Source organism: Nicotiana tabacum, chromosome 17 (assembly GCF_000715075.1).
Source record: "Nicotiana tabacum cultivar K326 chromosome 17, ASM71507v2, whole genome shotgun sequence".
NCBI lineage: Eukaryota > Viridiplantae > Streptophyta > Magnoliopsida > Solanales > Solanaceae > Nicotiana > Nicotiana tabacum.
The window spans coordinates 37,788,000-38,076,357 of record NC_134096.1 but is presented as its reverse complement, the minus strand read 5'-3'; the positions used below and the strand labels follow the sequence as shown (position 1 = coordinate 38,076,357).

General features: G+C 39.8%; 1 protein-coding gene across 1 annotated transcript; it reads left to right on the top strand.

Annotated features, from left to right (window-relative positions):
- Positions 1-178,843: 178,843 nt before the first annotated feature.
- LOC107813724 (E3 ubiquitin-protein ligase WAV3-like) lies at positions 178,844-180,449 on the top strand. The gene has a single exon (XM_016639025.2). It carries the CDS (start codon positions 178,927-178,929, stop codon positions 180,100-180,102), a length of 1,176 nt encoding a protein of 391 aa, XP_016494511.2. The 5' UTR covers positions 178,844-178,926; the 3' UTR covers positions 180,103-180,449.
- The last annotated feature ends 107,909 nt before the right edge of the window (positions 180,450-288,358 follow it).

The following is a 288,358-nucleotide window of genomic DNA, read 5'->3' as shown; positions in this document are numbered from 1 at the left end:
TTCAAAGAACAGTTGCCTAAATGGCAAGAAGGTAAAAAGTATTCGCGAGAGCTATGGGTTATGAGAATGATAAGTGTATCAGTCAACATTCGAGGACAAATGTTCCAAAGGGGGAATGATGTTACACCCAATATTTTTGTACGTGGAAGTACGCCATAAATAAATTAATATAAGCTCGGAAATGAGATGTTACGTTCTGCATTTTTGTACGGTAAAGTTTCGTCGTAAGCTAATCGACGTAAGTTCGGGAATGAGATAATTTTGAGATTATAAGCGTATGGTATGTCAAACAAGTGATGAGTAAATTCGTGAAGGTGAGAGGGTAAGCAAATCGAAGAAAATGTATTTTCGTCGAAGTTTGACATTTTTAGATAAAATACGATCCGAGCTAAAATACCCAGTATTTATGGACTAGTACCATACAAGGTACCACATGGCCGTGATAGTAAGGTGTATAAAGTGTATTTAAAGTGAATAGTATTTTAAGTAAATTGAGATAATTCTTAATTATGTGGATAATTGGATAATTATGAATTTTTAATTAGGTGCATCAAGATAAAGCCAATTTAATAACTCTTAAAATCATGAGAAATGTGGCATTTTAAGAGATTAATAGGTGGCTAAAGTAAACCTTATAAGTGGGGCCCACACCACTCTAATAAGAGACATTTCTAACTTATTCATTCACTTGGGAAAGATAGCATAAAAGATCTGCTATGGCGACATAGATAGCTTCAATAAAATTTCACATGATGTTATACTGTGTAATAGCAACAGGATTTTACGATTCTAAAGGAATACAATGCAATCTTTCTCAAGAATATCATACGGATTTTCCCCTACTTCGATCCGCCGTTACATGTTTTGTCGCAATCAACGTGTGTTAGAGGGATTGTCAATAAAATCAGCTCAGGTATGTTAAGACTATCCCTTCTTTCTTTTGACATGATCTATACGACACAAACGAAACGAGCAAATGCACAATTTTCATAAATGACTCTATTCATAGAAATACTAGAGATGCTTATATTATTGATTTTCCATGTCTTATTATTTTATCATCTGTTCGTGGGTCTCAAAAAATACGTAAGTTGATAAAGTTTATTTCATGATATTAATCAAAGGCATAATGGTCTTATGACACTCCGAAAGATTTTATTGACGTACTTCTCAGGCATTGCATTCATTTACATTGACCTATGACAAGACGACATTATATACGCATGACCCATGACCAGACGGCATTATACACACATATATATGTATATATATATGGGATATGGGAAAAGGTTACGGCATTATATACGCACCACCACCTGATCAGCTGGTATACATTGATAATTTGCCCACAGTGGCCGAGATGATATGATGGGATGCCCTCAGAGGCTTGATGATGTTATGAACGCACATACCCATGCATGGTATGGCATTTATACGCATATGCATGATATTATAATATTAAATGATTCACAGAGATATTCAGATATACACGTTGAGTCTTTTACTCCATGTTTCTCTCAAGTCTATTGTTTATTGATTTTCATTCCTTACATACTCGATACATTATTTGTACTGACGTCCTTTTTGCCTAGGATGCTGCGTTTCATGTCCGTAGCTCCCAATAGACAGGTTGAGAATCCTCTAGGTAGGCTATCAGCTCAGCGAAAGATGTTAGTGCGCTCCATTTGCTTCAGAGTTCCTTATTTGGTTAGTATGATTTAGACATGTATTGGTTGGTATGTCAGGGACCCTGTCACGACCTTATGACGTTTATGTACTCTTAGAGTCTTGTAGACATATGTCATGTATATAAAATATTGTATGGCCTTGTCGGCCTATGTTCAGTGTATGAGTGATTATTTTGGCCTTATAGACCCGTACATCATATGTATACGTCAGTATATCAGGTTGGGTTGTTCTATGTCGGGCATTCCCTCATGTTTACTCTAGTTATTTTATGACGCCCCTTCTGGCCCACTTACCCATGATGATGTAATAAGAAAGATACGTTACATTGGTATTCGCTTGAGTAAGATACCGGGTTCCCGTCGCAGCCCATCAGTTTGGGTCGTGACAAGACCCATCCAGGATTTGAATTTTTGATGGGTATTCTTAGTGCGATTACTCCTGAAAACTTGACGCGGGGGGGGGGGTCAACGTGAGTTTTACCGGTGTTGATGACTACGAAATGACTTAATACCTAACACCACTAGATAGATAAGTTTGAAACCTATAGGATGGTGTGAGGTTTTGGGCCAAATGACTACCAATTGTTGTTAAAATCAAAAAGGGGCAGAGGGGTTAGGGGTTTTGATTCCGACAGCAAAAAAAAAAAAGAATTAGGGTTCGATCTTAGCACCATGGGATAGAGAAGGAATAGAGGATGAGAAAGATGGTGATTTGAGATAGTTTAATTAACTCCGTCCGGCAGAAGCAATTTCCGGTCGGTGGCTAACGGCGGAGAAGAGTGGAGAAGGAGATGGGCAATTTAGTTTAAGATCTGGTCGTTAAGACATTTTTATGTTGTATGGGGGTGAGTTCCTCACTGTTGGATCAGATCTAACGGACGGTGGTGGTCAACCAGACTAGACCCAAAGCGGTGTCGTTTGAAAGTGAAGCAATGTCGTTTTGTGGATTCAGGGGACAAACTCAAACGGACCGGCTCTGAGATAAAATGGGTTATTGAGCATTGGGCATGGTTTAATGTCTAGGCCTTCAACCATTTGGACACACTAAAGCCTACATTTATTATTTTCAGAATCAACCACTTTAGACTTAACTCATTGGTTTCTATTTTGCACAATTAAACTACTATTCTATTTATCCAATTATTAACTGATTACCAAATTAAACTTTAATAGACTTACTACATAAAACGCAAAGAAAATAACTAGTGTATTTTGTTTTGTGATTTTATATTTTAACAATGTATTTAAAATGTGGTTAAACATTCAAAGTGCAATTAAGAATCTAAAATGCATTGAAGTAAAGTATAAAACATTTTTGATGATTTTATATTATAAAATATGCCTAAATATGCACAAACGCAAAACAAGCAAATAAGGAGAAATTCCTTATCACGACCCCAAAATCCATTAAAGGTCGTGATGGTGGCGGACACTGCTGTCAGGCAAGCCAAAAATAAATACTTAATTTGGTTCTCATTTTTATATTTCTGAAATCATATTTCCTTCAATTAAATAGTAAAAGATGAAATTTACAAAATACATAATAATATCTTTAAAAATTCCAATACAGTGCAACCCATAATCGCCCAAAACCCGGTGTCACAAGTGCATGAGCATCAAATAGAAAAATAAAATAAAATACAACAACTGTCCGTAATACAAATTAGACAGAAAAATATAAATACTTTGAAACATGAAATGCAGCTCACCTAAGTCCCCGCAATAATCGTGCCTCTGCGCCCACAAGGCCACTAGACATATATGCTCCTGTACAAAAATGTGTAGCAAGTGTAGCATGAGTTCTAAAATTAATGCGTACCCAGTAAGTATCCCGCCTAACCTCGAAGAAGTAGTGACGAGGGGTCGACTTCGACACTTACTAAGGGCCAACAATATGATAATATGAAATTCTAATTAAGCATGATATATATATCAATAAAACTCAGAACAAGAAATAACTGAATAATTCCTCACCCTATTTAAGGACCCAAATTACTTCCTTCATTTAAAACAAATAATCTTTCAAATAATGAATTTATACCAATTATAAAAGGAACTTATAGTTCTATTATCACACGCGAATACCACCGAGGATGTTCAGCCCGATCCAACATAAATGTAAACTGTGCACCGCCGAGGGTCGAACGGTGTGAACCATAGATGCATCTATTACCCCGCTCTCGAATCATACATGCAATGCGGTCAAATATAAATTTATCAATAAATCATAACCCTTTCTTGATTCTTTTCACAAAAAAGACAATTCGACTCGAAGCTTTTAAATCCTTAAAAATCCTCAACTTAGTTCCATTTGATACAGTTAACAAATATAATCAAATAACGGTGTCCATAAGCATGGTATAAACCTAAAACTACCCGGACATAAACAGGAATAGTAGCTGCGTACGGACTCTCGTCACTTCATGCGTACATAGCCCCCACAATAACAACAAATATTAATTAAGTTTACTTATGGGGTACGTTCCCTCTTACAAGGTCATAATAGAGACTTAACTCGCTCCGAAATTCCATAACCGGCTCCCAATCCCTTCCAACAACTCAAACCGATGCCCAACGCTCCAAAACTAGTCAAAACATATGTAAACCCATAAATATATACTCTAATACTCATTATAATTCTATTTACAACAAATTCCTAACTCCGCTTTAAAAGTCGATATTAATCACCCTCGGCCCCACATGCCCGGATTCTGAAAATATTCGAAGATAAACTTTACCCATGACACCACGAACTCAAATATATAATTTATACCAAATTTCATGTCCAATTTCGTGGTCAAAATCCAAAATATCAATTTCTAGGTTTTCTAACAAAATCCAAAATTTCTACTAATTTTCAAGTCTAAATCCATATATAATCTAAGTATTCAACTTGCTATAGGTGGGAATCACTTACCTTGACATAGATGACGAAAATCTCCCTTCCAAGAGCTCCAAAAATTGCACAACCAAATAAAAAGTGGAGAAAAATGGCTAAATCCTGTCTTTTAAAAACCTCACTGCCCAGGCAATTTTCGCACCTGTGGTGCCTTGGCCGCATCTGCAGTCCCACACCTAAGACTAAACCCTCATAGGTGTGCATTTCCTCTACCTGGCCATGCTCCGCACCTGCAGACAAAAAGGGGTCGCTCCTGCGAGCCCATCCGCTTCTGCGACTACTTCCCTCGTACCTACGGTCACGCAGGAGCGCCAAAAGTTTCGCACCTGCAGTGGCTGGCCTACCCTCACTCTTTCGCTTCTGCGGCTCATAGCTCGGACCTATGAGCTTGCACCTGCGGCTACCTCTGTGCAGGTGCGGTTACACCAAAAGCTGGAAGCTTCAGTTGTTCTTCCCAAGTCCAAACTTGATCTGTTTACCGTCCGGAATTCACCCGAGGCCATCGAGACCTCATCCAAATATACCAACACGTTCCAAAACACATTAAGAACTTAGTCGAGGCCTCAAATCAAGCCCAATAACATCGAAACTACGAATCACCCTCCAATTCAAACTTAATGAACTTTGAAATTCCAAACTTCTACAATCGATGCCGAAACCTATCAAATCAGGTCCGATTGACCTCAAATTTTGCACACAAGTCATAATTGACATTACGGACCTACTCCAACTTCCAAAAATCAAAATTCGACCCCGATATCAAAAAGTCCACTCCCGGTCAAACTTCTAAAAATTATCCAAATTTTCAGCTTTCGCCCAAATGACCCCAAAATGGCCTACGGACCTCCAAATTTACATCCGGATGCGCTTCTAAGATCGGAATCATCATATGGAGCTATTCCCAAACTCATAATCCCAAACGGACGGCTATATCATTGAAATGCATTTCAACTCAAATTTATGAAATTCTTCCAAAATGCCAACCTTCCACAATAGGCGATGAAATGCTCCTAGGTTATCCAAAACTCGATCCGAACATACGCCTAAGTCCAAAATCATCATACGAACCTGTTGGAACCTTCATATCCCGATTCCGAGGTTGTCTACTCAAAAATCACCCTTTAGTCAATTCCTCCAACTTAAAGCTTCCGAAATTAGAATTTTCTTTCCAAATCAACTCCAAACTTCCCAAAATTAAATTACGACCACACGTAAAAGTCATATTACCTGAAGTGAAGCTGCTCAGGGTCTCAAACCGCAGAATGACGTGCTAGAGCTCAAAACGACCGGTCGGGTCGTTACATTCCTAAAATTCTATAAGAATCAAAATATAATTAGAAGGTTGTTATAAATAGAATTATATTCTAGGTAAATGTCTATATTTTAGAGAGTTTGTTACTTTGGGTGTAACAACCCGATCGGTCATTTTTTCTTTCTAGATTCTCTTTCCCCAATTTAAGATTTCCCGTATGTGCTTTTGCTTTCTTATGACTTGGGGGATAATTGGTTTGGTTTTGGAAGGGTTCAGTTGAATTTGGAACTATTAGTTCCTTAATAGTGGCCTAAGGTGGAAAAGTTTGACTTGAGTAAACATTTTGAGTAAACAACCTCGGAATCGGGATTTGATAGTTTCAATAGGTTCGTATGATGAGTTTGGACTAGGACGTGTGTTCGGATCGAGTTTCGGGTAATCCAAGAGCGTTCAGCGCTTAATGTTGGAAGTTGGCTCCATGAAGGTTTTACAGTTTCTTAAATTTGGTTTGAAGTAGACTTTGGTGTTATCGATGTCCATTTTTGATTTCTAGTCTGGGAATATGTTTGTATGGTGATTTGTGACTTCTTCATAAAATTTGGCATCATTTCGAGTTGTCTAAGTATGATTTGTCGCGTTCGGAGCTAGTTGAAGAAGTTTGAAATTCATAATTAATTTGGTTCTAGGGTATGAGTCATAGTTTCAATGTTGTTTTATCCATTTGGAGGCTTCGTGCAGGTTCATATTATGTTTATGTATTTGGATGTGGTCCTGGGTGACTCGGGTGTATTTCCGGCCATCTAGAGTTAAGTCCAAAATAGCAGATTTTCTGCTAGTAGTTTTCTTCTGCGCGAATGTGGAGGTAGTCTCGCGTTCGTGATGAAGGAATTGGGCCTGGAGCATTTTTTGCTTCGCATTCGCGAAGGCTGGAGACCAGTAGCCATCGCGTCGTGATTGTTATGTTGCATCTATGTAGATGGGGGTGCTGGGCCTAGGAGGCTAAGTCGATGTTCTTTGTTTCCGCGATGGGCTGACCGCGTTCGCGAAGGGGTGGTCAGGATGACCTTCGTGGTCGCGAAGAGGGTTTTTGGGCGGTGACAGATTTTTGCCTTCGCGATCGCGAGAGGCTTATCGCAATTGCGATGAAAGACCACTGGGCAGAACACTTAATAAAAATTGGGACTTAGGCCATTCTTTTTCATTTTCCACTTCTCTTAGCCGATTTTGGACCTCTTTGAGGGCAATTTTTCATCTACATTTTAAGGTAAATGATTCCTACCCAATGTAAGTTTAATACATAGTTTATGGGTAGATTTTAACATAGAAATTGTGAAAATGATGGGACTTTGTTAGAAAACCTAGGGTTTTGGTAAAAATGGGATTAGACCACGAAATTGATTATGGAATTGAATATAAATTATATATTTGAGTTCTTAATATCATGGGTAACATTTATCTACGAAAATTTCCAGAATTCGGGCACGTGGGTCTGGGGTTACTTTTAGGGACTTTCCGATTTGGGTTGGGTAATTACTCTAATAGATGAATTTTGAACTTTAAAGTATTAATTAGTTTGTACGACATTTGGCTAGTTTCATATTGTCGGCATCGATTTGGGGCAATTAGTGAGGTTGTAGGGCCGAGTAGTAGACTTGTCACGACCCGGAATTTCCTCCCTTGGGATCGTGATGGCGCCTAAAATTTTACTTACTAGGCAAGCCAACGCTAGCTATATTATTAACCAGTTTTAACCTTTCAAATTAGATGATAACAATAACAACCTAATAGTCTAAAATAAGGTGATAAACTACTCAACGACATAATCTAAATACAAATACAGAAACTGGAGTCATGAATACATGAGCGTCTAGAGTACTGCAGATAATAGCTTGAATAAACAGAACTGTTTGAATCTGAATAAACAACAATGATGAAATAGAAGGGGACTTCAGGGCTATGGACGTGCAGCTATACCTCAAGTCTCCACAGGTAGCTGGATCTAGGCAATCTCACTAAGCGATGCTAGGACGAACTCCGGTATCTACACAAGAAGAATAGAGTATAGTATGAGTACAACTAAACCCATGTACTATGTAAGTGTCGAGTCTAACATCGACGAAGTTGTAAAGAGGCTAAGGTGGGGCGCTTGCAATCATCTGTATGCAATAATAATAATAACATGAAATTAAAGTAAAGCAGTTAACTCATGAGAACGAACTCGAAATTCAACTATCAGAGAGCCCAGAATAACAAGTCTCATAGTCTCACATCACAATACCGAGGCAAATCAAACAATCACAAACAAGTACCACATATACAATCCGTGGCGGCGCGCAACCCGATCCCACCATATCATCTGTCAATATTATAATTCATCCTTATTCAACCATTTCATTACCTTTCAATTTCTGTTACGGCGTGCAACCTGCTCCCCAAACAATTTCAAGCATCAACATAAACAGTTAAACAACAAAATTTACAAGAATTTCTACTACAGAAGGGTAAATGTACAAGGCAACAAAGAACCACAGAATAATCAAAGAATCTCTAAAAATTCGAAGTTTCAACTATAACAATATATCGGTAGCTAACAACTAAACAACTCATGCAAGTGAAACCACATTATAGATTGCAACAAATATTACAAAGCAATAAAGACACGTAAAGCATGGGACAATTAAGGTATGGAAGTAAAGCAAGTAGGGGCAAGTAGAAAATAAGCATGGAGTCATGGGAGGAACGGAAAAATTAAGACAAGGAATAATTAAATGACAAGTAACAATTATGGCATAGAAGTCAAATAAGGCATGTAACAATTAAGGCATGAAGCGAGATATATCATGAAATAAACGAAAACATGGAAACAAAAATCATGATGGCATATATACACTCGTCACCTTGCATATACGCCATTTTCCAACATAATCCGCATAACACATAGTTCAAAAAGTTCCAATTCCTTCAAGTCAAGGTTAAACCAAATACTTACCTCTTCGAATCAAAGCAATCAACCAACCACGGTCTTGCCTTTCGAACAAGCCTCCAAACCAAACAAATCTAGAAAATTATCGATCAAATGATTTAGAATATGCTTTAGAAACTACCCATTAGTGAAAGAGCTTCAATTTTAATCATTTTTCTAAAAAGTCAACAAAAGTCAACCATAGGCACGCTTGGTCAAAAACCAAGGTTCGGATCAAAACCCGATTACCCATTCACCCTCGAGACAGGTTATATGATTTGTTTTGAAATCCGACCCCAATTTGAGGTCAAAATCTCAATTTTACAAAATTCCTAATTTCTACCAAATCCCTAATTTCTACCGTGAAAATCCTAAATTTGATGTTGAATTCTCATGAAAAGTAATGGGTAATTGAAAGGAAATGGATTAGAGTTGCTTACCAATGATTTTAGGGAGAAAATACTCTTGAAACAATCACCTCTAAAGTATTTAGGGTTGAGAAATAGTATAAAATAAGCTAAATCCCGATTTTTTCCTCTTTTACCGAGCTGCAGATGTCGCAATTGCGAAGTCTTGTTCGCAATTGCGAGACAACCCTATCTCAAAAGTCAAAAAGTCATAATTGCGACAAAATGAACGCAAAAGTGAAGATCCCACCTTCACAATTGCAGCCAAAATCTTCGCAAATGCGAAGATGCTTTACTATTGCCAGGCATCGCAAATGCGACCAAGTGGTCTCAAAAGCTCTCCTGAGCAGTTCGCAATTGCGAACAGTTTTCTCGCAAATGCGAGTTTACCTAATCCTAGACCCTGCTCGCAAATGCAAACATTTGTCCGCAAAATCGAGGCTCGTAAATATGAGCCAGACCTCGCAAATGCGAGATCTGCATCAGACACAAGTATTGGGCATTGCACCAGCAATCTTTGCACTATCCAAACTCATCTGAATCACGTCTGAAACTCACCCGAGCCCCTCGAGCTCCAAACCAAATATGTATACAAGTGTAATAACATCATACGAACTTGCTCATGCAATCAAATAACCAACATAACATCTAAATCTACAAATCAACCCTCAATACGAATGAAATATCAAATTAAACTCAAGAACAACTAGAATCACATCTAAGCATCCGAATCATGTCAAACCAATTCCGAATTGCACCAAATTTTGCCGACAAGTTTCAAATAGTAATACGGACCTATACCAAGTCTCAACATCAAAATCCAAACTTGTTAGCTATGAAGTCAACTTACGGTCCAACTTAGGAAATTTTCAAACTTTCAAAATACTACTTTTCAACCTAATGAGTTAAATCAATCTAGGGACCTCCAATTTCAATTTCGGGCATATGCCCAAGTAAAAAATCACGATGCGAACCTACCGGAATCATCAAAACATCAATATGAGGTTATTTTCATAAAATGTTGACCGTGGACAACTCAAGTTATTTTTAAAGTCACATATCATATTTTCTTCATATTGTTACATAAAAGCTTTTCAAAAAGTGATACGGACCATGCACGCAAGCCAAGAAACATCAAACAAAGCTAATAGAGGTCTTGGAACATGTAAATAGGGGCTAATACTCAAAACAACCTATCAGGTCGTCATATGACTTGGAAGTGAGGTAAGCCTCTTGCCTAACCTTGTGAGAGGAAATTATTTCAGTAGTTGTTTAAATTATTATTTATTAATAATTGTGGGTGCTATGTATATACGAAGTGACGAGAGTCTATACGTAGCTAAAAATCATGTGTATGTCATGTTAGACTTAGGACTTTATCACGCAATATTTGTATTATTTGAACACAACTTGTTGGTTTAGTTACTTGAATTTATTATTGAAATTAGATTAGGGATTATGTTACGCCAAGTTTCATTACTTCGAGTTTTGTCAGAATATTTGATTGTTTATAGAAAATTATGCTTCTTGATGTGCCTATTCCGATGATGTAATTATATGACCCATGATCCGAAGATTTTCTCTATTCATGTGGATCGGGTCGTACGCCTCGACAATATATATATTAAGATGCATCCATGGATCGGGCCGTACGACCTCGGTGGTGTATGTACACGATTATTATGGATCGGGCCATACGACCTCGGCATACTCATGCGTAATATCGCTCAGAGTCTGAATACACCTGATATTTCCTTCATGACTTGAGAATTGATATTTACTTGATGGATCTTATTTGTTGAAATAACATGTCATATTTGGGGATTTTACATTGATATTTGATAAAGAATCATGTTATCTACAGTTTCTTATTCCATCGTTACTGTTGTATTTCATGACTATTTATAATTCTCTCACTTAATTTATTGACCAGTAGTAAATGTCGATGTCGACCCCTCGTCACTACTTCTTCGAGGTTAGATAAGATATTTACTAGTTACACATTAGTTTATGTACTCATGCTATACTTGTGCACTAAATGTGCAGGTATTGAGGCAGGTACATCTGGTATTCGTTCGGGCATGTATCCACATTATACGGAGAATTAGTGGTGAGCTTCTCCCCCATGCTCCGATCTGTAGCATCCATAGTCTCCTTTCTTGTGCCATTTTATATTTCTACCTATTTCATTTCAGACAATAGTTGTAGTAGTTTGTATAATCTACTAGGTTGCTCGTGCAATTGTGACACCGAATTTTGGAAATTTCTAGTAGATGTTTATGGTTTTGCCTATTAATATCACAATTTCACTCTTATGTTTTATTTATGCTTTATATCACTATGGCCTTTTATATTTAGTTTCTTTATTTAACATAATTCATGATTTAAAAAGGTAATAAAATGAACAACTAAATGGATAGTTCACTGTTGGATTGCCTAACAATGACGTTGCGCGCCATCACGGCTTATAGTAGAAATTTGGTCTTGACAGTTTGGTATCAGAAAACTAGGTTCACATAAGTCTCACGAGTCGTGAGCAGGCCTAGTAGAGTCTTGTGGATCAGAGCGGAGACATCCGTACTTATCTTTGAGAGGCTATAGGGTGTTAGGAAGCTTCTCTTTATTCATATCCTATCGTGCAGTTGATGTTGTGCTCAGTATCTTTCTCTTATTCTCTCACAGATAGTGAGAACGTGAGCTACAACTATACCTAGTGGCAGAGGGGTTGCTCCCGCAGTAGTTAGAGGCCGAGGGAGGGCAACTGCTCCTGCTATAGAACGAGGGTATCCTAGAGTTGCTCTTGTTGTACCACCAATGGATCTAATGGAGGATCCTATTATTGAGAAGTAGGATGAGGCGCTTGTAGCTGAGCTGGCCCTGATGGATTTTATTACTACAACGGGATTTCAGGAGGTCATGGTACAATTCATGGACCATATGATCAGGGGCGGCTCAACGGATTTGGTGGCCTAAAGCCAATACATACTAAAAGGCCCTTAAATTTCTTTTGTAAAATTCATATAATAATGAGATAGAAAGCAAACTCCTAGGAATTTGGCCTAGTGGTAAACTGTATAATGCGTTATGTGTGAGTTAGGTGCACGTCACGGTTTGGAACTCTATTGTAAATTAAAATATGGCATTAATTAAGTGGAAGAAGGTAGATGGGGTACAACGATAAACTGTTGACTTTCGAACCATGGTCCTCATTGCATTTGGGGATTTCTCTTAAAAAGTTGAACAAAAAATAATTGGTTTCTAATTGATGGACAATAATCTATGGTGAAACTAAAAGATCCATTTAGAGAAACTGAGTTAAAATTAGAAAGTGAAATCATTAGCAACACAAAAAACATGAGTGTACTTAAAGGAGAAAAAAATTAGATCTGATAACGTTTATCATTTAATTAAATGATAGAGAAATTTGTCATTATTTATCATTCAACTGTATAACTTTAATTAAAAGTTTTAAAATATTTTATTAATAATAATTACATAGAATATATGTGTCACAACCCAAATTGGAGAGCCGCGACGGGCACCCGGTGCCTTACTCAACCAAGTACCAACATAAAGTATCTTTCTTATTACACCATCATGTGTAAATGGGCCAGAAGGGCCGTCATGAGATAACCTGAATAAAACATAAGGGAATACTAGAAAGTAGGATGACCCAACATGATATAAATAAGCTTATACATGTGACATACCGTCCTATAAGGCTGACATGATAATTTCTACACTCACAACATTAGCCGCTAAGGCCATACAAGTGTCCATATACATGACATCTATATACAAGCCTCTAAGAGTACATAAATATTATAAAAGTCGGGACAGGGCCCCTCCATACTAATAAATACATGTCCAAAGCATACTGACCAAATAGGCAACTCCGGAGCAAATGGAGTGCACCAACACCTTCCGCTGCGCTGATAGCCTACTAGGAGGACAGTCAACCTGTCGATCGGGGCCTGCAGGCATGTAACGCAGCGTCCCCAAGCAAAAGGGATGTCAGTACGAATATGCCTTCGGATAAACGTTATCAACTTATGTATTTTTCTGAGACACATGAATAGACGATTTAATAATAGGACACATGGGGAATCAAGAACATAGGCACCACTAGTACTTCTATGAATAGAGGCATTTATGAAAGTTGTGTGTTTGCTCGTTTTGTTTGTATCATATGGATCATGCCAAAAGGAAAGAAGGGATAGCCTTAACATACCTGAGTCGTTTACTTAACCACACGACGTTGGTTCAGCCCGTTAGTACTTTAATCTATAACAAACAATAAGAGACCATTGTTAAGCTTACGAAAGCTAGAACTCAACACAAATGAGTGACTAGCTCGTCTACAAAATTTTGGACAGCACCTCCCCTTATTCTTTTCACTTTTCTCAAATCAAACAACACAACAAACAATATATAAATAAGCTCCTTATCAAGTAACCAACCGCAATTTCAATTTAGAAATAAGCTCACTACAAACCAATAATGGCGCGGCAGCAATAACAACAAACGAGCATGAAACTCGCACTTTTCCAAGCCTTCTCTTCTTCAAAACACATCAACTACAATAGCAATAGTATACTTAAGTTATTTCTACTGATTTTCAGCCATAAAACATCAATAATTCAACTCCAAAATAGTCCAGCAACTATAACACTTCAACATGAAGTTCAACCTACTTCACAAGTTCCCTTTATGAAATCAACTAGATATACATAGATGATCTTAAATACATATAGGAGAAGTTAAGCCTTGCCTTGGCAGCAAGAATACTTGTCCAACTAAGCTTTACTTCAAGCTCAAACAAGCTCTTTACCCCAAACAACAAAGTAGAGAGATAACTAGGTTATCTTGATCTTCCAAGAGAGAAATTACCTTACCAACTTGTGGATTTGGTCTTGAACCCTAGGATAATGTTGAGAGAGGTCTTCAGATGATATTTTGGAGATACTTCATGTTTAAATAGAGAGAGAGGGATCCTAAATTGTTTTCTAACTGAAATATCTATGTATATATGCCCTACTAATGGGCTTGGGTAGATGGGTTGGGCTGCCCATCTCTATCCTTTTCATTTCCATTCTAATTTGGTCCACAAACACTAAGTAGGTGATGAACCTACTTGTCACCTACTTAATCAAGTAGGTGTTACATGTTGGTTCTTTTTCCATTTTGAAACATGTGTCTCATCCTCGTTAAAAAATTTAGACATGTTTCTAGTAGCTCAAGCAAGTAGGATGGGAAGTAAGTTGGTGAAGCAAGCACGTCGGGTAAGCAAACAACTCATTTTTATTTTTTCAAAATCTCCTTTCTTACATTTAAGTGTATTCGTCCTCAACCTAGTCATTTGTATGTTGAACGAAAATACGGGATGTAATATCATCTACTTTATATACTTTCAAAGAGGATCTCATTTCCGAGCTTACATTAATTGAATTATGACGTATTTTTGTGACGAAAACATGGGGTGTAACATCATTCTCCCCTTTGGAACATTCGTCCTCGGATGTTGACTAATGCGCTTATCAGTCTCATAACCTTCAGCCCTTACAAATACTTTAATATTGTTCTTGCCCTCTAGGACACTGTTCTATGAATAAATCCAAAGGCTAGGGCATTCTCCACTTTAGGCATCTTTCTCACACCACGACTTGTAGTCGAAATTCTTCCAATCTCGTAACTGTTGCTATCTTTGTCATGCAACCAGTACGACTCTGACCTTGTATGCACTCCTATGAGACTCTTCTCTCCTTTTTCTTCCAGCTTTTAGCTAATCTCTAGGCCTCACTTTGGGAATATATACAGAACTATGACAAGCTGCCTTTCTGGGCATCTATAGGTGTACTGAAGTTCTCCGCTCGGTACTTTGTCGAACTTTCGACTATTGCTATATCTTGTTTCACAGCCTTGGTTATCTATGTTTATGAATTTACTATATCTAAGTAGGTCATACTATACTATAACTCTTACTTCGATTTATTGTTACTGAGGCCTGCTACCCAACTCCAGATTACTCTCGTTGCTTATCCTATATGTATAAATCTAAGTCCTTTAATGCTTCCTCATTATTGTCCATCTTAAGAATGACGGCCTAATCTGATCTCATACTTTGTAACTTTTATCCATACACTATTGATTCACCTCAATGTTGATCTATAATCTACCACTGATAACTTGAAACCTCTTATGTAATACATTGTCACTAGGGCTCACGTCACATCGAGGAACATGTGAAGTGATTTGCCTTATCCACCTAGGGATGATATACTTCAATAAATGTATTTCATAGTATCCCAATGTGATTCATCTTATGGGGGTATTCTAATCCTGTGCAATTCATGAAATCCCTTTTCTTTAGATCATTACTCAATCAAATGCCTAAACGTCACCCTCTCATCTTTTACAATTACACCCTTATTCTACTACCAGGGCAGCATTCCATCTCTTCTAAATGCTCCTAGTCTTAGAATCCTCTGAGTTCATTCATGCTATAGTGAGCTTTCTATAACTTACGGAAACCATCAGATCTCTTGTTTTGATGGGCTTAATCCTGAGGCCTTACTTATTCTCGTTGTCATGACCCAAATCGATGGGCCGCGACGGGCACTCGGTGCCTTACTCAACCGAGTACCAACGTTACATATCCTTCTTAATGAACTATTATTGGCAAATGGGCCAAATAGGCCGTCATGGGCTAACCAGAATAAACATAAGGGAATACTCAATATAAGACGACCCGATCTGATATAAAAACTTATACATGTGACATACGGGCCTATAAGGCCAAAGTGATCGCTCGTACACTGAACATAGGCCGATAAGGCCATATAATCTTTCATATACATGACATCTGTCTACAAGCCTTTAAAAGTACATAAATATCATAAAGGTCAGGACAGAGCCCCGCCATACCAATCAACACATGTCCTAATCATACTGACCAAATAGCAACTCCGGAGCAAATGGAGAGCACCAATACCTTCCGCTGAGCTGATACCTACTTGGAGGACTCTCATCCTGTCTAACGGGACCTGTGGGCATGAAACTCAGCATCCCCGGGCAAAAGGGACGTCAGTACAAATAATGTACCGAGTATGTAAGGAATGAAAATCAGTAAATAATAGACATGAGAGAAACATGGAGTAAAAGACTCAACATGTATGTCTGAATAACTCTGTGAATCATTTCATATTTTTAATGTCATGCATATGCCTATAAATGTCACATCATGCATAGGTATAGGTGTTCATAACATCATCAAGCCTTTGAGGGCATCCCATCATATCATCTAGGCCATTGTGTTCGAAATCATCAACGTATACCAGCTGATCAGGTGGTGGTGCGTATATAACGCCGTAACATTTTTCCATATCCCATATACATATAATATACATATATACGCGTATATAACGCCATCTGGTCATGGGTCAATATACATGTATAAATGAATGACATGCATAAAAAATATGTTAATAAGATTTCTCGGAATGTCATAAGAATCAATTTGCCTTACGGATAAACTTTATCCAATACTTATTTTTTTCTGAGATCAATGAACAGAAGCTATAACAAAAATTATATGCTAAGTTCTCTCCAAGTGCGAGTTCTGGTTAGATTTTGTGGCATTCTTGGGGCATGTTGTATCAAGTGAGGGTATTAAGTTAGATCCCAAGAAGATCGAGACAGTTCAGAGTTGGCCTCGTCCTACCACAACAACTGAGATAAGGAGTTTCTTAGGGCTAGCAGGTTATTATCAACGGTTTCTGGAGAGTTTCTCAACCATTACAGCTCCTTTGACTAGATTGACCCACAAGGGTGCTCCATTCAGATGGTCTGATGATTGCGAGGCGATCTTTCATAAGCTTAAGACCGCATTGACTACAACACCAGTGTTACTATTTCCCTCCAGTCCAGGGATGTATACTATGTATGGCAATGCCTCACACGTTGGTTTGGGTTGTGTATTGATGTAGGAGGGGTGAGTTATTGCATATGATTCATGACAGTTGAATCCCCATGAGAAGAATTACTCTGTACATGATTTGGAGTTTGTCGCGATAGTTCATGCTCTCAAGATCTGGAGGCATTATCTTTATGATGTCATGTGAGGTTTATATCGATCACCACAGTTTGCAGCATTTGTTTAAGCAGAGGGATGTTAATCTGAGGCAGCACAGATGGCTTGAGTTACTGAAGGATTATGATATTACCATCCCTCTATCATGCGGGCAAGGAAAATGTGGTTGCAGATTCTTTGAGCAGAAAGGCCGAGAGTATGGGTAGTTTGGCATCCATTTCAGCATATGAGAGGCCTTTGGCTATGGACATTAAGTCCTTATCTAACAGACTTGTGAGGTTGGATATTTTAGAGCCTAGTCAAGTTCTTGCATATGTTATGGCGCTTCTTTATTTGAGAGGATCAGGGCTTGTCGGTAAGATGATCCGCACTTGCTGGTTCTTAGAGAAATGATGCTATGGGTTGGTGCCAAAGAGGTTACTACTGGTGATGACGGTGTTTTGTGACTCCAGGGTCGTCTATGTGTTCGTAATGTTGATGGAGGGAGATGATTTTAGAGGAGACACACAGTTCGCGGTATTCTATTCATCCAGGTGCTACGAAGATGTATCGTGACCTCAGGTAGTATTACTGGTGGCGACAAATGAAGAAGTACATAGTTGAGTATGTGGCTAAATGTCTAAATTGCCAGGAGGTTATTAGCACCAGAGGCTAGGTGGCCTACTTCAGTATATGGTTATATCATAGTGGAAGTGGGAGCGCATCACTATGGACTTCGTAGTTGGGGTTCTGTGGATGTTGAGGAAATTTGACGTCATTTGGGTCAGTTTTGACAAACTGACAAAGTACGCATACTTTATTCCGGTAATGAATACGTACTCTTCAGAGAGGTAGGCCCAGTTTTATATTTAGGAGATTGTTCGGTTGCATGTCGTGCCTATCTCCATCATTTCAGATAGAGGCTCTCGGTTCACTTTATATTTGTAGAGAGCAGTACAGAGTGATTTGGGTACCCGGGTAGTGCTCATCATAGCCTTACATCAGCAGACCAATGGGCAGTCTGAGTGGACAATTTAGATTCTGGAGGATATGTACAGATCATGTGTGATTGATTTCGGAGGGAAGTGGACTGATTATTATGTCACGACGCAAACCGATAGGCCATGACGGGTGCCCGAGTACTACCTCTCGAACACCCCTAAGCATGAGTCTAAGATATAAACATGAATTAAGGGTAGGTCATGAATAACATCTATCAATAAACTACTAAATTATGTGAATAACATAAGTGAGGGAAACCTGTCCAAAGGACATATATAAATATACATGCGGAATACGGTAGGGCAAGCCGACAAGGCTGCTATAGACAACTATATATCCAAAACTAGAAGCCGACAAGGCCACATACTATCCAACTATACATGGCTATCTATAGACCTCTAATAGAGTGTACAATTGTATAAAGGATGGGACTGGGCCTCGTCGTACCTATATCTACATACAAAAATAGCGTACCAAAATCAATAACTCTGAATCATGTGGAGCACACCAACTGTCGCTGATCAAGGATCCTAAGAAGGGGGACGTCAGCTTGTCTACCTGTACCTTTGGGCATGAAACGCAGGCCCCAGGAAATAGGGACGTCAGTACGAATAATGTACCGAGTATGTAAGGCATGAAAATCAGTACCTAGAAGACATAAAAGAAGTATGAGTAAAGGGATCCACCTGTAAGTCTAAATAACTATGAATCCTGAAATATTTATAATGTTATGCGCGTGCGTATATATGTCGTATCATGCATAGGTATATGCACACATAACGTCATCAAGCCTCTGTGGGTGTCCCATCATATCATCTCGGCCTCAGTGGGTGAATTCATCGACGTATACCAACTGATCAGATAGTGGAGGGTATATAACGCTGTAACCTTTTCCCATATCCCATATACATATAATATACGCATATATAATACCATTTGGTCATGGGTCAATATACATGTGTAAATGAATGCAATGCATAATGAAGTAAGTCAATAAGATCTCTCGGATAAACTTTATCAACTTACGTATTTTTCTAAGACCCATGAACAGATAATATAATAATAGAACGCATGAGGAATCAAGAAAATATGCACTCCTAGTACTTCTATGAATAGAGCCATTTATGAAAGATGTGCGTTTACTCGTTTCGTTTGTATCATGTGGATCATGCCAAAAGGAAAGAAGGGATAGCCTTAACATACCTGAGCCGATTCTCTTAACAATCCTTCTAACCCACGTCTTTTGCAATAAAACACGTAACGGTGGATCGAAGTAGGGAAACATCTGTATGATATTCTTGAGAAAGGTTATACCGTGCTCCCTTAGAATTGCAAGTTACGTTGCTATTACATTAAGTAGTTTCGTATGAATTCCTTTGTAGCTTTCATCCGTTACTTTGCAGATATATGTATCTCCCTTTAATGAATTAGGGAGGTCTCTTATCATAGTGACTTGTGGACCCCACTTTATATGGATTACTTTGCCAAAATCCCCTAAATATGCCACCTAGCCACATAAGCCCAAGAGTCATTGTTTGGTCTTAGCAAACACAACCACCTTGCTGCCACGTTAGGGTGAAGATTCCACCAAAAGTTTATCCACAAATTTCTAATTGATTTGTTAACTTCCCACTCAAATTAATAATTAACCCATTACCAACATAATTAGGTAATATATTAATTTACTTAAAATAGTAATAAATTTTAACATACTTTATACACCTTACTATCATGGTCATGTGGTACCTTGTATGGCACTAGTCCATAAATACGGGGTATTATAGCTTGGACCGTATTTTATCCCAAATTGACAACCTTCAACGAAACTCATTTTCTTTGATTTGTTTACTCTCTAACCTTCACGTCATTACTTATAACCTGTTATAAATATCGTAAATACTTATAACCTAAAATAAAATAATCTCATTCCCGAGCCTACGTCGATTAATTTAAGACAAAACTTTAACGTACGAAAATGCGAAATATAACATCCTTCCCTCCTTAGAAACATTTGTCCTCGAATGTTTAACTCCTCGGGATCTATATAAACTTTGGCAGAGTCGCCTTTGTCACAGTACTACTACCAACCCTTCTTGTAGAAAACTCAATAACTCAATGACACATAGGGCCACAATCATCAATAATGACAACGACCTCACACGACCAATGACAATAACTAACACAAGAATCTGTACACGCACCTTAAGGCTGTGATGTCTTAGTCGGATCCTCCTCTGGAAGAGAAAACAAGTGAGGATACCTAGACTTTATATCTTTTTCAGCTTCCCAAGTCATTTCTTCAACATTATTGCTTCTCCAGAGTACTTTTATCAAAATTACGTCTTTAGCCCTCAGTCTCTGAACCTGTCTATCTAGTATAGCAATGGGAGTTTTCTCATATGATAGCTGCTCTATGACCTGAACATCGTCAACTGACACGACTCTGGAATGATCTCCGATATATTTACAAAAAGACTGGAGGTACAAACTCCAAGTCAGAAGGCAAGTCTAACTCATATGCTACCTGTTCTACCTTGCGTATGATCTTATATGGTCCAATGTACCGAGGGCTAAGTTTTTCTTTCTTACCGAACCTTATAACGCCTTTTATCGGTGATACCTTTAGGAATTCCTAGTTGTCAACTTGAAACTCTAAGTCTCGTCGTCGATTATCCGCAAAAGACTTCTGACGGCTTTGAGTTGCTAACAACCTTTCCTGTATAAGCTTAATCTTCTCGGTTGCCTGTTGTACAAACTCTAGTCCTACTAACTTAGTTTCCCCATCATCGAACCATCCTATAGAAAACCTACACTTCCGTCCAAAAAGAGCTTCATATTGAGCCATCTGAATACTGGAATGATAACTATTATTATACGCGAACTCAATAAGCGGTAGATGATCATCCCAGCTACCCTTTAATTCAGTCTATCACACAAGCCCATAACATATCCTCAACTGTCTGAATAGTACGCTCAGCCTGTCCGTCCGTCAGGGGATAAAATGTTGTACTAAGACTTACCTGAGTCCCCAATCCTTTTTGGAAGGACCTCCAGAAATTAACTGTAAACTGAGTACCTCTATCCGAGATAATAGATATAGGGACACCATAAAGTCGTACTATCTCCTTAATGTAAAGCCTTGCATAATCCTCTGCGGAATATGTAGTCCTAACAGGCAGAAAATGGGCTGATTTTGTAAGCCTATCAACAATCACCCATATAGAATCGAACTTACGCTGGGTACGAGGTAAGCCTATGACGAAATCCATATTAATTACTTCCCACTTCCATTTCGGAATCTCTATAGCCTGCAATAATCCACCGGGTTTTTGATGCTCAATCTTAACTTGCTAACAGTTAGGGTACAGAGCAACAAATTCCGCTATATCCCTTTTCATTCTGTCCCACCAATATATTTCCCTAATATCATGATACATCTTTGTTGCTCCTGGATAAATAGAATAATGTGAATGGTGAGATTCTCCCATAACCTGCCGGCACAGCCCGGCAACATTGGGGACACATAATCGTCCTCGATATCTGAGGACTCCATCTCCTGTAATCTCAAATGGTGTCTTTTCCTTCTGAGGGGATGTATCTCTGTAATGAGCTAACACATGATCCTCGTACTGACATTCCTTCACTTCAGTTACTAAAGAGGATGTTACTGTGTCCTGATTAGTAACTCCAGTATCACCTAAGTCCAGTAATCGAACTCCAAGACTAGCTAACTTATGAATCTCATGGGCTATCCCACTCTTCTCTTGCTTTAAATATGACAGGCTACCCATAGATCTACGGCTGAGGGCGTCGACTACTACATTCGCCTTCCCTAGATGGTATAAAATATCAACGTCATAGTCTTACAGTAGCGCCAACCATTTCCTCTGACATAAATTCAATTCCTTTTGCTTGAAGATACACTGGAGGCTCTTATGATCCGTATTGATATCAACATGAATACCATACAAATAGTGCCTCCACATCTTTAGTGCATGAATCACCGCGACTAACTCTAAATCCTGGGTTGGGTAATTCTTACCGTGCTTTATCAGTTGTGTAGAAGCATAAGCGACGACCTTACCATGATTCAATAATACACAACCCAATCCAACGCACGAAGTGTCACAATAGATAGCATAACCATCGGTTCCCTCTCGGACTGTCAGAACCGGTGCTGAAGTCAATCTGTCCTTCAATGCCTGGAAACTCCGCACACAAGCATCGGTACACTAAAATTTAGCTCCCTTCTGAGTCTACTTTTTCAATGGTGCTGACAAAGAAGAAAATCCCTCTACAAATCTCCTGTAATAACTTGCCAAACCCAGGAAGCTACGAACCTCCGTCGGTGACGTGAGTCTAGGCCAAGTCTTCACTGCCTCAATCTTCTGTGTATCAACCAGCATACCCTCACCTGAAATAATATGCCCAAGGAAAGCTACAGAATTCAACAATAATTCACATTTAGAGAGTTTTGCATACAACTTCTTGTTTTGTAGAACTCTGAGCACCGTACGCAAATGGTCTACATGCTCAGCCTCTGAACGAGAATAAACCAATATGTCATCGATAAATACAATCATGAACAGATCTAGGAAGGGTCTGAACGCATAGTTCATCAAGTCCATGAATACTTCTGGGGCATTGGTCAAATCGAATGACATAACACACAAGTCAAAGTGCCTGTATCTGGTCCTGAATGCTTTATTCGGAATATCTTTCTCCTTAACCCTTACCTGATGGTACCCGGACCTCAAGTCTATCTTCGAGAAACACTTGGCACCTTGCAACTGATCAAATAAATCATCAATCCTCGGGAGTGGATACTTATTCTTGATCGTCACCTTATTCAATTGTCTATAATCAATACACTTACGCAAGGAACCATCTTTGTTCCTCACAAATAGCACAAGTGCTCCACATGGTGATGTACTAGGTCTGATAAAGCCTTTTACAAGCAAGTCCCTTAGTTGTTCCTTTAACTTTCTCAGGTCTGCAGGTTCCATTCTATAAGGAAAAATTGATATTGACTAAGTATCTGGTAATATATCAATAGCAAACTCACTTTCTCTCTCTAGCGGAAGACCCGGAAGCTCATCGGGAAAAATATCGGGAAACTCATTAACCACAAGGATAGACTGAACGGCTGGTGACTCTACTTTCACATCATTTACCCCAACTAAGTGATAAATATATCCCTTTCTGATCACATTCCTTGCCTTGAGATAGGAAATTAACCTACCTCTCGGTGATGCCGTATTGCCTTTCCACTCCAAAATAGGCTCCCCAGGGAACTGTAATTGAACCATTTTTGATCTACAATCAACGTTAGCATAACAAGAAGCCAGCAAATCCATATCCATTATAACATCAGATTCTACCATATCTAACTCAATTAGGTCTGCTACTGTATAACTACTACTATACAATCTCTATATACCCGCCTAGCTATCATTGGATCCCCAACAGGGGTGGACACCTCAAAAGGTTTAACCAACTCAGGGTTTATCCCAAATGTACTAGCAACGAATGGAGTGACATACGATAAGGTGGAACTTAGATCAATCAGTGCATATACATCATATGAGGAGACTGATAATATACCTGTAACAACATTAGGTGATAGCTCCCCAACCTGCTAATGCATAAATGAGGTTCTGAGGATCACTCGAGCTAGATGCTCCACCGATTGGTCCTTGTGAACCTTTCCTAGGGGGCGTACTGATGATGACGAACTAGCTATAGATCCCACTGCCAGAACTATACCTGCACCACTTCTCATCGGACAATCTCTCATAATGTGGCCTAGATAACCACAATTATAACAAACACCCAACCCCATAAGGCACTGCCCGGCATGCTGCTTACCACACTGAGCACACCGTGGCAAGGGCGGCCTCATATGACTTGACTTACCCCTATACTGAGAACTTGAGGCCCTAGAATTCTAACTAGGCCCTAAATATGTGGAACGATCCAATCTCCTACTGGCAAACTGAGGTGGTGCGCTAGCCGATGTTTGGGCTGGATAACTAGGGTATTGTTGTCTCTCACCACCTCGAAACTCACCAGAAGGACCCGAAGATCTCGCTCTCTTACTCCGGCCCCTAACATGCTCACGATCGACCCTCTACTTTTGCTTACGCTCCTCTACACCCTGAGCGTATGCCTGAATATGAGAAATATCCATGTCTGGCTAAAGTAAGACCGACATATAGTCATTAAGCAGGTGCAGCTCCAACCCCATCATGAAAGGGTGAACCCGATCATCCATATTAGATACAATAATAGGAGCATACCTAGCCAACGAATCAAACTTAAGATTGTACTCCCAACAGTCATATTACCTTGCCGAAGGGTCAAGAACCTATAAACTCTGGCCTGTCTAAGCTCGGGTGGCAGATAATGACGAAGAAAAGCCTCTGTAAACTCCTACCATACTGCTGGAGGGGAATCCTCACCTCTGGACAACTCCCAAGACTCGTACTAATTAACTACAACATCCTGAAGTCTATAGGAAGCTAGCTCAAGTGACTCAGTCGCAGTGGACTTCATTACCCTCAAAGTTGTCTGCATCCTATCAATAAATACCTACAGGTCCTCGTTTGGATCTACCTAGTGAATACCGGAGGGTCCAAATTAATGAAATCACGAACCCTCGCACTGATGGCCCTATCTGCATGACCAATACCTATTTCCTGATGCCGAGATTGTACGGCTACTAATTGAGTCAACAATTGAATACCATCTCTCATCTCCTGATCTGGTGCACCTGGCTGAGGAGCTAGGTGTACAGGGGCAAGCGCTGGAGCTAGTGCCCCTCAGATCTCCTCTAGAGAGGGCAGGGTATGTGATGTCTGAGATGGAATCTCACTATGAGACTCTCCCCGAGCCCTGGTTGTCACGCCCCAAAATCGAGGAGCGTGACCGGCGCTCAACCGAGTGAACCCAGCCGAACAAGCCTGTTAGAATTTCTTCTACCCAAACTCATTCATAAATAAAGAGAATATATGTTTTTGTTATTCAAACAATAAAGTGATCATGTCTTCAATACCAATTTCTTACCATTAGTTACCTCATTTTAAGGTCTCAATTTTACATGCATTTTTCATAATCTGAATTTGAAATAGTAATTCAAACACAACATAACGAGTTTGACTTCCCCACCACCAATGTACAACCCACACTTTGTCTACGAAGCCTCTATAGATAATGAAGAGTATAATGATAATGCCGGCAATAAGGCCCTGACTATACCTCAAACGGAATATACAAAGAACAAAAGATACATGACCCCGGAATGAAGTGGGGCTCACCAAATCAGCTAGAAAGACGGGGTACTGCTATCATTGATCAATATCTCCTGTTGTGGAACCACCTGCAGCCATTTAAAAATGCAGTGCCCCCGGCAAAAGGGACGTTTGTACTGTTGAATAGTACTAGTATGAAAACCAAACACTAATTTAAGAATTCAAAAATACAATATGAATATGATGAATCAGGGCGGTAATAGAATAATATAGATAACCGTTTAAACCAGAGCAAGCTTATTAACAGCTATCAATAACACTTAAATGATTTAAGTTGTAATCCTCTATAACCATCTTTACACAAAGCGGTCCCGCCGCTTCACCCAATGTATGCAGGTGCAGGTGTAAGCACAATACCAAAACTCTACTCGAGCGGCCCTGCCGCCTCACCCCAATGTATGCAGGTGGAGGTATAACCACAGTACCAAGAACCTACATAGAGCAGCTATGCTGCCTCACTCTAATGTATGCGGGTGGAAATGCATCAACAATACCAATACCTACACAAAGCGGCTATTCCACCTCACCCCAATATATATATATGGGTGGTGGTGCCACAACAATACAAAACTATACATAATGCGGTCGTACCGCCTCACCCCAATGTATGCGGGTGGAGGTGCAATCCCATAATACCATAATCCCTACACAACTTTGCTTAATAACTTCCACATAAATCACAACTTGAAATTATAACATGTACATACACAATCCATATTTTTGTCATACATCCTCAATTGGTAATGCAATATGATAAGAGCATTTGAAACACGAATTGACCATATATCTTTATCACAAAACTTATCGGAATACTCGATTTGTCATCAACATCTTGGAACTTATAACGATAATGGGGATTCCAATTCTCAAAGAAGAGTTTAGCCAACATACCTCAATTAAGCTTCCTTAAACTCTAAAATATTCTGGAATTCTTAGTAACTTCAATCTATTTTAGAAATATAAGAAATTGAACCAAATGTAGGAAGATGATCATGGTTCTAGCTCATTTGAGCGTTTTATCAAACACTAGGTGTGCATAAGGTTTCAAGGTCTTTTCATGGAGGATTCCATCATCCCGCAAATTTATCTTTACCATTTTTAGCTCAACAATCTTCCTACACCCTTTGATAACACATGCATGTAAAATAAACAACTCTCATGCCCAAAAGATTTCTTGCTAATTACCCATTTCAAGACAAAATTCGAAATTGAGGGTTATGGTGTAGAATCTTACCTCTAGTATGAAGACCTAGTGAGTTTCCCTTCTTAATCTTCCAAAAGTTGAGCAAGAATTGAAGAACAATTATTGGGGAACACCTTCTCACTCTAGGACACTCTCTCTCACTCTAAAATGTCAAATTTTAGCTCAAAAATGGCCTAAAGCGTGTATTTAACGAAGTAGGGTCGGGTTTTAAAAACCCAAAAATGGAGCTCCGGAACAAGGTCTGCGATCGCATAATTGATATGCGGACCGCATAGCCGCATATTTTGGCCTCCAAAACTAGGAGTGACTGATCTGGTCTGCAGTCATTACGCGGCCCACAGACCTGTTCTGCAGTCGCATAATGCACCACAGAATTGGTCTGCGGTCGTATAATGCGCCGCAAACCTGGTCTCCTAAACTCCCTTTTCCTGACTCACTCTGCGACCATTATGCGGTCCATAGAGTGATTCTGCAACCGCATAGTGGGCCATAGAAATGTCTTCTTTTGCCAAATATTTTCCTTTACTCTCCGGTGCATTGTTCAGCCCAAAATGTATGAGCCGCGGCGAGCTTTCGCCGCGAAGAATTTCTACAATCCTCAAACACGTAAGCCTAATCCGACACCATGAAATATTATTTTTACTTTGCAAAATTATACGGGGCCTTACATTCTCCCTCACTTAGGATCATTCGTCCTCGAATGAGGGTCAAAATCTGTTATTAGCATCTTATGCAACTCAGTTTTTATACCACACACCAGCAGCCCCAAATTTGACTAACTCACTAAATTTCCAAAAGTTTTGCTAGAGTTTCCCTTGTAGCTAGGCCTATCCACCTGTCAGAGAGCCCTAGAAACACATCCTAACAACAAATACATAATCCAACGATGTAACATAACACAAAACAACACCAACTGTGGCCTCACAAGCAATATATTTAGAAAGAAACACCTTTTACAATAACTGAACAAATGATACAAGAATCCATAAGAGACAGTTTTATAAAAAGGTCATATAGTTTATAAAAACAAGTAAGGATACTTTGTTTTCATTTCCTTCTCAGCCTCCCAAGTAGCCTCTTCAACTTGCTGGTTTCGCCACAACACCTTCACAGAGGCAATTTCTTTATTCCTAAACTTTCAGACTTGCCTATCAAGAATGGCAACTAGAATTTCTTCATATGACAGTTCTTTATTAACATCAGTGGTCTCAACCGGTACAATAGTTGACTTATCTCTAACTACCTTCTTCAACATAGACACATGGAATATTGGGTGCACTAATGACATCTCAGGTGGTAGCTCAAGCTTGTACGCCACCTCACCGATCCTCTGAATGATTATGTGCAGTCCGACATACCTTGGACTCAATTTCCATTTCTTACCAAATCGCATTACACCTTTCATGGGGGAAACATTCAAGAATACCCAATCCTCTTCTTTGAACTCTAAATCCCCACGACGAACATCCGAATAGGATTTCTGAGCAGTCTTCAATCACTCTTTAATGATTTTAAATTTTTCCATAGCCTGATTCATGAGGTTTGGCCCTATCAACTCTGCTTCAATAATTTTGAACCACCCAATTGGAGATCTACATCTTCTACCATATAAAGCCTCGAACAGTGCCATTTGAATGATAACGTGATAGCTATTGTTGTAGGAAAATTCTATGATTGGTAAACAACTAGAACGCAAGCACGCAACATATCCTCAAGTGTCTGAATAGTTTGCTCTGCTTGCCCGTCAGTCTGCGGGTGAAAGGCTATACTAAGATTCACCTGAGTACCCAAACATTGCTGAATTTTCTTCCAAAAGTTAGCAGTGAATTGTGCTCCCCGATCAGATATGATAGAAACTGGAGTGCCATGTAACCTGACTATTTCTTTGATATACAATTGAGCATACTGTTCCGCTGTGTCGGTAGCCTTAACCGACAAAAAGTGTGTTGATTTCGTGAGTCGATCCAAAACCACCCAAATCGAGTCAAACGTAAAGGGAGTATGAGGTAATCCTACCACAAAGTCCATATTAATCATTTCCCACTTCCACATTGGAATTTCTATGTTCTGAACCAACCCACCAGGCCTTTGGTGTTCGGCCTTTACTTGCTGACAATTCGGACATCTTGCCACAAAGTCCGCCATATTCCTCTTCATATCATTCCACCAATAGACTTCCTTAATATCATGATACATTTTAGTAGAACCTGGGTGCACGGAATACCTAGAAGTGTGAGCTTCAGTCATAATTCTTTCACGGAGACCATCCATATTTGGAACACATAGTCGTCCTTGGTACCTTAGTGTACCATCATCAATGCCAAACGAAAAGGCCATGGCCTTATATTTATGGATCCCCTCTTTTAGTTGTGCCAACAATGGATCATTGTACTGTTTCTCCTTGACTTCCACAATAAGTGATGATTCATCCCTATTTTGTATAATCACCCCTCCCTCATTAGAGTCCGCAAGACGAACTCCCAAACTAGCCAATCAGTGAACTTCCTGGGCCAATGGCCTTTGATATGCCTCCAAGTGAGCCAAACTACCCATACATTTTCGGCTAAGAGCATTTTCCATAACATTGGCCTTTCCCGGATGATATAGAATATCAATGTCGTAGTCTTTCAGTAACTCAAGCCATCTTCTCTGCCTCAGATTCAGCTCCTTCTGCTTGAAAATATATTGAAGGCTCTTATGGTCCGTGAATATATCCATATGGACCCCATATAAATAATGACACCAAATTTTCAATGCAAATACCACTGCCGCAAGTTCTAAATAATGTGTTGGATAGTTCTTTTCATGATTCTTGAGTTGTCTAGAAGCATAAGGTATAACCTTTCCATGTTACATTAATACACATCCAAGCCCGATTCTCGAAACATCACAATATACCACAAATCCATCTATACCCTCCGGTAGAGTCAACATCGGTGCCATTGTCAATCTTGCTTTCAATTCCTTGAAACTCTTTTCACAAGCATCTGACCATTGGAACTTAATCGCCTTATGCATCAATTTAGTCAATGGGGAGGCAAGAGTATAAAACCCTTCCACAAACTTTCCGTAATATCTAGCTAAGCCTAAGAAACTGCGAATCTCTATTGGAGTTGTAGGCCTCAGCCAATTCGTCACTGCCATAATCGTTTGAGGATCAACCATAATTCCTTCACTACAGACTACATGACCCAAGAATGTAACAGATTCAAGCCAAAATTCATATTTCAAAAATTTTGCATATAACTCATGCGGATATAGGGTTTGTAAAACTATCTTGAGATGATCAGCATAGTCGTCCTGACTCTGCGAATAAACAAGAATATCGTCAATAAATACTATCACGAAGGACTCGATGAAATGTTTTTGAAAACACGATTCATAAGATCCATGAAAGCTATTGGGGCATTTGTTAGCCCAAAACACATCACCAAAAATTCAAAATGCCTATACCGGGTTCTAAAAACTGTTTTCAGAACATCCTTCTCCTTGATCTTCAATTGGTGATACCGGGATCAAAGATCAATTTTGGAGAAGTACTTAGTACCTTGCAATTGGTCAAACAAGTCATCTATCCTTGGCAGTGGGTACTTATTCTTGATTGTGACCTTGTTAATCTGCCGATAGTCAATACACATGCTCAGTGACCCATCTTTCTTCCTTGCAAAAAGGACTGGTGCTCCCCAAGGCGACACACTTGGCCGGATAAAACCGTTTTCTAACAAATCTCTCAATAGCTCCTTTAATTCTGCCGGTGCCATTTTGTAGGGTGGAATATATAGGATGCGTGTCTGGCATCACATCAATCCCAAAATGAATCTCCTTGTCAAGTGGAATGCCAGGAAGTTCATCCAGAAAGACTCCCAGAAATTCATTCACAATAGGCACGGACTCAAGCGTAGGTGCCTCAGTTCTGGTGCGGCAATCAAGCTTGGAAAAACATGAATAAAGCCAATCCATCCCCATTATCACATCTAAATCGACCATTATCAATTCAATAAGATCGGCCACGGTATCCCGACCACGCAATGTGACAACACAATCCCCATAAACTCACGCGGCCAAAATAAACTCACCAACCGGAGTAGATATAGAGAACGAATCATGAAGATGTTCTGGTTCTATCCCAAATTTCATAGCAACATAAGGAGTGACATAAGATAAAGTGGAATCGGGATCAATAAGAGCATGTACATCATGGGATTGGACAGACAATATACCTGTGACAACATCTCCAGAAGCCTCTAATTCTCGACGCCTCTACATAGCATAAAATCTGCTGGGTCCTCCCCAATTCTGTGCACCACCCCTAGTTGCACCACGCCCTGCGGGCGCTGGGGTGCCTCGAGCTGGAGGTGTTGTGGATTTAGTAGCTGTAGAATTAGCTAGTTGTACCGCACCTCTGCCCATGTTTCAGTGGGACGAGCGACAATCCCTCTGAATGTGACCCCTTACACCTCACCCATAGCATATAGGTAGGTCCACAAAGCAGGTCCCAAAGTGCATCCTCCCACACTTAGGGCATGGGAGCCCTCGCTGCTGAAATATTCTGTCGGGATGACCCTGCTGGTGGGGTCCCCGATTGACCTGACTAGGTCCAGATGACTGTGAACCCACTGAAGACTAGGTGAATGATTGGGATGGTCCTGATGACCCTCTCCTGAATGTCGACCTACCACCACTACCACCGGAAGAACCACCAAAGTTGCCCGCGGACCGGGTCTTGCTGCTACTCTGACGCTCCATTCAATTCTTTAATTTGCGAGTCTCTATGGCTTAGGAAAATGCCACCATCTTACCATAGTTCATATCACAATTCAAGGAAGCTGTAGAGGCCTCATTAATAACCAAGGGGCTAAGGCCCTGTACAAAACGGCGCACTCTCGCCTCCATAGTGGAACCGGGATCAACAAGATTAGAAAGCGCATGATTTATCATTTATGGTGTGCGAGAATGTTCTCTTGAAAGTCTAGTCTATGAAGGGTATCATGAAACAGGGCAAGCTGAGTCCGAGGATCATTAGTCCATTTGAGGTGTTGGAGCAAATTGGAGAGGTTGCTTACAAGCTTTCTTTGCCTCCCAGTCTATCAGGAGTCCATCCAGTTTTCCACGTATCTATGCTCTAGAAGTACCATGCCTACAGGTCACATGTGTTGGATTACAGTACAATTCAGCTAGATGAGAGCTTGAGTTATGAGGAGGAGCCAGTTGCTATTGTTGGCGGGTAGGTATGCTAGTTGAGGTCTAAGAAGATTTTACCGATAAAGGTCCATTGGAGGGGTCAACGAGTCGAGGAGGTGACTTGGGAGACCGAGAAGGACATGCGGAGCAAATATCCACACTTATTCTGCACTAAAAGTATGATTCTAGACCCGTTCGAGAACGAACATTTGTTTAAGAGGTGAAAAATGTAACGACTCGACTGCTTGTTTTTGCTATCTAGATCCATGTTCCCCTATTTAAGACTTCCAGTATGTGCGTTTACAGTTTTATGACTTACGGGGATGATTGGTTTATTTTTGGAAGGGTTCGGGTTGGATTTAGAACACTTAGTTCCTTAATAGTGGCCTAAGGTAGCCAAGTTTAACTTGAGTCTGCATATTAAGTAAACAACCTCAGAACTGAGATTTCATGATTCCAATAGGTTTGTATGATAATTGGACTAGAGCGTGTGTCAGGATGGAGTTTCGGGTGATCTGGGAGCATTTCAATGCTTAATGTTAAAAATTGGCGCCTTGAAGGTTTTTGAGTTTCTTAAATCTGGGTTGGAGTAGACTTTGGTTTTATCGATGTCTGTTTGGGATTTTAAGCCTAATAATAGGTTTGTATGGTTGTCTTTGACTTGTGTGTAAAATTTGACATCATTCTGAGTTGTCTAAGTATGATTCGTCGCGTTCGGAGCTAGTTGAAGAAGTTTGAAGTTCATAAGTTGATTAATTTGGTTCTAGGATGTAATTCATAGTTTCGATGTTGTTTTATGCATTCTGAGGCTTCAAGCAGGTCTGTATTATGTTTATGGACTTGTTGGTACATTTGGAAGCGGTCTCGGATGGCTCGGGTGTATTTAGGACGACCGAGAGTTAAGTCCAAAATAGCAGATTTTCTGCGACTAGTATCCTTCTTCGTGAAAGCAAAGGTAGTCTCACGTTCGCGATGAAGGAATTGGGGCTGGGTATTTTTCCAGCGCGTTCGCGATAGGTAGTCGCATTCACAAAGTCTAGAGACCAGTAGCCATCGCGTTCGCGATGGTTGTGTCACGTTCCCGTATAAAGGGGTGCTGGGCCTGGGAGGCTAGGTTGATGGCAGATTTTTGCCTTCGCGATCGCGAAGAAGGACCACTGGGCAAAACTCTTAATAAAAATCTAAACTTAGGCCATTTGTTTTCATTTGACACTTCTCTTGGCCGATTTTGGAGCTCTTGGAGGGGGATTTTTCATCTAGCATTTTAAGGTAAGTGATTTCTACCCAATGTTAGTATAATACATAGTTTATGGGTAGATTGTAACATAGAAATTATGAAAATTATGGGATTAGACCACAAAATTGATTATGGAATTGAGTAGATATATATATATTTAAGTTCGTAAGGTCATGAGTAACATTTATCTACGAAAATCTCCAAAATCCGGGCACGGGGGTGACTTTTAGGGACTTTCAGATTTGGGTTGGGTAATTACTCTAATAGATGAATTATGAACTCTTGAGCATATATTGAATAGTTTGGTTTCAGATTGCTCAACATCGATTTGGGACAATTAGTGAGGTTGAAGGGCCGAGTAGTGGACTTGGAAGCGAGATAATTCACTTGCCTAACCTTGTAAGAGGGACTTATCCCTGTAGGTGTTTAAATTTCTTTTTGTTAATAATTATGGGTATTAGGTACGCACGAAGTGACGAGAGTCCGTACGTAGCTAAAAATCATGTTTATGTCCGGGTAGACTTAGGACTTTATCATGCAATATTTATATTTTTTGAACCCAACTTATTGGTTTATTTGTATTATTATGCTATCAGTGCTTCTTACATCTTCTCTATAGCCGAGGGTCTTCCGGAAATAGCCTCTCGGCCTTCCAATGTAGGGGTAAGGCTACGTACATCCTACCCTCCCCGGACCTCACTTGTGAGAATACACTGGGATGTTGTTGTTGTTGTTTATGTTAGGCCAAGTTTCGTTACTTTGAGTTTTGGCGGAATATTCGATAGTTGATAAAAAATTATGGTTCTTGATGTGCTTATTTTGGTGTTGTGGTTATATGTCTCATAGTCTGAAGAGTTTCTCTATTCATGTGGATCGGGCCATACGAGCCGTACAACCTCGGTAGTGTATGTACACGAATATTATGGATCGGGTCGTACGACCTCGACATAACTCGTGCGTGTTGTCGCTCAGAGTCTGAATACACCTGATATTTCCTTCATGACTTGAGAATTGATATTTACTTGATGGATCTTATTTGTTGAAATAACATGTGATATTTGGGGATTTTAAATTGATATTTGTTACAGAATCATGTTATTTACTGCTTCTTATTCCATCATTACTGTTGTATTTCATTCCTATTTATAATTATTGCACTTTACTTATTGACCACTAGTAAGGGTCGATGTCGACCCCTCGTCACTACTTCTTCGAGGTTAGACTAGATACTTACTGGACACACGTTGATTTATGTACTCATGCTACACTTCTGCACAAATTGTGCAGGTATTGAGGCAGGTACATCTAGTATCCGTTCGGACGCACATCCACATTATTCGGAGACTTAGTGGTGAGTTGCTCTCCCGTTCTCCGATTTGCAGCACCCGGAGTCTCCTTTCCTGTTGCATTTTATATTTTTTTCTATTTCATTTCAGACAGTAGTTCTGGTGGTTTGTATATTCTACTAGATTGCTCATGCATATGTGACACCGGGCTTTGAGAATTTCTAGTAGATGTTTATGGTTTTTGCCTATTAATATCATCATTTCACACTTATGTTTTAGTTATGCTTTATATCACTTCGGCCTTCTATACTTAGTTTCTTTATTTAATAAAATTCATGATTTTAAAAGGTAATAAAATGAACAACTAAATGGATAGGTTACCGTTGGTGCCATCATGGCCTATAGTGGAAATTGGGTCATGACATTGTGGATAAGTTACTTTTCCCCTATAAATAGAGGAGTTTTATCCCATTGTATATAATCTCAATTAAATAGAATTCTCTCTCACTTTCTTTGCAATATTCTTCTTTTCTTTATTTTTTTATTTTACGTTATCAGCACGAGACCCTACCGTTTCAAGAATCACTTTGAGAAGACTAAGCAAATATGGATATCTCTCAACGTAAACTTGGATCAAAGTTCAATTGTAAAAATATTTGTTTAATTGATTCATATACGACATATACAATATTCAAAGAGAAGAAATATTTCTCTTATTTAAATATGTACAAGGCAGATGTTACTACAATTTTTGGTAGTAGTAATTTAATTAACGGCTCGAAGAGCTACTATAACTCTGCCTAGAGGAATAATGCTTATCATAGATAATGCAATATTCTCCCCAAGTCCAGGAGGAACTTATTGAGTTTTAAAGATATCCGCCGAAATAGATATCATATTGAGGCAATAGATGAGAATAATCTTGAATATCTCATTGTTACCAAACATTTCTCTATTTGATGCTTCCCATATGCTTGTTTGTTGTTTTGTGACTTGCGGGGATAGTATGTTTGGTTTCAGGAAGGTTGGGAGTGAATTGAAACACTTAGTTCTATTGTTGGAAGTTGAAGTTGTACGAGTTGACCAAGGTTTGACTATTGAGTAGATGGCTGCAAAATGGTGATTTGATGATTTCAATAGGTTTGTATGTTGATTTTTGACTTGGGCGTATGTGCGCATTTGGATTGGAGGTTCCTAGAAGTTTTTTGGATTTATTTTCCAAAGGTTGACAATTTGAAGGTATGGAGAGTGCATAGGTTTAATCCATAGTTGACTTTGATATTTTTGAGTTCCGATTGCGGTTTCGGGACTCAGAGTAGGTTTGCTTTGTTGAATTGAACTTTCATGCAAAGTTTGGTTGTGATCCGAAGTGGTTATGCATAAATCGAACGCTTGGTTGGAAGGTTAGAAGCTTATGAACTTAAGAGAAGTTCAAATTATGGAATAATCCTTGATTCGTAGACGTAATGATCTCGGATGTGTTTGGAAGCTTTGGATAAGTTTGTGTAGTGTTCATGGACTTGTTGGTATGATTGGATGGGGTCCTGGGTGGCTCGAGTGAGTTTACAACCACCTAGAGCGTGTTTGATGTTGTAGATTTTGCTGGTGTCTGGTGTGCTTCACAATCGCAAAGAAGGATTTTGGAGCTGGTTATTTGTTCTTCACCTTCGTGATTGATTTTGGCCAGTTTATCTTTGTATTCGCGCCTGGTGTGTCGCATTCGTAGAGCAGTGAGGCAGGCTGGTGGATAGCCTTCATAAACGCGTTAAAGGGGTCGTGATTGCATAGGCCTGGGGCGTCTGTGCTTTGCGTTCAGGAGGTCTCTTCGGCGTTCGAGAAAAGTATTTAGATGCAGTGGATAATTTGGCCTTCACGATCGTGAAGGGCCTATCGCAATCGTGAAGGGTAGTACTGGGCAAACTGATTTAAGCTCTTATTTTGGGATTTTTGCTCATTCTCTTATATTTTGAACCCTAGACTTGGAGAGGGACGATTATTTAAGGAAATGTTCATACAAGGCAAGAGGGTAAGTGATTTAAACCTTATTTTGATGATATATCTTTTTCCGTTGATTATTACACATAGATAATGGAATTTGAAAGCGAATTTTGGATGTTTTGTTTACAATTTGGAGAGTGTAAATTGGGGATTTGGGAATTTATTCAAACTCAGTTTTGGAATCTATTCACATATTTATACTCATGGGATTATGGGTGGTCAGGATATACCCCTTGACTTGGATTTTGACCATGTGAGTTGGGGTTGACTTTTGGGGATTTGACTACATATTGAAGCTTTATTGTTTGAAATTGATTCCTATGGATTTAGTTGACGTTATTCAGTTGTATTTAGTAGATTTGATCTATTCGGAGGCCGATTTGAGAGGTAAGGGATTCTTGGAGTATTGATTCTCACTCGTTCAAGGTAAGTATCTTACCTAGGCTTGGCTTGAGGGTATTTCCCCATATGTTATGATGCTTGTTATATGTTGGGCATGACGCATATGCGAGGTGACCGGCGCATGTGCATGCACTATGATTATTCATGCCCCAGGTAGATTTTAGGCTATTATATGCCTTGTTTTCTAACGTACTTCTTTGATACTGTATTTTCTTCACTTGTTTGATTACATAAGCTATTATTCATGCTAGAAATCATGTCTAGGTTGTTGCTCATCTATTTGAAATATGATAGGGCCATTTTTTATATGGTGAGCTATTTACCTTAGCCGTAGTCATATTTTTCAATCATGCTATTATATTTGCGTGTTATATCTTTGTTTCTATTTACTCATTATATATTATCTCACATGTTGTTAGTGTCCTTATGTGTGACACGAGTTTAGCTTAGTCGTGACACGTTAGTATATTCCATACGGTATTTTGAGTATGATATTGTAAAATGGCTGCATATTGAAACTTGAGGAGATATATGAGTGATGTTGGGCCATAGAGCCATGTTGATATTGATATTGAGGTGATGCTTTTTTCAAGGCCCCTGTATTGGGCTGGATGATATTGATTGTTGAATTTGATTCGATCAGCACTTGGGCATGGATCTGCCCCTCCGAAGTCAGGTGATAACCCATGTTACTTTGGGCCCTGTAGTGCATGCACACGAGATGTTGTTAGTGAGGGACATATGTCAGACACCCCTAAAATAATGAGTGTGCGTTTTGTATGATTCTGGGGGTATTGTACTAGGCACCATAAGAGTGATGAGAGCTTGATTGAGGGGTACTTGTTCCAGGCACCATGAACATGCTGAGATTGTGTATACTTGATGATTAAACTAAGATATTGTTTATTTTGGCATGTATATCTGACATGCATGTATAGAGTTGTATTTTCCTCATGCTAATTGGTATTTGATTTCTCTACTTGATATTTAGAGCTTGAAATCACAAAGTATCTTGATAAATCCGAGTCTAAGTGATTTCTATAGAAAGGTTGATGCCTTGACTGACATACCTGAAAAGCATGCCTATTTCATCTCTTATTATGTTTGAGTTTAGCATGTTATTATTCGAGATATTTTTCCTTATATGTCATTATTGTACTATTATTGTTGTTATTGACTGTTGAAAGTGAGCATTGGACTTTGCCAACCCTGCCACTGATTTCATCGAGGTTTGGCTTGCTATTTACTAAGTACATGGGGCCGGTTGTACTCATACTACATTATGCACTTCATGTGCAGATACATGTATTGCTGATAGTGGTGGTTGCTAGTGAGCTGTTTATCCAGATTTGCTTGGAGATTTCGAGGTTGCATTGTTGTTCCATTCACAAGCCTTGAAGTCCCCTCCTTTTATCTTATGTTATTATTGTTAGTCTTTGAGACAATATTGTATTTTGTTCAAACTTTGTATTTAGTCTTTTATATAGCTCATGCAACTCGGTGACAAAGATTTTGGATGGTTTCAGTTGTATCATCATTATGACTTCAGTTATTCATTATATCCTACTATTTGAGACTATCTTTTATCGTTGTTGAAGTTTAATTCCGCATATCTATTGTTGGCTTGCCTAGCAAGCGGTGTTAGGCGCCATCATGGCTCCGTGGGATTTTGACTCGTGACAAAAGGTCAACTAGAGACAAACGCTCTAGTCTTTCATTGATCTTTTCTACCCCTCAAGCTCACATGGTCAAAACCCGCAAACAAGATCAAATCCTGGTGACTCAAAACCCCATGAGTCCAAATATATAATTAGTTCTCAAATTCAAGTCCAAATCGATATTCAAAACCTTAAAATATACTCTATTAAGTTTCAAGTCAAAAACCGTCATTTTCTCCTTTAAATCCTTGATTTAGGTGTAATAATCTATGGAAAATTATGATATATAATCAAAACCAAGTTAAAAATACTTACCCGTATTATTTGTGTGAAATCCCTCTCTAAGTTTTTCTTGATCCGCCCTCTAAAACTAAAAATAAGAAGAAGATATGAACGTAAAATCCTAATATTTGACATTTAATACCCCTGACAGTCTTTCTTCTCTGCGATCGCGATCACTACTTTTGCGATCGCGATGTTCAAAATTTTCAGCACCCGATTCTTCTTCGCGATTGCATAACACTCCTCATTATCGCGATTCATAAAATAATATGGGCTAGACTTCCTTCTACGCGATCACGACAACCCCTCATGCGATTGTGATACTCAACCATAACCTCGCGTGATCCCGACACTCACACATGCAATCACAATTCACAAAATCCCTCAGAACACATTACTCTTTGCAAACGCGAGACTTAGCTCTGCAATCGTGATGCACTACTATGCACCAAAAAGCCAGCAGTTGCAACTCAATCCAAAATGCTCTGAAGCCACCCACAAACTCATCCGAGCCCCCGGGGTCCCTGTTCAATAATCCTAGTAAGTTTGAATACCCTAAATAAACTTGTCCAAGGGCTCAAAACACAATTAACAACATCAAACCAAGAATCAAATATCATTCCAATTTATGAAATTCTCTTAAATTCATGAATTTCAACTTTGACTAGAAAAGCCAAATTAATCCTGGGCTACTCAAGACCCAAACCAAATACATGTACAAGTCTAAAATTATTATACGAATCTATTGGAACATTCAAATCATAAATCCCAGCTCGTTTAGCCATACTATTGATTGTGTTAACTAATCTTAACTTAAAGCCTCTAGTTGATAACCAAGTATTCCAAATCACTCATGAACCTCTCGGAACTCATTCCCACCATACTTGTAAGTCATAGAATGTCATATAAACCTAATACTAGAACTCAAAACAAGTTATTGGATCATTACAAGAACTATCCCCATCAAATCACCTGGACCATTTTCCTATGGGGCCACACGGTTTGATGTTTGTTGATACCACATGTCTTATGACTTATTGGGGAAACTTTTCATAATAGTCGAGCCAGCGACTCTTACTATCCTACTTTGTCCAGAGATGTTTTGGGGTATATCGCAATACAGTTAAGGCTATGAATACTCTTTTCAAATATCTCAAGGTGACTCCCAAAACATTTCAAGAAAACATGCTTTAATACCTTGGGATTCACTTAACTTTATTATTCATAAATTTTCTTAGCATTCTTGACATAAAAATATTGTAAATGTTCAAGAGGTTCTTAGAATTTCATAATGAAACTTGAAAACTTTTGTAAAATTTAATTTAAGTGAAATCATGAAAACATAGCTTAAAAGAACGAATAAAACACTTTTATCAAATCACTCTAACATTTAAAGCATTACTTAGAGTATTTACGAATAATGCATGCTTACTCGCTCCAATTGAATACACATTAACATTGTAAAGCATTTAATTGAATGCGTCGTAGGCATGAATTCATGTAAGATAAGACCTTGAGAAAGTTACACCTTAACTCATACCAAATTCTTCCTTGCAAGTAATGTAAGCTCCAACCTAATCCAATCACGCTACGGATTCACAATCTACAATAATTATATCGTTCAACATCAATTTATGTTCCTAAGAATTTAATATCTTATTATTTAGATTTCTCCCTGTTCAAGAATTTAAAGTTTAAAAGTTAAATTTATAGGTTTTATAGTGTTTCCTACATCCTAATGCCATTTGTAATCTCAACCCATAACAATATTAAAAGGTAGGGTGAAGATAACCTCTTGAACCAATACCCTAGCTTTTGCTCCTTTTGTGTGTTCTTGAAATTTGGATAATTATGTATGGGTTTGATCCATATGAGTGTTAGTTTCTATCATTCAGTGATGCTATTTCATCATATACATATTTAAAACCTCACCTTAATGATGCCTTGGAAGGGGTGGTTGAAATCCTCTTTAATTGCTCAGCAAAGGCTCTTGAAAGTCTTAGATTTTTCTCTCCCCATCACCCTTATATTTATAGTGCAAGGGTGTGTACATCGAATGCATATTGGAGACTTAATGTGCTCTTTTTGTCATCAGCAAAAGGTTTAGAGCGAACGGCGGGCGTACGCTAGAGACTTAACATGTTGTTTTTGCATTTGGTCAACCCTTTCCACCAACACCCTTTCACATGGCGAGCGGGAAGACACAGTCTCCTAAGAGCCCCAACTCATTTTTCAACTTAAATGTTTAGCTTTTTCTTGATAATTTACTCATTCGACCCACGTCAAGAACATACCATCCCCAACTTAACATATCCCAATGACTTCACCACTTTTGTGTGGGCTGGTATACAACTCGGGGTAACTTAATCATGTCATTAATAATATAATTAGCCTAAATAGAAATTCAAAGCACATGGGGCTTTACAAGAATACATCACTAATTTAAATCAAAGGAAAAGTGCATAGCTTATTCAAACATATGAAAATGAAGCGTTGCCCATATCATAATTTCTAATGCATGGTTCTAATTTATCATTATTAAAGTTCATACCAAGTATTCCTGGCTAGCTTTTCAAAATTTCAAAATAATATATAAATATTAGTTTGATTAATTGTATGGAATAAGAAAACAATCATCATCAATAGTATTTATATTTTGTCAATACGATTTGGTCATTGCATGTAACGACTCGGCCAATCATTTTCAATATTTTAGCCTTGTTTCCCCTATTCGATACTTTACATGTGTGTATTTATTGTTAAGTGACTTGTCGGGGTGATTGTTTTAGCTACGGGGAGGTTTTGAAGTGAATTGGGATACTTAGTCCCAAGCTTTGAAGCTTAAGTTGTAAGAGTTGACCGGAGTTTGATTTTTATGTAGACGACTCCGAAATGGAGTTTTAATTGTTCCAATATCTTAATATGGTGATTTTAGACTGAAACATATTTTTGGATGTGAATTTGGAGATCCGTAGATTGGTTTGGGTGCAGGTGCGCATTCATAGGCGCGAGATTCTTTCCGCAGAAGAGGAAGTATGGAAGCTGGCTTGGGATCGCAGGTGCAATCCACTTTTCCGCAGAAGCGGGCTCACGAAAGGGAGAATTTGTCCATTGAAGAAAGAGGGTTTGGCCTGGGCAAGGACCACGCCTACAACGATTTGTCCGCAGAAGCGGAGCCGCAGGTGCGAAAATCGTTGGGCCAGTAAGGGTTGCATTTATATCGGGACTTAGGCTCATTTCTTCATTTCTCTCACTTGTAGGTCGAATTTAGAGCTCTTTGAGGAGGAGTTTTTACCTAGCACTTTGAGCTAAGTAATTTCTATACAATATGACTTTAAATCATGCATTATGGGTAGATTTTGACATGGAAAAATTGTGAAATTAGTGAAACTTTGTGAAGAAACTAAGGTTTGGGTAAAATTGGGATTTGATCATGGTTTTGGTGGTGGAAATTGGAATAAATTATACATTGGAGTTCGGGAGGTCAAACATTTTCAAAATCCAGGCACGTGGGCCCGGGGGTGAATTTTAGGAATCATCCAAATTGGATTAGGTAATAGCTTCGGATTGTTCGGCACCGACTTGAGGCTTTATAGTGAATTTGTGGACAAAAAAGTGAGCTTTAGGACGAGGTAAGTCTCTTGCCTAACCTTGTAAGAGGGAATTTACCCCATAGGTATTTTAAATTACTATTTGCTACTAATTATGGGTGCTACGTACGCACGAGGTGACGAGAGTCCGTGCGTAGATACAAATCATGCTTATGTCCGGGTAGTTTTAGTACTCTATCATGTAATACTTGTATTATTTGCACACTATTTGTTAATTTAAGTGCTTAAAGTACATTGAAACTTGATAAAGGATTTGTAAAGACCGAACTTCATCTACCTTGAGTTTTTAGCAGGTTACTAGAGCGTTGGTAGGAATTGTGCCTCCTTATGTAATTGTCTCGTAGTAGCCATTAAATCGGAGTTCGTAGAGTATCCTCTTTTCTTGTGGAGCGGGCCGAACACCTCGGCAATATAATAGATACATATATGGTTTATGTTGGTCGACCCTCGGCAGTGTATACATTATTCTGGATCGGTCTGTACGACCTCGGCATAAATCGTGTGTGATAATGCTCGGAGCCCGATTACACTTTATATTACTTCCATTAATAAATTATAGTTTACTTGATGGCTCGTATTTGTTGAAGTTAGTATGTGCTAATTGGAGATTTTAAATTGACTTCTAGTTAAAGAATCACTTATGTATTGTTTGTTATTGTGTTATTATTATTGATGTATTCCATGCCTATTTAGAATTTTTGTACCTTATTTATTGGCCTATAGTAAGTGTCGATGTCGACCCCTCGTCACTACTTCTTCGATGTTAGACTAGATATATACTGGGTACATGTTGTTTATGTACTCACGCTACACTTCTGCACTAATCGTGCAGGATATGAGGCAAGTGCATCTGGCAGTCATTCAGGCGCGCACCCCCGTTACCCGGAGGCATAGTGGTGAGCTACTCTCTTGTCCGTTCTGTAGCACCCGCAGTCTCTCTTTTGTATTTACTTTCTATCTATCTTATTCCAAACAGTAGTATAAGTGGTTTTGTATATTCTACTAGTTGCTCATACACTTGTGTCACCGGATTTGGGGAGTGTTCTAGTAGACACTTGATGGTTTTGAGTATTAAATTTATTGTATTGACTCTCTAATTAGTTTATGCTTTACTTTACTATAATCCTTCCAATAATCATTTTTTTAATTAATAAAAAAATCACTACTTTGACAACTTGGTGTCAGAGCACTGGGTTCACGTAGGTCTCACAAGTCATGAGCAGTCCTGATAGAGTCTTGCGGATCGGTATGGAGACGTCCGTATTTATCTTCGAGAGGCTATAGGATGTTAGGAAACTTCTCTTTCTTCATGTCCTATCCTGCAGTTGATGTTGTGCTAAGTATCTTTCTCCTATTCTCTCACAGATGGTGAGAAAGCGCGTGGCAGATGTACCCGACTGTGGAGGAGCTACTCCCCCTGTTGCTAGAGGTTGAGGCAATGGCCGAAGGAGGGCTCCAATGTCTACCAGAGGACGCAAGCATCCTAGAGTTGCTCCAATTATGCCACCAGTGGATCCAGTGTAGGATCCTGTTATTGAGGAGCAGGTCGAGGTACTTGCAGATGAGCCGGCCCCAGCGGATTTCATGTCCGCACCAGGATTCTAGGAGGTCCTGGGTCGTATGCTGCGGTTCATGGATTCTATCACGCAAGTTGGTTTATTTCCAGCTGACCCAGCCATATCTCAGGCGGGAGGGGGAGCATAGACCCCTACCGCTCAGGCTCTAGTGCATGCTGCTGTCATATATTAGACCCCAGGTGCACTACCCATGCGCGGTACTCAGCCAGTTGCTGCGGCTATAGCAGAGCCCAGGCCAGCTATGACCGGTGAGCCGTATAAGCTATTGGATAGATGAACCAGTCTACATCCTCCTGCCTTTGGCGGTGAGCGACATGAGGACCCCCAGGACTTTATATATCGTTGCAGGGATAGACTGCACAACACAAGGATATTGGAGTCCCATGAGGTGGACTTTACCACCTTTTAACTGGAGGGAAGGGCTCGTAGATGGTGGCAGTCCTATCTTCTTAGCAGACCAATAGGTTCTCCTCCCTTGACTTGGGACTACTTCACTTGTCTCTTTCTGGAGAGATATATTCCTGTTACACCCCATGTTTTCGTACGCGAAAGTACGCCATAAGTAAATTGATGGAAGCTCGGAAATGAGATATTACATCCCGCATTTTCGTACGTTAAAGTTTCGTCATAATTTAATCGACATAAGCTCGGGAATGAGATGATTTTGAGATTAGAAGTATTATGCTATTTCAAGCAAGTGATAAGTAAATTCGTAAAGGTAAGAGGGTAAGTGAATCGAAGAAAATGAGTTTCATTGAAGGTTATCATTTTGGGATAAAAATACGGTCTGAGCTATAATACCCCTTATTTATAAACTTTTGCCATATAAGGTACCACATGACCATGATAGTAGGATACATAAAGTGTGTTAAAAGTGAGTAGTATTTTAAGTAATTTGAGATAATTCTAAATTATGTAGATAGTTGGGTAATTATTGGTCAGTGGGAGATTAACAATGTAATTGAAAATTAACGGATAAGTTAGGTGGGGACATCAACCACCCCCACCCCACGTGGCAGTAAATGAAAATGTCTCAAAAATCTAAAATATGAATCTTGATTCGTGAAGACTATGTGGCATATTTAGAAAAGTAGTTGGCTAAGTCATCCCAAAAGTGGGGGCCCACAAACCTGAAAGATAAGGGATGGTAATACATCATTTAAGAGGGAAATACATGGGTTGCTAGTAACGAATGGAATTCTCAAAGGAATTCTCAATCAAAGAAAAACGATTGTTATACATCATTTAATAGGGAGATACGTTGGCTGCTAGTAACGAATGGAATTCTCAAAGGAATTCTTAATCGAAGAAAAGGGATTGTTATACATCATTTAAGAGGGAAATACATGGGCTGCTAGTAACGAATGGAATTCTCAACGAAATTCTTAAGAGTCCCTACAAGGTGCAACCTGAATTGTAAATTCTAAGGGAGCACGGTACAATCTTTCTCAAGAATATCATACATATTGTTCCCTAGTTCGATCCGTCATTACGTGTTTTATCACAAAAGACGTATGGTAGAGGGATTGTCAAGAGAATCGGCTAAGGTATGTTAAGGCTATCCCTTCTTTCCTTTTGACATGATCCATACGATACAAACGAAACGAATAAATGCACAACTTGCATAAATGACTTTATTCATAGAAGTACAAGAACTGCCTATTTTCTTGATTCCCCATGTGTCTTATTATTCTATCATCTGTTCATGGGTCTCAGAAAATATGTAAATTGATAAAGTTTATTTTCTGATATTAATCAAAGGTATATTGATCTTATGACATTCTGAGGAATCTTACTGACATATTTATTATGCATTTCATGCATTTATACATGCACATTGATTCATGACCAGATGGAGTTATATATGCGTATATTATATGTACATGGGATGTGGGAAAAGGTTACAACGTTATATACGCACCACTACCTGATCAGCTGGTATACGTTGATGATTTGCCCACAGTGGCCGAGATAATAGATGGGATGCCTTCAGAGGCTTGATGATGTTATGAACGCATATACCTATGCATGGTATAACATTTATAAGCATATGCATGACATTATAAATATGAAATAATTTACAGAGCTATTCAGACTTACATGTTGAGTCTTTTACTACATGTTTCTCTATGTCTTTTAATTACTGATTTTCATTCCTTACATACTCGGTACAGTATTTGTACTGACGTCCCTTTTGCCTGGGGACGTTGCGTTTTATGTCAGCGGCTCCCGATAGATAGGTCGAGAGTCCTCCAAGTAGGTTATCAGCTCAGCGGAAGATGTTGGTGCACTCCATTTCCTCCAGAATTACTTATTTGGTTAGTATGATTTGGATGTGTATTGTTTAATATGACGCGACACTGTCCCGACCTTTATGATACTTATGTACTTTTAGAGGCTTGTAGACAGATGTCATGTATACAGATACTTGTATGGCCTTGTCGGCCTATGTTTTGAGTTTACAAATGATCATATTAGCATTATAGGCCCGTATGTCACGTATGTAAGTTTATATATCAGGTTGGGTCATTCTATGTCAAGTATTCTCTCATATTTTTCTACTTATCTCACGACAACCTCTCCGGCTTATTTACCTATGATAGTATAATATGAAAGATACGTTACGTTGGTATTCGGTTGAGTGAGGTACCGGGTTCCTGTCACGGCCCATCAGTTTGGGTCGTGACAATTCCACCCTTTCAGAGGGAAGATTATGGGGTCAATTCGAACGGGTCCAGCAGGGTCAGATGTCTGTGACCGACAATGAGGCAAGATTCTTTGAGTTGTCTCGCCATGCACTTATGATACTCCCCACTGATGCAGAGAGAATGCATATATTTATTGTGGGTTTGCACTATGGTATCCAGGTCACTATGGCCCGAGAGGTTGATATAGGGACTCCTTACGGGCAGGTTATAGAGATAGCTCAGAGGATCGAGGGTATTTGTCACCAGGGGCGAGAGCAGACGCCGAGGGACAAACGACTTCGATATTCTAGAGGGTTCAGTGGTGCTTTATCTAGGGGCAGAGGTCAGGTGGTGAGAGGCCAGTCTAGCAGGCCCATGTATCCAGCACCGCTGCCTTTTTGGGGTGCTCCAGTGCAGCCCTATTTCAATGCCATTCTAGAGACCTCTTACCGTTCACCAATTATTCAAGGTTTTTCCAGTGGGTGTTCAGGTTCCAAAGGCCGGACTCAGGGTCAGTCATCCTCCGCACCGATAGGTTGCTTTGAGTTTGAGGATCTTGATCATGTGAGCAGATTCTGCCCTAGGCTTCAGGTCAAGGCAGTACAACAGGATCATCAGCCCATGATTACTACACCAACTGCCGCACCAGCCGTCTGGCTGCCTAGAGGCGGAGGGAAGGTGGGTTAGGGACGTCCTAGAGATGGAGGCCAGTCAGGTGGCAATCCAGCTAGGTTCTATCCCTTTCCAGCCAGACCAGATGCAGCAACCTCAGATGCCGTGATCACAGGTATTATTTCTATCTACGGTATGGATGCTTAGTACTATTTGATCCAGGGTCTACGTATTCATATGTTCTATCCATGTTTTCTCATTTTCTGGGTGTTACTCGCGAGTCCATGGGTACTCATGTGTATGTATCCATAGTAGTGGGCGATTCTGTTGTTGTGAATCGGATTTACCAGTCTCGTATCATGACTTTCTGTGGTTATGAGACTAGAGCGGATCTTCTGTTGCTCGACATGACCGACTTTGAGGTCATCCTGGGCATGGACTGGTTGTCTCCAGATCATGTCGTCCTTGATTTCAATTCCAAGACCATTACCTTGGCGATACCAGAGTTGCCTAGATTGGAGTGGAAGGGTTCATCTATTAGTGCATCTAGTCGGGTTATCTCTTTCCTTAAGGCTCAACTCATGGCCGAGAAGGTTTGTTTGTCTTATCTAGCTTATGTTTGGGATACTGCTATAGAGACTCCGACGATCGATTTAGTGCCCGTGGTTCGGGAGTTCTCCGATGTGTTTCCTTCTGATCTACTAGGCATGCCAGTAGATCGTGATATCGATTTCTGTATTGATTTGGCTCCAGGTACCCAATCTATATCTATTCCACCATACACATAAACCTGAAAGAGTTGAAGGAGTTGAAAGAACAACTTGAGGAGTTTCTAGCAAAGGGGTTCGTCAGACCGAGTGTGTTTCCTTGTGGTGCACCAGTCTTGTCCGTGAAGAAGAAGGATGGGAATATGCGGATGTTCATTGATTATCGCAAGTTGAAATAAGTTACCATTAAGAACAAGTACTCGTTAACGCGTATTGATGATTTTTTTGACCAACTGCAGGGTGCCAGGGTGTTATCCAAGATAGACTTGAGATCGGGGTATCATCAGCGAATGATTCGTGATTCGACTGTTCCGAAGATGACTTTTCGGACTAGATATGGCCACTATGAGTTTCCAGTGATGTTCTTCGGCCTGTCCAACGCCCCGACGACATTTATGGATTTGTTTAACTTCGTGTTCAGGCCATATATTGACTCATTTGTCATTGTCTTCATTGATGACATATTGATCTATTCACGTAGTATGGAGGAGCATGAGTAGCATTTGAGAGTTGTGCTTCAGACCTTGTGAGAACAAAAGCTATATGCTAAGTTCTCCAAGTGTTAGTTCTGTTTAGATTCTGTGGAATTCTTGGGGCATGTTTGGGGTTAGCATGTTATTATCGCCGGTTTGTAGAGGGCTTCTCATCTATTACAACACCTTTGATTAGATTGACTTAGAAGGGTGCACCGTTCCGTTGGTCCAATGATTGTGAGGAAAGCTTTCAGAACCTTAAGACAACTTTGACTACAACACCGGTATTAGTGTTACCTTCCGGTTCAGGGATGTGTACTGTGTATTGCGATGCTTCATGCGTTGGCCTAGGTTGTGTATTGATGCAGGACGGGTAAGTTATTTATTGCATATGTTTCACGTCAGGTGAAGCCCCACGAGAAGAATTACCCCGTACATGATTTGGAGTTGGCCGCAATAGTTCATGCTCTCAAGATCTAGAAGCATTATCTTTATGGGGTGTCCTGTGAGGTTTACACCAATCATCGTAGCTTGCGGCATTTGTTCAAGCAAATGGATCTCAATTTGAGGTAGCGCAGGTGGCTTGAGTTACTAAAGGAATATGATATTACCATCTTTTATCATCCGGGCAAGGCGAATATGGTTGTAGATGCCTTGAGCAGAAAGGATGAGAGTATGGGTAGTTTGGCGTTCATTTCAACAGAGGATAGGCCATTGGCTTTAGACATTCGGTCCTTGGCTAACATACTTGTGAGGCTGGATATTTTTGAGCCTAGTCGAGTTCTTGCATGCGTCGTTGCTCAGTCTTCATTATTCTAGCAGATCAAGGCTCGTCAGTACGACAATCCACACTTGCTAGTTCTTAGGGAGACAGTACTTCAGGGTGGTGCCAAGAAGGTTACTATTGGTGAGGATGGTGTTCTGCGACTTCAGAGTCTTCTATGTGTTCCTAATGTTGATGGATTGAGGGAGAAGATTCTAGATGAGGCATACAGTTCTCGGGATTCTATTCATCCAGGTGCTACGAAGATGTATCGCGACCTGAGGCAACATTATTGGTCGCAACGGATGAAGAAGGACATAGTTGAGTATGTAGCTAGGTGCCTAAATTGCCACCAGGTTAAGTATGAGTACCAGAGGCCAGGTGGCCTACTTCAGCAGATAGTTATACTTGAGTGGAAATAGGAGCGCATCATTATGGACTTTGTAGTTGGGTCGCCGAAGACTTTGGGGAAGTTTGATGCAATTTGTGTCATTGTCGACAAGTTAACCAAGTCGGCACACTTTATTCCGGTTGTGACTACGAACATGTTAGAGAGATTGGCCCAGATTTACATTCAGGACATTGTTCGGTTGCATGGTGTGCCTGTTTCTATCATTTTAGATAGAGGCCCTCTATTCACTTCGCACTTCTGGAGAGAAGTATAGAGAGAGTTAGGTACCTGAGTAGATCTCAACAGAACCTTTTATTCGCAGACCGACGGTCAGTCAGAGCGGATGGTTCAGATCTTCGAGGATATGCTCATAGCATGTGTGATTGACTTCGGAGGGCCGTGGGATCAATTCTTGCCTTTGGCCGAGTTTTCTTATAACAACAGTTATTAGTCCAGCATTGAGATGACTCCATTTGAGGCTTTGTATGGTCGGCGATGTCGTTCGCCCATCGAATGGTTTGAGGCCGTCGAGGCTAGGTTATATGGTACTGATTTAGTGAAGGATTCCTTAGAGAAGGTGAAGTTGATTCAGGAGCGACTTCGCACAGCACAGTCCAGACAGAAAAGTTACGCGGATCAGAAGGCGCGTGATTTATCATTTATGGTAGGCGAGAAGGTTCTCTTGAAAGTCTCGCCGATGAAGGGGATCATGAGGTTCGGGAAGAAGGGCAAGTTGAGCCGAAGGTTTATAGGTCCATTTGAGGTATTGAGGCGAGTTGGGGAGGTTGCTTATGAGATTGCTTTGCCTCCTAGTCTATCGGGAGTTAATCCGGTTTGCAAATAAGTTATACAGGGATTATATTGTAGGGATTATAATATAAAAAATAAATAATAATGGTGATAGTTAGTGAAAATATATTTCTCGTAGATGTTTGATTCATTGGATTAGAAAAAGGATATATGAAATATAATATAAATCAAGTGTTAGGTTTTTTAATAGATAAATTTGGAAAAACATTTGGAAATGGGTATAATTGTCTCTAATTGTTTTACCCCGAATTAGCTTTCTCATGTTTGTTATCTCACTTTAGATGTGTATAAAAGTAATACCATAATTATGATATAATTAATTTTCGAAATTGCTTATACTAGAAATAAGAATTCAATAAAACAGTAGATTCAATTATTTTAGATTTTATTTCGAAATTATTATTCCTTATCCCATAAATCAAACAGAGCCTAAAGATTTTGGAAGGACATAGAAAATTTTACTAAAAATGTATTTTTAAACCTTTAAACCCACAAAAATATTCAAAAAGATATCTTTGAAAGGAATAACAAGTAGACTACTCTTTGTGAGGTGCGCTACTCACGCCCTTCTCTAATTGTGTAGTTAGATAATAATTTTTTGTGGACTCATATTATTTAATTCAGTAAAATTCATATTAATCTATCTCGTATTCTTGTGAATGAAATTGAAAAACAAATTTATATCAACCAGACAAATAACCTGTTAAATTCGACAACTCGCCATATATGAGTCTTGTCATAAATGATATACAAACACATAGCTCCATCTATCCACCTGATCCACACTTTTATTTCAAAAGTTAATGTTACATTTCGCGTTTTCGTACGTTAAAGTTTCGTCGTAAGTTAATCGACGTAGGCTCGGGGATGTGATTTTTGTTTTTTGAGGTTATAAGTATTTATGCTATTTATAACAGGTGATAAGTAAGTGCCGTGACGGTTAGAGGGTAAACAAATCAAAGAAAATGAGTTTCGTTGAAGGTTGTCAATTTGGGATAATATGCGGTCCAAGCTATAATACCCCGTATTTATGGACTAGTGTTATACAAGGTACCACATGACTATGATAGTAAGGTGTATAAAGCATGTTAAAAGTCATTAGTATTTTAAGTAAATTAAGATATTACCTAATGTTGTTGGTAATGGGTTAATTATTAATTCGAGTGGGAAGTTAACAAATCAATTAGAAATTTGTGGATAACGTTTTGGTGGAATCATCACCCCAACTTGGCAGCAAGGTGGTTATGTTTTCTAAGACCAAACAATGACTCTTGGGCTTATGTGGCTAGGTGGCATATTTAGCAAATTTTAGCAAAGTAATCCATATCAAGTGGGGCCCACAAACCACTATGATAAGAGACCTCCCTAATTCATTAAAGGGAAATACAAATATCTGCAAAGTAACAGATGAAAGCTACAAATGAATTCATACGAAACTACTTAATGTAATAGCAACGTGACTTGCAATTCTTAGGGAGCACGGTATAACCTTTCTTAAGAATATCATACGGATATTTCCCTACTTCGATCCGCCGTTACGTGTTTTATCGCAAAAAATGTGGGTTAGAGGGATTGTTAAGAGAATTGGCTCAGGTACGTTAAGGCTATCCCTTCTTTCCTTTTGACATGATCCATATGATACAAACGAAATGAGTAAACGCACAACTTTCATAAATGGATCTATTCATAGAAGTATTAGGAGTGCCTATGTTCTTGATTCCCCATGTGTTCTATTATTATATTATCAGTTCATCGGTCTTAGAAAAATATGTAACTTGATAAAGTTTATCCAACAGATCTTATTGACTTACTTCATTATGCATTACATTCATTTATACATGTACAATGACCCATGACTAGATGACACGTATATATGTATATTATATGTATATGGGATATGGGAAAAGGTTACGGCATTATATACGCACCACCACCTGATCAGTTGATATACGTTGATGATTTCGCCCACTGAGGCCGAGATGATATAATGGGATGCCCTAAGAGGATTGATGACGTTATGTACGCATATACCTATGCATGATACGACATTTATATGCACACGCATGACATTATAAATATTTCAGGATTCACAAAGTTATTTAGACTTATAGGTGGATCCCTTTACTCCATACTTCTTTTAGGTCTTCTAGGTACTGATTTTCATGCCTTACATACTCGGTATATTATTCGTACTGATGCCTCAATTTCCTGGGGCCTGCGTTTCATGCCCGCAGGTGCAGGTAGACAGGCTCACGGTCCCCCTTCTTAGGATCCTTGATCAGCAAGAGTTGGTGTGCTCCACTTGATCCAGAGCTGTTATTGATTTTGGTACACTATTTTTGTATGTAGATATGGGTACGACGGGCCCCAGTCCCATGTTTTATCCAATTATACACTCTATTAGAGGTCTGTAGACAGTCATGTATAGTTGGATAGTACGTGGCCTTGTCGGCTTCTAGTTTTGGATATATAGTTGTCTATAGCAGCCTTGTCGGCTCGCCCCACCGTATTCCGCATGTATATGTATATATGTCTTTTGGACATGTTTTCATCACGTATGTTATTCGCATGATTGAGAAGTTTATTTATAGATGTTATTCATGACCTACCCTTAATTCATGTTGATATCTTAGACGCATGCTTAGGGGTATTCGACAAGTAGGACTCTGGCAGTCGTCATGGCCATCAGTTTGGGTCGTGACAAAAGTGGTATCGACTAGAGCACTCATCATGGCCCATTGGTTTGGGTCATGACAAAAGTGGTATCAGAGAAGTTTTGTCCTATGATTGTCTACAGACCGTGTCTAGTAGAGTCTTGTTTAGGAGTGTGTTGTGCACCACATTTATAAACAGAAGGCTACATGACATATAGGATGTTATCCTCCCTTCTTATCTTAGATCGTGCGATATAAGAATTTATTTTCCTAACGATGTGTTATTTTTCCAGCGATGCCTAAGAAGGCTACAGCCGCCCAAAAGGGAAAGTCCGTGGCTGATGAGACTACTAGTCGAGCGCCATGAGTTACCAGTGCTCGGTGAGTCTCATAGTGAGATTCCATCTCAGACTTCACATACCCCGCCCTCTCTAGAGGAGCTCCGAGGGGCACCAGCGCCTGCCCCTGTACACGTAGCTCCTCAGCCAGGTGCACCAGGTCAAGAGATGAGAGATGCTATGCAGCTATTGACTCGATTAGTAGCCGCACAATCTCGACGTTAGAAAGTAGGTATTAGTCATGCAGATAGGGCCATCAGTGTGAGGGTTTGTAATTTCATTAATTTGGACCCTCCGATATTCACTAGAGCAAATCGAAACGAGGACCCTCAGGTATTTATCGATAGGATGCAGAGGACTTTGAGGGTAATGAAGGCCACTGCGACTGAGTTAGTTGAGCTAGCTTCCTATAGACTTTAGGATGTTGCAGTTAATTGGTACAAGTCTTGGGAGTTGTCCAGAGGTGAGGATGCCCCTCTAGCAGTATGGCAGGAGTTTACAGAGGCTTTTCTTTGTCATTATCTTCTACCGGAGCTTAGACGGGCCAGAGTTAATAGGTTCTTGACCCTTCGACAGGGTAATATGAGTGTTCAGGAGTACAGTCTTCAGTTTGATATGTTGGCTAGGTATACCCCTACTATTGTATCTAAGATGGAGGATCGGGTTCACCTGTTTGTGATGGGGTTGGAGCCGCACCTGCTTAACGACTGTATGTCTGTCTCACTTCAACCATGCATGGATATTTCTCGTATTCAGGCATACGCTCAGGGAGTAGAGGAGCGTAAGTAGAAGTAGAGGGTTGATCGTGAGCACTCTAGGGCCCAAATTAAGAGAGCGAGATCTTCGAGTCCTTATGGTGAGTTTCGAGATGGTCATAGATAACAATACCCGAGGTATCCAGCCTAGCCATCGGCTAACGCACCCATTCAGTTCTAATTACAGGGCCTAGTCATAATTATAGGGCCTCAAGTTCTCACTATAGGGGTTAGTAAAGTTAGATGAGTATGGATTGATTGGCTTCTTGTTATACTAACGTTAATTGTAAATCAAAGATGGTTTGATTCCACTTCCCTGGGGAGCTTGTTTTGGAGTAGAAAGGCAATACGGCATCGCCGAGAGGTAGGTTCATTTACTATCTCAAGGCTAAGAAGATGATTAGAAAGTGCTATATTTATCACCTAGTTCGGGTACATGATATGAAAGTAGAGTCACCAACCGTTCAGTCTATCCGTGTGGTTAATGAGTTTCCCGATGTTTTCCCGATGAGCTTCAGGGTTTTTTGCTAAAGCGAGAATTTGAGTTTGCTATTGACATATTACCAGTTACTTAGCCAATATCTATTCCTCCCTATAGAATGGCACCTGCAGAGCTGAGAAAGTTGAAGGAACAACTAAGGAACTTGCTTGAAAAAGGCTTTATCAGACCTAGTACATCATCATGGGGATCATATGTATTATTTGTGAGGAACAAAGATGGCTCATTGCGGATGTGTATTAATTATAGACAATTAAATAAGGTGACGATCAACAATAAGTATCCACTCCCAAGGATTGATGATTTATTTAATCAGTTGCAAGGTGCCAAGTTTTTCTCGGAGATAGACTTGAGGTCCGATTATCATCAAGTTAAGGGTTAAGGAGAAAGATATTCCGAAGACAACATTCAGGACCAGATACGGGCACTTTGAGTTTTGTGTTATGTCATTCGGTTTGACCAATGCCCCAGCAGTATTCATGGACTTGATGAACCATGTGTTCAGACCCTTCCTAGATTTGTTTGTGATTGTATTTATCGATAACATATTGTTTTATTCACGTTCAGGGGCTGAGCATGCAGACCATTTGCGTACGGTGCTCATAGTTCTACAAAAAAAAGAAGTTATACGCAAAACTCTCTAAATGTGATTTCTAGTTGAATTCTGTAGCTTTTCTTGGGCATATTATTTCAGGTGAGGGTATCTGCATTGATACACTGAAGATTGAGGCAGTGAAGACTTGACCTAGACCCACGACACTGACGGAGGTTCGTAGCTTCCTAGGTTTGGCAGGTTATTACAGGAGATTTGTAGAGGGATTTTCTTCTATGTCAGCACCATTGACAAAGTTGACTCAGAAGGGAGCTAAGTTTCAGTGGACTGATGCTTCTGAGTGGAGTTCCCAGGCATTGAAGGACAGATTGACTTCAGCACCGGTTCTGACACTCCCAGAGGGAACCGATGGTTATGCTATCTATTGTGACGCTTCGGGCATTGGATTGGGTTGTGTATTGATGCAGCATGGTAAGGTTGTCGCTTATGCTTCTAGAAAACTGAGAAAACATGAAAAGAATTACCCAATCCATAATTTAGAGTTAGCCGCGGTGATACATGCACTAAAGATGTGGAGGCACTATTTGTATGGTATTCGTGTTGATATCTATACAGATCATAAGAGCCTGCAGTATATCTTCAAGTAAAAGGAATTGAATTTACGTCAGAAGAGATGATAGGAGCTACTGAAAGACTATGACATTGATATTTTATACCATCCAGGGAAGGAGAATGCAATAGCCCTTATCCGTAGATATATCGGTAGCCTGTCATATTTACAGCCAGAGAAGAGGGGGATAACCCATGAGATTCATCATCTAGATAGTCTTAGAGGTCGGTTACTAGACTCAGGTAATACCGGAGTTACTATCCAGGACACAACAACATCCTCTTTACTAACTGAAGTGAAGGAATGTTAGTATGAGGATCATGTGTTAGCTTATTATAGAGATACAGCCCCTCAGAAGGAGAAGACACAATTTGAGATTACAGGAGATGGAGTCCTCAGATATCGAGGATGATTATGTGTCCCCAATGTTGCAGTGTTGTGCCGGTAGGTTATGGGAGAAACTCACTATTCTCGTTATTCTATTTATCCAGGAGCAACAAGGATGTATCATGATATCAGGGAAATATATTGGTGGGACAGAATGAAAAAGGATATAGTAGAGTTGTTTCTCAGTGCCCTAACTATCAGCAGGTTAAGATTAAGCATCAAAAACCCGATTTGGAAGTGGGAAGTAATTAATATGGATTTCGTCATAGGCTTACCCCGTACCCAGCGTAAGTTCGATTCTATATGGGTGATTAATGATAGAGTTACAAAATCAGCCCATTTTCTGCCTGTTAGGACTATATATATTCCATAGAGGATTATTCAAGGCTTTACATTAAGGAGATAGTACGACTTCATGGTGTACCTATATCTATTATCTCGGATAGAGGTGCTCGGATTAAAGCTAATTTTTGGAGGTCCTTCCAAAAAGGATTGAGGACTTAGGTAAGTCTTAGCACAATATTTCATCCCCAGACATACGGACAGGCTGATCGTACTATTCAGACACTTGAGGATATGTTACGAGCTTGTGTGATAGACTTCAAGGGTAGCTGGGATGATCATCTGCCGCTTATTGAGTTCGCGCATAATAATAGTTATCATTCCAGTATTCAGATGGCTCCATACGAAGCTCTTTATGGACGAAAGTGTAGGTCGCCTATAGGATGGTTCGATGATAGGGAAACTAAGTTAGTAGGACCAGAGTTGGTACAACTGGAAATCGAGAAGATTAAGCTTATACAGGAAAGGCTGTTAGCAGCTCAAAGCCATTAGAAGTCTTATGTGGATAATTGACGACGAGACTTGGAGTTTCAAGTTGACGTCTGGTATTCCTAAAGGTATCACCGATGAAAGGCATTATGAGGTTTAGTAAGAAAGGAAAACTTAGCCCTCGGTACATTGGACCATATAATATCATACGTAAGGTAGGCCAGGTAGCATATGAGTTAGGCTTGCCTTCTGACTTAGAGACTGTACATCAAGTCTTTCATGTGTCTATGCTCCGTAAATGTATCGAAGATCCTTCCAGAGTTATGTCAGATGTTCAGGTCATAGAGTAGCTATCATATGAGGAAACTCCCATTGCTATACTAGATACACAGGTTTGGAGATTGAGGACAAAAGATGTAGCTTCGGTAAAAGCACTTTGGAGAAACAACAATGTGGAAGAAATGACTTGGGAAGCTGAAAAAGACATGACATCTAGGTATCCTCACTTTTTTCCTATTTCAGAGGAGGATCCGACTGAGACATCACAACCTTAAGGTGTGTGTATGGATTCTTGTGTTAGTTATTGTCATTGGTCGTGTGAGGCCGTTGTCGTTAATGATGATTCTGGCCCTATTTGGCATTGAGTTATTGAGTTTTCTACAAGAAGGGTTGGTAGTAGTACTGTTACAAAGGCGACTCTGCCAAAATTTATATAGATCCTGGTGAGTTAAACATTCAAGGACTAATGTTTCTAGGGGGAAGGATGTTACATTTTGCGTTTTCATACGTTAAAGTTTTGTCGTAAGTTAATCGACATAGGCTCGGGGATGAGATTTGTTTTTTTGAGGTTATAAGTATTTATGCTATTTGTAACAGGTGATAAGTAAGTGACGTGACAGTTAGAGTGTAAATAAATCAAAGAAAATGAGATTCGTTGAAGGTTACCAATTTGGGAAAATATACAGTCCAAGCTATAATACCCCGTATTTATGGATTAGTGCCATACAAGGTACCACATGACCATGATAGTAAGGTGTATAAAGTATGTTAAAAGTGATTAGTATTTTAAGTAAATTAAGATATTACCTAATTACGTGGGTAATGGATTAATTAGAAGTTAACAAATCAATTACAAATTTGTCGATATGTTTTTGGTGGAATCATCACCCCAACGTGGCAGCAAGGTGGTTATGTTTTCTAAGACCAAACAATGACTCTTGGGCTTATGTGGCATACTTAGGGAATTTTGGAAAAGTAATCCATATCAAGTGGGGCCCACAACTCACTATGATAAGAGACCTCCCTAATTCATTAAAGGGAGATACATACGAAACTACTTAATGTAATAGCAACGTGACTTGCAATTCTAAGGGAGCATGGTATAACCTTTCTCAAGAATATCATACGGATTTTTCCCTACTTCGATCCGTCGTTACGTGTTTTATCGCAAACGTGTTATTGTTAAGAGAATCAGTTCAGGTTTATTAAGGCTATTCCTTTTTTTATCTTTTGGCATGATCCATATTATACAAATAAAATGAGTAAACACACAACTTTCATAAATGGCTCTATTCATAGAAGTACTAGGAGTGCCTATGCTCTAGAAGTACTAGGAGTGCCTATTCATAGAAGTACTAGTGCCTATGCCATTAGAAATCTAGGTACTGATTTTTATGCCTTACATACTTGGTACATTATTCGTTCTGACAACCCTATTTCCTGGGGAATGCGTTTCATGCCCGCAGGTGCCGATAGACAGGCTGACGATCCCCCTTTTTAGGATCCTTAATCAATAAGAGTTCGTCTGTTCCACTTAATTCGGAGCTGTTATTAATTTTGGTAAGCTATTTTTGTATGTAGATATGGGTACGACGGGGCTCAGTCCCGTCCTTTATACAGTTTTACACTTTATTAGAAGTCTGTAGACAGTCATGTATACTTGTATAGTATGTGTCCTTGTCAGCTTCTAGTTTTTGATATATAGTTGTCTATAACAGCCTTATCGGCTCGCCCTACCGTATTCCACAAATATATGTATATATGTCTTTTGGACATGTTTTCCTCACGTATGTTATTGACGCGATTCGACAGTTTATTGACAGATGTTATTCATGACCTACCCTTAATTCATGTTTATATCTTAGACGCATGCTTAGAGGTGTTCGACAAGTACGACTCGGGCACTCTTCATGGTCCATCGGTTTGGGTCGTAACAAAAGTGGTATCGACTCAGGCACTCGTCATGTCCCATCGGTTTGGGTCGTGACAGTTAAGGCCCTTTATTTTTATACATTATTGAAATAAATATTTTTGCAAAAATATAATCTTTCAAACTCAAGATCTAAATAGTGATAATATAATCTTTGACACAGCGTCAGTATATAATTTAATATTTTTTAAGTTATGTTTATTTATGTGCACTGATCGTGCAAAAAACAGTGAACCAAATACCACCTTAATAATTTTTAAAAAATATTGTTCTACTGATACACAAAATTAAATTTAAACTCATCTAAAAAGAGATCTCAGAAAGGATTGACAATTAGACTACTTTTTACAATGTGTTCTAGTCGCACTTTGTACCGATCAGACCGGTCGTTTTGAGATTTAGCATTTTTTCAGTGGTTTAAGGTCTTGAGAAGCTTCGTATTATGAATTAGGACTTGTGAGTATGGTCGGTTACAATTTTTGGGCAATTCGAGATTGATTTGGAAGAATGATTCTTGTTTTAGAAGCTTCAGTGGTAAGAATTGATCGGAGTTTGATTTTTGTATAGACGACTACAGAATGGTGCTTTAATGATTCCAATGAAGTTATGGTAATTTTGGACTTAGGCAAATTTCCCGATTTAGAATTGGACATATGTAGGTTGATTTAACGCTTTTTGGCGAAAGTTGGAAAGTTGAAGGTTTGGAAGGTTGGGAGGTTTGATCGGGAGTTGACTTTACTGATATCGGGTTCAGATTGGGATTCCAGGAGTTGGTATAGATCCTTTGTATCATTTGGGACTTGCATACAAAATTTGAGGTCATTCCGGGTTGATTTGATAGATTCGACGCGAGTTGTAGAAGTTGAAAGTTCATTACTTCATTAGACTTGAATTGAGGGGCAATTCATAGTTTTGATGTTGTTTGATGTAATTTGAGGCCTTGAACAAATCCGCATTATGTTATGGAACTTGTTGGTATGTTCGGATGGGGTCCCGGGGGCCTCGGGTGTGTTTCGAATGGGCTACGAGCTATTTATTTCATGTTTTGGAATTGCTGTTTTTTCTGATGTCTGCAGTTAATAGCGTTCGCGGATGAACGGACATGATCGCGAAGGGTTATTTGGGAGTCTGATGTTTTAGTAATCGCATTCACGATGTTGGTTGCACATTCGCTGAGCATTGAGGATCTTAGTCCATCGTGTTCACGTTTGAGCACTCATGTTCGCTTAAGTGTGAGGGCTGGATGGGCAGTCAGGTATTTGCCTTCAGCGTTCGCGAGTCGACCACTACGTTCGCAAAGGCTAAGGCAGGCATTGGTCGCATTCTTAGGCTACAGACCGCGTTCGCGAAGGAGAAATTTTGGCAGCCTTCATTTTGTTCTTCGCGATCGCGAAGATGGTTCTATGATCACGAAGAGGAACACCTGGGCAGACTATATAGTACACTATTTCGAGGGATTTTGTTATTTTATCACTTTTTGAGTTAGAGAGCTCGGTTTTGGGCGTTTTTGGATGGGATTTTCATGATTTGGATTGGGATAAGTATTCTTGACTCGTATTTGGTTATATTTCATGATTTCATCTTTGTGTTTATCATTTAATTAGTAATTTGAATTGAAGAAATTGGGGATTTTTGTAAAAACTTTATAAAACATAAAATTGAGGATGTGAAGGTCGATTTGAAGTCGGAATTGGATAATTTTGGAATGGTTGGACTGGTATCAAAACGGGTGTTCGGATTTGGTAAGTTTGGTCGGGTTTCCAGGTACGACCCCTGAGTTGACTTTTTGGTTTTCATTAAAGAACGAAGCTTTATTGTTTGGAATAAGTTTCTATGGATTTTGTTAATGATATTAAGTTATTTTGGCTAGATGCGAGACGTCCGGAGGTTGATTGTATTATTTGAATTATGTGAAAGATGTGTACGCGAGGTGACGAGTGCGTACTCGAGCTTATATATGGTCTTTGACCGGTTAGACTCCTAGACTTCTTTCATTCATTAATTGAAATTGTCATATCATGTTATATCATCCATGTTATGCTTAGTCTTACATGATTTATTTGAGTTGTATGAGCTTGTTCTATCTTTTATTTGTCTAGTTTACTCTTATATTCTTATTTGAAGTAGTTAACTCTTCTATTGTCATGTTACCTCTTTTATTGTAGAATGATTCTTATTCGAAGTTGTCATTTCATGGAAATACCTTCATTATTGAGTTTACTCTTAATCAATTAACTGAAGTTAAAGTTATTGAAAGTCATTAACCTGTTTTAGTTGAAGGTGTTGCTTAATAGAGTATTATTCATATTGAGTTAGTTTCCCCGTTTCACTTTGTTGATATTGGGATTCTTGAATACATCATGGTTGAGCCATGAGCTATGTGTTGTGGTGATATCGGTATTGTTGTTTTAGAAACATTGTGGCCTATGGGCACTTGTGGTCCGAATTGATATGTCGTGTTGTTGTGATGTTAGAACATGTGGATTTGTTGTGTGGATCAATGGTTGTTATGCGGAGCATAAGGGTGGCATCTCACTGTTGTTGATTGTGCGGAGTGATACGAGTGGCTATTGTGTTAATATTCTGGGCGGAGTGATAAGGGTAGCTATTATACGGAGTGATACGAGTAGCTATTGTAATGTATCTTCTGGGCGGAGCTATAAGGGTGGCTATTATGATATTGTCAATATAGAGAGACAAGGGTGGCTATGTGAGGGTTGACAGGTGTTGGCCTAGGGGCACGATGTTGATGATATTCATGTGATGGTGTGATCTCCCTTGCATGTGTTATGTACCTTACATGTCTTGTTGTGTTGTTCCAATGAACTACTCGATATCTTTGATATTACTTGTTGACTTGGACTGTAATAGTACACTCGCACAAGCATACACCGTAGCATGTCGTTTACACGTGTTCAGGAGTATGGAACTTGACATTATTTGATCATGCACATGTATTTTTGTATTATCGGCTTCCATTGCGATGTTGAGCATGAGACCATGCCGGGCGGATTGTGATATTGAGCTTGTGACCACACCAGGCGGATTGTGATAGTGAGCCTCTGACCATGCCGGGCGAATTGAGATATTATCACGTGAGTTGTCCGTGCGGTCATGATTGATAATGTGGGGATGAGGTTCCATTAGCATATGATTTGTGATTTGGGACTCGTGACTTGTGATTATGAGATGAGGTATCTTGGGGGAATTTTGTTGGGAGACTTGTGTTAGAGCAACTTGATCATTTGGTAGTCATTTGTTTTCCTTATTTGGTTTCACTGGTACTTTAACGAGGTTCTACCTACCTTGTTGTTTATATCACATGTTTATTCCTTGTTTCCATTTACTGATTCATGCTTTCATTATTAGCTTTATACTTATAAACTGCATAGGTTATTATGACTAGTAGGTGTTTTGACTTTTACCTCGTCACTACTCCATCGAGGATAGTTTTGATACTTACTGGGTACTAACCGTGCTGTACTCATACTACATTTTTACAATTTTTGTCCAGATCTAGTGTTACACCTCATATTTTCGTACGTGAAAGTACATCCTGTGCGTCCCAAGGTGACATATAATAAATATGAGACTTGTTAATCATGATTTAAATGAGTGTAAAGTCATAATATGATGTTTGGATAAAAAATATAAAGTTTGAGAAAAATCAGATTTAAGTTACGGAAAAATCGAGTTAAGAAATTAAATTTGTAACCTAAATGATATCATTTTGGGACATATGTCATACCAAAATGAAGTTCTTGGAACCTAGTTTCCAATGGTCCAAACCATTTATTCATGCGACATCGGGGTAGAGAACTATGAATTTTTAAAATAGGGTCGCCAAGTCAGATTGTCGCACTTCGGAGAAACTGGCAGGTTTATAGGCCAGGTTGTGAGGCAGTTTTAGCCCAATCTATTGAGAGTTACAGGGAGATCTTTATATTGAATTAACTCTCCATGTGCCTAGTTTCCAACTCTTCAAACCGTTTGTCAATATAATGTTGGAGTAGAGATATACAAGCATCCAAAGTTGCTCCGCTCAAGCTGCCAAACAGGCAGGTTACCCACCTGCTTGGAAAATTGAGGCGGTGGGCTTATAAGTGATCTTTTTCCCTTATATTTCGTGAATATACAGAGAGTACTTACAGCAAAAAACACTCTCAAGCTCTCCAAGTCTGTTCCAAGAAATTCCAAGCAAGATCAACATCCCTTTCACGAAATAAAGAAGTGATAATATTAGAACGATACCTACAATGTAAGTATCATTATACCGCTTCTCTTTTTCTTTGTAGTTTGAGTTTTGGAAGGTACTTCATGGTTAAAAAATACCTACTTGCTGTATTTAAGCTTTTTAAATCTCAAGAAAGGTTGATAAATTCATTTTCTAATTGTATGAACTCACGAGACGGTAATCGAAAGCCGTGAGTTCGAGTTGTTCAACTTGTAGTGGACTGTTTTGTGGGCTGTTTAGTGTTTCTGTTGGGTTGTCTATTTTACTTCTGTTTATTGGAGCTTTGAAGGAGAAAGGGTTTGGAGAAATACCACATAATGGTGGAATGGTGGGCTGGTTGTTCATCGTTATGTTTTCAGGTTGTTTGGCACTACTTTGATTGTTATTTTATGTATAAAGTGATTAGGGTATGTGGGTTGTTTTGTGGTATATTGTGATGGAGATAAGGTTGGAAAATTATGTATACATGTTGTTATTGTACTGTTCTTGTTGTTGGTGGTGTTATGTCAAATTGGAGGAAAGTAAGGATTATAGGGGAGATGTTGCCAGTTTTATTACAAAACAAGCTTGTCGTGCGTTATGCTATAGTTGAACCTTCCGTAACATAATGATATTATTATTATCATTGTTGTAGATTAAGGTGCAAAGTGACGTGCTCAACGTGGTTATTGGACAAATTGTAATAAGGTATGTTAAGGCTACCCCTTCTTTCCTTTTGGCATGATCCATATGATACAAACGAAACGAGCAAACGTGCAACTTTCACAAATGATTATATTCTTAGAAGTACTAGGGTTGCCTATGTTATCGATTCCCCATATGTCCTATTATTATATCGTCTGTTCATGGGTCTCTGAAAATATGTAAGTTGATAAAGTTTATTTTATCATATTAACCGAAGGCATATTGATCTTATGATATCCCGAGAAATCTTATTGACTTACTTTTTATGCATTGTATTCATTTATACAGGTACATTTACCTATGACCAGATGGCATTATATACGCAGACATTATATGTATATAGGGTATGGCGAAAGGTTACGACGTTATATACGCACCACCACCTAATCAGCTGGTATACGTTGATGATTTCGCCCACAGAGGCCGAGATGATATGATGGGATGCCCTCAAGGGCTTGATGATGTTATGTACACATATACCTATGCATGAACATTTATAAGCATATGCATGATATTATAAATGTTTCATGATTCACAGAGCTATTCAGACTTACATGTTGAGTTCTTTACTCTATGTTTCTTTCATGTCTTTTATATACTGCTTCTCATGCCTTACATACTTGGTACTTTATTTGTACTGACGTCCCTTTTGCCTGGGGACGCTGCGTTTCTTGCCCGCAGGTCTCGATAGACAAGTTGACAGTCCTCCTAGTAGGCTATCAGCTCAGCGGAAGGTGTTGGTGCACTCCATTTGCTCCGGAGTTGCCTGTTTGGTCAATATGCTTTGGACATGTATAAATTGGTATGGCGGGGTCCTGTCCCGACCTTTATGACATTTATGTACTCTTAGAGGCTTGTAGACATTTGTTATGTATATGGATGATTGTATGGCCATGTCGAGCTATGATTTGAGTGTACAAATGATCATTTCAATCCTATAGGCCCGTATGTCACATGTAAAAGTTTCTATATCATGTGTGGTCATCCTATGTTCCCTTAGGTTTTATTTTGGTTATCTCATGACGGCCCTTTGACCCACTTAACCATGATGGTATGATAAGAAAAATATGTTAGGTACTCGGTTGAGTATGGCACCGGGTGCCTATCGCGCCCCTACGGTTTGGGTCGTGACAGAAGTGGTATCATAGAAGTTTTGTAGTAGGGAGTCTATAAGCCGTGTCTAGTGGGGCTGTTCAAAATCAAACCAAAACCGTTAACCGAACCAAACCGATAGCTTATTGACTTAGTGGTATCGAATTATCGGGGTAATGGATGGTGAACGGATTGAGATTTTATAATTATCGGCTTAACGGTTTGGGGGCAGATTACTTAATTTTCTTATCGGGTAAACCGTTAACCCGTTAAGAATTTTTATATTTACACTTTTCCCCTTATGTATATAAAGTACTATTGAAACCCTAAATGGCTAAATCCCTAATTTCTATTTTCTAATTCTCAATTGTTTGCAGCCACCAGAGGCAGAGAAGTCGTCAGTCTCGTCTCTCTCTTGAACTGAAAATTGAGAAGTTAAAAAATCAAAATCTCAATGATTAATACGTGTATGTCTGTATGAGTAGTCTTGATGGTATTAAAAATTTAGTTAATATGTGTATGAAATTATGAGTAGTCTTGAAGAGTCTTCAATTAAAAAAATACTATTTGGTTAGATCTTAGATGGTATTAAAAAATTGATATTGATTTGAAACTGTTTGGTATTGATTGAATGATTGTTCAAAAAAATTCTATTTGGTTTAGCCGATAAGCTACCCGATAACCGCCCAATAATTGTTAATCTGATACCAATCTGCCTGTTGTCTTATTGAATGGCTAGCAAATTACTACATTTATAATCCGATAACCGTTAAGCCGAATTATTAAGCGTAATTATCCGCTCGATAAGCACCCCTAGTGTCTAGTAGAGTCTTGTTTGTGGGTGTGTTGTGCACCACACTTATAAACAGAGGCTACATGGCATTTAGGACCGTCACTCTTTGTTCTTACTCTAGATCGTGTGGTAGAGCTCAGTTGTAAGAACTCAAATTTCTAAATTCTATTTTATTCATAATACAATGATACCTACATTTAGAAAGATAGTTGGTAAGAGATTGAATGTGGTTGTGGAAGAGTTGAATAAAAGGAACTCGATTTTGCATCATGCTTATGATGAGTAAATGTGAGGTCTTCAACAGATCATGTGTGTACTAATATGTGTATGCCTCTTGGTAAGGAGCCTTAAGGCATTAATATCTATCCACCCATATGGTAAAAAGCAATAAGACAATCAGAAGGTAGATACAAGTTTCAACAAGTAAAAGAAACAAGGTGAAGAAGGGTACGAGATACCCAGTTAGTGAAGATTATCAGTATTTACAATTCAGGCATAGAAATATAAGCATTCTGAGTTACTTTCAATAGTAACAAAGATATATATACAATTAGCCATACCCATTTCAGTTATGCCCTATAGGAGATAACAAATATTGTTTAAGAGAAGGACAGGATATCAAGATCTAGCTGGGGTTAGAGTAACCCAAAACGGTGGATGGATTGTTATCATTAGCTAACATTTTCGAAGAATAGTGCAAATGTAGTAATAGATCTCCTTATGAGACACCTATATGGTGCACTCTAGAATAGTACAGACATATATGAATACTAGAATGTTAAGAAATTTCAGAATATAGGCAGTGAAATCCTAGTAGGGATAAATATTTACCTTAGTATGACTCCCGCCCCTAGTAAACAAATAGAGAGAATGTTAGGAGTCACGAAGAGCTAGTGAGATAAAGCAAGGGGAGCTAAAAGTGAAAGAACGTTTTGTTGAAGTTTTAAGAAAAAAGTGATAGACAGAAATATTAGCCGGAGAATAAGAAGGGAGTAAATGAAATATTATGAGTAAGATGTGATAAATGGGTGATAACAGTAAATCATAATATGATAGAATGACAGAGTCTATAGTCAAGTGAATAAAAAGATAAGAGGTAACAGGCCTTGAGACAATAATACTGTATAAGCCATAAAGTCATACCTTCATTTCGAGAAATGAGTTGGTGACTCGAACGTGATTACCAGAAGGCTAAGTTAGAACCTCGGAGTAATAGAAATCAGTGTGGGCTAGTGAACAAGATAAAATGAACATGAATTAGAATAATACTGTATAAGCCATAAAGTCATACCCTCATTTCGAGAAATGAGTTGGTGACTCAAACGTGATTACCAGAAGGCTAAGTTAGAACCCCGGAGTAATAAAAACCAGTGTGGGATAGTGAACAAGATAAAATGAACATGAATTAGGGATCGGAAGATTTGATAATAGTCGGCAGCGTGAGAATTTCAGAGATAGCATTCCGGCAATAATAGAATGGACAATAAAAGAATAACCTTTAAAGTTCATTCAGGAAGACGCTTCCCTAAAACAAGCACTGTGAGAAGAGTTAAGCTTTAAGGGCTAAGTGTGCTAGTTATACTAGGTGTCACCCTTGTGCATATGGAATTCAGTTATCCCTGGTATAGAAAGGTTACCCTAAGGCTGGTAAGGGTCATTGATGATGTGAAAATACGCCAAAGATGAAGAGGTAAAACATCTATAGGTAGATCGTCGTAGCACTAAATCATAGTACTCCCCTAAAGAGGGAATGGGGGGTGTGATATGGTATTAAGTCGGAGTTAAGTGGTTCAGGTAACTATGGAACGGTAAAAGGACGAATGTGGTAAAAAGGTGAAAGGGATGAGGTTGTATTTATTCATATCCAAGAGATTTGTCGTTACTCTAGAACATTATGCAATCACAACGCCGGAGAGAGGCAGTAAGAATTCCCGTACAGGATGTTATTGATAAATAAGTGTGAATGGACACTTGATATATTAGGAGCCAGTTCGAGAGGTAAGTTAAGATAAAGGACATATCCCAAGAGAGATTACGCGGAATATAGAGATGAGAATGGACCAACGAGTAGTAAGTAGTTGATTCAGGAAAAGTCTAGTTATGGCTAGACAAGAGGATACAGACAAATCAGCAAATTGTGCAAAATAAAAATAGTGAACCCCAACATAGTGAATTCAGTCTCACATATATGACGTCATAATCCTTGAGAAATATTCAGATAGGAGTTGGGGTAGTTAAAGGAACTATATAGGTATTACGGAAATAAAAGAGAGTGCCACTAGGGAGACATTCAAAATTTCAGTTCAGAAGCAACCCTACGAGCACAAGAGTGTGAAGGTAATTAACTAAGGATAATTATAGGTGAGCAACAACATCAAAAATTCCATCAGGTATATGATGTAATAAGCTCGCAGCTTTACAAGAGTCAGAGGGTCTCCCCTAAGTACTACAACGAAAGACTAGTTGAGGAAATAAGGAAGAAGGCTTCAACCTAAACATAGTAATTTGAAGAAGAAATAGTCTTGTAACAACAGTCTCACTACAATATTGTATATACTCCATAAGAAAGTGGCACCTATCGTGGCTAATGAATGGAAAAATTAATCAAAGGTGATATTTGAGATGATATGAGTTACAGGAAATTTCAGTATTCGTGGGCAATAAGATAAGCCAAGTATTCATGCAACAGGTGGCAGAACGACCAGGAAAAGTAATTTCATACATTTAAAGACAATTGAGAAGGCATGAAAGGAAATCTATGTTGCTAGCAAGTTAAAGGAAGGTTACGAGTAGTATAAAAAGATATGTGTAGGGTGCAAGATAAAATATCATAGAGCGATAAGGTTTTAGGTAGATAGGAGTAAGGATAAGAAAAAATGAGTGAGAAGGTGACGAGAATAGGTAAATCCTCAGGATTAAACCCATCAAAAAAAAAGAGTTGATGGTTTCCGTAAGTTATAGAAAGCTCGGTACAACTTGAATGAAATTATAGGAGTTTAAGACTAGGAACATGTAGAAGAGACAAAATGCTACCTTAGTAGTAGAATAAGGGTGTAATTATAATAGATAAGAGGGTGACGTTTAGGCCTTTGATTGAGTAACAATTTTAAGAAAAGGGATTTCATGAGTTGCACGGGATTAGAACCTATATGATGAATCACGTTGGATTAGGCAAATGAAATACAGTTATTGAAGTATAGTATCATCCCTAGGTGGATTAGGCAAATGAAATACAGTTATTGAAGTATAGTATCATCCCTAGGTGGATTAGGCAAATGAAATACAGTTATTGAAGTATAGTATCATCCCTAGGTGGATCAGGCAAATCACTTATGTTCCCCGATGAGAGGTGAGCCCTAGTGAAAATGCATTACGTAAGAGGTTTCAAGTTATCATTGGTAGATTATATATCAACATTAAGGTGAATCAACAATAGATGGATAAAAGTTCCAATGTATGAGAGGAGATAAGGATGTCATACATTAGATGAATAGTAATAAGGAAGCATTAAAGGACTTACATTTATGCATATAGGATAAGCAGTGAGAGAGTAACCTGGAGTTGGGTAGCAGACCTCGATAATAATAAACCGAAGTTAGAGTTTTGGTACAGTATGACCTACCTAGATATAGTAAATCCATAAGCATAGATAACCAAGGATATGAAACAAGATATAGAAATAGTCGTAAGTTCGATAAAGTACCGAGCGAAAAACTTCAGTATACCTATAGATTCCCAGAGGGATAGCTTGTCATAGTTCTATATATGTTCACAAAGTGAGGCATATAGATTGGCTAAAAGCTGGAGAAAAAAAGAGAGAAGAGCCGCATGGTGCACATACAAGGTCATAGTCATACAGGCTGCATGACAGAAGGTAGCAATATTTACGAGATTGGAAGAATTTCGATCACATGTCGTGGTGTGAGAAAGAGGCCTAAAGGAGGGAATGCCCTAGCCTTTGGATTTATTCACAGAATAATTGCCTAGATGGCAATGACAGTACTAAAGTATACGTAATAGCTATAGGTTATGAGAATGATAAGAGCATCAGTCAACATTCGCGGATGAATGTTCAATAGGGGGGAATGATGTTACACCCCGTGTTTTCATACGTGAATGTACATCTTGTGTGCACCAAGGTGATGTATAATAAATATGAGACTTGTCAATTATGATTTAAATGAGTGTAAAGTCATAATATGACTATATATGATATTTGGATATAAAATATAAAGTTTGGAAAAAATCGAATTTAAGTTACGAAAAAATCGAGTTAATATTTGCCTTGTAATGTGCTGTTTTGAAAAATTAAATTTGTAAGCTTTATGATATTATTTTGGGACATATCTCATACAAATGAAGGTATTGGAACCTATATTCTAATGGTATAAACCATTTATTCATGCGACATAGGGGTAGAGAAATATGATTTTTAAAGTAGGGTCGCCAAGTCATGTTGCCGCACTTCGGAGAAACTGCAGGTTTATAGGCCAGGTTGCGAGACTCTTTTCTCCTAATCTAATGAGAGTTACATGGAGATATTTATATGGAATTAATTCCCCTTATGTCTAGTTTCCAACACTGTAAACCGTTTGTCAATACAATGTCAGAGTAGGGAAATTCAAGCGTCCGAAGTTGCTCCACTCAAGCTACCAAGCAGGCAGCTTACCTACCTTCTTGGAATATTGAGGCGGTGGGCTAATAAGTGATCTTTTTACCTTATATATCGTGAATATACAGAGAGTAATTACATAAAAAAATACTATCAAGCTCTCCAAGTCTGTTCCAACAAATTCCAAACAAGATCAACATCCCTTTCACGAAATCAAGAAGCGTTAATATTAGAACGATCCCTACGATGTAAGTATCATTATACCGCCTCTCTTTTTCTTTGTAGTTTGAGTTTTGGAAGGTACTTTATGGTTAATAAAATACCTACTTACTGTATTTAAGATTTTTAAATCTCAAGAAAGGTTGATAAATTCATTTCATAATTGTAAGAACTCACGAGATGGTGATCGTAAGTCGTGAGTTCGAGTTGTTCAACTTGTAGTGGACTGTTTTGTGGGCTGTTTCGTATTTCTGTTGGATTGTCTATTTTACTTCTGTTTAGTGGAGATTTAGATGAGAAAGTATGTGGAGAAACACCACATAATGGCAGAATGGTGGGTTGGTCGTTCATCGTTATGTTTTCAGGTTGTTTGACACTATTACGGTTCTCATTTCGTGTATGAAGTGATTAGGGTATGTGGGTTATTTTGTGGTATATTGTGATGGAGATAAGATTGTAAAATAATGTATACATATTTTTATTGTTGTATTCTTATTGTTGTTGGTGTTATGTCGAATTGTGGGGAAGTAAAGATTATAGGGGAGATGTTGCTCGTTCTATTACAAAATAAGCTTGTTATTCATTATGCGATAGTTGAACCTTCCGTATCGTAATGATAGTATTATGATAATTGTTGTATATTAAGGTGCAACGTGATGAGTTCAACGTGGTTATTGGAAAAATGGTAATAAGGCATGTTAAGGTTATCCCTTATTTCCTTTTGGCATGATCCATATGATACAAACGAAACGAGCAAACGTGCAACTTTTACAAATGATTCTATTCTTAGATGTACTAGGGTTGACTATGTTCTTGATTCCTCTTATGTCCTATTATTCTATCGTCTATGCATGGGTCTCATAAAATATGTAAGTTGATAAAGTTTATTTCATCATATTAATCGAAGGCATATTGATCTTATGACATCCCGAGAGATCTTATTGACTTACTTCTTATGCATTGCATTCATTTATACTTATACATTGACCCATGACCAGATGGCGTTATATACGCATACATTATATTCATATAGGGTATGGGGAAAGGTTACAGCGTTATATACACACCACCACCTGATCAACTGGTATACGTTGATGATTTTACCCACAGAGGCCGAGATGATACGATGGGATGCCCTCAAGGGCTTGATGATGTTACGCACGCATATACATAGGTATATGCGTATATTTACCTATGCATGATATGACATTTATAAGCATATGCATGACATTATAAATGTTTCATGATTCACAGAGTTATTCAGACTTACAGGTTGAGTTCTGTACTCCATGATTATTTCATGTCTTTTATATACTGCTTTTCATGCCTTATATACTCGATACTTTATTTGTACTGACATTCCTTTTTCTTGGGGACACTGCGTTTCATGCTCGCAGGTCTTGATAGACAAGTTGACATTCCTCTTAGTAGGCTATCAGCTCAGCAGAAGGTGGTGCACTCCATTTGCTCCGGAGTTGCCTATTTGGTCAATATGCTTTGGATGTGTATAGATTGGTATGACGTGCCCTGTCTCGTCCTTTATGACATTTATGTACTCTTAGAGGTTAATAGATATATGCCATGTATATGGATGATTGTATGGCCTTGTCAAGCTATGTTTTGAGTGTACAAATGATCATTTCGATCCTATAGGTGCATATGTCACATGTAATCGTTTTTATATCATGTGTGGTCATCCTATGTCTAGTATTCCCTTATGTTTATTCTGGTTATCTCATGATGTCCCTTCTGACCCACTTACCCATGATGGTATGATAAGAAAATATGTTACTTTGGTACTCGGTTGAGTATGGCACCGGGTGCCCATCGCGCCCCTGCGGTTTTGGGTCATGACATCCAGGTATAGGAGATATCGAACTCGGGCAGAGTTAACTTCTTGATCGCGAGGATTCATGGTAGAGCGGCTTGGTCGTCGCAGTCCCTTGGGGTCCTTTTCCTTGTGATTGTATTGTTAATTTGTTATCTGAACTGTATTGTAATTTGTTTCTGAGATATTCCTATGTATTCATCTAGAGTTTGTGACTCTGTATTTCCTAGTCTTGGGAGGATTGTTGGGATTATCGCCGCGTAGGCTTGTATCACCTTCATATCGGTATTTATATTAAACTATGTTTTAAAAATATCATGTGTAGTTGGTTTAACTGTTGTAAGTAATCGACTTACCTAGTCTTAGAGACTAGGCGCCATCACGAGGACTAAGGCGGGATTTTGGATCGTGAAAAGTTGGTATCAAAGCTCTAGGTTCATAGGTTCTACAAGTCACGAGCAAGTTTAGTAGTCTTGCGGATCGGTACGGAGACGTCTGTACTTATCTTCGAGAGGCTACGGAACTATTAGGAAAATTACACTTCTTTCCTCCGTATCATGCAGATTTATTAATTTCGGAGTTTGGGCCTTTGTGTTTCTATTCTCTCACAAATGGTGATGACACGCACTACCAAATCAGCTGAGCAGACACCTGCCCCCCCTGCTATAGACGCGACAGGACGGGTTTGGAGTAATTATTCTTGAGTCGGATTTGGTTATATTTCTTGATTCCATCCTTGTTTTTATCATTTAATTAGTGATTTGAATTGGAAAAAATTAGGGGTTTTTGTAAAAACTTTCTAAAACATAAAATTGAGGATTTAAAGGTCGATTTGAGGTCAGAATTGGATAATTTTGGTATGGTTGGACTATGGGCACTTGTGGTCCGGATTGTTATGTTGTGTTGTTGTGATGATAGCACATGTGGATTTGTTGTGTGGATCAACTGTTGTTATACGAAGCATAAGGGTGGCATCTAAGTGTTGTTGATTGTGCGGAGTGATATGGGTGGCTATTGTGTTAATGTCTAGGCGGAGTGATAAGGGTGGCTATTATGCGGAGTGATATGAGTGGCTATTGTGATGTATTGTCTGGGCGGAGCGATAAGGGTGGCTATTATGATATTATCAATACGGAGAGATAATGGTGGTTGTGTCAGGGTTGATATATGTTGTCATGGGGGCATGATGTTGATGATATTCATGTGATGGTGTGATCTTCCTTGTGTGTGTTATGTACCTAACGTGGTTCTTGTGTTGTTCCAATAAACTCGATGTCTTTAATATTACTTGTTGACTTGGACTGTAATAGTACACTCGCATAAGCATACACCATAGCATACCGCTTACACCTAATCAGGACTATGGAACTAGACATTATTTGATCATGCACATGTATTCTTGTATTATCTACTTCCATTGCGATATTGAGCCGGTGACTACGCCGGGTGGATTGTGATGTTGATCATGTGACCACGCCGGTCAGATTGTTATAGTGAGCCTATGACCATGCCAGGCAGATTGAGATATTGGCACGTGAGTTGCCCGTGCTGTCGCGTTTGATACTGTAGGCACGAGGTGCCGTGAGCATATGATTTGTGATTTGGGACTCATGACATGTAATTATGAGATGAGGTATCTTGGAGGAATGTTTTTGTAAGACTTGTGTTAGAACGGCTTGATCATTTGGTAGTCATTTGTTTTCCTTATTTGGTTTAACAGGTACTTTAATGGGGTTCCGATTACCTTACTGTTTATATCACATGTTTATTCCTTGTTGCAGTTTACTGATTCTTGCTTTCATTATTATCTTTATACTTATAAACTGCACAGGTTATTATGACTAGCAGGTGTCTTGACTTGTACCTCGTCACTACTCCACCGAGGTTAGTCTTGATACTTATTGGATACCGGTCGTGGTGTATTCATACTATACTTGTGCAGATGTAGGTATTGAAGATATCAAACTCAGGTAGAGTTAGTTTCTTGTTCGTGACGATTCAAGGTAGAGCTGCTTGGTCGTCGCAGTCCCTTAGAGTCCCTTTCCTTTTGATTGTATTGCTAATTTGTTGTCTGAACCGTATTGTAGTTTGTTTTTGAGATATTCCTACATATTCATCTAGAGTTTATGACTCTGTATTTCCTAGTCTTGGGAGGATTGTTGTGATTATCGCTATGTAGGCTTGTATCACCTTCATATCGGTATTTATATTAAACTATGTTTTAAGAATATCATGTTTAATTGGTTTAACTGTTGTAAATAATCGACTTACCCAGTCTTAGAGACTAGGTGTCATCACGATGCCAAAGGCGGGATTTTGGATCGTGACAAGTTGGCATCAAAGCTCTAGGTTCATAGGTTCTACGAGTCACGAGCATGTTTACTAGAGTCTTGCGGATCTGAACGGAGACGTCTGTACTTATCTTCGAGAGGCTACGAAACTATTAGGAAAATTCCACTTCTTTACTTCATATCGTTCAGATTTATTGATTTCGGAGTTTGAGCCTTTGTGTTTCTATTCTCTCACAGATGGTGAGGACACACACTACCGGATCAGCTGAGCAGACACTCGTGCCCCCTGCTAGAGCCACGAGAGGCTGAGGTAGAGGTAGAGGAGGGGCACTAGAAAAAGCTAGAGCACTTAGCAAAGCAGCTGAGGAGCCACCAGTAGCTCTGGTTGGGGAACAAGCGCCGGAGACGCTTGTTGCTACCCCACACTTCAGGTGACTTTATCGCACTTCCTGAGCATGTTTGGTACATTGGCTCAGTCAGGATTGATCGCACTTGCACCAGCTACTTCGCAGAGTCGGGAGGAGCTCAGACTCGCGCCGCCCGTACTCGAGAGAAGCGGGCTTACATTGGTCAGGTTTCGGGTGTTATGCCTGTATAACATGTTATTTTGGTTCAGCTTGAGGTCAGGCCAAGGGCATCAGAGGAGGAGGAGAAGAGGATTGAGAGGTTCAAGAAATATGATCCACCTACTTTTAGTGGCATAACTACCAAGGATGTGTAAGGTTTTCTAGAGAAGTATCACCGTATTCTCAGCACCATGTGTATTGTGGAGGTGAGCGGAGTTACTTTTACTACATTTCAGCTGCAAGAGCAGCGTATCAGTTGTGGCAGGCTCATGAGGAGGGTAGGCCAGCTGATGCACCACCACTCACTTGGACTCAGTTTTCAGATATGTGTTTTAGGGAGTTCGTTCCCCAGAATCTCTGGGATGCATGGCGCACAGAGTTCGAGCAGCTTGACGAGCTCAAAACATACACTTAAATTATGCTCGCTAGTCAAATATAGTATAATATAATATAGTATCCACATGGATTGGATTTAAACAGTATTCTAGTAGTTTCTAGCTTGGTTGCTATCCACGATGATCAACAATTGAGATTTCTATGATTTCTAACTATAATTAACTAAAAATCTAAAGTTATTGACTAATGACAATCGGAACAAAGGTAAGAGAGGAAGTTATCAATGGGAAAAAATAGGGGTTGATAGGATAGGTGCAAGATAATTGTTAGGCATCTAATTCTAGGTAATTCACTTCTAATGTTTAAGTGAGTCTTTCGAATTCACTCAATTATTAGTTCAAACGTTCAGCAGAAACTCCTCTCTCAATTAGGCCTTATCCTCATGTGAAGATATGCAAGAATGCGTAGTGGATTGGTCTTTAGGAGAACCTCTCTCGATTATCCTCCTAACTATATTTAATCAATGATTCAAGTAGCCTCTTTCGATACTAAGTAGAATTAATGAACTAAACCAACAATATCATGCAAACATATCACACAAGTTATGCCTCTCTTGATTACATGAACAAGTGAATATAGATGCAACAATTAAATCATCCAAAAATGCTTCAATACATAAAACTAAATCCATCAAACCCTAAAGGGGAACTACTCCATAGATATGGAGCAATTCATCACAAATAAAGTTAGAGTAAAGGAAAACACAAATTCAATCCAAACTCGTGTCTTGAGTGAGGAAGGAATGATAAAATCCTTGTGCTTTTGCTCCTCCCTATCTCCTTAGGTCGAATATGTGTCAAAAGTCCAGAAAATAACATTTTATCATGTATTTATACCAAGTAGGGTCGGGCCCAGACGAAACCACCTTCTCTTAGACGAAATAGGAATTTCACTCTATTAAATTTGCACAGTGCGCAGCATGGGGCGACGCGCCATGCGGGGCATTAGTGGGAAATTATTGAGAGCTAAGTTCTGACATACAGCAGAGGAATGCACAAGCGCAGCCCCACATGCCGCTCCACGTGCTGCGGCAGTGGAGATTTCTCAGAGTACGAATTTTGCTTGCGTTTTGACGTCCAGACTTGGTCCTCAACCCCCGAACACGATCCTGACTTGATCCCTTGGGCTTTTACTCAGACTTCAAAGCTTCAAATAGCTTGAATTCATTCCATAGAATCTACATAGCTCGGAATCACTCCTTCAAGCCATAAAACACACAATAAGTGCAAAATACTATCAATTAAAGCTCAAACATGAATAAAGTGCAGTGAACTAGAGTGCAATAAGTGACTAAAACACGTAATTATAGCCTACCATCAATACGCCACACTTAAAACATTGCTCGTCCTCTAGAAATCAAACTATACTTCATATAGACACGACTGTTTTCAACAGCTCTAATAACTCATCACACCAAAAATATTTAAAATAGACTAAGCACAATACCGTAACATCCTCGCCTCATGATTTGACGCACCATGCATTTTTATAACCCGCTTTACTCTAACACAGAGGTTAAGCATTACCTTTCCTTCATGAATCAAGTGCCCTCACTCCACAATAGAGAGTAGTTCCACATTCAATAAAATTTAAGAACTATTAGGAACTCAAGGTAGAAAGAATTCACTCACTCTCAGAAACAACATTCATATGCCACAAAAGACGTACTATAGGCTTGACCGTAGTGTACTACTCTACTAATTGAGCTCATTCAGTCAAGGATCAAGTAGGACTTTCATTGGTTGTAATGTAGGCTGCGGGATGGGCAGGATACATTTAGATATAAGATTGACTATACCTCCTTGAGAACTTTAATACATACAGTTCATTATTCAAAACCCCACACTTATGTCAAATCATAACTCCACCTTCACATCAATATACATTAACTCCCTACTTCTTTAAGCACAACTACATCAAGTTAGCACTATCAAGGAATAAATTTCACAATCATACTCTTAATTTTTTATTTTCTTTTCAATTCATGTAGCTCTTTCTTTTTCAAAACAGTGCACCATTCTTATTTCAATAGTTTCACTCAAAAATCAAACCAACCACCCCACAATTTAACTTTTACAAAGTTAATAAAGAATTCAAGTGCTCACGAAAGGTAAAGGTTCAAATAGATGATCAATTCAACCAAATGAGTAGGGCTTGTAATGTGCTTGCCAAAGAAACAGGATTACATGCTCAACGGGGTTAACTAAGATACATAACAATTAGGTAGGTAAATAGCATATATCTGGCTCAACAAAGAAATGACTATATCACTTCCAAGACTGAACAAAACTACTATTTCGCTTTGCAAACACACGGGGCATGTTCTAGACATCAAATGCAATGCACAGAATAACATAAAACCTCACACACACACATGGTGCATAACTCACTCAAGATTAGACTATCAGGACACTCTAGTCAAAGACATTAAGCAAAGTTAAGATCATACAATTTAAGGTACTTATACAAGAGTCAAAAACTAAGACTAAGCGTCATAACTAACGCGCTTACTATTCTCAATGCATTATAAAGTTAAGAGATATTGCTTTCCATTCAAATCATAGCACAAGGTTTCCTACTCCTAACAAAAATAAAAACTAACTACACCCGGTTCAAACAAAATCCTTGGAAAAGAACCGCAACACAAAGAAAATCCAAGGGGGAATTAATACATTACCTAACAAAAACAAATCTTTTTGTCTATGTATTTTGACTTTAATCCCTCAAGAAACCCATCGAATGATATCCATCGTCGGGAAAAATTGAAATTTTATCAAATTTTTATGTTTTTTTTATTTTCAAACTACAACAACTAACAAAACTAACACATATACATACACCATATAACTATCCCACACCCCACACTTTAAGTTGTGGCATGTCCCCATGACACACCATTAAAAAGCATAAGGTAAGGAAACTTCCCTGGATATCTAGCCGGGTCTGAGTCGAAGTCGGGCTCCATTCCTTGCCTTCGAACTAATGAACACATCCATGCAGACACCTTCTTCTCAGCCTTTTTAGTGTACATACCACATTTATCTTTCTCGCTCATTGTAACCTTCTCTTTCGAGCCGTTCACTTTCCACTCAACACTTGCAGCTGGTTTTTCTTTTTGTGCCCCCTTTGCTATATTTATCTCAAAAGTTACAGTCTCCTCACCTGCTCTAAGCATAAGTTTCCTCTTGTGTATATCCAATATTTCTCTGCCCGTCGGTAAGAATGGTCTTCCTAGGATGAGGGGGGCCTCCTTGTTCTCCTCCATATTCACCACTATAAAGTCTACAGGGAATACGAACTTATCCACTCGAACTAATATATCTTCCATTATCCCCTCGGGTATTAAAATCGTTTGGTCCGCCAGCTGCAAAGATATTGGCACTGACCTTATCTCTCTAATCTCCTTCTCTAGTTTTCAGTAAATAGATAGAGGCATTAAGTTAATTGAGGCACCAGAATCACATAAGGATTTATCAAAATTGATGGTTCCTAATGAGCAAGTTATAGTAAAACTCCCTAGATCTCCACACTTTTGTAGGAGTTTTTTTTGCAATATCGCACTGCAATGCTCTATGAGCTTGACTACTGAGGTCTCCTCTATCTTCCTCTTCTTTGTAAGGATCTCCTTCAAGAATTTGGCATAAGCAAGTATTTGTGAGAGCACTTATGTGAATGGTTAGTTTACATGAACCTGTTTATACACATCCAGAAATCTCTCAAACTACTTGTCCAGCTTTTCTCTATATAGCTTTTGGGGAAAAGGTAAAGTAGGCATATGCTAGCTCTCATCATGTTCCTCCTTTCTAGATTATTCTTCCTTCTTCTTTTTCTCCGCTTTCATCGGCCCTTTCTTCTTTTTATCAACATCATTCTTGAGCTACTCCCTACTTCCTTTTTCAAGTTTCACATCATTTTGGATCGGGGTGGGATCTTTCAACACTTGCCCACTTCTCAGAGTTACAACATTCACTATTTCATTGGGTTTTCTCTCAGTATCAGCCAGGAGAGTTTCTGGAGCCCTTTCAGATAATATTGTTGCAATCTTTCTCACTTGTCTCCCCAGGTTTCGAAAATCAGCGCCCAATTATTTGATAGCTACTCCATGGGCGTCCAGCCTCTCATTAGTTTTCAGAATGAAGGTCTTCATGAGATCTTCTATGCCTGAATGTATGGGCTATTGAGACTAAAATTTCTGCCTCTCCCGATTCATAAAGCCAGGAGCTCCTTGTCCCTGGGGTCTGGAGTTGTTTTGTTGCCATGCATTCGCAATACCCTCAGGTGAACTCCATGAAAAACTAGGGTTCCTCTAACCCATTGCATTATAATTTCCCACAACATTCACTTCCTTAGTCGAGGCTTGACACTCATGAGTAGGGTGTTCTCTTCCACATATATCACAAGTTGCGTGCGCCTTATTTTGTATCGAGGCTAAGGTCAGCTTTCGTATTTGTCACGACCCAATTTCTCCCTCCGTGAACTGTCATGACGGCACCTAGTCTCTACGACTAGGTAAGCCTAATTATTGCGGAAACACGAAGATAACATCTAACAGATATAGTAAATAAGCAGAAGTAGTGCCACTCGGCATATACAATATTCACTTATTCACAAAACCCGGAATACCGTAAGTCACAAGCTACTAAGAAGTCTTAACCGTAGTATACATCATTTCTACAAAAAGAAGGCAAAATGAACATAGGGATATAGAGGGGGAGTCCAAGGATCTGCGGACGCGAGCAGATGTATCTTGAAGTCTCCAATAAGCAGCAGCAACTGCAATTAGTGATAAGGTTGGTATGATGAACCTGGATCTGCACAAAAAAAAAACATGTGCAGGAAAGGGCATGAGTACACCACAATGGTACCCAGTAAGTGCCGAGCCTAACCTCGGTCGAGTAGTGACGAGGTCAGGTCAGGCCCACTGGTATATAGTAATAAAAATAGGAGAATAAGTAGTATAATAAGAAGCTAAAGTTCAACAAAGGAAAAACACAGTGAAATAACATAACAGTAAACGTAATTAAGCGACAGGGGATCTCCCGAGATACCGTCTCGTATTCCCAAAAGTAAATATGCAGGGGGATCTCCCAGGATACAGTCCCGTAGTCCCAAAAGTAAATTTGCAGGGGGATCTCAAGGGATACCTTCGCGTAGTCGCAAAGTAAATACACATCACAATCAATTACAAATGATAAGTACAGCAATAGAAATCTACAGTCTAGACTAAGTACAAGTCGGGAAAGAAATAGGAATTCAATAGGCATGCTGCAAAGAGTTCAATTAAGCAAACAAGGCACGTAGACATGTTATTCTAAGCTAACAAGGTAACTACACATGCTAGTATATTCAAATAAGGTGGAACCGGGGAAATTCTCAGTAAAAATCGGGTTTTTCAACAAATATCCCATGTACGCACTCGTCACCTCGTGTACACGACGCTCAGATAGTAAAACCAGTACCAACTCCTAAGGAGATTTCCCCACGCAAGGTTAGGCAAGCCACTTACCTCAAACCAAGCTCAATCAATTCGTAACAATGCTCTTTCCACGAATATCCGTCTCTGAATGGCCCAAATCTAGCCAAAATCAATAACATACCATAAATAAAACTATAAGAATTAATCTAACTAACGAAATCAAAGATAAAGCAAGAAATTGGAAAATTATGAACACCCATTCACTCACGAGTTCACTCGTACAAAAATTACTCAAATCCGATACCAAAATCTCGATCAAAACCCCAAAATTTGGTCTAAGAACTCTTCTCAGTTTTTCCCAATTTTTCACCCCAAATCTGAAACTAAATGATAAAATTAATGATACATTATTGGGTTATAACCAAAATCAAGTTAAGAATCATTACTAAATTGATATCTCTGAAAATCCCTCAAAATATCGTCCAAATCCGAGCTCCCAAACTCAAGTTTTGATAAAAATGGCTAACCCTCGATTTTGAAATGTTTAAGTACTGCCCAGGTGATCCTTCTTCGTGAACGCGATCAAAACCTTGCATTCGCGAAGCACAAGCTATTTCAGACCAAAAATATAGTCATCGCGAATGCGATGCACTGGCCGCGAACGTGAAGCTCAACTAGCCTGACCCTACGCGAATGCGGGACACTCATCGCGAATGCGTAGGCTATCATGCCTGAAACCCATCTGACTGTTGTCTCTACGCGAACGCGAGGTCCTTATCGCGAACGTGTAGCCTTAGTTTTCCATACCTTCGTGAATATGCGAACGACGTCGCAAATGCGAAGAACAAACTCAGCTGCCTTTCCTAGATGCTCTACGTGATCTCGAGACTTTCTCGCGAACGCGATGAAGGATTGTCTGCAACAAAAATACCAGAAATCTGCTATCTTTCAAGTCCAAAAACTAGTTCGTTGAGCATCCGAAACACACCCGAGGCCCCCAGAACCTCAATCAAACATACCAACAAGTCCTAAAACACCATACGAACTTAGTCGAGCCCTTAAATCACATCAAACAATGCTAAAATCATGAATCACCCTCCAATTCAAACTTAAACAAATTAAAACTTTCCAAATTCGACAATCGATGCCGAAACCAACCAAACCATGTCCGATTGATCTCAAATTTTGCACACAAGTCATATCCAACACTACAAACCTACTCCAACTTCCGGAATCAGAATTCGAACCCGATATCAAAATTTCCACTACCGGCCCAAAACTCCAAAAATTCGACTTTTGCCATTTCAAACCTAAATGAGCTACGGACCTCCAAAACACAATCCGGACACTCCCCTAAACCAAAAATCACACAACGAACCTAACGGAATTGACGGAATTCCATTTCGGAGTCGTCTTCACATATTTTCGACAACGGTGCCAATCCTAAGGCTTAGACCTCCATTTAGGAACTAAGTGTCCCAAAACACTCCAAAAAAACCAAAATGAAACCTCCCGGCAAGTCATAATAGCAGAAATAGATATGGGAGAAGCAATTAATAAGGGATCGGGGCTATAACTCTAAAAATGACCGGTCGGGTCGTTACATCTTTCCCCTCTTAAAACAATCGTTCGTCCTCGAACGAGTATAGAGACATACCTGAAGTAGTGAAGAGATGAGGATAACGGCTGGTCATATCCTGCTCGGTCTCCCATGTCGCCTCCTCGACCGGCTGACCCCACCACTGAATCTTTACTGATGCAATGTTCTTTGACCTCAGCTTCCGAAGCTGCCTGTCCAAAATAACCATTGGCTCCTCAACATAGGATAGATCCTTGTCCAATTGGACTGAGTTGAAATCCAACACATGAGACAGATCTCTGTGATACCTCCGGAGCATCAAACACATGAAATACTGGATGAACTCCAACTAGGCTGGGAGGTAAGGCAAGCTCATAAGAAACCTCCCCAACTCGCCGCAACAGCTCAAAAGGGCCAATAAACCTTAGGCTCAGCTTGCCCCTCTTTCCGAACCTCATAATGCCCTTAATAGGCGAAACCCGAAGCAGGACCCGCTCTCCAACCATGAATGCAACATCGCGAACCTTCCGATTCGCATAACTCTTCTGTCTAGATTGGGCTATGTGAAGTGTGTGCTGAATCACCTTCAGCTTCTCCAAGGTATCCTAAACCAAGTCCATACCCAATAATCTAGCCTCGCCCGGCTCGAACCAACCCACTGGTGACCGATACCGCCTACCATACAGAGCCTCATACGGTGCCATCAGAATGCTGGACTGATAACTATTGTTGTAGGCAAACTCCGCAAGTGGCAAGAACTGATTCCAAGAACCTCCAAACTCCATCACACACGCACGCAGCATATCCTCAAAAATATGAATAGTACGCTCGGACTGTCCGTCCGTCTGAGGGTGAAAAGATATGCACAACTTCACCCGAGTACCCAACTACTGTTGTACGGCTATCCAGAACCGCGATGTAAACTGCGTGCCTCGGTCAGAGATTATAAATATCGGTACGCCATGAAGTCTCACAATCTCACGAATGTAAATTCGAGCCAGCTGCTCGGAAGAATATGTAGTCATCACAGGAATGATATGAGATGACTTGGTCATCTTGTCCACAATCACCCAAACTGTATCAAACTTCCGCTGAGTCCATTGGAGTCCAACAACGAAGTCCATAGTGATCCGCTCCCATTTCCACTCCGGAATCTCTATCTTCTGAAGCAACCGACCCGATCGCTGATGCTCATACTTCACCTGTTGGAAATTTAGACATCTAGCCACATACTCTACTATGTCCTTCTTCATCCTCCACCAACAATAATGTTGCCTAAGGTCCTGATACATCTTTGCAGCACCCGGATGAATGGAGTACCGCGAGCTGTGAGCCTCCTGGAGAATCAACTCACGCAAACCATCCACATTGGGCACACATAACATGCCCTGCATCCTCAACGCACCATCCTCCCCAATAGTGACCATCTTAGCATCACCGTGCTAGACCGTGTCCTTAAGGACAAGCAGATGGGGGTCATCATACTAACGCTCCCTGATACGATCATAAAGAGAAGACCGAGAGACCACACAAGCCAAAACTTGACTCGGCTCATAAATATCCAATCTTACAAACTGGCTGGCTAAGGCCTGAACATTCAATGCCATAGGCCTCTCTGCTGCTGGTAGATATGCTAAACTCCCCAAACTCTCTGCCCAACGACTCAAAGCATCGGCCACCACATTGGCCTTCCCGGGATGGTACAAAATGGTAATGTCATAATCCTTAAGCAGTGCTAACCACCTCCTCTAACGCAAATTAAGATCCTTCTGCTTGAACAAATGCTGCAAACTCCTGTGATCAGTGTAGATCTCACAAGGATCGTGGACAGGATAGTGCCTCCAAATCTTTAAGGCATGAACAATAGCTGCTAGCTCAAGGTCGTGGACAGGATAGTTCTTTTCATACACCTTCAGCTATCTAAATGCGTAGGCAATGACCCTACGGTCCTGCATCAACACCGCGTCGAGGCCAACTCACAACTCATCACAATAAACTGTATAAGACCCCGAACCTGAAGGCAATACCAATACTGGGGGTGTAGTCAAAGATGTCTTGAGCTTCTGAAAGCTTTCCTCACACTCCTCTGTCCACCTAAACGGAGTGCCCTTCTAAGTCAGCCTGGTCATAGGTGCTGCAATAAAAGAAAATGCCTTAACAAGCCGACGGTAATACCCCGCCAAACCAAGAAAACTGTAGATCTCTGGAGCTGAGGACGGTCTGGGCCAACTCTGCACTGCTTCCACCTTATTTGGATCTACCTTGATCCCCTCACTCGACACAATGTGACCCAAGAATGCCACGGAATCTAACCAGAACTCACATTTTGAGAACTTTGCATACAACTTCTTTTCTCTCAAAGTCTGAAGCACTATCCTCAGGTGCTGCTCATGATCCTCCCGAGTCCGGGAATACACTAGAATGTCATCAATGAATACGATGACAAAAGAATCAATATACAGTCGGAACACACTGTGCATCAAGTGCGAAAAGGCTGTTGGGGCATTGGTCAGCCCAAATGACATCACAAGGAACTCGTAATGGCCATACCGAGTCATGAAAGAAGTCGTTAGGATATCTAGCTCCTGAATCTTCAACTGATGATAACCTGAACGCAAATCAATCTTGGAAAATACTTTGGCACCTTGTAACTGATCAAATAAGTCATCAATATGATGCAATGGATACCTGTTTTTCACTGTAACTTTGTTCAGCTTGCGATAATCAATACACATACACATAGAACCATCCTTTTTCTACACAAACAAGACAGGTGCACCCTAAGGTGACACACTGGGCCGAATGAAGCCCTTATCAAGCAACTCCTACAACCGCTCCTTCAACTCCTTCAACTCAGGAGGAGCCATATGGTATGGAGGAATAGAGATGGGCTGAGTGCCCAGCAATAAATCAATGCCGAAATCAATATCTCTGTCGGGCAGCATGCTCGGAAGACCAGCTGGAAACACGTCTGGGAAATCCCTCACTACTGGAACTAACACAAATATAGGGGTATTAATACTTACATCTCTCACATAAGCTAAATATGCGTCGTACCCCTTCTCAACCATTCGTTGAGCCTTACGAAATGAAATAACTCTGCGGGGAGTATACTCTAAGGTACCTCTCCACTCTAATCGCAGTAAGCCTGGCATAGCCAGCATCACAGTCTTAGCGTGACAATCAAGAACAGCATAATGGGGAGACAACCAGTCCATGCCCAAGATAATATCAAAATCTACCATGTTGAGTAATAATAAGTCGACTCTGTTCTTAAAATAACTAAGAGCAATCAAACACGATAGGTACGCGTGGTCTACAACAAGAGAATCTCCCACAGGAGTAGACACATAAACATGGGAACTCAAAGAATCCCGAGATACACCCAAATGTGGGGTAAAATAAGAGGACACATATGAATACGTAGAGCCTGGGTCAAATAATACCGACGCATCTCTATGACAGACTAGAACAATACTTGTAATGGCAGATTCGGAAGCAACTGCCTCTATATGAGCCAGAAGAGCATAATACCTGGCCTGGCCTCCCCCTCTAGGGCGACCTCGACCTCCCCGACCTCTACCTCGATTTGACTGAGCAGGTGGGGCAGTAGCTGGTGCTGGAATCATAGCTGGAGGACCCGGTAGAGCACATGGTGGATGAAAAGTCTGTGGAGATGCAACCCTCCTAAGTCTGGGGCAATCCCTCACCATATGGTGGGTGTCACCACACTCAAAACAACCCCTCGGAGGGCATGGTTGCTGTGACTGAGTCGGGCCAGGTCTGCTGGACTGGCCGCTAAAAGTACCCCGAGCAGGAGGCACTCCAGATACTGGCGGTGCATAATAAGGCTCCTGGGGCCTAGGAGGGGCTGGAACACCACTGGCGGCTAGAAGAGCTGAAAGAACTGGGCGACTCAAATAACCCCTACCATGGCTAGCTGCTGGGGCATGAGCTCCAGAATAAGAACCAGTCTCTCGAGACCTCTTGGCCTCTCTCTCATCTCTGTCCCAGGCAAGCATGCCCTCCAATCTCATAGCAATACTCACAACCTGTTGGTAAGGAATATCGATCTCCAGCTCCCTGACCATACTAACCCTGATACTGGGGTGGAGTTCCTCAATAAATCGTTTAATCCTCTCTCAAACTGTGGCAACCAAGGCCGGTGCATGTCGGGCCAAATCAGTGAAGTGGACTGCATACTCTGACACAGGCATAGCACCCTAGCGCAGCTGCTCAAACTCCGTGCGCCATGAGTCCTTGAGCCTCTGAGGGACATACTCTCTAAAAAAGAAGCTGCCTCATCCGGACTACTCAACACATAAGCACGCCACCACTAATATGATGCTCTTCTAAGCTGGAAAGTGGTAAATGAAACCCCACTCATCTCCGCTATGACCATAGTACGGAGAATAGGATGACACTCCTCCAGAAAACACTAGGCAACATCTATATCCAATCCACTGAAGCTAGGTGGGTGGTACTTCATGTACCTCTCAAGTCTGAGATGCTCCACCTCAGAAGTGGTTGTCCTAGTCTCATGCTGAACCGGGGCTACCGACGGCATAGGAATGAACTCTGGGGCCTGATCAACCTGGACCCTCTTCTCAGGAGTGTGGGCTGTGGGAGTCTGTGCCCTTGCCCCAGCCTGAGATGTGACGGGAGCTAACAGAATTAATCCAGCCTGAGCTAAGGTATTGAACATGCTCATGAACTGGGCTAGAGTCTCCTGGAGGGATGGTGCAGTAATAGGAACCTCCGGTGCCTGCCCTCCAGCTTGAACTGCTGGGGGCTCCTCTATCGCAGCTCGCATTGGTGCTCTAGCTGCACCACGTGGCCGTACTCTACCCTGGCCCCGATCTCTGGCGGCTCTACCAGGGGGCGTGGGTGCCTGGTCATCAGACCATCCGGTATGGGTCCTCACCATTTGTGAGAAACAATAAAATAGAGAATTTTTAGAATTTGATGCCAATAACTCGCACGATAAGGAATCAAAAGAAGTATGTTTGTTACTAACTGCTCCATAGCCTCTCGAAGATAAGTACAGACGTCTCCATACCGATCCGTGAGACTCTAATAAACCGGCTTGTGACAGATGACTCATATGAACCTAGAGCTCTGATACCAACTTGTCATGACCCAATTTCTCCCTCCGTGAACTGTCGTGACGGCACCTTGTCTCTTCGACTAGGTAAGCCTAATTATTGCGAAAATGAAATGAAAACACAAAGATAATAGCTAACAGATATATTAAATAAGCAGAAATAGACTTGGCATATACAATATCACTTTTTCCCAAAACCCAGAATATCGTAAGTCACAAGCTACTAATGCGGGATAGAGGGGGACTCTGAGAATCTGCGAATGCGGGAAGATATACCTTGAAGTCTAAAATAAGCAGCAGCAACTGTAATTAGTGATAAGGCTGGTAAGATGAACCTGCATCTGCACACAAAAAAAAACATGTACAGGAAAGGGCGTGAGTACACCACGGTGATACCCAGTAAATGCCAAGCATAACTTCGGTCGAGTAGTGACGAGGTCAGGTCAGGCCCACTAGTATATAGTAAGAAAAATAGGAGAATAAGTAGTATAATAAGAGGCTAAAGTTCAACAAAGGAAATACATAGTGAAATAACATAACAGTGCATGGAATTAAGCGACAGGGGATCCCCCAAGATACCGTCTCGTAGTCCCAAAAGTAAATATGCAGGGAGAACTCCCGAGGTACCGCCTCTTAGTATCAAAGTCAATGTGCAGGAGGATCTCCCGGGATACCGTCCCGTAGTCCCAAAAGTAAATATGCAGGGGGATCTCCCGGGATACCGTCCCATAGTGCCAAAAGTAAATATGCAGGGGGTTCTCCCAAGATACCATCCCGTAGTCCCAAAGTAAATACACAACGCTATCACTTAAAAACGATAAGTACAGCAAGAGAAATCTACAGTCTAGACTAAGTACAAGTCGGGAAAGAAACATGAATTCAATAGGCATACTGCAAAGAGTTCAATTAAGACAATAAGGCACGTAGACATGTTATTCTAAGCTAACAGGGTAACTACGCATGCTAGTATATTCAAATAAGGTGGAACCAGGGAAATTCTCAGTAAAACTTGGGTTTTTCATCAAATAGCCTGTGTACGCACTCGCCACCTCGCGTACACGGTGCTCACATAGTAAAATCAGTACCAACTCCTAAGGGGATTTCCCCCACACAAGGTTAGGCAAGCCACTTACCTAAATCCAAGCTCAATCAATCTGTAACAATGCTCCCTCCACAAATATCCAGCTCCGAATGGCCCAAATCTAGCCAAAATCAATTACATACCATAAATACAACTGTAAGAATTAATATAATTAATGAAATCAATGCTAAATCAAGAAATTAGAAAATCCCCCTAAAAGCCTCCACGGGCCCACATCTCGGAATCGAGTAAAAGTCACCAATTATGAATACCCATTCACTCATGAGTTCACTTGTACCAAAATTACTCAAATCTGGTACCAATATCTCGATCAAAACCCTAAAATTTGGTCTAAGAACTCTTCTCAGTGTTTCCCAATTTTTCACCCCAAATCCGAAATTAAATGATAAAATTAATGATACATTAGTGGGTTATATCCAAAATAAAGTTAAGAATCATTACCCAATTGATATCTCTGAAAATCCCTCATAATCTCGTGCAAATCCGAGCTCCCAAACTCTTGTTTTGATAAAAATGGCTAACGCTCGATTTTGAAATGTTTAAGTACTGCCCAGGTGATCCTTCTTCGCGAACGCGGTCAAAGCCTCGTGTTTGCGAAGCACAAGATGCTTTAGACAAAAAATATACTCATCACAAATGTGATGCACTGGTCGCGAATGCGAAGCTCAACTAGACCCTACGCGAACGCGGGACACTCATGCCTAAAACCCATCTGACCGCTGACTCTACGTGAACGCGAGGTCCTTATCGCGAACGTGTAGCCTTAGTGTTCCATACCTTTGTTAATGCGGGAACGTCCTAAAACACCATACAAACTTAGTCGAACCCTCAAATCACATCAAACAACATTCAAATCATGAATCACCCTCCAATTCAAACGTAAAGAAACTTGAAACTTTCCAAATTCGACAACTGATGCTGAAACCAACCAAACCACGTCCGATTGACCTAAAAATTTGCACACAAGTCATATTCAACACTACGGACCTACTCCAACTTCCGGAATCAGAATCCAGCCCTGATATCAAAAATTCCACTACCGGCCCAAAACTCCAAAAATTTGACTTTCGCCATTTCAAGCCTAAATGAGCTACGGACCTCCAAAACACAATCCGGACACGCCCCTAAGCCCTAAATCACACAATGAAGCTAACGGAATCGACAAAATTCCATTTCGGAGTCGTCTTCACATAGTTCTAACTATGGTGCGAATCCTAAGGCTTAAACCTCCTTTTAGGGACTAAGTGTCCCAAACACTCCAAAATAAAAAACCAAAACAAAACCTCCCGGCAAGTCACAATAGCAGAAATAGATATGGGAGAAGAAGCTAATAGGGGACCGAGGCTATAACTCTAAAAATGATCGGCCGGGTCGTTACAGTATTCCTTTAGCTTTAGCATCAAGTTGTACCTGCACAGATCTGTATTAGCATCAACTTGGTGAACTCCAGTTGATCTTCTTCTTTCAGCACTCTCAAAGGGCCACTGATTAGCATATTCAGATAACTCATCAAGAATCGTAACTATCTCCTCTAGAGTCTTCTATATCAAAGGGCCTCCAACTGCATTGCTCAATGTTCTACGCGAGGCCGGTGTCAATCCTTGCTAAAAATCTTGGAGTTGCATCGAGAGTTAAATTCTATTATGTTGACACTTTCTAACTATCTACTTAAACCTCTCCCATGCTTCAAAACAGTTTTAATCTCTTTCTGGCAGAAGTTTTGGATTTCTCTTTTAATCTTGCCCATCTTAGCTGACGAGAAATATTTATCAAGGAATTTTCTGGTCATCTCCACCCAAGTTCTGATTGATCCATTGGGCAAACTCTGAAGCCACTCCTTAGCATCATCTTTAAGTGAAAAGGGGAATGCCCTTAAGTACACTGCATCTTGTGACACCCCATTGTATTGAAAGGTGTTCATAATCTCTTCGAAGTCCATTAGATGTGTGTTTGGATTTTCGTTTGGCTTCCATCTAAAGACACAACAATTCTGAAGGGTTCCTTCAACTCAAAATTGTTTGCTGCAATTGGAGGTGGTGTAACATTGGATAATCCTTGATTGTAGACATGTCTAGAATAATCTCCAAGTGGTCTCCCAGGCTTGGGAGTTATATTTCCAAACTGGTCTGCAGCCAAGGGTTGATGTTGATTAAGTCTGTGACTCCTCTATTCTTCATATATGTTATGCGCATCTCTAATAGATGCTTCCTCAGCATCTCGTGCAGCTTTGTCTCGTTATTGGGTTTCCTCTCTTGCAGCCAAATCTACATTATCATAACTGTTTCCGGACATAGTTTTTTGGGTTAAGGATTGCCCAACCTTTTCTAGCTTCTAAGTGAGATATTTTTCCTTCCTCATTTGTCACAATTTTGTTTCTAACTCTGGCTCGTATGGTAGCACTACTTTCGCAGAAGCTCGAGTCATGCACCAATGTGTAACCTGTGCATAGTTGAAGAACACCAAACGTAAAAAGAGAAAAATAAAAAAAAATAAAAAGAAAATATCCTAAATTAGCACTATAAACTATTTCAAACACTATTGATTTCCAATCTCTGACAACGGTGCCAAAATTTGACGAGCTCAAAACACACACTTAAATTATGCTCGCTAGTTAAATATAGTATAATATAATATCGTATCCACATGAATTGGATTTAAACAGTATTCTGGTAGTTTCTAGCTTGGTTGTTATCCATGATGATCAAAAATTAAGAGTTCTATGATTTCTAACTAGAATTAACTAAAAATCTAAAGCTATTGACTAATGACAATCGAAACAAAGGTAAGCAAGGAAGTTATCAATCGGAGAAAATAGGGGTTGATAGGATAGGTGCAAGATATTTGTTTGGGATCTTACTCTAGGTAATTCACTTCTAATATTTAAGTGAGTCTCTTGAATTCACTCAATTATTAATTCAAACGCTCAGCAAAACTACTCTCTCAATTAAGTCTTATCCTCACAAGATGAACCAATTTAAGAATGTAAAGATATGCAAGAATGCGTAGTGGATTGCTCTTTAGGATAACCTCTCTCGATTATCCTCGTAACTAGCTTTACTTAATTATTCAACTAGCCTCTTTCGATTATTAAAAAGAATTAATGAACACAACCAACAATATCATGCAAAGATATCACAAGTTATGCCTCTCTCAATTACATGAACAAGTGAATATAGATGCAACAATTAAATCATCCAAAAATGCTTCAATACATAAAACTAGAGTTATAATACACAAACAATCACCAAAACACCAAACCCGATTATCCTCCTAACTAGGTTTAATCAATGATTCAACTAGCCTATTTCGATTACTAAGAAGAATTAATGAACTCAACCAAAAATATCATGCAAAGATATCATCAGTTATGCCTCTCTCGATTACATGAACAAGTGAATATAGATGCAACAATTAAATCATCAAAAAATGCTTCAATACATAAAACTAGAGTTATAATCCACAAACAATAATCAAAACACCAAATCCATCAAACCGTAAAGGGGAACTACTCCATAGATATGGAGAAGTTCATGACAAATAAAGTTAGATTAGAGGAAAACATAAATTCAATCCAAACTCGTGTCTTGAGTGAGGAAGGAATGATGAAATCCTTGTGCTTTTGCTCCTCCCTAGCCTCCTTAGGTCGAATATGCGTCAAAAGTCCAGAAAATAACATTTTCCATGTAACCAAGTAGGGTCGGGCCCAGACAAAACCACCTTCTCCTGGCCAAAATATGAATTTTACTCTATAAAATTTGCACAGGCGCACCACATGGGGTGACGCGCCATGCAAGGCATTAGTGGGGAAATCCAGAGAGTTAAGTTCTGATAGACAAAAGAGGATTGCACAAGCGTGTCGCTGCGGCAGTGGAGATTTCTCAAAGTACGAATTTTGCTTGCGTTTTGATGTCAAAACTTGGTCCTCGACCCCCGAACACGATCCTGGCACCCTTGGGCTTTTACTTAGACTTCAAAGCTCTAAATTGCTCGAATTCATTCCATAACATCTACATAGTTCGGAATCAATCCTACAAGGCATAAAACACACAATAAGTGCAAAAGACTATCAATTAAAGCTCAAACATGAATAAAGTGTAGTGAACTAGAGTGCAATAAGTGACTAAAACATGTAAATATAGCCTACCATCACAGCTGCACCAGGGCACTATGACAGTTTCAGAGTTGTACCGACATGCACCTACCTTTGTTCCTACAGTCAGAGAGCGAGTTAAATGATTTATCGAGGGGCTCAGTTATGGTCTTAGATTCAGCATGGCTTAGGGGTTGGAGACTGATACTCCATTTCAGCAGGTTGTGGTAATTGCCAGGTTGTTAGAGCATAGTTGGGGTTAGGAAAGGAAGGATAAGGAGGCCAAGAGGTCTCGAGGTTCTAGAGGATTCAATGGATTCTACTCTTCAGCTATGACCTATCATGGTGGAGGCTCAGGCAGTCTGCCATTCCATTCTGCACTTCATACTACTCATGGTGCTCCAACAAGTCAAGGACCTCAGGGTACTCATATGGGGCAGTCATTATTTAGTGCAACACCTACACGGGGTTGCTACAGTAGTTATTCCAGTTATCCGGCACAGACTCAGTACTAGCAGTCGTACCCGCCAAGGGGTTGTTATGAGTGTGGGGATATTAGGTGCATCATGATGGATTGTCCCAGACTCGCGAGAGGAGGATTTCATCAGGGCACTCAGGCTATGGGCTCTATTTCAGTTGCTACTGCACCTGCACAGCCAGCTAGAGGTGGAGGACGGACGGGTAAAGGGCTTCTTAGAGGGGGAGGCCCGACCCGTTGATATATTTTCCCTGGTAGGGCTGAGGTCGCTGCACTAGATGATGTCACTATAGGTATAGTTTCGGTTTGTCATAGAGGAGCATCAGTCTTATTTTGATCCGATCTTATTTATCTGTGTGAGGCCTCCTATCTGCCTCATATATGGGTGAGTTTCGTGACTCAATTCCTTTCAATCAAGAGGGAGGGAATTTGGATATATTATCAAAATGGTTAGCTCCATCCGTAAATCTTTTGCATCAAAAATCGAATAATTCGATGGATTGTAATGAATTTTTAAAGGATGCAGTTCTTTCAGTTAGTATAGCTTATTTCTGAATATTTATAGCATCCTTTTATATAAACCCATTTATTCTTCTTTAGAAAATTTTGAGTAATTAATTCTTTTGGTAAAAAGGGTCATAAGAGAATTCAGTGGGAAAACAATTATAAATGGCATATATGATTGGTCATATAATCGTGCTTACATAGATGCTTTTTATAAGGACGCGATCTAATAGATCGTTGTACCGAGTAGGTGGATCATAATCTCTTACCGTAAAAATGGTTGCATGTGCGATAGCACAAACTAAGAAAAATACACCAATCCACATATGATGTGTGAACAATGACAGTTGTGTACCATAGTCAGTAGCTAGATATGGATATGGGGGCATGGAATACATATGGTGAGCTATAACAATGGTTAAAGAGCCTAACCACTCTGCTTATGTGTAATTCTGTTAAGAGATTATATAGTGGTAGCCCGTGTCTATCGTTTCGGTTTGTTCACTATTGAGAGCTATGAGACTGATGAAATACGGATGCAATCGCGAAAGGCTATGTAAGGCCCCGTGAAATTTCACCTAAAACTTGGGGTTTTGTGGTGCCGAGGTAGGCTAATGTATTTGAGGGTTGTAGAAAATATTTACGGCGAGAAAGCTCGCCGCAATACAGACGTTTTGGGTTGAATAGAGAATCAGGGAGTTGAAGAAATATTATTGCAGAATGGGGCATTTCTGCGGTCTATTATGCGATCACATAACTGATCTGCGGACCGCAGATCCCCCGCAGAGTGAAGCAGAGATATGGGCCAATTTTGGAGGTTGTTTTGCGATCAACTATACGATTGCATAATCATTTCGTGGGCCGCACATCCATCACAGAACCAGCATGAAGATTTCTAGAGGGAGATTCTGCGGTCCATTCTTCCGCCACACAATTGATATGCAGGCCGCAGATCTAGCCGCAGACTGGACCAGACCAGGCCAGTTTTTGGGACCATTTTTGCGGTTTATTTTGTGGGTCACTGACATGAACTGTGGTTCACTCTGCGATCACAGAGCTGTGTTTGGAGGGTCCATTTTCTAATTTTTATAACTCGACCCTATTTTGATATATAGACGTTAAGGATCATTTGTAAGGTAAAAATCTGATATTTTAGAGTGAGAGGAGAGTTCCTAAGCTAATTGCTCATCAATCCTTGCTCGAAAGTTGGAGAATCCACAACGAAAACTCATAAGTTCTTCATCCAAGAGGTAAGGTTCCATATCCTAGTTTCAATTTCTAATTCAGGGTAGAAGATGGTTAATGGGAAGTGTAATTCTTGGGTGTGAGAGTGTTATTTATGCATGCATGTACTATCAAGGTTTGTGTGAAGGTTGTTGAGCTCAAATGGGTAGACTTTTGGTTGTGGGATGAAGGAATCCACCATATGAGGGCCTTGAAATCATAATGTCCACCTAGTATTTGATAAAATGCTCAAATGAGCTGAAAGCACGAATACTCTCCTAATTTGTGTTCAATTTTGTTATGTTTCTAAATAGATCGAAGTTGCTAAGATTTCGGAAATATTGTAGTAATTTAAAGAATCTCAAAGCGAGGTATGTTGGCTAAACTCCTCTTGTAGAATCGACTTCCATGATGTCCTAGTAAGTTGCGATCATGATTGGCTCAATTTCTTATGTCTCATGTTCCGAGCCCTTCCTAATAGATTTGATTATTTTAAAATGAGTGTTATGTTGAAAGATGTATGTACCCAAAATGTGCTCCAAATGTTCCTATCATATCATGATTCCCTCCGAGAATGTAATCTAGTATGATCAATGTATCAAAGGTGTTGTAATTTAAAAACCATGTTTCAATTGCAAGCTAGCATGCCTAATCATGGCAGAGAAACTCATTGTGCTTAAGACTCTTGTTTGCCCATATGTGTACTTAAGGTCTTGATTTAAAAATTCTCTTATTTATGATAATCCATGGTAACGCTTGAAAGTTATAGGGGTAACTATGAAATATGAAATATGGCCGACGTGTCAAAAATGATATTACAATTGTGGCCACTAGTGCCAATGAAATGGAAAGACGTATGAAAGATTATGAAATAAGTTATAAATCCTTTAAATAATAAATGTTTTTCGGGTATCTTTTAGTCACCAAAGAAGGGTAGGTCAAAATAACCTAACCCCAAAACTACACATGCCGGTGTAGGAGTGATTGAGGGGTAAATCCCTGTGTTGATGTGATGAGATTGTTTCCCCTTATATTGGATGAGATTGATGTGTTGAGATATTTCCCCTTAAATGGGATGAGATTACTGCTAGCAAGATATGATGTGATGTCGACCCACACGGCATTGTGGTGAGACGGCTTAGTCGATCGGGCTGAGATATGATGCCATGCCGCACACAAAGTGGTATTGTGAGTGGATCTCTCGGGGTGAGATGGCTTAGCCAATTGGCATGAGATCGTACTCCGTGCTAAAAGCACGGTGGTATATCGGTACTAAAGATCTCCCAACGTAAAAATGTTTAAATTTACCTTTCTCCTAACTTGACCCCTTGATACTATTTGAGGCTCTTATTGATTTCATGTTTCCTTCTCCTTTTACGGTTACTCGTTCTATTGAGAGAGTGTTTCGTTTTACATACTAGTACTATTCTATATGTACTAACATCCCCTTTGTCGGGGCACTGCATCTTTAATGGATGCAGGTGGTTCCATAGCAGGTGGTATTGATCAGTGATAGCAGCACACCCTCTCCTCGGCTGACTTGGTGAGCTCTATTTCATTTCAGGGTCTTGTATCTCTTATCCTTTGTGTATATTATTTTGAGGTATAGCCAGAGCCTTGTTTTCGGCACCATCATGCTACTCTTTTGTATCTATAAGAGGCTCCGTAGACATAGAGTGGGTGGTACCTTTGTTTTGGGAAGTCAAATTAGAAATGTTGTATTTGCATTATATGTTTCCACTTCTAAACTATGAATGTGTAATGTAATATTGGGTCTGGGTATAAGTTATTTTACATGCTTGCTTGGCCAGGTTATCTCAGTTGAGTGTCGGTTGTGTTTCCCGAGGTCGGGACGTGACAGGTTATTTTTGAGTATGATGTTTTAGTCATCGCGTTCGCGATGTTGGTTATGCGTTCGCGAAGCATTGCGGGGCTGAGTCAATGAGGTTTGCGTTTGAGCCCTCGTGTGTGCGTAATTGTGAGGGTTGGAGGGGCAGTCAGGTATTTGCCTTCCACGTTCGCAGGTCAACCTCCGCGTTCTCAAAGGCCAGGGCAGACATTGGTCGTGTTTGCGGGCTACAGACCGCATTTGCGAAGGATACATTTTGGCATCCTTCATCTGGTTCTTCGCGATCGCGAAGATGGTTCCGCGATCGCGAAGAGGAACACCTGGGCAGACTATATAGTACTCTATTTCGAGGGCTTTTATTATTTTATCACTTTTTGGGTTAGAGAGCTCAGTTTTGGGCGGTTTTGGAGGGTATTTTCACGATTTGGATTGGGGTAAGTATTCTTGACTCGGACTTGGTTATATTACATGATTTCATCTTTGTTTTTATCATTCAATTAGTGATTTGAATTGGAGAAATTGGAGATTTTTGCAAAATTGAGGATTTGAAGGACGGTATGAGGTCAGAATTGGATAATTTTGGTATGGTTGTACTCTTAGGGTGTTCAAATTTTGTAAATTTGGTCAGGTTCAGAGGTGCGGGCCTTGTGGTTGACTTTTTAAGTTGACTTTTTGGTTTTTATTTAAGATTGAAGCTTTATTTTCCGGAATAGTTTCCTATGGCTTCTGTTTATGATATAAAATTATTTTGGCTAGATTCGAGCCATCTAGAGGTTATTTTGGTTCTTTGATGTAAGTATCTTGCCTAACTTTGTATGGAGGAAACTACCCCTTAGGAATTGTGTTGATTGTATTATTTGAATTATGTGAAAGACCTATACGTGAGATGATGAGTGTGTACTCGAGCTTATATGTGGTCTTTGACCGGTTAGACTCCTAGGCTTATTTCATGCATTAAATGAAATTTCCGTATCATGTTATATCCTCCATATTATGTTTACTCTTAGATGCTTTATTTGAGTTTTTAGCACATGTTCTATCTTTTATTTTTCGAGTTTACTCTTATATGCTTATTTGAAGTTGTTATCTCTTCTATTGTCATGTTACCTCTTTTATTGTTGAATGATTCTTATTTGAAGTTGCCATTTCATGGAAATACCTTCATTATAGAGTTTATTCTTAATCAATTAACTGAAGTTAAATTTATTGAAAGCCATTAACTTGTTTTAGTTGAAGTTGTTGTTTAATGGAGTATTGTTTGTTGTTGAGTTAGTTTCCTTGTTTCATCTTTTTGCTATTGGAATTCTTGTACACATCTTGGTTGAGTCGTGGGCTATGTGTTATGGTGATATTGGTATTGTTATTTTGGAAAGGTTGTGTCCTATGGGCACTTGTGGTCCGAATTGATATGTCATATTGTTGTGATGTTAGCACATATGGATTTGTTGTATGGATCAATTGTTGTTATGCGAAGCATAAGGGTAGCATCTCGCCGTTATTGATTTTATGGAGTGATACGGGTGGCTATTGTGTTAATGTTTGGGCGTAGTGATAAGGGTGGCGATTATGCGTTGTGATACCGGTGGCTATTGTGATGTATTTTCTCGGCAAAGCGAAAAGGCTGGCTATTATGATATTGTCAATATGGATGTCAGGGTTGTTATGTGTTGGCCTGAGGGCATGATGTTGATGATATTCGAGTGATGGTGTGATCTTTCTTGTGTGTGTTATGTACCTTACGTGTCTTGTTGTGTGGTTTCCAATGAACTACTCGGTGTCTTTGATATTACTTGTTGATTTGGACTGTAATAGTACACTCGCACAAGCATACACCAGTTTAGGAGTATGAAACTTGACATTCATTGATCATGTACATGTATTCTTGAATTATCTGCTTCCATTGTGATATTGAGTCTGTGACCACGCCGGGCGGATTGCAATGTTGAGCCTGTGACCACGCTAAGCGGATTGTTATAGTGAGCATGTGACCATGTCAGACGGATTGAGATATTGGCACGTGAGTTGTCCGTGCGGTCGTGATTTATAATGTGGGCACGAGGTGCTGTGAGCATATGATTTGTGGGACTCGTGACATGTGATTATGAGATGAGGTATCTCAGAGGAATTTTGTTGTGAGACTTGTGTTAGAATGGCTTGATCATTTCGTAGACAATTGCTTTCCTTATTTGGTTTGACTAGTACTTTAGTAGGGTTCCAATTACCGTACTGTTTATGCCACATGTTTATTCCTTGTTGTCGTTTACTGATTGTCACTTTCATTATTAGCTTTATACTTATAAATTGCACAGGTTATTATTACTAGCAGGTGTCTTAACTTATACTTCGTCACTACTCTACCGAACTTAGTCTTGATACTTATTGGGTACCGATAGTGGTATATTCATACTACACTTATGCACATTTTTGTGCAGATCTAGGTATTGGAGACATCGGACTCAGGCAGAGTTAACTTCTTGATTGCAAGGATTCAAGGTAGAGTTGTTTGTTCGTCGCAGTCCCTTGAAGTCCTTTTTCTTTTGATTGTACTGTTAATTTGTTATCCGAACCGTATTGTAGTTTGTTTTTCAGATATTTCTATTTATTCATCTAGTGTTCGTGACTCTTTATTTCCTAGTCCTGGGAGTATTGTTGTGATTACAACCGCGTAGGCTAGTATCACCTTTATTTCGATATTTATATTAAACTCTGTTTTAAAAATATCATGTTTAACTGGCTTAACTGTTGTAAGTAATTGGCTTACCTAGTCTTAGATACTAGGTGCCTTCACGACACCTAAGGCGTGATTTCTGGTTAAATGGTAACCTGATTTGACCTCATAACTATCTAACGGTAACCCATATTAATCGATCTGATGAATAAAATTAAAAAATAGCATTTGTACCAACAGGAAAAACCAGCCCATTAAGTTCGTCAACTCGTCAGACATGAGATTTGTCATCAATGAGATCACAAGCACATTACTCCATATATCAATCTGATCTACACTTTTAACTCAAGAAAACTCATTATGTTTTTGAATTCATAGATATTTACTCCTCCACACCATAATCATATTATCCATCAAGGCTCACTATTTAACACTTCGTTGAAGTAAATCTCTTCCCTGAAATATAATCTTTCAAATGCAAGAGCTAGATGGCGATAATGTAAAAGGTTTGACACATCATCAATATATGTAACCTAAATGCTTTTTTAAGTCATGTTTATTTACGTGCATTTATTGTGCAAAAAATGTGAACCAAATACCACCTTAATAGTTTGATTTTTAAAAAATAAAAACAAAAAAATTCTAATTTTTTGAAAAACTCTTCTTCAAAATTTGAACCAGATGTCACCTTGATATTTTTAAAGACCCTTTTTCTATTAATGCACAACATTAAAGTTAAACTCATATATAAAGAGATCTTCAAAAGGATTGATAATTAGACTACTCTTTACGAGGTGTTCTAGTCACACTCCTCTCTAATTCCCTAATTAGATTATAACATCATTTGACCTTATAACTATTTAAGAGTAAATTCCTGTAATAATCTATCAAAAAATAGCATTTCTATCAACTGGTCAAATCAGCCCATTAAGTTTGTCAACTCGCTAGACATGAGATTCATCATTAATGAGATCACAAGCAAATTACTCTGTATATCCACTTGATCAACACTTTTAACTCGGAAAAACTCATTTAACTTTTGAAATCATAGATGTTCACTCCATAGCGTGATCAGATTATTTGTTGAGACTCATTATTTAATACTTAATTGAACTTAATATCTTTCCTAAAATATAATCTTCCAAATGCAAAAGCTAGATGGCAATAGTGTAAAATGTTTTACATATTATCAATATATATAACTTATTTTTTTAAGTCATATTTATTTACGTGCACCAATCGTGCAAAATATGTGAACCAAATACCACCTTGATAGTTTGATGGTTTTTTAAAAATAAAATCAACTTTGTTTTTCAAAAACCTCTTCTTCAAAAAGAACCAAATGTCATCCTTACTATTTTAAAAAATCTTTGTTTTACTAATGTACAACATTAAAGTTAAACTCATACATAAAGAGATCTTAGAAAGGATTAACAATTAGGCTATTTACAAGGTTTTCTAGTCAAACTCCTCTCTAATTCTCTAGCTAGATCATAACCTCATTTGACCTCATAACTGTCTAAAGGTAAAATTCTGTATTAACCTATCTGGTGAATGGAATCTAAAAATGGCATTTATATCAACAGGACAAACCAACCCATTGAGTTCATCAACTCCCTAGATACGAGATTCTTGATTAATAAGATCACAAGCACATTACTCTATATATTCATTCAATCCATTCTTTTAACTCAAAAAAGCTTATTTAGTTTTTTGATTCATAGATGTTCACTCTATACCATAATCAGATTATTTGTCGAGACTTATTATTTATTACTTAATTGAAGTAAATCTCTTTCATAAAATATAATCTTTCAAAAAAGAGCTAAACTGCGATAGTGTAAAAAGTTCGATAAATCGTCAATATATATAACCTAAATTCTTTTCTAAGTCATGTTTATTTACGTGCATTGATCGTGCTAAAAATGTGAACCATATAGCTGTAACGTCTCGATCAGTCGTTTTGAGCTCTAGCGCGTTGTTCGGTGGTTTAAGATTTTGAGTAGCTTCACTTCAGGTATTATGAATTGTGCGTGAGGCCAGAATTGAATTTCAGGAAGCTCAGGGTTGATTGGGATGGAAAAATCTAATTTCGTAAGCTTTAAGTTGGAAGAATTGACTGAGATTTGAATTTTGAGTAAACGACCTCGGAATTGGGATTTGAAGGTTCCAATAGGTTTGTATGATGATTTTGGACTTGGGTGTATGTTCGGATAGAGTATCGGGTGGAACGGAAGCATTTCAGCGCTTTTTATGGAAGGTTGGTATTTTGAAAGTTTAAAAATTTCTTGAGTTTGACTTGAAATGAATTTTGGTGTAATCGATATCTGTTTGGAGTTTCGAGCCCTGGAATAGGTTTGTATCGTGATTTGTGACTTGCACATAAAGTTTGGCGTCATTTCGGGATGTTTAAGTGTAATTCGGACGCATTCGGCAAAGTTTGAAGGTTGGAAAGTTGAAATAACGGTTTTGGCCGTTGATTCGCAATTTTGATGTTGTTTGACGTGATTTGAGGCTTCGACTAAGTCCGTAACATATTTTGGGATGTGTCGGTATGTTTGGACGGGTCCCGGGAGCCTCGAGTGCAAATCGGATTGGAAATGGATCGAGTTTGGACATGGGAGAAGTGATGAGGCAGTTAGCATCTGGTGTAATCGCACCTGCGTGGAAAGGGCCGAAGGTGCGAGCCCGCAAGTGCGGCATTTTGGTCGCAGAAGTGATATTTGAACGGAGCTGGGATGGCCGCAGATGAAAAGATATTTCCGCATCTGCGAGCCCGAAGATGCGAAGCATGCTCCGCAGAAGCAAAAAATGAGCTGGGCAGCTAGGGTCGCAGAAGCGAAGGTCTCCGCACGAGCGGGAGGGCAGGTGTTACACTCTGCAATATTACGACGATGTTACACTCTGTAGTATTGTACGTTGGATTTGTCGTAAGATAATTGACATCAGTCCAAGGACAAGATTATTTTGAGGTTATAAGTATTATGCTATTTCAAACAATTGATAAGTAAATTCGTGAAGGTGAGAGGGTAAGCGAATTGAAGAAAATGAGTTTCGTCGAAGTTTGACATTTTGAGATAAAATACGGTCCAAGTTATAATACCCCGTATTTATGAACTAGTGCCATACAAAGTATCACATGATCGTGATAGTAAGGTGTATGAAGTGTGTTAAAAGTGATTAGTATTTTAAGTAATTTGATATAATTCTTAATTATGTGAATAATTGGTTAACTAATGGTTTAATGGGAGATTATCAAGATAAGCCTAAAAGGCCTCCCAAAGTGGCAGCAAGTGATCTTCTTAATCAAGTGAAATAAGTGACACTTTGGTTTATACACTAGGTGGCATGATTAGGAGATATTGGGCAAAATTCATTCTTATCAAGTGGGGCCCACAACCCACAAAGATAAGATATCTCCCTACATCATTAAAATGGGAGGTTATGGTTGCTAAGTAATGGAGGAAAAGCTTCAGCAAAAATTCATACGAGATTCCACAATGTAACAGCAGCGTGAAATGCGATTTTACGAGAACACGTTATAATCTTTCTCAAGAACTTCATAAGGATTTTTTCTACTTCGATCGGTCGTTATGTATTTTTCGCAAAAGACGTGGGTTAGAGGAATTGTTAAGAGAATCAGCTCAGGTATTTTAAAGCTACCCATTGTTTCTTTTTGGCATGATTCATACGATACAAATGAAACGACCAAACGCACAGCTTTCATAAATGACTCTATTCATAGAAGTACTAGGGGTGTCTATGTTCTTGATTCCCATGTGACTTATTATTATATCTTCTATTCATGGGTCTCAGAAAAATACGTAGTTGATAAAGTTTATCCGAAAGGCATATTGATCTTATAACATTCCGAGAAATCTTATTAACTTATTTCTTATGCATTTCATTCATTTATACATATACATTGACCCATGACCAGATGGCATTATATACACGTATATTATATGTATATGGGATATGGGAAAAGGTTTCGGTGTTATATACGTACCACCACCTGATCAGCTGGTAAATGTTGATCATTTTGCCCACAACGGCCGAGATGTTATGATGGAATGTCCTCAGAGGCTTGATGATGTTATGTACGCATATACCTATGCATGATATGATATTTATACGTATATGTACAACATTATAATTATTAAACGATTCACAGAGATATTCAGACTTACATGTTGAGTCTTTTACTCCATGTTTCTCTTATGTCTTTTTATTTACTTATTTTTATTCCTTACATACTCGGTACATTATTTGTACTGACCTCCCTTTTGCCTGGGTACGCTGCGTTTCATGCCTGCATGTCCCGATAGACAGGTTGAGAGTCCTCCAAGTAGGCTATCAGCTCAACGGAAGGTGTTAGTGTGCTCCATTTGCTCCGGAGTTGCTTATTGCGGCCCATCGGTTTGGGTCGTGACAAAAGTGGTATCAGAGCAGTTCTGTCCTAGGGAGTCTACAAGTTGTGTCTAGTAGAGTCTTGTTTATGGGTGTAGTGTGCACCACACTTATAAGCAGGAGGCTACAGGGCATTTAGGATTGTCACTCTTTCTTCTTACTCTAGATCGTGTGGTAGAGCTCACTTGTAAGAATGCAAACCCCTAAATTCTATTTTATTCGTAATAAGACGATACCTACATCCAAAGGACAGTTGGTAAGAGATTGCATGTGGTGGTGGAAGAGTTGAGTTAGAGGAACTCGATTTTCCATCATTCTTATGACGGATAAATGTGAGGTTTTCAGCATAACATGTGCGTACTAAGACATGTAAGCTTCTTGATAAGGAGCCTTAAGGCAGGAATATCTATCCACCCATATGGTGAAAACCAATGAGAGATTCAGAAGGTAGATACAAGTTTCAACAAGTAAAAGAAGCAAGGTGAAGAAGGGAACGAGGTGCCCCATTAATAAAGATTATTAGTATTTACAATTCAGTTAGAGAAATATAAGCATTTTGAATTACCTTCAACAATAACAGATGTATGTACAATCGGCCACACCTATCTCAGTTATGCCCTATGGGAGCTTACAGGTATGGTTTAAGAGAAGGACATGATATCAGGATCCGGTTGGGGTTAGAGTAACCCAAAATGATGGATGGATTGTTTGCGTTAGTTAACATTTTCGAAGCATATTGCAAATGTGCTAATAAATCTCCTTTTGAGACACCCAGATAGTGCACTCTAGAATAGTATAGCTAGATATGAATACTAGAATGTTCCAAGATAGGCATTGGAAGACTGGAAGGGATATATATTACCTTAGTGTGGCTCCCGTCCCTAGTAGAGCGAGGATGTTAGGCAACCCGAAGAGCCAGGGGATGGGGCAAGGGGAGCTAAAAGCAAAAGAATGTCTTGTTGAAGTTTTCAGAATAAAGTGATAGACAGAAATATTAGCAGGGAAATAAGAAGAGAGATAATGAAGCATTATGAGTAAGAGGTGATACATGGATGACAACGGTAGATAAAAAAAATGATGACAGTATTATAGAGATAGTCAAGGGAAGGAAAAGGCGAGAGGTGGCAGGCCATGAGACAACAAAAGAGTATAGGCCATAAAGTGATATCCTCAGTTTGACAAACAAGTTTGTGACTCTAACATGATTACCAAAAGGAAAAGTTAGACCCCAAAGTAATAGAAATCAGTATGGACTGGTGAACAAGATAAACTAAACATGAATTACTGACTAAGTGATTTTATAATAGTCGACATCATGAAAAATTCAGAGATTGCATTCTGGCAATAATAGAATGGACAACAGAAGAATAACACTTAAAGGTCATTCAGGAAGACGCTTCCCTAAAGCAAGCAATGTGATCAAAGTTAAGCTTAAGGGACGTTGTGTGCTAGTTACACTAGGTGTCTCCCTCGTGAGTAAGGAATTTTGTTATCCTTGGTACAGAAGGATTACCGCAAGGAGAGTAAGGGTCATCGATGATGTGAAAAGACACCAAAGATAAAGAGGTAAAACATCTATAGGTAGATCATCGTAGCGCTAAATCTTAGTACTCCCGTAAAGGGAGGAATATGGAATGATGTGGCATTAGGTCAGAGTTAAGTGGTTCTAGTAACTATGGAATGATAAAGGAAGAATGCGATAAAAATGAGAAACGGATGAGATTGCACTTATCCAAATCCTACAGATATGCTACGATTCCAGAACATTATGCAAGCACGACGTCAAGGAAAGGAAGTAAGGGTTCCTACCCGGGATGTTATTAATAAATAAGGAGCCACTATGAGAGGTAAGTTAAGATAAAGAAAATAACCCAAGAAAGATTACGTGAAATATAGATATGAGTATGGACCAATGAGTAGTTAGTAGTTAATTCAATAAGAGCCTAGTTATGGCGAGACAAGAGGATACAGACAAATAAGCAGATCGTGCAAGATAAACATAGTGAGTCCAGTCTCACAGATAACAATATCGTGTTCCTTGGGAAGACAGTCAAAATATTAGTTTAGAAGCAACCCTACAAGCACAAGAGCGTGGAGATAAGTAACTTCGGATAATTATAGGCGAGGAAGAACATCAAAAATTCCATCAAGTATACGATGTGATAATCTCACAGCTTTACAAGAGTCAGAGGATCCTTCCTAAGTACTACAATAAAAGACTAGCTGAGGAAATAAGGAAGAAGGCTTCAACCTAAGCATAGGAACTTGAAGAAGGAATGGTCATGTAAAAACAGTCTCACTACAACATTGTATGCACTCCATAAGAAAGTGGCACCTACCATGGCTAATGAACGGGAAGTAAAAATCAAAAGTAATATTCGAGATCATATAAGTTGCACGAAAGTTCCGGCATGCGTGGGAACTAAGATAAGCTAAGTATGCATGCAACAAAGGGGGCAGAAAGACCAGAAAAATTAATAGCTTACGTTTAAAGAAAGGTGAGAAGGAACGAAAGAAATTATTCAATCAATGATTTAGAGTTAGTTACGTTATGAACGCACTTAAGATTTCAGAGTATTATCCATGCAGCATATATGTTGACAATCATACAGCCGTAGAAGACTCTGGTATAAGTTAAAAGAAAGAATTTAGTCCAGGTCATAGATAAATGATTGAATTGTTAGAAGATTGTATCATGTATATTCCATATCATCCATGAAGGACTAAAATAATTGTAAGGCCCCGTAAAACATTTCTAATTATTTAAGATTTTAAAGTACGCCAACGGTATTTGGAAATAACATGTTGGAGTATTAATGGCCACCCATGGGACAGAAACACATTATTTTGAAATGAAAAGTATATGTTTAAGGTGTGTTGGAACATACTAAGGAGTTTTGTGAATGGAAAGAATTCGTGGGGAACAAGTAGGATACATTAAGTGGAAATGATGTCTCAATTTGCACAAAATCCTACTTCAAACGCATGCTGCTACCAAACTATAATGGTTTATGTGGTGATCTACCTATCAAATTGAAGCCCTTTGAGTCTAGTTTCTAAAGCTTCAAACCGTTTGTCATTTGGAAATTCCTACAAGAAGTTATGTTCAAATACCCAAAGGTTGGCCTGTAGCTCGCTACAGAGCTCGTGAGGCCAGGTCTGTAGCACGCTAGACCAGGCTATAACCCTCGCGAGGCCAGGTCTGTAGCATGCTAGACTAGGATATAACCCTCGCGAGGCCAGGTCTGTAGCTCGCTATAGAGCTCGCAAGGCCAGGTCTGTAGCCAGATCCAGAATTTCGGAGTATTCATTTTCATATGTTTTAAACCCGACCCTATTCCATTAAAACACCTACCTTGGATCATTTTGAACATATTTTCTGATATTTTGAGAGTGATAGAGAGAGAGTCCTAGAGGGAGAAGTTAATATTCATCAAAATTTCTCTTCAACTCTCACTTAAAACCTTGAAGATTATCAAGAGAGGCACCTAGGTCTTCTTCCTAAGAGGTAAGATTCTACATCCTAACCCTCAATTTCGAATTTTGTCTAGAATTGGGTAATTAGCAAGATAATATTTGGGCATGAGAGTTGTTTATTTTACATGCATGTGTTATCAAAGGGTGTAGGGAGATTGTTGAGCTAAAAATGGTAAAGATTGGGTTGGGGTGATGGAATCCTCCATAAAAGGACCTTGAAGCCTTGATGCACACCTAGTGTTTGGTAATATGCTCAAATAAGCTAAAACCAAGTTCATCTTCCTAATTATGGTTTACTTTTGTTATGTTTCTAAATTGATTGAAGTTGCTAGAATTTTCGGAGCATCGTAGTAATTTAAGGAAATCTCAAAACAAGGTATGTTGTCTAAACTTTCTCACTTGGAATTGAATTCCATGATGTTCCCATAAGTTCCAAGTATGTTTGGCTCAAGATTCCTAACTTCTATATTCTAGGTTATTCCCTATAAACTTGTTTATTCCAAATGAGCCTTTTCTCGAAAGATAGATGTTCAAAGTATGGTTTGCGTATTAAATGTTGTGGCTTTGAGTCGTGTTTTAAATGAGAACTAGTATACCAATTGGGTGAGAAAAACTCGATATGCTTAAGACTCATAATTGCTCATATGTGTACCTAAAGTCTTGATTGGAGATTTCTTATTGTTGATGATTGATAAAGATGGTTGGAAGTAAAATAAGTGAATTGGGGATATAGAGTGTGGCCAACGTGCCAAGAATTTAAGTTATGATTGTGGCTAGTAGTGCAAATGATTTGAGAGGATGCGATAAAGAATATGAAATGAGCCTCGACTCACTTGTTTAAAAACGATTTCGAAAACAAAATTACCTAAAATCTTTTATACTGAATTCATGCCCATAAGTGGCTGCTTTAACTAATGCTTTGCTTTATAAATATATTCAGTGTGATTCAAGTTTATATACTCATGTGTTGAAATTGTACATTGTTATTTCTGGGAAAGAGTATTGCAAGAGTAAATGGTGTATTGATTGTTTATGATTTTTCATCTGTGTTTCTATTGTTGGTTGGTATGCCTCATTCTTTGGGAAGAAACCATTTGTGTTTAAAGTTGCCATTACAAATGGATTTGAAGTATATGATTTCTGAAATATTCTATATGTTGGTATTTGATGGTGATCTTTAAAATTGAAAGAGGTGAAACCGTGGAATATCAAATACGGCCATCGTGCCAGGAATAAAGAATCTTGTGAATGGCCCAATGTGCCAAGTAAATATTGTCGTTGTGAATGACTGGAAATACTAATGAGAATTTATACAATGTGAAAATGTTGAGATGAAATTGTGATATTATTCCCCTTATTTGGGATGAAATTGTGATATTATTCTCCTTAATTAGGATGAAACTGGAAATCCTTTGTGGATTGGAAAAGTCAACCCAACCGACATATTTGGGAAGGCGGCCTAACTGATCGGGTGGAGATCGGACTCCATGTTGCGCACATGGTTGTACTACTCTTGGTAACAACTTTCTTTCGTATCACTTGTCAAACCACATTGTCCGTGGGGAGATGGCCTAGCCGATCGGGCGTGATCGGACTCTGTGCTAACAAAGATGGTGGAATATCGGTGCTAATGATCTCCCAACCAAAAATTGTATATGAAGTTCGTATTTTGAAAAATATGATGTTTTAAATGAACATTTGGATATTTTTTATTGTGACTGGACGTTTCTATGTGTTGTCTTTTCTTACATGGTCATTCTATTTTGAAAGAGGACTTTTAGCTATATATACTAGTGCTATTAGATAGTACTAACATCCCTTTTGCCGGAGGCGCTGCATCTTTAATGGATGCAGGTGGTTCTACGGCAAGTGGCACTGATCAGTGATAGCAGTACACTCTTTTCAACAGATTTGGTGAGCCCCACTTCATTTCGGGGTCATATATTTGTTTCTCATGTACTGTGTTTTGAGGTATAGCCGGGGCCTTGTTGCCGGCATTCACGTATTACTCTTCTATTGTGTGTAGAGGCTCCGTAGACCGGTTGTGGGTTATGGTTGATGTTGGGAATTGAACTAGAAATGTTGGTATTTGTAAATCATATTTTTCGTTAATTCTATAAGCTCGTAATATTTTGGAAATTATGAATGAAGTTGCTAACGAGAATGAAAAGGAAGTTGTTAATAAAATCTTTTCAGTATTTGATTAATGGAATACATCTCCTCTTTATTCATGGATGAGTTTGGGTAGAATGAAATCTAAAAGGCTTGCTCAGCCGGGTTTACTCGGTTGAGCACCGGTTGCGCTCCTCGGTTTTGGGGCGTGACAGTAATAACTAATACCATGAGCCGCAGATCAGAAGATAGATTAAGCCTACGTAAAGGCTGATGAAAGGGAAGAGGAAACTAAAGAGTTACATCAACTAAGTCAATCAGGAGTCTGGTTATTGGACCCAAAAAATTATAGAAGTCATGATTGAGAACATTGCAGAATCACTCTTAATATTAGAGGTACAAGAGAGATAGTACAACAACCGTATTCTATAACGGCTCTACGAGAAAGCCAGTTAGAAGAGTCTCAGCCTTATAAGAAGTCAATATGAAGCTCCCACCGGATTGTGTATGCATTAGAGGTGCAAGTATTATAATAGAGCTTCAAGCTGTGGATGTGAATTATACCTATGTGGAAGGGAGGTCATGAAAGAGATAGAAGATGTGATGCGAGATTTTAAGGCAAGTTAGGTAAAGGTGAACAACGTATGAGATACTCAAATGCAGAAGGTTGTGAATAGTCCATACTTCGGATAGCAGGCTAAAAGCGCTGGGATTCAGTATCCAGGAATAATAGCGGCGTCGTCAATGGCATATTTTCCAGCCTATGGTTTCTAGGTATCGAGAGGTCTACTTAAGAGAGTAAAGAAGAGTTAGAGATAATGCGATGTCTCGCCTGATGTTCTAGAATAACATAAGGAAATCTATGGTGCAAGCAAGTTGAAGGAAAGTTGCGAGTAGTATAAATAGATATGTGTAGGTTGCAAGCTAAAGTATGGTAGAGCAACAAGGTTTTAGGAAGACATTGGTAAGGATAAGGAAAGGCGAGTGAGGAGGTGACGAGAATGGATAAGTCCTCGGGGTTAAAACCAGGAAAACAAGAGAGCTAATGGTTTCTCTAAGTTATAGAAAGCTCAGTATAGCCTGAATGAACTCAAAGGAATCTAAGACTAATAGCATTTAGAAGAGATGGAATGCTGCCCTGGTAGTAGAATAAGGGTGTAATTGTGATAGATAAAGGATGACGTTTGGGCCTTCGATTGAGTAATGATTTGAAGAAAATGACACGAGATTAGAATACCACCTAGACATAAGCCCTAGTGACAATGTATTACGTAAGAGGTTTCAAGTTATCAGTGGTAGATTTTAGATCAACATTGAGATAAATCAACAGTGGATGGATAAAAGTTACAATGTATGACATGAGATTACGCCATCATTCTTAAGATGAACAGTAATGAGAAAGCATTAAAGGACTTAGATTTATACATTTAAGATAAGCAACGAGAGTATGGTATAGTATGACCTACTTAGATGTAGTAAAGCCTATAGGTTCCCATAGGGACAACTTGTCAAAGTTATGCATATGTTCACAAAGTTATGCATATGTTCACAAAGTGAGGCCTAGAGATTGTCTAAAAGCTGGAGGGAAGAGTCGCATAGGCGCACATACAAGGAAAAGGTCGTACAGGCTGCATAACAGAAGGTAGCAAGAGTTACGAGTTGGAAGAATTCTGACCACAGGCCGCGGTGTCAGAAAGAGGCCTAAAGGTGGGAATGCCCTAGACTTTAGATTTATTCACAAAATAGTTGCCTAGGTGGCAAGGAGAGTACTAAACTATTCTGAAGACATAGGTTATGAAAATGATGAGTGCATCAGTCAACATACGAGGACGAATGTTCCTGTCACGACCCAAAATCTCACCCGTCGTGATGGCGCCTATCGCAATACTAGGCAAGCCGAAAATCTCAATAAATCACAATTTCTCTTAAGTTTGAAAATATAATATTTCAAAACAATCTATAAATACTACAATTAGCGATACAACCACTCCCAAAACCTGGTATTACTGAGTACATGAACATCTAATCTGAATACAAATCTGGAAAATACGGTCTATAATAGTATGAGACCAAATACAATAAATAAAGAGATAGGGAAGAAGAGACAAGGTCTGCGAAACACGACAACTACCTCTGAATCTCTAAAAAGGTCAACTGTGCGAGAGAGTCAACACCCGCTATGATCGAGAACACCTGGATCTGCACACGAAGTGCAGGGTGTAGTATGTGTACAACTAACTCAGTAAGTAACAATAATAAATAAAGAACTAAATATAGTGACGAGCTACATAGCTACAGTTCATATTCAGTAGTTCCAGCAAAGAATAGACATGCTTTCAAATCTGGCAATTTAATGTCAAATCAATATTTTATACAGTTCATGTTCATGTAATCCATAACAATGACAGATAGCAACTAGGTGCAACAACAAATGGAAATCAAGTACAACCTCTCAGGACAACAATCACTCACTGGGCTCCCAGCCCCCATCACTCACACTCAATGGGTACTCGCACTCACTGGGGGTGTACAGACCCAAGCGTTATAATCTGCACGGATAACTCACGTGTTGCACGGACAACTCACATGCCATAATATAAATTTCTGGATCCGCAAGGCCAACTCACGTGTTGCACGGCCAACACACGTTCTATAGTATAATATAAGGATCTGCATGGCCAACTCACATGCTGCACGGCCAACTCACGTGCTATAATGTAATATAAGGATCTGCACGGCCAACTCACATGCTGCACGACCAACTCACATGCTATAGTATAATATAAGGATCTGCAAGGCCAACTCACTTGTTTCACAGACAACTCACGTGCTATAGTATCAATATCTCACAATTAGGCCCTCGGCCTCACTCAGTCATAAATCTCTCTAGTCTCTCGGGCTCTCAATAATCATGAAATCAGCCCAAACAACAATGATATGATGTATCAATAATAATAACAGAGATTGAGATAAAATGTACAAGTAAAAACTGAGACTGAGTACATATAGCATTTAATAAATAATTCAACAAGTATGCGACCTTTGTGGGTCCCAACAGTACTATCACATAGCCTAAGCATGATTTCTAACATGATTTACAGTCAAATTTTATCAACACATAGAGAGCATATTGCTAACAACAAATTATTCAACTTTACAGTTTCCCGGGACGGACCAAGTCACAATCCCTTCGGTGCACGCTCACACACCCGTAACCAAGTATGTGCGTCGCCTCCAAAATAATCACATGATACCAAAATCCGGGGTTTCATACCCTCAGGACCACATTTATAACTGTTACTTACCTCAAACCGTATTATTCCGCTATGCCCTTGCCATGAGAATTGGTCTCCGAAAGCCTAGTATCTAGCCACAATTAATTCGATTCAGTCAATACCAATTATTGTAATTAATTCCATAAGGAGATACTAATTTTCTAATAAAATTCGAAACTAACTCAAACATCACATGTGGGGGCCACGTCTCGGAACCCAATAAAAGTTACAAAATATGAACGCCCATCCAACCACGAGGAAAACCATACAAATTTCACCAAATTCAGACATCAACTCGACCCTCAAATCCTCAATTAAAGTCTTTAAATATTTCTACCATTTTCAACCCAATATTTACCCATTTGAACTAAACAATCTTTCCATAAACCTTATTGATATGTATAAATAATACTATTACACCCAAGAATCATACGATTAATCACCCATCTTTACCCAAACTCGAAATTGAAGACTAGGGGTTAGAACCTTACCTCTTGGGTGAAGATCTTGTGATATTTCCTTGTTGGATTTCAAAGATTGAACAAGATCTTGATGAACAAAGCACTTGAGCTTCTTCCTCTCTCTAGAACACTCCCCCTTCTCTCTTAAAATGCCATATTTTTGCTCCAAAATGAGTCCCAAAGCCTATTTATCAAAATGGGATCGGGTTATGAAAATAGAAAAATTAACCCTCCGAAAGCAGGTCTAAAGTCGCAAAATGGACCGCATAATGGGTATGCGGGCCACAAAGTTGATCGCAAAATTGGTGCCCAGACCTGGGCTCTTCTGGTCCATTCTGCGACCAGTTTGCGATCGCAGAAGCAGTTTTGCGATCGCATAACTATTTTGAGATCGCATAATTGGTCGTAGAATTGCATTTTTCCAACCTTTGGTAATTTATTCATGATTTCTTTTAGGAATGTTCAAATGACGAACGGTTTGAAGCGTTAGAAATTAGACTCAAACATCAATTTTGATGTTGGGTCGTGTGCGAACTCACTTGTGCGACCTCAAATTTTGCACACAAGTCATAAATAACATAGAAAACCTATTTCAATTTCCGGAATCGGTTTGCGACCCCGATATCAAAAGGTCAATCCCCCCGGTCAAACTTTCCAAAAATTTAACTTTCGCCATTTCAAGCCTAATTCTACTACGGACTCCAAATAATTTTCCGGACACGCTCCTAAGTCCATAATCACCATATGGAGCTATTGGAATCATCAAAACTTTATTCCGGGGTCGTTTACACATAAGTCAATATCCGGTCAACTATTTCAACTTAAGCTTCCAACATGAAATTCATTCTTCCAAGCTAACTCCGAAATACTTTAAAACCAAAACCGACAATTCACACAAGTCATAATATCTCGTAGGATGTTATGCAAGACCTCAAATAGTTGAAAGGTGCGTAAATGCTTAAAATGACCGGTCGAGTCGCTACAGTTCCAAAGGGGGAATGATGTTACACTCTGCAGTATTACGACGATGTTACAGCCCGTAGTATTGTGCGTTGGATTTGTCGTAAGATAATTGACATCAGTTCAAGGACAAGATTATTTTGAGGTTATAAGTATTATGCTATTTCAAACAATTGATAAGTAAATTCGTGAAGGTGAGAAAGTAAGCAAATCTAATAAAATGAGTTTCATAGAAGTTTGACATTTTGAGATAAAAGACGGTCCAAGCTATAATACTCCGTATTTATGGACTAGTACCATACAAGGTACCACATGACCATGATAGTAAGGTGTATAAAGTGTGTTAAAAGTGATTAGTATTTTAAGTAATTTGAGATAATTCTTAATTATATGGATAATTGATTAATTATTGGTTTAATGAGAGATTAGCAAGATAGTTAGGATTTTATGGATAAGCCTAAATGGCCTCCCAACGTGGAAGCAAGTGATCTTCTTAATCAAGTCAAATAAGTGACTCTTTGATTTATGCACTAGGTGGCATGATTAGGACATGTTGGGCAAAATTCATTCTTATCAAGTGGGCCCACAACCCACAAAAATAAGATATCTCCTTACATAATTAAAATGGGAGGTAATGGTTGCTAAGTAATGGAGGAAAAGCTTCAGCAAAAATTCATACGAGATTTCATAATGTAACAGCAGCGTGAGATGCGATTTTACGAGAACACGGTATAATCTTTCTCAAGAACATCATACGGATTTTCCCTACTTCGATCCGCCGTTACATATTTTTTGCAAAAGACGTGGGTTAGAGGAATTGTTAAGAGAATCGGCTCTGGTATGTTAAGGCTACCCCTTCTTTCTTTTTAGCATGATACATACGATACAAACGAAACGAGCAAACGCACAGCTTTCATAAATGACTTTTTTCATAGAAGTACTTGGGGTGTCTATGTTCTTGATTCCTCATGTGACTTATTATTATATCTTATTTTCATGGGTCTCAGAAAAATACGTAGTTGATAAAGTTTATCTGAAAGGCATATTGATCTTATAACATTCCGAGAAATTTTATTAGCGTATTTCTTATGCATCTCATTCATTTATACATGTACATTGACCCATGACTAGATGTCATTATATATGCGTATATTATATGTATATGGGATATGGAAAAAGGTTACGGCATTATATACGCACCACCACCTGATCAGCTGGTATATGTTGATGATTTTGCCCATAGTGGCCGAGATGATATGATGGGATGCCCTCAGAGGCTTGATGATGTTATGAATACATATACCCATGCATTATTAAACGATTCACAGAGTTATTCAGACTTACATGTTGAGTCTTATACTACATGTTTCTCTCGTGTCTTTTATTTACTAATTTTCATTCCTTACATACTCGGTACATTATTTGTAATGACGTCCCTTTTGCCTGGGGACGCTGTGTTTCATGCCCGCAGGTCCCAATAAAAAGGTTGAGAGTCATCCAAGTAGGCTATCAGCTCAACGGAAGGTATTGGTGCGCTCCATTTGCTCCGGAGTTGCTTATTTGGTCAGTATGATTTGGACATGTATTGATTGGTATGGCGGGGCCATATCCTGACCTTTATGGTATTTATCTACTCTTAGAGGCTTATAGACAGATGTCATGTATATGGATACTTGTATGGCCTTGTCGGCCTATGTTTTGAGTATATAAAGGATCGTGCCGGCCTTATAGACCCGTATGTCATATGTATAAGACGGTACATCATGTTGGGTCATCCTATGTCGAGTATTTCCTCAAGTTATATTCTAGTTATCTCACAACAGCTTTTTTGGCTCATTTACCTATGATAGTATGATATGAAATATAAGTTACGTTGGTACTCGGTTGAGTAAGGTACCGGGTGCCTATTGCGGCTCATCGATTTGGGTCGTGACAGCAAGAGTGTGGGGTGGACCACAGAAACAGTCGCGCAGGAGCGGAATTTGGTCCACAGTAGCGGATTTGCCTAGCTTGGAGAGAACCGCACTTGCGATGGATTTTTCTGCATGTGCGGTTGGTGGTCTGTAGGTGCGATGATCGTTGGGTAGAGAGCTTGTTTAAGTGCGTGGGTTTGGCTCATTTTCATTACATTTCTTCCATGGGAGCCGGCCTTGGAGAGATTTTAGAGCGTCATTTTCAGCGTCAATCATAAGGTAAGTAATTTCTATAAGTTATTAGTTAAATATATGAATTTGGGCTTGTAAATACATGAAACATTATGGAAATTGTGGGATTTAAAGAGAAAACCTAGAATTGGAATTTTTAGAGTTTGACCACGTAATTGGACATGGAATTGGGAATAAATTATGTGTTTGAGTTCGTAATGTTATGGGTAATGTTTATCTTCAAAAAGTTTCGAAATCTGGTCATACGGTCATGAGGGTTGACTATATTGACTTGTTGAGCAGAGTTGGGAATTATTATAAATTGATCAATTATGGGTAATAGAGTATATATTTATGAATTTTCACATTGTTTGACTAGTTTTAGAGCGACGAACATCGGTTTGAGGTGTTAGAGTGGCATTGGAGTCGGTTATGGAACTTCAGAGGGAGGTAAGTCTCCTTTCTAACTCTGTGAAGGGGAAACTACCCCTAGGTGATGTAATTGACATGTGCTACTTGTAGCGGGAGCTACATACGCACGAGGTGACGAGAGTCCGTACGTAGTTAAATTCATGTTATGTTCGGGTAGACTTAGGTTTCTTCCATGCTATAACTGTACTATTTGAGTTGCCCCTTGCCTATTAAATTCCTTTATTTTTTGTTACGACTTGTGACTGGATTTACTATTGTAGAGATTTGACGAGCTTCGTGATTAGCCACGGAATAATTGTTCTCCTCTTACGAATTTCTCCCGCGCTATGTGTTTTCATCGAAAGGTTTTCCTTAAAAATTTATAACTCAAACATTTATTCGTGAGTGGGGTCAAGGACCCGTTAAAGCTTCTTATTCAAATGGGATCGGACCGTTCGCCTCGACAGGATTATGTACCACACTCTCATGGGAGCGGGCGGTTTGCCTCAGTAGTATAATAGATGCATCTATGGTTCGTGTCGTTCGACCCTCGGCAGTGCACACAGTATGATGGGATCGGGTCGTACGCCTCAGCATTTCTATAAAATACTCTTACGGAATCGTGCATAATATTTAACAAGAAACCAGTGTATATGCGAGTTTTCCTGATTTGGATTGTGACGACCTATCTGGTGGGGTTCATTATATATATATATATATGCTCCCGTTGAGAGGGTAACTGCTAATTGAGAGCTTGAAGTTATTGTCGAGAGGAGGATTGTACCACGTATTTATACTTGTTTATTTCGTTTATTTACTTCGCCTCACATATGTTTACTTCTTACTGTACATGATTTATTGGACTACTAGTAAGTGTCGATATCGACGCCTTGTCACTACTTCTCCGGGGTTAGGCTATATACTTAGTGGGTACGCATTGATTTACGTACCCATGCTGCACTTGCTGCACTTATTGTCCAGGTACATATATGTCTGGTAGTCTTTTGGGCACAAAGGCCCCGCCATTGCGGGGACTTTACCACGAGCTGCATTCCATGTTACGATCCGCAGCACGCAGAGTCTCCATCAGAGTTATTTATATTCTCCTGTCAAATTTGTATTCCAAACAGATGTTGTATTTTATTATATTTCCTAGTTGAGGCTCATGCACTTGTGACACCGGGTTTTGGGGGCTTCTTCTGGGTGTTTGGTATGGTAGTGCACGTAATTATTATCATTTTACCCAGTAAATTCTATTTCATACTATTTAATTAATGAAAATTATAATTTCAAAATACTAAAATAGGTAATTAAGTTTATCAATCACTGTTGGCTTGCCTGAAGGCAGTGTAAGTGTAACGACCCGACTTTTCGTTTTGAACATTTATGCTCCTTTCAACTATTTAAAGTCTTGAGTAGCTTCATATGATGTATTATGACCAAGTTTGAGTTTTTTTGTATTCGACCTCGGATCGGAGTTTTGATGATTCCGTTAGGTCCGGACGGTGATTTTGTACTCGGGCGTATTGTCATGCCCCAAACTCGGGGAGCGCGACCGGCGCTCAACCGAGTGAACCCGATCGAGCAAGCCAGTTAGATTCCCTTCTACCCAAACTCATCCATGAATAAAGAGTAGACGTACTCCATCATCATACACCACCCACAACCTGTCTACGGAGCCTCTAAATATTACAGAAGAATAGTATGAAAGTGCCGGCAACAAGGCCCCATCTATACCTCAAGACACAAAGTGTAACATCAAGTGACATCGGGCCCAGAATAGAATAGGGCTCACCAAAACATGTTGAATAGGGAGCAACTGCTAATAATGACCAAAGTTGCACTGTTGATGAATCACCTGCATCCATTGAAGATGCAGCGCCCCCGGCAAAAGGGGCGTTAGTACATGTGGAATAGTACTAGTATGTAAAGCTAATTATCCTCTTTCAAAATAGAATACCAATGTAAGAAAGGGAAATCCCTAACATCAAGTCACAATCAATGATATTCAAATGCCAAGTTAAAACATAATAATTTCCAAAATATGGAGATAACACAGGGAAGTGATAATCAAATCACGATGATAATATTATTTTTGGTTGGGAGATCTTTAGCATGTATATACCCCTATTCACAATACCAATGTTCACAATACCAATGTTCATAATACAAGTGTTCACATTACAGATGTGCACAATACCAATGCCACCATACTTTTAGCACGGAGTCCGATCACGACCCGATCGACTAGGCTATCTCATTAGCGAATCAACTACAATTACTATCAATACCAATACCACCATAATTTTAGCATAGAGTCCGATCATGACCCGATCGGCTAGGCTATCTCATTAGAGAATCAACCACAATTATTATCAATACAAATACCACCGTAATTTTAGCACGGAGTCCGATCACGACCGGATCGGCTAGGCTATCTCATTAGAGAATCAACCACAATTATTATCAATACCAATACCACTGTAATTTTAGCACGGAGTCCGATCACGACACGACCGGCTAGGCTATCTCATTAGAGGATCAACCACAATTATTATCATTACCAATGCCACCGTAATTCTAGCACGGAGTCCGATCACGACCCGATCTGCTAGGCTACCTCATTAGAGAATCAACAACAATTATTATCAATACCAATACCACCGTAATTTTAGCACGGAGTCCGATCACGACCTGATCGGCTAGGCTGTCTTATTCGAGACATTAACCCTTTTTATATCTATCAATCTCATCCCAATTAAGAGGAATAATTTTATCACATCAATCGCATCCCAAATAAGGGGAATAATTCACAAAAATAACATAGGTGCAAATGTATTTACCTCATCATCTTTCACATTGTATACATCTCCTCTAGTAATTTCAACCAATAACAATAACAATAACAATATTTCCTTCGCTCTTTTGGCCATTCACAAGATTCTTTATTCAAGGCACGGTGGCCATATTTGATATTTCACACTTTCATTTCTTCTTTCTCATGTATCATCATCATAAATATCAACATACATATAATATTTCGTAAATCACAACTTTAAGTTCATTAGAAATGAACAATTTAAGCACAATAGATTTCTTTCTGAGAAATGGAGTAAAATGATTGGCAATTGATGCGTAAGTTAAGATCATCAACAAATAACAAACCATTTATTCTTGACATATTTTTCCCCACAAAGGGCAATACACCATTTCCCCTCACGAATATGTAAGAACGCAAAACATATTGAAAATACTCACAAATCATAACGTTTGTTAAAACAACCACATATGAGCATGACTTGAGTTTATAAACTTTTAGGCAACTCTATTTTCGAAGTCATTTTGGAATAGTTGAATCAAGGCTCATTTCATAACATTTCTCACAGCATTTCATTTCATTGGCTTTATTAGCCACAAGTATAACTTTCACTTATATCAATCATCACATTTCATACTTCTTTCATATCTTTTAATTCCATTGGCACCATTGGCCACAAGTATAACTTTCACTTATATCAATCATCGCATTTCATACTTCTTTCACATCTTTATAAGTTATCAACAGTAAGACATTTCCAATCAAGGCTTTATTTACACATATGAGCAATTAAGAGTCTTAAGCATATTGAATTTTCTCACACAATTTGGAATCATAACCTTTATTTGAAACACAACTCAAAGACATAGAATTTTAATACACATATCATTCTTGAACACATTCCCAAAGGATAACATAATGTGTTAGGAATATTTGGAACACGTTTTAAATACTTAATTCTCGACACTTTGCTTATTCAGGACAATTGAATTTATTGGGAACAACTCAGAACATAGAATAAGGAACTTGAGACACCCATACTTGAAACTTATGAGAATATCATTGAATTCAATTCTAAGAGAATAGTTTAGCCAACATACCTTGCTTTGAGCTTTCCTTAAATTACTACAACGTTCCGAAAATTTTAGAAATCCCAATCTATTTTGAGACATAACAAAATTGAACCATTATTAGGAAGATATTCATGAACTCTGCTCATTTGAGCATTTTATCAAACACTGGGTGTGCAAATCTAACTACAAGGTTCTTCTACAAGATTTCCTTCATTCCACAACCCAATCTTTACTTATTTGAGCTCAAAAATCTTCCCACAAACCTTATTAGTACAAGCATGTGTAAATAATGCTCTTATACCCAAGAATCATACTCCAAATCAACCATCTTTTACCCAAATTCGAAATTGGAAACTAGGGTATGGAACCTTACCTCTTAGATGAAGATCTTGTGATTAACTTCCTTGATTCTTGAAGATTGGTGCAAGATTGGATGATTATAATATTAGGTTCCCTGCTTCTCTCTCTAAAATGCTCTTACCTCTCTCTAAAACCCTCAGAAAAACACCCCAAAATAAGCTCCGAAGCCTATTTATCAAAATGGGGTTGAGTTATGAAAAGAGGAAAATTAACCCTCCGAATTCAGTTATGCGGTCGCACAATGTACCGCACAATTGGTATGCGGGTCGCACAAATAGGCGCTCAGAACCGAGCTGTTCTGGTCCATTCTGCGACCAGTTTGCGGTTGCATAACCATTTTGCGATAGCATAATGGTCGCAGAATCGCATTCTGTCAGCTTTTTATAATTTGGTCATAGCGTCTTGTAGGAATGTCCAAATGAAAAACGGTTTGAAGCGTTGGTAACTACACTTAAAGAGATTTCATTTTATAGGTAATACACCATATAACTCTTCATATCTAGATAGGTATGCTCGTTTGAAGTTAGGTCTTGTGCAAACTCACTGGAAACTTTATCCCACCATAAAATCTTCAACTTGACTTAGCCTTGGGGCCCTTCTTAGTTCATAAACCATTCTCAATGCACCTCATACATATATTATCATGATCAATTGATATCATTCATATAATAGTCCTTTTATATACATAAAATAATATAATTAGTGCATATCGACTTTCTTAATAGCGCTTAAGTACTTTGAAATTTTTCGTGGTGTTACACGTATGCTCGAAATTTAATTTGGATATTTCTAGGATGCGTCGACTCCATTTATTCAAGAATAAGTGGTATCACATTAAGCAAATGAGCTCCAAATTCAATTTTTATTAAAGAATTAGATCCGTATGGAAATTAGGGAGCCATAGCAAAAAGAATCGTCGAATTCGGACATCGTATGAGAGAGTTATGCCCATTTCCGGGAGAAATAGAAACGATTTCCCATCGCCAGCTCCTAGCTAGCATGGGGCACTATCTCTAGCATTAGGAATGTTGAGGTTCTGGAAACAACACTACAGGCAGCGCCCCACTCCATCTGTGGCACTCGAAATATTATATAATGTAATGACATGGCAGGTTGTTTTGAGAGTTATAGCCCGGATCCCCTATTAATTATTTCTCTCGTATCTTATTCTGCTATTTTTGCATTGCCGGTAGGGTTCGTATTGGTTTTGAAGTGAATTGTGACACTTAGTCTCTTATTCGGAAGCTTAAGTTGGAAAGTCAACCGGACGTCGACTTGTGGGTAATGACCTCGGATTTGAATTTTTATAATTCCGTTAGCTCCGTTAGGTGATTTTGGACTTAGAGACGTGTCTGGATAGTATTGTGGAGGTCCGTAGTAGATTTAGGCTTGAATTGGAGAAAGTTGGAATTTTGGCGATTTTGACCTACAATGGAAATTTATATCGGACCCGAAATGGAATTCCGGAAGTGGGAGTAGGTTTTTAGTGTCATTTGTGACTTGTGGGTAATATTTGAGGTCACTAGGAAGAGATTTGAAATGTTTCGACGTCGTTTGTAGATTTGGGAAATTTCAAAGCTCCTTAGGCTTGAATACGTGCATTTTTCGTGTTGTGATGTTTGATGTGATTTGAAGGCTCGCCTAAGTTCGTATGGTGTTTTAGGATTGGTTGGTATGTTTGGTTAAGGTCCAGGGGAGGGGGGGCTCGGGTGAGTTTCGGGTGCTTAACGGGTTGATTTGGACTTAGGTGAAACTGTTGATGATTCTGTATCTGGTGTCACCGCACCTGCGCACTTTCAGTCGCAGGTGCGGAGCCGCAGAAGCGGCTAAGGAACTGCAGAAGTGTAAATGGGAAGGAGGTCTAGGATCGCAGGTGTGAGGGGTGTTCTGCATCTGCGATGCCCGCATGTGCGAGTCAGGGAACCGCACGAGCGGTCTGGGACCGCAGAAGCGGATAAAAGGTGCGCAGGTGAGCACGCGCAGGTGCGACCTCTTGATCGCAGATGCGGACGAGGTACCTTAAGTGAAAAGCCATACCTGCGATGGGAATTCCGCGAGTGCAGAACCGAAGATGCGGTCCTTGGCCCGCAGGTGCGATAATCGCTGGGCAGAAAAGGGCATATTCAAGGGTTGAAATTTCATAACACAAAATTTTATTGAAAGCTCGGAGGAAGGCGATTTTTCGAGAGTTTTTCAGAGGAAATCAGTGGGTACAACAATTCCTAATCCTATTTTGATCATATGTCATTAAATTAAGGAATTTGAGTGAGGAAATTGGGGAATTGGGGAAAATGTTCCCCAACCAAAAATCTGAGTTTTGAGTGGGAATTAGGCATCGGTTTTGGATAATATTTGTACGAGTGAACTCGTGAGTAAGTGGGTGTTCTTATTTTATAACTTTTACCCGATTTCGAGATGTGGGTCCGGGGAGGCTTTTTGGGCGTTTTTCTAGTTTCTTTCCTTAGCTTTGATTTCGTTAGCTAAATTAGTTTCTTGTAGCTATATTTATGTTATGTAATTGGTTTTGGCTAGATTTGAGCCATTCGGAGTCGGATATTCGTGGAAAAAGCATTGTGACGGATTGATTTGAGCTTGGTTCGAGGTAAGGGACTTGCCTAACCTTGTATGGGGTAACTCCCCTTATGAGTTGGTACTGTTTGATATGTGAGCGCCGTGTACGTGAGGTGACGAGTGCGTGCACAGGCTATTTGTTGTAAAACTCCATTTTTCTCTAAGTCATAACTTGTTTTCTCCTTATTTGAAACACACTAGCATATGTAACTATCCTGTTTAGACTAGAATAGCATGCCTACTTGTTTAACTACCTATTAGAACTCTATGCAACATGTTTAGTGAAATTACATACTTTCCTTGACTTGAACTTAGTCTAAACTGTAGGATTTCTTGCTGTAATTGTTATTTCGGTTCGTGGCACTGCATATTTACTTTGGGACTACGGAACGGTATTTCGAGAGATCCCCATGTACTGCATATTTACTTTGGGACTATGGAACGGTATTCCGGGAGATCCCCCTATTTTACATATTTATTTTGGGACTACGGAACGGTATTCCGGAAGATTCCCCTGCACATTTATGTTTGGGACTACGAGACGGTATCTCGGGAGATCTCCTGTTGTTACCACTGTGTTCTGAGCTATTGTCTTTCATTGATTCCATTTCTGTTAGATTTTCGTATTTATTTTACTGCAATACTTCATTCTGTCTTATTTCATTATATTTATACCAGTAGGGCCCTAATCTGATCTCGTCACTACTCGACCGAGGTTAGGCTTGGCACTTACTAGGTACTGTTGTGGTGTACTCACGCCCTTTCCTGCACATATTTTTCGTGTACAGATCCAGGTTCATCTTACCAGCCTCATTACTAGTTGTAGTCGTTGCTGCTTATTGGAGACTTCAAGGTACATCTGCTCGCGCCTGCAGATCCTCAGAGTCCCCCTCTATTCCCCTATGTCCATCTTTCCTTCTTTCTATAGAAATGATGTATAGAACGGTTAAGACTTCTTAGTATCTTGTGACATACGGTATTTCGGGTTTTGGGAATTGTTTTGTACATTTTTAGAGGTGATAATTGTATATGCCGAGTGGCATTCAGTTGCTTATTAGATATTTGTTACTGTTAGTAGTTAATGTTCATGCTTTTGCCTTATTTTCGCAAAGTGTTAGGCTTACCTAGTCGTAGAGACTAGGTGCCATCACGACAATTCACGTAGGGAGAAATTGGGTCGTGACAAGTTGGTATCAGAGCTCTAGGTTCATAGGAGTCGTGACTCACAAGCTGATTTATTAGAGTCTCGCGGATCGGTACAGAGACGTCTGTAGTTATCTTCGAGAGGCTATGGAACTGTTAGGAACAAACATACTTCTTAGATTTCCTTGTCTTGCGAGTTATTGGCATCAAATTTTAAAAATTCTCTATTCTATTCTTTCTCACAGATGGTGAGGACCCATACCGGAGGATCTGACTACCACGTACCCGCGCCCCCTGCTAGAGTCGCTAGAGGCCAGGGCCGGGGTAGAGTACGACCATGCGGTGCATCCAGAGCACCTGTACGAGCCATGACGGAGGAGCACCCAGCAGTTCCAGCTGGAGGGGAGGCACCTGAGGTCCTTATTGCTGCACCAACCCTCTAGGAGATTCTAGCCCAGTTCATGAGAATGTTCAGCACCTTAGCTCAGGCTGGATTAATTCCTTTAGCTCCCGCCACATGTCAGGCTGGAGGAGGGGTACAAACTCCCGCAACCTACACTCCTGAGCAGGGGGTCCAGGTTGACCAGGCCCCAGAGTTCATTCCTATGCCGTCGGTAGCCCCGGTTCAGCATGAGACTAGGACAGCCGCTTTTGAGGCGGAGCAGCTCAAACTTGAGAGGTACCAGAAGTACCACCCACCTACCTTCAGTGGATTGGCTACAGATGATGCTCAGGGTTTTCTGGAGGAGTGTCATCGTATTTTGCGTACTATGGGCATAGTAGAGATGACTGGGGTTTTCTTTTACCACTTTCCAGCTTAGAGGAGCAGCCTATCAGTGGTGGCATGCTTATGAGTTGAGTAGTCCGGATGAGGCAGCTTCACTTACATGGACTCAGTTCTTGGACATATTTTTTTTAGAGAGTATGTCCCTCAGAGCCTCAGGGACTCATGGCGCGCGTAGTTTAAGCAGTTGCACCAGGGTGCTATAACTGTGTCAAAGTATGCAGTCTGCTTCTGTGATTTGGCCCGACATGCACCGGCCTTGGTTGCCACAGTTCTAGAGAGGGTTTGACGATTTATTGAGGGACTCCACCCTAGTATCATGATTAGTATGGTCAGGGAGCTGGAGATGGATATTCCTTACCAGCAGGTTGTGAGTATTGCTAGGAGATTGGAGGGCATGTATGCCCGGGACCGAGAGAAGAGAGAGGCCAAGAGGTCTCGAGAGACTGGTTATTATTCTAGAGCTCGCGTCCCAGCAACTCGCCATGGTAGGTATTATGTGAGCTGCCATGTTCATTCTGCTCTTCCAGCCGCCAGTGGTGTTCCAGCTCCTTGTAGGCCCCAGGAGCCTTATTATGCACCGCTAGTATCTAGTGTGCCTCTTGCTCAACGTGCTTTTAGCAGCCAGTCCAGCAGACCTGGCCCGAGTCAGTCGCAGCAGCCACGCCCTCCGAGGGGTTGTTTTGAGTGTGGAGACACCCGCCATATGGTGAGGGATTGCCCCAGACTTAGGAGGGTAGCACCTCCACAGCCTTCTCAACCACCACGTGCTCTACTGGGTCCTCATGTCATGATTCCAGCACCAGCTACCGCCCCACCTCCTCAGCCAGCTCGAGGTGGAGGTCGGGGAGGTCGAGTCACCCTAGACGGGGAGGCCAGGCCAGGTATTATGCTCTTCTGGCTCGTATAGAGGCAGTTTCTTTCGACTCTGTCATTATAGGTATTGTTCCAGTCTGTCATAGAGATACATCGGTATTATTTGACCCAGGCTCTATATATTCATATGTGTCATCTTATTTTGCCCCATATTTGGGCGTATCTCGGGATTCTTTGAGTTCCCCTGTTTATGTGTCTACTCTTGTGGGAGATTCTCTTATTATGGACTGTGTGTATCGGTCGTGTTTGATTGTTCTTAGTTGTTTTGAGACCAAAGTCGACTTATTATTACTTAGCATGGTAGATTTTGATGTTATCTTTGGGCATGGACTAGTTGTCGCCCCATTATACTATTCTTGATTGTCACGCTAAGACCGTGATACTAGCTATGCTAGGCTTACCACGATTAGAGTGGAGAGCTACCTTAGAGTATACTTCACGTAGAGTTATTCCATTTTTAGGGCTCAACGAATGGTTGAGAAGGGGTGCGACGCGTATTTAGCTTATGTGAGAGATGTCGGTGTTGATACCCCTATAATTGAGTCAGTTCCGGTAGTGAGGGATTTCCCAGATGTGTTTCCAGCTGATCTTCCGGGCATGCCGCCCGACAGAGATATTAATTTCGGCATTGATTTGTTTTCGGGCACCCAGCCCATCTTTATTTCTCCATATCGTATGACTCCTCCTAAGTTGAAGGAGCAGTTGCAGAAGTTACTTGATAAGGGCTTCTTTCGGCCCAGTGTGTCACCTTGAGGTACTCATGTCTTGTTTGTGAAGAAAAAGGATGGTTCTATGCGTATGTGTGTTGATTATCGCCAGTTGAACAAAGTCACAGTGAAGAACAGGTATCCCTTGCCTCGTATTGATGACCTATTTGATCAGCTACAGGGTGCCAAAGTATTTTCCAAGATTGACTTGCATTCAGGTTATCATCAATTGAAGATTTGGGAGCCAGATATCCCAAAGACTGCCTTCAGGACTTGGCATGGTCACTACGAGTTCCTTGTGATGTCTTTTGGGCTGACCAATGCCCCAGCAGCATTTATACACTTGATACACAGTGTGTTCCGACCCTATCTTGACTCATTCGTCATTGTGTTTATTGACGACATTCTGGTGTACTCCCAGACTCGGAAGGATCATGAGCAGCACCTGAGGACTATGCTTCATACTTTGAGAGAAAAGAAGTTGTATGCAAAATTTTCTAAGTGTGAGTTCTGGCTTGATACGGTGGAATTCTTGGGCCACGTAGTATCTAGTGATAGGATCAAGGTAGATCAGTAGAAGGTGGAGGCAGTGCAGAGTTGGCCTAGAGCATCATCAGCTACGGAGATCGGCAGTTTCCTTGGTTTGGCAGGATATTACCGTCGCTTTATAGAGGGATTTGCATTTATTGCAGCACCTATGACCAAGCTGACCCAGAAGGGTGCTCCGTTCAGGTGGACGGAAGAGTGTGAGGAGAACTTTCAGAAGCTCAAGACAGCTTTGACTACAACCCCATTATTGGTATTGCCTTCAGGTTCGGGGTCTTATACAATTTATTGTGACACGTCACGAGTTGGCCTTGGTGTGGTGTTGATGCAAGACCGTAGGGTGATTGCCTATGCATCCAGACAGCTGAAGGTGCATGAAAGGAATTATCATGTCCACGACCTTGAGCTAGCAGCTATTGTTCATGCCTTGAAGATTTGGAGGCACTATTTATACAGCGTTCCTTGTGAGATCTACACTGATCATCAGAGTTTGCAACAACTGTTCAAGAAGAAGAATCTTAATTTGTGTAAGAGGAGGTGGTTAGAGCTGCTTAAGGATTATGACATAACCATTTTGTACCATCCCGGGAAGGCCAATGTGGTGGCCAATGCTTTGAGTCGTCGGGCAGAGAGTTTGGGGAGTTTAGCATAACTACCAGCAGCAGAGAGGCCTATGGCATTGGATGTTCAGGCCTTAGCCAGCCAGTTTGTGAGATTGGATATTTTTGAGCTGAGTCGTGTATTGGCTTGTGTGGTCTCTCGGTCTTCACTTTTTGATCGTATCAATGAGCGTCAGTATGATGACCCCCATATTCTTGTCCTTAAGGACACGGTCCAGCACGGTGATGCTAAGGAGGTCACTATTAGGGATGATGGTTCATTGAGGATACAGGACAAGTTATGTGTGTCCAATGTGGACTGGTTGCGTGAGTTGATTCTCCAGGAGGCTAACAGCTCACGGTACTCCATTCATCCGGGAGCCATGAAGATGTATCAGGACCTAAGGCAGCATTATTGGTGGAGAAGGATGAATAAGGACAAATTAGAGTATGTGGCTAGATGTCTAAATTGCCAGCAAGTGAAGTATAAGCATCAGTGACCGGGTGGGTTGCTTCAGAAGATAGAGATTTCGGAGTAGAAATGGGAGCGGATCACTATGGACTTCATTGTTGGACTCTCATGGACTCAGCGGAAGTTTGATGCAGTTTGGGTGATTATGGACAGGCTGACCAAGTCAGCTTATTTCGTTCCTGTGATGATTACCTATTCTTCCGAGCAGCTACTCGAATTTACATTTATGAGATTGTCAGACTTCATGGCATACTGGTATCCATCATCTCTCATTGGGGCACGCAATTTACATCGCGGTTTTGGAGAGCTGTACAACAGGAGTTAGGTACTCGGGTGGAGTTGAGCACAACTTTTCACCCTCAGACGGATGGGCAGTCCGAGCGCACTATTCAGATTCTTGAGGATTTGCTTTGTGCGTGTATGATGGATTTTGGAGGTTCTTGGGATCAGTTCTTTCCACTTGCAGAGTTTTCCTAGAGTTATTAGTCCAGCATTCAGATGGCACCGTATAAGGCTCTATATGGTAGGCGGTGTCGATCACCAGTAGGTTGGTTCAAGCCGGGCGAGGCCCGATTGTTGTGTACAAACTTGGTCCAGGATGCCCTGGATAAGGTGAAGGTGATTCAGGATAGACTTCGCACAGCCCAGTCCAGATAGAAGAGCTATGTGGACCGGAAGGTTTGCGATTTAGCATTTATGGTTGGAGAGCGGGTCTTGCTTTGGGTTTCGACTATGAAAGGCGTTATGAGGTTCGGAAAGAGGGACAAGCTGAGCTCAAGGTTTATTGGCCCCTTTGAGGTGTTACAGCAAGTTGGGGACGTTGCTTATGAGCTTTCCTTACCTCCCAGCCTAGCAGGGGTTCATCCGGTATTTCACGTTTTGATGCTCCGGAAGTATCACGGTGGTCCGACTCATGTATTGGATTTCAGCTCAGTCCAGTTGGACAAGGATCTATATTATGTTGAGAAGCCAGTGGCTATCTTGGACAGGCAGGTCAGAAAACTAAGGTCAAAGAACATTGCTTCACTAAAGGTCCAGTGGAGGGGTCAGCCGGTCGAGGAGGCGACTTGTGAAACCGAGCGGGATATGCACAGTCGTTATCCTCATCTTTTCATAGCTTTAGGTATATCTTTATGCTCGTTCGAGGACAAACGATTGTTTTTAGGGGGGAAGGATGTAACGACCCGGCCGGTCGTTTTGAGAGTTATAGCCCTGATCCCCTATTAATTGTTTCCCTCGTATCTTATTCTGCTATTTTTGCGTTGCTGGGAGGGTTCGTATTGGTTTTGAAGTGAATTGAGACACTTAGTCTCTGATTGGGAAGCTTAAGTTGGAAAAGTTGACCAGACGTCGGCTTGTAGGTAACGACCTCGGATTTGTATTTTTATGACTATGTTAGCTCCGTTCGATATTTTGGACTTAGGGGCGTGTCCGAATAGTGTTTTGGAGGTCCGTAGTATATTAAGGCTTGAATTGGCAAAAGTTGGAATTTTGGTGATTTTGGCAGGCAGTGGAAATTTCGATATCGGACCCGAAATGGAATTCTAAAAGTGGGAGTAGTTTCGTAGTGGTATTTTTGACTTGTGGGTGAAATGTGAGGTCATTCGGACGAGATTTGATATGTTTTGACATCGGTTGTAGATTTGGGAAATTTCAAAGTTCCTTACGCTTGAATCCATGCATTTTTCGTGTTGTGATGTTATTCGATGTGATTTGAAAGCTCGACTAAGTTCGTATGGTGTTTTAGGATTGGTTGGTATGTTTGGTTGAGATCCGGTGTCACCGCACCTGCATACTTTGGGCTGCAGGTGTGAAGCCGCAGAAGTGGCTAAGGGACCGCAGAAGCGGAAATGGGAAGGAGGTCTGGGATCGCAGGTGCGAGGGGTGTTTCGCATCTGCGATGCCTGCAAGTGCGAGTGAAGGAACCGCAGGAGCGGTCTGGGACCGCAGAAGCGGACAAAAGGTCCGCAGGTGCGCACGCACAGGTGCGACCTCTTGATCGCAGATGCGAATGAGGTACCTTAAGTGAAAAGTTGCACCTGCGATAGGAATTCCGTAGGTGCGGAACCGTAGATGCGATCCTTGGCCCGCAGGTGAGATAATCGCTGGGCAGAAAAGGGCAGATTCGAGGGTTGAAATTTCATAACACAAAATTTGATTGAAAGCACAGAGGAAGGCGATTTTTTGAGAGTTTTTCAGAGAAATTTAGTGGGTAACGATTCCTAATCCTATTTTGATCATATGTCATTAATCCATAATTATTTTATTCATTAAATTAAGGAATTTGAGTGAGGAAATTGGGGAATTGGGGGAAACATTCCCCAACCAAAAATTTGCGTTTTGAGTGGGAATTAGGCGTCGGTTTTGGATGATTTTTGTACGAGTGAACTCGTGAGTGAATGGGTGTTCTTATTTTATAACTTTTACCCGATTTCGAGACGTGAGCCCGGGGAGGCTTTTTGGGCATTTTTTCTAATTTCTTACCTTAGCTTTGATTTTGTTAGCTAGATTAGTTTCTTGTAGCTATATTTATGTTATGTAATTGGTTTTTGCTTGATTTGAGCCATTCGGAGTCGGATATTTGTGGAAAGAGCATTGTGACGGATTGATTTGAGCTTGGTTCGAGGTAAGTGGCTTGCCTAACCTTGTGTGAGGGAACTCTCCTTAGGAGTTGGTGCTGTTTCATATGTGAGCGTCGTGTACGTGAGGTGACGAGTACGTACACGGGCTATTTGTTATAAAACTCCATTTTTCTCTAAGTCATAACTTGTTTTCTCCTTATTTGAAACACACTATCACATGTAACTATCCTGTTTAGACTAGAATAGCATGCCTACTTGTTTAACTACCTATTAGAACTCTATGCAACATGTTTAGTGAAATTACTTGCTTTCCTTGACTTGAACTTAGTCTAAACTGTAGGATTTCTTGTTTTAATTGTTATTTCGGTTGGTTGCGCTGCATATTTACTTTGGGACTACGGAACGGTATTCCGGGAGATTCCCATGTACTGCATATTTACTTTGGGACTACGAAACGGTATTTCAGGAGATCCCCCTGTTTTGCATATTTATTTGGGACTATGGAACGGTATTCCGGGAGTGCCCCTGCACATTTATGTTTGGGACTACATGACGGTATCTTGGGAGATCACCACTGTGTTCTGAGCTGTTGTCTTTCATTGATTCCATTCCTGTTAGATTTTCGTATTTATTTTACTACGATATTTCATTATGTCTTATTTTATTATATTTATTCCAGTAGGGCCCTGACCTGATCTCGTCACTACTAGATCGAGGTTAGGCTTGGCACTTACTGGGTACCGTTGTGGTGTACTCACGCCCTTTTCTACATATGTTTTTCGTGTGTAGATTTAGGTTTATCTTACCAGCCTCATCACTAGTTGCAGTCGTTGCTGCTTATTGGAGACTTCAAGGTACATATGCTCGCGCCCACAGATCCTCAGAATCCCCATATGTTCATTTTTCCTTCTTTGTGTAGAAATGATGTATAGAACTGTTAAGACTTCTTAGTATCTTTTGACTTACGGTATTTCGGGTTTTGGGAGTTGTTTTCAACATTTCAGAGGTGGTAATTGTATATGCCGAGTGGCATTCAGTTGCTTATTAGATATCTGTTATTGTTAGTAGTTAATGTTCATGCTTTTGTTTCATTTCCGCAAAGTGTGTTAGGCTTGGCACTTATTGGGTACTATTGTGGTGTACTCACGCCCTTTCCTACACATGTTTTTCGTGTGTAGATTTAGGTTCATCTTACCAGCCTCATCACTAGTTTCAGTCGTTGATGCTTATTAGAGACTTCAAGGTGCATATGCTCGCGCCCGCAGATCCTCGGAATCCCCCTCTATCCCGTATGTTCATTTTTCCTTCTTTGTGTAGAAATGATGTATAGAACTGTTAAGACTTCTTAGTATCTTTTGACTTACGGTATTCCGGGTTTTGGGAATTGTTTTGTACATTTTTAGAGGTGATAATTGTATATGCCGAGTGGCATTCAGTTGCTTATTAGATATCAGTTATTGTTAGTAGTTAATGTTCATGCTTTTATTTCATTTCCGCAAAGTGTTAGGCTTACCTAGTCGTAGAGACTAGGTGCCGTCACGACGGTTCACGAAGGGACAAATTGGGTCGGGACATATACTCATTTTGGGGTTCATTTTTCCCCTTTTTTCTCGGCCGAACTTTGGGGTTTTCCTCCACTCTCTCAAGGCCTCCAACTCCCCCCGTCTTCCAGGTGAGTAATCCCTACTAATTTGGTGTTTCATTCCATAAATTCCACCTTAAAACTAACTCAATCCTCCACAAAATACATAGATCTTCAAGTAATTTCTTCAAGAACTCAAAGGAGGGTTTTGCAAGATTTCTTCCAAAAGGTAATCCTACACCCTTTGACTTACATGTATGGATATATTATGGGAATATGAGTATGAATTAATTATTGGAACTTATATTATGGTGATTGGAAGCCATAAGTTTCCAATTTAAATACATAACCATTGTAGAGATTGAAAGGTGATTATTTGATGGAATTTTGTTGGTTGGGTATGGATGGATGGTCATGAATGTTATGTTGGAAGTTATGATTTGTTTAAGAATGATGGTGGGATAAATTTTTGGTAAATGGTAGTAGTTGGATGAACTAATTCTATGGTTAAGAGATGTAGATATTGATGCCTACTAGGTGTTTGATAAAATGCCTAAATGGCCTAAACTATGGGATTTGTTACTAATGTTGTTCCCATTGGATGTTGTTATTGTAGATTGAAGTTTCTTAGTGTAGTGGATCATTGTAGTATAATTAAGGGGCGAACGTCAGGTATGTTGGCTAAACTTCTCTCTCAGAATCGAATTCCATAATGTTCCCGTAAGTTTCAAGTATAGTTGGCTCAAGTTCCTAATTCCTATATTCCGAGCTATTCCTTATAAAATTGACTATTCCGAATGAGCCTTTTGTCGAAAGATATATGTTCAAAGTATGGGTTGTGTATTAAAATATTATGGCTTTGAGTATTGTTCTAAATGAAACCTAGTATACCAAATTGTGTGAGAAATATCGATATGCTTAAGACTCTTAATTTGCTTATATGTGTACCTAAAATCTCGATTGGAAATGCCTTGTTGTGGATAATATATAAAGATGCTCGAAAGTAAAAGAAGTGAGTTGATGATATAAAGTGTGGCCACCGTGCCAAGAATGAAAGATATACTTGTGGCCAATAGTGCCAATGAAATGAAATGATGTGTGAAATATTATGCAATGAGCCTTGATTCAACTATTACAAATTGACTCAAAATAAAATTGTCCAAAAGCTTATGTACTCAAGTCATGTCCAAATGTGGTTGTTCTAACTAATGTTATGCTTCGTAGGTATTTCCAATATGTTTTTAGTTCTTACATATTCATGAGTTGAGATTGTCTATTGCCCTTTTTGGGGAAAGGTATTTCAAGAGTATTCTATATGATGATGTTTGTAATGATAATCCTTGAAAGTAAAGAAATGAAATTGTGGAATATGATATACGACCACAGTGCCATGAATGAAGAATAATATGTATGGCCAAGGGAGCCAATGAAATAATGACGTTGTAAGTCGTTGAAAGTAATTGTGAAGTGATATATAGTGGGAAAGGTTATGAGATGAATATTTGTACTTATGTTTCCAATGTGTTATAAGCTCCTACGCCCTCATGAGGAGAGGCTATGGTATTCCTAGGTATTTTAAATGTTCTTGATATCCTATTATCACCCATGGCAAGTACAAGTAAGTGATGGTATGAACATGAAATTTAGAGAGGCCGCTTTGTGTAGAGATTATGGTATTGTGATACACCTCCACCCGCATATATTGGGGTGAGGCGGCAGGGCCGCTTTATGTAGAGATTGTGGTATTGTGATACACCTCTACCCGCATATATTGGGGTTAGGCGGCAGGGCCCCTTTGTGTAGAGATTGTGGTATTGTGATACACCTCCACCCGTATATATTGGGGTGAGGAGGTAGGGCTGTTTTGTGTAGAGATTACCGTATTGTGATACACCTCCATCCGCATATATTGGGGTAAGGCGGCAGGGCTGCTTTGTGTAGAGATTGTGGTATTGTGATACACCTCCACCCACATATATTGGGGTGAGGCAGTAGGGCCACTTTGTGGAGAGATTAAGGTATTGTGATACACCTCCACCCGCATATATTGGGGTGAGGCGGCAGGGCCACTTTGTGTAGAGATTGTGGTATTGTGATACACTTCCACCCACATATATTGGGGTGAGGTGACAGGACCACTTTGTGTAGAGATTGTGGTATCGTGATACACCTCCACCCGCATATATTGGGGTGAGGCGGCAGGACCGCTTTGTGTGAATGTGGATATAGAGGATCCTGAGCTTAATTTCTATAAATTTTAATGGAAGCTCTTAATAAATTTACTTGACGTTAATGGCTATCTAAGCCCTTTTACTGTTACCATGATTCATCATATTCATGTTGTTTTTCCAAGCCCGTGAATATGTGTATTTGTATTGTGTAAGTAAACACTGTGAACGGTCTATGAAACGCACAAGTGTATTATGTAAGTAAACACTGTGAATGGTCTATGAAACACAGAGGTGTATTATGTAAGTAAACACAATGAACGGCCTATGAAACACACGAGTGTATTGTATACTGTGAATGGTCTATGAAACACACAAGTGTATTGTATAGGTGATACTGTGAACGGTCTATATGACGCATAGGTGCATAATATGATATGTGAACACTTAGGACGGTCTATGAAATGTATATGTGTAAAATAAAGGAGGAAGGTGGCACTTTCATTGGCCTTGTTTGTACATGTTGTTACAATTACGTCAACGTTACACTCCGCAGTATTACCCCGTAGTATTACATCAATGTTACACTCCGCAGTACTACGACGATGTTACACCTCGTAGTATTGTACATTGGATTTGTCGTAAGATAACTGACATCATTTCAAAGACAAGATTATTTTGAGGTTAAAAGTATTATGCTATTTTAAACAAGTGATAAGTAAATTCTTGAAGGTGAGAGGGTAAGCAAATCGAAGAAAATGAGTTTCGTCAAAATGAGATAAAATACGGTCCAAGCTATAATACCCCGTATTTATGGACTAGTACTATACCACATGAACTTGATAGTAAGGTGTATAGAGTGTGTTTTAGTATTTTAATTAATTTGAGATAATTCTTAATTATATGGATAATGGGTTAATTATTAATTTTAGTGGGAGGTTAACAAGGTAATGGATTTTGGTGGATAAGTTTAAAGGGACATCACCCTCAACGTGTCAGCAAGGGGACTTAAGCATCAATGACTCTTTGGTGTATATAATTAGGTGGCATATTTAGAGATTTTTGGGAAAAATAATCCCAAAAGTGGGGACCACAACCCTCAAAGATAAGAGATTTTCATACATCATTTAAGTGAGATTCTTATGTTGCTAAGCAACGGATGAAATCTCAAAAAGAGTTTATATGAAACTTCTTAATACTATAGCAACGTAAGATTTGCGATTCTAAGGAAGTATGGTGCAATCTTTCTCAAGAATATCATACGGATTTTTTCCTATTTCGATCTCGCTGTTACATGTTTCGTCGTGATTAGCGTGTGTTAGAGGGATTGTCAAGATAATCGGCTCAGGTATGTTAAGGCTATACCTTCTTTCCTTTTGGCATGATTCATACGATGCAAACAAAACGAGCAAACGCACAGCTTTCATAAATACCTCTATTCATAGAAACACTGGGGGTGCCTATGTTCTTGAATTCCCATGTGTCTTATTATTATATCTTTTGTTCATGGATCTCAGAAAAATGCATAATTGATAAAATTTATCCAAAGACATATTGATCTTATGACATTCCGAGAAATCTTATTAACTCGCTTCTTATGCATTTCATTCATTTATACATGTACATTGACCCATGACCAGATGGCATTATATACACGTATATTATATGTATATGGGATATGGGAAAAGGTTACGGCGTTATATACGCACCACCACTTGATCAGCTGGTATACGTTGATGATTTTGCCCACAGTGGGCGAGATGATATGATGAAATTCCCTCAAAGGCTTGATGATGTTATGTACGCATATACCTATGCATGATATGATATTTATATGCATATGAATGGCATTATAAATGTTTGATGATTCACAGAGCTATTCAGACTTACAAATTGAGTCTTTTCCTCCATGTTTCTTTCATGTCTATTATATACTGCTTTCATACCTTACATCCAAAGTACTTTATTTGTACTGACGTCCCTTTTGCCTGGGGACGCTGCGTTTCATGCCCACAGGTGCCGATGGACAAGTTGAGAGTCCTCCAAGTAGGCTATCAACTTAGCAGAAGGTTTTGGTGCACTCAATTTGCTCCGGAGTTGCCTATTTGGTCAGTATGATTTGTACATGTATTGATTTGTATGGCGGGGCCCTGTCCCGACCTTTATGACATTTATGTACTCTTAGAGGCTTGTAGACAGACGTCATGTATATGGATACATGTATGGCCTTGTCGACCTATTTTTGAGTATACAAATGATCATGTCGTCCTTATAGGCCTATATGTCATAGGTTTAAGTCGGTATATCATGTTGGGTCATCATATGTCGAGTATTTCCTCATGTTTTATTCTACTTATCTCACGTCGGCCTTACAAACTCATTTATCTATGATATTATGATATGAAAGATACATTACATTGGTACTCGGTTGGACAAGGTACCGGGTGCCCGTCGCGGCCCATCGGTTTAGGTCGTGACAGATGCAAGTATAATAAGACATGAAATGTGATTCTATGGGATGTTTCGTAATTTCTTGATGTACTTTATTTGCCTCTTATTTAAGTTACCATATTTTCATTTGTTGTTTTGACTGCCTTACATACGAGTACTATTCCACATGTACCCACGTCCATTTTGACGGGGGGACGCTGCATCTTTTAATGGATGCAGGTATACTTCTACAGGATGATATGGATCTTTTATAGGGATCTTCTTCACTACTCAGCTTATGGTGAACCCGCTACAGTTCTAGTGGGTGTTTGGGTCTAGTTCATTTTATGTATTTAGGTATCTATTGTCATAGAAGCTCCATGTACATTGTGGGTCATGTAATTAAAGATTTGATTTTTGTCATGTATTTATGTTCACAGTATTTACAGCTATTTATAAAGCTGTGTAACCATCATGAGAAAGAATTTATGGGTCATTGAGCCAAATGTATTCAATATGAAAGTCAAGAGCTAATTATGTTATGGTAAATCATTCATGAGTAATGACGATAGGTTAATATAAATTAGGCTTTCTCGACTGGGTTTACTCGGTTAAGCGCTGGTCACGCTCCCTGAGTTTGGGGCGTGACAAATATCACGACCCAAACTGATGGGCCATAACGAGTGCCCGGGTCCTACCTGTCGAACACCCTTAAGCATGCGTCTAAGATATAAACATGAATAACATCTGTCAATAAACTGCTGAGTCATGTGAATAACATACGTGAGAAAAACTTGTCCAAAATACATATATACATATACATGCGGAATACGATAGGGCGAGCCGACAAGGCTGCTATAGACAACTATATATCCAAAACTAGAAGCCGACAAGGCCACATACTATCCAACTATACATGATTGTCTATAGACCTCAATAGAGTGTACAACTGTATGAAGGACGGGACTGGGGCCCATCGTAACCATATCTACATACAAAAATAGCGTACCAAAACTAATAACAGCACCGGATCAAGTGGATCACACCTGCCATGCCCCAAACTCGGGGAGCGCGATCGGCGCTCAACTGAGAGAACCGGGCCAAGCAATCCTGTTAGATTACCTTCTACTCAAACTAATCTATGAATAAAGAGGAGATGTACTCCATTACTCAAACACTAAAAAGATTCTATTAACAACTACATTTTCATTCCCATTGGCAGCTTCATTCATAATTTCCAAAATATTACGAGTTTATAGAATTAATGTAAAACATGATTTCCAAATACCAAAATTTCTAACTCAATTCCCAACATCAACCACAACCCACAGCCTGTCTATAGAGCCTCTAAGTACAATAGAAGAGTAATATGGAAATGCTGGCAACAAGGCCCCAGCTATAATTAACCTCTATGCCTGCCCTGGCATCACAGAACCCCGGTTTTTAGGAAAACAATTTCACGGGGCCTTACAACACCAACTCTCGCTAATCAAGGATCCTAAAAAGGGGAACCGTCTGCCTGTCTACATACACCTGCGGGCATATAACGCAGGCCCCGGGAAATAGGGCATCAATATGAATAATGTACCGAGTATGTAAGGCATGAAAATCAGTACATAAAAGAAACATGGAGTAAAGGAATCCGCCTGTATGTCTAAATAACTTTGTGAATCCTGAAATATTTATAAAGTTATGCATGTGCATATAAATGTCGTATCATGCGTAGGTATATGTCTACATAACATCATCAAACCTCTGAGGGCATCCCATCATATCATCTCGGCCTCTGTGGGCTAAATCATAAACGAATACCAACTGATCAGGTGGTGGTGCGTATATAACACTGTAACCTTTTGCCATATCCCATATCGATATAATATACGCATATATAACGTTATCTAGTCATGGGTCAATGTACATGTATAAATGAATGAAATGCATAAGAAGTAAGTTAATAAGATTTCTCAGAATGTCATAAGATCACTATGCATTCGGATAAACTTTATCAACTACGTAGTTTTCTGAGACCCATGAACAGAAGATATAATAATAAAACACATGGGAATTCAAGAACAAAGGAATTCCTAGTGCTTCTACGAATAGAGACATTTATGAAAGTTGTGCGTTTGCTCGTTTCGTTTGTATCATATGGATCATGCCAAAAGAAAATAAGGGATAGCCTTAACATTCCTGAGCTAATTCTCTTAACAATCCCTCTAACCCACGTCTTTTGAGAAAAACACGTAACGACGGATCGAAGTAGGGAAAACTCCGTTTGATATTCTTGAGAAAGATTGTACTGTGCTCTCTTAGAATTGCATCTCACGCTGCTGTAACGTTATAAGGGTTCATATGAACTTTTGGTGAAGCTACATCCGTTACCTTACAAACATATACATTTCCCTTTAATGACATGTGTAGGTGTCTTTATCATAGGTGTGGGCCCCACTTTATGTGATGACTTAGCCAACAAATTCCCTAAATATGCCACCTAGACCCTAGCCAAAAGAGTCATTGTTACCTAAATCCCTTGCTGCCACGTTGGGTCTCCACTAAGCTTATCCAAAAATTCTAATTACTTTGTTAATCTCCCACTAAAAATCAATAATTGACCAATTATTCACATAATTAAGAATTATCTCTAATTACTTAAAATACTAATCACGGTTAACACACTTTATATACCTTACTATCATGGTCATGTGGCACCTTGTATGGCACTAGTCCATATATACCGGGTATTATAGCTTAGACCGTATTTTATACCAAATTGACAACCTTTAAAGAAACTCTTTTTTTTATTTGTTTACCCTCTAACCTTCACGGCACTTACTTATCCCCTGTTATAAATAGCATAAGTACTTATAACCTCAAAAATAATCTCATTCTCGATCCTACGCCGATTAACTTACGACACAACTTTAACGTGCGAAAACGCGAAATGTAACATCCTTCCCCCCTTAGAAATATTCGTCCTTGAATGTTTAACTCCCCTGGATCTATATAGATTTTGGCAGAGTCGCCTTTGTAACAGTACTACTGCCAACCCTTCCTGTAGAAAACTCAATAATTCAATGCCACATATTGCCACAATCTCCAATAACGACAATAGCCTCACACGACCAATGACCATAACTAACAACACCTTAAGGCTATGATGACGCAGTCGGATCCTCCTCTAGAAGAGGAAACAAGTGGGGATACCTAGACTTCATGTCTTCTTCAGCTTCCCAAGTCATTTCTTCCACATTATTGTTTCTCCAAAGTACTTTAATCGAAGCTACGTCCTTAGTTCTCAATCTCCGAACATGTCTATCTAGTATAGCAATGGGAGTTTCCTCATATGATAACTACTCTGTGACTTGAACATCGCCAACTTACACGACTTTGGAAGGATCTCCAATACATTTATGGAGTATAGACACATGAAAGACTAGATGTACAGACTCCAAGTCAGAAGGCAAGTCTAGCTCATATGCTACCTGGCCTACCTTGCGTATGATCCTATATGGTCCAATGTACTGAGGGATAAGTTTTCCTTTCTTACCGAACCTCATAATGCCTTTCATCGGTGATACATTTAGGAATACCCAGTCGTCAACCTGAAACTCCAAGTCTCGTCGTCGATTATCTGCATAAGACTTCTGACGGCTTTGAGTTGCTAATAGCCTTTTGTCATGCCCCAAAATCGAGGAGCGCGACCGGCGCTCAGCCGAGTAAACCCGGTTGAGCAAGCCTATTAGATTCTTCCTACCCAATTCACCCATGATCAAGAAAAGACATGATTTCATAAATTATACAGCAGGAAGTTCATACATACGATGTTAAATCGTTTGTTTAGCCATTGCGCCTTTAAGTCTCAAAATACATAATTCTTATAGTTTGAATGGAACAAGTGATCAAACACAACATTACTAGTTTAACATTCCCAACACCCATATACAACCCACATAGTGTCTACGGAGCCTCTAAAGATACAAAAGAGAGTAAAGATGGTGCCGTCAACAAGGCCCCGACTATATCTCAAAAAGTGACCACAATATAAATAAAAGGTACAATGCATGACCCCGGAATGAAATAGGGCTCACCGAGTCCACTGGAAAGATGATGATGTACCACTAACTACGATCAACAATGTCTGCTATGTAACCAACTGCATCTATTTAAAGATGTAGTGCTCCCGGCAACAGGGATGTTAGTACTATCGAATAGTACTAGTATGTAAAGCTAAAACACCATCTCAATAGAATGGACAATAATACAAGGGGGAAAACAGTCATGAGTTCAATAAAAGCTTCAAAACAATACTAAAATATGAAGTAAGGATGACATAAATTCTCAAGTCAATTTCCATCTTATTAGGTTGGGTAATCTTTAGTGCCATATGCCACAATCCACAATACCATCGTGTTCTTACACGGAGTCCGATCTCGACCCGATCGGCTAGGTCATCTCATTTGAGACATCAACCATATCCACAATTTCAATTATCATTTCTAGCACAGTTACCACCATGTGTGCGGCATGGCATCCGATCACGGCCCGATCGGATAGACCATCTCACGTGAGACATCAACCATAACCATAATTTCAATTATCTCACATCATAATTCTTTCATATTCTTTCGATTCATTGGCACTAGTGATCACGATTACAAAATCATTCTTGGCACTTGGCCGTATTTCATAATTCCAGTCCCTTTTTTTCCACATTCAAATATCATTATCATAATCATTATCAACAACAATAAGACTTCACGTTCAAGACATAAATTCACATAACACAACAATTTGGGAATCTTAGGTACATAGAGGCTTTTCATACAATTTGGCATAACAACATTTATTTCGATCTTGACATAAAGTCTTAACATTTCTAACACATATTCTACATTTTGAACATATCCGTAAATTGCAAGATGACATGATGAAGCATTTAGAATAAATATTGAACATATATCCTTCGACACAACCACATTAAGAATAGCCAATTCAATAATGATCAAGGTCTTACTTCAATTACATGAATACCGTGGGATTCGATTCTAGGAAGAAGGGGGTTTAGCCATACATACCTCAATTGAGCTTCCTTAATCTCTAAAATATTCCGGAATTCTTAGAAACTTCGATCTATTTTATAAATATAACAAGTTGGACCAAGATTAGGAAGATGAACATGATTTTAGCTCATTTGAGCATATTATCAAACACTAGGTGTGCATCAATGTTTTTAAGCTCCCCTTTTGAAGGGTTACATCTTTCCCCAACCCATTCTCTACCATGTTTGGCTCACAACCTCCCCACATACTTTAAGGATACATGCATGCAAGACAACAACCCTCACACCCAATAATTATCTTGCTAATTACCCATTTCTAGACAAAATTTAAATTGAGGGTTAGGGTGTAGAATCTTACATCTTAGGAAGAAGACCTAGGTGCCTCTCTTGATAATCTTCAAGGTTTTAAGTGAGAGTTGAAGAGAAATTTTGATGAATATTCACTTCTCCCTCTAGGACTCTCTCTCTCTCTCACACACACTCTCAAAATATCAGAAAATATGTTGCCAATGGTCCAAGGTAGGTATTTTAACGTAATAAGGTCAAGTTTAAAATATAGGAAAATGGATACTTCGAAAATCTGGATCTGGCTACAGACCTAGCCTCGTGATCTTTGTAGCGAGCTATAGACCTGGCCTCGCGAGGGTTATAGCCTGGTCTAGCGTTCTACAGACCTAGCCTCGCGAGGGTTATAGCCTGGTCTAGCGTGCTACAGACGTGGCCTCGCGAGCTGTGTAGCGAGCTACAGGCCATCCTTTGGGTATTTGAACATAACATTTTGTAGGAATGTCCAAATGATGAATGGTTTGAAGAGTTTGAATCTAGACTCAAAGAGCTTCAATATGATAGGTAGATCACCTCATAAGTCATTATAGTTTGGTAGCAGCATGCATTTGAAGTAGGATCGTGTGTGAATTGAGACATCCTTTCCACTTAATGTATCCTACTTGTTCCACATGAATTCTTTTCATTCACAAAACTCCTTAGTATGTTTCAACACACCTTAAACATATACTTTTCATTTCGAAATAATGTGGTTCTATCCCATGGGTCTCATTTAATACTCTAACACGGTATTCCCAAATAATATTGGCGTACTTTAAAATATTAAATCTTTAGAAAAATTTTAACGGGACCTTACATTTTCCCCCACTTAGGATCATTCGTCCTCGAATGAGAAGTAGAGTCCGTTCCCAAATTTTTCACAAATCTCAAACTCCCAAATTTGACTAACTCTAAAAAAACAAATTCATAAATTTCGGGAGAGTTTCCTCTGTAATTGGGCCTATCCACCTGTCAGAGAAGCTCAGAAACCAATCCTAACAATATATACATAATCCAATGAAGCAACATAATATGAAACAACACCAATCGTGGCACCCTTAGCATAAATTGTATAGATGACACACAATTCATAGGGAACAATTTCATAGAAACGATTACATAGCTATTCAAACAAATGAGGGTACTTCCTCTTCATTTCTTCTTCGGCCTCCCAAGTGGCCTCTTTAACCTGCCGATTTCTCACAGAGGCAATATCTTTATTTCTTAGCTTTCGGACTTGTCTATCAAGAATAGAAACTGGAACTTCTTCATAAGTCAATTCCTGATAAATCTCAATAGTTTCAACCGGAGAAATGAGTGTCGGGTCTCCAACTACTTTCTAGACACATGAAATACTGGGTTCACTAATGATATCTCAGGTGGTAGCTCAAGTTTTTACGCCACCTGACCAATCTTCTGAATGATTCTCTATGGTCCTACATACCTCGGACTCAATTTCCCTTTTTTTCCAAATTGCATTACACCCTTCATGGTGGAAACCTACATGAATACCCAATCATCTTCTTTGAACTCCAAATTCCTAGGACGAACATCCAAATAGCACTTCTGACGACTCTGAGCAGTCTTCAACCGCTCCTTAATGATTTTATCTTTTTCCATAGCCTGATGCACGAGGTTTAGCCCTATCGACTCTGCTTCCCCAATTTTAAACCACCCAATGGGAGATCTACATCTCCTACCATATAAAGCCTCGAACGGTGCCATCTGAATGCTAGCGTAATAGCTATTGTTGTAGGCAAATACTATAAGCGGCAAATGATCATCCCAACTACCTTTGAAGTCTAGAATACAAGCACGCAACATATCCTCAAGCGTCTGAATAGTCCGCTCTGCCTACCCGTTAGTTTGCGGGTGAAAGGCTGTACTAAGATTCACCTGAGTACCCAAACCTTGCTGACATTTCTTCCAAAAATTAGCAGTGAATTGTGCTCCCCGATCAGAAATGATGGAAACCAGAGTGCCATGCAACCTGACTATTTCTTTGGTATACTAGTGAGCATATTGTTCTATTGTATTGGTAGCCTTAACCAGCAAGAAGTGTACTGATTTCGTGAGCCGATCCACAATCACCCAAATTGAGTCAAAATTGCGTGGAGTGCATGGTAATCCTACCACAAAATCCATATTAATCATTTGCCACTTCCACATTGGAATTTCTATGATCTGTGCCAAGCCACCGGGTCGTTGGTGTTCAACCTTCACTTGCTGACGATTTGGACACTTCTCCAAAACCTCCGCTACATTCCTCTTCATATCGTTCCACCAATAGACTTCCTTAAAATCATGATGCATTTTCGTAGAACCTGGGTGCACGGAATACCTAGAAGTGTGAGCTTCAGTCATAATTCTTTCACGGAGACCATCCATATTTGGAACACATAGTCGCCCTTGGTACCTTAGTGTACCATCATCCATACCAAGAGAAAAAGGCCATGGTCTTATGTTTATGAATCCCCTCTTTCAATTGCACCAACAATGGATCGTTGTATTGCTTCTCTTTGATTTCCACAACAAGCGATGATTCAGCCCTATTTTGCACAATTACCCCTCCTTCACTAGAGTTCGCAAGTCGAACTCCCAAACTAGCCAATCGGTGAACTTCCTTGGCCAATGGCCTTTGATATGCCTCCAAGTGAGCCAAACTACCCATGGATTTCCGGCTAAGAGCATCTACCACATAATTGGCCTTTCCCGGATGATATAGAATATCAATGTCGTAGTCCTTGAGTAAGTCAAGCCATCTTCTCTGCCTCAGATTCAATTCCTATTGTTTGAAAATATATTGAAGGCTCTTGTGGTCCGTGAATATATCTACATGGACCCTATATAAATAACGATGCCAAATTTTCAATGCAAATACCACCGCCGCAAGTTCTAAATCGTGTGTTGGATAGTTATTTTCATGATTTTTGAGTTTCCTAGAAGCATAAGTTATCACCTTACCGTATTGCATTAATACATACCCAAGCTCGATCCTTGAAGCATCACAATATACCACAAATCCGTATATACCCTCTGGTAGGATCAACATCGGTGTCGTAGTCAATCTTGCTTTCAATTCCTGGAAACTCCTTTCACAAACATCTGACCATTGGAAAGTAATTGCCTTATGCGTCAATTTAGTCAATGGAGAGGCAAGAGTAGAAAATCCCTTCACAAACTTTCTGTAATATCCAGCTAAGCCTAAGACACTGCGAATCTCCGTTGGAGTTATAGGCCTCGGCCAATTCTTCACAACTGCAATTTTCTGAGGATCAACCTTAATTCCCTCACTAGAGACTACATGACCCAAGAATGCGAAAGATTTAAGCCAAAATTCACACTTCAAAAACTTTGCATATAACTTGTGCTGATATAGGGTTTGTAGAACTACCCTGAGATGATCGCCATGGTCTTCTCGATTGCGTGAATACACAAGGATATCATCAATAAAAACTATCACAAAAGAGTCTAGGAATGTCTTGAAAACTATATTCATAAGATCCATGAAGGCTGCTGGGGCATTTGTTAGCCCAAAAGACATCACCAGAAATTCAAAATGCCCATACCAAGTCCTAAAAGCTATTTTCGGAATATCCCGCTCCCTGATCTTCAATTGGTGATACCCGGATCTTAAATCAATTTTGGAGAAGTACCTGGCACCTTGCAATTGATCAAACAAGTCATATATCCATGGTAGTGGGTATATATTTTTGATTGTGACCTTGTTGAGCTGCCGATAATCAATACACATTCTCAGTGACCCATCTTTCTTTTTTACAAAGAGAACAGGTGCACCCCAAGGCGACACACTTGCTCGGATGAAACCCTTTTCTAATAAATCTCTCAATTATTCCTTTAGTTCCTTCAATTCTGTCGGTGCCATTATGTAGGGCGGAATAGATATAGGCTGCGTGTCTGGCATCACATCAATCCCAAAATCAATCTCCCTGCCTGGAGGTATCCCAGGGAGCTCATCAGGAAAGACCTCCGAAAATTCATTCACCACTGGCACAGACTCAAGTGTATGTGTCTCAGCATCGGTGTCTGTAACCCAGACCAAATGGTAAATACACCCCTTATTGATTATCTTCATTGCCTTAAGGTAAGAAATGAACCCACCTTTCGGTACCACATCATCACCCTTCAACTCAATAACTGGCTCATTTGGAAATTCGAAGCTAACAGTCCTGGTTCTGCAATCAAGCTTGGCAAAACAAGAATAAAGCCAATCCATCCCCATTATCACATCAAAATTGACCATTCTCAGTTCAATAAGATCGATCACGGTGTCCCGACCACGCAACATGACAACACAATCCCTATAAACCCGCGTGGCAAAATAGACTCACCAACTGGAGTAGATACAGAGAATGGCTCATGAATCTGTTCCGGTTCTATCCCAAATTCCATAGCAACATAAGGAGTGACATATGACAGAGTGGAACCAGGATCAATAAGAGCATATACATCGTGATATTGGACAGTCAATATACTTGTGACAACATCTAGAGAAGCCTCTGCACTCTGGCAACCACTCATAGCATAGAAATGGCCGGGTCCTCCTGAACCCTGTGCACCACCCCTAGTTGCACCACGCCCTGCTAGTGCTGGAGGGCCTCGAGCTGGAGGGGGTGCTGAAGATGTAGCAACTGCAGAACTGGATGGCTCTGTTGTGCCCCTGCCCGTACCCTGGCAGGATGCACGACACTCCCTATGAATATGACCCCCCCAATCCACACCTATAACATATTGGCAGGTCCATGTAGCAGATTCCCAAATGCATCCTCCCACACTTGGGGCATGGGGCTCTCCGTTGCTGCTGGAATCTCCCTCCTGAATGGCCCTGCTGGTGGGGTGCCCTGCTACCTTGATTGGGCCTGAAATGCCATGCCTACTGTAGACTAGCCCCTACTATCGGTGCACTGGCTGAAGACTGAGCAAAAGACTGGGATGGCCCTGATGACCCTCCCTTGAAAGCTGATCTTCCCCCACCAAATGACTCCCCAAAGCTACCCGCGGACCGGGCCTTGCAACCCTCTCGCTCCCTTATGTTCTTCAACTTATGGTCCTCTATAGCTTGAGCAAATGCTACCATTTTCCCATAGTTCATATTTGAATTCAAGGCAGCTGTAGCGGCCTCATTGATAACCAAGGGGCTAAGTCCCTGCATAAACCGGCACACTCTAGCCTCCATAGTAAGCAACATTAGAATGGCATATTTTGACAGGCGCGTGAACTCCATGTGTTACTCCCACACACTCCTACTCCCTTGCTTAAGATTCTCAAACTCTGCGGCACGAGCTGCACTAGTCTCAGCTGGCAAACAATGATCCATGAAAACGTCAGCAAACTCGCTCCACCTCGCTGGAGGGCTCCCCTCCTCCCAAGAGTCCTCCCACAGCTCAAACCAAGAATAGGCCACCCCTTTCAGGTGGTAGGCGGCTAACTCCACTCCTTCCGTCTCAGTAGCACACATAACCCAAAGAGTCTTATGCATCTCATCAATGAAGTCCTGTGGAGGGGGGTCCTCCTCGGGATTAGCACCCATGAACACCGAAGGATCCAACTAAAGAAGCTTGCTCACCCTGGAACCCCTAGAATCCCCTTGTTGGCTAGAAGAAGTGGGTGCAACATTTGATCTCTAGGCTTGAGAAGCCACTATCTGTGTCAGCATATGGATAGCTCCCATAAGATCAACATCAGAAACACCAGAATCGGAAGCTGGGACTGGAGGTGGAACTGGTATATCAGTTGGAAGTACTGTTGTACCATCAGTAGACGTAGGGACAGGAGCGGTCTGATCAGTTGTCGTAGAGTCAGGTAGTGTAGTAACTGGATGAGTGTTCTCACTCCTCGGGTGTTCACCTGCATCATGAATTATAGGGTCAACTGTCACTCCTGGGGTGACATTGGCTCTTTGACCAGTTCTTGCCTTCTTCTTAGGTGCCATGTACTGAAAGTTAAAGTAAAGCACAAGTTAAAGGAGGAAATATCTTACAATTAGCTTGATCGCATGATCGAGAATATGAAAGAAGGGTATTGTTCCTAAATTCCCATGTAGCATCCTAATTATAGATGTGGTCGACAACACACCGATAATAAGGACTCTACTAGACACGGCTTTGAGACATCCTAGGTCACTTTACAACCTTAGGCTCTAATACCAAGTTTGTCATGCCCCAAAATCGAGGAGCGCGACCGGAGCTCAGCCGAGTGAACCCGGTCGAGCAAGCCTATTAGATTCTTTCTATCCAATTCACCCATGATCAAGAAAAGACATGATTTCATAAATTATACAGCAGGAAGTTCATACATACGATGCTAAATCATTTGATTAGCCAATGCGCCTTTAAGTCTCAAAATACATAATTCTTATAGTTCGAATGGAACAGTAATCAAACACAACATAACTGGTTTAACATTCCCAACACCCATATACAACCCACATAGTGTCTACGGAGCCTCTAAAGATACAAAAGAAAGTAAAGATGGTATCATCAACAAGGCCCCAGCTATACCTCAAAAAGTGACCACAATATAAATAAAAGGTACAATACATGACCCCGGAATGACATGGGGCTCACCGAGTCTGCTGGGAAGATGATGATGTACCACTAACTACGATCAATATTGTCTGCTATGTAACCACCTGCATCCATTTAAGGATGCAGCGCCCCTGGTAAAAGGGACGTTAGTACCGTCGAATAGTACTAGTATGTAAATCTAAAATACCATCTCAATAGAATGGACAATAATAAAAGGGGGAAAACAGTCATGAGTTTAATAAGAGCTTCAAAACAATACTAAAATATCAAGTAAGGATCACATAATTTCTCAAGTCAATTTCTATCTTATTAAGTTGGGTAATCTTTAGTGCCATATGCCACAATCCACAATACCACCGTGTTCTTACACGGAGTCGGATTTCGACCCGATCGGCTAGGTCATCTCATTTGAGACATCAACCATATCCACAATTTTAATTATCATTTCCAGCACAGTTACCACCATATGTGCGGCATGGCATCCGATCACGGCCCAATCGGCTAGGCTATTTCACTTGTGACATCAACCATAACCACAATTTCAATTATCTCACATCATAATTCTTTCATATTCTTTCGATTCATTGGCACTAGTGATCACGATTACTAAATAACTCTTTGCACTTGGCCGTATTTCATAATTCCAGTCCCCTTTTTTCCACATTCAAATATCATTATCATAAACATTATGAAGAACAATAAGGCTTCACGTTCAAGACATTAAGTTCACATAACACAAAAATTTGGGAATCTTAGGCACATATAGGCTTTTCATACAATTTGGCATAACAACCTTTATTTCGATCTTGACATTAAGTCTTAACATTTCTAACACATATTCCACATTTTGAACATATCCTTAAATGGCAAGATGACATGATGAAGCATTTAGAATAAATATTGAACATATATCCTTCGACATAACCACGTTAGGAATAGCCAATTCAATAATGATCAAGGTCTTACTTCAATTACATGAACACTATGGGATTCGATTCTAGGAAGAAGGGGGTTTAGCCATACATACCTCAATTGAGCTTCTTTAATCTCTAAAATGTTTCGAAATTCTTAGCAACTTCGATCTATTTTAGAAATATAACAAGTTGGACCAAGATTCGGAATATGAACATGGGTTTAGCGCATTTGAACATATTATCAAACACTAGGTGTGCATCAATGTTTTTAAGACCCTTTTTTGAAGGGTTACATATTTCCCCAACTTATTCTCTATCATTTTTAGCTCACAACCTCCCCACATACTTCAAGGATACATGTATGCAAGACAACAACCCTCACACCCAATACTTATTTTGCTAATTACCAATTTTAAACAAAATTCAAATTGAGGGTTAGGGTGTAGAATCTTACCTCTTAGGAAGAAGACCTAGGTGTCTCTCTTGATAATCTTCAAGGTTTTAAGTGAGAGTTGAAGAGAAATTTTGATGAATATTCACTTCTCCCTCTAGGACTCTCTCTCTCTCTCTCACTCTCAAAAGATCAAAAAATATGTTCAAAATTGTCCAAGGTAGGTATTTTAACGGAATAGGGTCGGGTTTAAAACATAGGAAAATGGATACTCCGAAATTCTGGATCTGGCTATAGACCTGGCCTCGGGAGTTCTGTAGCGAGCTACAGACTTGGCCTCGTGAGGGTTATATCCTGGTATATCGTGCTACAGACCTGGCCTCGTGAGGGTTATAGCCTAGTCTAGCGTGCTACAGACCTGGCCTCGAGAGCTCTGTAGTGAGCTACAAGCCAGCCTTTGGTTATTTGAACATAACTTATTGTAGGAATGTCCAAATAACGAACAGTTTGAAGTGTTAGAAACTAGACTCAAACGGCTTCAATATGATAGGTAGATCACCTCATAAGTAATTATAGTTTTTTAGCAACATGAATTTTAAGTAGGATCATGTGCGAATTGAGACATCCTTTCCACTTAATGTATCCTACTTGTTCCACATGAATTCTTTCCATTCACAAAAACTCCTTAGTATGTTTCAACACACCTTAAACATATACTTTTCATTTCTTAATAATGTGGTTCTATCCCATGGGTCTCCTTTAATACTCTAACACGGTATCCCCAAATAACGTTAGCGTACTTTAAAATATTAAATCTTTAGAAAACTTTTATCGGGGCCTTACACATTTCCTGTATAATCTTAATCTTCTCGATTGCTTGTTGTACCAACTCTGGTCCTACTAACTTAGTTTCCCCAACATCAAACCATCCTATAGACGACCTACACTTCCGTCCGTAAAGAGCTTCGTATGGAGCCATCTGAATACTGGAATGATAGATATTATTATACGCGAACTCAATAAGCGGCAGATGATCATCCCAACTACCCTTGAAGTCTATCACACAAGCCTGTAACATATCCTCAAGTGTCTGAATAGTACGTTCAGCCTGTCCGTCTGTCTGGGGATGAAATTTTGTACTAAGACTTACCTGAGTCGCCAATCTTTTTTGGAAGGACCTCCAGAAATTATCTATAAACTGAGCTCCTCTATCCGAGATAATAGATATAGGGACACCATGAAGTCGTACTATCTCCTTAATACAAAGCCTTGCATAATTCTATACAAAATATGTAGTCCTAACGCACAGAAAATAGGTTGATTTTGTAAGTCTATCAACAATCACCCATATAGAATCAAACTTACGCTGGGTACGAGGTAAGCCTACGATGAAATCCATATTAATTACTTCATATTTACAAGTCGGAATCTCTATAGCCTACAATAATCCACTGGGTTTTTGATGCTCAATCTTAACCTGTTGGCAGTTAGGGCACTGAGAAACAAACTCCGCTACATCCTTTTTATTCTGTCCCACCAATATATTCCCCTGATATCATGATACATCTTTGTTGCTCTTGGATGGACAGAATAACGAGAATAGTGAGTTTCTCCCATAACCTGCCGGCGCAGCCCTGCAACATTAGGGACACATGATCGTCCTCGATATCTAAGGACTCCATCTCCTATAATCTCAAATGGAGTCTTCTCCTTCAGAGGGGTTGTATCCCTGTAACGAGCTAACAAGGGATCCTCGTACTGGCGTTCCTTCACTTCAGTTACTAAAGAGGATATTGCCGTGTCCTGAATAGTAATTCTGGTATCACCTGAGTCCAGTAATCGAACTCCAAGACCAGCTAGATGATGAATGTCATGGGCTATCCCACTCTTCTCTGGTTGTAAATATGAAATGCTACCCATTAGATCTACAGTTGAGGGCGTCGGCTACTACATTCGCCTTCCCCATATGGTATAAAATATCAACATCATAGTCTTTTAGTAGCTCCAACCATCTCCTCTGACGTAAATTTAATTCCTTTTTCTTGAAGATATACTGAAGGCTCTTATGATCCATATAGATATCAACATGAATTCCCTACAAATAGTGCCTCCATATCTTTAGTGCATGAATCACCATGGCTAACTCAAAATCGTGGGTCGGGTAATTCTTCTTGTGCTTTCTTAGTTGTCTAAAATCATAAGCTACAACCTTACCATGCTGCATCAGTACACAACCGAATCCAACGCCCGAAGCGTCATAATAGATAGTATAACCATTGGTTCCCTCTGGGAGTGTTAGAACCGGTGCTGAAGTTAGTATGTCCTTCAATGCCTGGAAACTCCGTTCACAAGCATTAGTCCACTGAAACTTAGGTCCCTTCTGAGTCAACTTTGTCAATGGTGTTGAAAGAGAAGAAATCCCTCTACAAATCTCCTATAATAACCTTCCAAACCAAGAAAGCTGTGAACCTACGCCGGTGTCGTAGGTCTAGGCCATAGGGAAGGAGAGACAAGGTCTGCAAAACATGGCAACTACCTCTGAATCTCCGGAAAATCACTGTGCGAAAGAATTAACACCCACTGTATCCGCGATCACCTGGATTTGCACACGAAGTGCAAGGTATAGTATGAGTACAACCAACTCAGTAAGTAACAATAATAAATAAAGAACTGAAAGTAGTGACGAGCTTCTCAGCTAAATCCAAATACAATACTTTTCAATATAAAAGAGTAGGCATGCTCTCAAGTTCAACATTTAAGATTTCACTGAAATTTCATATCAAGTTTGACCGAAACAGAAAATAATATTTTTTTTCTAAAATCTTCAAAATAGTGATATAATGAAATCAAAGCATCCTCTCAGAGTAACAGTCACCCAGTCCTCCCATTCACTCCAACCTCACAGTCACTCTTTCCTCACAGTCACTCATCACTCGGCACTCAGCCCTCACACTCAGTAGGTACCTATGCTTACTGGGTGTGTGTATAGACTCCGGAGGGGCTCCTTTATCCGTAACACTATATCAAGCCAATCATGGCATAAATAAATAAACATGTTGCGGCACGCAACCTGATCCATAAATATCCTCACAATTAGGCCCTCGGCCTCACTCAGTCATCAACCTCTCCAGTTTCTCGGGCTCTCAGAAATCATGATAAGGAGCCCAAAATGGTGATATGATGCATCAATAATAATAAGGGAGACTAAGGTATGATATCAAATGAATAAACATGACTGAGTGAAAAATTACAATTTGAACATATTATTCAACCACAAAAATGACCCCAGTGGGTACTAATAATAACAACATATATCTAAACATGATTTTTAATACGAGTCTCAGCTCAATTTTTCCCTATCACGTAGAGAATGTACTAGTCTATACTGCCTCAATCTTTTGTGTATCAACCCGGATACCTTCACCTGAAATAATATGCCCAAGGAAAGCTATAGAATTCAACCAGAATTCACATTTAGAGAATTTTGCATACAATTTCCCTTTTTGTAGAACTCTGAGTGTAGTACGCAAATGATCTGCGTGCTCAGTCTCTGAACGTGAATACACCAATATATCATCAATAAATACAATAACGAACAGATCTAGAAAGGGTCTGAACACACGGTTAATCAAATCCATGAATGTTGTTAGGGCATTGATCAAACCGAATGACATAACACAAAGATCAAAGTGCTTGTATTTGGTCCTGAATGTTGTCTTCGGAATATCTTTCTCCTTAACCCTTACCTGAAGGTACCCGGACCTCAAGTCTATCTTCGAGAAACACTTGGCACCTTGCAACTGATCAAATAGATCATCAATCCTCGGGAGTGGATACTTATTCTTGATCGTTACCTTATTCAACTGTCTATAATCAATACACATCCACAAGGAACCATCTTTCTTCCTCACAAATAACACAGGTGCTCCCCACGGTGATGTACTAGGTCTAATAAATCCCTATTCATGCAAGCCCCTTAGTTTCTCCTTCAACTCTCTCAACTCTGCAGGTGCCATTCTATAGGGAGGAATAGATATTGGCTGAGTATCTGGTAATATGTCAATAGAAAACTCAATTTCTCTCTTTGGCTAAAGACCCGGAAGCTTATCATGGAAAACATCGAGAAACTCATTAACCACAGGGATAGACTGAACGGTTGGTGACTCTACTTTTACATCCTGAACCCGAACTAAGTGATAAATATAGCCCTTTCTAATCATCTTCCCTGCCTTGAGATAGGAAATAAACCTACCTCTCGGCGATGTCGTATTACATTTCCACTCCAAAACAGGCTTCCCTGGGAACTAGAATCAAATCATCTTTGATCTACAATCAACGTTGGCATAACAAGAAGCCAACCAATCCTTACCCGGTATAACATCAAATTCTACCTTATCTAACTCAATTAGGTCTGCTACTGTAGATCGACTATGAAATACTATTGTATAATCTATATATACCCGTCTAGCTATCACTGGATCCCCAACAGGTGTGGACACCTCAAAAGATTTAACCAACTCAGGTTCTATTCCAAACTTACTAGCAACCAACGGAGTAACATATGATAAGGTGGAACCTGGGTCAATCAATGAATATACATCATATGTGGAAACTGATAATATACCTGTAACAACATCAGGTGACGACTCTTGATCATGTCGACCTGCTAATGCATAAATGCGATTTTGAGGACCGCTCAAGCTAGATGCTACACCTCTGCCTCTACCACGATCGATTGGTTCTTGTGAACCTTGCCTACATGGTCGTACTGATGATGATGAACCAGCTATAGATCTCGCTGGCTGAACTACGCTTGCACCACCTTTCGTTGGAAAATCTCTCATAACGTGGCCTGGATAACCACAAGTATAACAAACACCCAACCCCATACGGCACTGCCCGGTATGCTGCTTACCACACTGAGCACATCGTCGCAAGGGCGGCCTCATCTGACTTGACTCACCCCTATACTGAGAACTTGAGGGCCTAGAATTCTGACTAGGCCCTGAATATGTGGAACGATCAAATCTCCTACCGGCAAACTAGGGGGTGCTCTAGCCGATGGCTGTGGTGGATACCTCAGGTATTGTTGTCTCTGACCACCTCGAAACTCACCAGAAGGACCTGAAGATCTCGCTCTCTTAATATGGCCCCTATCATGCTCACGATCGGCCCTCTGCTTCTACTTATGCTCCTCTACCCCCTGAGCGTATGCCTGAATACAAGAAATATTCATGCATGGCTTAAGTGAGACCGACATACAGTCGTTAGGAAGGTGCGGCTCCAACTCCATCTCAAACCGGTGAACCCAATCCTCCATCTTAGATACAATAGTGGGAGCATACCTAGCCAATGAATTAAACTGAAGGTTGTACTCCCGAACACTCATATTACCCTGCCGAAGGGTCAAAAACCTATCAACTCTGGCCCTTCTAAGCTCTGGTGGCAGATAATGACAAAGAAAAACCTCTGTAAACTCATGCCATACCGCTAGAGGGGCATCCTCGCCTCTGGACAACTCCCAAGACTCGTACCAATTAACTGCAACATCCTAAAGTCTATAGGAAGCTAGCTCAACTAACTCAGTCGCAGTGGCCTTCATTACCCTCAAAGTCCTCTGCATCATATCGATAAATACCTGAGGGTCCTTGTTTGGATCTGCTCCAGTGAATATCGTAGGGTCCAAATTAATAAAATCACGAACCCTCACACTGATGGCCCTATCTGCATGATCAATACCTACTTCCTGACGCCGAGATTATGCGGCTACTAATCGAGTCAATAGTTGAATAGCATCTCTCATTTCCTATCCCGGTGCATCTGGCTGAGGAGCTGGGTGTACAGAGGCAGGCACTGGAGCTGGTGCCCCTCAGAGCTCCTCTAGAGAGGGCGGGGTATGTGAAGTCTGAGATGGTATATTACTCTGAGACTCTCCCTGAGCCCTGGTAACTCGTGGCGCTCGAGTAGTATTCTCATCACCCACAGACTTGCCCTTCTGGGCGGCTGTAGCCTTCTTAGGCATCGCTGAAAACATAACATATCATTAGGGAAATAAATCCTTATATCGCACGATCCAAGATAAGAAAGGTGGATAACATCCTATATGTCCTATAGCCTCCGATTTTAAATATGGTGCATAACACACTCATAAACAAGACTGTAATAGACACGGTCTATAGACAACCCTAGTACAGAACTTCTCTGATACCACTTTTGTCACTACCCAAGCCGATGGGCCATGATGAGTGCCCGAGTCCTACCTGTCGAATACCCCTAAGCATTCGTCTAAGATATAAACATGAATAACATCTGTTAATAAACTGCTGAGTCATGTGAATAACATATGTGAGGAAAACATGTCCAAAAGACATATATACATATACATGCAGAATACGGTAGGGCGAGCCGACAAGGCTGCTATACACAACTATATATCCAAAACTAGAAGCCGACAAGGCCACACACTATCCAACTATACATGATTGTCTACAGACCTCTAATAGAGTGTATGAAGGATGGGACTGGGCCTCGTCGTACCCACATCTACATACAAAAATAGCATACCAAAACTAATAACATCTCCTGATCAAGTGGAGCACACCAACTCTGGCTGATCAAGGATCCTAAAAAAGGGGACCGTGCCTGTCTACCTGCACCTGTGGGCATGAAACACAGGCCCCGAGAAATAGGGGAGTCAGTACGAATAATGTACCGAGTATGTAAGGTATAAAACTCAGTACATAAAAGACATAAAAGAAACATGGAGTAAAGGAATCTGCCTGTAAGTCTAAATAACTTTGTGAATCCTGAAATATTTATAAAGTCATGCATGTTCATATAAATGTCGTATCATGCGTAGGTATATGTATACATAACATTATCAAGCCTCTGAGGGCATCCCATCATATCATCTCGGCCTCTCTGGGAAAAATCATCAACGTATACCAACTATTCAGGTGGTGGTGCGTATATAACGTCGTAACCTTTTCCCATATCCCATATCCATATAATATACGCGTATATAACGCCATATGGTCATGGGTCAATGTACATGTATAAATGAATGAAATGCATAAGAAGTAAGTTAATAAGATTTCTCGGAATGTCATAAGATCAATATGCCTTCGGATAAACTTTATCAACTACGTATTTTTCTGAGACCCTTGAACAGAAGATATAATAATAAAACACATGGGAATTCAAGAACATAGGCACCCCAAGTGCTTCTACGAATAGAGACATTTATGAAAGTTGTGCATTTACTCATTTCATTTGTATCATATGGATCATGCCAAAAGGAAATAAGGGATAGCCTTAACATACCTAAGTCGATTCTCTTAACAATCCCTCTAACCCACGTCTTTTGCGAAAAACACGCAATGGCAGATCGAAGTAGGGAAAAATCCGTATGATATTCTTGAGAAAGATTATATCGTGCTCTCCTAGAATTGCATCTCACGCTGATGTAGCGTTATAAGGGTTCATATGAACTTTTGGTGAAGCTACATCTGTTTCCTTACAAACATATACATTTCCCTTTAATGACATATGTAGGTGTCTTTTTCATAGGTGTGGGCCCCACTTTATGTGATGATTTAGCCAATAAATTCCCTAAATATTTCACCTAGCCCCTATCCAAAAGAGTCATTGTTACCTAAATCTCTTGCTGCCACATTGGGTCTCCACTAAGCTTATCCAAAAATTCTAATTACTTTGTTAATCTCCCACTAAAAATTAATAATTGACCAATTATCCATATAATTAAGAATTATATTTAATTACTTAAAATACTAATCACTTTTAACACATTTTATATACCTTACTATTATGGTCATGTGGTACCTTGTATGGCACTAATTAATAAATATCGGGTATTATAGCTTAGATCGTATTTCATCCAAAATTCACAACCTTTAACGAAACTCATTTTCTTTTATTTGTTTACCCTCTAACCTTCACGGCACTTACTTATCCCCTGTTATAAATAGCATAAGTACTTATAATCTCAAAAATAATCTCATTCTCGAGCCTACACCGATTAACTTACGATGAAACTTTAACATACGAAAACACGAAATATAACAGCAAACTTGGTATCAGAGCATGGTTTAGGAGTCCTAAGGTGTCATGGATCTGTGTCAGTAAAGTCCCTCTTATCGATGTGTTGCCGGCCACACTTATAATAGGGAGGCTACAACTATATTTAGGAAATGTTTCTCTTCTTCTATCCCCGATAGTGCGTTGCGGTTCTGAGTTAGTCTCGGAGTTCCCTTGTTAATATCAAGGAATTTTTGCATATCGTACTACGAAATGAGAAAGGCCTAAGGATTAAAAGAATGATGCACATAACATGCATAATGTGTGAGGTGCCTAATTGTCCTCGTAATAGAAGAAGGAAAAGTCAAGGATACGACCAAGGTAAGCAAGGTCATAGAGTTGGTATCGAGAGTCATAGTTGTTGTTTTTGTCACGCCCCGAACCTAGGAGCGAGACCAGCACCCGGTGCCTCACCTAACCTGGCATACCAAATTGTGACTAAGGGACTCTGAACATATAATGTCATACTTTGGCCATGGGGCCACCTTGCAACACAATTTGCAAACTAAAATAAAAAACTGAATGGAAACTAGCGCTAACTAAACATCAATATAAAGCTAGTCCGACAAGGCAGTCATAGCTACTACAGCTGACAAACCATCAAATATACATACCAGGCCTACAAACCCAACATACTGCACTAACCAACAGGATATGTCTACAAGCCTCTACTGATAGATGTATTGTGATCGGAATAGGGCCCCGACCTACCCATAACATATATAGAGATATACATAAGATGTACCCAAAACTCTAGACCTGGCAACTCCGAAAGACGTGGAGCTTACCGATCTGGCTGAACTCGGGAAACACCTACTGAGGAGGTCTACCCGTCTGTCTGTCTGAACCTACACGCATGAAATGCAGCGCCCCCAGAAAAGGGACGTCAGTACGAAATAATGTATCGAGTACGTAAGGCAATAAAATAACTGAAAGGTGAAACTGAACTGATAATATGATAACTGAAATTAACTGGGAGTCAAAGATGATCTGGAGATATTCTTACCTGCTGATGATGACTCAAGTCTCTCAATATAGTAAGTAAAATAAATGTCTGGCCCTATAGGGCTCAAAACATGTAACTACTCCGCCGTAATATGCTCGCTCATAGGCGCTCGGCCATACTAGGCTCTGTATCTTGGCCATTCTGGGCTCGCTCATAGGCGCTCGGCCACAGTAGGCTCGGTATATATAACTTACCATCTGATCAGAGGTTTCCCAATAGGGGCCTGCCCACCGATTATAGCTCGATGGTGGTGAAAATAGTGTAATACTGTATATATATATAGACCCTCTGCTCTCTTGACTGAATAAAAACAAAACTAAACTGAATATGAAGTCTCGATAAGGAATAATATTGTAACTTATGAGACTAGAATAATGTGAATAAATTCATAAATACGAACCTCTCTTTATGTCTCATTATTAACACATGTCGCTACGAGATCATGCCAAAATAAAGGAAGGGCTTAGCTTTAACATACCTTATCACAATCTTTCCAATCACCAAGTTGAACTCACCTCTTCGCACCTTAATCTACAAGAATGATAATAATACTATCGTTAAGTTACGAAAGGTACAACTATCGCACAACGAACGACAAACTTATTTTGTATTAAAACAGGCAGCATCTCCCCTATAATCCTTACTTCCTCCAAATTCAAGATAACACCAACAAAACAATAACAACATATATACACCATTTTTCAGCCCTATATACGCCATCAAATACTACAAAACAGCCCAACACACCCCAATCTCTTCATACACAAAACGACCACCGTAGTAGTGTCAAACGACCCGGAAATGTTATGACGAACGACCAGACAACCACCCTACATTTATATGGTGTTTCTACACCCCCTTCCTCCTCCAAAACTCCACAAAACAATAGTAAAACACGTAGCTCAACAGCAACACAAAACAGTCCACAAAACAGTCTGCTACAAGTGAATAACTCGAACTCACGGCTTCCGATCACCGTCCCATGAGTTCTTACAAGTATAGAACGAGTTACCATGAATTTATAGAATAAAAACTGGATGAAATAGAGCAGTAAACTCACCTTATTTGTTGGATAACTCAGCTCCTATCTTGGTTCTTCAAACTCTAGGTTTTACCTCCAATTAGAACTTGAAATGGAGAGAAAATCAATTAGGGTTTGTGGGAAATTTTTGGGAGGATTCTTTGCATAACTTATGTCTGGTTATTATGCTCTATTTTAAGTCTAATATATGAAGAAAATAGGCCTTTAAAAGGCCTCTTTGGACGACCCGAAATGGCCCATTTTTGGGCTTTCATTTAAGCAAGTAGATGACATACCTACTTGTCACCTAGCAGCTTGTGCAGTATCGCACAAATGCCCATATCTCACTACTCCGATGTCGTATTGACAAACGGTTTAATGCGTTGGAAAATAGACTCATAGATATTTAATTTTATGGGTGGAACACCCCATAACTCTAAGTATATTGGGAGAAAATTGCAGTTACATTTGACCCAAAGTTTTAGTAAAACTTATGAATGTAACTTGTGATGAATTTCATCGACTTTTGTTCCACAACTCGTTTGACTTCAAAACATAACACACGGATGTCATACGACTAATATAAATCATAACATAATCTCCTTATCATGATAATCACCCTAGTCTTACCCCAAAGGTACACGTTATAACATTCTCAACTTGTCGACTTTCGACGAAACATTGTTTTATTTAATTGCTTTAGCTTCTGAACTGTACAACCCTCTTTGTACTTGTTGTTCATGATCTTCAATAATTGTAACCTCAGAGGTAACATGATTAACTTACTTTATATACTTTTAAATATTATCTCATTTTTGGTCCTACATTAGTTTGCTTACGACGCATTTTTACGTACGAAAATATAGGGTGTAACAGTTTTCATATATATGGTGCAATGTGGTGTTATCTATATGTTGTTTAGGATTGATTTTTAAGATTCTCTGGCAGGTGGATAGGCCCAATTACAGAGGAGACTCTGCCAAAATTTCTGAAAAATTTGGGAGTTAGTCAAATTTGGGAGCTAAAGATGTGTGGAAGAAGAAACCAATTATGTTGAGTGTTTGGGGATGGACTCTACTCCTCATTCGAGGACGATTGATCTTAAGTGGGGGAGAATATAACGACCCGACTTGTCGTTTTGAACATTTACGCTCCTTTCAACTATTTGAAGTCTTGAGTAGCTTCATATGATGTATTATGACCAAGTTTGAGTTTTTTGTATTCGACCTCGGATCGGAGTTTTGATGATTCTGTTAGGTCCGGATGGTGATTTTGTACTCGGGCGTATGCCCGGAATTTATTTTGGCTATTTATAGGAAGCGTCGATGCCGTTTCTTCAAGCATAAATGGTATCACATTAAGCAAATGAGCTCCAAATTAAGTTTTTATTAAAGCATTAGATCCATATGGAAATTACGGAGTCATAGCAAAAAAGAATCGTCGAATTCGGACATCGTATGAGAGAGTTATGCCCATTTTCGGGCAAAATAGAAATGATTTCCCATCGCCAGCGCCCAGGGTAGAGTAGGGCGCTATTCCTGGAGTTGGGAATGTTGAGGTTCTAGAACCAGCACCACGAGCAGCGCCCCACGCCACCTATGCCGCCTTAAACATTATATACTCATTTCGGGGTTCATTTTTCCCCATTTCTCCTGGCCGAACTTTGGGGTTTTTCTCCACTCTCTCAAGACCTCCAACTTCCCCCATCTTCCAGGTGAGTAATCCCTACTAATTTGGTGTTTCATTCCATCAATTCCACCCTAAAACTAACTCAATCCTCCATAAAATACATAGATCTTCAAGTAATTTCTTCAAGAACTCAAAGAAGAGTTTTGCAAGATTTCTTCCAAAAGGTAATCTTACACCCTTGGACTTACATGTATGGATATATTATGGGAATATAAGTATTGAAACTTATATTATGGTAATTGGAAGCCATAAGTTCTCAATTTAAATACATAACCATGGTAGAGATTGAAAAGTGACTATTTGATGGAATTTTGTTGGTTGGGTGTGGATGGATAGTTATGAATTGTCTATGAATTATGGTGGGATAAATTTTTGGTAAGTGGTAGTAGTTGGATGAACTAATTCTATGGTTAAGAGATGTAGAGATTCATGCCTACGAGGTGTTTGATAAAATGCCTAAATGGCCTAAACTATGGGATTTGTTACTAATGTTGTTCACATTTGATGTTGTTATTGTAGATTGAAGTTTCTTAGTGTATTGGATCATTGTAGTATCATTAAGGGGCAAATTTCAGGTATGTTGGCTAAACTTCTCTCTCATAATCGAATTCCATAATATTCCCGTAAGTTTCAAGTATGGTTGGCTCAAGTTCCTAGTTCCTATGTTCCGAGCTATTCCTTATAAACTTGACTATTCCGAATGAGACTTATGTCAAAATATATATGTTCAAAGTATGGATTGTGTATTAAAATGTTATGGCTTTGAGTCGTGTTCCAAATGAAAACTAGTATGCCAAATTCTGTGAGAAAAAACGATATGCTTAAGACTCTTAATTTTGTCATATGTGTACCTAAAGTCTTGATTGGAAATGCCTTGTTGTTGTTAATATATAAAGATGCTCGAAAGTGAAAGAAGTGAGTTGGTGATATAAAGTGTGGCCATCGTGCCAAGAATGAAAGATATACTTGTGGCCAATAGTTCCAATGAAATGAAATGATGTGTGAAATATTATGCAATCAGCATTGATTCAACCGTTACAAATTGACTCAAAATAAAATTGTCCAAAAGCTTATGTACTCAAGTCATGTCCAAATATGGTTATTCTAACTAATGTTATGCTTGGTAGGTATTTCCAATATGTTTTTAGTTCTTACATATTCATGAGTTGAGATTGTGTATTTCCCTTTTTGAGGAAAGGTATTTCAAGAGTATTCTATATGATGATGTTTGTGATGATAATCCTTGAAAGTAAAGAAATGAAAGTGTGAAATATGATATATGGCCACAGTGCCATGAATGAAGAATAATATGTATGGCTAAGGGAGCCAATGAAATAATGATGTCGTAAGTAGTTGAAAGTAATTGTGAAGTGATATATAGTGGGAAAGGTTATGAGATGAATATATTTGTACTTATGTTTCCAATGTGTTATAAGCTCCTATGCCCTCATGAGGAGAGACTATGCTATTCCTAAGTATTTTAAATGTTCTTGATATCCTATGATCACCCATGGCAAGTAGAAGTAAGTGATGGTATGAACATGAAATGTAGTTGTTTGCCAAAAAGGGAATTATGAGGTGTTGTATGTCCCAATGGTTTCAACTATAGTTGTATGATTCTAAAATAATGTATGTAAATGACTTCGATTGTTAAGTCCCCAAGAGTCATGAACCTAGTTAATGACATCAAGATGTCAAGGGAGTGAAAAACGAGATGGAAGGGGGATGCCCTATGCTAAATGATGATGAACCTTAAGAAAAGAAATTAGGCTCATGTGCCATTGAAATCGACTTATTGATTTACAATGAATGTGCTAATGTAATGAGTTGTGTTTTTTTATGATAAGCATGAACATGAAGTATTCCAAAGATATAGGAAATTACGACCTTAAATGTAATGACAAACTATGTCGCTTTGAGTTATATATGAGATTGTGGTATTGTGATACACCTCAACCCGCATATATTGGAGAGAGGCGGCAGGTCTGCTTTGTGTAGAGATTGTGGTATTGTGATACACCTCCACCCGCATATATTGGGGTGAGGCGGCAGGGCCACTTTGTGTAGAGATTGTGGTATTCTGATATACCTCCACCCGCATATATTGGGGTGAGGGGGCAGGGCCGCTTTATGTAGAGAATGTGGTATTGTGATACACCTCCACCCGCATATATTGGGGTGAGGAGGTAGGGACGCTTTGTGTAGATATTATGGTATTATGATGCACCTCCACCCGCATATATTGGGGTAAGGCGGTAGGGCAGCTTTGTGTAGAGACAGTATTGTGATACACCTCCACCCGCATATATTAGGGTGAGGCCGCAGGGCCACTTTGTGTAGAGATTGTGATACACCTCCACCCGCATATATTGGGGTGAGGCGGCAAGGCTGCTTTGTGTAGAGATTATGGTATTGTGATACACCCCCACTCGCATATATTGGGGTGAGGTGGTAAGGCCGCTTTGTGTAGATATTATGGTATTGTGATACACCTCTACCCCATATATTGGGGTGAGGCGGCAGTGCCGCTTTGTGTAGAGATTGTGGTATTGTGATACACTTCCACCCGCATATATTGGGGTGAGGCGGCAGGGCCGCTTTATGTAGATATTGTGGTATCGTGATACACCTCCACCCTATATGTTGGGGTGAGGCGGCAGGACCGCTTTGTGTGAAGGTGGATATAGAGGATCCATGACTTAATATCTATATATTTTAATAGAAGCTCTTAATAAATTTTCATGACGTTAATGGCTATCATTCCCTTTTACTGTTACAATGATTCATCATATTCATGTTGTATTTCCAAGCCCTTGAATAGGTGTATTTGTATTGTGTAAGTGAACACTGTGAACGGTCTATGAAATGCACAGGTGTATTGTGTAAGTAAACACTGTGAACGGTCTATGAAACACACAGGTATATTGTGTAAGTAAACATTGTGAACGGTCTATGAAGCACACAGGTATATTGTATAGGTGATAATGTGAACGGTCTATGAAATACACAGGTGTATTGTATAGGTGATACTGTGAATGGTCTATGAGACGCATAGGTGAATAATATGATATGTGAACACTAATTAAGGTCCATGAAATGTATATGTGTAAAATAAGGGTGGAAGGTGGCACTTTCATTGGCCTTGTTTGTACATGTTGTTACAATTACATTATATTATGTATTCCACATATAGTTCATATGGATCAGTTGATCCTAAAAGAAGTTTAGAATGATGCAGGTATAATAAGACTTGAAATGTGATTCTATGGGATGTTTCGTAGTTTCTTGATGTACTTTATTTTCCTCTTATTTAAGTTACTGTATTTTCATATATTTTTTTTACTGCCTTACATACGAGTACTATTCCACATGTACTCACGTCCCTTGTGCCGGGGGTGCTGCATCTTTTACTGGATGCAGGTATACTTCTACTGGATGATATGGATCTTTGATAGGGATCTTCTTCACTACTCAGCTTATGGTGAATCCACGACAGTTTTAGTGGGTGTTTGGGTCTAGTTCATTTTATGTATTTAGGTATCTATTGTCATAGAAGCTCCATGTACACTGTGGGTCATGTAATTAAAGATTTGAGTTTTGACATGTAAATATGTTCACAATAATTACAGCTATTTATAAAGTTGTGTAGCCATCATGAGAAAGAATTTATGGGCCATTGAGCCAAATATATTCAATATAAAAATCAAGATATAATTATGTTATGGTAAATCATGTATGAGTAATGATGAGAGATTAATGTAAATTAGACTTGCTCGACCGGGTTTACTCCGTTGAGCGTCGGTCGCGCTCCCTGAGTTCGGGGCATGACAGTTAGGCGTCATCACGACCTTTAGTGGATTTTGGGTCGTGACAGCTTAGTATCATAGCGTTAGGTTCACTTAGGTCTCACGAGTCATGATCAAGTCTAGTAGAGTCTTGCGGATCGGTACGGAGACGTATGTACTTATCTTCAAGAGGCTACATGGTTGTTAGGAGCACTTCCCTTCTTGATTCCTCTTCGTATGATTTGAATCTTTTGAGGCTTATGCCTTTACTTCCTTCCTACTCAATCTTATGCGACATGGAGCGCTTGTTATCAATTGGGCATCGAGGAGTTGTAGTGGTACTGTAGACGTGGTGCAGGATATTTTTTCCTGCGTATTCGGCCAAGGTACTATCGTCGCCTTGCGGAAGGATGTTCTGTCATTTCAGCACAGTAGCTGTATTTCCGATGGTTTTGAGGCTATGCACAGGTTGCTATGATGTTCATGCGTTGTTAACACATAGTATTGATGTAATGGTGGGGTGCTTGTTTATGTGTTGATGTAGTGAATGACTTGAAAGAAGGATTTCTCCGTGCAAGACTTAGAGGTTCAGCATTTAATTCCAGCGGAGGAAAGTCAATCGAACTATGGATGTCCAGGCCTTGGTGGATTTTGGGTCGTGACATCACCTTTCAATATTTTTTGAAAAATCCTTCAAAAATTTAAACCAGATGTCATCTTAACATAAAATCTTTATAGTTTATATAATCTTTGCTCTATTAATATATAACATTAAATTTAAACTCTTCTATAAAAATATTGCGTTCATATCTCATTTAGTTTTTGAATTCATATATGTTCACTCCATACCATAATATGTTTACCCGTTGAAACTCATTATTTAATTCTTAATTGAAATAAATGTCTTTCCAAAAATATAGTCTTCCAAATGCAAGAGCTAGATGGCGATAGTGTAAAATGTTTGACACGCCATTAATATAGGTAACTTATAGCTTGTTTGGATGGTTGTTACGTATCGTTTCATAATGTATCGTATCATACTGTATTGTATTATACTGTATCGTTTGATAAATACAATGTTTGAATAGATTGTGTCGTTTGCCATCGTTTCATGATATCACGCACCAGTAATATGAAGAATTGTGATGACCCAAAATGTCATTTTTAAATTTAATAAGTAATTTTGTGTTCTAAGACCTCGAAAAGCACCATTTATAATTTCTCAATTTACGTGCGCAGTCCGTACAATTTTTCGAAAAGTTTTTATGTGAAAATGGATTAAAATGTGAAATAGAGCTTTAAAAGTCAACTGAGTTGGCTTTGGTCAACATTTTGAGCAAACGGACTCGGATAAGTGTTTTAACAGTTCCAGTAGGTTCGTATCGTGATTTGAGACTTGGGAATATTCCCTTAATCAAATTCCGAGGTCCCTAGCCCGAGATATGGAATTTTTATGAAATATTAAAATCTTGAAAGCTTAATGATTTTTAAGAAATTACTGATGTTGGATTTATTGAAACCGGGCCTGTATTTTGGTTTCGGAGCCCGGTATAGGTCCACTAAAATATTTATGTCTTGTCTGCCAAATTTGGTGAGAATCGGAGTTGAATTGACGTGATTCGAACGTACGGTTGTAAAAAGATAAAGTTTTCTTTAAAATCTCCTTTGATTTGGCATATGATTTGTAGTTCTAGGTGTTATTTTGGCGATTTGATCATGCGAGCAAGTTCGTATGATTTTTTAGGACTTGTGTGCATGTTTGGTTTGGAACCCCGAAGGCTCGGGTGAGTTTCTTATAGGATACGAGATGATTTTGAACTTAGAAAAATCTGGTTTTCTGCAACTTCAGGCTTCTGGTATTTCCTTCATCGCGTCCGCGAATATAATCTCGTGAACGCGAAGAGCAAACTGGGCTGGTTGAATTTTCCTTCTTCGTGAATGCGAAGATTGGGTCGCGAACGCAAAGCTATGGGGACTTTACCCTTCGCGAACGCAACCAGCTCAACGCGAACGCGAAGCTTTAGAGGCCTGGGGGAGGAGTCAGTCGCCCTTCTACGAGAGCGCGAGCACTGGCACGCGAACATGAAGGCCAGGGGGAAAAAGCCTTCTCTAATGAGAAGGAGGACTCGCGAACGCGAAAGCCACGGGCTACTACTCATCGCGAACGCGACAGCTCCTTCGCGAACGCGAAGAAGGCTTGACGCATGTGACTTAAAACATAACCAAAATGGGATTTTTCCCATTTTTCAAAAATCCTCAATTAGAACTCGGTTTAGGGGCGATTTCAAAGGAGTTTTTCACGATTTCGAACTGGGTAAGTGTTCTTTATCATATAGTGATTGTATTTCATAAATCTAAGTCTATATTCATCATTTATTTTGTATTTAGATGGAAGAACTTGGAATTTTTATAAAATCTTCCAAAAACGAAAATATAAGATTTGAAGGTCCATTTGACATCGGAATTTGATAAATTTTATGGCTGGACTCGTATCGAAAGGGGTGTTCGGATTTCGTAAGTTTTTTCGAGATTTGAGACGTGGGTCCCACTGTCGAATATTTTAATGAATTTTGGATTTTTATCCGAAAAAATAGTAAATTCATATGGAATTAATTCCTATGATTCGTATTGAGTATATCAAATTGTTTGTGAATATATTTGAACTTTTGGAGACAAATTTAAAAGAAAAATCTATGGTCGAGTAATTGATTAGAATTTGCAAAGCGAGATAAGTGTCGTGGTTAACCTTGACTTGAGGGAATAGAACCCTTAAACTATTTGTTATGTGAAATGCATGTGAACGACGTATAGGCGAGGTGACGAGTGTGTATACGTCGTCAAATTAATTGTTTGCATAATTACTTGAAAAATCATAAATCATTTTAAATTATGAATTAATTATTATAATAATTGTTTCTCTCCTATTCTTTGTCAAATATTAATTCTTGAATTTCTGCATTAATTGTTACATGCTATTTGAATTATGTGTCTTAATTGTTATTTGACATTTAGCATATTAAATATTAAACTGCCTATTTTCTCTCTGATTTCCATAATAATTTGTTATTTGTCATTGTTTGTTTCATAATTAAATCATAATTATTGTATGTTTGTTTTCTTATAATTTTATATTAATTGTTGCATTTATTGGGGAAATTTCTTCTATAAGAATTGGTAAATAGATATATTGGAGGATCGGATTGCACGCCGCAATAGAAGTGATTGAAATGGATATATTGGAGGATCGGATTGCCTGTCACAACAGACTTATTAAAAAGTCCATATTGGAGGATCGGGTTGCATGCCGCAACAGACTTATTAAAAGTCAATATTTGGGGGATCGGATTGCACGCCGTATAGACTTATTAAAAGTCAATATTAGGGGGATCGGATTGCACACTTATTTAAAATTCAATATATATACTTGATTAAATAATTATATGAGAGGATTGAAAATAAATATATTATGAGAGCGGGTTGCACGTTACAACAGAATTAAATGTGAATATATTGTGAGAGTGGGTTGCACGCTGCAACGGAAATTGATAAAAATGATAATTGGTTATGACTGTTGAGTTGGCTTTAATTATTATAAATGAGTTATGTGATTTATTTCTATTATTTGTTGTTGTTACTAATATTGCGTACAGGTTAATGTATGTGACGCGCCTTAGCCTCGTCACTACTTCGTCGAGGTTAGGCTCAGCACTTACCAGTATATGGGTCGGTTGTACTGATACTACACTCTGCACTTCTTGTGCAGATTTCGGAGTTGGTCCCAGCGGCATACCATAGACTTGCTCGGATTTTAGCTACTCGGAGGAGACTTGAGGTATAACTGCACAGCGTCTGCAATTCTAAAGTCCCCGTCTATTTTACTTTAGCTGTGTGTTTGTTTTCAGACATCTTTATTTTATTCGGACCTTTATTTGTATTTATTCTAGAAGCTCGTACACTTGCGACACCAATTTCGGGATGGTATTTAGACACCGTTGTTTTTTTATGCATTATTCACTATATTTCAGACTTTACTTCCGCAATCATTCTCTGTTATTAATAAATTTAAAAATTGTTTAAAAATTGGTTAATATTTTTCTAACGTTGGCTTTCCTAGAAAGTGAAATGTTAGGTGCCATCACGGTCCGAAGGTGAGAATTTCGGGTCGTGATAGTTGGTATCAGAGCACTAGGTTACATAGGTCTCACGAGTCACGAGCAAGCTTAGTAGATTCTGAAAGATCGGTACGGAGACGTCTGTACTTATCTCTCAGAGGCTATAAAGTTTAGGAATAATATCACTTCTTTTTTATTCTGTCGTGCGAATTTATTCTATCATCGATGATTGAATCATTCTACACTTATTCTCTCGCAGATGGTGAGAACACGTAATACCTCTACTGATGGACAGGGACCAGAGCCCCCGATGACAACTATGGACAGGGATAGAGGTTGAGGTCGAGGCCGTGCTAGAGGACGAGGTAGAGCTCAGTCCAGAGCTCGAGCAGCTGCACCTGTTATAGAACCTCAGGTGGATCTTCAGGAGGAAGTTCCAGTTCAGAATGTACCAGTTGGACCAGTTCAGGTCCCAGAAGGATTTCCAGTGGCACCAGTCGTCCCACATGCTGGGGGAGGAGAACAAACTCCCACCACTCCCGCTCCGGAGAAGATGGCTCCCCAGAATCAGGCTCCAGCAGCCCCGCCAGTTGGGTTAGTTCAGCCAATTGTTGCGGCACAGACCGGTGATAGGCCCGCCATGTCTTTTAAGGCCTTATTGAGACTAGATAAGTTTACTAAGCTCTTTCTAGTTCACATCAGTGGTACACCTTCTGAGGACCCACAAGATTATCTTGAACGCTGCCACGAAGTGCTGCGGAACATGTGTTTAGTTAAGACCAATGGGGTTGATTTTGCTGCATAGAGATTATACATTGACCAGACCAGTTGGATCACCTGCACTTACCTAGGAGCAGTTCTCTCAGCTATTTCTGGAGAAGTTCCTTCCTATCATACTAAGAGAGGAATTTTGCAAGCAAGTTGAGCGTCTACAGTAGGGCAGTATGACAGTTACTCAGTATGAGTCCCTTTTTGTGGATTTGGCCCGTCATGCTCTCCTTTTATTACCTACTAAGGGGGAGAGAGTGAGGAGGTTTATTGAGGGACTCACTCACCTTATCAGGCTTCAGATGGCCAAGGAGACCAGAAGTGAGATTTCTTTTCAAGCGGCTGCTAATGTCGCTAGGAGGATCGAGATGGTTCTTGTACAGGAGAGAGGACAGAGGTCTGATAAGAGGCCTCGTCAGTTCAGTGGTTTTAGTGGTGCCTTGTCTAGAGGCAGGGGTAATTTTGGTAGGGGTCATCCTCCCAGACCATCTCATTAAGCACTTCATGCATCTCCCAATGCTTCAGGGAGTCACGGTCCTATTATGCCTTACTCTGGACAGCCAGCATTTAGTGCACATTCAGCTCCTATCAGTGCACCGCCACTCCAGAGTTACTACAACGGTTATCCGGCCCATTTGGGTCAGCTTCTGCAGCCACGGCATCAGGATGGGTGTTATGAGTCTGGGAACATTAGTCACATCAGGAGGTATTGCCCTAGATTGGCAAGTAACAAATCTCGGCAAGATTCTCGTGCCATCATACCGGCACCGGTTGCTTCACCTCCTGCTCAGCCAGCTAAAGGTAGGGGTCAGGCAACTAGAGGTAGAGGTCAAGACATTAGAGGTGGAGGTCAGGTCATTAGAGGTGGAGGTCAGACCGTTAGAGGTGGAGGCTAGCCAGTTAGAGGTCGTCCTAGGGACGCAGTTTAGAGTGGTGGGGCCCAGCCCCGATTTTATGCTTTTCCAGCTAGGCCTGAGGCCAAGTCATCTGATGCTGTGATCATAGGTATTATTCCAGTTTGCCATAGAGATGCTTCAGTTCTATTTGATCCAGGATCTACTTATTCCTATGTGTCCTCCTATTTTGCTTCATATTTGGTTGTGCCTTGTGATTCTCTGAGTACTTCTATGTATGTATCTACACCGGTCGGAGAATCTGTTGTAGTAGATCATGTCTATCGTTCGTGTGTGATTACTATTGGTAATCTTGAGACTAGTGTGGATCTTCTACTTCTTGATATGGTAGATTTTGATGTCATCTTGGGTATGGATTGGCAGTCACCTTATCATGCTATATTGGATTGTCATGCCAAGACAGTGACTCTAGCCATGCCAGAGTTACCTCGGTTAGAGTGGAAAGGAACTCCTGGTCATTGTGCCAACAGGGTTATTTCTTATATGAAAGCTCGGTGTATGGTAGAGAAAGGGTGTCTACCCTATTTGGCTTATATTCGCGATCCCAGTGCGGATGTTCCTTCTATGGACTTAGTACTAGTTGTTCGTGAATTTCTAGAAGTATTTCCTGCAAATTTGCCGGGGATGCCACCCGACAAAGATATTAACTTCTATATTGATTTGGCTCCAGGCACTCAGCCCATTTCTATTCCACCATACCGTATGGCCCCGCCAGAGTTGAAAGAATTGAAAGAGCAGTTACAAGACTTGCTTGATTAGGGATTCATTAGACCCAGTGTATCGCCCTGGGGTGCACCAGTATTATTTGTAAATAAGAAAGATTGCTCTATGCGGATGTGTATAGATTATCGGCAGTTGAATAAGGCCACTATCAAAAATAAATATCCGCTGCCAAAAATTGATTACTTATTTGATCAACTTTAGGATGCCAAGGTATTTTCGAAGATCGATTTGAGGTCTGGTTACCATTAGTTGAAGATTAGGGCATTCGATGTCCCAAAAACAGCTTTTCGGACTCGGTATGTGTCAAGACCCAATTTCGCCTATAGGTCGTGATGGCGCCCAACACTACAGCTAGGCAAGCCAACTAATAAGTCAAACATACATTTGTTAAAGTTTTATTCCAAGAAGATAATAAAATACCAATTTCTACTAATGTGTGTGCCAAGACCCGGTATCACAAGTGCATGAGCATCTAGTAGATTATACAAAACTCCAAATACTGTCTGAAATGAAATAGACAGAATATAAATATAAGAAGAGACACTGGTAGCTGCAGAACGGCTCAGAAAGGCAGCTCACCACTATGCCTCGGGATGACGTGGGTATGTGATGATAGGTCCTCCACTAGCACCTGTCTCAGATCCTGCACAAAAAGTGCAGCAAGTGTAGTATGAGTACGTAAACAACGTGTACCCAGTAAGTATCAAGCCTAATCTCGAAGTGGTAGAGACGAGATGGCCGACTTTGACACTCACTATGGGTCAATAATAATAACTGAAATATATCTAGAATATTTATATCCGCATGATTTACAGAATTTACAAAAAATTGTTTAATCAGCAGAGATAATCAAATTCCTTCAAATGTAACAATTCTCAATATATTAATTAAATTCCTTCAATTCAGAAAAATTCCAATTTATCAATTTAAATCTCATTTACAGGAGTAGCAATTAATTCCATAAACAAGCAAGAATAATAATTCATTAAATTCCAAGCATTTTTCAAATTTATTAATTAGCTTCTCAAGCTGAAATAAATTATTAAAGTATCGTGTAATTATTATTATTAAGCACGATTTCTGCCGAGGACGTACGGCTCGATCCAGAGTGTCGTGTACACTGCCGAGGGACGTGCGGTGCGATCCATAGATGCATCTATCCTGCCGAGGCATTCGGACCACTCCACAAGAAAGGAGGACATTTTCTTATGTGCCTACGGAAGGACAATATGTTTATTATAAGATAATTTGGGAGGAGAACAATTTCGTTTGACAATTAATTGATTTAAATAGAAATCAAGCCTATGAGATTTTCATCCTTTAATATCTTTATCAAACAATTCACAATATATTCATATATATATCAATTAATATTAATTAATCAAAGAATACAATTTACACAAGTAATACATGCTTTGAGTCCTAAACTACCCGAACTTTAGCATTAATAGTAGCTACGCACGGACTCTCGTCACCTCGTGCGTACGTAGCCCCCCCCATAATTAGCAACAATTATTTAATTTTAATCACCTATGAGGTAATTTCTCCCTCACAGGATTAGACAAGAGACTTACCTCGTCTTGCTCCAATTTAATCCACTATAAGGCCTTTTCCACGATTATCCAACTCTGTCTGGCTCAAATCTAGCCAAAATAATTCGATACAATCACTAAAATTTATAGGAAATAAATTCTATAAGGAAATACTACATTTTAAATAAAAATCCCGAAATTAATTAAAAATTTGCCCGCGGGGCCCACATCTCGGAATCCGGCGAAGGTTATGAAATCCGACAACCCATTCAATTACGAGTCCAACCATACCAGTTTCACTCAAACCCGACTCCGAATCGATACCGAAATCTCAAAATTTCATTTTTATGAGATTTCTAAACCTTTCCAAATTTCAATCTCAAAATACTAATTTATGGTGAAAACAATGATATACTTATATATGTAGACCAAATCCGAGTTAGAATCGCTTACCCCAATGTTTTCCCTTGAAAATCTGCCAAAAGTCGTCTCTGCTAAAGCTTAAGTTCGTCAAAAATGGCAAATGGGACAAATGTCCTCTGTTTTTATAACTACCCAGCAGCCTTCGGAACTGGTCCTCGAACTGGGCCTCGATCGCGGCATCGAACATGTGCCTTCGATCAGGGCATCGAGCTTGGGTCTCGATCCTAGCCTCGAGCCATACCTTCGATCATGCCCTCGAGCCTTGCCTTCGATCGCGGCTTCGATCACAGGCTCGAGCATGGACCTCGGTCATGGCCTCGATCAGGGTATCGAGGTTGGGCCTTCTATCGTAGCCTTAATCATGGCATCGAGCTTGAGCCTTCGATCAGGGCATCGAGCATGGGTCTCGATCCTAGCCCTCGAGCCTTACCTTCGATCATGCCCTCGAGCCTTGCCTTCGATCGAGGCTTCGATACTGAGCCTCGTCCCTGGATTTGACTCAGGCCTCGATCGTGGGCTCGATATCTGGGGCTCGATCTGAGGCTCGATATCTGGGGCTCGATTTGAGGCTCGATCACAGCCCAGAATATGCAGCAGAAGAGAAAATTGCAGTAGCTTTTTAAGTCCAACTTTTGATCCGTTAACCATCCGAAACTCACCCGAGGCCCTTGGGACCTCAACCAAATATACCAACAAGTCCTAAAACACCATACGAACTTAGTCGAACCTCTAAATCACATCAAGCAACGCTAAAACCATGAATCATACCCCAATTCAAGCTTAATGAAACTAAGAGTTTTCAACTCCTACATTCAATGTCGGAACTTATCAAATAAACTCCGATTGACCTCAAATTTTACACACAAGTCATAAATTATATAACGGAGCTATGAAAATTTTCAGAACTGGATTCCGACTCCGGTATCAAAAAGTCAACTCCCCGGTCAAACTTTCAAACTTTATATTCTTATTTTAGCCATTTCAAGCCTAATTTCACTACGCACTTCCAAATAAAATTCCGATCATGCTCCTAAGTCCAAAATCACCATACGGAGCTGTTGGAATCATCAAAATTCTATTCCGGGGTTGTTTTCTAAAAATGTTGACCGAAGTCAAACTTAGCACATTAAGGCCAACTTAAGGAACCAAGTGTTCCGGTTTCACCTCAAACACTTCCAAATCCCGAACTAACCATCCCCGCAAGTCATAAATCATTACAAGCACCTACGGAAAGTTTTATTTTAGGGAACGGGGTTCTAAAAGTTAAAATGACTGGTTGGATCATTACAGTATGGGCACTACGAATTCCTAGTGATGTCATTTGGGTTGACAAATGCCCCAGCAGCATTTATGGATTTGATGAATCGGGTGTTCAAGTCTTATTTGGATTCTTTTGTGGTTGTATTCATTGATGATATCTTGATTTACTCCAGCAGTCGAGAGGAACATGAGCAACATCTTCGAAGTGTACTTCACACTTTGAAGAAAAATTAGTTATATGCCAAGTTTTCAAAATGTGAGTTTTGGTTAGACTCAGTTACCTTTTTGGGGCATGTTGTATCGGCAAAAGGCATAAAGGTGGATCCTAAGAAGATTGAGGCTATTCATAATTGGCTTAGACCTACTTCAGTTACAGAAATTCGGAGTTTCCTGGGTTTAGCAGGTTATTATCATCGGTTCATAGAAGGGTTTTCATATATAGCAAGCCCATTGACCAGATTGACCCAGAAAGGTGTCCTATTCAGATAGTCAGACGAGTGTGAGTTGAGCTTTCAGAAGCTCAAGACTGCTTGGACTACGGCGCTAGTATTAGTATTACCCACAGGTTCAGGATCGTATACGGTATATTGTGACGCATCTCACATTGGGCTTGGTGCAGTATTAATGCAAGATGGCAAGGTAATTGCATATACGTCGTGGCAGTTGAAAGTTCACGAGAAGAATTATCCTATTCATGACGTAGAATTGGCAGCCATTGTTCATGCGCTGAAGATTTGGAGGCATTACCTCTACGGTGTCTCGTGTGAGGTATTTACTGATCATCGTAGCCTTCAGTATCTGTTCAAACAAAAGGATCTTAATTTGAGGCAGAGAAGATGGTTGGAGTTATTGAAAGACTATGATATCACCATTTTGTATCACCCCGGAAAGGCCAATGTGGTGGCCGATGCTTTGAGTAGAAAGGCTGTAAGTATGGGCAGTCTTGCGTATATTCTGGTTGGTGAGAGGCCATTAGCTGCAGATGTTCAGACTTTGGCTAATCAGTTCTTGAGGTTAGATGTTTCAGAACCTAGTCGGATTCTGGCTTGCACAATCGCTCGATCTTCTTTATATGAGTGTATCAGAGAGAGGAAGTATGATGATCCTTATTTACTTGTCCTTAAGGACACGGTGCGGCACGGTGATGCTAAATAGGTTGCTGTGGGGGAAGATGCGAATGCAGGTTCGTATTTGTGTGCCTAATGTGGATGGGCTTCGTGAATTAATTCTTGAAGAGGAACACAGTTCCAGGTATTCTATTTATCCAGGTACCGTCAAAACATATTAAGATTTGCGGCAACATTATTGGTGGAGGAGAATGAAAAAGGATATAGTTGCATATGTAGCTTGGTGTCTGAATTGTCAGTAAGTTAAGTATGAGCATCAGAGACCTGGTGGTTTGCTTCAGAAGTTAGAAATTCCTGAATGGAAATGGGAGCGTATCACTATGGATTTTGTTGTTGGACTTCCATGGACTCAAAGAAAATTTGACGCAGTTTGGGTCATTGTGGACAGGTTAACCAAATCAGCACATTTCATTTTAGTGGAAGTTACCTATTCTTCAGAAAGGTTAGCTGAAATTTATATTCGTGAGATTGCCCGCCTTCACAGTGTGCCCTTGTCTATTATTTCAGATCGAGGTATGCAGTTTACCTCACATTTCTGGAGGGTTGTACAGTGTGAGTTAGGCACGCGGGTGGAATTGAGTACAGTATTTTATCCACAGACAAACGGACAGTCAGAGCGCACTATTCAGATATTGGAAGATATGCTTCACGCTTGTGTTTGCTTATAATAATAGCTACCAGTCGAGCATTCAGATGGCTCCATATGAGGCATTATACGGAAGGCGATGCTCTTCGCCAGTTGGCTGGTTTGAACCGGGAGAGGCTCGGTTATTGGGTGCCGATTTGGTACGATATGCCTTGGATAAGATCAAGATTATTCAGGATCGACTTCGCACAACTCAGTCTAGGCAAAAGAGTTATGTTGGCCTTAAAGTTCGTGATACTACATTCATGGTTGGAGAAAGAATATTGCTCCGAGTTTTACTTATGAAAGGTGTAATGAGGTTCGGAAAGAAGGGCATGTTGAGCCCTAGGTATATTGGACCCTTTGAAATTCTTGAAAAGGGTGGGTGAAGTAGTCTACAGGCTTGCATTACCACCTAGTTTATTAGCGGTTCATCCGGTGTTCCATGTGTCTATGCTCCGGAAATATCATGGTGATCCGTCCCATGTGTTAGATTTCAGCTCAGTCCAATTGGACAAAGATTTGACTTAAAATTTACATCTTGAAAGATCCGACCTCTAGATCCGCACCCGTGTCGGACACCCGCATCCGTGTCCGAGCAACTTAGGTGGAAGCATGAATGGATCAAAGTTGACTCTCTTGAAGCAAGCAGTGTGCTTTGTGATAGATAACTTGGGGCCTTCCGACCTGCTAGCTATTGTTACTCTCTCATCAAGAGCTCAAAGAAACTTTCCCTTGCGAAGGATGACTGAACAAGGGCGTCAAGAAGCTGCACTAGCTATCAATGGTATTTCAGCAAATGGTGGGACAAATATTGTGGAAGGACTCAAGATTGGAGCTCGTGTTCTTGAAGAAAGGCGTGAAAAGAATCCAGTCGCGAGTATCATTCTCTTGTCTGATGGGAGAGACACCTATAACAGTGATAATGTGAATCGACGCAATAGCAATAGAAATCATAGATCCTCAAATCCAACATTGATCCCTGATTATTTGAGTCTATTGCCTTCTTCCATTCGTCCTTGCAATAGAGAAGTGCCAGAGGCAGAGGATTTGTCAACTTTCCCTGTTCATACGTTCGGGTTTGGTCCAGACCATGATTCTTCTGCTATGCATGCTATATCCGATGCATCAGGGGGCACATTTTCATTCATTGAATCTGTTATTACTGTTCAAGATGCATTTGCAATGTGTATTGGTGGTCTCCTCAGTGTTGTAGTCCAGGAGCTTCAACTTAGCTGCACAGCAGCATCACCTGGAGTGAAGATTGTGTCCATTCCTTCAGGAAGATATGCAAGTGAAATTTCCGAACAAGGACAGCAAGGCGTAATTAACATCGGGGACTTGTATGCAGATGAGGAGAAAGAGTTTCTCGTATACTTGTCTATTCCCTCAGTTAAAACTGCTCAAGTTGAGGACATGGTGGAAACATCACTCTTGCAAATTGTTTGTTCTTACAAAAATACTGTGTCCAACGAAATGGTCAGAGTGGAGGCTAAGACAGTTAAGATACGTCGACCTCAAGTGCTGTCTCCTACAGATGTAGTAGTAAGCCTGGAGGTTAATAGGCAGATAAACCGCCTAGCAGTAGAGGAAACGATAGCAGAGGCACAAGAGATGGCAGAGAGGGGAAATCTTGAGGGTGCACAGGCTCTGCTAAATAACAGAAGGTCTTGCCTTTTGTCTTCAGCATCTGCCCAAGCAGGTGATGGTCTGTGTAACAGGCTTGACGCTGAACTGACTGAAATCACAGAGAGGATGGCAAGTGAAGAACTCTACGAGCAAATGGGATGAGCTTATATGCTCTCTGGTTTAAGCTCACATTTTTGGCAGAGATCCACAACTAGGGGTGATACAACTATACAGCTAATACTACTAGGTGAGAGCTCAAACAATACAGGTGCCGTTGGCTATGAAACTCCAAGTATGTTAAGCATGGTCTCAAAGTCACAGAGCTTAACTATTAGTAATCCTCTTTGAACAAGTTCTGGATAAAGATTGCTAACTCCATTAGTTCTCAGGTTGATAGGTAAAATAGAACATGTTTAGTGACAAAATTCTGTGGAATTTAACTCTAGTAATGCCGCCTTTTCCCTGTCCCCCCGTTGGTCATTAGCAAATTAGATTCTTATCATTTGACTACTCAATAGATTGGAATGAAACATTTAGAGTTTACAACTTTATATATATTCCGCTATTTTCTGTTAAAGTGCTTTCTTTATTAAGTATCTTTTTCTATTTAATTTTGTTTTGTTTTACAAGCATGAGAGTTATTATAACTTCAGCCAAAGGGTTTTTGCCAAATCTTCCAAACATGCTGTTGTAACCCCCCCCCCACCCCCCCTGTGGTGGCCTCCTCTTATCCTGCCTCAACTCCCTTTCCTCCAAGAACCGTAGACAGACACATATTGGATGCTTATTTGGCTAACTGCAGAGGCAAGAATTTCATCAAGGTAATTCAAAAAATTACTCTTGTGCGTAGAGAATTCAACAATTTTTATCTACACCAAAAAAAAAAAAAAAAAAATCATCTGTATGCATAGTACAATTTTCTGGCAGGGTGATTCAGTAAATGGAACCCTTCGGTAACGGAAATGTAAAAATTGTTGTAGTGTGGATGACAATTTAGATATTTGCCTGCTTTAAGACCATTTTTGTCTTTAACTCTTATCTATTGTTAATACTAGTAAATGTAGGTCGCACGGGCCAACAACACAGATACAAATTTTTATTGCATCTTATAATTTCTTTTTCATTCAATTTTTTACTTCATTTTTGTTTGTTTTAGATAATCCAAAGATTTAAAAGTTGCTTGTGATTTAAATTTGTTGCTCATGAGATATTAAAACAATTTCAAACTTTAAAATATGTGTAAACGGTCGAAATAGATTTCGGCCTTCGCACGTCTGATCGAGTTCGAAAGATAAGCGATCGAAGTGAGACTTCGAGATGAGTTCCGAAGATGGTACAAACAAGCTTCAAACCCGAGGGCCCGATCAATGTCGAGTTCGATATCATTATCAAGCTCGAATCCAAATCAAACTATGATGCAAAGTAAAGCTATCAAGCTTATGATCCAGACACCGACCGACATTGACTCCGAATCAACTCAAGGGTCCGAGTCAGAATCGAGCTTAAGCCAAGATTGAGAGCTCGAGTCTGGATCGAGCTCAAGCCAAGATCGAGAGCTCGAGTCAAGATCGAGCTCACATACAAACACCGTTGCAATCCCACTAGAGGAGAGAATCTTTGCAGGAATTATAGAAAAGATGATCTATCATGGACTTCCCACTGAGTATTTTTAATTATATTTAAAGTAAGATCCCTCTACTATAAAGGACGAGGGTTATCATTTCTGGAAGGGCAGTTTTCACAAAGAGTTCACATTGTAATTCAAGCACGATATCATCTTATATTCAAGAGTTACTCTTTTAAGCCTAAAAAACTGATCCATCTTGCTTAGTCCTAAAAATAGTTTTCTTCATAACTTTGTTTATTTTACATTCTTTGCAGTTCATATTTGATATTTCCTTTTATCCTTACGATTTGTATTAAGCTATAACACATATCCTTAGAACTACGTATAAATTCAACTCTATCCGTTTTTCGGGTAAACAGTTTGACGCCCACCGTGGGGCTAAGGATAACATTGGTTATTTGATACAAATCTGAAAAAATACGCCATTGTGTTTTGCGCTTGTTTCCGAAAATATGTTGAATTTCGGATTAGCTACGACTAACCACCAATCAAATGGCTTCACCAATCGACAATAGAGTCGGCCTTCAAGACAAAAACAACAACTTGACACCCAGTACTGAAAGACCACTTGTAAACACCGTTGGAGCTCGAATCGGAGCGCCAATAGATATCAATTCGCATGTAGCCATTGAGGCGAACCTACATGTTGAACCCGAGAATAGCATCCATGGTGGTACTCGGTCTGCAACTCGAGATAACCATAACGTCAAGGAAAACGGCATTAGCTTGCGTGTGATTTTTGAAATGTTGCAAGCCCAACAGGCAGCAATAGCTCAGTTGCAGAGCCAAACCCAGCTACGAAGCAGGCCGGAACCCAATCCACCTCGAGAAATCACCCACAGAACGGGGCCAGCCATAGTGAAGTCAAATGAGCAAGAATCGGAGACTACTCCTGAAATTGTTAAATTGCTCGAGGAACTCACAAAGCGAGTCGAAGCCAACGATAAAAAAGTAGAAACTTATAACTCTAGGGTCGATCAGATCCCGGGAGCTCCACCAATGATAAAAGGGTTGAATTCGAAAAAATTCGTGCAAAAACTTTTTCCCTCGAGCGCAACCCCGAAACCAATCCCCAAAACATTTCGTATGCCTTAAATTTCCAAATATAACGGAACGATCGATCCGAACGAGCACGTCACTTCTTACACATGTGCCATCAAGGGCAATGATTTAGAAGACGATGAAATCGAATCTGTGTTGTTAAAAAAATTCGGAAAGACTCTCTCGAAGGGGGCAAGATTTGGTATCACAACCTACCACAAAATTCCATCGACTCATTCGCCATGTTAGCAGATTCTTTTGTGAAAGCACATGCCAGTGCCATAAAAGTCGCAATAAGGAAATCGGACCTCTTCAAGGTAAGACAAAAGGATAACGAGATGTTGAGGGAGTTCGTATCTCGTTTTCAAATGGAACGAATGGACTTGCCACCAGTCACAAACGATTGGGCTATTCAGGCTTTCAATCAAGGTTTGAACGAACAAAGTTCGATGGCTTCACGGCGATTAAAGCATTACCTGATTGAATACCCAGCCATCACGTGGGCCGATGTGCACAATCGGTACCAATCAAAAATTAGGGTCGAAGATGATCAATTGGGGTCTAAACCCACTGTTCGAAGGGGTACTAATCGAGAACGAGGTCCGATCGGGGATCGATACCAACCGTACAATGGAAGCCACAAAGTCAGTGAATCGAGACATAACCTCGGGCAAAATAACAAAAGAAGTGATCGAGGTCAAGGGTCCCGGGGGCTGATGAACAGAAGTAGGTTCGATAGGCCTGCCGGATCTAAGGAAGCACCTCGGCTATCGGAATATAACTTCAGCATTGATGCATCCGCCATCGTTTCGGCTATCGGACGCATCAAAGATACTAAATGGCCTCGACCCATGCATATCGATCCTGCCCAGAGGAATCCCAATCAAATGTGTGAATATCATGGAACCCATGGCCACAGAACGGAAGATTGCAGGCAACTAAGAGAGGAAGTAGCCCGGCTATTCAACAAAGGGAACCTTTGAAAATTTTTGAGCGATAGGGCGAAGAACCATTTTAAAAACAGGGATTTCGGCAAGCAAAACAAACAAGAAGAACCACAGCACGTCATTCACATGATCATCGGCAACGCCAATATCCCTCAGGGACCAGTGCTTAAACGCACTAAGACATCGATTGTGAGAGAAAAGCGATCTCGAACTCAAGATTACACACCCATAGGAACTTTGTCCTTCAATGATGAAGATGCAGAAGGAATCATGCAACCTCATAACGATGCACTAGTAATATTCGTACTCATGAATAAAACTAAAGTTAAGCATGTGTTGATTGATCCAGGTAGCTCGGCCAACATCATCAAATTGAAGGTCTAGAACAACTCGGCCTGCAAGACCAGATCGTACCCGCAACCCTGGTTCTAAACGGATTTAATATGGCATGTGAAACCACCAAAGGCGAGATAATTCTACCAATAAACGTAGTCGGAACCATCCAGGAAATAAAGTTCCACGTGATCGAAGGCGACATGAGATACAACGCCCTTTTCGGAATGCCATGGATCCACAACATGAGAGTTGTACCTTCGACCCTACACCAGGTCCTCAAATTCCCAATATCGAGAGGGGTCGAAACAGTGTACGGAGAACAACCAGCCACAAGAGAAATATTCTCCGTCGAGGAAGTGAAACCAATATCCTCACCTTCGCCAGTAAAGGGATCGGGCTCAGAAGGGGAGCGAGATACCAAATAGCAATCATAGACATCGGCCTTGACCCAATCATGTTACACCCTATATTTTCGTACGTAAAAATGCGTCGTAAGCAAACTAATGTAGGACCAAAAATGAGATAAAATTTAAAAGTATATAAAGTAAGTTAATCATGTTACCTCTGAGGTTACAAATATTGAAGATTATGAACAACAAGTACAAAGAGGGTTGGACAGTTCAGAAGCTAAAGCAATTAAATAAAATAATGTTTCATCGAAAGTCGACAAGTTGGAAATGTTATAACATGTACCTTTGGGGTGAGACTAGGGTGATTAACATGATAAGGAGATTATGTTATGATTTATATTATTTGTATGACATCCGTGTGTTATGTTTTGATGTCAAGCGAGTTGTGGAACAAAAGTCGATGAAAGTCATCACAAGTTACATTCATAAGTTTTACTGAAACTTTGGGTCAAATGTAACTGCGATTTTCTCCCAATATACTTAGAGTTATGGGGTGTTCCACCCATAAAATTAAAGATCTATGAGTCTATTTTCCAACGCATTAAACCATTTGTCAATACGACATCGGATTAGAGAGATATGTGCATTTTTGCGATACTGCGCAAGCTGCTAGGTGACAAGCAGGTGTGTCACCTACTTGCTTAATTGAAAGCCCAAAAATGGGCCATTTCGGGTCATCCAAAGAGGCCTTTTAAGGGACTATTTTCTTCATATATTAGACTTAAAATAGAGCATAATAACCAGACATAAGCTCTGCAAAGAATCCTCCCAAAAATTTCCCACAAACCCTAATTGATTTTCTCTCCCTTTCAAGTTCCAATTGGAGGTAAAACTTAGAGTTTGAAGAACCAAGATAGGAGCTGAGTTATCCAACAAATAAGGTGAGTTTACTGCTCTCTTTCATCCATTTTTTTCTGCTGTAAATTCATGGTAAGTCGTTCTATACTTGTAAGAACTCACGGGACGGTGATCGGAAGCCGTGAGTTCGAGTTATTCACTTGTAGCGGACTGTTTTGTGGACTGTTTTGTGTTGCTGTTGGGCTGCGTGTTTTACTACTATTTTGTGGAGTTTTGGAGGAGGAAGGGGGTTTATAAACACCATATAAATGTAGGGTGGTTGGCTGGTCGTTCGTCATAACATTTTCGGGTCGTTTGACACTACTACGGTGGTCGTTTTGTGTACGAAGAGATTGGGGTGTGTTGGGCTGTTTTGTAGTATTTGATGGTGTATATAGGGCTGGAAAATGATGTATATATGTTGTTATTGTTCTGTTCTTGTATTGTTGGTGTTATCTTGAATTTGGAGGAAGGGCATATTATAGGGGAGATGCTGCCCGTTTTAATACAAAATAGGTTTGTCGTTCGTTGTGCGATAGTTGTACCTTTCGTAACTTAACGATAGTATTATTATCATTCTTGTAGATTAAGGTGCAAAGAGGTGAGTTCAATTTGGTGATTGGAAAGATTGTGATAAGGTATGTTAAGGCTAAGCCTTCCTTCATTTTGGCATGATCTCGTAGCTACATGTGTTAATAATGAGACATAAAGAGAAGTTCATATTCATGAATTTATTCACATTATTCTAGTCTCATAAGTTACAATATTATTTTTTATCGGGACTTCATATTCAGTTTAGTTTTGTCTTTATTCAGTCAAGAGAGCAGAGAGTCTATATATATATATACAGTATTACACTATTTTCACCACCATCGAGCTATAATCGGTGGGCAGGCCCCTATTGGGCAACCTCTGATCAGATGGAAAGTTATATACCGAGCCTACTGTGGCCGAGCGCCTATGAGCGAGCCCAGCATGGTCGAGATACATAGCCTAGTATGGCCGAGCGCCTATGAGCGAGCCTACTATGGCAGAGCAGTTATATATACCGAGCCTTATAAGGCCGTACAGTTATTTTACTTACTATATTGAAGGAGTTGAGTCAGTATCAGCAGGTAAGTATATCTCCAGATCATCTTTGACTCCCAGTTAATTTCAGTTATCATATTATCAGTTCAGTTTTAGATTTCAGTTATTTTATTGCCTTACATACTCGGTACATTATTTCGTACTGACGTCCCTTTTTTGGGGGCGCTGCATTTCATGCGTGCAGGTTCAGACAGACAGACGGGTAGACCTCCTCAGTAGGTGTTTCCCGAGTTCCGCCTGATCGGTAAGCTCCACATCTTTCGGAGTTGCCAGGTCTAGAGTTTTGTGTACATCTTATGTATATCTGTATATATGTTATGGGTTGGTCGGGGCCCTGTTCCGATCACAGTACATCTATCAGTAGAGGCTTGTAGGCATATCCTGTTGGTTAGTGCAGTATGTTGGGTTTGTATAAATTGGAGGTTTGTCAGCTGTAGTAGCTATGACGGCCTTGTCGGCCTAGCTTTATATTGATATTTAGTTAGCGCTAGTTTCCATTCAGTTTTATATTTTGCTTCGCAAATTGTCTTGCAAGGTGGCCCCATGGCCAAAGTATGACATTATGTGTTCAGAGTCCCTTAGTCGCAATTTGGTACGCCAGGTTAGGTGAGGCACGGGGTGCTTGTCTCGCTCCTAGGTTCGGGGCGTGACAAATCAGATAACCAGAAGATCGAAGAAAATGATGATCAGAGGATCCCTCGATCCTTTGTGATTCCTGATGACTCCGACGCCACCAAATCAACGATTGAGGAACTGGAGCAAGTCACACTGATCGAGCACTGGCCCAAACGGAAGGTATACCTGGGAACGGGGTTGAGCCCCGAACTCAGGAAGAAACTTATTCAATTTCTTATTGATAACATCGATTGCTTTGTCTGGTCCCATTTAGATATAACAGGGATCCCACCGGACATAACGACGCATCAGCTAAGCTTGGACCGTAGATTCAGACCGGTGAAGCAAAAGAGAAGACCCCAGTCTGAGGTAAAGCACACATTCATAAAGGACGAGGTAACCAAACTTCTCAAGATAGGGTCCATTCGGGAGGTGAAATATCCCGAATGGTTAGCCAACGTAGTTGTAGTTCCTAAAAAAGGGAACAAACTTAGAATGTGTGTAGACTATAAGGATTTGAATAAATCATGCCCCAAAGATTTCTTTCCGCTACCCAACATCGATCGCATGATCGATGCCACGGCCCGCCATGAGATCCTCAGTTTTCTCGATGCCTATTCCGGGTATAATCAAATCCAGATGAACCCGGAGGACCAGGAAAAGACTTCATTTGTCACCAAATATGGAACATATTGTTATAATGTGATGTCCTTCGGGCTAAAAAATGCAGGGGCTACTTACCAACGCCTAGTAAATAAAATATTCGAAGAACAAATAGGTAAATCAATGGAAGTTTATATTGATGACATGCTGGTTAAGTCCCTGCGCGCAGAGGACCATTTGACCTATTTGCAGGAAGCGTTCGAGATTTTGAGGAAATACAACATGAAGCTCAACCCCGAAAAATGTGCTTTCGGGGTCGGTTCAGGAAAGTTCCTCGGCTTCAAGGTGTCAAATCGGGGAATCGAGATTAACCCCGACAAAATCAAGGCCATCGAAGACATCACCATCGTGGACAGTGTGAAAGCTGTACAAAGGCTAACGGGACGAATTGCAGCCTTAGGCCGATTCATTTTGAGATCCTCAAATCGAAGTCACAAATTTTTCTCTCTGCTCAAAAAGTAGAACGATTTCGCTTGGACCCCGGAATGCCAACAGGCATTAGAGGAAATAAAACGATATCTATCGAGCCCACCACTACTTCACACTCCAAAACACAGACGAAAAACTTTGCTTGTACTTGGCAGTATCGAAAATCGCAGTAAGCGGTGTCCTAGTTCGAGAAGAGCAAGGCACGCAATTTCCCATTTATTATATAAGTCAGACGTTGGGTAAAGCATAAACTAGATATCCGCACCTAGAAAAATTGGCACTTGCGGTGATAAGTGCCTCTAAAAAGTTAAGACTGTACTTTCAATGTCACCACATATGCATATTAACCACTTACCCGCTTCGTAATATTTTGCACAAGCCCGAACTATCAAGCCGATTGGCCAAATGGGCCGACTAAATCAGTGGGTACGATATCGAATATTAATCTCGTACGGCCATCAAGTCTCAAATTTTAGTAGACTTCGTGGTCGATTTCATGCTAACCCTCGTACCCGAAGTCAAAAAAGAACTCCTGTTGAAATCGGGTATGTCATCGGGGGTATGGACCCTTTTTACGGACGGGGCTTCGAACGTGAAGGGGTCCAGGCTAGGCATAGTTTTAAAGACACCCACGGGCAACACTATTAGGCAATCTATTAAAACTACCAGGTTGACTAACAACGAGGCCAAGTATGAGGCCATGATTGCAGGTCTCGAGCTAGCTAAAAACTTGGGAGCAGAAGTCATTGAAGCCAAATGTGACTCTTTGCTAGTGGTAAGTCAAGTAAACAAAACCTTTGAAGTTCGAGAAGATAGAATGCAAAGGTATTTGGACAAACTACACACCACTTTGCACCATTTCAAATAATGGACTTTACAACATGTTGCACGAGAGAAAAATAGTGAGGCCGATGCATTTGCGAATTTGGGTTCATCGGTCGAGGAAGGTGACTTGAGCTCGGGGACTATCGTTCAACTCTCGAGATCCGTGATCGAAGAAGGTCGTGCCGAGATAAATTCTACAAGCTTAACCTGGGATTGGAGAAATAAGTATATTGAATACTTAAAAAATGAAAAGCTCCCATCGGACCCTAAAGATTCAAGGGCACTACGGACTAAAGCTGCTCGATTCACGTTGGCTTCAGATGTAATGCTATACCGAAGGACATTTGATGGACCATTGGCAGTATGCTTGGTTCTAGGATATACCGATTACATCCTACGTGAGGTGCACGAGGGCACTTGTGGGAATCACTCCGGTGCAGATCCACTAGTCCAAAAAATAATCAGGGTAGGGTATTATTGGGTCGATATGGGAAAAGATGCGAAGGAATTTGTTCGAGATAAATTCATGTATAATGACTTGCAAAGAAAGTTCTCCTCTTTACCTATATCTTATATCCAAGAAACATTACTCTATTTGGGGATTTATTATGCAAACAGAATTAAGATAAACTCGACCACTAAGCCTACGTGCTACTTTTATTTCGAGTTTGAGAAAGCACTCACTCGACCATTACGCCTACGGGCTACATTACTTCGAGTTCGAATCATTCACTCGACGACTAAGCCTAGGAGCTACTTTTATTTTGAGTTCGAGCAAGCACTCACTCGACCATTATGCCTACGGGCTGCATTACTTCGAGTTCGAATCATTCACTCGACAACTAAGCCTACGGGCTACTTTTATTTTGAGTTCGAGCAAACACTCACTCGACCATTACGCCTATAGGCTACATTACTTCGAGTTCGAATCATTCACTCAACGACTAAGCCTACGGGCTACTTTTATTTCGAGTTCGAGAAAGCACTCACTCGACCATTATGCCTACAGGCTACACTACTTCGAGTTCGAATCATTCACTCGACTACTAAGCCTACGTACTACTTTTATTTTGAGTTCGAGCAAACACTAACTCGACCATTACGCCTACAGGCTACATTACTTCGAGTTCGAATCATTCACTCAACGACTAAGCCTACGGGCTACTTTTATTTTGAGTTCGAGCAAGCACTCACTCGACCATTATGCCTACGGGCTACATTACTTCGAGTTCGAATCATTCACTCGACTACTAAGCCTACGGGCTACTTTTATTTCGAGTTCGAGCAAGCACTCACTCGACCATTACGCCTACGGGCTACATTACTTCGAGTTCGAATCATTCACTCGACTACTAAGCCTACGGGCTACTTTTATTTCGAGTTCGAGCAAGCACTCACTCGACCATTACGCCTACGGGCTACATTACTTCGAGTTCGAATCATTCACTCGACTAAGCCTATGGGCTACCTTTATTTCAAGTTCGAGCAAGCACTCACTCGACCACTATGCCTACGAGCTACATTACTTCAAGTTCGAATCATTCACTCAACTACTAAGCCTACGAGATACTTTTATTTCGAGTTCGAGCAAGCACTCATTCGACCATTACGCCTACACGCTATATTTCTTTGAGCTCGAATCATTAACTCAACTAATAAGCCTAAGGGCTACATCACTTCAAGTTTGAGTAAGCGCTCGCTCGGTTATAGAGGCTATGAAGTCCAAATTTGATTTTGTTGTTTAAATCCTTGTGAAAACATTCATAAGGCGTGAATAAAGTCCTCACAAAACAGGAAACAAAACAGAAGCAAGTCGGCAAAAAAGGGGATATTTTTATATACAAAATTGTTTACATGATTGATTACAACGTAAAAATTAAGGACTAAGCTTCCTGATCATCCCCAGGAGCGGCCTCTTCTCTATCGGGCTCCCCCCATTCTCGGATCCGCTCTTACTCCCATCGTCATCATCATCGTCATTGGAAACCAAGGCTTCAGCATCAGCTTCGAGTTCTTTGGCCCTTTTTATCTCTTCAGCGAACTCGAAACCACGAGCATGGATCTTCTCTAGGGTTTCCCTCCGAGATCGGCACTTAGCAAGTTCAACGACCCAATGTGCTCGAGTATCGGCGGTCTCGGCTGCCTCTCTTGCTTGGACTTGGGCATCTTCAGCATCGGCCCGATAGACGGCCACGAGTGCATCCACATCGGCCTTTGCCTTTTCGGCATCAGATTCGACCTTGGCAAGTACAGAGGCTAACCGAGCCTCGAGCTCCTCTATTCTTCTTGCTTGAACCAAGCCTTTTTCCTTCATTCTCTGAAGTTGGGTTTTGGTCGATGTTAACTGGGCTCGAACAGTTTCTTTCTCTGCAACAAAGCAGTCCATACCTTTTTTCCACTGCAAAGACTCCGCATTTATCACGTCGACCTCCTCACGAAGATTCCCGATCATCTCAATTTTTTGCTGCAACTGGGAGACCGAAAAATTAGCCATCATTCTGGTATCAAGCCCATAGGCTTTTGAAAGTATCATTACCTGCTCACACAGATCGGTCTGATCTCGGTAAGCCTTGGCCAACTCAGCTCGGAGGTCTTTTATTTCCTTTTCCCTTTGACCTAAGAGAAGTTTTAGGGAGTTCCTCTCCTCAGTAACCCATTGAAGGTCGGCCTCGTATCGACGCAGCTCGTTTTGGGACCGAGAACATGCTTCTCGATGAACTGCTGCTGCCTTCAAAGAAACAAGAAACGAAGTTAGAAATGAAAAGTAAACATAAAGGTAGTACCGACAAAATAATTTTAAGGCTTACCTGATTCAAAGCCTGCTGCACCCCGTGAAAAAGATCCGATTCATCATTAGTACACGCAACGTCCTCGATACCGGTAAACAGGTCACGAAATGGATCCTCTCCATCATGAGGCCTGTCCAGATTGAGGGCCCCCAAAGCTTGGGCTTCCCGAATCACCCCTGCGGAAAAAGCGGGGAAGGTGGGCGAATCTTCGATTGTTGCTGCCCCAAACGAATCACTTGGAGCATTCTCTTCGGTTCGAAGGGATTCAAGAGGGGCCCCTTCAGACATATCCCCCATCCGTTGGCTCCGATGGGATGCATCTTCGATCTCCGATCATTTAGGGATTCCGCCCGAATCTTTCTCTGATATATCCTCAGTTCTAGGCTGAGCCTCATGAAGCATCATTGATTTAGCTGCCGATGGGGCATCGGTGGTTCTCTTCGTTCGGACTGCCAGCGCGGACCCATCATTTTCTTCTTCTTCTTCTGCATCTTCATCCCTTAGACGCAGAACTGATTCCACGGTCAAAGGAATGGCATTCTTGTTCGGCTTACGAGCCATCCTCTTCTTAGGTTTTGGATCTTCGGGAACAGAGGCTCTTTTTCTTTTATTTTCCTTCACCAGCTTTGGGACGGAGGCCAAAGTTTCTTCCTCGTTGGACAATGGCCTCAAAACCGCATCTTTGCCCAAACCTGCATATGAAAAATTTTATTAAAATATTTGGAAAGCATCTCGTTCGAATAATCAAAGAGTACGAGAAAGGGGCTTACCATGATTTTTGGCCTCCCATTGACCCTTTGACAAATCACGCCATGAGCGCTCGGCGTATGTAAAGGTCGAAACAAGAGCTTGTACCCAGTTCTTGAGATCGGGAATTGCTCTGGGCATTCAGGGAACCGCTGCATCACAAAAAGAAGAGTATCGATGAGAAAAGAAATGAAAGAACAAAATAGAAGGAAGTAACAGCAGGATCACACTTACGTTTCATATTCCACTCCTCGGGAAAGGGCATCGTTTCAGTCGGAATCAGGTCCGAAGTCCTCATCAAACGAACCTGCCCATCCAGCCCCGATCCCTATCTTCATCAATGCTCGAGAACAGATCCTTGGTAGCCCGACGCTGAAGTTTTATTAACCCTCCTCAAAAAAGTCGAGGATGGTACAATCGGATAAGATGGTCGAGAGTGAACGGCATCCCCTCGATTTTGTTCACAAAATATCGGATCAAGATAACGATCCACCAAAAAGAAGGATGGACCTGGCCTAGGATTATTTGGTATTGAGGACAGAAGTCAATAATAACGGAATCGAGGGGACCTAACGTAAAAGGGTAAGTATACACATTCAAAAACTCTTTCACGTAAGTGGTGATATCTTCATCAGAAGTAGGAATTATTATTTCTTTTTTATCCTAATTGCAATCATTCTTTAGCTGTTTGAGGTGCTTCTCGGTTATCGAACACATGTATCTCGATACTGGCTCACATCGGCCAGGGACCGATGAGCCTTTATCGACCTTAAAATCAGAAGTAAGAACACATACCTCGGGAACGCACTCCTCAGGCCGTGGTTTTGCCGGTGTCTCATCGGCAGCACACTGTGAAGACAAAGCCTTCTCTTTCTGAGGAATGGTTTGTGATGTTTTCGCTATTTTTGAATTCAAAAGTGAGGAATAGAAGAAAGTGACAAAAATTTGGTAAAATTGAAGAGGGGCTTTTTGCAAAGAGAAATCACAGATTTGCGGGCAAGTCAGAGAATACAAAAAGGGACTTGGGGAAATTTAGAAGATTGGAGATGTAAAAGTAGTAAATGATGAAAGGAAGGGTTATTTATAGGTTTAAGCGATGGCGGTTCAGTATCAGCGGTGGCCGACCACCGTCTAACATGCATTAAATGCCTTGAAAGACTAAATCGACGGAACAACTATGACGTGCGTCATGATCGAGCCCGATGGAAACGTCAGTTTATAATCCGATCGAGCCATTGAAAAATCATATCGTTTCTCACCACATTCTTCCTGAGAAACGAGGGGACTATCTGTATACGATCGAAATAGATTTCGGCCTTCGCACGTCTGATCGAATTCGAAAGATAGGCGATCGAAGTGAGACTTCGAGATGGGTTCCGAAGATGGTACAAACAAGCTTCGAACCCGAGGGGCCGATCAAAAATCGAGTTCGATATCATTATCAAGCTTGAATCCAAATCAAACTATGATGCAAAGTAAAGCTATGAAGATTATGATCCAGAGACCGACCAACATTGACTCTGAATCAACTCAAGGGTCCGAGTTAGAATCGAGCTTAAGCCAAGATCGAGAGCTCGAGTCTGGATCGAGCTCAAGCCAAGATCGAGAGCTCGAGTCAAGATCGAGCTCATAGACAAAAGCCATTGCAATCCCACTAGAGGAGAGAATCTTGGCAGGAATTGTGGAAAAGCTGATCTATCATGGACTTCCCACTGAGTATTTTTAATTATATTTAAAGTAAGATCCCTCTACTATAAAGGACGAGGGTTATCATTTCTGGAAGGGCAGTTTTCACAAAGAGCTCACATTGTAATTCAAGCACGATATCATCTTATATTCAAGAGTTACTTTTTTAAGCCTAAAAAACTCATCCATCTTGCTTAGTCCTAAAAATCGTCTTCTTCACAACTTTGTTTATTTTAAATTCTTTGCAGTTCATATTTGATATTTTCTTTTATCCTTACGATTTGTATTAAGCTATATCACATATCCTTAGAACTACGTATAAATTCAACTCTATCCGTTTTTCAGGTAAACAATATGCAAGACTTACGTGCTCATTCTTATTTTGATGATACTTTTAATTGTGAATTACTTTTCACCATAGTCTTATATTTCTCACTTAAACATAAATAAAAGCTATGATAGCTGTATTTTTTGGGGTAATGCACAATTATTTTAACGTCTTTTGCTAGAAAATTGTTCGTAGGATAATATCACTCTCTTTTGACATTTCGATTATAACTCATGTGTTCAACCAGAGGCGATTTAGTGTGTATATTATTGGTTCGTTCGAACTAAACTATGAAACAACCGAACATTTTGTATACAAAAATGAATAATTTTTCGCCAACTAAAATTGGAGTGTTATTAGAGGGATGCCTATCCCAATTCGACATTGTATACATTTATTAATTCATAATATCTTATGTATCGTTAAGCTAATTGATTAATTTCAGACCATCTTATATTTGAATTCATTTGTGCATGATGATAATTTGACTCAGGACTCTTGAAAAACAATATCTTTTAGATTCAAATGTCCATCGAAAAGAGCATGAAAGTAACATAAGTATAATTCTTCCCTTTTGTCCTGAGCTTCGAAAATTTAAGGACTTTTTCTACCCCATTATTTGTTTGCAATTCAGTTTATAATGTACAAGTGGGTTTCTGAACATCAAGTTCACAGATACATTTTGTACTTAAATTTTATAATTACTGATTGATTAATTATGTGGTATTTTGAGAGTTTTTTTAACATAATGTTCAAGAAGTAGTTTATTTTGATATTTATTGTATTTTAGAATATAAACTACGATAGTATCAAAATTTTTCTGAACTACAAAAGTTTTGCAAATTATTATGGTTCGAGAAATATTGAAATAATACGTTAGATTTGTTATTTTACTAAGAAATTACAGAAGTTACACGTAAATAAACATAACATCGAGAATAAAGTTACAATTTAAGTTTGATATTTTACGTAATATTTTTAGATGTTCTTCGTCATACAATATACATATAGAAAATATAAAGAATATTATTTACTTGTCTTAATTCATAGTTTCTTTTTTCTTTTCTTAATATGCATGTTAAACTACTTTTTTCAATTATTAACATGATGCTACATAATGAAAGAGTAAGAGTTGAAAACACTTTGACCTACAAAAGCAATGCGTCATATTACTTTTGTAAATGTAACTCTTATTTCCAAAATGTTAAGAAATTTATATCTGAATATATTTTTTAATCGGAGAAGGGTCAAAATTATACCTGAACTATTGAAAAAGGTCTAAAAATACCCTCCATCCACCTATAGGGCTAAAAATACCCCTCCATCCACCTTTTTGGTTCACTTATGCCTTTTGACCGTTAGATCAATGCTGAATTTAAAAAATAATTATTTAAATTTCATGTGACAACTTCTTATTGGACGAAATTAAAACATCTAACCTATTAGAAAGACCCACACATATCTACTCGTTTTTCGGACTAACCCGCCCCAAACACTAACCTGACCCAATTAAAAAAATTTAAATAAACAAAAAGACGCCCAACTTCCATATAACCCATGGATTTACATGTGTTCATTTTCTTGATTAATCTCATGTATAGCATTGTCATCGAATAAAGGTTCATGAACAAATTAAACAAACAAGAAAAAAGCCTAGCATGAATGAGCCAACGATTTTCTTGACAATAATGTGGGATGAAAAACTAGGGGTAGTCCAACGGTTTATGATATCTTCCAAACAATCACTTAGAGATTTTTCCGTTATGTTAAAATGATTAAATTAAACTTATTTTGAATATAATGTAATTTGTGTCTATCATGTAAATTGAACTGGATGCCATAACAAGAAAAAGAAAATCACGTAGTAAATTTGCGTCTATATGTTCGCTACAACTTTCATGGAGCTTTTGTTCCATGGAATTTGATAGAAGTGGGGCCTTTATTTTTTAGTTGAACTTTTTCTTCGGGCCAGGTTAGTGTTTGAAGCGGGTTAGTACGAAAAACTGGTAGATATGGGTAGGTTTTTCTAATGGGTTACATGTTTTAATTTTGGCCAATAAGAAGTTGCCACGTGAAATTTAAATAAATATTATTTTTAATTCAGCATTGATCTAACGGTCAAAGGGCATAAGTGAACCTAAAAGGTGGATGAAAAAGTATTTTTAGCCCAATAGGTGAATGAAGGGTATTTTTAAACGTTTTTTAATAGTTTAGGGGCATTTTTAACTCTTTTCCGTTTTTTATTTCACACCACATCGAAATGGAGTATTCTACCATTTTCTAAACTAAATAAAAAAAAGGGTAAGTAAGGTCGTGTTTGTTCCCACTTTTATTTTTTAGAAAAATCAATGAAATTTCAAATCAACAACGATATCTAATATCTAGTCTAAATTAAATGAAAACAACAAACTTAATTAAAGTCAATATGCAAGCCTTTAAAAAGAGTTAAACAAGATGCTTTTATAATTAAGTATTTTAAACTTTTAATTAGCACTAAATAAGATAAATGAGGCGCCGTGTATTAATGAAAACACATGGGAAAGAGAAAAAGTAGGAATGTGGCCCGGGGACTACAATTGACCAAAAGGGTCAGCAGTAACCAGGTGTGGCAAAACTAACCCGAATACATTTGACTTGCCCAACCCGCTCAAGATTTAATTGGTTTGGGCCGGAACAGTTTTGAAGATGGACTGTTTGGGTTAGCCCAAATTAGCCCATCATAAATCATTAATCCAAATAAATCATGATGATGCCCATGACCCATCAATCTTAGGGGTCTAAAGAACATGATCAGATTCATAATGACACACAAATTACGTGTTCCTAATAATAATTGGGAAAGGAGGAAATATTATATAATGTACATCTCATAAGATTCCAGTTGATAATATTCCTTCTTTAACTTTTCAGTCGAATAAAATAAGAGCGAGAGGAATAATTCTTATAACCTAAAAAAAGGTATGTTGAAACTTGAACTAAAAGAACTCCTCCAATAATTTATTCAACTAATTGTTGTTAGCAAAACAATCATCAAATATATTAAAAAATCTGATAATAAAGCAGAAACACATTAACACAACAGAGAAAACAACAAATAAACTTTATATTAATAAAATAAAGGACGGGCACTGGGCTATGATTTTGAGGTACCGTAATATAATTCACAACATATTATGTTTGAGTAAGAGGAGATTGTTTGTGAATATATTTTTCTTTTTGTTAAAAAATATTAGGTTTTAATTTATTTAAAAGTTGAGAATATTGAAAAGATTTGGGTCAAGTTGGGCGGGTTAGGTTACGATCCATTATTTAGTCTATTTTGACCCAACCCAACTTGACCCAAATGAATTTTGGGCATGGTTAGGTATTAGCCCATTTATTTACTCAATCCATCTTGACCCGCCCAGCTTCAGTCCAAACAATCCATTGCCACGTGTCCTTTTCACATGCTAAGAATATGTGTAGAAGGACATAAGTAACAGTCAATAATAGTAAACTTTTATGAAGCACCTACTGTGACACTTCTGCAGTAACCAATGACAAAGATAACCTTAGGAAAATTATAGAAAATGCCCTCCTCACCTGAATTAATATCCGGATGCAGCTGACTTTATAAACCGGAGGTTGCTCGTTTTTTCCTCTATTAATGTAACGATCTGACCGGTCATTTTGATTATTTATATTTTCATTCGATGTTTCGAGGCCGCGAATAGCTTCATATGATGTATTACGACTTGCGTGTATGGTCAGTTTCGATTTTCGAGCGGTTCGGGATTGATTTGGAAGAATGATTCTCATTTTAGATGCTTAAGTTGGAGGAGTTGAGCAAGTTTGACTTTTACGTATTTGATCTCGGATCGGAGTTTTGATTATTATGTTAGGTTTGGATGGTGATTTTGGGCTTAGGCGTATGTCTGGATGTGGATTTGGAGGCTCCTAGGTTGTTTTGGCTTGAATTGGCGAAAGTTAGATAGTTGAAGGTTTGACCGAGGTTGACTTTATTGATATTGGGTTCAGATTGCGATTCCGGGTTGATATAGGTCTGTTGTGTCATTTGGGACTTGCATGTGAAATTTGAGGTCATTCCGGGTTGATTTGATATAGTTCAGCATGAGTTTTGAAAAGTGAAAATTCATTAGTTCATTAGGCTTGAATTGAGGCGCGATTCGTAATTTTGATGTTATTTGGTATGATTTGAGGCCTCGAGTAGGTTCGCGTTATGTTTTAGGATTGGTTGGTGTGATTGGACGAGGTCCCGAGGGCCTTGGGTGTATTTCGGATGAGTTTTAGATCATTTTTCACTCATGTTTGGATGGCAGATTTTCTGGTGTTCTACTGTTCATCACAATCGCGGAGGGGTCGCGATCGCGGAGTGTAATTTGGGAGGCAGGTGATTTCATCATTGCGTTCGCGTAGGAATGGTCGCGTTCGCGGAGCATTGGCGAGCTCTGGTCAGCGTGTTCGCGCCCTAGTAGTCGCGTTCGCATAGAGGGTGAGCTGGATCGGAGAGCGAAGTTATTGGTCTTCGCGTTTGCATGTTGGTGACCGCGTTCACGTAGGCTAGTAGGGGGTGAGCATCGCGTTCGCGGGTGTCAGACCACGTTCACGAAGAATGATGCTGGGAGGAATTTGATTTGTTCTTCGCGATCGCGAAGAGTGTCCCGTGATCGCAAAGGGGACCACTGGGCAGAATCATTAAGTACTCTATTTCGAGGGTTTTAGTTATTTTATTACATTTTGAGTTATAGAGCTCGAATTTGGGCGATTTTGGAGAGGACTTTCACGATTTGGATTGGGGTAAGTATTTTTGACTCTGATTTATTTATTATTCATGACTCCAACCTTGTTTTAGCATTTATTTGATGAATCTAAGTGAGGGAAATTGAGAATTTTAGTAAAAGCTTCTCTAAATAAAATTTGATGATTTGAAGGTCGATTTGAGGTCGGAATTGGATGTAATTGGTATGATTGGACTCATTTTTGAATGGGTATTTGGAATTTGTGGGTTTTGATGGGTTCCAAGATGCGGGCCCAGAGTTGACTCTTTTGGTTGACTTTGCATAATTGAACCAAAATCGTAGCTTTATCATTTGGGATTATTTTCTATGACTTTTATTTATAATATTAAGTTGTCTTGGTTAGATTCGAGCCGTCCGGAGGTTGTGCCACACGGGAAGGGCTTTGTGAGTATTGACTTAGCGTGTTTGAGGTAAGTATCTTGCCTAACTTAGTATAGGAAAATATTTCCATAGGATTTGGTCTAATTGCATTATTTGTACTATGTGAACGAAGTGTACATAAGGTGACGAGTGTGTACACGGGCGTATATGTATTGGTTATAGCGAATTTGACTCGAGGTTGCTTTTATCGCTTTGTCTTGATTGAGAAGTCTCCGTTTTACGTGAATTCACTTTGTTTGTTTACTTGAATTTATATTCCATGCTACAGATGTTTTAGGATTTTAATTGCCAAGTTGGACATTTGTGAGATTCTTGTTAATTTGATTTAGCTTGCATGCCTATTTGTTGAACACCCATCTGCATTTCCTTATTGAATTGTCTTTGTGCATTGCAATGGTAGATTGCGAGTTTATGTCTTGATGACAATTGTTGGCATGTTGTGTTGTTATGATTTTGGCACATGTGGACTTGTTGGGTGGATTGTTTCGGTATTTGCACGAGGTTTCTGCCATACTATTATTATTGTATATTGCTCATGTGGCGAGATAACATGAGCTATATATATATTTATATATAGAGTTTGCGCATGTGGCGAGACAAGGTGAAAAAATTATTAATGCACGTATGACGAGACAATGTGGGTATTTATTTTATTATTGCGCATGCGGTGAGACAAGGGGAGCTATGTAGGGATAACATTTGTGTGTCATGCATTTCTACATGTTTTTTGTGTTGTTTCTAATGTGTTAATCTATGTATCTATGATTTACTTGATGATTTGGTTGCCAAGGTAAATTCACCTACGTGAAGTTGTTATCTCATAATCTGTTAAGTTGTTGATGCAATAACAAAATGAAATAAAAAGGAAGTTGTTATCATGCATTACTTTATTTGATTCTCGATAAATTTCTCTTGAACGTGTTATTGATAACCGATACGGGTTGTGATATACATTGTGGCACGAGGTCTTTGTCGTGCAGTTATTGTATATATTGTGGCACGAGGTCTTTGCCATGCGTTTGTGGTATGTGTTGTTCGCGAGGTCTTTGTCGTGCGATTGTGATATACATTATGGCACGAGGTCTTTACCGTGTGAGTGAGACCTATATTATAGCACGAGGTCTTTATCGTGCGAGGGTGATTGATAAAGTGGGCACGATGTACTGTGTGTGATTCGATTTGATGATTTATTGCGGAACAGGACCTTTGTTTGTTCTAATCGGTTTTTGCTTAATCTAATGAATTTTCAGTTTTTCTTGCTTTCCATTATTGTTCTTTCGTCGGTTCATGATATTATTTTCACATGTTATATGTCTAGTGAGTATCTTGACCTGAACCTCGTCATTACTCCACCGAGGTTAGTTTTGATACTGTCACACCCCAAACCTGGGAGGGACGTGACTGGCACCCAGTGCCCTACTAGCACAAGCGAACCACTTTGTAACTTTTGTTTTGTAACTAACATGGGCCAACATGGCCACAACTCGTAATGTATAACTATAAGTGAGCAAACGCTGTATCAATGAACCATCGTTCTTAAAACAAGAATACATATGGGCCGTCAAGGCCTCTGACATACTGTACAAAATGAACCTCTGTCTACAAAACCTCTAAGATTATTTGACATTAAATGGGACAGGGTACCGACCTACCCATAAGTCTATAGCAAAACTCTGACACGATGACTTATAGACTCGGATGCACTCTGAATGAGGTGGAGTCTTACTGATCCTTCGCTGAATGCTAACCTCGTCTACTATGAGGGCTTGTCAAACTAATTATCTATATATGCGGGCATGAATGCAGCGTTCCCAACAAAAGGACGTCAGTAAGAATAATGTACCGAGTATGTAAGACATGTAAAATAGTATATAAAGGACATAGAAGAAACATAGAGTAAAGGATTCCACCTGTAAGTCTGGATAGCTCTGTAAATCATGAAATATTTATAACGTCATGCATATGCGTAGAAATGTCATATAATGCATAGGTCTGTACGTACATAACATCATCAAGTCTCTGAGGGCATCCCATCATATCATCTCGGCCACTGTGGGAAAAATCATCAACGTATACCAGCTGATCAGGTGGTGGTGCATATATAACGTCGTAACCTTTTCCCATACCCCATATACATATATATACGTGTATATAATACCATCTGGTTATGGGTATGCATATGTATAAATGAATGCAATGCATAATGAAGTAAGTCAATACGATCTCTTGAAATGTCATGAGACCCATGAACAGACGATGTGATAGTAGGACACATGGGCAATCAAGAACATAGGCACACCTAGTACGTCTAGGAATAGAGTCATTTATGAAAGTTATGTGTTTGCTCGTTCGTTTGTATCATATGGATCATGCCAAAAGGAAAGAAGGGATAATATTAATATACCTTAATTGAAGAAATTATCAAACACTTTTACTTGGGCTTGCCAAGAATAACTTTTGCTCCTTTAAATCTTTGAACAAGAACTAAGCACTTCTTATGATCATGGCATATTTCATATTGCTGGACATATGGAGTATCATGGATGTATGTTTTTGCTATGTTTCTAAAGTAGAAGACTCCCTAATAATAGAAGGAAAGATTTCAACCTTCTTTCTATATATCAATTGCAAAAGAAGTATATAATATAAAGGCTTACAGGGTTGCATTATCACGTGTAAACAAGGCACACCAAGTACTATGACTCATGTGCACTTTGGTGCCACCCTTGGCCAATTTTATGCCATGTGGCAGCCCATAAATTTCCCTAAAATGCCACCTAATCTCATAAACCAAAGAGTCAACATTTCCCAAGCCTTTTGCTGCCACATTGGGAGGCTTATCAAGTCAAGCCTATCCAAACATTTGAACTACTTATCCACCCGAATAATTTGATGACTAAGCCACCAAAACTCCCTAATCTTGCCACCCAGCTCCAAGACTTTCCTAGTCAATATTGAATTCCCTACTTGCTTCCACCTCAATTCTTATAAAGTTGATTAGCCATGAGTCCCCTTTATCCTTTTGATTCCACGTGGATTCATACAAATGACACTTATCCACTTATAACTAATTCCATATTCCATGACTTTATACCAACATTAACCAATTATTCACACAATAATTTCTAGGTCTCGATTCACTTAAATACTAATATATTTCATATACCTTACTATCATTGGTCATGTGATATAGCACTATTCCATAAATACGGAAAATTATAGCTTGCACCGTATTTTATCCTAAAATATCAAACATCAACGAAACTCACTTCCTTCGATTTGCTTACCCTATGACCTTCACAACACTTACTTATCACTTGATATAAATATCATAAGCACTTATAACCTCAAAATTTTTGTCATTGAACTTATGTCAATTATCTTATGATAAATCCAACGTAGAAAAGTACGGGATGTAATAGATACTTACTGGGTACCGACTGTGGTGTACTCATACTACGCTTCTGCATATTCTTTTGCAGATCCAGGTACCTCAGAGCGAGCTGGGCGATAGAGAGCTGATTATCAAGGTTGTTGTGGAGATCTCAAGTATACCTGCATGTACGCCTGCTGGCCTCAGAGTCACTTTCTATTGTTCTTTGCTACTGTTTACTTTATTTCCAAACAGTGTTGGAAATGTACTACAGTATAGAGCTTATGAATCTATACTACCGATTTTTGAAAATGTATAATTATTATTCAGTTTCAGCTATGTTAATTCATTTAACAGTTTTATAATTAATAGTTAAACCAGTTATCTTTGTTGAATCTCATCATGTGTTAGACTTACCTAGTCTTAGAGATTATGTGCCCTAACGATCCTAAAGTTGGGATTTTGGGGTCATGAAAATTAATAGTAGGAATACATATCAATTTTCATATTTTATCTCACATTATCTTATACATGTATTTCTGCATAAGTTATGCAGTGTTAATAATAGAGAAAACTACTATAACGACCCGATCGGTCATTTTGTGTATTTGTAACCCATTTCTCTTTTTGATGCTTCATACATATGTATTTATGGTTTTATGACTTGAGGGGTTGGTTAGTTTCATTTCGGGTAGGTTACGAGTTGATTTAGACCATTTGGTTCTTGGCTTAGAAGCCTAAGTTAGAAATGTTGACCAAAATTGACTTCTATGAAAACGACCTCGGAACGGTATTTTGATGGCTCCGATAGGTCCGTATCACTATTATGGACTTGGGTGTATGCCTGTAATCAAATTTAGAGGACCATAGGTTGATTTATGTTGTTTTGCCAAAAGTTTGCAATTTGAGGTTTACAAGATTTCCCAACTTTGACCACAGGTTGACTTTTGGCTATCGGGTTCGGAATTTTGTTTTGGAACTTGGAATAGGTCTGTTATGCTATTTAGAACTTGTATCCAAAATTTGGTGTCATTTGGAGTTTATTTGATAGGATTCGGACGCTTGGTTGCAATTCTAGATGTTCTTGAACTTTTCTTTGAACTTTATGCGTTTTGATGTCCGATTCGTAGTTCTAGATGTTATTTTTGTATTTTGATCATGCGAGCGAGTTCATATGATGTTTTTAGACTTGTGTGTGGATCTTTGGTTTAGAACCCCGAGGGCTCGTATGAGTTTCAGACGCGTTTCAGAATGGTTTGGACTGAAACATGATTTTCTGGTGCTCTCATGTCGCAATTGCGAGCACCAGCCTCACAATTGCGAACATGGCAGTGGAGGCTCAGGTATCGCAATTTTGATACCTTGTTCGCAATTGCGAAGTATGGTCCTAGGTAGGACAGTTCGCATTTGCGATGTTTTTCTCGCATTTGCGAGGAGAACAGACTTCGTAATTGCGATGTCTGTGTCGTAATTGTGACATCTCCTCAGTGTGTCAATAGTCACAATTACGAGGGTTCGTAATTTCAAACCCAGTATCGCAATTACGACTTCTGCAACTGAACAAAATTGCTTGGAGTCGGGATTTAATATTATTTTCTCTCATTTTAGAACCCTAGACTCGGTAGGAGGCGATTTGGAGAGGGAATATTTATTTACATATATTGGGTAAGTGATTCTAATCAATTTTCAACTATATTTCATGATAGTATCTTAGATTTAACATCAAATTTATGAGAATCAAAGAGTAAAATTGGAGATTTTTGTCAATGTTTTAAATGAATATTTGAGTTTTGAGAGTCGATTTGGACTCGGATTTGAAAATAAAATACAGGACTCGTGGGGTTATGGGTAGTCGGAATCTATCATTGGACAAGGTTTTTTGACCGGGTGGCCCGGGGTTGACTTTTGTTCACTTTTTTTGGATCTATTATACTCCCTCCGTTTCAATTTAGATGAGGTAATTTGACTCGCACGGAGTTTAAGAAATGAAAAGAAGACTTTTGAAACTTGTGATCTTAAAAGTTTAAGGGGTAAAAACTTTATGGAGCAATGACTTTTGTGTGGTTATAAAAGCTTCTCATTAAGGGTAAAATATGTAAAATGAAGAGTTTAAAGTTGAATTATTTCCAAATTTAGAAATGTGTCATATTTTTTGGAACAGACTAAAAAGGAAAGTACCTCATCTAATTTAAAACAGAGGGAGTAATTGGTTTCCTTTTTGGTTAGATTTGAGCTGCGTGGAGGTTAATTTTAGGGGAAAAGATATATTCGAGGGTTGATTTGGCCTAGTTGAGGTAAGTATCTTGCTTAACTTTATGTGGGGGAACTACCCCTTGGGACTTGGGTTGTTTGTGCCAATTGTGCTATGTAAAAGACGTGTACACAAGGTGACGAGTATGTACACAGGCAATATGTGGTATTTTGACCGGTTTAGACTTTTAGACCTCTTCCATGCCTTTACTTGAATTTGTTATAATATGTTACATGTTTTATTGTTAAATTTAGTCTCACATGCTATAATTGATGTTGTTAGCATTGTTATACCCTTTATTGTTGCAATTGCTCTTATATGTTTAATTGAAGTTGCTACCTTCCCTATTGTCTTGTTACCCCTTTTATTGTTTAAATACTCTTACTTGACGTTGTTATTTCGTGGAATACTTTCTTGTTGAGTTATTGGTGTTGGAGTTGTGGAAGTCATTATCACGTTGAGATTGAAGTTGGTAATTGTTGAGATATCTTTCCTTGTTGAGCATTCCTTATTCATTTTGTTGTTATTGAGACTTTGTACACATTATGATTGAGCCATGAGCTATATGTTGTGATAACATCGGTATGTTGATTTTGGCAAGTGTTGTGGCATATGGGCACATGTGGTACGAGTTGATTATTGTGTTGTGATATTGATACGCATGCAGTGGTATAAAGATAGGGGTTGATACGCATGCGGTGAGATAATGTGAGAATTTATATGCGTGTTGCTAGTAAGAGAATTACTTGAAGCCACGTAGTGAGATAAGAGGGATAAAACGCGTGTAGCTATTTCGGAAAAATATGTTCAAAAATAAATGCAAGGCTCACGCGGTGATATAAGGAAAGATTGTGATTGAAATTATGAAATGTGAATATGAGGTGGTACCTCAGTTGTGATTCTTGTTGTACATTCCATGCTAAACTAGGCTAGTTGGTTGGATAGTTCTTGTTGTTTCTTCATTGTCTTACTTGTAATTGTCCGGGCTTGAATACTTGTTGTTTCATCACATATTCACTACTTGTTGCCTTTATCACTTATATTTCCGTTGTTAGCTTACAATATTGAGTTGCTTATCTGTCATTACTTCCTCGTTTTTTATTATTATACTATGTTATATTCTATTCAGTTTTTCTTATCCTAGTAGGTGTCTTGACCTACTCTACCGAGGTTAGGTTTGATACTTATTGGGTATCGTTGTGGTGTACTCATACTACGCTTATATATATTTTTGTGCAGATCCAGGTGCATCTGCCTGTGCTGGATGCCAATGATTGATTTGCTATTTTTAGAGATTTCAAGGTACACCTGCTCGATGTTCGCAGGCCTCAAAGTCATCTTCTGCTTTTAGCTGTATTACTGTTTATTTCTTGTTCCGAAACACTAATGTATTTTGAGACTATCAATGTACTCTTGTAGAGCTTATGACTCAATTCCACCAGATTTTGGGAGTTACTTGTCAGTTATACCCTTTTGGGATTTATTATGATAGTTTAACAATTTAATTTGATGTTTAAGTTATTGTTTCTATTATCTTTCTATATATATTAGACTTACCTAGTCTTAGAGACTAGGTGCCATCACGATATCCTAAGATGGAAAATTGGGGTCGTTGGAAGATGGGTTGATCTGCTACTTAAAAAAAATGAAGAAACACAATAATATTTCCTCTTCTTCTTATTCTGTACAAAGGTTTGGTTTTTATTCTTCTTATTTTTGTTGACGTAACTATTTTTTTCTTCATAATCTTATTTTTCTTCTTCTTTTTCGGTCCTAATAGTAGTTTATTGTAAAGATCTTTTGAAGTTGGTATTGATGATGAGTTAAGATTTTAATGTTAGTTGGAAGATAAGATGTAATTTCATATAAAAGGTTCATACACACACTTTATAAAAGTTGTATATGCATTGTTATATTTGTATCATGTATTATATTGTATAAATTTTGTATATAAAATGTATCATGTATTTTTCAATGTTATTTTGGTGAGCAAAAAACAAAAAGAGATGGAATTGTATATACACTATTACATTGTATAAATTTTGTATATAAAGTGTATCCTATATTTTTCAGTGTACCCCTAAATCCTAATGTATCTTTAGTGTATTTGTCACGACCCCAAATTCCCACCTTAGAATGTCGTGATGACAACTCGTCTCTAAGACTAGGTAAGCCTGATACACATTCAGAATTTAACAGAAATAATGGCTAAGATATTAAATTAAACTGATAAAAATATCATAATAGAACCACACGGTACAACAGTCAAATAATTCTCAAAATCGGTCGAACTGAGTCATAAGCTATAAGATGTATGTTATAAATCTCTAAATAAAATACTGTTTGATGTGAAGATAAACAGTAAAAAAGACAATAGAAGAAGGTGACTCCGAGGCCTGCAAGCATCAAGCAGGTATACCTTGAAATCTCCAAAGTATATGGGTCGACTCACTGGCGTCCGACACGAGCAACTGTACCTGGATCTACACAAAAATGTGCAGAAGCGTAGCATGAGTACATCACAACGGTACCCAGTAAGTATTAAGCCTAACCTTGGTATAGTAGTGATGAGGCCAGGTCATAACACCTACTATATATAAAACCTGTGCAGAATATTAACGTAATCTAATAACGGAAGCAAAGAAATAAACGGCAACAAAACAACATGATGAATAAGGCTAACAACGTAATTTAAGGCACTAAAGAGTGAAAATATGATAAGAACAAGAAATCAAGTACCAAAAAATATAAAAAACGAATGAAGGAAAGATAATAACTACTTAAATCAACAAGCCTTTTCAATATAAAATGTACAAAAAGCATCACAACCGAGGTACCACACCTCATATTCGCATTTCATAAGTCACAATCACAATCTTCTTTATATCATCGCGTGAGTCATGTATTTATTTTAAAAATATTTTTTTCGAAAAAGTTGCATGCGCTTTAGCCCCATTATCTCACCGCCTGGCTTCAAGTAATTCTCTTACTAGCAATATGCGTATAAATCCCACCTTATCTCGTCGCATGCACATCAATATCACAACACAATACTCCACTCGCACCACACGTGCCCATAAGCCTCAAAATTGTGAAAATCAACAAACCAATGTCATCACACACAACCCACAACTCAACCATAATATGTACAAGAATCTAAATAATAACAAAATGATGAGAAACAACTCAACAAGGAAAGATATCCCAATAATAAACAACTTCAACCACAATGTGTTAATAGCTTTCACAACGACAACTTCAATAACTCAACAATGAAGGTATTCCCATGAAATGGCAACTTCCAACTCAAGTACATAACATAAGCTTAATAATGAAGAGATATCATGAAATAGCAAATGCATGAGAATAACTCAACGATGGAGAGAAAATCAACAGACCAATGTCATCCCATATAGTCCACGACTCAACCATAATATGTACAAGAATCATAATAATAACAAAATGATGAGAAACAACTCAACAAGGAAAGATATACCAATAATAAACAACTTCGACCATAATGTGTTAATAGCTTTCACAATTACAGCTTCAATAACTCAACAATGAAAGTATTCCCATTAAATAGAAACTTCCAACTCAAGTACATAAGATAAGTTTAACAATGAAAGAGATAGCATAAAATAATAACTACGACTAAATGCATGAGAATAACTCAACAATGGAGAGAATAACTTATAACAACAACTACAAATAAATGCATATAAGAGTAAACTCGACAGTGAAAACTAGAACATGTAATAACAACTCCAATTAAGGCATGTAAGAATAAAATCGACAACGAGAGATAGAACAAATAATAATAACTTCATTTAAGTTCTTATAAGTAACCTAAGAGTCTAAACCAGTCAAATACCACATATAAACCAGTGTACACACTCGTCACCTCGTGTACATGTCTTTCACATAATTCAAATAGTACAATCAACCCAAATCCTAAAAAGGTAGTTCCCCCACACAAAGTTAGGCAAGATACTTACCTCAACTAGGCCAATTCAACTCTCAAAATAGATTTCCCTTAAAATTCGCCTCCGCGCGGATCAAATCTAACAAAAAATGACTTAATATCATCAAACAATGCAAGAGAAACCAATTATGATTAATAAAGCTATGATCTTTATACAGTTCCCCAAAAGTCAACCAAAAGTCAATCTTGAGCCCGCCCGGTCAAAACCCGAGTCCAAGGGTAGATCTCGACTACCCATAACCCCACGAGTCCAAACATGTATTTTGTTTTCACTTCCGAGTCCAATTTGACTCTCAAATCCCAAATTTTTATTTTTCAAAACATAGAAATTTTTTTCCAAATATTTCTCTTCGATACTTATGAATATGATGTTAAATCTCATATATAATCATGTAATATAGTTGAAAACTGATCAAAATCACTTACCCAATAATTGTATGCGTCTATCCCCTCTCCAAATAGCCTCCTACCTAGTCTAGGGTTCTAAAATGTAAAAATGATACTCAAATCCCATCTTCCCAGCCTATTTGCTCAGGTGCAGAAGTCGCAATTGCGACCTTGGGTTCGCAATTGCGACCCTCACAAATGCGAAAGAGGACGCGCAAATGTGGTGCCTAACAGCCTAAAGGGATGTCGCAAATGCGACACTGGCTTGCATTTGCGAAGCCTGTTCCCCTCGCAAATGCGACGAATTAGTCGTCAATGCGAACCTACCCAGCCTACACTTTGCAAATTCATTCAAGGTATCACAAATGTGACATCTGAGACCCCTCTGCTATGATCACAATTGCAATGCTGGTGCTCGCAATTGCGATAATTGGAGCACCAGCACACCAACAAACCTGAACCAACTCAATATCATTCCGAGACACGTCCGAAACTCACCCGAGCCCTCGAGGCTCCTAACTAAATATATATATGAGTCTAAAAATATCATACAAACTCGCTCACGCGATCAAAATACCAAAATAAGATCCGAAATCACGAATCAGACATCAAAGCGCATGAAATTAAAAAGAAAACTCAAGAACCTCTAGAATCACAATCAAGCGTCCGATCCTATCAAACCAACTCCGAATTATACCAAATTTTGCAGACAAGTTCCAAATAGTAAAACAGACCTATTCCAAGTCCCGAAACTATAATCCGAGCTCGATTGCCACAAAGTCAACCTACGGTCAATCTTAAGGAAACTTATAAACCTCAAATTGCCAACTTTCGGCAAAACAAGTCAAATCCACCTAGGGACCTCCGAATTCAATTTCGGGCATACTCCCAAGTCTAAAATCATGATCAAATCTATCAGAACCATCAAAACACTATTTTGGGGTAGTTTTCACAAAAGTCAAACCTCGATCAACATTTCCAACTTAGGCTTCTAAACTATGAACCAATGGGTCCAAATCACTCTAATACTTCCCCGAAATGAAACTAACCAACCCCTCAAGTCCTAAAACTACAAATACACATATGCGAAGCTTTAAAAAAGGAAACGTGGCTCAAGTACATAAAATGATCGGTCGGGTCATTACATTCTCCCCCTCTTAAAACAAGCGTTTGTCCTCGAATGTGCATAGAGAGATACCTGAAGTGCCAACAAGGTGAGGATAATGACTCCGCATGTCGTGCTCGGTATATCAGGTCGCCATCTCGACCAATTGACCTCTCTATTGAACCTTCACTGAAGCAATATTCTTTGACCTCAACTTCCGGACCTGCCTATCCAAAATATCCACCGGCTCCTCATCATAAGTCAAATCTTTGTCTAATTGGTCTGATCTGAAATCTAAATACATGTGACGGATCACCATAATACTTACGGACAATGAAAACATGGAACACCGGGTGAACTCCCGATAAGCTAAGTGGCAATGCAATTCTATATGCCACTTCACCCACTCTCTCAAGGTCTCAAAAGGACCAATATACCTAGGGCTAAACTTGCCCTTCTTCCCAAATCTCATCACACCCTTCATGGGTGGAACTCTAAGAAAAACCCTATCTCCCACCATAAATGCTACATCATGAGCCTTCCGATCATCATAACTCTCCTGCCTAGACTATGCTGTACAAAGCTGATCCGGAATCAACTTGACTTTCTCCAAGGCATCCCAAACCAAGTCAGTTCCCAACAACCTAGCCTCTCCCATCTCAAACCAACCAACTGGAGCATGACATCGCCTTCCATATAAGGCCCCATAAGGAGCCATCTGAATACTCGATTGGTAGTTGTTGTTGTAGGCGAACTCTGTGAGAGGTAGAAATTGATCCCATGAACCCCCGATCCATAACACAGGCACGTAGCATATCCTCCATGATCTAAATGGTGCGCGCGGATTGCCCATCCAGCTGGGGATGAAATGTCATGCTTAACCCAACCTGTGTGCCTAACTCACGCTGACCGACTCTCCAAAAATGCAATGTGAACTACGTGCCTCGATCAGAGATAATAGACACCGGTACACCATGAAGATGAACAATCTCACGGATATAGATCTGAGTCAACTGCTCTGAAGAGTAGGTAGTCATAACCAGAATAAAGTGTGTCAGTCTATCCAAAATAACCCACACTGCGTCAAATTTCTTCAAGGTCTGTGGGAGTCCAACACCAAAATCCATGGTGATATGCTCCCACTTCCACTCTGGAATATCAAGTCTCTGAAGCAAACCGCCTTGCCTCTGATGCTTGTATTTCACATGCTGACAGTTCAAACATCGAGTCACATACTCCACTATATCTTTCTTCATTCTTATCCACCAGTAGTGCTACCTCAAATCATGGTACATCTTTGCGGCACCCGGATGAATGGAATATCACAAACTATGGGCCTCCTATAGAATCAACTCACGCAACCCATCCATATTGGGCACACAAATCTGGCCCTACATCCTCAACACCCCGTCATATCCAATATAAACCTCCTTGGCATCATCATGTTGCACTGTGTCCTTAAGAACAAGCAAATAGGGATCATCATACTGACGCGCCTTGATGAGCTCATACAAAGAAGACCGAGAAACCATGCAAGCAAGAACCCGACTAGGCTCTGAAACATCCAACCTCTTGAATTGATTGGCCAAAGCCTTAACATCCAATGCTAACGGTCTCTCTCCAACTGGAATATATGCAAGGCTACCCATACTCTCAGGCTTCCTGCTCAAGGCATCGTCCACCACATTGGCCTTTTCGTGATGATAAAGAATGGTTATATCATAGTCTTTAACAGCTCTAAGCACCTCTGTCGCCTCAAGTTCAGAGCCTTTTGCTTAAACAAGTGTTGTAGACTCTAATGATCTGTGAATACCTCACAAGACACGACGTAGAGATAGTGCCTCCAAATCTTCAATGTGTTAATAATGGCGGCCAATTCTAAATCATGTACTAGATAGTTATTCTCATAGGGCTTCAACTGATCCGAAGCATAAGCAATCACTCTACTTCTTGCAACAATATACATCTAATGCCAATCCGTGAAACATCACAATAAACTGTATAAGAGCCCGATGCTGAAGGCAAAACCAGAACTGCAGTTGTGATCAAGGCAGTTTTGAGCTTCTGAAAGCTCTCCTCACACTCATTGGACCACCTAAATGGAGCACCCTTATGAGTCAATCTGGTCAAAGAAGCTGCGATGGATGAAAAACTCTCCACGAAATGGCGATAATAATAAGCAAAGCCTAGAAAACTCTGGATCTCAGTAGCAAAAGACTGTTTGGGACAACTCAGAATTTCCTCCATCTTCTTCGGATCCTCCTTAATCCCCTCACTAGACACCACATGTCATGCCCTAAAATCGAGGAGCGTGACCAGCGCTCAACCGAGTGAACCCGAATGAGCAAGCCAATTAGATTTCATTCTACCCAAATTCATCCATGAATAAAGAGGAGATGTACTCCGTTAATCAAATACTGAAGAGATTTCATTAACCACTTCCATTTCATTCCCATTAACAACATCATTCAATATTTCCAAAATAGTACGAGTTTATAGATTTAATGAAAAACATGTTGCCAAATACCAACAATTCTAATCCAATTCCCAACATCAAATATCACCCACAACCTGTCTACGAAGTCCCTAAGTATAACTGAAGAGTAATATGGAAATGCCGGCAACAAGTCCCCAGCTATACCTCAACCACAAAGTACATGAGAAAAAAAAGATACATGACCCCGAAATGAAGTGGGGCTCACCAAATCAGCTGAAAAGAGTGTACATCTATCACTGATTAATGCCACCGGCTGTAGAACAACCTGCATCTATTAAAGATACAGCGCCCCCGACAAAAGGGACTTAGTACTGTCGAATAGCACTAATATGTATAGCTAGAAATCCTCTTTCAAAATAGAATGCCCATATGATCTATACGTGGAACACATAATATAATGTAATTGAAACAACATGTACAAACAAGGACAACAAAGGGGGCACCTATTATCTGCATTAATAATGTGTCTCATGAGACCGTCCTTAGTGTTCACCTATCATGTTATACACTTGTGCATAGTGTTTATTCATACCGTACACCTATACCTCTTATACACAATGCACATATGCGTTTCATAGACCATCCACAAGATTTCATATCACAATGGATTTCATAACACAATGTACCTATGCGTTCATAGACCGTCCACAGGATTTCATATCATAATGCACCTATGCGTTTCATAGACAGTCCATAGGATTTCATATCACAATGGATTTCATAACATAATGTACCTATGCGTTTCATAGACCATCCACAGGATTTCATATCATAATGTACCTATGCGTTTCATAGACCGTCCACAGGATTTCATATCACAATGTACCTATGCGTTCATAAACCGTTCACAGGATTTCATAACACAATATACCTATGCATTTCATAGACCGTCCATAGGGTTTCATAACACATTGGAAACAAAAGTACAAATACGTACATCTCATTACCTTTCACACCACATATCACCTAATCCGTACTTTTAACCACTTACAACATTTTATTTCATTGGCTCTCTTGGCCATACATATGATTCTTTATTCATGGTGCAATGGCCGTATTTCATATTCCACACTTTCATTTCTTCCCTTTCATAGATCATCATCATAATTATCAACAAGTAGAATATTCTGGAAATCACAACTTTAAGTTCATTAGTAATCAAGGCTTTAAACACAAATTACCTCGAGGAGAAGGTGTTAGGCACTCCTCGAGATCCACCACGGTGGGTCCCGACCGAACTTAAATCATGTGAATTAGTCTAAGAGAGAAGAGAAACATAAAGAAAGAATTATTTTAATAGGAGTAAGGGGTCCTAAGTTTTTTAGCCTAAAGGATCACCCCGTGCAACATAAATAATACTTCATAACTCCCCTAAGACGGGGGTGTTACTCATATTATTCAGCGGGCACAGACTATCATCTTCTGCTACCCGATTACTATCTTTAAGTTATTTACCTAAAGCGCTCTAATCAATTCTAAATCGTACCCTATGCGTGCACTACCCTTCCCTTGCCTATGGCCCAAGAGGCATTTGGACCTCTATTCTTTGGATGGTTCTAGAATTAACTTAGGTTGCTCAAAAACGATAAAAACTAGGCGACATACAAAACAAATTAGAATTTCATGTAAAAGCAAATAAGGGCTCAAGTTAGCCTCCACACTTAGGCAGCAAATGCACGCAAACAAATTAGGTGTTTCGACAGTTTCAACAATTGAAGTCATTAGGCCCTATAGACATGATATCTATATGATTCTGGATTTTAATCATGCGAGCAGTTATGCAAAGTAATTTCTAAGTGATTGCACAATTATCTAGTGATTATAAGCATAAGCGGTTGAAACCTATAAACATGCTATCTAGGCGATTTACTCAGTATTTGGCAGTAATAAACACGAGAGATATTCAGAATTACTCAGTTGTTCCTATAGGCATGCTTTCTACTGGCGTTCAACGAGGCAGTGTTTTAAAGCCTGATTTTAGTGCTTAACACAGATAGTGATTACCCTATAGACATGATTCCTACCCTAAATGAGCAAGTATGACAATTGCATATCAATCAATTAAGAACCCCATGGGCATGACTTCTAAAAATGCAGCAATGCAAATTGAACTTTGGTTTTTTTTATTCCCTATAGGCATGGTATCTAAAAAAGCAGAATATGCAGGTTATCCACAGAGCTTATTCGAGCAAGTAAACATCTATATACAGGTTATCTACAGAGCATATTCGAGCAAAATAAACACCTATAGGCAGGTTATCTAACATACAATAGCATAATGAGAAAAGTAAACATCTATAGGCAGGTTATCTAACATACAATAACAGAATGAGAAAAGTAAACACCTATAGGCAGGTTATCTAACACAATAGCAGAATGGGCAAAGTAAACACCTATAGGCAGGATTTCTACCCATTCTCATGCAAATGTTAAAATAAACCCAGTTTCCCAATTTACTAATACCCCAATTGTTATTACAAATAATTATTACAGACCAAAATTGAATGAATGAATTACAAAGTATAAAAACTATAGGAAGCATAAGCGGTTGAAACCTATAAACATGCTATCTAGGCGATTTACTCAGTATTTGGCAGTAATAAACATGAGAGATATTCAGAATTACTCAGTTGTTCCTATAGGCATGCATTCTACTGGCGTTCAACGAGGCAGTGTTTTAAAGCCTGATTTTAGTGCTTAACACAGATAGTGATTACCCTATAGACATGATTCCTACCCTTGACGATTGAAATTGGTTTTAGTTCTTATATACTAAATGAGCAAGTATGACAATTGCATATCAATCAATTAAGAACCCTATAAACATGCTATCTAGGCGATTTACTCAGTATTTGGCAGTAATAAACACGAGAGATATTCAGAATTACTCAGTTGTTCCTATAGGCATGCTTTCTACTGGCGTTCAACGAGGCAGTGTTTTAAAGCCTGATTTTAGTGCTTAACACAGATAGTGATTACCCTATAGACATGATTCCTACCCTTGACGATTGAAATTGGTTTTAGTTCTTATATACTAAATGAGCAAGTATGACAATTGCATATTAATCAATTAAGAACCCCATGGGCATGACTTCTAAAAATGCAGCAATGCAAATTGAACTTTGGTTTTTTTTATTCCCTATAGGCATGGTATCTAAAAAAGCAGAATATGCAGGTTATCCACAGAGCTTATTCGAGCAAGTAAACATCTATATACAGGTTATCTACAGAGCATATTCGAGCAAAATAAACACCTATAGGCAGGTTATCTAACATACAATAGCATAATGAGAAAAGTAAACATCTATAGGCAGGTTATCTAACGTACAATAACAGAATGAGAAAAGTAAACACCTATAGGCAGGTTATCTAACACAATAGCAGAATGGGCAAAGTAAACACCTATAGGCAGGATTTCTACCCATTCTCATGCAAATGTTAAAATAAACCCAGTTTCCCAATTTACTAATACCCCAATTATTATTACAAATAATTATTACAGACCAAAATTGAATGAATGAATTACAAAGTATAAAAACTATAGGAAGCCTGCAGCAGGCCCAAATACACCTGGACAGGCCAGGCCTTCAACTCACAGTAGCTCCAAAAGCCCATGTTCAAAGATACACAGTAACCATCAGTGAATGATTCACCCATATCTCAAGGATAAGCATACCGAACCCAAATCTCTAGTGTGTCAGAGTTCATAAGGGCTTCAAGAACCCAGGCAGGGCTCACACTAGAGAAGAATGATCAGAACAGTTCAAAGAAGACTAGGGACCAAATCCTAGTGTGTTAGAGTTCACGAGGGTCTCATATGGGTATTTGAACGGTTATCATATGGAAATGGGTAACAAACGGTGGTTGGTTACGTTTGAAATAATTGTAGGATGTGAACGTTGAATGCAAACCAGAGGGAAGATTGCTCCAGTTAGGAGAACGGTTACTTCTTGCATCACCTGCAAATTCAAAATATGATTCATACAAATACATATAGGTTATTGCATAAATTTACGCATGATGCAAATTCCCTTTGGACTATAGAGATCGTCTTCGGACGGTGGGGATGATGTCCTTAGACCATGATGTCCTGGGCCATGAAAGATGTGATAAGAGATTCACAAGCCATGAAATGATGTTCTCGAGCTATGAAGATGGTGCCTCCGAACTATGATGCCTTTGAATAATGATGTGCAATATTAAGAGGTCCTCAGGCCATGGCATGGTGTCTTCCGTCTATGAGGATGATGCCTTCGGACTATGACGCCTTTGGATAAAATGGCGATGTTTCAGCCCATGCTATGCAAAGACATAATGCTTGACATGAAATAAGACAGAGCTTAGTCTCGTGTAAGAACCGAGGGCAGAGCTTAGCCCCGAGAGAAGAGAATAATGCAAGGGTTTTGAACAACGCATCATTTATGGTTATGCAAGGAGGGACAATGCTTAGTCTTGTGCAAGGTTGGAGACAATGCTTAGTCTCATGCAGGATTGGAGACAATGCTTAGTCTCGTGCAAAGTGAAAGAAGCACTTTGCCTTATGCAATTAAGGAGGCAGGGCTTAGCCTCATGCAAAGATTGGAGACAGTGCTTAGTCTCATGCAATGGAAGGCAGTGCTTAGCTTTATGCAATTAAGGAGGCAGGGCTTAGCCTCATGTAATGGAAGGCAGTGCTTAGCCTTATGCAGCTAAAGAGGCAGGGCTTAGCCTCATGCAAGATTTGAAACAATGCTTAGTCTCATGCAATGGGAAGGCAGAGCTTAGCCTTATGCAATTGAGGAGGCAGGGCTTAGCCTCATGCAAGATTTGAGAGAATGCTTAGTCTCTTGCAAATGGAAGGCAATTCTTAGCCTTAGGCAGTTGATGAGGCAGGGCTTAGCCTCATGCAGGATGGAGACAATGCTTAGTCTCATGCAAATGGAAGGCAATGCTTAGCCTTATGCAGTTGAGGAGGCAGGGCTTAGCCTCATGCAGGATGAAGACAGTGCTTAGTCTCATGCAAATGGAAGGCAATGCTTAGCCTTATGCAGTTGAGGAGGCAGGGTTTAGCTTAATGCAATATTTGAGACAATGCTTAGTCTAATGCAAATGGAAGGCAATGCTTAGCCTTATGCAGTTGAGGAGGCAAGGCTAAGCCTCATGCAAGATTTGGGACAATGCTTTGTCTCATGCAGCGAATAAATAATAAGTGATAACAGAGTATTTCTTAGCTGTGGATGAGTTCGGTAGCCTTGTTGTTATGAAGACAGTGATTCTAAGGTGAGCACATACTGGCGACTATCTATTGTTCCTGCATTCAAAGAAATAATTGTGAGTTTTATGGGGGAGGTTGGTTCGTGCCTTTGTCTGCTACGCTCCGCGTTGGAATCCTATTCGAGTTACCATGGGTAGCATCTGGTTAAAAATAAAGTTTTCGAAAAATATGCATGCATAGTTATTCAAAACACAGTAATGTTCAATTTAAAAATTGATTAGATGAACCAATAACTACGACATTGTTAGAGACATTGTGACCTTCTTGCCATAGAAATTTGAGGGTCCTCCTCAAAATTCTGCCCCAGTTACCTAGACGAATCTCTGGCTGTTCCGCATACGGTGCCGTTGGCTGAGCTTGCCCCGGAATTTTGAGGGTCCTCCTTAAAATTCTGCCCTAGTTTCTGATTGTGGGAAAAAATGAGAATTTTATTGAATTATGACCGAACCCACAAGGTTGCCTACGTATCCCCTCTTAAACGGAAATAAGGTCAAGCGTAGTTCAATTACATGATATGAAAAAATGCAAAACGTTTAGAAATAGTATCTTTTGATTGCATCTGAATTGATAGGCTTTGGCCAAATTTCTCCTTCCATCTCTGCGAGTATGAGTGCTCCTCCTGTTAGTACCCTGTGAACCATATAGGGTCCTTGCCAATTGGGTAAGAATTTTCCTTTGGCTTCATCCTGATGTGAAAAGATTCGTGTCAACACTAGCTGCCCCGGTGCGAACTGTCTAGGTTTGACCCTTTTGTTGAAAGCTCTGGACATTCTGTTCTGATAAAGTTGACCATGACACACTGCATTCATTCTTTTCCCTTCAATGAGAGTTAATTGTTCATAGCGACTTCTTATCCACTCTGCATCACTAAGTTCAACGTCTTGTATAATTCTTAAAGAAGGAATTTCTACCTCGGCGGGGATGACGGCTTCAGTACCGTAGACCAATAGGTAAGGAGATTCCCTGGTTGATGTGCGGACTGTGGTCCGGTACCCCAATAAGACAAATGGTAACCTCTCATGCCATTGCTTGTGGTTGTCTACCATCTTCCTCAGTATTTTCTTGATATTGTTGTTTGCGGCCTCCACGGCTCCATTCATTTGGGGCCTGTATGTTGTGGAATTCTTGTGCTTGATTTTGAAGCGGTGGGCTCGATTGGTCCAATGACATCCATTCCCCAAGCAGCAAAAGGCCAAGGTGGGCTGGTTGCATTAAGTTCATTTGGAGGTACCCGTATCATATCTGCGTGTATCTGACACTAATGACATTTTTGGACATACCGAATGCAGTCTGTTTCCATAGTCATCCAAAAGTATCCGGCTCTGAGTATCTTCTTGGCTAGGACGAAACCATTCATATGTGGGCCGCATGTTCCGGCATGTATCTCTTCGAGCAGTTTGGAAGCTTCCTTAGCGTCGACACACCGTAATAATCCTAAGTCTGGAGTCCTTATGTACATAATCCCTCCACTTTGGAAGAAATGGTTGGACAATCTTCGGAGTGTGCATTTTTGAGTATGATATGCATGCTCCGAGTACTCTCCTTTTGCCAAGTACTCCTTGATATCATCGAACCATGGATTCCCGTCTGCTTCTTCTTCAACATGAGTGCATTAAGCCGGCTTATTTTGAATCCTTACCGGAATGTAGTCGATGAAATTCTTGTTCGGATGCTGTATCATGGAGGACAAAGTGGCCAATGCGTCTGCGAACTCATTCTGGATTCTCGGGACATGTCTAAATTCTATCTTCGTGAACCTCTTCATCATCTCTTGCACATGATATAGATATGGTAATATCTTGGTATTCTTTGTAGCCCATTCTCCCTGCACCTGATGTACCAGCAGATCAGAATCGCCAATTACCAGTAATTCCTGGATATTCATGTCGACAGCCAAATTGAGCCCCAATATGCAAGCCTCATATTCTACCATATTATTGGTGCACAAAAATCTGAGTTTCGCGAATACCGGATAATTTTGACCTATTTCTGACACCAAAACGCCTCCAATACCCACTCCTTTGAAGTTTGCAGCTCCAGCAAAATAATATTCTCCACCCGTCGTAGGCTTCGAAGATATCTTCTCCTACAAATGATACTTCTTCATCAAGAAAATACGTTTTTAGTGGTTTGTATTCTCCTCCTGCAGGATTTTCCGCAAGGTGATCCGCTAATGCTTGTCCCTTAACCGCCTTCTGAGTCACATAGACAATGCCGAATTCACTCAATAATATCTGCCATTTTGCCAGCTTCCCTGTAGGCATAGGTTTCTGGAAGATGTACTTTAGATGGTCCATCCTTGATATGAGATATGTGGTATAGGCACAGAAGTAGTGCCTCAGTTTCTGGGCTATCCAGTCAAAGCACAGTAGGTGCATTCTAGTAAAGAATACCGTTCTTCGTAGGGTGTGAACTTCTTACTCAAATAGTTTATGGCATGTTCTTTCCGTCCCGTCTCGTCGTGTTATCCCAATACACAATCGAAAGCCCCATCTAATACGGGGAGATAGAGTAGCAGTGGTCTACCAGGTTCTGGCGGGACCAGGACTGGCGGTGTGGAGAAATATTCTTTGATTCTGTCAAAAGCTTTCTGGCAGTCTTCAGTCCAATAGGTTGCGGCCTCCTTTTTTAACATTTTGAAAATCGGCTCACAGATCACGGTTGATTGTGCTATGAAGCGGCTGATGTAATTAAGGCGTCCGAAGAAGCTCATCATGTCTTTCTTGTTCTTTGGAGGCGGAAAATCCTGGATAGTCTTGACCTTTGATGGGTCTAGCTCAATTCCTCGGCGGCTGACGATGAACCCTAATAACTTTCCTGCGAGGACCCTGAAGGCACATTTTTCGGGATTCAATTTCAAATTGTACCTCCAAAGTCGATCAAAAAATTTCCTCAAGTCTGCTATGTGATATGTACTCTTCTTGGATTTGATGATGACGTCATCCACATATACCTCTATCTCCTTGTGTATCATTTCGTGGAAAATAGTTGTCATGGCCCTCATATAAGTGGCCCCAGCATTCTTCAGACCGAACAACATCATTTTATAGCAGTACACCCCCCATGGTGTGATAAAAGCCGTCTTTTCGGCATCCTCTTCATCCATCCAGATCTGGTGATTTCCCGCGAAGCAATCCACAAAGGATTGGAGTTCATGCTTGGTGCAATTGTCGATCAGTATGTGTATGTTGGGTAACGGGAAATCATCTTTGCGACTTGCTCTGTTTAGGTCCCGATAATCGACGCATACTCTGACTTTGCCATCCTTCTTCGGAACTGGCACGATGTTAGCCAACCAAGTTGGATATTCAACCACTTTGAGAACCTTAACTTTGATCTGTTTGGTGACTTCTTCTTTGATTTTCAAACTCATATCTTGCTTGAACTTTCTGAGCTTCTGCTTTACTGGCGGACACATTGGGTTGGTGGGTAGTTTATGAGCCACTATATACTTGCTCAAACCGGTCATATCATCATAGGACCATGCAAAGATATCCTCATATTCCTTCAGGAAACAAGTGTATTCTTCTTTCTCTGATGGTGACATGTGAATTCTTACACGTGTTTCCTTGACTGTTTCGGAGTCTCCTAGATTAACTGTTTCAGTCTCATCTAAATTAGACTTAGGCTTATTTTCAAAGTTTTCCACTTCTCTGACAATTTCCTTGGGTATTATATCCTCTTCCAGATCCTCTGAGTCATTATCCTTATGTTGCGTTGTCTCATTATATGTCAAAGTCGTAAGTTCATCGGGGTAGGTAATAATAATGCTGTAGAAAAAAACATAAAGAATAATAATAAATACTAAAAACATCAATGCATTTAGATAATTCTTGAAAATGTCAAACAGGCGTGGCTCGATGACCCGAGCAATTATTTCAAAACAAAACATGCTTAAAACAAAATGCTGAAAACGTCTTAAATGCTCATAAAAATTGCTTTTAAAAATAAATGATGCTAATTGCCAGGATACCCAGGAACTTGATGGGCCCTTGATGGTGCCGCAGCCCAGTTCTTGAGAACAACTCCCTTCTCCAAGGTCTGAATAATGAGGCCTTCCTCCTCAACTATCGCACTGCAATCCATGTCTCCATCATCCAGAAATAGATTCCTTATACCGGCTAGAACTTCATCTTCTTCGGACTCCCACATCATGTCAGCTTGGTGAAATGACTGGCTCAAATGTGGTACTGGTTGCTCTAGTGGGTAATAAGGACCACGCCATAGTGGTGACCAATTCTGATACTCGTGCCAGTGTATTCATACCCAATCCCAAAAGTTGTGCCGTGATGCTTTAGCTGTATTGGTTTGGTGATCCCCTGGAGATTCTTGCCGAGACCTTTTCCAAACTCATACCTTGTCCATGCCAATATGCCTTCTATCTTACATCTCTACCATTTGTTCTGTTCAATTGCGTTGACGCGCTCGATGCGATGGTATGTTTCTCCACCCAACTTCCTTCTATTCTCGATGACCGGAACAATTTGACTGGTGTAAATGGGATTACTTCTGTCCCCATGGATGATCACTTCTTGATGGTTTAATTCAAACTTCACGACCAGATGTAAAGTAGAAGCTACGACCCCAGCGACGTGTATCTAAGGTCGTCCCAACAATAGGTTGTAGGTAGCAGATATGTCCAACACTTGAAACGCAACATCAAACCAGGTTGGGACCATCTGTAGGCTGAGGTTGGTTTCCCCAATTATGGCCCTTTGAGACCCATCAAATGCTTTCACATTCATACTTCCTGCTCGTATCTCGTGCATGCCTCTACCCATTCTTTTCAGAGTAGTTAGTGGACATATATTAAGACTCGAACCCCCATCTATCAGGACTCTGACAATGAACTTATCCTCAAATTGCACTGTGATATGCAGTGCCCTGTTGTGGCTTAGTCCTTCTAGTGGTAGCTCGTTTTCATGAAAAGTGATCTTGTGGCTTTCCAATACTTGTCCTACCATATTGGCCATCTCTCCACTGGTAATGTTGTTGGGTACACAAGCCTCATTCAATACTTCATCAACACATTCCTGTGTGCCTTTGAATTCTGCAGTAGTAATAGAATGGATATCTGAGCAGGGGTTTTGTTCAAATGATCAACCACAAAATATTCCCGTGCTTGCACCTTTCTCCAAAGATCATCCGGGCCAGTTTCAATGATGGGCTGCTTGGAAGAAGCTTCTTTACTTGTTCCCCCCAAATGCTCGGGCGTGTAAACCCTACCAGTTCTGGTCATACCTTGTACTGCACCAGTTTCTTCCATTTTCCCCTTTCCTTTCCTTCTTGCTTCTGCAACATAATCCCATGGTATAACTTTAGACTTATAAGATGGTGTAGGTGCTACCATCACGGTGAACGGTGTTGTTACTTCAACCTCAAACGGAGTTAGTGGTGCTACCTCAACTTCAATTGGTGCCTGAGTTTGTACCATGATATGTGTGAGAGTAACTGGAGATGTTTCAGGATTATCCCCTTCTCGAATAAGTCCAATTGACCCCTCTGAGTCCCATTCTTTATCGGTCTCTATCATGTTTACCCCTCCGCCCCTGTGATCCGGGAGAGGATTGTTACGGACATTGGGTGCAGCCTCCTTTGCCTTTATGACTTTGGTGTCAATTAATGTCTGAATCTTATCCTTTAAAGTATGACACTCATCAATAGTATGACCTTTCATGCCTGAGTGATAGGAACATATCTTATTTGGATTGACCCATTGAGAGGAATTTTCCATGGTGACAATGGGAATGTGAGTGATATAACCGGCAATCTTCAGTTATAGGTATGGTAAGTGCTGGCAGGTTGTTGGTATCTGGGAGGTGAAGGCTGATATGTGGGTGGAGGTATTTGGTATGTGAGAGGAGACTTCAGACCTTGGGCTACCATGACGGCCCCTACTTCTTTCTTCTTGGATATACCCCTGACTACAAAGCTTTATTCGTAGCCTGTAATGCCTCAAAATTAGTTACCATTCCGCTCTTGATCCCTTCTTCAATCCATTTCCCCAATTTGATGATGTCTGAGAATTTGTGATTCTCGATAACCATTAACCTTTTGTAGTATTGTGGATCCTGGGCCCGGATGAAGAACTTGTTCATCTGCTCTTCTTCCAATGCTGGCCTTACTTTCGCAGCTTCCGATCTCCATCGAGTAGCATACTCGCGAAAAGTCTCTGTTGGCTTCTTCTTGAGATTCTGGATATAAAAGTCATCTGGCGCATTCTCTATATTAAACCTGAACCGATCCATGAAATCCGATGCCATGCTTACCCAGCTAACCCACTTCTTTGGATTTTGGCTGATGTACCACGATAGGGCGTCTCCAGTGAGGCTTCTCATGAACAGTTTCATGTGAATCCTTTCATCTTTTCCAACTCCTACGAGCTTGTCATAGTACGTCCTTAGATGCACCTTTGGGTGACCTGTTCCGTCAAACATCTCGAACTTGGGAGGTTTGTAACCCTCCAGCAGTTCTACGTCTAGCTGAATACACAGATCTTCATAGTTCAAACCCTCAATGCCTTTACCCCCTTCGACACCCTGGACTCAGCTTGTGAGCTTCTTAAGTTCCTCTGCCATATTCTTGATGAGCAGGTCCTTCTCGGCAGATTCTGGTCTGTATGGGGTTTGTTGAGTGGGGTAAGGTAGAGTTTCTATGTATATGGGGTTACTTTGGTAGATACCGGGGATTTGGGTGTAGTGATGATCATTGGTTGAGTTCTATGGATCGGGGGCAGGTTGTGGTGTATTTTGAGGAGTATGGTAGGTAGTAATTTGTGGATACTGAGTCAGAAGATGTTGGTGTTGAGGAGGAGTTGGCACTGGCGGAGGGTTAGGATTTTGAGGAGGTATGGCATATTGATGAAGTGCAGGAGGGTTTTGTGGATGTTGGTTTGGTGTATTTTGAGGAGGTGCTGGGTTTTGGGCATTCTGTTGGTTAATATCCGGGACGTTTAAGGTGAGAGAGAGGTTTGTCAAATTGCGGACCTGCTCAAGTTCCACTTGCAATTCCAGTATTTTCTGCTCCAACTGTAGAACCAAATCATTCTGTGCTGGAGTACTCCGACCATCTGAAGTTTTAATATTTTCCACATGCGAAGCGTTATCTTTCCTGATACCACTCATGTCATCCATCTTAGCCTTTCTCTTACTTTAAGGATCACTTGGAGGAGGAGGAGGTGGAGGGCCTCTGGATCTGGTATGATACGCTGATGATGCTAGTATCCAAGAACCAACCTTAGGGGGTGGGAATAATCAAAACAAAGAAAAGCTAAAAGGTAAACAAGTCAGTAGGGGATTTTGGAAGGATATTTGCAGTATTTAAACATGTATTGCAGAATTATAAATTCGCGTTCTAATTTTGGGGACCTCATTGTGCCTGAGGTAGGCCTAGCGACACATAGATTTGGTGAAACTTGATGCCAATAACTGCCTCATTTCATTAATGTAATAAATAAATCAAACATCTAAAATGACAATAATTAAAAGAGTTGCTAGTGGCATTTGCCTTATTACAATCAATTTCTAAAATGACTCTAGAAAAGCAAATAAACAACAATTCTACTCTATTTGGTCCCGGAGGGACCCTCTCCAAGCTTGGCCTTCTTGGCCCCATCGATCAGATTCCCCAGGTCGCGTATGTCCAGCAGTAGATACTCCCTTGCTAGGTGTCCTCCTTCGTTGCCCTCTGCATTCTGACAATCCACGATCCTTTTCCTCATCTTTCCTTCAAGTTCTATCAGACCTTGCTCTAAGTAGTCCAACCTCTCTATTGATTTTGTAGCAGCTTCCCTCCATTCATTGATTGATTCCATGTCTATCTTGTGTTATTCCAAATTTCTGGCTTCAAACTCAAGGATTCTCTTGCGCAACCTCTTGTATTTTACTTGTGCTTCAACAGCTTCGTCTATGACCCTGTTTCCTCGATCGATCCCTGGATCGACTTCTCTTGCTATGTCATCATCCAACCATGATAGGTAGAAATACACATGACCGGCGTGGTACCGATCTGGTTCGATGGTATCCTTTTTCACAATAATCTTCAAATGCCACATGTGTTAGGCTTCACACTTGAATGGATTGGCACCACCCTGAAAGTCTGCTTTGTAGTGAACCATCTTAGAAACTCGCGGTATGACTTGTTTTCTCCCAGCCTATCTCATGACCCTGATAGGAGCATAATGATAGATACCCCTCAACCCGATCAACACTAAGTGAGGAACATCCCTGGACTTGATGATGAACCCGCTAGTAGGGAACCACTCGAACATCCAATGGACCTTGTCATCAGTCAAATTGCTAAAGAAGTGTACCCAATCCATGAAGTTTTCCGGTTGTGAAAACCTGTCTGGGATGAAAGTCATTCTTTTTGGATGGTGAAAGGCTATGTGGTCATTCTATGGTCGCCGTAGAAATTCCTGATGGTACTGTCCTCTTTGAAGATGCTCCAACAACCATATTTGCAGTAACAAATTACAACCCTCAAAATATTTGAATCCCTTCTTACATCGGTCCAAAGCTCGGTATATCTCTGCTACGATCATTGGGACAATAGTGTAAATCTGTCCCTCAATCCCTTCCATTAAGGTCTTGGTAAGCATAGCCAAACAAGTGTGAATCCTGTCTCCTTGAATTGGAAATACTATCATACCCAAAAAATAGACGATGAACACAAAAACCCGACGATGAGTCCAGCCCAGGGAAGTGATGGCAAACTCATCATGATAGAAACGGTAGGATGTTCTATGCCCATAACGCTCGTAGAGGAAGTCGAAAGGTATGTAGGACTTCTTTAGGCAGACTAACTCGTCATTCTTTCTAAGACCCATCATTTTCAGAAATACCCTAGAAGTACGATTTTTCGGTACCAGCAGACCAGGGCTATCCAAGGGTAGCTCGGCAAAACCTCCTATTTCCTCAAGAAGGGGAGTCATCTCTATGTTACCAAAATGGAAAACATCCCTCTTTTCATCCCAGAACATAGTAGCGGCCTCGATTAGTACATTGTTTGGCTGAATGTCCAGAAAAGAAGGTAAATTTCCAAGAATTCTTTTCACATGGTTCTTGTCGCTTGGCTAGAGATTTTCCCACCAGTCTAGCAATAGAGGTGAGATACTTCGGACCATGCCGAACCTGGGGACTTCGTGCCTCATTTCTGCAAAACAAATAAAGTTAGCCCTTTCCCCCTCCGGGTTTGACTACTTACACATTAATAATTAGCATATCGGCACATTTTCTCCAAATAATGCACATATCATGATCGTGGCCGTTGGGATTATGGAAATCCCGATGGACTTTGGACAAGGCTTTCCTTAGAGAGTTATTATGTGGACAACATTCTAACTCATGCTAGGTTTTCTATAGACGTCTAGACCGGTACCCTCAAGCGGACAACTTGAGAGGGAAAGGCACGAAACCATTGACTACACCGCTGATCGACTAGTTTTACCGCAAATAAGCCTTTTCAAATTTAAAAAGGGTGATATAGGAAGAGCGCGGATACTCATCAAGTGCCGCTATGGTATTAATTGTGCACGAGTGGAATATGATGCAGAGCATGTAATTATGCAAAAAATAAAACAATACCTTGTCAAGTATTTTGCATGATGAAAGCGATAAATGCGGTATTTAATAAATGTAAATAGAGGAAAGAAAGAAAAATAAAGATGGAGTTAGTTCGCATAATGGAAAAATTATAATAAAGCGGTAAAAGGGGTAGGGATTGGAAAAGACCTAAAAATTGAAGCCAGCGAACAAGGTTAAACGAAAAGTTGCATGTAAATTCATGTAAAAGGGAAAATAGGGAAGGGGTGTGTGCATGTAGCAAATAAACGGTGAAGTTGAGCATAAAATAATAAAAACATGCTTATCGAGGGAGACTAATTCATACAGACCAAGTTCATTATGGTAAGAGCCTAAGGATGTCCCCAACAGAGTCGCCATGCTATCGCGCCCCTCTTTCTCGCGAAATCGGGCTTCGATGTCGACAACTCCTTTTAAAAGGAAGGAAGGATTATTAAAAGAGAGAGTCACCACCTAAAGGATTAAGGTACGTTAGGGCACCTATTTGCAAATAACTCAGGTTTACTAGTTTGTGTCACCAAAGATCGGGTAAGGGCTCAAATTAACTCGAGGAGAAGGTGTTAGGCACTCCTCGAGGTCCACAACGGTGGGTCCCGACCGAACTTAAATCATGTGAATTAGTCTAAGAGAGAAGAGAAACATAAAGAAAGAATTATTTTAATAGGAGTGGGGGGGAGGGGTCCTAAGTTTTTTAGCCTAAAGGATCACCCCGTGCAACATAAATAATATTTCGTAACTCCCCCAAGACGGGGGTGTTACTCATATTATTCAGCGGGCACAGACTATCATCTCCTGCTACCCGATTACTACCTTTAAGTTATTTACCTAAAGCGCTCTAATCAATTCTAAATCATACCCTATGCGTGCACTACCCTTCCCTTGCCTATGGCCTAGGAGGCGTTTGGACCTCTATTTTTTGGATGGTTCTAGACTTAACTTAGGTTGCTCAAAAATGATAAAAACTAGGCGACATACAAAACAACTTGGACTTTCATGTAAAAGCAAATAAGGGCTCAGGTTAGCCTCCACACTTAGGTAGCAAATGCACGCAAACAAATTAGGCGTTTCGACAGTTTCAACAATTGAAGTCGTTAGGCCCTATAGACATGATTTCTATATGATTCTGGATTTTAATCATGCGAGCAGTTATGCAAAGTAATTTCTAAGTGACTGCACAATTGTCTACTGATTATAAGCATAAGCGGTTGAAACCTATAAACATGCTATCTAGATGATCTACTCAGTATTTGGCAGTAATAAACACGAGAGATATTCAGAATTACTCAGCTATTCCTATAGGCATGCTTTCTACTGGTGTTCAACGAGGCAGTGTTTTAAAGCCTGATTTTAGTGCTTAACACAGATAGTGATTACCCTATAGACATGATTCCTACCCTTGATGATTGAAACTGGTTTTAGTTCTTATATACTAAATGAGCAAGTATGACAATAGCATATCAATCAATTAAGAACCCCATGGGCATGACTTCTAAAAATGCAGATTTATACATGACCCTATGATCATGATGACTGATGAATATGCTACAATGCAAATTGAACTTTGGTTTTTTTATTCCCTATAGGCATGGTATCTAAAAAAGCAGAATAGGCAGGTTATCTACAGAGCTTATTCGAGCAAGTAAACACCTATAGGCAGGTTATCTACAGAGCATGTTCGAGCAAAATAAACACCTATAGGCAGGTTATCTAACATACAATAGTAGAATGTATTTGAATAAAGTAAACACCTATAGGCATGTTATCTAACATACAATAGCAGAATGAGCAAAGTAAACACCTATAGATAGGTTATCTAACACAATAGCAGAATGGGCAAAGTGAACACCTATAGGCAGGATTTCTACCCATTCTCACGCAAATGTTAAAATAAACCCAGTTTCCTAATTTACTAATACCCCAATTATTATTACAAATAATTATTACAGACCAGAATTGAATGAATGAATTACAAAGTATAAAAACTATAGGAAGCCTGCAGCAAGCCCAAATACACCTGGACAGGCCAGGCCTTCGACTCACAGTAGCTCCAAAAGCCCATGTTCAAAGATACACAGTAACCAACAGTGAATGATTCACCGATATCTCAAGGATAAGCATACATAACCCAAATCTCTAGTGTGTCAGAGTTTCCAAGGGCTTCAAGAACCCAGGGCAGGGCTCACACTAGAGAAGAATGATTAGAACAATTCAAAGAAGAATAGGGACCAAATCCTAGTGTGTTAGAGTTCACGAGGGTCTCATATGAACCCTGAGCAGTGCTCACACTAGGGAGGCCAAGGGACAAAACCTAAATTGCTTTGGCTTTCAGCCAGCAAAGAGTGAGAATTCAGGAGAGTAGGATAGGATTAGGGGGTACAGAATCACACATAGACCACAAAACAATAGCAACACATTTGAACCTAGGAAGACTTAATTCAGATTTCAGGAAATAAACTCAATCACATGCTAACAAGACAAGTCATAAGACATATTTATAATGATAAAGGAGGATCCAAATTAAGTTAAGTGCAGAAACTAGTGTCATAAGAAGAAATTAATTAGCAACAGATCATGACATGTTAGGAACTAATTAGGGCAGTTACTAGGGGTGTCAAAATATAATAGAAACAAAGTCAAACATACCACATTATGATGCACTCAGAAACAGACTTGTTATCCTATTAAGGAAGACATCTATACCTAGTTAACTATTCTATACCAGGAGATATGAGAACATGTTCAAAGATCAAGATAATAACAAACTTAAACTTCAAGAGATTGCTATCAGTGACATATAGGTTAAGCAGAATCGAACTAACAAACTCAAAGTAGATTCAAGCATGTCTCAAACTACAAATGTAATAGCATTTAGGATAACATAGTCTAATTGAAGTAGCACATTAAACAAATAATCAGAATGAAATGGCAGAGATATGATAACTCACCAGTTAAGATGAAGCAAGGAAGAAGGAAATCCAACAGTATTGTGAGTATCACCAAACAAAGCAAGAACTTAGCAATTTCTGGCCTTGGCTTTCAGCCGGCCAGGAATAAAAAATACAGAACAAGTTTATTCAAGAATGAAGAACGTACAACCTTAGTTTGTAGCGTTTTTTTAACTTAACCAAAGGGGAGTGGGGAGGGGTTTAAATAGTGTAGGAACTAAACACATAAATATGAAAATATAATTAATTCAAATAATCAGTAAAGAAGAAAAATTTTGAAACCCTGGTTTTTAGGTAAACTCCACAAAATCGGCAGAAAATAAAGGCAAAGAATCACATATTGTATAAAATGAATATAGACATGAATATTATTCACAAAACATAGAACCGAACCAGATTTGGTTCGAATAAAAAGGATCTGAAACCCTAATTTAGGGCAAGTAAAAATAATCTGCAGAAATAGATAGATTCATACATAATAAGCCAACTATAGATGAGATAGTACTTAATATTAAAGCTTGAACCAATTTCGATTCGAATCAAAGAAAATCTGTAAACCCTAACCTTAGGGTTAAGTATGAATCAGTAAGATACGAACAAATCAGACTCACATGGTGCAAAATAACATGTTTGGACTTAATATCGTCCAGATTCAAGAGATGAAGATCGATTAGGATAGAATCAGAGTAGGGTACTTGCCATGTTTAGGAAAGTACTAAGTAATACCATAAAGAATCAACCAATAAAGGAAATATGTCGAAATGGTAAGTAAATGGGAAGAAAATCCCATTAGGAACGGGATTAGGGGAGAATTTTGGAGAGGCAACGGGCTAGGGTTCTTCAGAGGGAAGGGAGTAGAGAGGCGGAGGATTAGGAGAAAATGTGGTTAGGGTTTGGGAGATGGGTGATATAAGGAAAATGAGCGGTCGTTTATGAGCCGTTGATCGTGTTTGATCAACGCCTGGGATTTAAGCAGGGTTGGGTCGGGTTTTAATTAAATGGGTAAGGGAATGGGCTAATGGTGTTGGTCTTGGGGTAATTGGGTTATGTTTGGGCAGTTAGGTCCGAAATTAGTTATGAAATTAGGGCCAGATTTTAAATACCCAATTTTAACAAATAAATAATTTATAAAAATAATAGATAAATAACAAAAATATCATTTGGGCATGCAAATGATTAAAAACAATTATTTAATATTATAAAAATATAAAAAGTTATTTTTTGTATAAATTATGTAATTATATGTACATATGGGCTATTATTGCAAAAATATGCAATTTAGCCCTGAAAAATGCAAATGCAATTATACAAAATGCACTAAAAATATTTAAAACATCATGTTGGTATAAATGATATGTTTAGATGATTAAATCATCATAAATAATAATTTTTAGGGTAATTATTGGATATTTATATATTAAAATACAGAAATAAATTGATTTAAAGTCTTTAAAAATTATGGAAAATTATGAAACAAATACTTGTGTATGCTTGTAAATCAAATGATAATGTATATGCGCTATTTTGAAGGTATATATATATATATTTGGAAAATATGAGGGAAAAATCGGGTATCAACAAGGTACACATATGAGCAATTAAGAGTCTTAAGAATATTGAGATTTTCTCGCACAATTTGGCATACTAACTTTCATTTGAAATACGATTCAAAGCCACAATATTTTAATACGCAACTCATACTTTGAAACTCACGGGAACATTATGAAATTCAATTCCAAGAGAGAAAGTTTAACCAACATACCTCAATTGAGTTTTCCTTAAATTACTACAACGTTCCGGAAATTCTAGCAATCCTAATCTATTTTGAGACATAACAAAATTTAACAACAATTAGGAAGATATTCATGGTCTCAGCTGAAAGGATGGTTACTAGAAAGTTGATTCATTTTGCAGTTTCAGGTTTGCTAAGTAGTATCTGAGATAGTTTTAGATGCCTCATCTTATTTATGAAGACGATAATGTGCAGTAATTGTTTGAAAACTGTGACATGCATTTGGAAAATGAAGTGGTGATGTCCCTACTTGTCTTTGGTTGCCCCCTTGCTCATGTCTTTCCTCCTCTCTTGGACATCATCAAACCTTTTCCTTCTTATTTTTTCTCAGGGTGCTGCTCGCAAATTAGCTACACAGAGAAAGAATATAGAGGTCGTTGAATCTGTTGGTGTAGCAGGGAAATCTGATCCCGATAGGAAAGTCAAGTACTTCACACTGGAGGTAAGTGTGCTTTTTCCTTTCTCCCACAACATAGTATCTAGCTGCTTTCCTCGATGAGTATTGAGTACAAAGGGCCAGTTAAATTTGCAAGCGAAATTGCAAATTGTGACATTGTAATCTCTATCAAAATAAAGGTGGAGAGATGTGATGTATCTGAGCGTGTTAATAAATGGAATGCTATTTTGATGATATAGTATACTTCTGTTTATGTGTTGAAATGCTGCATAATGTGGTTACGGCCGAGTGCACCACCATTCCTTCTGCTAGCCCTTCTCATCTCTATCATTGGCTCCCCCCAACCCCAAACCCCCAAATATGGAAAATGAAGGGCCATATTTGTTCTGGTCAACTTACTTGTAATTGAGGTGTAGTAGTATTTGTTGTAGGAGTTCTTCATCCTCAGTTTCTTGTCCTGTCTGATGAGTGTTTAGAATTTGGTCTCAATACATCTTCTAAACAAGATTATGCTCATTTATTAGAATTGGCATTTGCGACTTTATAATCATAAGGGTTATTAGATGTGCATGAGTGATAGTATATGGTATGGTATGTATATCGTTGTCTTAGAGTATATATTCAGATCCTGCTTGTTCTCTCTCTCTCTCTCTCTCTCTCTCTCTCACTCACTCTCTCTCTCTCTCTCACACACACACACACACACATTGGATAGGCATTCATTAGGCAGTAAGCTGGTTCCCTTTCTATGTTAAATGCTTAATTCTGGCAAATTTGTAGAAGAAACTAAAAAGGTAGATAACCAGAACTAGAAGTAGTAACTCATACAACTTAGAGTCGCCGGTTTAATGCAGCTCAATTGATTTTCTTGCATCTTCATACCTGCTGTTTAAATTAGATATACCAGATGAATATAGGTACTTAGACATAAAAAAGGATACTGGCAGTTTGCTGGGAAAGAGATTAAGGAATCATAAGTTTGCCATACATATTATTTTGCTATGCTTTGTACCTAAGATAATATCATATTAATTTGGAACCTAAAGAATAAGCCCCTATGTTTGCCCAGCAAAAAGCTTCGTGATATTATTAGGATTGCCACTTTAAGGACAAGGCTTTCTGAACTTATAAGTTATTTGTTGATCATTCAACCCAGAGATTTGTAGTTCTAAGAATACATCTTCTAGTAGAGGGTAAAAAAGAAATGAACTTAACTACTTCATCTTTCAGATGACACAAGACATATCAAGTTGTGCTAAAAGCAAAGCTAACAGCAGAAGGTGCTTAAGCTATGTATATACACTTTTTTATATGTCAATTGTACATTTTCTTATGTATGGAGAGATTAATCAATTTCTGATGAAAAGCTAGGACAAACAGATATATTTATATGAATATCATTGATTCTGCCAACATCTCTTGAGAGCTATACCATTAGATGCATTTTTAAATAAAAATATTGATAAAGCTCCGGTACACCATTCTCAACTGTGAAATTAGTACATGCGTTTCTTCCACTTCTGTTTCCTTATCCACAATACATTTAAAAGTTTGACATGCAAAAGAGTTTGCCATAATCTTGACCTTAGAATATATGACGTGTGTGTTTATGCTAGGGTTGTGAAAAGCAAGAAGCGAAGCGTAGCGACCCCTTACCCGCTGCTGTTATATGAAGCGACTCAGTTAGACTGAAGCGTGCGCTTCTTCTTCTTCAACAGAGATTCAGCGGCAACAGGTATGCGATGATTTCTTCCTTCCTTCCTTCCTTCTTCTTCTTCTTCTTCTTTCACTGTTTCAGCGTCCAAATAGCACCGAAATGCTGGCGAATTTTTTTTAACCTTCGGTTCTTCCTTCTAAGTCTTCTCCTCTTCATATAATGCTGATCTTCTAACATTCTTCTGCTGATCTTAATTTTCAAGTATTTGCATTACTTTTTATGGTACACACTAATAAGATTGTGGCACGTCATTAACTTAAAAAAATTCATTATTCTTGCTAAATCTAATAGCCACCATTTGTTAAAATCTACTAGTGTGACATACACTGAGGGCTTGTGAGAAACTTTGTAAATCTAACCATGTTCAAGTATTGCTTGTTTCTAAGCCGTAGTATGTTCAGTTGTTGGTTGTAATGTTGTTTTTCGTAATAGCATATTCTGTTGTTGTTTTGGTTCAATAGCTGTCAGACTTAATATTGTTTAGGTGATGTTGTTTTATGATGTAATAATGTTCGAAGATATTAAGGCAGATTGTATTACTTAAAAAAAAAGGCCGGAGAGTTGTTTGCTTTGGTTTGTCTGTTGCGGATTCTGGTTTGTTGTGTGTTGCTTAAAGTACAACTACTCATCTTGTGATTTGTGGATGGACCTTAAGTTCTGCATGAAAATTGTATCATGTTTTGAGCAGGTTGAAAAATTTGGAATAGTCGTATTTACAAATAATGTTTTGAGCAGGTTGAAAATTTTGGGATAGTCATATTTACAAAGTAAACTCTGCCGAAAAATCAAAGAATTTAGAGAGTTTGAAAATTTTCGAGTTATCAAATTGGTCATTCAATTACTTTGTGATTCAATTATCCTAAAAATTTTATTTAATTATTTCTCATTGTCTTTTGTAGGTGCAACGATTGCGGATAAAAGCAGTGACGAAAACCTTACTTGAAGACCTTACTTGAGTATTGCTGATCGTTGTTAGACTTTCTATTATTATGTTCAAGGATATTTTAGTTTAGAACTTTTTGTATGCAAACTCATCTATTTTGACTTTTGAATTGTTGATCAAACAATGTATTCATATTTTATTTTTATATATGGATAATGCTAATTAGATATTTTAATTTTATTTCGTGGTTTATATAAGTTATTGTGTAAAACATTTCATAGAATAGGAAAATATTTCTCATTTTGCTTCCATAAATATCATAAATTATAATTTGTTGCAATAGAGAATATAACCGTTCTAATATACCTAGCAAATAATAAGAGCAACCCCTAATAGCCATTACAATATGTTATAATATCCGTTGCAATAGGGTACTGATAATTGTTCCAATATATTACAAAAACTGTTGCAATATATCATGAAAACCGTTGCAATAGACTTAAAAAATCAGTTGTATTATTATAATAGAACGGTTTATAACCGTCCCAACAGAAAAGAAAACCGTTCCTATAGATAGAACAATGGTAGCAGTCCAAACCGTTACAATATCCCTATATATGGAGACAGTTTTTAAACCGTTGCAAATAACCGTTCCGATAGACCTATTGTAACGCTAAATCCCGAAATGCATCCAAATCCGTCCCAATAGCCCTCTAGGGACGGTTAGTGTATCTACTGCAACGGTTTTCGAAGGGTTGCCATAGCTGTAATATCTAGTAGTGTCTTTTGAGCATTTTATCAAATACTAGGTGTGCAAATTTAACCACATAGTTCCTCTACAAGATATCCTTCACTACATAACCCAATCCTTACTTATTTAAGCTCAACAATCTTCCCACAAATCGTTTTGGTACATGCATGTATAGATAATACTCTCATACCCAAAAATCATACTCCTAATCAACCATCTTCTACCCAAATTCGAAATTGCAAACTAGGGTATGGAACCTTACCTCTTAGATGATGAACTTGTGGGTTTTCCTTGTTAATCTTCCAAGATTTGAGCAAGACTTAATGAATAATTAGCCTAGGGTTTTCTCTTTCTCTAAAATACTCTCCCTTCTCTCTAAAACATCAGAATATTTGCTCAAAAATGACCCTTTGCGTGTATTTAACGAAGTAGGGTCAGGTTTTAAAATCCAAAAAATGGAGCTCCGGAATAGGTTCTGCGGTCGCATATGCGACCGCATAGTGGTTATGCAGACCGCATATAGGTCGCATAATTACTGATAAAATGATCAAAAATCTGTCTGTGTATGCGGTCACTATGCGGTCCGCATAACTGTTATGTGGTCACATAATACACCGCATAACAGTTATGCGGTCTCATAGTCGACCGCATAGCTGCTGCCAGATTTGGCCCTCTCCTACTCACTTCTGCGGCCATTATACAGCCCGTAGAGTGATTATGCGGTCGCATAATGGACCGCATAAATGCACTTTTCCGTCAAAAAAATTTCTTTACTTTCCGGTACATTGTTCAACCCAAAAAGTCCGAGTCGCGGCTACAATCCTCAAACACGTAAGCCTAGTCCGATACCATGAAATATTATTTTCTTTGCAAAATTTACCGGGCTTTACACTTAAGTACTTCGAAATTTTCCGAGGTGTTACACCACATGACCCAAAAATGCCACTGAATCAAGCCAAAACTCGCACTTGGAGAAGTTTGCTTATGCTTATTCTCCCTCAAGGTCTGGAGCACGATCCTCAAGTCTTCTCATGATCCTCCCGGCTGCGAGAGTACACCAATATGTCGTCAATAAACACGATGATGAAAGAATCAAGATATGGCTAAAACACACTGTTCATCAAGTGCATAAACATTGCTGGGGTGTTGGTCAGCCCAAATGACATCACCATAAACTCATAGTGACCATAGCGAGTCCTGAAAGTAGTCTTCGGAATGTCTGAATCCAGAATCTTCAACTAACAGTACCCCGATCTCAAATCAATCTTAGAGAATACCCGAGCACCCTGAATCTTGTCAAATAAATCATCAATACGCAGTAGTAAGTACTTGTTCTTGACTATAACCTTGTTCAACTGCCTGTAATCAGTACACATCCTCATAGAGCCATCTTTCTTCTTCACAAATAGAACTGGAGCACCCTAAGGCGAGACACTTAGTCAAATGAAATGCTTATCAAGCAACTCCTGAAGTTGTTCCTTTAATTCCTTCAACTCCACTGGTTCCATACGATATGGTGGAATAAAAATGGGTTGAGTGCCCGACATCAGGTCAATACTAAAATTGATATCCGTATCGTGCGGCATACCTGGTAGGTCTGCTAGAAACACATTTGGAAAATCTCTCACTATCGGAACTGACTCAACGGTAGGAGTATCAACACTGACATACCTCACAAAGGCCAGATATTCTTCACACTCCTTCTCAACCATTCGTTGTGCCTTCAGGAAGGACACCACCCTATTAGGAATATAATCCAATATATCCCTCCACTCCAACCACGACAACCATGGCATAGCCAATGTCACGGTCTTGGCGTGATAGTCCAGAATAACGTGATAGGGTGACAACCAATCCATGCCTAATATCACGTCAAAGTTTATCATACTTAGTCGCAGAAGGTCAACTGTGGTCTCACAGCCCCCCGATAGTGTCCAAACACGATCGATAAACACAGTCTACAATAATATAATCTCCCACAGGCGTAGACACATATATATGAGCACTCAAGTAATCATGAGATATGTCCAAATATGAAGCAAAGTAAGATGACACATACGAATACATGGAACCCGGATCAAATAAAACTGATGTATCCCTATGATAGAGTGGAACAATACCTGTGATGAAAGCATCTAATATGGCCGCCTCCATCCTACCAGGAAAAGAATTTAAACGAGCCTGGCCTCCCCCTCTAGGGAGACCCCTACCCGCCTGACCTCCACCCCAAGCTGGCGGGGTTAGTGAAGCGGCAATTGGAGCAGCAACCATGGCATGTGAATCCTATGGACCTTGTGAAATCAGTAGAGCCTTTGTAGCCTGTGGAGGTGCACCCCTCCAAAGTCTGGGACAATCCCTCGCCATATGTCTGGTATCACCACACTCGAAGCAACCTCTTGGCGGGCGTGGCTGTTGGAACTGAATCTGACCTAGTCTACTAGACTAACAGATAAATGCACCTCGTGCATGAGGTGCACGAAAAAGTGGTTGTGCATAGTGGGAGACCTGAGACCTTAGAATAGACGAAGCACTGCGAGTAGCTAGAAGTGATGAATGAACTGGGCATCTCACATAACCTCTGCCATTACGGGCTGAAATTGAAGCGCGGGCACCACTAAATCCTCCAGAATCTCGAGGCCTCTTAGATACCCTATCCTCCCTCTCCTGGACCCCCGTACGATCTATCCTCCAAGTGATCTCCACAACCTGATGTAACGGAGTATCCGTCTCCAACTCCCGAGCCATGATGAATCTAAGACCATAACTGAGCCCCTCGATGAATCTGCAAACTTGCTCTCTAACTGTAGAAACCAAAGCGGGTGCATGACAAGACAACTCACTGAATCTGATGGCATACTCTGACACTGTCATAGTCCCCTGAAATAGTTGCTCGAACTCTGTGTACTACGCATCCCGAAGGGTCTGGGGAACAAACCCTCTCAAAAACGTATCTGAAACTAATCCCAAGTGAGTAGCACTGCATCAGCTAGCCTACCCTCCTCATAAGCCTGCCACCACCTATATGCTGCCCCTGACAGCTGAAATATAGTAAAGGCAACTCCGCTCAGCTCCATAATACCCATGTTGCAGAGAATACGGTGGTTCTTGTCCAGAAAACCATGTGCATCCTCAATAACTGCACCACTGTAAATAGGAGGGTCATATTTCTTGAAACACTCAAGTATCCTCTACTTCTCCTCAGATGCCTCTGGCATGATCTCGGGCTGAATCGAAATAGTGGGATATGCTGGCATAACTCCCATACCCGATAGACCTGGACCCACTGCTCTAGAGTACGGACCATGGGAGTCTGAGCTCCTCCCCTAGCCTGAGATGTAGCTGGTGCAACCGGGATCAATCTCGCCTAAGCTAAAGTAGCGAACATGCTCAAGAACTTTGCTAGGTATCACGACCCAAACCGATGGGCCGCGACGGGCACTCGGTGCCTTACTCAATCGAGTACCAACGTATCGTATCTTTCGTATCATACAATCATAGGTAAATGAAATGGAAAGGCTACTGTGAGATAATTAGAGTGAAACATGAGGGGACACTCGACATAGGAAACCCAACATGTAATACATACTTATACATATGACATACATGTCTATAAGACCAAAATGATCACTCTTACACTGAACATAGGCTGACAAGGCCATACAATCTTTCACGTACATGGCATATGTCTACAAACCTCTAATAGTACATAAACGTCATAAGGCCGAGACAGGGCCCCGACATACCGATCAATAAGTGTCCAATGCATACTGACCAAATAGGCAACTCCGGAGCAAATGGAGAACACCAACACCTTCCGCTGAGCTGATAGCTTACTTGGAGGACTCTCAACTTGTCTATCGGGACGTGCGGGCATAAAACGCAGCATCCCCAGGCAAAAGGGACGTTAGTATAAATAATGTACCGAGTATGTAAGGAATGAAAATCAGTAAATAACAGACATGAGAGAAACATGGAGTAAAAGACTCAACATGTAAGTCTGAATAACTCTGTGAATCATTAATATTCATAATGTCATACATATGCATATAAATGTCATACCATGCATAGGTATATGCGTTCATAACATCATCAAGCTTCTGAGGGTATCCCATCATATCATCTCGGCCACTGTGGGAAAATGATCAATGTATACCAGCTGATTAGGTGGTGGTGCGTATATAACGCCGTTACCTTTTCCCATATGCCATATACATATAAATACGCGTATATAATGCCATTTGGTCATGGGTCAATGTACATGTATAAATGAATGAAATGCATAAGAAATACGTTAATAAGACTTCTCGGTATGTCATAAGATCAATATGCCTTCGGATAAATTTTATCAACTGCGTATTTTTCTGAGACCCATGAATAGAAGATATAATAATAATTCACATGGAGAATCAAGAATATAGACAACCCTAGTACTTCTATGAATAGAGCCATTTATGAAAGTTGTGCGCTTACTCATTTTGTTTGTATCGTATGGATCATGACAAAAAGAAAGAAGGGATAGCCTAACATACCTGAGTCGATTCTCTTGACAATCTCTCTAACACACGTCTTTTGTGATAAAACACGTAACGCTGGATTGAAGTAGGGAAAAATCCGTATGATGTTCTTGAGAAAGATTATACAGGGCTCCCTTAGAATTGCAAATCTCTTTACTATTACGTCGTATAACTTTGCATGAAATCCTTTGCTGAAGATCGTTACTTGGTAGATGTAAAACATCTCCATTTTTTGTGAATTTGATCACAATCTTTTATGGCTTTTCTTGCTAAAGATCATCCATCACTTAGAAGATGTAAGTATCTACATTTTGTGAATTAGAGAAGTCTTCAAGTCTTGGTGGTGTGGGCCCCACCTTGATAAGGATGACTTGGCCAAAGAATGTCCAAATTATGCCACCTTTCAACCTAATTTAAGAGTCAGATTTACCTTGCTCTTGGCTGCCACGTTGAGCCTCCTTAAACTTATCCAAATATTCACCCCCTTTCCTTAATCAACTCATTAATCCCCCCACTAATCCAATAATTAACCAATTATCCACATAATTAAGAATTATCTCAAATTACTTATAATACTACTCACTTTTAACACACTTTATACATCTTGTTATCATGGTCATATGGTACCTTCTATGGCACTAGTCCATAAATATGGGGTATTGTAGCTTGGACTGTATTTTATCTCATAATGTCAAACTTCGACGAAATTCATTTTCTTCGATTTGCTTACCCTCTCACCTTCACGAATTTACTCATCACTTATTTGAAATAGCATAATACTTATAATCCCAAAATAATCTCATTTTCAAACTTACGTTGATTAACTTACTACGAAACTTTAACGTACGAAAATACAGGATGTAACATCTCATTTCCAAGCTTTCGTCAATTTACTTATGGCGTACTTTCACGTACAAAAACATGGGGTGTAACACTAGGGTCTACTGGAGTCTAGGGGTAGCAACAGGCATCTCGGGTGCCTATCCCCCAACCAAAGCCACATGTGGCTCCTCAATCGCTTCACATACCTGTGCTCTAACCGAAGCACGTGCCCCTCCTCGGCCTCTACCTCGTCCCCGATCTCTCGCGGGTCTAGCAGAGGGCACGACTGTCTGATCACCTGATCCAGCAGTGCATGTCCTCATCGTATCTGAGAGAATAGAAAGACAAAGGCTCAGATTTTGAAATCAATAATCCGCACGATAAGGAATCAAAGAAGTGGAATTTTCCTAATATGTTCTGTAGCCTTTCGAAGATAAGTGCAGACGTCACCATACCGATCCGCAAGACTCTACTAAACTTGCTTATAAGTCGTAACACTTATGAACCTAGAGCTCTAATACCAACTTGTCACGATCCCAAATTCCCACCTTGGGATGTCGTGATGGCACCTAGTCTCTACGACTAGGTTAGCCTAACACACATTGATAATTTAACAAAAATAACGGCTAAGATATTAAATTAAATCGATAAAAATATCATAATAGAACCAAACGGTATAACAGTCAAATAATTCTCAAAATCGGTGAAACTGAGTCATAAGCTTTAAGATGTACACTAGAAATCTCTAAATATAATACTGTTTGATGTGAAGATAAATAGTAGAAAAGACAATAGCAGAAGGTGACTCCGAGGCCTGAGAGTGTCAAACATGTATAACCTTGAAGTCTCCGAAGTATCTGGGTCGACTCACTGGCGTCCGGCACGAGAAGATGTACATGGATCTGCATAAAAATATGCAGAAGCGTAGCATGAGTACATCACAACAGTATCCAGTAAATCAAGCCTAACCTCGGTAGAGTAGTGACGAGGTCAAGTCATGACACCTACTAGACATAACTTGTGCAGAATATTAACATAATCTATCAATGAAAGCAAAGAAATAAATGACAATAAAACAATACGATGAATAAGGCTAACAACAAAATTTAAGGCAATAAAGGTCAACAAAGAGTGAACATATGATAAGAACAACAATTGATCAAGTACCATAAAATACAAATAATGAATGAAGGAAAGATAATAACCATTCAAATCAACAAGCCTTTTTAATATAGAATGTACAACAAGAATCACAACCGAGGTACAACAACAATCGCCGCATGAGCCTTGCATTTATTGTAAAAATATTTTCCTGAAATAGCTACATGCGATTTAGCCCCCTTATCTCACAGCGTGGCTTCAAGTAATTCCCTTCAATATGCATATAAATCCCACCTTATCTCGCCGCATGCATCAATACCCACTCCTATTACCGCCGCATGCACATAAGTATCACAATACAATAATTAACTCACACCACACGTGCCCATATGCCTCAATATTGCCAAAATCAACAATACCAATGTCATCACAACACATAACCCATGGCTCAACCACAATATGTACAAGAATCTCAATAATAACAAAATGAATGAGAAACAACTCAACAAGGAAAGATATCCCAATAATAAACAACTTCAACCACAATGTGTTAATTGCTTCTGTCATGACCCCAATTTCCCTCTGTAGGATGTGGTGACGACATCTAATCTCTAAGACTAGGTAAGCCTAACAAACATGCGGAAATAACTGAAATATCAAATAAACTCATAAATACTCAACAACTATATAAGATAAACTCCGCTGCTCAACGTATACAATTTCCCCATAACCTGGTGATATCGAGTCACAAGCTCTACAACGGTATCATAGTCATCCTTATACAACTGTATCTACTAAAAGGAGGAAAACATAAAAATAAAAGGAGGAAAACATAACAATACATGTGATAACTGAGTCGGATGCAACCGCCTCCGTCCTAGTAGGAAGAGCATAACATCTGGCCTGACCTCCCCCTCTAGAGCGACCTCTACCTGCCCGACCTCCACCCCTGGCTGGTTATGCAGGTGGAGTGGAAACCGGTGGGGTAACCACGGCCTAAGAAGCCTAAGGACCATGTGGAATACACGGAGCCTGAGTAGTCCCTCACCATATGACGAGTGTCACCACACTCAAAACAAGCTCTCGGAGGACGTGGCTACTGGAACTGGCTCGGGCCTGATAGGATGGACTGACCGATGAAAGCACCCTGTGCAGGAGGTGCACTAGATAGTGGCCGTGCATAATGGCAACCGGAGACCCGAGACTAGCCAGAATACCGCTGGAAGCTGGAAGTGCTGAATGAATAGGGCGGCACACATAGCCTCTACCATGACGAGTTGCACTAGGGCATGGGCACCACTATATGTGCCAGAATCTCGAGTCCTCTTGGCCTCCCTCTCCTCTATCTCCCGGGCCCACATACCCTCCAATCTCCGAGCAATCTCCACTACCTGCTAGTATGGGATGTTCATCTCTAAGTATCGAGCCATGCTGAACCTGATACCAGGGTTGAGCCCCTCGATAAATCAACAAACTCGCTCTCTGACAGTAGAGACTAAAGCTGGTACATGCCTGGACAAATCACTAAACCAGACTGCATACTCTGGTACGGTCAAAGCACCCAGGTGCAACTGCTCAAACTCGGTGTGCCATGCATCCTTAAGACTTTGGGGAACAAATTTCCTCATGAATATCTCTAAGAAATGAGCCCAGGTGAGTGAAGCTTCCTCGGCCGAGCTACCCAACTCATACGCTCGCCACCACTGATAAGCCGCTCCATTAAGCTGGAATGTAGTGAAATCAACCCCACTCGACTCCACAATACCCATAGTATGGAGGATGCGGTGGCACTCCTCAAGAATACCTTGTGCATCCTTTGAAGCCAAACCACTGAAAGTAGGAGTGTGGTACTTCTTGTACCTATCGAGCCTGAGCTGCTCCCCTTAGAAGCTGCTACCCTAACCTCGGGCTGAACTGGGACAACCGACTGCACTAGTGTGACCTCTAGGACCTGGTCAACCTGGACCCGCTGCTTTAGGGTATGGGCGGTGGGAGTCTGTGCTCCTCCCCCGGCCTGAGATGTGTCAGGAGCAAGTGGAATCAACCCTTTGAATGTATCCGTGCGCGACCGTGCACCAACCATGCACTGACTGCTCACATTCAGCAGTACACTTCCAAACATGCGCGGCCGCACACAATATAACCCGACCGCGCACCGATCGCGCACAGGTAAGTATTTATTTCGTCCTTTTTATTTTGGACCCCCCCTCTAAACCCCAATTCTAATTTTTCCCCATTCTCTCCCCTAAAATAAAGTACCCTAACTCGTACCCCCCATCTATTTCCTCTCCTCTATACAACTTCAACAAGGCCAACACTCCACTCTCTTACTCCACCCTTCAGGTATGTCCCTTGTTTTCTTCTTCTTCTTGGTTAAATGTAGAAATGTTTGTGGTATGTATTTTCTTGAATTTGACGAGCGCAAAACACACACTTAAATTATACTTGCTAGTGAAAGATAGTATAGATTACTTATCATCTCCACATGGATTGGAGTTAAACAGTGTTTGAATAATCTCCAGTTGAATACTATCCAGAAAAATTAACACTTGATTGGATATTCTTTTACTATGATTAACTATCTAAGTTCAAGCGAATAACAATTGATCACTAAAAAGAGGAAGTGAGCACAAAGAAATATTTATGAGAAAATTAAAGGCAATTGACTAGATAGGTACACGATGACTTACTCCGAATCCAATTTTTGAGTTAATTCACTCTATAATATGATCGATTCTTACGAATTCAACCGATTATCAGATTACACTTGAAGCTAATATTCCTCTTTCGATTAAACACTAGTTTCAGTAATTAACACAATTGAAGCATGGTAAACAATTGCAAGAATAAAAATGATTATGATCTAAAGGGTAATTTCTTACGAATATTGCCTATTTTCTAGTCCAATCAACAATTCAAGAGGCTCCTTCGATTACCTATTTGAATCATGAATTTAAACTAGAGCATATGATGTGTAGAAATTTAATATCAAACTTCTCTTTTGATTAAGCAAAATACTAAATAACTCCACAATACAAATCAAGATCCATCAATTAATTCTAGCAAGTATCAAGAATCGAATCCCTAATCAAGTTATTGAAACACCATATCTATCAACACCGAAATGGAAATTACTCTATAACAGTGGAGCAGGATATCTCAAATAAGTTTAAGAACAAAGAAAACATCAATTCTAAATATTTGATACAAACTCTCATATTGCACCGATTGTAGATTGAAATCTTGATGAATTCTTGAGTCTTCTCCCTTGGTGGCTCTCCAATATTCTCTAGGTCTAAAGATCTCCCTAAAAGTCCAGATACCCTGTTTTTAGGTAACGTGGGCTTCATATAGATCCAAAAGAGGCATCTCCGAAATTACAAAAATAGGCGTGGGAGGAGTTTCCGGAGTTGGACGTGCACGGCCGCGCACCTGGAGGTGTGCTCGCGCACTAGACGCGCACCTTGACCAGTGTACTGATTTACTTGCGCGCCCAGTGCGCGATCGCGCACCTGGGTGGCGTCATGCTCAATTCTTCATTTCTCTCGTTAAGTGCACTATTGTCCGTTGATCACCGAACACGATCCCAACTATATCCGTGGGCTTTTACTCAGACTTCAAATCTTCAGAATAGCTTGAATTCATTTCATATCATCTACAAAGCTCGGAATCACTCCTACAAGACATAAAATGCACAATTAACGTAAAACACTAGCGATTAAAGCTCAAACTCAATTAAAGTGAAGTAAATTAGAGTGCAATAAGCGACTAAAACACGCAATTATAGCCTACCATCAACACCCTACTCTTAAACCATTGCTCATCCTTGAGAAATCAAACTACACTTTATAGGGACATGACCCTATTACACAACTCTCATAACTCATCATACCAAGAGTATTTAAAATAGATTAAGCACAATACTGTAGCATCCTAGCTTCAAGATTTGACTCATATGCACCACGCATTATTTACGACCCGCTCACTTACTCTAACACAGAGGTTAAGTATTACCTTTCCTTCATGAATTAAGTACCCTCACACAACAATAGCGAGTAGTTCCACACACAATAAAATTTAAGAACAATTATGAACTCAAGATAGACAGAATTCACTCACTCTCATAAACAACATTCATATGCCACAAAAGACGTACCATAGGCTTGCTCGTAGTGTACTACTCTATTAATCGAGCTCATTCAGTCAAGGATCAGGTAGGATTTTATTTGGTACTAATGTCGGTTACGGGACGGGTAGGATACATTTAGATATAAAAGTGACTACACCTCCCTAAGAACTTTAATACATACATTTAACCGTTCAAAACCCCACACTTATGTCAAACCAAAAATTCACCTTCAGATCAATATACATTAACTCCTAACTTCTTTAAGCACAAATGCATCAAGAGTTACCACTATCAAGGAATAGTTTTCACAATCATACAATTATTATTTTTTCTTTTCTTTTTTCAATTCAAGTGGCTCTTACTTTTTCAAAACAGTGCACCTTTCTTCTTATTTCATTAGTTCCACTCAAAAGCCAAATCAACCACCCCACACTTCATCTTTTAAAAATGTCATACCAAATTTAATTGCTCACAAGAGGTACAAGGTTCATATAGATGGTCGCCAAATCAACCACCCCACACTTCATCTTTTAAAAACTTCATACCAAATTTAATTGCTCACAAGAGGTACAAGGTTCATATAGATGGTCAATTCGAACAAATGAGTAAGGCTTATAATGTGGTTGCTAAAGATGAGTAAATTCATGAAGGTGAGAAGGTAAGCAAATCAAAGAAAATGAATTTTGTCGAAGTTTGACATTTTGAGATAAAATACGGTCCAAGCTACAATACCCCATATTTATGGACTAGTTCCATACAAGGTACCATATGACCATGATAGTAAGATGTATAAAGTGTGTTAAAAGTGAGTAGTATTTTAAGTAATTTGATATAATTCTTAATTATGTGGATAATTTGATAATTATTGGTTAATGGGAGATTAACTAGTTAATTAAGAATTAGTGGGTGATTAATTAAGGCTTTCGATAAGCCTTATGGCAGCCAACTTATGACTCTTAAAGTCCATGTTATAAGGTGGCAAATGAAGAAAGATTGGTGGCTTAGTCATCTTAGTGGGGCCCACACCTAAAGGTTAGAGATAACCTTTCTAATTCACCCAAAATAAATTGCTCTCATCTACAAAATGAAGAGGGAAAGTTTTAGCAAGGTTAATGAATTTCAATAGCAACGTAGTTGTTTCAAAACATTTCATACGAAGACCATTTTGAGAAATTTCATTACATCATTGTTGGAGAAGCTAACCATTTAAAGAAAATCTCATCAACATTGTACATGAGGGCCATGCTAACGGATGGAGCTTCATAGCTCATTTGAAATTTCATAACACAATATAGCGTGAGATTTTACAATTTTAAGGAATACGGTGCAATCTTTCTCAAAATTATCATATGAATTTTTCCCTACTTCGATCTGTCGTTACGCAATTTGCCGCAATTGACGTGTGTTAGAGGAATTGTCAAGATAATCGGTTCAGGTATGTTAAGGCTATCCCTTATTTCTTTTTGGCATGATCCTTACTATACAAACGAAACGAGCAAATGCACAACTTTCATAAATGACTCTATTCATAGAAGAACTAGAAATGCCTACGTTCTTGATTCCCCATGTGTCCTATTATTTTATCATCTGTTCATGGGTCTCAGAAAATACATGAGTCGATAAAGTTTATTTCATGACATCAATCAAAGGCATAATGGTCTTATGACGTTCCGAGAGATTTTATTGACGTACTTCTCATGCATTGCATTCATTTATACATGTACATTGACCCATGAACAGATGGTGTTATATACGCTTATATATGTATATTATACGTATATGGGCTATGGAAAAAGGTTACGATGTTATATACGCACCACCACTTGATCAGCTGGTATACGTTGATGATTTGCCCACAGTGCCCGAGATGATATGATGGGATGCCCTCAGAGGCTTGATGATGTTATTAACGCATATACCTAAGCATGGTATGACATTTATATGCATATGCATGAAATTATAAATATTAATGATTCGCAGAGTTATTCGGACTTACATGTTGAGTCTTTTACTCCATGTTTCTCTCATGTCTATTATTTACTGATTTTCATTCCTTACATACTTGGGACATTATTTGTACTGACGTCCCTTTTGCCTGGGGATGCTGCGTTTCATGCACGCAGGTCCCGAGAGGGAGATTAGGAGTTCTCTAAGTAGGCTATCAGCTCAGCGAAAAATGTTGGTGCTCTGCATTTGCTCCGGAGTTGCTTGTTTGGTTAGTATGATTTGGACGTGTATTGTTTGGTATGGCGGGGCCCTGTCCCGACCTTTATGATAATTATGTACTCTTAGAGGCTTGTAGATAGATTTCATGTATACAAATACTTGTATGGCCTTGTCGGCCTATGTTTTAAGTATATAAAGGATCACATTGGCCTTATAGGCCCGTATGTCACAGGTATGATTTGCTATATCAGGTTGGGTCGTTCTATGTCGGGTATTCCCCATGTTTACTCTGGCTATCTCATGATGCCCCTTCTGGCCCACTTACTTATGATGATGTAATAAGAAATATACATTACGTTGGTACTCGGTTAAGTAAGGTACCGCGTGCCCGTCGTAGCCCATCTGTTTGGGTCGTGACAAAAGTGTTATCAGAGCAGTTCTGTCCTAGGGAGTCTACAAGCCGTGTCTAGTCGAGTCTTGTTTATGGTTGTGTTGTGCACCACACTTATAAATAGGAGGCTACAAGGCATTTAGGACTGTCACTCTTTCTTCTTACTCTAGATCATGTGGTAGAGCTTAGTTGTAATAACTCAATTTCCTAAACTCTATCTTATTCATAATACAACGATACCTATATCCAGAAAGACGGTTGGTAAGAGATATAGCTATGGAAGAGTTAAGTCAGAGGAATTAGATTTTTGCATCATGTTTATGATAAGTAAATGTGAAGTTTTTAGTAGAACATGTGTGTAAGCTTCTTGATAAGGAGCCTTAAGGTAAGAATATCTACCCATATGGTGAAAAGCAATGAGAGATTCAAGAGGTAGATATAAGTTTCAACAAGTAAAAGAAGAAAGGTGAAAAAGGGTACGAGTTACTCAGCTAATGAAGATTATCAATATTTACAATTCAGGAAGAGGAATATAAGCCTTTTGAGTTACCTTCAATAATAACAGAGGTATGTACAATTGGCCAGGATAAATCGATGGGCTTGATCTATAATTATGGAAAACAAGGCAGGTGCATACCTGGACAACTCATTGAACCTGAGAGCATACTGTGATACGATCATTGCACAATGGCGCAACTTCTCAAAAATATTATCTTAGTGTGACTCCCGTCCCTAGTAGAGAGAGAATGTTTGGTAACCCGAAGAGCCAGTGGATAGAGTAAGGGGAGCTAAAAGCAAAAGAATGTCTTGTTGAAGTTTTCAGAATAAAGTAATAGACAAAAATGTTAGCAGGGAAATAAGAAGAGAGTTAATGAAGCATTACGAGTAAGATGTGATACATGGATGACAACGGAAGAAAAACAATGACAGTATTACAGAGTCTACAGTCAAGTGAAGGAAAAGACGAGAGGTGACAGGCCTTGAGGCAACAAAAGAGTATAGGTCATAAAGTCACATACTCATTTCGAGAAATAAGTTCATGACTCTAACGTGATTACCAGAAGGAAAAGTTAGACCCCAGAGTAATAGAAACCAGTATGTACTGGTGAACAAGATAAACTAAACATAAATTAGCGATTGAGTGATTTGATAATGGTCGGCATCATGAGAATTTCAGATTTGCGTTCGGGCGATAATAGAATGGACAACAGAAGAACATTCATGAGAAATACAGAGAATGGTCATTCAGTAAGACTCTTCCCTAAAGCAAGGAATGTGAGAAAAGTTAAGCTTAAGGGACTGTATGTACCAATTACACTAAGTGTGACCTTCGTGAGTAAGGAATTGTTTTATCCTTGGTACATAAAGATTACCGTAAGGCGAGTAAGGGTCATCGATGATGTGAAAAGATGCCAAATATGAAGAGGTAAAACATCCATAGGTAGATCATCGTAGCACTAAATCTTAGTACTCCCCTAAAGGGGGGAATATGGAGTGATGCGGCATTAAGTCAGAATTAAGTGATTCTAGTAACTATGGAATGATAAAGGAAGAATGCGATAAAAATGAGAAAGGGATGAGATTGCACTTATTCAAATCCTACAGATATGCTACGATTCCAGAACATTATGCAAACATGATGTCAAGGAGGGGAAGTAAGGGTTCTTGCCCGAGATGTTATTGATAGATAAGGAGCCAGTGCGAAACGTAAGTTAAGATAAAGGAAATAACCCAAGAAAGATTACGCGGAATATTGATATGAGAATGGGTCAACGAGTAGTTAGTAATTGATTCAGGAAGAGCCTAGTTATGGCTAGACAAGAGGATAAAGACAAATCAACAAATCGTGCAAGATAAAAATAGTGAACCCCAACATGGGGAATTCAGTCTCGCAGATTAAACATCGTGACCCTTGAGAAATATTCAGATAGGAGTTCGGGTAGTTAAAGGTACCGTATGATTGTTACGGAGATAAAAGAGAGTGCCACTGGAAAGACAATCAAAATATTAGCTCAGAAGCAACCCTACAAGTACAAGGGTGTGGAGGTAAGTAACTATGGATAATTATAGGCGAGGAAGGACATCAAAAATTCCGTCGAGTATACGATGTAATAAGCTCGTAACTTTACAAGAGTCAGAGGGTTCTCCCTAAGTACTACAATGAAAGACTAGCTGAGGAAATAAGGAAGAAGGTTCAACCTAAACATAGTAACTTGAAGAAGAAATGGTCATGTAATAGCAGTCTCACTACAACATTGTATGCACTCCTTAAGAAAGTGGTCTGGCACCTATAGTGGCTAATGAGAGGGAAGTGAAACCAAAAGTAATAGTCGAAATCATATGATTTGCACAAAAATTACGGCATGCGTGGGAACTAAGGTAAGCTAAGTATGCACGCAACAAGGGGCAGAAAGACCAGGAAAAGTAATAGCTTACATTTAAATAAAGCTGAGAAGGAACGAAAGGAACTATTCATTCAATGATCCCAAGTTAATTACATTATGAATGCACCTAAGATTTCGGAGTATTATCCATGTAGCATATATGTTGACAATCATACAGCCGTAGAAGACTCTGGTATAAGTTAAAAGAAAGAATTGAGTCCAGGTCATAGACAAAGGATTGAATTGTTAAAAGATTGTATCATGGATATTCCATAGCTCCCATGAAAGGCTAAAGTAATAGCTAATACCAGAAGCTGCAGATTGGAGGATAGCTTAAGCCTACATAAAGGTCGATCACAAGGAAGAGGAAACTAAAAAGTTATATCAACTAAGTAAATTAGGAGTCTGATTATTAGACCAGAAAGTTATAGACATCATGATTGAGAACATTGTAGAATTACTCTTAATATTAGAGGTACAAGAGAGATAGTACAACGGCCATATTTTATGATGACTCTACGACAAAGACAGTTAGAAGAGTACCAACCTCATAAGAAGTCAGTATGAAGCTCTCACCGGATTGTGTATGCACCAGAGGTGCAAATATTATAATAGAGCTTCAAGTTGTAGATGTGAATTATACCTATGTGGAAGGAAGGTCATGAAAGAGATAGAAGATGTGATGCGAGATTTTAAGGTAAGTAATGTAAAAGGTTGACAACGTACGAGATACTCAAATGCAGAAGGTTGTGAATAGTCCATACATAGATGGCTAGAAGCGCGGGGATTCAGTATCAAGGAATAATAGCAATGTCATCAGTGGCATGTCCTCCAGCTTATGGTTTCTAGGTATCAAGAAGTCTAATTAAGAGAATAAAGAAGAGTTAGAGACGATGTGATGTCTCGCTTGATGTTCTAGGATGACATAAGGAAATCTATGATGCAAGTAAATTGAAGGAAGTTTGCGAGTAGTATAAATAGATATATGTAGGCCGCAAGCTTAAGTATGGTAAAGAGACAAGGTTTTAGGAAGACAGGAACAAGGATAATAAAGGGCGAGTGAGAAGGTGACGAGAATGGATAAGTTCTCGGGATTAAGCCCATGAAAACAAGAGAGTTGATGGCTTCTTTAAGTTATAGAAAGCTTGGTATAGCCTGAATGAACTCAAAGGAGTCTAAGACTAATAGCATTTAGAAGAGATGGAATGCTGTCCTGGTAGTAGAATGAGGGTGTAATTGTGATAGATAAAGGATGATATTTGAGCATTCGATTATGTAATGATTTGAAGAAAAAAAAGGGATTTCACGGACAACACGCAAATACCCCCGTAAGGTAAATCACATTGGGATGCTATGAAATACGGTTATGGAAGTATAGTATCGTATCGCCCCCAGGTGGATTATTAATATCACTTCAAATGTTTCTCGATGCAACGTGAGCCTTAGTGATTATGTAAGAGGTTCCAAGTTATCAGTAGTAGATTGGAGATCAACATTTAGGTGAATCAACAATGGATGGATAAAAGTTACAAAGTATGAGATGAGAATAGGCCATCATTCTTAAGATGAACAGTGACGAAGAAGCATTAAGGGACTTAGATTTATACATATAGGATAAGCAACGAGAGTAACCTGGAGTTTGGTAGCAGACCACGAGTCATGGTGTGAGAAAGAGGCCTAAAAGGGGGAATGCCCTGGCCTTTAGAATTATTCACATAACAGTTGCCTAGATGGCAAGGAGAGTACTAAAGTATTCAGAAAACATAAGTTATGAAAATGATAAGTGCATCAGCCAACATTCGAGGACGAATGTTCCAAAGGGGGAATAAAATTACACCCCATGTTTTCGTACGTGAAAATACGCCATAAGTAAATTGATGGAAGCTCGAAAATGAGATGTTACATCCCGCATTTTCATATGTTAAAGTTTCGTCGTTAGTTAATCGACGTAAGTTCAGGAATGAGATTATTTTGAGATTATAAGGATTATGCTATTTCAAACAAGTGATGAGTAAATTCGTGAAGGTGAGAAGGTAAGCAAATCGAAGAAAATGAATTTCGTCGAAGTTTGGCATTTTGAGATAAAAATACGGTCCAAGCTACAATACCCCGTATTTACGGACTAGTGACATACAAGGTACCATATGACCATGATAGTAAGATGTATAAAGTGTGTTAAAAGTGAGTAGTATTTTAAGTAATTTGAGATAATTCTTAATTATGTAGATAATTGGGTAATTATTAGTTAACAAGAGATTAACTAGTTAATTAAGAATTAGTGGGTGATTAATTAAGGCTTTGGATAAGCCTTAACGTGGCAGTCAACTAATGACTCTTAAAGTCCATGTTATAAGGTGGCAAATGAATAAAGATTGGTGGCTTAGTAATCTTAGTGGGGCCCACACCTAAAGGTTAGAGATAACCTTTCTAATTCACCCAAAATAAATTTCTCTCATCTACTAAATTAACAGGGAAAGCTTCAGCAAGGTTAATGAATTGCAATAGCATCATAGTTGTTTCAAAACATTTCATACGAAGACCATTTTGAGAAATTTCAATACATCATTGTTGGAGAAGCTAACCATTTTAAGGAATACGGTACAATCTTTCTCAAGAATATCATATGAAGTTTTCCCCAATTAATCCTAATAGGTGTAAATAAAGCATATGGATATCATCATCCCAACAAAATTTATGCCTACCTAGATCAATACAATAAAAACCTCTCGTAGATGCGCCATGCAATGGAACTTGCAATTCGATCTTGTCGGTAAGGTAGTCCATAGGTATACATGACAAAGAAATTATAAAAGATTGACCACACATCCATTTAATATAAGTATCTCTACCACATGTATCAAAGAAGATACTTTCATGATATAGCCAACTATCTACAATTAAAAATCTCATGGATTCCTCTACATAAAAGAGTATTTGATCACAAGTGTTACAACAATCATGCATATCATCTTTACTAGTAACAAATACTTTTACAAGCTCACATTGAACATGACTTGAAGAATGACTCCCCATCACACAACAAAAATCACATTCTAGCAATTTATCACATGAAAACTCATTAGCCACTTGAATAAGAGAAGAAGAAATATTTAACTCATTCACAAGCCTCTTCTCATAAATTTCATGCCTCTTTCCACCAAGTTGGAATACATAATCATCTATGTCATAAACAATTTCAAAAGGAAGCAAATTACTCTTGCACTTTAACTTAGATCTTATAGTTAATGACTTGATGTGCATCAAAATATCATCATCCACAAAAATTATAAAGTCACCAATATAAGAAATAAGAGTATAATTCATTACCTCCAAAAATACCTTAGGTGTTCTAGAAAGGCCAAGTATGCAAATAAACCAATTATACATACCATACTTGGACTTATTTGCCAATGGAACATCATCACCTTGTATTCTTTTATGCAATGGCTCCAACTTAGCAATGCTTTTAGGAAACTCCATGTCATAACACTGTAAATAAGAATGGAAATAGTCAAAAGATTCAATAACAAAGAATTTAACCAAGCTTTTATCTTCCACCATCCAACAAGAATAGATATCGCCAAATTCATGTTGGAATCCAATTGGATCTTTTGCTACCATCTCCTGCGCCTCACCAACCCTTTCAAAAGGTATTTCAACACGTGGTTGCACAAAATCACAAGAACTAAAACAAGAAAGAGTTAATGGGTTAGGAAGTAAAGAAACTTTTTTCTTGCTTACACTCTCTTTGGCTTTTATCACAAGACTAACGTTTTCCTCACCCTTAGCCTCTTTTCTCTCACTAAAGAGTTTTTCTTTGCTTTCACTCAATCCCTCTTGCTTTTCTCTCTCTACCTCACAAACTTTGTTCATCTCATTACCTTCTCTCTTTTCTTTTCTTTCAATATCATTCTTTACCTCACTTGACATCCCACTATTTTCACTCAAGACAACCTCTCCTTTTTCCTCTCTTGGAATGTCAACATGCACTCCCTTACTCCTCTCATTCTTTTCTCTCTCATATTTTTTCATATTCTCTTTAACAATCTTTTCATCTTCACAAATTTGTGAGGGAGTCAAAGGCCCAAGAATGAGTTTCTTTCCATTAATCTCAAAAGAGTATCTATTTTTTTCAATACTATATGAAGCACTTCTATAGACATACCATGGCCATCCCAACAAGATATGAAAACTATTCATCGGAATGACATCACACCAAATCACATCCTCACACCTTCCAATAGAGAATGACAAGAACACTCTTTTATCTACTTTTACCCCTTTCAACATGTAGGGTTCAATATGTTCAACACAAGGCAAGTTCAATTTATCAACCATATAAGTGCTAATTAAGTTATAGCCAAATGCTTTGTCAATTCTAAGGGCATAAATTGCAGACATCACTTTAGCTCTTGTTTGAAAAATAACTTTACCATTGTCTTCCTTCCATTCGGTATACTGTAAGTTCGACTTTTCAAGTTGTTGAGTCATAGATTTCCTCCTTCCACTGTAACTACCTGTTTGAGACATCTTGACATAGATTAAGGGAAATATGTATCTCTCAAATTTGGCTTTTTCCCTATAATGCTCTCACCTCTCTTGCCTTTTTTTCCTCTCGAAATAACCTTTGAACAAAATACTTTGTAGATTTATGGTTAAACCCAACTCATATAAGTTCTTAGTAGTAAAATATAGATTTTTGGGGAACAAATGAAAGAAGAACCAAATACTAGAACTATTAGGCTCGGTTGAAACAAGACACGAACAAAAAGGAAATGATTATATATTTAGATTAGAAAGAGTAAGAAAAATTAAATTTTTATCTTATCTTTGAAATCTGGGATCCCCTCTTCTTGTTTCCTTTGATAATTTTTGGAAATAAATTAGATACAAAAGAAAGTTCCTGGAAAGCAAGCAATTTTTTTTTTAAAATAGATTTTCGTTTTTTTTTTTTTTCTTTTTAACTTGTTTTTTTTTTTGCTCTTAGTATTCAAGAAATCCCCAGAATTATCAAGACCAAAAACCTTGATAGAACCGCTCTGATACTACTTGATAACGACAAGGTCGGGAATCCAAACTAGAGTAAGAATTTGAAAAGTAAATGCGGAAGCAATAACAATAAGGAATTGAACAACTAGCACTTAAGGGCAGAAAATAAAGGATATGGGAAAATTCGAGGAAAGAATTCCAAGAACATCCAAGAACGCAAGTTCTATAGCCTTGACAAGATCAAAGCAACACCGTCTTGATTTATTGAAGAAATCAAACGCCTTTACTTAAAAGCAAATCAAAATAATAGATTCGGATCTTGACCGCTTTACGAGTAACTTGAGACAACAATTAATAATTAGTATTAATCGCCTTCTAAGAATACCACAAAGGAATCAAAGATATCACAATAGAGAAGTAATCTTACTACCTTGAACTATGAACTAGTAAAGGTTGAAAGATAAATCTCAAAGCACAAGTAACAAAGGTTCAAAAGAACTCTCAAAGTATGATATACTTAATCAATAATGAAGTCTCAATGAATGAGAAGAACTCCTTATTTATAGGAGTACTAAGGCATAAAAAGTCATTACAATTAGGTAGGGGGCTTCTAAGGGGTAACAAAGTCATCAAAATTAGGTAGGGTGGTTGCTAAGAAATAAGAAAAGTCACAAACTTAGGTAGGGGGCGGCCAAATCCCTTTGGGGCAGATTTGGGCCTTAAAACTACTAGTTTGGGCCATTGGTTTGGACTCCAATTGGGCTACATTTCAAACACCCCCATTTGGACCTTTTTTAAGCTCATTTTGGGCTCTTCTGGGTGCCCTTTTGCTAGATTTCAAGGGCCGAGTTCGGGACTCAATCTTCCTCCTCTTGGACTTCAATTTGGGCCACCAAATAATTGTAAAACTTGTATAATTTATCTCCTTTGGTCTTGAGCTCGTCCTCCACAATTAAAAGCTTCTTTATTTGCACTTGAAGTCTAATGGCCTTATTTTGCAACTCTTTAGCTTGACATATTGTTAAAGGCCATCTTTGTGATTCCAAAGCTTCATCCTTGTCCTTGAATAGAGTTGAGCTTCTTAGGATGCTATCAACTAACGTCCCTTTTGCTTGGGGATGCTGCGTTTCATGACCGCATATCTCGATAGACAAGTTAAGAGTCCTCCAAGTAGGTTATCAGCTCAACGAAAAATGTTGGTGCACTCCATTTGCTCCGGAGTTGCTTGTTTGGTTAGTATGATTTGGACGTGTATTGTTTGGTATGGCGGGGCCTTGTCCCGACCTTTATGATAAATATGTACTCTTAGAGGCTTGTAGACAGATGTCATGTATACGGATACTTGTATGGCCTTGTCGGCCTATGTTTTAAGTATATAAAGATCACATTGGCCTTATAGGACCGTATGTTACATGTATGAGTTTGTATATCAGGTTGGGTCATTTTATGTCGAGTATTCCCTCATGTTTACTCTGGTTATCTCATGACGCCCCTTCTGGCCCACTTACCTATGATGATGTAATAAGAAATATACGTTACGTTGGTACTTGGTTGAGCAAGGTACGGGTGCCCGTCGTAGCCCTTCAGTTTGGGTCGTGACATCAACGATGTAACAAACTCATAATAGTACCAACCGTGGCCTCATAAGTAACATATAATCAAAAGGAACACCTTTACAGTAACTAAACAAGTGATACTAAATTCATAGGCGACAAGTTCATAAAAAGAAAGGATTATACAGCTATTCAAACAAGTAAGGATACGTCTTCTTCATTTATTCCTCGGCCTCCTACGTGGCGGCCTCTTCAACCTGCTGGTTTCGCCATAATACTTTTACGGAGGCAATTTTATTATTCCTCAACTTTCGGACTTGCCTATCAAGAATGGCAACTAGAATTTCTTCATATGACAATTCTTCATTAACCTCAATGGTCTCAACTGGCACAATAGCTGACGGATCTCTAACTACCTTCTTCAACATAGACACATGGAATACCGGGTGGACTAATGACATTTCGGGTGGTAGCTCAAGCTTGTACGCCACCTAGCCAATTCTCTGAATGATTTTGTATGGCCCGATGTACTTCGGACTCAATTTTCCCTTTTTCCCAAACCGCGTAATACCCTTCATGGGGGAAACCTTCAAGAATACCCAATCATCTTCTTTGAACTCTAAGTCTATGCGACGAACATCCGAATAGGATTTTTGACGACTGTGAGCAGTTTTCAACCGCTCCTTTATGATCTTAACTTTTTCCATAGCCTGATATACAAGGTCTGGCCCTATCAACTCTGCTTCCCCAATCTCGTACCACCCAATGGGAGATCTATATCTCCTACCATATAATTCCTCAAATGGTGCTATCTAAATACTAGCATTAAAGCTGTTGTTATAAGCAAACTCTATGAGTGGCAAATGATCATCCCAGCTACCCTTGAAGTCAAGAACACAAGCACGCAACATGTCCTCAAGCGTCTGAATAGTCCCTATGCTTGCCCATCGGTTTGTGGATGGAAGGAAGTACTAAGATTCATCTGAGTACCGAAACCTTCCTAAAATTTCTTCCAAACATTGGCCGTGAACTGATCCCCTTGATCAGAAATGATAGAAACTGGAGTACCATGTAGCCTGACTATTTCCTTGATATACAACTAGGCATACTATTCCGTTTTGTCGGTAGATTTAACTGGCAAGAAATGAGCTGATTTCATGAGCCGATACACAATCACCCAAATTGAGTCAAACTTGCGTGGAGTGCGAGGTAATCCAACCACAAAGTCCATATTAATCATTTCCCACTTTCACATTGGAATTTCAATGTTTTGTGCCAACCCACCAGGCCGTTGATGTTCGGCCTTCACTTGCAATCAATTCGGACACCTTGCCACTAAGTCCACCACATTCCTTTTCATGTCATTCCACCAATAGACTTCCTTGAGGTCGTGATACATCTTTGTAGAACCTGGATGCACGGAATACCTAGAAGCGTGAGCTTCGGTCATGATTCTTTCCCGGAGACCATCTACATTCGGAACACATAGTTGCCCTTGGTTCCTTAGTGTACCATCATCCACGCCAAGAGCAAAATCTGTAGTCTTACATTTATGAATCCCCTCCTTCAATTGCACCAAAGATGGATCGTGTTATTACTTCTCTTTGACTTCCACAACAAGCGATGATTTGGCCCTATTTTGCGCAATTACCCTTCCTTCACTAGAGTCCACAAGACGAACTCCCAAACTAGCCAATCGATGGAATTCCTTGGCCAATGGCCTTTGATATACCTCCAAGTGTGCTAAACTGCCCATAGATTTATGGCTAAGAGCATCCGCCACAACATTGGCTTTCCCCGGGTGATATAGAATAACAATGTCGTAATCATTGAGTAACTCAAGCCATCTTCTCTACCTCAGATTCAGCTCCTTTTGTTTGAAAATATATTGAAGACTCTTGTGGTCCGTGAATACATCCACAGAAGATGGACCCCATACAAATAATGACGTCAAAGTTTCAATGCAAAAACCACCGCCGCAAGTTCTAACTCATATGTTGGATAATTCTTTTCATGATTCTTGAGTTGCCTAGAAGCATATTCTATAACTTTGCCATGTTGCATTAACACACAACCAAGCCCAATTCTTGAAGTATCACAATATACCACAAATTTATCTGTACCCTCTAGCAAGGTCAACACCGGCGTTGTAGTCAATCTCGATTTCAACTCCTGGAAGCTCCTTTCACAAGCATCGGACCATTGGAACTTAACTGCTTTCTGAGTCAATTTAGTCAATGGAGAGGCAAGAGTGGAGAACCCCTACACAAACTTTATGTAATACCTTGCTAATCCCAAGAAACTGCGAATCTCGGTTGGCGTTGTAGGTCTAGGCCAATTCTTTGCTATTGAAATCTTTTGAGGATCAACCTTGATTCCTTCTCTAGAGACAACATGACCCAAGAATGTGATAGATTTGAGCCAAAATTCACACATTGAAAATTTAGCATACAATTGGTGCTAATGAAGAGTCTGCAACACTGCCCTGAGATGATCAGCATTGTCCTCCCGACCTCTTGAATACACAAGAAAATCGTCAATGAACACTATCACAAAGGAGTCGAGGAAAGACTTCAAAACCCTATTCATAATATCCATCAAAGCCGTTGGGGCATTTGTTAGCCCAAAAGACATCAACAGAAATTTAAAATGCCCATACTGGGTCCTAAAAGATGTTTTTGGAATATTCTGCTCCCTGATCTTCAGTTGGTGATACCCAGATCATAAATCAATTTTGGAGAAGTATCTAGCACCCTGTAACTGATCAAACAAATCATCTATTCTTGGTTGTAGGTATTCTTTTTTTATTGTGACTTTGTTGAGCTTCCGGTAGTCAATACACATCCTCAGTGATCTATCTTTCTTCCTCATTAAGAGAATTGGTGTGCCCCATGGTGACACACTCGGTCGGATGAAACCCTTTTCTAACAAATCCTTCAATTGTTCCTTTAGTTCCTTCAATTATATTGGTGCCATTCTGTAGGGCAGAATAGATATAGGCTGCGTGCCTGGCATCACATAAATCCCAAAATCAATCTCCCTGTCTGGCGGAATCCCAGGGAGCTCATCAGGAAAGACCTCTGGAAATTCATTCACAACTGGCACAAACTCGAGTGTAGACGCCTCAGCATCGGTGTCCGTAACCCGGACCAAATGATAGATACACCCCTTGTTAATAACCTTCGTGCCCTTAAGGTAAGAAATAAACCTACCCTTTGGCACCACATTATCCCCCTTCCACTCAACAACTGGCTCATTAGGAAATTCAAACCTCACAATTCTAGTTCGGCAATCGAGTTTAGCAAAACATGAATAAAGCCAATCCATTCCCATAATTACATCAAAATCAACCATCTCCAATTTAATGAGATCGGCCACGGTGTCCCGACCACACACCATGACAACACAACCCCTATAAACCTGTGCGACCACAATAGACTCACCAACCGGATTAGATACAGAGAACGGCTCAGGAAGTTATTCCGGTTCTATCCCAAATTCCATAGCAACAAAAGGGGTAACATAGGACAAGGTGGAACCGGGATCAATAAGAGCATATACATCATGAGTTTGGACAGTCAATATACCTATGACGATATCTGGAGAAGCCTCTGCACTCTGGCGACCACTCATAGCATAGAAACGGCTAGGTCCTCCTGAACTTTGTGTACCACCCCTAGCTGCACCACGCCTTTCTAGTGCCGTAGGGACTCGAGCTGGAGGGGGTGCTGAAGATGTAGAAGCTGTAGAACTGGATGGTTGTGCTGTGCCCCTGCCCGCACCCTGGTGGCATGAATGGCACTCCCTCTGAATATGACCGCTCAATTCGCACCCGTAACATATAAGTAAGTCCATGTAGAAGATCTCCGAGTGCATCTTCCCATACCTGGGGCATGGGGGCCTCCGCTGCTGCGGGAATCTCCCTCCTGATTGGCCCTGATAGTGGGGTCTCATGCTACCCTGATTGGGCCTGAAGTAACTCCCTTGATGCTGACTGTGCCCCGCTGGCAGTGCACTGGCTGAAGACTGAGTGTGAGACTAGGTTGGGCCTGATGACCCTCCCCTGAAAGCTAATCTTCCCTCACCAAATGACTCCTTAAAGTTGCCTGCGGACCGGGCCTTGCTGGTACCCTCTCACTCCCTTCTGTTCTTCAACTTACGATCCTCTGTAGCTTGAGAAAATTCTACCATCTTTCCATAGTTCATGTCTGAATTTAAGGCAGCTGTAATGGCCGCATTGATAACCAAGGAGCTAAGGCCCTGCACAAACCGGCGTACTCTAGCCTCCATAGTAGGCAACATATGAATAGCATATTTTGATAGGCGCGCGAACTTCCTATGATACTCCCACACACTCCTACTCCCTTGCTTAAGATTATCAAACTCTGCGGCACGAGCTGCCCTAGTCTCGGCAGGCAAGAAATGGTCTATAAAGGCATCCCCAAACTCACTCCATCTCGCTGGAGGGCTCCCCTCCTCCCGAGAGTCCTCCCATAACTCAAACCAAGAATATTCCACCCCTTTCAGGTGGTAGGCGGCCAACTCCATTCCCTCTGTCTCAGTAGCGCGCATAACCCGGAGAGTCTTATGCATCTCATCAATGAAGTCCTGTGGGTCCTCCTCGGGATTAGCACCCGTGAACACCGGAGGATCCAACTGAAGAAACCTGTTCACCTTGGAACCACTAGAATCCCTTTGCTGGCTAGACGAATTGGTTGCAACATTTGATCTCTGGGCCTGAGAAGTCACTATATGTGTTAGCATCTGAATAGCTTCCCTAAGATCCCCATCAGAAATACCAGAACCGGAAGCTGGGGCTGGAGGTGGAATCGGAATATCGGTTGGAGGAACCGCTGCACCCTTAGTAGGTGCAGGAACTGGTGTGGCCTGAACATGTGTAGTGAAATTAGGTAGTGTAGCAGTCGGGGGATTATCCTTACCCCTCGGGTATTCACCCGCCTCTCCAAGTAAAGTGTCAACTGCCACTCCTAAGGCAGCATTGGCTCCTTGGCCAGTTCTTGCTCTCTTCTTAAGTGTCATATACTGAAAGGTAAGGGAATGTATGAGTTAGAAGAGGAACAGTTGCACAATTAGTTTCATTGCATGATCCAGAATATCAAAGAAGGGTATTATTCCTAAATTTCCAAGTAGCCTCCAACTTATAGATGTGGTCGACAACACACCAATAAGAAGGACTCCACTAGACACGGCTTCGAGACATTCTAGGACACTTTAAAACCTTAGGCTCTGATACCAAGTTTGTCACGCCCCAACCTTGGGAGGCGCGACTGGCGCTCAACCGAGTGAACCCGGCCGAGAAAGCATGTTAGATACTTTCTACCCAACTCACCCATTATAAGAGAAGGCATATTTTTATTAGCTAACCAGTAGAAGGACCATATGCATAGACATTACCAAACCATTTCATTTTGCTACTTCCTGTTAAGTTTCAAAAAGGCATACAATTTGTGATTTAGTGGAACAAAAATCCAAAATACAATGTAATCCGTTTGACCTTTCTAGTACACATGTACAACCCACATAGCGTCTACGGAGCCTCCGAAGATACAAAAGAGAGTCAAGATGGTGCCGGCAACTAGGCCCCGACTATACCTCAAAAGTGACCACAATATAAACGAAAGGTACACAATACATGACCCCAGAATGAAATGGGATCAACTAGTCCACTGAGAAGAGGATGCTGCACTATCTATGATCAACATTATCTGCTATGTAACCGCCTGCATCCATTTAAAGATGCAGCGCCCCCGACAAAAAGGACGTTAGTACCGTCGAATAGCACTAGTATGTAAAGCTAAACACCAACTCAATAGAAGGAATAATAATACAAGAGGAACAATCAAGAATTCAATAAGGGCTTCAAATAATATTAAAATAATAAGTTAAGGATCCTATACATTTTCAAGTCAATTTCCATATTATTAAGTTGGGTGATCTTTAGTACCGATATTCCATAAGTCACAATACCTCCATATTCTTACATGGAGTCTGATCTCGACCCGATCGGCTAGGTCGTCTCACTTGAGATATTACCACAATTTCATTATAACTTTCCAGCACAGCACCACCATGTGTGCGGCATGGCGTCCGATCACGGCCCAATCGGCTAGGCCATCTCATTTGAGACATTACCACAATTGCATCCACGATACCACCATGTTCTTATACGGAGTCCGATCTCGGCCCGATCGGCTAGGCCATCTCATTTGAGACATTACCTTCTTCAGTCAATCATCTCACATCGTACTTCTTAACAATTACAAAGTCATTCTTGGCACTTGGCTATATTCGTAGTTCTAATTCCCTTTTCCACGTTCAAATATCATTATCATTATCAATATCAATAGGGCTTCCCATTCAAGATATTAATTCACATATAAGCAATTTAGGAAATCTTAGGCACATAGAGGCCTTTCACACAATTTGGCATAGCAGCCTTTATTTCGGTCTTGACATGAAGTTTTAACATTCCTAACACATATTCCACATTTTTGAACATATTCTCAAATGGCAAGATGACATGATGAAGCATTTAGAATAAACATTGAACAAACATCCTTCAACACAGCCACATTAGGAAAAGCCAATTCAATAATGATCAAGGACTTACTCCAATTACATAAACTCCAATTGAGGGTGTTTAGCCAACATACCTCAATTGAGCTTCTCAACTCTAAAATGGTCCGGAATTCTTAGCAACTTCAATCTATTTTAGAAATATAACAAGTTGAACTAAAAATTAGGAAGATGATCATGGTTTTAGCTCATTTGAGCATTTTATCAAACATTAGATGTGCATTAAGGTTCTAAGGCTCTTTTGTGGAAGATTCCATCATTTCTCAACCCACTACTATCAATCATTTTTAGCTCACAATCTTCCCACATACTTCAAGGATACATGCATGCAAGACAACAATCCCCCCCCCCCCCACACCCAATAGTTGCCTCTCTAATTACCCCATTTATACAAAATTTTGAAATTGAGAGCTAGGACATAGGTTCTTACCTTTAGGGTGAAGACTTCCTTTGTTAATCCTCAATGATCGAGCAAGAATTGATGGGTAATGGTTAAAGATTGCTCCTCCACACTAAGAACTCTCCCTCTCACTCTAAAATATCAGAAATGTGCTCAAAATGGTCTATGGGGTATGTTTTAACGGAATTGGGTCATGTTTAAAAACCCCAAAAATGAAGCTCTGGAACGGGTTCTACAGTCTCATATGCGACCGCATAATGGTTATGCGGTCCGAGAAATGACCGCAAAACTGGGTGCCCAAAACTGGAAAACAATTGACCTGGTCTGCGGTCACTATGCGGCCTGCAGACCTGTTCTGCGATCGCATAATGCACCGTAGAACGGTTCTTCGGTTGCATAGTACACAGCAGAACCTCCCTCTAAAAAATCCCAAGGCGAGATATGATACAAGAATGCAACCCGCGAAACGGCTATGCGGTCGCATAATGGCCACGTAATTGGGCATAAAAAATGCCCCAGAAATCTGCCCCACTCTGCGACCAGTCTGCAGTCCGCAGAGTGGTTCTGCGGCCGCAGAATGGGCCGCAAAAATACGTACTTCTGCCCAATATTTTCCTTCAACTGCCCAATGCACTGTTCAATCCAAAAAGTCCGAACTGCGGCTCGCAAGCTCCCCGCGTAGAATTTTTACTAAAATAACCTCTACGTCTACTTTGGCATCACGGAAACCGGGTTTTTAGGAAAACATTTATGGGGCCTTACAGACCGGTCGGGTCGTTACATACATAGAGTGAACCAAAAAGTCAACCAGCACTCGCCTTCCAAAACCCGACAAAACTCACAAATTTCGAACTCTCATTTCAACACGAGTCCAAATATGCAAGTTTCATCCATAACCGACTTCAAATCGCATTTTAAACTTACTTATTCGCTTTCCAAATGTTTTGCCATAAACTCCCAAATTTCACATTAAAATCCAAGCTTTTAGGTGTAGAAATTCATGAAAAAATATGATATAAAGTCAAATCCAAGTATAAATTACTTACCTCCAATGATATAGTGAAATAACTCTTCAAAATCTCTCACTCTTGATCTCTAGGACTCAAAATATGATAAAGTGGGTAAAAGTCCCAAAATTTCCATTTAAAAAGTTTGCCCAGGTGCATCGGATCGCGAGACCCACATCGCAATCACGAAGGCCAACTATGCCCAGCTGCAAAACTCCCCTTCACAAATGCTAAGGAATACACGCTAACGCGACTCTGCACTAGCTAAGCCTCTACCAATGCGGCCCCACACCCGCGATCGCGAAGGCAAACCTCCTACCCAACCATAAGCATCGCGAAGGCGTCCCCTGAACACAAATGCAAAGTAGTAGATCCCAGCCCTCCGCGAACGCGAAGGGTAAAGCTTCGCCTCTCAAATCCTCCACTCTGGGATCGCGAGCGTCCCTCCGCAATCTCAAAGAAGCCCCTTTGCACCAGAAACTAGTGATCCAAAACAAAGGGAAAATGGTCAGAAACCAACCCGAAACACACCCGAACCCCGCGGGACCCTGTCCAATCTTGCCAACAAGTTTCAATTCCTAATCCAAACTTATCCAAGGTCTCGAAACACCACGAATAATATCAAAACTAACGATCAAGATCAATTTCTTAAGTTCCTAAACTTCAAATTTCAAACCGAACGTCTGATTCAAGCCTAACCAATCCAGAAAGAACCTAAACTTTGCACACTAGTCCCAAATGACATGATGAATCTATACCAAGTTCCGGAACAACAATCCGACTGTAATATCATCAAAGTCAACCCTCAGACAAACTTAAGAACTCTCTAAACCTCCAAATTACCAACATTCAGCAAATAGCACCAAAACATCCTAGAAACCTCCAAATCTAATTCTGAACATACGCCTAAGTCCAAAATCACCATACTAATCTATTGGAACCATCAAAAATACCATTCCGAGGTTGTTCTTACAAAAGTTAGACCTTGGTCAACTCTTACAACTTAAGCTTCCAAAAATGACACTAAGTGTTCCAAATCACTCTCAAAACTAAACCAACCATCCCCGCAAGTCACAAAATAACAACATACATACGAAAAGTATTAAATAGGGGAACAAAGCTCAAATACATAAAATAATCGGCCGGATCGTTACAATAAAATGGTCGAAAGTTTACAGAAATTTTAGTTGTTCCCTTATGTTTAAGCAAGTCTTCTTTGTGGTTTCACACATTTATATTTCTCCAAATTCTCTAATAAGAGTAGCTATTTTGTAAAAAGTTGATCTTCATAAGGACAACTGCTATTAGTATCACACGAAGTAATTGACATAGCTTCTTAATGCCTTATTCATGGGTAAAAGAGTTCCATATGAGATTACATGTTCAATAGCAACTTCATATTTTAGGTCCATCTGCATCTGGTACGAAAATTACCTCAATTTACTCAAATGCTAGAGATAATTCATATAAAGCTAATGGACAGCAGAAAAGATGAAGACTGTGTTAAATGAGAGCAAAATAAGTACACAAACATCATTATCAAGAGTAGTTTCTGATCTGTTCTAGCAAAGATCTATATGTATAAGCCTATTCCACTTAATCAAGAAGATTCTTCCTGTTCCACACTCTTCTGTATGTCAACTGAGGGCTCGTGTATTCAAAATCATTTTCAGTTGAGATATTAGATGAAAGAGATGAACTGGGAACTGTACTCGATTATGGATTAGGACCATTTACTTGGATCTTAAAGTATATCAGACTGCAGTAATAGTTATAACTAGTCAATGCTTCTTTTACGCCAACTACAAATCTTACTCTAATTTCTTTTCAATTTGGGATCCTGCCTTCCTAGTTTGTCTAGGCAACCTGCACATTTTCAAAATTATTGTCTTGTGGAAAAAGGTGTTTTTAGTAACCCGCACTTTATTAATAATAAATTGTAGAAGAATTAACTAGATTAGCAGTCATATTAGCAATAAACTAAATATAGCCACACTTTTTGTTTTTTACCCAATTTGCAAAGAGAGTTGATTTTGTTTATTTTTTTTATAGCCAGCTGTGTCAAATATATTTTTCCTGATTGTTAGCAATTATTTTAGGTAATACTAGTATCCGTACCCGCGCATTGCGCGGAGAATGTAAAATATAACATTTTAAAAGAAAATATTATTTGGAAATACGGTAGAAGAAAAGGAAACACATTAATACATTCAAGTCATATGGAAATAGACTTATCCTTTATAATACAGCTAGTGAGAAAAGGACCTAGAAGCTTTCATGTGCACACCATAGGCAATGGCAGAAATTATAATGTGACGACCTGGACGATCGTCTTGAGAGTTATAGCCCCGATCCCCTATAAACTGATTTTCCCATATCTATTTCTGCTATTGTGACTTGCCGGGAGATTTTCTTTTGGTTTTTGGAGTGTTTTGGGACACTTAGTCCCTAAACGAAAAGCTTAAGTTTTAGGATTAGTACCATAGTTGTAACTATGTGAAAACGACTTCGGAATGGAGTTCCGTCGATTCCGTTAGCTCCGTTGGGTGATTTTGGGCTTAGGTGCGTGTCCGGATTGTGTTTTGGAGGTCTGTAACTCATTTAGGCTTGAAATGGCGAAAGTTAAATTTTTGGAGTTTTGGACCAGTAGTGGAATTTTCGATATCGGGGTCTGATTCAAATTCCGGAAGTTGGAATAGGTCCGTAGGGTTGAATATGACTTGTGTGCAAAGTTTGGGGTCAATCGGACATGGTTTGATAGGTATCGACAATGGTTATCGAATTTGGAAAATTCTAAGTTCTTTAAGTTTGAATCGGATGATGATTCGTAATTTTAGCGTTGTTTGATATGGTTTGAAGGCTCGACTAACTTTGTATGGTGTTTTAGGATTGGTTGGTATGTTTGGTTGAGGTTCCAGGGGCCTCGGGTGTGTTTCGGATGCTCAACGAGTTGAAATTTGGACTTATGCAATTGCTGAAGATTACTGGTTGCTGGTGTTTTCGCATCTACGGTTGGGAAACCGCATGTGCGGACTCGCACGTGCGGAAGATCAGGCGGGGAGGTGGTTTGGAAGGAGGAGCTCAGGGATCGCAGGTGCGAGGTAATATTCCGCATCGACGATGCCCGCAGATGCGACCCTGGAATGCAGGTGCGAAAAGAGACCGCAGAATCGGACCAATTTTTGCAAGTGCGCACGCGCAGGTGTGGCCTCTTTCTCGCAGAAGCGGTCCCAGGTCCCTTAAAGCATTTCCGCACCTGCGATGGAATTTCCGCAGGTGTGATGAATAGGTCGCATGAGCGAACTTGTTGGGCAAAAAAGGGAAAAATTCGAGGGTTTGATTCATTTCTCCATTTTTAGACTTGGGAGCTCGAAAATTGGCGATTCTTTGAGGGATTTTTAGAGAGTGCTTTAGGGTAACGATTCCTAACTTGCTTTGATCATATTTCATTAATCTCTTGTTGTTTTCTTCATTTAATTAAGGAATTTGAGTAAGAAAGTTAGGAGAATGGGGGAAAAGTTATCCAACCGAATTTCTGAGTTTTGAGTGGGATTTATACATCGGATTTGGATAATTTTGGTACGAGTGATCTCGTGAGTGAATGTGTGTTCATATTTGGTAACGTTTACCCGATTTCGAGACGTGGGCCCGGGGAGACTTCTTTTGGGCATTTTTCTAATTTCTTGCCTTAGCTTTGATTTCGTTAGCTAGATTAGTTTCTTGTAGCTATATTTATGTTATGTAATTGGTTTTGGCTAGATTTGAGCCATTCGGAGTCGGAATTCGTGAAAAGAGCATTGTGACAGATTGATTTGAGCTTGGTTCGAGGTAAGTGGCTTGCCTAACCTTGTGTGGGGGAAATTCCTTTAGGATTTAGTACTGTTTGATATGTGAGCACCGTGTACGTGACATGACGAGTATGTACACAGGCTATTTGTTGTAAAACTCCATTTTTCACTAAGTCATAACTTGTTTTCTCCTTAATTGAAACATACTAGCATATGTAAATATCCTGTTTAGACTAGAATACCATGCCTACTTGTTTAACTGCCTATTTGAACTCTGTGCAGCACGTTTAGTGAAATTACAAGCTTTCCATGACTTGAACTTAGTCTAAACTGTAGGATTTCTTGCTGTAACTGTTATTTTGGTGGGTTGCGCTGCATATTTACTTTGGGACTACAGAACGATATTCCGGGAGATCTCCATGTATTGCATATTTACTTTGGGACTACGGAACGGTATTCCGGGAGATCCCCCTGTACTGCGTATTTACTTTGGGACTACGGAACGGTATTTCGAGAGATCCCCCTGTACAACATATTTATTTTTGGGACTACGAAACTGTATTTCGGGAGATCCCCCTGCACATTTACATTTGGGACTACGAGACGGTATCTCGGGAGATCCCCTGTTGTTATCACTGTGTTCTGAGTTGTTGTCTTTCATTGATTCTCTTCCTGTTAGATTTTTGTATTTATGTTTACTGCGATATTTCATTCTGTGTTATTTCATTATATTTATACCAGTAGGGCCCTAACCTGATCTCGTCACTACTAGACCGAGGTTAGGCTTGTCACTTACTAGGTACCGTTGTGGTGTACTCACGCCCTTTCCTACACATATTTTTTGTGTGCAGATCCAGGTTCATCTTACCAGCCTCATCACTAGTTGCAGTCGCTGCTGCTTATTGGAGACTTCAAGGTACATCTGCTCGCGCCCGCAGATCCTCGGACTCCCCCTCTATCCCCCTATGTTCATTTTTCCTCTTTCTGTAGAAATGATGTATAGAACAGTTAAGACTTCTTAGTAGCTTGTGACTTGCAGGTTTCCGAGTTTTGGGAATTGTTTGGTATATTTCAAAGGTGATAATTGTATATGCCGAGTGGCATTCAATTGCTTATTAGATATTTGTTACTGTTAGTTGTTTATGTTAAAGTTTTTATCTCATCTCTACAAAGTGTTAGGCTTACCTAGTCGTAGAGACTAGGTGTCGTCACGACAACTCACAGAGGGATAAATTGGGTCGTGACAAGTTGGTATTAGAGCTCTAGGTTCATAGGATTCATGAGTCACAAGCAGGTTTATTAGAGTCTTGCGGATCGGTACAGAGATGTCTATACTTATCTTCGGGAGGCTATGTAACTGTTAGGCACAAACATACTTCTTTTGATTCCTTGTCATGCGAGTTATTGGCATCAAATTCTAAAACTTCTATATTCTATTCTTTCTCACAGATGGTGAGGACCCGTACCGGAGGATCTGATGACCAAGCACCCGCGCCCCCTGCTAGAGCCACCAGAAGCCGGGGCTGGGGTAGAGTACGGCCACGTGGTGTAGCCAGATCACCCACGCGAGCTACGACAGAGGAGCCCCCAGCAGTTCTAGCTATAGGGCAGGCACTGAAGATTCCTATTGTTGTACCAGCCCTCCAGGAGACTCTAGCCCAGTTCATGATCATGTTCAGCACCTTAGCACAGGGTGGATTGATTCTGTTAGCTCCCACTACCTCTCAGGCCGGGGGAGAGGCACAGACTCCCACAACTCACACTCATGAGTAGAGGGTCCAAGTTGATCAGGCCCCAGAGGTCATTCCTATGCCGCTGGTAGCCTCGGTTCAGCATGAGACTAGGACAGGCGCTTCTGAGGCGAAGCAGCTCAGACTTGAGAGGTACCAGAAGTACCACCCACCTACCTTCAGAGGATTGGCTATAGATGATGCTCATGGTTCTTTGGAGGAGTGTCATCGTATTCTCCGTACTATGGGCGTAGCGGAGACGAGTGGAGTTTCTTTTACCACTTTCCAGCTTAGAGGAGCAGCCTATCAGTGGTGGCGTGCTTATGAGTTGAGTAGTCCAGATGAGGCAGCTTCACTTTCGTGGATTCAGTTCTCGGACATGTTTTTGAGAGAGTATGTCCCTCAGAGCCTTAGGGACTCATGGCGCGCGGAGTTTGAGTAGCTACGCCAGGGTGCTATGACTGTGTCGGAGTATACAGTCCGCTTCAGTGATTTGGCCCGACATTCACTGGCCTTGGTTTCCACACTTCGAGAGAGGGTTCAACGATTTATTGAGGGACTCCACCCCAGTATCAGGATTAGTATGGTCAGGGAGCTGGAGATGGATATTCCTTACCAGCAGGTTGTGAGTATTGCTAGGAGATTCAAGGGCATGCTTGCCTAGGACCGAGAGGAGAGTGAGGCTAAGAGGTCTCGAGAGACTAGTTCTTATTCTTATTCATTCAGCTTTTCCAGCTGGCAGTGGTGTTCCAACCACTTCTAGGCCCCAGGAGCCTTATTATGCACCGCCAATATCTAGTGTGCCTCCTGCTCGGGGTACCTTTAGCGACCAGTCCAGCAGACCTGGCCCGAGTCAGTCACAACAGCCATGCCCTCTGAGGGGTTGTTTTGAGTGTGGCGACATCTGCCATATGGTGAGGGATTGCCCCAGACTTAGGAGGGTTGCACCTCCACAAACTTCTCAGCCACCACGTGCTCTACCGGGTCTTCAAGCTATGATTCCAGCACCAGCTACCGCCCCACCTGCTCAGCCAGCACGAGGTGGAGGTCGGGGAGGTCACGGTCACCCTAGAGGGGGAGGCCAAGCCAGGTATTATGCTCTTCCGGCTCGTACAGAGGTAGTTGCTTCCGACTCTATCATTACAGGTATTGTTCCAGTCTGTCATAGAGATGCGTTGGTATTATTTGACCCAGGCTCTACGTATTCATATGTTTCCTTTTATTTTGCCCCACATTTGGGCGTATCTCGACATTGATTTATTGCTGGGCACTCAGCCCATCTCTATTCCTCCATGCTGTATGGCTCCTCCTGAGTTGAAGGAGTTGTAGGAGTTGCTTGATAAGGGCTTCATTCGGCCCAGTGTGTCACATTGGGGTGCTCTTGTGTTGTTTGTGAAGAAAAAGGATGGTCCTATGCGTATGTGTATTGATTATCGCCAGTTGAACAAAGTCACAGTGAAGAACATGTATCCTTTGCCTCGTATTGATGACCTATTTGATCTGCTACAGGATGCCAAAGTATTTTCCAAGATTGACTTGCATTCAGGTTATCATCAGTTGAAGATTCGGGAGCCAGCTATCCCGAAGACTGCTTTCAGGACTCGATATGGCCATTACGAGTTCCTTATAATGTCATTTGGGCTGACCAATGCCCCAGCAGCCTTTATGCACTTGATGCATAGTGTGTTCCGGCCCTATATTGATTCTTTTGTCATCGTATTCATTGATGATATTCTAGTGTATTCCCGGACTCGGGAGGATCATGAGCTGCACCTGAGGAAAGTGCTTCAGACTTTGAGAGAAAAGAAGTTGTATGCAAAGTTCTCAAAATGTGAGTTATAGTTAGATTCCATGGCATTCTTGGGTCATATTGTGTCGAGTGAGGGGATCAAGGTGGATCCGAAGAAGGTGGAAGCAGTGCAGAGTTGGCCCAGACCATCCTCAACGACAGAGATCCGGATCTTCCTTGGTTTGGTGGGGTATTACTGTCGGTTTGTTGAGGGATTTTCTTCTATTGCAGCATCTATGACCAGGCTGACCTAGAAGGGTGCTCCATTCAGGTGGACAGAGGAGTGTGAGGAGAGCTTTCAGAAGCTCAAGACAGCTTTGACTACAGCCCTAATATTGGTATTGCCTTTAGGTTTAGGGTTTATACAGTTTATTGTGATGCATCGCGAGTTGGCCTCGGCACGGTGTTGATGTAGGACCGTATGGTGATTGCCTATGCGTCCAGATAGCTAAAGGTACATGAAAAGAATTATCCTGTCCACGACCTTGAGATAACAGTTATTGTTCATGCCTTAAAGATTTGGAAGCACTATTGGTATAGCGTTCCTTATGAGATCTACACTGATCACCGGAGTTTGTAGCATCTTTTCAAGCATAAGGATCTTAATTTGTGTTAGAGGTGGTGGTTAGAGCTGCTTAAGGATTATGACTTTACCATTTTGTACCATCCCGGGATGGCCAATGTGGTGGCCGATGCTTTGAGTCGTCGGGCAGAGAGTTAGGGGAGTTTAGCATATCTACCAGTAGCAGGGAGGCCTATGGCATTGGATGTTCAGACCTTGGCCATCCAGTTTGTGAGATTGGATATTTTCGAGCCGAGTCGAGTATTGGCTTGTGTGGTCTCTCAGTCTTCTCTTTATGATCGTATCAGGGAGTGTTAGTATGATGACCCCCATCTACTTGTCCTTAAGGACACGGTCCAGCACGGTGATGCTAAGGAGGTCACTATTGGGAAGGATGGTGCATTGAGGATGCAGGGCAGTTTATGTGTGCCCAATGTGGACGGGTTGCGTGAGTTGATTCTCCAGGAGGCTCACAGCTCGCGGTACTCCATTCATCCGGGTGCCGCGAAGATTTTGAGGTAGCCTAGCCGATCGGGTCGTGATCGGACTCCGTGCTAAAAATACAGTGGCATTGGTATTGTGAACATTGGTATTGTGAACAACGGTATATCGATACTGAAAATCTCCCAATGTGAGATATGGAAATTAATTTGAACACTGTATTGATCCTAAATTGAGGTTTGATGTTGATTAAGGCTTTTATTGATATTATGATAATATTGTTGTATTATTTGTCATTCTATTGAGAGGGTGTTTAGTTTTTCATACTAGTATTATTTGACGGTACTAACGTCCCTTTTGCCGGGGGCGCTGCATCTTTAAATGGATGCAGGTGGTTCCACAGCATGAGACATTGATCAGTGATAGCAGTGCACCTTCTTCTCAGCTGACTTGGTGAGCCCCACTTCATTCCGGGGTCATGAATCTTTTGTACTTTGTGTATTCTGTTTGAGGTATAGCCGAGGCCTTGTTGCTGGCATTATCATTGTACTCTTCTTTATTTATAGAGGCTCTGTAGACATAGTGTGGGTTATGTATTAGTGCTAGAAAAGTCAAAATATATATATTATGTTGTGGTTGTATTACTTGTCCAATTGACACTTTAAAAATTATGAAACTATTGGAAATGAATTGGTATTGTTGATGTGAACACATTTTGTCTAATTAAGGAAAATATGCATTATCTCCATTCATGGATGTGTTTGGGTAGAATAAAATCTAACAGACTTGCTCGGTTGGGTTCAATCAGTTGAGTGCCGGTCGCGCTCCTCGATTTTGGGGCGTGACACACAGCTACCCCTAAAGTCACGAACACAGGCGCGCAACATATGCTCAAGCGTCTGAATAGTCTGCTCTGCTTGTCCGTCAGTCTGGGGATGGAAAGTTGTACTAAGATTTACTTGAGTACCCAACCCTTGCTAAAATTTCTTCCAAAAGTTAGTTGTGAACTGTGCCCCCTGATCAGAAATGATGGAAACTGGAATGCCATCCAGCCTGACGATTTCCTTGATGTACAAATAAGAATATTGTTTCGCTGTGTCGGTAGCCTTAACAGGTAAGAAGTGAGCTAATTTGGTGAGTCGGTCCACAATCACCCAAATCGAGTCGAACTTGCGAGGAGTGCGAGGTAGTCCTACCACAAAGTCCATATTGATCATCTCCCATTTCCACATCGGAATTTCTATGTTTTGTGCCAACTCACCGGGCCTTTGGTGCTCGGTCTTCACTTGCTGACAATTTTGACATCTTGCCACAAAGTCCACTACATTCCTCTTTATATCATTCAACCAGTAGACTTCACTAAGATCATGATACATCTTTGTAAATCCTGGGTGCACAGAATACCTAAAAGTGTGAGCCTCGGTCATGATTCTTTCCCGAAGACTATCCACATTTGGAACAAATAGCCACCCTTGGTACCTTAGTGTACCATCATCCACGCCAAGAGAAAAGGCCATGGTCTTATGTTTATGAATTCCCTCCTTCAAATGTACCTACAATAGATCGTTGTATTACTTCTCCTTGACATCCACCACAAGCGACGATTCAGTCCTATTTTGCACAATCACCCCTCCTTCACTAGAGTCCGCAAGACGAACTCCCAAACTAGCCACCCGATGAACCTCCTTGGCCAACGACCTTTGATATGCCTCTAAGTGAGCCAAACTACCCATATATTTCCAACTAAGAGCATCCACCACAATATTATCTTTCCCCGGATAATACAGAATATCGATGTCGTAATCCTTAAATAACTCAAGCCATCTTCTCTACCTCAAATTTAATTCCTTATGTTTGAAAATATATTGAAGGCTCTTATGGTCCTTGAATATATCCACATGGACCCCATACAAATAATGACGCCAAATCTTCAATGCAAAGACCACGATGCATGCTCTAGGTCATGTGTTGGATAGTTCCTTTCATGACTCTTGAGTTACGTAGAAGCATAAGTGATTACCTTGCCATGTTGCATAAATACACATCCAAGTACGATCCTTGAGGCATCATAATATACCACAAACCCATATGTACCCTCTGGTAGGGTCAATACCGGTGTTGTAATCAATCTTGATGTCAACTCTTGGAAGCTTCTCTCACAAACATCTGACCATTGGAACTTAACTGCCTTCTACGTCAATTTAGTCAACAGAGAGGAAAGAGTAGAGAACCCCTCCACAAACTTCTTGTAATATCCAGCTAATCCCAAGAAACTGCGAATCTCTGTTGGGGTAGTAGGTCTAGGCCAATTCTTCACAACTGCAATCTTCTGAGGATCAACCTCAATTCCTTCTCTAGAGATGACATGGCCTAAGAACGTGACAAATTCAAGCCAAAATTCATATTTCGAAAATTAAGCATAAAACTTGCGTCGATATAGAGTCTGTAGAATTGCCCTAAGATGACCGGCATGGTCCTCTCGACTTCGCGAATATACAAGGATATCGTCAATAAACACTATCACGAATGAGTCAAGAAAAGGCATGAAGATTCGATTCATAAGATTCATGAATTTTACAGGGGCATTTGTTAGCCCAAAAGATATTACCCGAAATTCAAAGTGCCCATACCGGGTCCTGAAAGCTGTTCTTGGAATATCCTGCTCCGATCTTCAATTGGTGATACCCGGATCTTAAATCGATCTTGGAGATGTACTTAGCACCCTGCAATTGATCAAACAAGTCATCTATCCTTGGCAGTGGGTATTTATTTTTGATTGTAACCTTGTTGAGCAATCGATAGTCAATACACATCCTTAATGACCCATCTTTCTTTCTTACAAAGAGAACCGGTGTGCCCCAGGGCGACACACTCGTCCGGATGAAGCCCTTCTTTAATAAATCTTTCAATTGTTCCTTTAGCTCTTTCAATTCTGCCGGTGCCATTCTGTAGAGTGGAATAGGTATAGGTTGCGTGCTTGGCATCACATCAATCCCAAAATCAATCTCCCTGTCTGGTCGGATCCCAGGGAGCTCATCCGGAAAGACCTCCGGAAGTTCATTCACAACTGGCACAGACTCAAGTGTAGGTGCCTCAACATCGGTATCTGTAACTCGGACCAAATGGTAGATACACCCTTTGTTAATCATCTTCGTGGCCTTTAGGTAACATATAAACCTACCCTTAGGCACCACATTATCCCCCTTCCACTCAACAACTAGCTCATTAGGAAATTCAAACCTCACAGTTCTAGTTCGGCAATCGAGTTTAGCAAAACATGAATAAAGCCAATCCATTCCCATAATTACATCAAAATCAACCATCCCCAATTTAATGAGATCGGCCACGGTGTCCCGACCACACACCGTGACAACACAACCCCTATAAACTCTGGCGACCCCTCATAGCATAGATGTAGCAGCTGCAGAACTGGCTGGTTGTGCTACACCCCTGCCCATGCTCTGGTGAGATGAACGGCAATCCCTCTGAATATGACCCCTCATACCATACCCGTATAATATGGGTTGGCCCATGTAGTAGGCCCGAAAATGCATCTTCCCGCACCTAGGGCATGGGGGACTCCGCTGCTACAGAAATCTCCCACTAGACCAACCCTGCTGGTAGGATCCCCTATTGCCCTGGCTGGGCCTAAAACGGCTCCCATGCTGCTGACTAGGCCTTGATGGTTGTGCGCTGAAGTACTTGCAACACGAGACGACATGAATTTCTCAGAGTTATTATGTATTTCCTCAATTCTTCCCAAAAACAAGAAATCTAAATATGAAATTTGCATCTTTAAAATCCCTAGCCTCAACTCTACTCAATACAATTAATATGCATAATAAATACAATGGTACAATTAAGGCATAATATGTATCTAAGACTATCCAGACATATCATGGAATATAGCTAGGCACGGACTCTCGTCACCTAGTGCATACGTAACTCCCAACACAAATAGAACACAAAAAGATACACCTAAGGGGATGAGTTCCCTCTTACAAGGTTAATTTTACATCAATTCCAAGTCCTCAATCCGACTCTCCAACCTCACTAGAACTCCTCAAACGATGTCGAGGCTCCGAAACTAATCAAAATTCGTATAAACTAGTAAATAAATACTCGAAAGTTCATAATTTAGCTTTTATATTAGTTACCCAACCCAATTTGCAAGATTCATGAAATTTACCCCTGGGCCCACGGCGTTGCAGGTACTCATGACCTCCCGAACTCAAATATATAATTTATTTCAATTTTCACCACCAATTTCGTGATCAAATCTCAAATTTACCAAAACCCTAGGTTCTTCACAAAATCCCACTAGTTTCACAAACTTTCCATGTTTAATCTACCTAAAATTCACGTATTTAACTTTAAAATGGGTGGAGTTTACTTACCTTGTATTGTAGATGAGATTCCCCCTCAAAAGTGCCATCAAAATCGTCCAAGACCAAATGAAAGTGTGAAGAAAAAGGCCTAAGTCTCGGATTAAAAGCCCTAACTGCCCAGCGATTTCCGCTTCTGTGGACCTAGAGTCACACCTGCAACGCCGCATCTGTAGAAAATCCATCGCAGGTATGGTTCTCACTAAGGTTGGGCAAGTCCGCATCTATGTAGAATCATGCGCACCTACGACCACTTTCCTCGCATCTGCGAGCCCGCAGATGCAGAAAAACCTCGCATATGTGATCATTCCTTAAACCACTCCAGGATGCTTTTGCGGTCACTCCTCGCACCTGCAGCCAACCCTCTGCAGGTGCAATGACACTAGCAGGGTAGCAGGTTCAGCAGCTCCACCAATGTCCGAAATGATCCGATTTGTACCCTAGCCCCCCCCTCGGACCCCATCTAATTATGCTAACATTTCCAACAACAATACGGACTCGCTCGCACAATCAAAACACCAAAATGGCATCTAGAATCAGGAATCGGATGCCAAAACGCATGAATTCAACATGAAACTCAAAAGCTTTCAAAACACTTAGGCGCGTCTGATTCCTATCAAATCAACTCAGAATGATTCCAAATATTTCTTGCAAGTCATAAATCACCACACATAACTATTTCTAGGTTCGAAATCCCAAACGGACCTTGATAACACCAAAGTCAACTCCAAACCAAATTTAAAGAACTAGAAAAACCTTCAATGAACTAACTTCTCACATTGAGTGCCGAAACACTCCCGGTTTACCCAAAACCCGAGCTGAACACACGTCCAGATTTGAAATCATCATACAAACCTATTGGAACTTTCAAATCACGGTTCCAAGGCCGTTTACTCAAAATATTGACTCAAGTAAAATTTGGCCACCTTAGGCCACTATTAAAGAACTAAGTGTTCTGATTTCAACCGGAACCCTTCAAAACCCGAACTAACCATCCCCGCAAGTCATAAAATAGTAAAAGCACGTATGAGGAGTCTTATTTAAGGGAACGGGTATCTAGAAAGCAAAACGACCGGTCAGGTCATTACAACTCATGCTTGATCTATATGACTGCTTTCTTAAGTTATTTTTGAATATGTTGAATGAATCTTGTTGAGCTTGATGTTCTGCTCCTACATGTCCTAAAATGTTCTCTTAGTATTCAGTTTGTTTGATTATGAAATGATCATAAACCTTACGAGCATGAATTGTTACAGAATTGGTTAAGGTTAGTCAATTGAAATAGCATGTGATAGAATTAGCATACTCCTCTACACATTAATTCAGACCTGGAAGTTTCAGTAGTTAATTTATGTATAACTCTAGAACTTAAACATAGGCTATGGGTTAGATATTGTGACTGTAAAGTGCTGATTTTAGGTATTCCCAAATTGTGTCTAAATCATTCTGATAACTGCATCCAGCGAGAGATCTTAACTTTTTAGAAGGCTCGCCATAATTGTGACACGTAATCCAAACTCAAGTGCACGTTCAAAAGGTTATTCAAACTTTAAATAAATCAATAATAAATATATTGTAAATCGCATGTGTATTTCAAGTAGTGCGCTTTACAATGTGTACAAAACGATGAGTGTACGACATCGTAACTCGTTCTAAATAAACTCCATAGTTGTTTAAAATATAAAATCAAAAGCGGTAAAAGGTAAAAATACACATAAGTTTAAGTAATTAGACAATTTGATTAAGCCAAGTATGATTAAAATGATCGTGCTAAAACCACGAAACTCGAGAATGCCTAACACCTTCTCCCGGATTAACAGAATTCCTTACCCGAATTTATGTGTTCGCAGACCATAAATTAGAGTCAAAACCTTCCTCGATTCGGGATCTAAACCGGTGACTTGGGATACCATAAATTATCCCAAGTGGCGACTCTGAACTTAAATGAATGACCCTATTTCGATGGTCACTTTAATTGGAAAAACTCCCATATGCCCACAACCATTCGGTCAAAAGGAGGTGTGACAGCAATAATAGCTTATATTTTCATAAATAATTATATTTATTATATTATTTAGGTCAAAATAGTATTTTTTATGTTTTTCCAATCCTAAGACACTATTTTAAAGTATTAAACTGCATAAATAGTATTTTTATATATTTATTAGCTATTCTTTTAATTTAGTTTTGCATGTTTTAATTTTTACCCCAAAAGTAGGCAAAAATTCGGATCCAAATGGTCCAAACACCAAGCTTAATTACTAGACCCAAACACCAGACAACCCCTTAGCCTAAATACCTGGTTGTTGACCCGTACCCACCATCTCTCTTTTAAAATCACAGCCGTTGATTTTCACAATAAATCCCTCCCTCTCTTCTTATATTCGCATAACCCCAAACCCTAACTCATTCTCCCTCCACCAGCCGCCCCTCAAAACTCTCAATCCTCTCCACTCTTTCCCCCTTTTTGCGAAACCCTGGCCACGTCACCCTAAATACTCTCCAAATCTGGCAACGCTATGGAATCTCTCCAAAATTTACGTACCTTATATTGTTACTCTATTATCATTTACACAACCAAGGAATCACTTAGTACTTTCCTGATTTTTGCTAGTACTATCTCTCAGACGATATTACGTCTATATACGATATTACGTCTATATACACTCCACAAGGGATAATTCCTGCACTCCTGGTTTGTTTTGTAGTCGTTGGACCCTAACTAGGGTTTGAAATTGACTTGTTTCCTTTACCGGTTCTTTCAATGATTGCATGTGAATTTCTTTTCCTTCTTTATGACTGACTAACTTTTTTCCATGTTTGTTCGTTTAATCGAACACTATATAAACCCCTCCCTAATTCCCCTAAGAGAGACCTTAATCACTATCTCTCTCACTCGCACTTGCTCTATTTCTGTTCTGAAACTATTGTATTAGATTGGTCAGTGACCGGCTGAAAGCCAAGGCTACTATGGTATTGCTTAGCGACCTCCTCCTATGCAACCACTGCTCGGATCCCTTTCGTGGCTCTTGTGAACTCTGAAGCACCGGAGATTTGGGTTTCTTATTGTCCTCCCTCAATTGATGTTGTTGAATTGCTGATCTTCTCATTATCTTGCCCATTAATCTTGCAAATGGTTAGTGCTTTCAATTCTCATAGCTCATTGTTACTTCTTACTTGTTTATGTTCTCTGAATACCATCATTGTTTGAATTCTTAACAAATCAGAGAGCATGACTTAGTTTCCTATAATATGCTATTGTGATACTTCACTATTAAATGTTCATATCTGTTAATGTTGAATGTCTGTTCACTATATGTAATTACTGTAGGATCCCTTACTCCTTTAATTAAAGTAGTTACCCACTAATTGTTTGGTTGTACACATTGAACTGTGCTCATGGCCTTACTTGCTTTAGGTTTTTCTTGGTTTTCCTGTGTTTACTTCTTCTTGCTATTGTTCTATGGATTAGGTCTTACCTTAGATCTTTCATGTGAAAATCATCATGTGAGAACTGTTATTGGTATCTTCTCATAATTGCTTCCTGAACATGGTTATTGTAGATTTTCATGCTAAGTCCTTCATGTGTGAACTGCTAACTACTAGTTTCTCAGAATTATTTTTTGACCATGCTCTTACTTCAGTTCTTTTTCATGATAAAATCTCTCTTGTAAAGCTTCTATTTGGGTATTTTCTCAAATTTAATTCTGGATCATGTCTTGCTTTCGAATTCTCATGCTAGGGTTTCCTTTTCAGTATTGCTATCTTTTCATAGTTAGTTCTTGATCATCTGTTACTGTATGTTTTCATGTTAGGTCTTTAATGTGAGAACTTCTATCTGAATAAGTTACTTACTATATTTCATCTTAGATTTTTCTGTTAAGTCTTGCATACATGAACTACCATCTTCTCATAATTAGATTTAAGCCATGTTAGGTTTAAGGGCCATCAAGTAGGAACTACCATCTTTTCATGATCATGTTTGCTTCGAATTTTCATGTTAAGTCTGTCTTGTAAGAGGCCTTTGTTTGTGATTAATTCCTGACTACTATAGGGTGTTTATATTTGTGATGTTGTCATTTTGAATTAAGTCCATGAACCTATAAACCATCATATGTGAGTGTTTGCTCTGTCCAACGTGTTATGCATACCCCTTCGTGTTGTAAATACCTATAGTGACTCTTTCATGAGATTTCGCAACACTGATAGGCCCTAAGAGGTGTTATGGTCTTGTTTATATGTTCTTTTATCTCTTAGGTATCACATCCCAGGATAACTCTTTAAGATTCTTGTCCTTTGTTAATTGTAACACTAGGAATCAAATGTGCATGTGCTCTTGTCTAGATTTGAAGTCACCTATTGGTTTGCAAAGACTGTGACTTTTGTTGTTTGTATTCCTATTGGTTGTTAATAATAATGGGTAAATAAGGTAGTTTCTCCTCTTGTTTGGGCCTAATCTGCTAGGCCAGGTATAACGACCCTATCGGTTATTTTGTTTTTTAGATCCTTGTTCCCCTAATTAAGACTAACTGTATGTGTCTTTACTATTTTATGACTTGCGGGGATGATTGGCTTGGGTTTGGAAGAGTTTGGGTTGAAATCGGAACACTTAGTTCCTTAATAGTGGCCTATAATGGTCAAGTTTGACTTGAGTCAACCTTTTTAGTAAACAACCCTGGAACTGGGATTTGACGGTTCCAATCGGTTCGTATGATAATTTTGGACTTGGGCATGTGTTTGGATCGTGTTTTGGATGACCCGGGAGCGCTTCAGGACTTAATGTTGAAAGTTGGCTCATTTAAGGCTTTCAAGGTCTTTAAATTTGGCTTGGAGTAGACTCTAGTGTAATCGAGGTCCGTTTGGGATTCCAAGCCTTTGATTAGTTATGTATGGTGATTTATGACTTGAACGCAAAATTATGTGTCATTCTAAGTAGTCTAAGTATGATTCGGCGCATTTAGAGTAAGTTGCAAAGCTTGAAGTTCATAACTTGATTCAATTTATTTTTGGGGTGCGATTCTTAGTTTTGATATTATTTTACGTGTTTCGAAAGTTTGAGCAGGTCCCTATTATGTTTATAGACTTGTTATGGACGTGGTCCCGGGTGGCTCGGGTGAGTTTCGGACCACTCGGAGCTAAGTCCAAAAATCTGCTGGTGTGCTGTTCTGGTTTCCTTCTTCGCGAACAGGGAGGGACTCTCGCGATCATGAAGAAGGATTTGGGTCTGGGGTGATGTTCCTTTCGCGTCCGTGAAGCAGGGGTCGCGTTCATGGAGGCATGGTACCAATGGCCTTCGCGTTCGCGGTCCACTAGTCGCGTTCGTGAAGAAGACCTGGGCCTGGGCCTTGGCAAATAAGTTGCCATTCGCGTTTAGGGTTGGGGCTCGCGTTCTCGAAGAAGACCTGGGCCTCGGCAACTCAGTTGCCTTTCGCATTCACGGTTGGGGATTTTTGAAGACCTAGGCCTGGGCAACTAAGGCCAGCTTCTCTTCATGAAGGAAGACCTAGGCAGAGACTTTTGAAAGTCGGGATTTTTAGCCATTTTTTTTCATTTCTCTCACGTGTTGGACGATTTTAAAGCTCTTTGAGGAGGGTTTTCACCTAGCTATTGACGGTAAGTATTTTCTACACAATATCATTTTAATTCATACATTATGGGTAGATTTAAACAAAGAAATTGTGAAAATTTTAGGAGATTGTTAAAAAACCTAGGTTTTGATAAAAATGGGATTAGACCACGAAAATAATTATGGAATTTAGTAGAAATTATATATTTGGGTTTGTGAGGTTATGGGTAACATTTATATTCAAAAATTTCCAGAATCCGGGCACGTGGGTCCCGAAGTGAATTTTACGAATCTTCCAATTTGGGTTGGGTAAGTACTCTAATAGCTAAATTATTAACTTTTGAGTATATATTGATTAATTTATATAATATTTGACTAGTTTCGGATTGTTTGGCACCGACTTGAGGCTTTTAGAGTTATTTGTGGACCGAAAAGTGAACTTGCGGACAAGGTAAGTCTCTTGCCTAACCTTGTAAAAGGGAATTTTTTCCATATGTGTTTAAATTGCTATTTGCTACTAATTGTGGGTGTTACGTACACATGAACTGACGAGAGTCCGTGCATAACTAGAATTCATGTTATGTCCGGGAAGACATAAGCCTTTATTATGCTATTACTTGCAATATTTGGACTCAACTTGTTAGTTTAATTACTTGTATTAGTAAGTAAAACTTGATTAAAGATTATGTTAAATCGAGCTTTATTACTTAGAGAGTTGGCGGAAATATTTAATTATTGATGGAATTATATCCTTTCATGGGCTTACCTCGGAGTTGTAAATATGAAATTCGAAATCCTAAAAGTTTCCCTATTCCTGTGGATCGGGCCGAATGCCTCGGCAAATACATATATATATATATATATATATATATATATATATATGCATCCATGGATCGGACCGTATGACCTCGGTAGTGTATGTACACGAATATTATGGATCGGGACGTACGACCTCGGCATAACTTGTGCGTGTTGTCACTCGGAGTCCGATTTCACTTGATATGCCTGTCATGACTTGAGGATTTATTATACATGTTAAGCCCTTACTTGTTGAGATTATTATGTGATATTCGGGGACTTTTAAATTTTTATTTGATAAATGGTCATTTAATTATTTCCTCTAATTCTATTATTAATGTTGATTTTCATGCCTATTAAATAATCTTGTGCATTATGTATTTTGCCCACTAGTAAGTGCGGAAGTCGACCCCTCGTCACTACTTCTTCGGGATTAGACTAGCCACGTACTGGGTACTTGTTATTTATGTACTCATGCTACACTTCTGCACTAATCGTGTAGGATTTGAGGTAGGTGCATCTGGCGGTCATTCAGGCGCATACCCCTGTTACCTAGAGGCTTAGTGGTGAGATGCTCTCTATGCCCGTTCTGCAGCTCCTGGAGTCTGAATTTATTGTATTTATTTTCTGTCTATCTTATTCCAGACAGTAGTATAGGAGGTTTTGTATATTCTACTAGTCGCTCATGCACTTGTGACACAGGGTTTTGGGAGTATTCTAGTAGACATTTTATAGTTTTGGGATCCCTGAGTAGAATTTCCTTTCACTGAGGAATAGGCGGATGCTTTAACATAGGAGGATGTGGGACACAGAAAGAATAGATTCAGGTGCTCCTGATTCAAGACATTCTTCTCCCTAAGTAGCATTCTTGTAAGTACAAAAGGAATTTTGCTATCTCTGAAAAGATAAAGCTAAAAGCAATCTCTAGTATAGATATTGATATTGACCCGCCTTTACGGGAGTATAAAATTCACTAATTTACTCTTTCATTATTTGGTGCTTTGTTTTACTATAATTTCCTATTAATAGTTCTCTCATTAAATAAAATCAATTACTTTAAAAAAAATTATTAAAATAAATAATTACATGGATAGTTTACCGTTGGCTTGCCTAGCGGCGACGTTGAGCGCCATCACGACCTATAGTGGGAATTGGATCGTCACAGCTTGGTATCAGAGCTTTAGGTTCACATAGGTTTCACAAGTCATGAGCGGTCCTTAAAGAGTCTTGCGGATCGGTGTGGAGACGTCCGTACTTATCTTCGAGAGGCTATAGGATGTTAGGAAACTTCTCTTTCTTCATCTCCTATTATGAAGTTAGTGTTGTGCTAAGTTTCTTTCTCTTATTCTATCACAGATGGTGAGTACGCGTGCGACAAATGTACCCGGCGGTGGAGGAGTTGCTCCCCCTGTTGCTAGAGGTCGAGACAGAGGCCGGGGGAGAGCTCCAGCTCCTGCTAGAGGATAAGGGCATCCTAGAGTTGCTCTCGTCGTACCACTAGTGGATCCGATGGAGGATCCTGTCATTGAGGAGCAAGGTGAGGTGCCTGTGGTTGAGCAGGCCCCGGCAGATTTCAGGTACGTGCCGAGATTTCAAGAGGTCATGGGCCGTATGCTTTGATTCATGGATTCTATGACGTGGGCTGGTTTATTTCCAGCGGACTAAGCCACATCTCAGGCGGGAGGGAGATTACAGACCTCTACCACTCATGCTCCAAGGCACGTTGCTGCCGTATATCAGACCCCAGGTGCATTATCTGTGGGCGGAGCCCAGCCAATTGCAGCGGTTGTACCAAAGCCCATACCAGATGCGGTCGTCAAGTCGTATAAGCTGTTGGATAGATGGACCATAATGCATCCTCCTGCCTTTGCGGTGAGCGACATGAGGACCCCCGAGATTTTATGGACCGTTGAAGGGACATATTGCCCAACATGAGAGTATAGGAGTCCAACGGGGTGGACTTCACCACATTTTAGTTAGAGGGCACGACCAGTAGATGGTGATAGTTCTATTTTCTTAGCAGGACAGCGAGTTTGCCTCCCTTGACATGGAATCAGTTCACACGTCTCTTTCTGGAGAAATATATTTCACCCTCCTAGAGGGAAGAGCTACTGGGTTAGTTCGAGCAGCTCCAGCAGGGTCAGATGTCTCTGACCGATTATGAGGCGAGGTTCTCTAAGTTGTCCCACTATGCACTTATGATACTCCCTACCGATGCAGAGAGAGTGCGGAGGTTTATTACAGGCTTTCATTATGGTATTCGAGTTACTATAGCCTGAGAGATGGAGATGGGGACGCCCTACGAGCATGTTATGGAGATAGATTAGCGGATTGAGGGTATCAACACCCATGACCAATTGTATAGGACGGGGGAGGAGAGGCCTCGACAGTCTGGAGGATTCAGCGGCGCCCCATCTAGGGGTAGAGGTTAGTTCTTCAGTGGTTAGTCCAGCAGACCCACTTATTCAACCCCACGCCTTCTCGAGGTGCACCAGTGCGGACCTATTCCAGTGCCATTCCAGAGAGCTCCTACCATCCACCGGCTATTCAGGGCCCTTCCAACGGGTATTCAAGTCCCAGGGAGGTGGCACTCCATCTAGGTTCTATGCCTTTACAGCCAGACGAGATGCAGTAGCCTCAGATGTCGTGATCAAAAGTATTATTTAGGTCTGTGGTAGGGATGCTTCAGTATTATTCGATCCATGGTCTACAGATTCATATGTTTCTTCTCTATTTTCTCATTATCTAGATGTCCCTCGTGAGTCCTTGGGTGTTCCTATTTATGTGTCCACGCCCGTGGATGATTCTGTTGTTATGGATTGGGTCTACCGATCCTGTA

Bases quoted from the DNA above. Each gene is read 5' to 3' on its own strand.
- LOC107813724 (XM_016639025.2), top strand. From the start codon at position 178,927: ATGAATGGATCAAAGTTGACTCTCTTGAAGCAAGCAGTGTGCTTTGTG.